The 288,358-nt window shown below is 43.3% G+C and overlaps 2 protein-coding genes across 3 annotated transcripts; both read left to right on the top strand.

Moving 5' to 3' along the window:
- Nucleotides 1–40,030: 40,030 nt before the first annotated feature.
- Nucleotides 40,031–114,104, top strand: amacr (alpha-methylacyl-CoA racemase). 2 transcript variants are annotated; one of them, XM_060935068.1, is made up of 6 exons: nt 40,031–40,100; nt 42,811–43,101; nt 49,548–49,691; nt 61,054–61,214; nt 98,786–98,972; nt 112,879–114,104. In XM_060935068.1, the coding sequence occupies exons 2-6, from the start codon at nt 42,855–42,857 to the stop codon at nt 113,286–113,288; spliced, it is 1,149 nt and encodes a 382-aa protein (XP_060791051.1). In that variant the 5' UTR covers nt 40,031–40,100; nt 42,811–42,854; the 3' UTR covers nt 113,289–114,104. The 2 variants fall into 2 exon arrangements, with proteins under 2 accessions (XP_060791051.1, XP_060791052.1); XM_060935069.1 differs by having other exon boundaries at nt 40,045–40,100; nt 42,833–43,101.
- A 26,983-nt stretch (nt 114,105–141,087) lies between these two features.
- Nucleotides 141,088–269,321, top strand: slc45a2 (solute carrier family 45 member 2). Its single transcript, XM_060935067.1, has 8 exons — nt 141,088–141,529; nt 168,433–168,609; nt 209,480–209,820; nt 227,619–227,762; nt 259,475–259,598; nt 264,946–265,148; nt 267,592–267,594; nt 269,094–269,321. The coding sequence occupies exons 1-8, from the start codon at nt 141,088–141,090 to the stop codon at nt 269,319–269,321; spliced, it is 1,662 nt and encodes a 553-aa protein (XP_060791050.1).
- Nucleotides 269,322–288,358: the final 19,037 nt, after the last annotated feature.

Genomic DNA, 288,358 nt, shown 5'->3' with positions numbered 1-288,358 from the left:
TCTGATGATCCGCTGATACGGTCTAATGTAAACCCCACCTCAGTAGTGTCAGATGAACGAAAACCAAACTGAAATAGTTCATACAGATTATTAGTGGCAAGATGGGACTATAGCTGGGTGACAACAACATTTCAAGAAATTTTGCAATGCATGATAGATTAGAGATTGGTCTATAGTTACAAAAATCAGATGGATCGAGACCAGTTTTTTTTTTTAGTACTGGAGTGACTGCTGCAGTTTTTAAATCAAGTGGGACAATACCAGAGATAAGGGATCTGTTAATCAGATGCGAGATGGGCTCAGCAATAATGTATGTCAGGTTTTTGTTAGGACTGGGACTGTTTTGGCCTCTAGAGGCCGCTGTTATTTCCTGTTTTTTTGTCTATGTTTGTTTTGGCCTCTAGAGGTCGCCACTGTTTCCTGTGTTTTGTGTTGGTGTTGATTGCCTGTTTTCATTAGTGTCACCTGTTTCCAATTTATTTTGTGTATTTATACCCCCTGAGTTCAGTCCTCTTGTCATGGAGTCTTTGTGCTGTTATGTTTAGCTCCAGTTACCTCTGTTCTGTGTTCCTTGCCGTTGTCTCTTTGGTTTTGCACTTTGCTTTTCTTTTTGGACTTTTTGGACTTTGTGTTTACTGTTTTTTGATCTTCTGAGCATTGGTATTTTGCCTTTTCTTTTCTAGTTTTTTGCTTTTGTATTTAACTTTGACCTTTTGGATTTTTTATTTTTCCCTTCATCTTCTGAGCGTTTTTTGGATTATATTTTTGTTTGGACTGTAAATATTGTAAATAAACTTTTTGATACTTTTCTACTTCTGCCTCACGCCTCTGCACTTGAGTCATCCCCCTGGTGGCCTAGTGGGGGTTTGCTGGATTATCACACCAATGAACCAGGTTTGAATCCCAGCAAAACCCTAACAGAAAGACTCCGTCATGACCGACTCAGCAGAGGCTGCTTCAACTGTCTACCCAGCCAACCTTCAGGGAATTATGGTAGCTTTGACACGCTTCGGAGCGACCATGGACGCTCATGGACGAACGCTCACCAGCCAACATGAGGCCCTTGCTCGCCACAAGGAACTGCTTCAGCAAATTGGGAAAACCTTGGCACAGCTGACACCTCTGCCTGCATCTCTTCATCCTGATCCAGCTCCAGTGCCTCCTGCCACACTGTCTCCTTCACCTCACGAACCCAGCCTTCTTGCACCACAGAGGTACGACGGCAAGCACGGTGAGTGCTGGGAGTTCCTTACCCAGTGCCAACTCACCTTTGAGCTCCAGCCTACCACCTACACTACGGATTGCCGCAAGATCGCCTTTGTGATAACCTTGTTAGCTGGTAAGGCACAAGCTTGGGCAACAGCTATCTGGCAGAGACGGGGACCCAAGTGCTCTGATTTTGAACTATTTACTGAAGAGATGCTTCGGGTCTTCGACCAGGCGGACATCAGTACCGACGCAGCCAGAAAGCTCATGTCCATTCGTCAAGGAGGAAGCGTCGCAGATTATGCCATCTCGTTCCAGATGCTCACAGCAGTAAGTGGATGGAACGAGACTGCCCTGGTGTCAGCCTTCCACCATGGTCTGTCTGACCCCATCAAGGATGGCCTGGCCTCTATTGGATGCCCAAGTGACCTCGAAACTCTCATCTCACATTCTACTTGTCTGGACAACAGGATGAGAGAACGCTGCCAAGTACTGAGCCCCCCCAGCCTCCCTACCTCTACCTGGAGCCCGTCTACCTCCTCCAGTGACTGTCCAGAACCCATGCAAGTGGGTCGTACTCGCCTCTCCACATCTGAGAGGGAGCGCAGAAGGAGGGACAAGTGCTGCATCTACTGTGGCAAGCCTGGTCACTTCTGAGCATCATGTCCCGAACTCTCGGGAAAAGGACCGCCCCGTCCAGCTGAGGGAGGGTTGTGACGGGGCCTACCCTCTCTCCTGGACTCCCTGGCCAAGGAATCTACATCCCGCTCTCCATCTCCTGGGGTGAGTCTGTCCACTCTTGTCAAGCTTTGTTAGACTCAGGGGCGGCTGGGAACTTTATGGATATTCACTTCGCCCAAAGTATCAATGTCCCGACTGCACCTCTTGAAGTCCCACTGTCTGTGTCTGCCCTCGATGGCCAAGCGTTAGGTGATGGAAGAGTCACCCAAATTACTTCTCCAGTCTTCCTCCAGTCTCAAGGTCACAAGGAAGAAATATCCCTGCACCTGATTCCTTCACCTGAGTTCCCAGTTATTCTAGGCCTTCCTTGGCTTACTCGCCACAACACTCACATAGACTGGGTAACAAGCCAGGTTGTGGAATGGAGCCCTGCATGCCATGCCTCTTGTCTGCTCTCTAGCTCTCCTGTGTCTCCTGCCAAGCCCCCTGATCTCACAGAGTTAGCTCAAGTTCCCACAGAGTACTGGGATCTCAAGGAGGTCTTCAGCAAGAGCAGGGCCGCTGTTCTTCCTCCTCACTGGGCCTACAACTGTGCCATCGACTTGCTCCCTGGGACTACCCCTCCTCGTGGCAGACTGTTTTCCCTCTCTCAGCCAGAACGCAAGGCCATGGAGGAATACCTCAAAGATGCCCTGGTCTCTGGGTTCATTCGACCCTCCACCTCACCTGCTGGTGCCGGCTTCTTCTTTGTCAGCAAGAAGGATGGGGGGCTCTGACCATGTATTGACTACAGGGGCCTGAACAAGATCACTATGCGCAACCGATATCCCCTTCTGCTGATGTCCACAGCTTTCGACCTGCTCCAAGGCACCACCATCCTCACCAAGTTGGACCTATGGAACGCATACCACCTCATCCGTATCCGACACGGAGACGAGTGGAAGACTGCCTTTAACACCCCCTCTGGGCACTACGAATACCAGGTGATGCCCTTCGGACCCACCAACGCACCAGCTGTTTTTCAGGCCCTAATCAACGACGTCTTGAGGGACATGATTAACCTGTACGTTTTTGTCTACCTTGACGATATCTTTATCTTTTCCAAGACCATGCAGTAGCACCGCCACCATGTCCGCCAGGTTCTCCAGAGGCTGCTACAGAACAATCTGTTCGCCAAGGCCCAGAAATGCGAATTTCATGTTCCCGAGGTCTCCTTTGTGGGTTTTATTGTACAGACAGGCCAACTCCAAATGCACCCAGCCAAGACCCTGGCCGTCCGGGACTGGCCCACTCCCAAGTCTGTCAAAGAGGTTCAGCGGTTCTTAGGATTTGCTAACTTCTACCGCAAGTTTATCAGGAACTTTAGTTCTGTAGCAGCACCCATGTCGGACCTCACCAAAGGGACAGGTGGATCTTATGTCTGGTCTCCTCAGGCAGAAAAGGCGTTCAAAGACCTCAAAGACCGCTTCTGCATGGCACCCATTCTGGTCCTCCTGGACACCTCCCAACCATTCATCGTGGAGGTGGAAGCCTCGGACAGTGGTGTCGGCGTGGTGCTCTCTCAACGTTCGGAAGGAAAGCTGCACCCCTGCACTTACTTCTCCCACCGCCTGAGTCCTGCGGAGTCCCAGTATGATGTGGGGGATCGAGAACTGCTAGCGGTCAAATTGGCCCTTGAGGAGTGGAGGCACTGGCTGGAGGGAGCACAACATCCATTCCTGGTTTGGACTGACCACAAGAACCTGGAGTACCTCCAGCAAGCCAAGAGACTGAACCCACGACAGGCTAGGTGGGCCCTGTTTTTCAGTCGGTTTGACTTCACCCTCTCGTATCGCCCCGGCTCCAAGAACACCAAACATGACGCACTGTCCAGGCTGTTCTCTGCCACTAACAGGGAGAGTGAAGTCGGGCCTATTATCCCTGTGTCCTGGATTGTGGCCCCTGTCCACTGGGGTATTGAGGAGGCCGTCTGACGAGCCCAACGCCAGGACCCCGGTCCTGGGACGGGGCCACCGGGCCTCTTGTACATCCCACATCAAGCCCAGGCCAAGGTTCTCCAGTGGGGTCACTCTTCCCCTCTCACCGCCCACCCGGGAGCTCGGAGGACCCTGGACTTCCTGAAAAGATGCTTCTGGTGGCCTAACATGGAGAAGGAAGTAAGGTCATTTGTCCTGTCCTGTGAGGTCTGCACCAGAACCAAGAACCCGCGACAGCATCCCCAGGGTCTCCTGCATCCTCTGACCATTCCCCGGCGTCCCTGGTCCCACGTGGCAGTCGACTTCATCACGGGTCTCCCTGAGTCTCAAGGTAACACTGTCATTGTGGTTATAGTCGACAGATTCTCGAAGGCCTGCCGCTTCATACCACTGTGCAAACTCCCTTCTGCTCTTGAAACAGCCAAACTTATTTTTAATCATGTCTTCCGAGTCTTTGGTCTCCCACAGGACATCGTCTCAGACCGAGGGCCCCAGTTCTCCTCCCGAGTGTGGCACAGGTTCTGCAAGGTCATCGGAGCCACTGCCAGCCTCTCCTCTGGGTTTCACCCACAGTCCAATGGTCAGACGGAGAGGCTCAACCAGGACCTGGAAACCACCCTGCGAGGCCTGGCTATGGATAACCCGACATCGTGGAGCACCTGGCTGCCATGGGCAGAGTACGCCCACAACACCCTGCAGTCATCGGCCACCAAGCTGTCACCATTCCAGTGCCAATTCGGGTTCCAGCCACCTCTGTTCCCGGACCAGGAGGAGGACGCGGGGGTGCCCTCGGTCAACCAATATGTGAGACGGTGTCGCAAGACCTGGAGCAAGGTCAGGAAGACCCTCATCCAGACCTCCAGAACCAACCAGACTCAGGCCAACCGCCATAGAAGACCTGCCCACGCTTTCCGCCCTGGGCAGCGGGTTTGGCTGTCCACTAAGGACCTTCTGCTGCAGGTGGAGAACCACAAGCTTGCTCCTCGCTACATTGGCCCCTTCAAGGTGGTGCGCAGGGTGAACCCTGTCTCCTACCGGCTCCAGTTGCCCCGGACTCTGAGGATCAACCCCACATTCCATGTTTCCCTGTTGCGGCCCGTACTGACGTCCACGTATGCCCCTGCCCCTAGGAACCCCCCACCCCCCCGCATCTTCCAGGGTCAGACTGTGTTCACCGTGCATCGCCTGCTTGACTCCCGCCGGGTCCGCGGCGGGCTGCAATATCTTGTGGACTGGGAGGGCTATGGTCCTGAGGAGCGCTGCTGGGTTCCCGCTCGGGACGTCTTAGATAAAGAACTGTGTCGGGACTTCCATTCGGCCCATCCGGATCGCCCTGGGAACATCAGGAGATGCTCCTAGAGGGGGGGGGGGGGTCCTGTTTGGACTGGGACTGTTTTGGCCTCTAGAGGCCGCTGTTATTTCCTGTTTTTTGTCTATGTTTGTTTTGGCCTCTAGAGGTCGCCACTGTGTCCTGTGTTTTGTGTTGGTGTTGATTGCCTGTTTTCATTATTGTCACCTGTTTCCAATTTATTTTGTGTATTTATACCCCCTGAGTTCAGTCCTCTTGTCACAGAGTCTTTGTGCTGTTATGTTTAGCTCCAGTTACCTCTGTTCTGTGTTCCTTGCAGTTGTCTCTTTGGTTTTGCACTTTGCTTTTCTTTTTGGACTTTTTGGACTTTGTGTTTACTGTTTTTTGATCTTCTGAGCGTTGGTATTTTGCCTTTTCATTTCTAGTTTTTTGCTTTTGTATTTAACTTTGACCTTTTGGATTTTTTATTTTTCCCTTCATCTTCTGAGCGTTTTTTGGATTATATTTTTGTTTGGACTGTAAATATTGTAAATAAACTTTTTGATACTTTTCTACTTCCACCTCATGCCTCTGCACTTGAGTCATCCCCCTGGTGGCCTAGTGGGGGTTTGCTGGATTATCACACCAACAAACCAGGTGCAAAACCCTAACAGTTTTTTTTGTTTGTTTTTGTTTTTTACAAATGTGATGGGAGCAGGGTCTAATTGACAGTAAGATGAGTTTGTGTTTTTAATTAGCTCAGCAACAGATAGAGGAGTAGTGAGAGTGAAAGAAAATAGCAAGCATAGAGAACACTCTCCAGAAATTTTGGGAGAGGAAGAGATGGTGTTAGAGAAACATCTGTCAATAGAGATGATTTTATCATGGAAAAACTGTATGAAAGTATCACATGGTTCTGCAGAACCACTCAAACCAGTAACAGGTGGCTGAATAATCTTGTTAACCTTCCTCTGGTGTTAGGTTTCTGTTACCATCTCTTATGTTAACGGGTCGGTTTTGACCCGTGTCTTAAATCAGCCATAAAATACCCTAAAAACAATTATTTATCATCCAATTTGTTTCTTACCTCTTGGTTACCTTGTTAGGCTCCCTTATCAATGAAAAGATTGGTTTTAATATTTTTGTTGTGGTCCCCTGGGCCTTTCTTTTAACAGCATACCCCTCATTTTCAATATAAAAAAGTGGTCAAATGAACCTCAAGAGAATAATGTAAACAAATAAAAGGTTGTTCTGTTACCTGACTATTACTGAGGGGTATTAGATCACATCTCTTAAAGGTCCCATGGCATGGTGGTTTGTTGATGCTTTAAACGGGCTCGTGGAGGCTTCCGGATGTTATATCCGCAGCCTTTCTCGAAATGAACCCTCGGCAATTAAATACAGCCTCCTGGGAGAAAGCCCCATTTCAGCGCTTTTCCCAGTGCGTCATTTTGCTAATGAGAAGCAGGAGGTGGGGAAGGGTAGAGGGTGGGGGCGGGCCATGGGGGGAGGGGGAGGGGCTTGACCAAGCTGCGCACACACATACTCGCTGCTATCAGTGCCTGTAGCCACGCTGCTAAGACAAAACCCCATTCTCCCTCGGACTCCTTTCGTAAACTCAACGTGACACAGAGAACAGAGAGTGAGAGTGTTCAGAGTGGTAGTTTACGAACGTATAATACCCTAGGCTTGAACACGCACTCCATAACCAAAGAGGATAGAAGCAGCAACTACAGCAACATAGCGCTTATCCAACAGAAGACATGCATTGCGGAGCAATAGTCAAACATAAGCTCATAAGTTACAGTCAATTTCCAGACTAAACTCAGTGTGGGAGCGGGGGCGTGGTCAAGCGCCGGTCTGTGACAGGAGGGCGGAGTCAGGGAAAGTAAGTGGCAGAATCACGTCACCTGAGAGCAATTAACCTGTGTTTGTGTGTCTTCCCAGTGACTGCGCCCTATATCAGGAGGGAGAGCGAGAGCAGAAGGAGCTGATCCCTGAACCAGACGCCGGTTGTGTGTGTGTCTGCACAAATAATCATTGTTAAACTGAAAAGTGTGGCAATAAAGCCGAATTATAAAACCTGATCTCTGTCCTGCCGTCCTCTGTGCTCCACCCACACGTAGAGAGCGTTACAGTGGTGCCGAAACCCGGGACAGTGGAGCACCAAACCAGCAGCCCCATGGAATCCTCCCCGTTCGCCGATCTGGTCCACGCCCTCGCCACGGCTCAGCAAAGCCAGCACCAGGCACTCGTCACGCTCCGAAAGGAGCAGGAGCGGCGCTTCGAAGCCCTGGTGCTGGCCCAGCAGGAAGATCGCGAGGCGTTCCGGCATCTCCTCGCGTCGGCGGGGTCCACCAGCGCTCCGGCCGCGGGCCCGTCTCCCCTCATTGTCACCAAGATGGGCCCGCAGGACGACCCCGAGGCGTTCATCACGCTGTTCGAACAGGTCGCAGAAGCCTCGGGGTGGCCGATGGAGCAGCGCGCGGCGCGCCTCCTCCCGCTGCTCACGGGAGAGGCGCAGCTGGCCGCGCTACAGCTCCCCGCCGACCGCCGGCTGGCCTACGCGGACTTCCGCCGGGCCATCCTCCAGCGCGTGGGGCGCACACCGGAGCAACAGCGCCAGCGCTTCCGCGCACTGCGACTGGAGGAAGTCGGCCGGCCGTTCGCGTTCGGCCAGCAGCTCCGGGACGCCTGCTGGCAGTGGCTGAGGGCCAACAATCGCGACGCCGAGGGAATCGTCGACCAGGTGGTACTGGAACAATTCGTCGCCCGCTTACCAGCCGGAACCGCGGAGTGGGTCCAGTGCCACCGCCCGGCGTCGTTGGATCAGGCAGTCGAGCTGGCGGAGGATCATCTGGCGGCTGTCCCGGCGGCAGGACAGCAGATGGCATCATCTCTTCTCTCCTCTTCTCTCTCTCTCTCTCCCTCTCCTCCTGTGTCCCGTCCTCACCCCATTCCCCCACCACGGAGGCGGGGGCCGGCACCACCCCAGCCGGCCTGCCGCACCCGCGGTGCCCTCCCGTTTCTCCCTTCTGTGTCTGTCTCTCCCCCACCTCAGGTGAGTGAGCCCCAGATCACTGGTGCAGAGGGAAAGCCCGGGCCGGTTTGCTGGCGCTGCGGGGAACCGGGCCACCTTCATCAGCAGTGCACAGCAATGGAAGTGGGCGCGGTGGTTCGGATCCCTGACGCGCCAGAGGCTGCCCTCGATCGGGCCGGAGCGTATCGCATACCGGTGAGTATCCAAGGGGCTACATATCAGGCGTTGGTGGATTCTGGTTGTAATCAGACCTCAATTCGCCAAAGCCTGGTTCAAAACGAGGCATTGGGGGGAGCACAGGGGGTGAAGTTATTGTGTGTGCACGGGGATGTTCACAGCTACCCTTTGGTGTCGGTCCACATTATTTTCAGAGGGGAAAAATTTGTAGTGAAGGCGGCGGTTAATCCTCGCCTTACCCACTCTCTAATTTTGGGGACTGATTGGCCGGGATTTCAGGGTTTAATGACACGCCTAGTCGAGAGTGGGTCCTGCCATTTGACAGGGGGAGGTCCCGGTGTCGCTTTGGCGGGAGCAGCTGTCACAGAGCCGTCTACGTCATCTCCGCGTCAGAGTGAGGAGCCGCCGGCTCCTCCTCTCTCTATTGGGGAATCCCTCGCGGATTTCCCATTAGAGCAGTCGCGAGACGAGACTCTGCGGCATGCGTTTGACCAAGTGAGAGTAATCGATGGTCAAACGCTCCAGCCGAACGCCACCCCGTCCTTCCCCTACTTCGCGATTATGAAGGATAGATTATACCGAGTGACGCAGGACACTCAAACTAAAGAGCGCGTCACGCAGCTTTTAATTCCGAAGAGCCGCCGGGAATTGGTATTCCAGGCGGCTCACTTTAATCCCATGGCTAGACACTTGGGGCAGGATAAAACACTAGCCCGAATAATGGCCCGTTTCTATTGGCCGGGGATTCGCGGCGATGTCCGTAGGTGGTGTACGGCATGCCGCGAATGCCAGTTAGTAAACCCAGCGGCCATTCCAAAAGCGCCTTTGCGCCCTCTACCGTTAATCGAGACCCCGTTTGAGAGAATTGGGATGGATCTCGTCGGGCCATTAGATCGGTCAGCACGAGGGTACCGCTTTATATTAGTTCTGGTGGACTATGCAACGCGATACCCGGAAGCAGTGCCTCTGCGCAATATCTCAGCACGCAGTATTGCCGAGGCACTCGTCCGCGTCATCTCCCGAGTTGGAATCCCGAAAGAGATTCTGACTGATCAAGGCACTACGTTTATGTCACGAACACTGCGCGAACTGTATGGGTTATTGGGGATTAAGCCGATCCGCACCAGCGTGTATCACCCACAAACGGACGGTTTAGTGGAAAGCTTCAACCGCACCCTCAAAAATATTATTAAAAAATTCGTAAGTGAGGACGCACGTAACTGGGATAAGTGGCTCGAACCCTTGCTGTTCTCAGTGCGAGAGGTCCCCCAGGCCTCCACGGGGTTCTCCCCGTTCGAATTATTATATGGGCATAAGCCGCGCGGCATCCTGGATGTGCTGCGGGAAAATTGGGAGGAGGGACCTTCACAAAGTAAGAACGAAATTCAGTACATTATGGACCTGCGCGCAAAACTCCACACGCTCACCCACCTAACTCAGGATAATTTGCGGCAGGCCCAGGAACGGCAAGCCTGCCTGTACAACAAGGGTACGCGCCTTAGAGAGTTCACTCCGGGAGATAAGGTTCTCGTACTGTTGCCCACGTCGAGCTCCAAATTGATCGCCAAGTGGCAAGGACCCTTTGAGGTCACACGGCGAGTCGGGGATGTCGACTATGAGGTGAGGCGAACGGACGGGGTGGGGCGCTACAGATTTACCACCTCAACCTGCTTAAACTCTGGAACGAGGAGGTCCCCGTGGCGTTGGTGTCGGTAGTTCCGGAGAAGGCGGAGCTGGGGCCGGAGGTTCAAAAAGGGACATTGGCATCCCGTACCTCTCCGGTCCCCTGTGGAGACCACCTCTCCCCGACCCAACTCACGGAGGTCGCCCAGTTGCAGACCGAGTTTTCGGATGTGTTCTCGCCCCTGCCCGGTCGCACTAACCTCATAGAGCACCACATAGAGACGCCCCCGGGGGTGGTAGTGCGTAGCCGCCCTTACAGGCTACCCGAACACAAAAAAAAGGTGGTTCGGGAAGAACTTCAGACCATGCTCGAAATGGGCATCGTCGAGGAGTCCTACAGTGACTGGAGCAGCCCGGTGGTCTTGGTACCCAAGGCCGACGGGTCGGTCCGGTTCTGTGTGGACTATAGAAAAGTCAACGCGGTGTCTAAATTCGACGCGTACCCAATGCCTCGTATTGATGAGTTGCTCGATCGACTCGGCACTGCTCGCTTTTATTCGACACTGGATTTGACGAAGGGATATTGGCAGATCCCCTTGACTCCACTATCCCGAGAAAAAACGGCCTTTTCCACACCGTTTGGTTTACACCAATTCGTCACCCTTCCGTTTGGGCTGTTTGGGGCGCCCGCGACGTTTCAGCGGCTGATGGACAGAGTCCTCCGCCCTCACGCCACGTATGCGGCAGCATATCTAGATGACATAATCATCTATAGCAATGACTGGCAGCGGCACCTCGAACATCTGAGGGCCGTCCTTAGGTCGCTGAGGCGAGCGGGGCTCACAGCCAACCCAAAGAAGTGTGCGATTGGGCGGGTGGAAGTACGGTATCTGGGCTTCCACTTGGGCAACGGGCAGGTGCGTCCCCAAATTAATAAGACGGCAGTAATTGCGGCCTGCCCGAGGCCCAAGACCAAAAAGGGGGTGAGACAGTTCCTGAGGCTGGCTGGCTATTATCGCAGGTTTATACCTAATTATTCGGACGTCACCAGCCCGCTGACTGATCTCACTAAAAAGGGGGCACCAGATCCGGTCCAGTGGACGGAGCAGTGCCAGCGGGCTTTCTCAGAGGTAAAGGCTGCACTGTGTGGAGGGCCACTTCTACACTCCCCTGACTTTTCTCTCCCTTTTATGTTGCAGACCGATGCATCGGACAGAGGGCTGGGGGCGGTTTTGTCCCAGGAGGTGGAGGGGGAGGACCGCCCGGTCCTGTATATCAGCAGGAAGCTGTCGGTGCGTGAGGGGCGCTACAGCACCATAGAGAAAGAGTGTCTGGCCATCAAGTGGGCGGTTCTCGCCCTCCGGTACTACCTGCTGGGGCGCCCTTTCACCCTCTGTTCGGACCACGCGCCCCTCCAGTGGCTCCACCGCATGAAAGATGCCAACGCGCGGATCACCCGTTGGTATCTGGCACTCCAACCCTTCAATTTCAAGGTGGTCCACAGGCCGGGGGCGCAGATGGTCGTGGCGGACTTCCTATCCTGTCAAGGGGGGGGGGGGGGAGTCGGCTGCAGGCCGGACGGCCGCCCGGCCTGAGTCGGGCGGTGGGGGTATGTGGCAGCGGGGGCGTGGTCAAGCACCGGTCTGTGACAGGAGGGCGGAGTCAGGGAAGGTAAGTGGCAGAATCACGTCACCTGAGAGCAATTAACCTGTGTTTGTGTGTCTTCCCAGTGACTGCGCCCTATATCAGGAGGGAGAGCGAGAGCAGAAGGAGCTGATCCCTGAACCAGACGCCGGTTGTGTGTGTGTCTGCACAAATAATCATTGTTAAACTGAAAAGTGTGGCAATAAAGCCGAATTATAAAACCTGATCTCTGTCCTGCCGTCCTCTGTGCTCCACCCACACGTAGAGAGCGTTACACTCAGTTTAACAGAGCATGCTGCATGCTCTTTAGTTTTGTAGCACAGATTACCTGGCTAACTGCAGGAAGCGGTTAGCTGCACAGCTAATGTAGCCATTGCTAGGCTAACGCACCGATTTTAAAACACGGCAAAACGACCAGTTATACACTTACTTGTTCGGTGTTTGTGGCTGATGCGGCAGGGATGCTTGGTACGGACCCAGGCTTCAGTGACAGTTGATGTGCAAAACCTGCCCTGTACTGTCCCAAGTTGTGGAAACATTCATCAGGAAAATGCTTCCGACAAACATACACCGTCTTAGGTAGACTCGACGGCGTATTATTGAAGTAAATAAAATTAAGCCACTGCATCTTCAGGGGCTCTCCTGTCGGCAGTAAAAACAGACTCTTTTCTGTGTTGTCACATCCATGTACAGCGTAATTTCCATGTTTCGCTTGCTTAGGTGATGCCATGTTGTTGTGTCCTCTATGGTCTCCTCACTACAACTGGGCGGGGCAATCCATACAGTGGGTGGGAATCCAGAGGGGGGGAGTGGGGATCATCTCCCTTGCTGACGTAGTAAAGGGAAGAGCTTATCAACGTGCCGTTTTGACGCGCCATTCTCAAATGTTGGGCATAGTTTGGTTTACACATTATGAAATTTCTAGCCACTGGGGTGACTTAAGAAGGTCAGAGGAACTCATTTTAACGTTAAAAAACCTCAGAAAGTGAAAATTTCATGCCATGGGACCTTTAAATGTTCAAAAATAAAAGATTTTAATTTTATTATCAACTATAGTAACATCTATGGTGTTTTGGGTCAATTTGACCCATATATATTTACTTCAAGAAAAGGGCAAAAAACAAGTCTTTTTTTTTTCTGTTGACTATCAGTGGCCTCATTGCTGGATCTGTACACTCCAGCAAGGAGAAGAACACCAATGTAGGCATCCAGGCATACCCAGATTTTTATGCCATATTTGCCTGGCTTACTGGGCATGTATTGCTGGAACGGGCATTTTCCACGGAAAGGGAGAAAACGTTCATCTATTGTCACCTCTGGCCCTGGGTTGAACATCAGTGGAAGGAGTTGCACCCATCTCTCCCAGACATCCCTGATGGGAGCAAGCTTGTCAGATTTTGCTCTGGTGTCTCTGTTGTCAAATCTGAGGACTCTTGATATCATTCGAAAGGTCTGAAGTGACATTGTTGCCCGGAAAATATTCCTGCCTGTCGATGCGTCCCAGAGACTATCAGTGGCCTCACTGCTGGATCTGTACACTCCAGCAAGGAGAAGAACACCAATGTAGGCATCCAGGCATTCCTCATCAATGTCATTCCACATGTTGCCATGGACTTTTTTCCTTCAAGGTTTGTCATAGCAATTATGACTTTTTTTAGTGACAATGGCATAAACAGATCAAAACATGACTTGATGTCACTTACTCTCGTCACAGCAAACCTTGTGATCCCAGGGGTCATTTTGATGACATTTGCAGCAGCTGTCCTGCCATGTACGTCAGGAGGTACTGAGCTCCAACAGATGTTGCCACTTTTGGATCTGAATGGTTCAGCAGGAGCAGCTTCAGCACCAGTAACCTCCTCATCAGACTGATCAGATGTGTCTGTGTCTTCTGGTTGAAACACCACATCATCTTCCTCCTCAGAGACCTGCTCATCTCCATCGCTATACTGCTCTGTGTCCTCTGCCTCATTATCAGCAAAGCTATGATCCAGAGCTTGGCTTACATTCAGTCCTCTTCTCATGGTTGCATGCTGTAAATTGGAGATGTGTACTCTGCAAGTCACCAACTCTAAACTCAATTGGCCTTACATGCCTGGACATGTCTGTCTTTGTTCTGTCAAACAGGCAAAGAGAAAAGCCCCTGACTGAAGCACAAGTGGTTGGAGGAAGAGCTGGCTGTAGGCTGATTGTGTGTTTATGATTTCAGTTTTGGCATTTATTATTGTTTTATAATCTTATATTTTAACTGGGTCGAAATTGACCCTAACAACACAAAGGTCACAATTTTCACCAGAGCATTTTATAATTTACTAAAATTATTTTTTGGATTTTATTTTGTTTAAATAGAAGTTCCTGACAAAGTCAAAAAGTCTTGATGCAATAAACAAATTTATGTAGTACTTTTATGCATGCTAAACCTAAAAACGGGTCGGTGCCGACCCTAACACTAGAGGAAGTTAATAGAAAAAAACAAAAAACAAAATGATCTAGGCCTACTGGTGGCATTACGAATAGCAGAGGACACGTAAGATGCATGAACAGTATTTAAGACAGTTTTGTATTTCTGAATGTGATCAGAGTAAGCTTGTGAGTGGACAAGAAGACCAGTTCTTTTATAAAGCCTCTCAAAAATGCTAACATGCTACTTTCATTATCTGGAGTTTCATAGTGAACCAGGGAAGGAACGAGAAGAAAGCACAACCCGAACCTTCTAAGGAGTGAGCATACTTAAAACTGAAGAAACAGAAGAGTTGTACACAGTGAGAATCTCAGAGGGGTAAGATAAGTCAAGCACTGAGGAGAGACAGGAGGCAGAGAGGGTGGACAAGAAAGTATTCAGATCAACAGATTTGAGAGTTTGAGAGGTGATTTTAGTTTTATTTTGTCTGTGTATGGTAACTGGTAAGGAAAAACATTTGAATGCAATAGTGATCAGAAATGACAGAGACGTCAAGCCTAGAGGTACATAAGAGATCAAGGGTATGACCACATACATGAGTGGGGAAGTCAACATGCTGCCTAATGCAGTTAAAGTGTTCCAAAGTAGCTTTAAATTCTCTTGTAGTAGCAGAGTCAAGATCAACATGGATATTGACATCACCTCATAACAGTACAGAAGAGTTAGAGCTACTAATTAACATGAGCAACTCCGTCAGATCCATGGGTGCAGATCCCAGGGGGGATGGGGGGGAACATGACCCCCCCCCCCCCCCCCAATTTCTGAAAAACATGAATTGTCCCCCCCCCCCAATAAAAATCCCCTAAATTATTAAAAATTGTACAAACAAATGCATTTTCAGACAAATGATTCCCTGTGCAGTACTTTTTGAATGATGTGGCGAGCCTCTATGAAGTTGTGATTTATGGTTGCATGGTATGAGTTGCATATGGGCAAAAAAAAAAAATCACTTTTGTGTCCCCCCCAATCCTGACATCGGATCTGCACCCCTGGTCAGATCAGAAATTAAACTGGAGAGTAGTCTGGGTGGACAGTAGACGAGAAGAATGATTAGCGGCTTGGGACAAGTAATTTTCAATGCAATATATTTAAATGACTGAACACTGTGGAGGTTAATGATCACAGTTTTCAGAGTATTCCTGTATACAATAGCCAGGCCACCCCCTCTACCCATAGCATGGGGTTGGGCAAAAAAACTATAGACAGAGGGAGTGAGCAGATTAAGCTGTGTGTAGTCATTCACAGTTTGCCAGGTTTCCAAGAGCAGCATGTCCAAATTTACATCTTTAATAATGTCTCTAAGCAGGGTGGCTTTGTCAGTAAGCAAACAATGGTTTAATAAAGCAAATGAGTGGGAACTGACCAAAGGATTGTAGACATGGTTAAAGTGAGAAATGTCCACAAATATTAAGGACTCATGATTTATATTATGAGGCTTGATGGAATCAGTGCAGTGTGAGCAGTTCGGTTGAAAGGACCACATGGATGGTACAGAAGATGTGCAGCACAGGTTTCAGTAGCATCTAGAAGAACAATGGATGTATTATGGGCACTGTGTAATTCCAAGCAACATGTAGCAGGAGTATATAGTTGGGTTAAGCCAAGCATGGCAGTTTAGCTCTAGCAGTTGAGTTGGAGAATAAACCAGGTCCATGGCAATGAAAAAATAAACCAGTTCCAAAGTGTACACACTGCCAAGTACACAGGTCCAAAAAGCACCACCAGAAAATGCCATCTTGGAAGTTACATTTCCAAAGCCAAGCCAACCACACAACTGGCATATCAAGCCATGTTAGCCAGAACCCAATGTTAACCCAATGCTTATTTAGTATATGAGAGTTGGGAAGGTGGACCTACCAGTCATAAACTGCCAAGAAATGATTAGTAAGAGTGGAAACTCGCCTGTCGATTGAGCCAAAGAGGAGAAAGGCAACCAGGGAGAGGACTTGTGGAAAGCAAGTCAGTAAGTGGTTAGAAATTAGGTCCAAGCATTAGCAAAATCATACAATTCAACAAAAACCACAGATCCACAAAATAACTAATTCGCTGAAAACCAGGTAAACATGCAAACACTGACCGATGAGGAGCGGCAGCCAAACACATACCCTTAACCTGGATAAAAATTTGTTGCAGTAAGAATGAACTCCAATACATAAAGAATTAAAATATGAAGTGTTTTTAATTAATAAAAATAAAGAGAAAAAAAAAAATTGAATTAGTAGGTGTGTCCATACTTTTGACTGGTACAGTAGGTCTGTGTCATAAGCATAGCAGTGGAAGTTAATACTGGGTTTACAAATAGTTGGACCCAGAGGTAGCACATATAGAGAAAAGAGCAGTAGGTTTAAAATGGAATATTTTAGAAAACCAAACTTGGGCAGTTTTGGACTGGAAGAACTTTTTCATAGTTCTTAGAACTGTTGGAGGAAGTTCCTCCTTTATTGTGTGCCCACACTGCAGTAACTGAGAATGATCATAGTTCTTAGAGCATCATTTTGAGGGACTTTTTTTTGTAGCTCCTACTACCAATTTAGTTTGATGTCATTTACATTCTAACTTTTGAGTGGTCCGTTTTAAGATGTGTCTATGATAAGGTGACCAGATTTCTGAGAAGAAAACTGGGGACATTTTCGGTTCGTCGGTGGAAATATAACAAAAAGATCTAATGTTTTCATCTTTGTAATAAAAAAAGGGGCTTTTTCTGGTTTTCATGTATTTTGATCATGCATTGCATAAAAATTGGGATTTTCCTGACTGAGTGCACTGTAGGCCGATTCTGCAACTGCTTTAGGTTAACATTAATTAAAGACAATGTGAAAATCTCTGGTATGGGTACACAGTTTAGATTTATAGACTCTTAAATTGTAGGCTAGCTGAAATAGATGGTATGGGTACACCAATTTGTGTGTAAGTTAGCTTATGTCGTTGAACTGTTACAATTTTACCTCAGCTGGATTTCTGTTACAGCAACACTACATCTAGCAACAACTTCAGTTGACTGATTAGCACTGTATTGAGCTTTCTCCTGCTAGCATTAGCCATAGCAGGCTATGGTTTGTTAGGTCAAGTACTACATCTCAATATGGTGTGACGAGCAATGTTATGTCATATACAACATTGCAAAATGTAGCTTACACATTCTCATCTCATTATCTCTAGCCACTTTATCCTTCTACAGGGTCGCAGGCAAGCTGGAGCCTATCCCAGCTAACTATGGGCGAAAGGCGGGGTACACCCTGGACAAGTCGCCAGGTCACCACAGTGCTGACACATAGACACAGACAACCATTCACACTCACATTCACACCTACGGTCAATTTAGAGTCACCAGTTAACCTAACCTGCATGTCTTTGGACAGTGGGGGTGTAAATGTTCCCTGCGTGTGGGTGGAGCACAGAGGACGGCAGGACAGAGATCAGGGTGAACAGGAGGCTTTATTGCCGCACTTTTCAGTCTGACAATTAAATAAGCAATCAGAGAGACAGAGACACACACACTGTAGTCTCCTCTGGGGAAGCTCCCTTCCGCTCTCACTGTCTCTCCTTAAATAGGGTGCGGTCACTGGGAAGACACACACAAACACAGGTTAATTGCCGTCAGGTGTAGTGATTCTGCCACTTACCTTCCCTGACTCCGCCCTCCTGTCACAGACCGGCGCTTGACCATGCCCCCGCTGCCACATACCCCCACCGCCCGACTCAGGCCGGGCGGCTGTCCAGCCTGCAGCCGACTCCCCCCCCTTGACGGGAGAGGAAGTCCGCCAAGACCATCTGCGCCCCCGGCCTGTGGACCACCTTGAAATTGAAGGGTTGGTGTGCCAGATACCAACGGGTGATCCGCGCGTTGGCATCCTTCATGCGGTGGAGCCACTGGAGGGGCGCGTGGTCCGACCAGAGGGTGAAAGGGCGCCCCAGCAGGTAGTAACGGAGGGCGAGGATCGCCCACTTGATTGCTAGACACTCTTTTTCAATTGTGCTGTAGCGCCCCTCACGCACTGACAGCTTCCTGCTAATGTACAGGACAGGGCGGTGCTCTCCCTCCACCTCCTGGGACAAAACCACCCCCAGCCCTCTGTCTGACGCGTCGGTCTGCAACACAAAAGGGAGAGAAAAGTCAGGGGAGTGTAATAGTGGCCCCCCACACAGTGCAGCCTTTACCTCAGCGAAAGCCCGCTGGCATTGCTCCGTCCACTGGACGGGATCTGGTGCCCCCTTTTTAGTGAGATCAGTCAGCGGGCTGGTGACGTCCGAATAATTAGGTATAAACCTACGATAGTAGCCAGCCAGCCCCAGGAACTGTCTCACCCCCTTTTTGGTCTTGGGCCTCGGGCAGGCTGCAATTGCTGCTGTCTTGTTAATTTGGGGATGCACCTGCCCGTTGCCCAAGTGTAAGCCCAGATACCGTACTTCCACCCGCCCAATCACACACTTCTTCGGGTTGGCTGTGAGACCCGCTTGCCTCAGCGACTTAAGGACGGCCCTCAGGTGTTGTAAGTGCCGCTGCCAGTCATTACTATAAACGATGATATCATCGAGGTATGCAGCCGCATAGGTGGCGTGGGGGCAGAGGACCCTGTCCATCAGCCGCTGAAACGTAGCGGACGACCCAAACAGCCCAAAAGGAAGTGTGACGAATTGGTGCAAGCCGAACGGTGTGGAAAAGGCCGTTTTTTCCCGGGATAATGGAGTCAAGGGGATCTGCCAATATCCCTTCGTCAAATCCAGTGTTGAATAAAAGCAATCCGTGCCTAGTCAATCGAGCAACTCATCAACCCGAGGCTTTGGGTACGCGTCGAATTTAGACACCGCGTTGACTTTTCTATAGTCCACACAGAACCGGACCGACCCGTCGGCCTTGGGGACCAAGACCACCGGGCTGCTCCAGTCACTGTGGGACTCTTCGACGATGCCCATTTCGAGCATGGTCTGAAGTTCTTCCCGAACCACCTTTTTTTTGTGTTTGGGTAGCCTGTAAGGGCGGCTACGCACTGCCACCCCTGGGGGCGTCTCTATGTGGTGCTCTATGAGGTTAGTGCGGCCAGGCAGGGGCGAGAACACATCCAAAAACTCGGCCTGCAATTGGGCGACCTCCGTGAGTTGGGTCGGGGAGAGGTGGTCTCCACAGGGGACCGGAGAGGTACGTGATGCCAATGTTCCTTTTTGAACCTCCGGCCCCAGCTCCGCCTTCTCCGGAACCACCGACACCAACGCCACGGGGACCTCCTCGTTCCAGAGTTTAAGCAGATTGAGGTGGTAAATCTGTAGCGCCCCACCCCTGTCCGTTCACCTCACCTCATAGTTTACATCCCCGACTCGCCGTGTGACCTCAAAGGGTCCTTGCCACTTGGCGATCAATTTGGAGCTCGATGTGGGCAACAGTATGAATACCTTATCTCCCGGAGTGAATTCTCTAAGGCGCGTACCCTTGTTGTACAGGCGGGCTTGCCGTTCCTGGGCCTGCCGCAAATTCTCCTGAGTTAGGTGGGTGAGTGTGTGGAGTTTTGCGTGCAGATCCATAACGTGTTGAATTTCGTTTTTGCTTTGTGAAGGTCCCTCCTCCCAATTTTCCCGCAGCACATCCAGGATGCCGCGTGGCTTACGCCCATATAATAATTCGAACGGGGAGAACCCCGTGGAGGCTTGGGGGACCTCTCGCACTGAGAACAGCAAGGGTTCGAGCCACTTATCCCAATTACGTGCGTCCTCACTTACAAATTTTTTGATAACATTTTTGAGGGTGCGGTTGAACCGTTCCACTAAACCGTCCGTTTGTGGGTGATACACACTGGTGCGGATCGGCTTAATCCCCAATAACCCATACAGTTTGTGTAGTGTTCGTGACATAAATGTAGTGCCTTGATCAGTCAGAATCTCTTTCGGGATTCCAACTCGGGAGATGACGCGGAAGAGCGCCTCTGCAATATTGCATGCTGAGATATTGCGCAGAGGCACTGCTTCCGGGTATCGCATTGCATAGTCCACCAGAACTAATATAAAGCGGTACCCTCGTGCTGACCGATCTAATGGCCCGACGAGATCCATCCCAATTCTCTCAAATGGGGTCTCGATTAACGGAAGAGGGCGCAAAGGCACTTTTAGAATGGCCGCTGGATTTACTAACTGGCATTCGCGGCATGCCGTACACCACCTACGAACATCGCCATGAATCCCCGGCCAATTGAATCGGGCTATTATTCGGGCTAGTGTTTTATCCTGCCCTAAGTGTCCAGCCATGGGATTAAAGTGAGCCGCCTGGAATACCAATTCCCGGCGGCTCTTCGGAATTAAAAGCTGTGTGACTCGCTCTTTCGTTTGAGTGTCCTGCGTCACTCAGTATAATCTATCCTTCATAACTGCGAAGTAGGGGAAGGATGGGGTGGCGTTCGGCTGGAGCGTTTGACCATCGATTACTCTCACTTGGTCAAACGCATGTCACAGAGTCTCGTCTCGCGATTGTTCTAATGGGAAATCCGCGAGGGATTCCCCAATAGAGAGAGGAGGAGCCGGCAGCTCCTCACTCTGATGCGGAGATGACGTAGATGGCTCTGTGACAGCTGCTCCCACCAAAGCGACACCGGGACCTCCCCCCTGTCAAATGGCAGGACCCACTCTTTACTAGGCGTGTCATTAAACCCCGAAATCCCAGCCAATCAGTCCCCAAAATCAAAGAGTGGGTAAGGCGAGGATTAACCGCCGCCTTCACTATAAATTTTTCCCCTCTGAAAATAATGTGGACCGACACCAAAGGGTAGCGGTGACATCCCCATGCACACACAACACCTTCACCCCCTGTGCTCCCCCCAATGCCTCATTTTGCACCAGGCTTTGGTGAATTGAGGTCTGGTTACAACCAGAATCCACCAACGCCTGACATGTATCCCCTTGGATACTCACCGGTATGCGATACGCTCCGGCCCGATCGAGGGCAGCCTCTGGCGCATCGGGGATCCGAACCACCACGCCCACTTCCATTGCCGTGCACTGTTGTTGAAGGTGGCCCGGCTCCCCGCAGCACCAGCAAACCAGCCCGGGCTTTCCCTCTGCACCAGTGTTCTGGGGCTCACTCACCTGGGGGGGGGGGGGGGGGGGGGGGAGACAGACACAGAAGGGAGAAACGGGAGGGCACCATGGGTGTGGCGGGCCGGCTGGGGTGGAGCCGGCCCCCGTCTCCGCGGAGGGGGAATGGGGCGAGGACGGGACACAGAAGGAAGGGGAGAGAGAGAGAGAGAGAGAGAGAAGAGGAGAGAAGGGTCAATGTCATCTGCTGTCCTGCCGCCGGAACAGCCGCCGAATGATCCTCCGCCAGCTCGACTGCCTGATCCAGCGACGCCGGGCGGTGGCACTGGACCCACTCCGTGGTTCCTGCTGGTAAGCGGGCGATGAACTGTTCCAGCACCACCTGGTCGATGACCCCCTCAGTGTCGCGATCGTTGGCCCTCAACCACCGCCAGCAGGCGTCCCGGAGCTGCTGGCCGAACGCGAACGGCCGTCCGACTTCCTCCAATCGCAGAGCGTGGAAGCGCTGGCGCTGTTGCTCTGGTGTGCGCCCCACGCGCTGGAGGACGGCCCGGCGAAGGTCCGCGTAGGCCAGCCGGCGGTTGGCGGGGAGCTGTAGCGCAGCCAGCTGTGCCTCTCCCGTTAGGAGGGGGAGAAGGCGCGCCACGCGCTGCTCCATCAGCCACCCCGAGGCTTCTGCGACCTGTTCGAACAGCGTGATGAACGCCTCGGGGTCGTCCTGCGGGCCCATCTTGGTGACAGTGAGGGGAGACGGGCCCGCGGCTGGAGCGCTGGTGGACCCCGCCGACGCGAGGAGGTGCCGGAATGCCTCACGGTCTTCCTGCTGGGCCAGCACCAGGGCTTCGAAGTGCCGCTCTTGTTCCTTCCGGAGTGCGACGAGCACCTGGTGCTGGCTTTGCTGAGCCGTGGCGAGGGTGTGGACCAGGTCGGCGAACGGGGAGGATTCCATGGGGCTGCTTGGTTGGTGCTCCACTTTCCCGGGTTTCGGCACCACTGTAAATGTTCCCTGCATGTGGGTGGAGCACAGAGGACGGCAGGACAGAGATCAGGGTGAACAGGAGGCTTTATTGCCGCACTTTTCAGTCTGACAATTAAATAAGCAATCAGAGAGACAGAGACACACACACTGTAGTCTCCTCTGGGGAAGCTCCCTTCCGCTCTCCCTCTCCCTCCTTAAATAGGGCGCGGTCACTGGGAAGACACACACAAACACAGGTTAATTGCTGTCAGGTGTAGTGATTCTGCCACTTACCTTCCCTGACTCCACCCTCCTGTCACAGACCGGTGCTTGACCACGCCCCCACTGCCACAGGGGGAAACCGGAGCACCCAGAGGAAACCCACGCGGACACGGGGAGAACATGCAAACTCCACACAGAAAGTCCCTCGCCGGCCACAGGGCTCGAACCCGGACCTTCTTGCTGTGAGGCGACAGCACTAACCACTACACCACCGTGCCGCCCCTAGCTTACACATTTAAAGGCTAAATAACATAGATGACAAACAATGTCACTTAGGCCTACAAGAAAAGACTATGGTTCATCTGTCCAGGAGTGGATGAAGCGCTCTGTCAAAGCTGAATGAATGACTTTAGTTGAGGCAAAGAGTCTAGTGCTCCACTAAAAAGTTGTTCCTCAGCACCACCAATCAAAATACTGGAAACGCTATCACTAGAGGTGTTCTAGAACAGGGATTCTCAACCTTTTCTACTTTAAGGCCCACCTATTCATATTGTACAGTAACAAGTTGGGGCCCATTAAAAAAGATCCCCAATTATTTTGGCTCATCTATTCTATTAGGATCTAATACTCGATTGTAAAGTGTATTAATGGAATGCAACATCACTCCCTGTTACAGATGGGAGCCCAGGAATTAAATAAATGCAATAAAAACAAACTTTTTTTTATTGTAGGTATTGTATTTAAAGCTGTATGGATATGCCAGAAGCCAAACCATGCTTGCAAGTCATTCTTAGTCAAATTGGGATTAATGATCCAAAAGTGGAGTCTGGTTGATTAACACAAGAACTTATTGCCATGTTTGTGTACTGCAAACAAGCAAGTTATTAAAACCAAGAAGTACACTCAAAAGAAGTGGATATAGGAACCACTCAAGGGGAGAGCCTTACACAGGCTTGTAGTACTTGAGTCCAAGACTCGGACTCGAGTCTGACTCATCCCCTAATTTTAAGAACTCATGACTTGACTTGGACTTGAGCACTGATGACTTGGACTTGTGCATTAACTGTATTCGGACTCATAAATTGGAGATGAAGACTCAGATTTTTTTCTTTATTTTTTGTAACATACCATAATAATTTGGCATAAGATATTTATATCTGAATTAATTTTTGTACTAATTTTGTGCAAGAGCGTCACACCTGTGTGCCTCGGCACGTACATCAAATAGACTCTCGGGCGTGCTCTGGACAATGCATGCACGCGCGCCGTAAAAGACTTGCACCTGCACAGGATTAAGGTGCAATCAGCGCGCCTATATAAAGACTGTGAAAACACGCTTACTTTGCAAAGTATTGAGTTGCACTGCTGACACATTACTGAGCCTTATTTCCTTGTTTGGTTTCCTGATTTCCTGTTTCTCGTCTTTGATTCTGCCTAGTCTACGATAGCCTATTTTTGCCTCACTAGACCTATTGCCTGTTTCACTGTTTTATGATTTTGCCTGCTATTCTGGATTGTTTACCTGTCTTCACTTGTATTAATAAACACACCTTCTGCACAAGGTGTGCATCTCCCAACCATCTCTGTTAGAATACTTCGCACTCCCTGACAAAGAGAATGCACATTCACCTGTTCATACGTCATGTTCAGGAACAAACTAATGTTAATGGCACTCAAACAGTCACTGTCAAATGGTGTGGTTGGACTTGGACTCAACTCAGATCAATAGTGGACTTGACTTGGAATTTTCTTTAATGACTTGAGACTGGACTTGGAGTCGAGGTTTAGTGAATCAACTACCACACTGCCTTACACGCTAAGAAAGAAGGATTTTTCCTATGAAAGAAAAATGTGCTTGCTAAATTTGGCATTAGTAGAATAAAGTTTGTTCCTATTGAAGCCATAACTAAATACAAAGACAATAGTTATGCATACTATTAATTAATTTCATGTAAAGATAATTAACAGATAATCAACAGATTTTAAGGTTTTATAAAGATTATGTATATTTTTAGTCTTTTGTATTTGTAATTATTTGTATCTGTACATGCATGACCCCACCAGCTCTGCTGATCAACTTCTCATGTTTAAATAAAGTTAAACCAGCCACATATAAAAAGTTGCACACCTTCATGCTCTTCCAGGTTTTTATCTGTTTATCCGTGTAGAACGATGTCTGCAGCACCAGGTACTTTGAGATGTTGGGGAACTCAACGGATGGATCATTTTCCAACTCAAGAGCATGAAGGTGTGCAACTTTTTATATGTGGCTGGGTTAAAGATCTGGGTATCAGGACAGTACAAGATAAATCCTGTATCGTTTTTGCTCAGGTAAGGAGGAATTTCTGGGCTTTTTGTAAGCGAATTTGCAATGGTTGCTAGAATGCTACAAGTTTTAGTATCAGGTGTAAACAAACCACAGTTGTTTGGTTCTTAATCTTCCCTGCTCTTCTCTTCCAGCAGGCACCACAGATCCATATAATTTACCCACAAACATTTATTTATTCTGCCCACTGCGCTCTGTGTGTGTGTGTGTGTGTGTGTGTGTGTGTGTGTGCACGCGTGTGCAGGGGTTAAATGTAGAGGAGGAATGTGACAAAAATAAATGCTTGTTCTTAATTTACCCACAAATATATTTATTCCACTTGAAGTGTACGGCAAACCAGCTACTGGATTTGGGACACTACAACATCCTGAACTATTTAGTATTTGACTTCAAACTTGAAAAAAATTTGCAGCCCACTGGTTGAGAAACACTGTTCGAGAACATCTCTATCAGCCTGAGCCTGTCTTCAAGTAATCCACAAAACAATACCCAAGGCATCTGTTGAAATCTGGTAGATATTTTGGTCTGGGTTTTTTTGGGGGGTGGGGGGTCGTCTGTCAGTCATGGTTAGAAACGGGGACACTTCCAGGGACAGGCCACCAAAAATGGGGACTGTCCTTGGAAAATGGGGACGTCTGGTCACCCTAGTGTATGATCATTATATTAGAGTGTCTGTTTTTTCTGTCTAATTTTTTTTTCATTTAAGTGGGGCTATACATTATCTAGAGTGTAGCAGAATATTGACTACTTGGGTATTCAATTGCCTGAGTCAGATGGTGAATCAATCAAGCTTAAAAAAAAAAAACCTCTGGGAGATTGTTGATACAACTATGTACAGTAGCTGGTGTGATCATATGCTTAACATGGTAACATGGCAAAGTGCATATATTATGACTTGGAAACATTTTTCCTGAAATGAGATAATGATCTGTGATAGCTTCAGACTGGGATAGTGTGACTGTTTTCTATATTTCATCCAAATGCCCATCTTAAATCAAGAGTATGTCTGCAGTAATGAGTGGGTCTCACCTGTGTCTAATCACTAGCAATCCATTAATGTGTGTTTGGTTTTTTGAGTGCTTGCAGGGAAGCCAATGAGGAGAGAGAACACCAGTAGAGCACTGTGTGTGTGAGCACTGTGCATGTGTGAGCGCAGTGTGAGTGAGTGCTGTGTGTGCACGATGTGTAAAGCATTAGAGATATGAAAAGTTCATATTATAATAATAAACTCACCCCAGGTTGTTGCAAGCCTGTCTCCTGGTTCCTCATTTTCTCACAAACCACAAGAGTGCTACATTGGTGCCAAAACCCAAGATCATGAGGAATAAGTGCCATCATGTTGTCCTCACCCATCTCCAAGATTATTCAGACCCTCACTGACATCAAATGATGCCAACATAAGGTCACTGTCGAGCTGTGCACAGAACACAAGCAGCGTTTCCAGCCTCTGCTCCAAACACAGGCAGAAAACTGACAGGTGCCCTGGATGCCTGGTCCAGCTAATGGTTACACCAGCAGCAGTCCCAGTGACTGAAGCAGGCCTACACCATCTCACATAAGTTCATCATAAGTGCACATGATCACCCTGATACCTTCATTGAGCTCTTTCAGCAAGCCACGGAGGCATGCGCTTGGCTGATCATGCAGTGGGCAGTCCACTAGTTGCCGTGCCTAATGGAGAAGCCCAGCTCACAGCCCAAAAGCTCCCAGTCACCAAATTGCTGGAGTACACGGACCTGAAGTGGGCCATCTTGCAATGGGTCAACAGCACCCCAAAACAGCACTGTCAGCATTTATGCTTACTGACATTCAGTGAGCTTGACCATCCATTTGCCTTTGCCCAACAGCTCTGCAACACCTGCTGAAGGTGGATGCTGGCTGAGGAGAGTGCTGCCAATGACATCATTGATCGTGTGCCAGAGAGGATGGCAGAATGGGTCCAGTGCCACTGCCCGATGTTGCTAGAGAAGGCAATTCAGCTGGCTGAGGACCATGTCACGGCATTTCCTGAGACAGATGGGCACCTGACCCCTTCTTGCTCTCTTTCTCTTGTCCTTCCCCTTCTTTTTCCTGCCTGGTCCCCATCCCAGCACCACTAGAGTGGGGGCCAATTTCCTCAAAACTGGCTTCCTGAAATTCAAATTCAAATTTTATTTGTCGCATACACAATCATACATAGTATGACATGCAGTGAAATGCTTAGTGCAGTGGTCCATAAGTGGTAAGGATAGTTAAAAAAAGGTAAAATACTAAAAAGAAAAGGAGTACAATAGAATGTAATAAATAGAATAAAAAGTATAAACAAAATGTGACTGAATACTCTGCAGAATTTATACAGAATATGTATAAATATATTGCACTAAAGAAAATGTATTTGCTCTTGAAATATATATTGCACTGTAATGAATGAAATTGCAGAAAGAGTACAATTGCAATGAAAATTAACTGTGTATACATTGCACTTTAGTGAGATGAAATTACATGTAGAGGTAGGTGTAAGAGATGGGAAGATGGGAATGAGGGTGAAGTGATGAAGAGACTTAGTTATTGACAGTTATTGTCAATTGTTGTCCTGGTTAAGAGCCCGAATGGCCTGAGGGAAGAAGCTCCCATTGATGTATGGGGCACTGGGAAATGCACAAGAAAACGCACAACAGAAAATGACCCAGTTGTTGGTCTTAAAGAACTGTAGAGCACTTTTGTTTTTGCAGCTCATCATAATCTCGTGGTGGGGCATGTAACACAGGATAAGTCACTGAACTGTCTGATGGCCCATTTTTATTGGCCAGGCACTTGCTGTGATGTTCACAGGTGGTGCGCAGCATGCCGTGAATGCCAGCTGGTGAATCTGCCGCCACCTCAAAAGTGCCATTGCACCTTTTCCCACTGATTGAGCTCCCCTTTGAAAGAATTGGCATGGATCTCATTGGGCCATTAGACTGGACTGCACAAGGGTATTGCTTTGTATTAGTCCTAGTAGATTATGCAGTGTGATACCTGGGAGCAGTCCCTCTACACAACATTTCTTCACAAAGTGTGGCAGAGGCACACTTCTGCATTATCTCCCAAGTCAGGATCCTAAAAGAAATCCTGACTGATTAAGGCAGAACATACATTCATATCTTGCACACTTCACAAACTGTACAAATTACTAGAGATTAAATCAATTTGTACCAGCATGTACCATGTGCAAATGGACGGGCTGATTGAATGATTTAATAACATGCTTAAAACATGATTTGTAAATTTGTGCATGACTGCACTATACATTGGGATAGATGGCCGGAACCCTTCTTATTTGCAATTCAAGAGGTCTCGCAAGCCTCCACAGTGTTTTCCCCGATTTAATTATTGCATGGTTGCAAGCCTTGTGGTCTCTTGGACATCACTGGAGAATATTTGGGAGGAGGGACCTTTTGCGAGTAAAAATGAAATTTAGTATGTTCTTGATCTGAGAGCAAAACTCCTGAGTCACCTAACCTTGGAGAGTTTGCTAGAGGCGCAAAAACAGCAATCTCAGCTGTATAATTGGGGTACTCAGCAATAGGAATTTGCACTGGGATATACAGTTTATTTTACTACTCACATCAAGCTCTAATTTTTTTTATGTCACATGGTGAGTCAGAAAAGTTGAATATGAGTGTGGCAGTGGGGGCGTGGTCAAGCGCCGGTCTGTGACAGGAGGGCGGAGCCAGGGAAGGTGAGTGGCAGAATCACTACACCTGATGGTAATTAACCTGTGTTTGTGTGTCTTCCCAGTAACCGAGCCCTATTTAAGGAGGCAGAGGGAGAGCAGAGGAGGGAGCTCATCCCGGGACTAGAACACAGCGTGTGTGTGTTTTTCTCTAAAGCATAAAAGTAGGCTGTTACACTGAAAAGTCTGACAATAAAAAGCCTATTAGTACCAGAAGCTTTGTCCTGCCATCCTCTGTGCTCCACCCACACTTCAGAGAGCTCTACAGTGGTGCCGAAACCCGGGAAAAGGTGGAGCACCAACCTCGCAGCCCCATGGAATCCTCCCCGTTCGTGGACCTGGTCCACGCCCTCGCCACAGCTCAGCAAAGCCAGCACCAGGCACTCGTCACGCTCCGAAAGGAGCAAGAGCGGCGCTTCGAAGCCCTGGTGCTGGCCCAGCAGGAAGATCGCGAGGCGTTCCGGCATCTCCTCGCGTTGGCGGGGTCCACCAGCGCCCCGGCCGCGGGCCCGTCTCCCCTCACCGTGACCAAGATGGGCCCGCAGGATGACCCCGAGGCGTTCCTCACTTTGTTCGAACAGGTCGCCGAAGCCTCGGGGTGGCCGATGGAGCAGCGCGCAGCGCACCTCCTCCCCCTCCTAACGGGAGAGGCACAGCTGGCCGCGCTACAGCTCCCCGCCGACCGCCAGCTGGCCTACGCGGACCTTCGCCGTGCCGTCCTCCAGCGCGTGGGGCGCACACCAGAAGAACAGCGCCAGCGCTTCCGCGCGCTGCGGTTGGAGGAAGTCGGCCGGCCATTCGCGTTCGGCCCGCAGCTCCGGGACGCCTGCTGGTGGTGGCTGAGGGCCAACGATCGTGACGCCGAGGGAATCATCGATCAGGTGGTGCTGGAGCAGTTCATCGCGCGCTTACCAGCCGGAACCGCGGCGTGGGTCCAGCGCCACCGCCCGGCGTCACTGGATCAGGCAGTAGGACTGGCGGAGGATCATTTGGCGGCTGTTCCGGCGGCAGGACAACCGACGGCGTCTTCTCTCCTCTTCTCTCTCTCTTTCTCCCCTCCCTTCTGTGTCCCGTCCTCGCCCCATTCCCCCACCACGGAGGCGGGGGCCGGCTCCACCCCAGCCGGCCCGCCGCACCCGTGGTGCCCTCCCATTTCTCCCTTCTGTGTCTGTCTCTCCCCCCCTCAGGTGAGTGAGCCCCAGAGCACAGGTGCAGAGGGAAAGCCCGGGCCGGTTTGCTGGCGCTGCGGGGAGCTGGGCCACCTGCAACAACAGTGCGCAGCAATGGAGGTGGGCGCTGTGGTACGGATCCCTGACGTGCCAGAAGCTGCCCTCAATCGGGCCGGAGCGTATCGCATACCGGTGAGTGTCCAAGGGGCTACATATCAGGCGTTGGTGGATTCTGGTTGCAATCAGACCTCGATCCGCCAAAGCCTGGTGCAAGACGAGGCATTGGGGGGAGCACAGGGGGTGAAGGTGTTGTGTGTGCACAGGGATGTTCACAGCTACCCTTTGGTGTCAGTCCACATATATTTCAGAGGGGAAAAATCTATAGTGAAGGCGGCGGTTAATCCTCGCCTTACCCACTCTTTAATTTTGGGGACTGATTGGCTGGGATTTCGGGGTTTAATGATGTGCCTAGTAAAGAGTGGGTCCTGCCAGTTGACAGGGGGAGGTCCCGGTGTTGCTTTGGCTGGAGCTGCTGTCGCAGAGCCGTCTACGTCATCTCCGCGACAGAGTGAGGAGCCGCCGGCTCCTCCTCTTTCTGTTGGGGAATCCCTCGCGGATTTCCCATTAGAACAATCGCGAGACGAGACTCTGCGACATGCGTTTGACCAAGTGAGAGTAATCGATGGTCAAACGCTCCAGCCGAACGCCACCCCGTCCTTCCCCTATTTTTCTATTATGAAGGATAGATTATACCGAGTGACGCAGGACACTCAGACGAAAGAGTGAGTCACACAGCTGTTAATTCCAAAGAGCCGCCGGGAATTGGTATTTCAGGCGGCTCACTTTAATCCCATGGCTGGACACTTAGGGCAGGATAAGACACTAGCCCGGATAATGGCCCGATTCTATTGGCCGGGGATTCGCGGCGATGTCCGTAAGTGGTGTACGGCGTGCCGCGAATGCCAGTTAGTAAATCCAGCGGCCATTCCAAAAGCGCCTTTGCGCCCCCTACCATTAATCGAGACCCCGTTCGAAAGAATTGGGATGGATCTCGTCGGGCCATTAGATCGGTCAACACGAGGGTACCGCTTTACATTGGTTCTGGTGGACTATGCAACGAGATACCCAGAAGCGGTGCCTCTTCGCAATATCTCAGCACGCAGTATTGCGGAGGCCCTCTTCCACGTCATCTCCCGGGTTGGAATCCCAAAAGAGATTCTGACTGACCAAGGCACCTCGTTTATGTCACGAACACTGAGTGAACTGTATGGGCTATTAGGTATTAAGCCGATCCGCACCAGCGTTTATCACCCACAAACGGATGGTTTAGTCGAACGGTTCAATCGCACCCTCAAGAATATAATTAAAAAATTCGTAAGTGAGGACGCACATAACTGGGATAAATGGCTCGAACCCTTGTTATTTGCAGTGCGAGAGGTCCCCCAAGCCTCCACAGGGTTCTCCCCATTTGAATTGTTATACGGGCGTAAGCCGAGCGGCATTTTAGATGTGCTGCGTGAAAATTGGGAGGAGGGACCTTCACAAAGTAAAAACGAAATTCAGTATGTTATGGACCTGCGCGCAAAACTCCACACGCTCACACACCTAACTCAGGAGAATTTGCGGCAGGCCCAAGAACGGCAAGCCCGCCTGTACAACAAGGGCAAGCGCCTTAGAGAGTTCACTCCGGGAGAGAAGGTACTCGTACTGTTGCCCACGTCGAGCTCCAAATTAATCGCCAAGTGGCAAGGACCCTTTGAGGTCACACGGCGAGTCGGGGATGTCGACTATGAGGTAAGGCGAATGGACAGGGAGGGGGCGCTACAGATCTACCACCTCAATCTGCTTAAACTCTGGAACGAGGAGGTCCCCGTGGCGTTGGTGTCGGTAGTTCCGGAGAAGGCGGAGCTGGGGCCGGAGGTTCAAAAAGGAACATTGGCATCACATACCTCTCCGGTCCCCTGTGGAGACCACCTCTCCCCGACCCAACTCATGGAGGTCGCCCAGTTGCAGGCCGAGTTTTCGGATGTGTTCTCGCCCCTGCCCGGTTGCACTAACCTCATAGAACACCACATAGAGACGCTCCCGGGGGTGGTAGTGCGTAGCCGCCCTTACAGGCTACCCGAACACACAAAAAAGATGGTTCGGGAAGAACTTCAGGCCATGCTCGAAATGGGCATCGTCGAGGAGTCCCACAGTGACTGGAGCAGCCCGGTGGTCTTGGTACCCAAGGCCGACGGGTCGGTCCGGTTCTGTGTGGACTATAAAAAAGTCAACGCGGTGTCTAAATTCGACGCGTACCCAATGCCTCGTATTGACGAGCTGCTCGATCGACTAGGCACGGCTCGCTTTTACTCGACATTGGATTTGACAAAGGGATATTGGCAAATCCCCTTGACTCCATTATCCCGGGAAAAAACAGCCTTTTCCACACCGTTCGGCTTACACCAATTTGTCACACTTCCTTTTGGGCTGTTTGGGGCGCCCGCTACGTTTCAGCGGCTGATGGACAGGGTCCTCCGGCCCCATGCCACCTATGCGGCCGCATATCTCGATGACATTATTATTTATAGTAACGACTGGCAGCGGCACCTGCAACACCTGAGGGCCATCCTTAGGTCGCTGAGGCGGGCTGGTCTCACTGCCAACTCGAAGAAGTGTGCGATTGGGCGGGTGGAAGTACTGTATCTGGGCTTCCACTTGGGCAACGGGCAGGTGCGTCCCCAAATTAATAAGACAGCAGCGATTGTGGCCTGCCCGAGGCCCAAGACCAAAATGGGGGTAAGACAGTTCCTGGGGCTGGCTGGCTACTATCGTAGGTTTATACCTAATTATTCGGACGTCACCAGCCCGCTGACTGACCTCACTAAAAAGGGGGCGCCAGATCCGGTCCAGTGGACAGAGCAGTGCCAGTGGGCTTTCTCTGAGGTAAAGGCTGCACTGTGTGGGGGGCCACTATTACACTCCCCTGACTTCTCTCTCCCTTTTGTGTTGCAGACCGACGCGTCAGACAGAGGGCTGGGGGCGGTGTTGTCCCAGGAGGTGGAGGGGGAGGACCGCCCCATCCTCTACATTAGTAGGAAGCTGCCGGTGCGTGAGGGGCGCTACAGCACTATTGAGAAGGAATGCCTGGCGATCAAGTGGGTGGTCCTCGCCCTCCGTTACTACCTGCTGGGGTGCCCTTTCACCCTCTGTTCGGACCACGCGCCCCTCCAGTGGCTCCACCGCATGAAAGATGCCAACGCACGGATCACCCGTTGGTATCTGGCACTCCAACCCTTCAATTTCAAGGTGGTCCACAGGCCGGGGGCGCAGATGGTCGTAGCGGACTTCCTCTCCCGTCAAGGGGGGGGAGTCGGCTGCGAGCCAGACGGGCGCCCGGCCTGAGTCGGGCGGTGGGGGTATGTGGCAGTGGGGGCGTGGTCAAGTGCCGGTCTGTGACAGGAGGGCGGAGCCAGGGAAGGTGAGTGGCAGAATCACTACACCTGACGGTAATTAACCTGTGTTTGTGTGTCTTCCCAGTGACCGCGCCCTATTTAAGGAGGCAGAGGGAGAGCAGAGGAGGGAGCTCATCCCGGGACTAGAACACAGTGTGTGTGTGTGTTTTTCTCTAAAGCATAAAAGTAGGCTGTTACACTGAAAAGTCTGACAATAAAAAGCCTATTAGTACCAGAAGCTTTGTCCTGCCGTCCTCTGTGCTCCACTCACACTTCAGAGAGCTCTACAATGAGGGCAGGCAAACAGATATACCACCTCAATTTCCTAAAACCATGGAGAGAGAAGGTCCTTGTGGTGCTGGCAGTGGTGGTTCCTGAGAGGGAGGAGCTGAAACAAGAGGCAAGTCCTAAAAGTGTGGCCCAATTCACCCCAGTCCCATATGGAGACCACCTCCCACCATCCTAGAGAGCACAGGTTGCAGGAGGGATTTTCTGATGTGTTCTTGCCTCTTCCTGGTCGCACTAACCTCACAGAGCACCACATTGAGACTCCTCCAGGTGTGGTTGTACACAGCCACCCATACTACTTATGTGAACAAAAGAAAAATGTGGTTTTGGATGAACTCAAGGCTATGCTTGACATGGGGGTAATCAAGGAGTCCCACAGTAACTGCAGCAGCCCGGTAATCTTTGTGCCCAAGTCTGACAGGTCAGTCAAATTTTGTGTGGACTTTAGAAAAATCAGTGGGGTGTCTTAATTTGATGCACATCTGATGCCTTTCATTAATCAACTGCTCGATGGGTTAGGCACAACTCGCTTTTATTCAACACTGGATTCAACTAAGGGATATTGGAAGATTCCCTTGACTCCACAGTGCAAAAAAAATGAAAACTGAATTTGAGGAGAAAATGACTTAATACTAGTGAAATTATCTTGCTGCATGGACAGATAATTTTACTTGACAAGACATCTTGGAATAAGTTTATTACAATCTAGAACTAGTTTTAATAATCTGAGTTGGTGTCTTGTATTCTTCTCATGAATGCTAGATTGTTTCAGCGATATTCAAGATATTCTAACTTGCTAAGATATCATTTTTTTGCAGTGCATCGTCCCAAGAAAAAATGGCCATTTGGTTTACTCCAGTTTGTCACCCTTCTATTTGGGTAGTTTGGAGCCCCAGTGAAGTTTCAAAGCCTCATGGACAGAATCCTCCACCCACACAGTGTATAAACTGCTGCCTACTTAGAATAGAATGCCTTTCTTGTCACTGCACAAATGTACAATGAAATTTAGTTCATCATAGGAGAGCAAAGCTGCTGTGTACGTGTGCAATACCACTCTTAGGCATTTCAGCCCAAGGCCATCCCATGTTAACCTAACTGCATGTCTTTAGACTGTGGGGGAAACCGGAGCACGCAGAGGAAACCCACACAGACACGGGGAGAACATGCAAATTCCACACAGAAAGGCCCCCGTTGGCCACTGGGCTCAAACCCAGAACCTTCTTGCTGTGAGGCGACAGTGCTAACCACTACACCACCGTGCTGCCCAATGTAGACAATGTAATCATTTACAGTAATGATTGGTAATGGCATTTACAACATCCAAGGGCTGTCCTGAGATCCTTAAGACTGGCGGGACTCACAGCAGACCCAAAGAAGTGTACAGTTGGATCGGAGGAAGTACGGTATCTGGGCTTCCACATGGGTCATGGGCAGGTGCATCCCCAAAATGATGAGACAGCAGCAATTGCGGCCTGTCCAAGACCCAAGAGCAAAAAGGGGTGAGGCAGTTCCTGGGATTGGCTCATGATTATAAAAGGTTTGTACCGAATTTTTTGGATGTCGCCAGCCCACTGACTGATCTCACTAAAAAGGGGGCACCATGACTGGTCCAGTGGATGGAGCTATGCAAATGATCTTTCTGCCAGGTAAAGCTGTTAGTTGCAGGCTGGATGGCTCCCCAGCCTGAGTCGGGCAGTGGGGGTATGTGGTAGTGGGGGCGTGATAGTGTTGTCTGTGGGTGGTAAGGAGTCGGGTAGAACTGGGAGGTAACATGTGATGAGTCTCACCTGTGTCTAATCACCAGCAATCCACTAATGTGTGTTTTTTGTGTGCTTGCAGTTCCATATGTGTGTGAATATGTGTGAAGCATTAGAAATAGCTGGAAGGCTCATATTATAATAATAAATTTACCCCAAGCTGTCACAAGCCTGTCTCCCAGTTCCTCATTTTCCCATGAACCATGAGAGTGCTACAGGGTCATGAGTAACTACGACTGAATCTAGAACTGATGTTTGCAAAATATTGTGTGGATTATTCAACAGATTCTAAGTTTCCATCCATCATCACAAACATTTGGAAGTTTCTGAACATTAGTGAGATATACAGGTGCATCTCAGAAAATTAGACTATCATGAAAAAGTTCAATATTTTCCATCAGTTATTTAAGAAAGAGTGAAAATTATTTCTAGACTCATTACACTTTAAACTAAAATGTTTCAAATATTTTTCTATTTTAATTTTGATAATTATGGCCGAGGGTGGCATGGTGGTGTAGTGGTTAGCACTGTTGCCTCGCAGTAAGAAGGTTCTGGGTTCAAGTCCAGTAGCTGACAGGGGCCTTTCTGTGTGCATGTTCTCCCTGTGTCTGTGTGGGTTTCCTCTGGTTTCCCCCACAGTCCAAAGAGATTAGATTAGATAGAACTTTATAGATCCCTTTGGGCAGGTTCCCTCAGGGAAATTAAAAAAGACATGTAGGTTAGGTTAATTGATGGCTCTAAATTGACTGTGATTGTGAATGGTTGTTTGTCTCTATGCGTCAACCTTGCGATGATCTGGCAACTTGTTCAGGGTGTACCCTGCCTCTTGCCCATAGTCAGCTGAAATAGGCTTTAGCTTGCCTGCAACCCTACAGAGGATAAGCGGTTACGGACAATGGATGGATGGATAATTATAGCCTACAGCACAAAAAAATCTCATAAATGTTAGAATATTTGATTTTGAGTAAATTACTATTCAAACAGTATAAATACTGTGTATCTTTCGGTCTTGTTCAAGGCACACAACGACAATCATGGGGAAAACTGCTGACTTGACAGTTGTCCAGAAGATGATCAACGACACCCTCCACAAGGAGGGTAAGCCACAGGAGGTTATTACTGAAAAGGCTGGCTGGAAAAAGTGTACAAGCAACAGGGATGACTACAGCCTTGAGAGGATCATCAAGAAAACTCGATTCAAGAATTTGGGAGAGCTTCACAAGGAGTGGACTGAGGTTGGGGTCAGTGCATCAAGAGCCACCATGCACACAGACGTCTTCAGGAAGGGGCTCCAACTGTTGCATTCATAATATCAAGCTACTCCTGAACCAGACAACATCAGAAGTGCCTTACCTGGGTTAAGGAGAGAAAGAACTGGACTGTTGCTCAGTGGTCCAAAGTCCTCTCTTCAGATGAAAGTAAATTTTGCATTTCATTTGGAAATCAAGGGCTGAGAATCTGGAGGAAGAGTGGAGAGGCACAGAATCCATGGTGTTTGAAGTCCAGTGTGAAGTTTCTGCAGTTTGTGGTAATTCGGGATGCCATGTCATCTGCTGGTGTTGGTCCACTGTGTTTCATCAAGACCAAAGTCAATGCAGCCATTTACTAGGAGATTTTAGAGCACTTCATGCTTCCATCAGCTGACAAGCTTTATGGAGATGCTGATTTCCTTTTCCAGCAGGACTTAGCACCTGCCCACAGTGCCAAAACTATGACCAAATGGTTTGCTGACCATGACATTACTGTGCTTGGTTGGCCAGCCAACTCACTTGACCTGAACCCCATGGAGAATCTATGGGATATTCTCAAGAGGAGGATGAGAAACAACCCAAAAATACAGATGAGCTGCAGGCTGCTATCAAAGCAATCTGGGCTTTAGTAATGCCTCAGCAGTGCCCACAGGCTGATTGCCTCCATGCTATGCTGCAGTGAGGCAGTAATTTGGGGTAAAGGAGCCACAACCAAGTATTGAGTGCATAAATGAACATACTTTTAAGAAGTTGGACATTTCTTTATTGTAAATCCTTTTTTGATTGATCTTAGAAAATATTCTACTAATTTGAGAGAATGGATTTCTGATTTTAATGAGCTATAAGCGATAATCATCAAAATTAAACCACAAAAAAGGCTTGAAATATTTCACTTTACATGTAATGAATATATAATATATGAAAGTTGACCATTTTGAATTAAATTATGGAAAACATGAACTTTTTCATGATATTCTAATTTTTTGAGATACACCTGTAGTACTGAATTACCTATGCATTTCTTAAAATTTGAATATCTCCACAGCAGATTGTGATAAAGGCATATGGAAACAAAAAGCCATGGGAAGTCATGGAAGCCATGGCCTACTCGTCTTCAACTCATTCAATATCATACTAGCTGAATATAATATCTGATATACCACTCAACGCCAGCCAATATTATTTAAATATATAACTCAGATCCACTATGTTTTTTGTATGAAAAATGCGAGTTTTTCAACAAGAGAAGATAAACTTCATATCTTCAAGCCAACGTGTGAGTTTCTTTTTATTACATAGACATATTCACAAACAAAAAGTACCCAAATTTATCAAACCAACTCCTTGATTTCCTCATGAGTGACATATGGAGATTTTTGTCATGGTTTTGGACCTCCATGTTCCAGACCTACAGTGGTGCTTGAAAGTTTGTGAACTCTTTAGAATTTTCTATATTTCTGCATAAATATGACCTAAAACATCATCAGATTTTCACACAAGTCCTAAAAGTAGATAAAGAGAACCCAGTTAAACAAACGAGACAAAAATATTATACTTGACCACTTATTTATTGAGGAAAATGATCCAATATTACATATCTGTGAGTGGCAAAATTATGTAAACCTTTGCTTTCAGTATCTGGTGTGACCCCCTTGTACAGCAATAACTGCAACTAAACATTTCCGGTAACTGTTGATCAGTCCTGCACACCGGCTTGGAGGAATTTTAGCCCATTCCTCCGTACAGAACAGCTTCAACTCTGGGATGTTGGTGGGTTTCCTCACATGAACTGCTCGTTTCAGGTCCTTCCACAACATTTCGATTGGATTAAGGTCAGGACTTTGACTTGGCCATTCCAAAACATTAACTTTATTCTTCTTTCACCATTCTTTGGTAGAACAACTTGTGTGCTTAGGGTCGTTGTCTTGCTGCATGACCCACCTTCTCTTGAGATTCAGTTCATGGACAGATGTCCTGACATTTTCCTTTGAATTCACTGGTATAAGTCAGAATTCATTGTTCCATCAATGATGGCAAGCCGTCCTGGCCCAGATGCAGCAAAACCAAACCATGATGCTACCACCAACATGTTTCACAGATGGGATAAGGTTCTTATGCTGGAATGCAGTGTTTTCCTTTCTCCAAACATAACGCTTCTCATTCAAACCAAAAAGTTCTATTTTGGTCTCATCCGTCCACAAAACATTTTTCCAATAGCCTTCTGGCTTGTCCATGTGATCTTTAGCAAACTGCAGATGAGCAGCAATGTTCTTTTTGGAGAGCAGTGGCTTTCTCCTTGCAACCCTGCCATGCACACCATTGTTGTTCGGTGTTCTCCTGATGGTAGACTCATGAACATTAACATTAGCCAATGTGAGAGAGGCTTTCAGTTGCTTAGGTGGTGTTTACATTAGACCGTATCCGTATCGTTTTCGTTGCGGATGCACTGTCCATGCACATTAAAACGCCGGGAAACGACTCCACAGGCGGAACAATTTGAATCCGCCAGGGCCCACGTATTCAACCCAGTACATATCTGATCCGGTGCTGTGTAAACATTGAGGAACGAGGATACGCAGTGCTGAGCTCTAGCTGACGTCGTCATTGGACAACGTCACTGTGACATCCACCTTCCTGATTCGCTGGCGTTGGTCATGCCACGTTGGTCATGCCACGTTGGTCATGTGACGCGACTGCTGAAAAACGGCGCGGACTTCACTTCCTGCTATTTGTGTGTGTACGCGAATCGTTTTAAAAACGTTAATCTGATGATCTGCTGACTCGAAATAATGTAAACAGGGCCTTAGAAGTTACCCTGGGGTCCTTTGTGACCTCGCCAACTATTACACGCCTTGCTCTTGGAGTGATCTTTGTTGGTCGACCACTCCTTGGGAGGGTAATAGTCTTGAATTTCCTCCATTTGTACACAATCTGTCTGACTGTGGATTGGTGGAGTCCAAACTCTTTCGAGATGGTTTTGTAACCTTTTTCAGCCTGATGAGCATCAACAACGCTTTTTCTGAGGTCCTCAGAAATCTCCTTTGTTCTTGCCATGATACACTTCCACAAACATGTGTTGTGAAGATCAGACTTTGATAGATCCCTGTTCTTTAAATAAAACAGGGTGCCCACTCACACCTGATTGTCATCCCATTGATTGAAAACACCTGACTCTAATTTCACCTTCAAAGTAACTGCTAATCCTAGAGGTTCACATACTTTTGCCATTCACAGATATGTAATATTGGATTATTTTCCTCAATAAATAAATAAATGACCCAGTATAATATTTTTGTCTCATTTGTTTAACTGGGGTCTCTTTATCTACTTTTAGGACTTGTGTGAAAATCTGATGATGTTTTAGGTCACATTTATGCAGAAATATAGAAAATTCTAAAGGGTTCACAAACTTTCAAGCACCACTGTAGCACGGATGAAAAATACGAGTGGTGTATTTCCCAGTAAAACACTTGTGTCCATATAATATATTAGGCTATATTATGCAATATCTTAATTTCTTCTTTGGCAGTAAATTGCAATTTTGTTTTAATGGATAATTCACTCCTAATTTCGTATTGTTTTATATATCTTCTTAGCAGATTAATATCACACACTTTCTACCATTATTAATGTCAGATTTGATAACAGATATGAACAGTTACTGTAGCAGAAACATCACTTCCCAGTGTCACTAATCTTAATAAAGTGGATTCATGAAAACACCCCAAGAGCTGAAAACATGAAGCGAAAACCCCATTCACGAAAGAACTACAGTGAAAAGACAATGAACAACAAAACCCACAATTCATCGCTCTACGTGACGTCATCTCAGAGCGACAAAGTTACCCTTGCACTTGACTTGAGTTTATTTTTGTTTTTTTGAAAGGTAGGTTTAAATCGTTTATTTTCTTTTCCAGGATTTAGTTGATGTATTTTTATTATTAGTAGTAATTGGTCTCTGCAGGAGTTGAAAATATCGTTGTTGGTTTTTGCTTAAATCTCCAAACATGGCTTAATGAACTATGACCTGATGAAGTTAGGTTAGTTTGCGTTTAGTCAGTACAATAAAATCTCACTGTTTTACTCACATTGTGTATTTTATTCCACTTATATTTTTCTCAGCAGAAGAAAAGAGACCGCATATCTATTAAGTGATTAGACATTATTTATGTGCACGTTGATTGCATATTATTTTCCCCCTCAGTATATTAAAACAAAACTGTTGCTCAGAAAGCTCCAGAACAACTGTTTTTAAAACACAAATTATAAAATGTATAATTTGTGCAAATGTAGTTTGCATACTGAAAATTTCTTTGATATGATGAGCTCTAAGGTTGATATGGTAATAATGATTATTAATGATATCTTGTGCAGCCGTGGTGTATAATTTAAGTCTTAGATATAAATAATATTAAACAGTAGATTAATAGATTAAAACTGCTAAATGTGATCAGATTGCACATTTGTTTGGCTTCATACAATTTAATATGTGTAAATATCCATCTCATCTCATCTCATTATCTCTAGCCGCTTTATCCTTCTACAGGGTCGCAGGCAAGCTGGAGCCTATCCCAGCTGACTACGGGCGAAAGGCGGGGTACACCCTGGACAAGTCGCCAGGTCATCACAGGGCTGACACATAGACACAGACAACCATTCACACTCACATTCACACCTACGGTCAATTTAGAGTCACCAGTTAACCTAACCTGCATGTCTTTGGACTGTGGGGGAAACCGGAGCACCCGGAGGAAACCCACGCGGACACGGGGAGAACATGCAAACTCCGCACAGAAAGGCCCTCGCCGGCCCCGGGGCTCGAACCCAGGACCTTCTTGCTGTGAGGCGACAGCGCTAACCACTACACCACCGTGCCGCCCCTGTAAATATCCATACTTAATAAAACAAAAATATTTGGCTGATGTTAGAATTAAATTGTTTATTTTGCATATATAATAAACAACAGGGCCCTGTGATGACCTGGCGACTTGTCCAGGGTGTACCCCGCCTTTCGCCTGTAGTCAGCTGGGATAGGCTCCAGCTTGCCTGCGACCCTGTAGAACAGGATAAAGCGGCTAGAGATAATGAGATGAGATAAACAACAGGGGGTGGCACGGTGGTGTAGTGGTTAGCGCTGTTGTCTCACAGCAAGAAGGTTCTGGGTTCGAGCCCTGTGGCCAGTGAGGGCCTTTCTGTGCGGAGTTTGCATGTTCTCCCCGTGTCCGCGTGGGTTTTCTCCGGGTGCTCCGGTTTCCCCCACAGTCCAAAGACATGCAGGTTAGGTTAACTGGTGACTCTAAATTGACCGTAGGTGTTAGTGTGAATGGTTGTCTGTGTCAGCCCTGTGATGACCTGGTGACTTGTCCAGGGTGTACCCCGCCTCTTACCCGTAGTCAGTTGGGATAGGCTCTAGCTTGCCTGTGACCCTGTAGAACAGGATAAAGCGGCTAGAGATGATGAGATGAGAATAAACAACAGCAACAACGTTTAATTTATATTGTGCCTTTCACAAGGAACACAACAAAGTCACAGTTAACAATGGTGTGGAGACAGCAGACTTGCTCAAAGCATAGAAAAAAGATAGAACAGTCAGTGACCAGGAGAGAAGAGATAAGATTCAAATTTAGTTTTGAATTTGGAGAGAGATGTCGTCGTCGGCTGTCCATGATGACCGCTTCATTAGGGTGCGCAGAAACGCAGATGGGACGTAAGGCCCACACTTGAGCGACAGAGCCGTCCGCAGTGGTGGTATGAATGGCCTGGTTGAGCTGCTATTGAATGTCTGGTTTCGTGAGCTCTTGTATACTCCCTTTAATGCTTGTCTTCAATTGCGCACACTGAGCTTTTAACTATGCTTCGCCATGTTGCTCTATCCGATGCATCCCTTTCCCACGCTTGATCGATAACTCCGGCATTCTTCATGTTCCTCTTCAAGACGTCTTTGTACCTCAGTTTCTGTCCTCCTTGTCTCCTCTTTCCTTGGCTCAGTTCTCTGTAGAAAACGACTTTGGGTAGGTTAGCTGTTTGGAGAGATGTACTGTCGTGAAGGCACTGAGGGAGAGAATTCCACAGCTTGGGGGCTGCTACCCTCAATGCCCTGGAACCAACATATATACATTTCACCAATGTATATAATGTGTTTTAATGTGATTCCATTCGAGTCGGTGTGGTTTATAAGGTTTATTATAGATAGATAGATAGATAGATAGATAGATAGATGCGTAAATTATACAAGATGACACAAAATTGAATTTTTTTAGGACTATATGGCATGTCTTCTTAAAAGTTGTGATTATGTTTTGTTGTGGACAATTTTTCTCATGAATAATAATATTTTTATGTTTAATATAATGCAATATATTTGTTACTTCAGTATAAGAGAGACATGATGAAATGTTGTAGATGTAATTTATCCCAAAACTGAAATTTAACTGAAAAAATAATTTGCCAAAATCGTCACCCATACTGCCTTGTGTTAATTTTGTTTTTTCATGTTTTTTTTTTTGGGGGGGGGGCTTTATCTGTGGGTTTACTTATCAGCTGTCCTGACTGTAATTTTTGTCACACTCTGTAAATGTATGTATTGTTTTGCTCAGTGTGGAGGTGTGTGTGTGTGAGTGAGAGAGAGTGAGATCTAGGGATGGCCCTAACTGGAGTGCGTGTGATTGAGTTAGCTGGACTTGCCCCGGCACCCTTCTGTGGAATGATCCTATCTGATTTTGGGGCCCGGGTGATCCGCATAGATAGGACAAAGGTCACCATGGCAATGGACTCACAAGCAAGAGGCAAACAGTCCGTGGCCTTGAACCTGAAGAGTCCACAGGGAGTGGCTGTGCTGAAAAAAATGTGTCTTCAGTCAGACGTAGTTCTTGAACCCTTCCGAAAAGGTCAGTTGAAGTGAAATTTCCTCAGTGTTCCAGATGTAAAAATAAACATGAAAGCTGTGTTTTTTTTCCTGGAAGTAAATGTCCCCCGTCCCACACCCCAATTGGTGTAAATAAATGTTTGCACAGTGCATAAGTGAAATATTGGAACAGTCTGGAAAACCTTCTATGGTTAAACTAGAGGTCAATAAATATGCAAAGTGTTGGTTAATTGTTGGTCAAATATTGTTAACTTTAGGGGAAAGAAAAACTGTTGAATTCTGGATTCTGATTGGTCAGAAGATGTTGATTCATTGCCGAGAACAGCAGCTCTGTCTGTATTACAGCTGCAAATCACATTTATATTAATGAGCTATTATATTATTTTCCTAAAGCAGCATATTTTATTCCTATTTATATAGTATAAATGTGCTTCAGATTCAAACTTTATATATGTTCAAACTTATATAAAGACCATTTTCTAACCCCTAATCTGAAATGTTTCAAAATTATAGTGAGACAGGAGCAAAGTGGAACACGGTCCCAGGAGTTCATTTGCAAAAGAAAGTGCTCTTTTATTGAATGAAATTAGGGGAACGAGATGACTGTGGCTGTGAGGTTTCATCATGTAGGTGCAAACTGGTGAGCTGGTTGGGTAGGTGTTGCAAGAAGGCTGCGGAAAGCCCCTGCGTAATCTGTGTGAGTCTTCAGACTTTGTTGGAAGCTGGTGGGAGTTCTCTGGGAGCTCTGTGGTGCTTTGCACGATGCTTGAGTGTGGCTAAATTTATTGTCTTCGTTATTGGAGATGTGGCTTGTGTTGAAGGAGAGAGCAGCATGAGCAGTAGTGCTGTGCCACAACTCAACTGACCTGCATTTGTGGTGGTAGCACTTTCTTATACTCTCCTGTGATCTGCTGGAGGGTAAGGAGAGGTGCTGCCTAACAGGTGTCAGTTTAGGCTGCTTTTGCAGCTCTGCTCCACAGCAATGTGCCACTCTGCCCTCCAAAATAGTGGTGGTGAAGGAGCTCTGTCTTTTCAGCATCTGTGGCATGGTGAGGTGAGGAACAATACAGAGGATACAAGGTGCTGCCCCCCTCCCCCCTTTTATGTTGATCCCACAGTCTGTCTTGTTGGAGAGTTCATACCTTCTTGACAGGCCATCACCGTTGCCATGCTGTGCCTCTGCCCAGTGTTGTATCCTGAAACAGAAGTCCTGTAGAGATAGAAACTATCAGGTGTTAAGAGCATTTGAGACTTTTGCTTTCATCATCCACTGTAATGGAGGATGATCAGTTACCAGGGTGAACTGATGACCAGCAATATAGTAAATAAGCTCTTCCACTGCCCACTTAATGGCTAGGGCTTCTCTTTCAATAGCAGTGTAGCGTTGTTCTGCAGGGGTTAGCTTTCTACTCATGTACAGCACAGGAAGCTCCTCACCTTCAAGGACCTGCAAGAGCATGGCATCCAGGCCCATCTCTGGATGATAAATGGCAAGCTGTAGTTGGGGTTGCAGAGGACTAGCACACTGGTGAGGGCCCTCTTCAGGGCCTGGAATCCCTGCTCTGCTTTGGGTGTCCACTTCAACTTCTCTGGGTGTCCCTTTTTGGTGAGGTCTGAGAGAGGAGAAGTTCAAAATGCTGGTAGTAGATGGCCAACCCCAGAAAGGCACATATCTGGCATTTTGACATTGGCCAGGGGTACCCACAACTCCCTCTTCCTTTTTCTCCTGGGCTTCAGTAGCCCCCGTCCAATGCAGTAGCTATGGTACTGTGCCTCAATCGGTGCAAGGTGGCATTTGTGGGAGTTTATGGTGAGCCCAGCCTTCCTTAGTGAATTCAGTACCTCCCTGAGATGAAATAGATGATCGACAAGTAGGCAGCTGCGAAGGTGTAGTGGGGCGCAGCACAATGTCCATCAGTCTCTGGAATGTCATGGGAGCCCTGTAAAGGCCAGAAGCTAGGACCCAGTACTGCCAGTGGCCAGAGGTCATGGTGAATACGGTTTTGGGCTTAGCTTCTGGTGTTGGGGCTACTTGCCAGTACCTTTTCGTAAGGTCATGTGTGGAGATAAACTGGGCCCTCCCAAGCCAGTCGATGAGGTCGTCTCCTCTGGGCAGGAGGTAGCAGTCAAACTCAGCAATCTGGTTTAAATGGCAGAAGTCACTGCAAATTCTGAGTGACCTGTATGACTTGGGCACCACAGCAATTGGGTTGCAGTAGGAACTGGTTGACTCTTCAATGATGCCATCTCTTAATATGTCTGTTACCGCCTCCTCGACAGGCTTCTGGGATGCAGGAGGGGCATTGTCAGATGGTGACTCATGTTGGATCAGGTGGATCTGTCCTGGTTCTGCTAAGATGATGTCCAGGAATTATTCCGCCAGCTCATTAAGAGCTTGTTGTTGAGAAAGTGTGAGGTCTTCTCCCTGTTGGACCAAGGTATCCCCTGGTGGACCTGTGGGAACAGCAGCAAATGCTGATGAGGGTGATAGGGCTTTGATTTCAGCAGGTTAATATGGTAAAGTTGTCTGTTTTTCTCATACCAGGCTGTTGCAGTAAGTAGTTGACTGGATCCATGCACTCCACAATGGTTTAGGGCCCCTGTCAGCAAGCGAGAAAAGTATAGTTGTCTGTCAGGAGCAACAGGACCACTCAGTCACCTGGCTGGAACTACTGGGGCTGGGCCAGGTGATTGTAGGCCTGGATCTGCTTTGCCTGGGCATTGAGAGTGTTCTGGTGGATGATGGGAGCCACCTTGTCAATGTGAGTTTGCATCTTCTGCACATACTTGATAACTGAGCGAAAAGGTGATGGTTATTCTTCCCAGGCTTCTTTTGCTATGCTGAGCAAGTCCCAGGGCCATCTCCCAAACAGGAGCTTGAAGGGGGTGAACCCCATAAAGACCTGCGGCGTCTCGCTGACACTGAAGAGGATGTAGGGGAGGCGGTCCCAGTTTTGTCCCTCTTTGATGATGATTTGCCGCAATAGTCTCTTCAGGGTCTGAATAAAATGTTCAACGAGTCCGTCTGTCTGGGGGTGATATGCTGAGGTCTGCACCTGCTTCACCCGCAACAGCCAGCACACATCCTTCATTAGTTGCGACATGAACAGCATACCTTGGTCTGTGAGCAGGTCCTTCAGCAGTCTGACCCTGGAGAACAGCAGAACTCAACTGACTTCAATTTGTGGTGGTGGTGCTTTCTTATACTCTCTTGTGATCTGCTAGAGGGTAAGGAGAGGTGCCACTTAACAGGTGTCCGTTGAAGCTGCTTTCGTGGCTTCGCCCCGCAGCCACATAGCTGCTGTATTGTTCAAAATAGTGGTGCTGAATGAGAGTTGTCTTTTCAGCACCTGCAATGTGGTGAGGTGAGGAGTGATGCAGAGGCTACATGAGGTGCCGCCATCACAATATCAAACATGCTAATTATGATGAAAAGTATTAAAATAAATATCACTAAAAATTAGTCTTAACTCGAAGGCCCAAAGTGCAGACTTTAGTCTGCAATAAAATCCCCCCAAATGTGTAAATAAGTCTAACATACCACTAACTGCCTCCCATTGTTGTGTAAAGAAGCCTAATTATTGAGCTGTGTCCCTGCCAGTACCCCACCCCCACACACAGGATATTCTGCAGGCCAGCAACTCTGATGTGCCCTTCTGTAAGAATCACTGGCCATAAAAGTCACATACCAAAGGCACATAACCAAAATATTTGCCATTTTTCCACTATAACATTTGTAACAAAAACCGTGCTGGCATTTGACAAGGGCATAAGACAAATTGTGTTACCTGAGAAATAGCCTCTGATGTGCCCTTTTGTAAGACTCAATGGGCATCATACAATTTAGATTCGATGAAGGAAGGGAGGAGAAGGGAGTGTCATAAAAGGTGTGAATGTTGTGGGCGAGAAACAACCATAAATAGGGAATGCCTGGCACGCAGACCCAGAATTCACAATGTCACAACCAAGGCAACCAAGAAGGATCAGTGCTCAGGAGGCTTTAGCAATTCTACAGAGCATGTCGGACTGCGACTCTGATGGTGGAGATGTGGACCTCGCATTTCAGAATGAAAACGTAGTCACCGATTCGTCAAGTGATGAGGATGCAACTGCTCTTGCACTAGTAAATCCTCCCCTCCAAAGATGCACCAGGAGACGGGTGGTCAAGTATGTGATTGAGCAGGACAGTTCAGACACAGAGGCCACGTCAGATGAGGAGGAAGACACAACGCACGTCAACCCCCCTTGTAATAAAAAACAAAAAGTTGCAGATGTGGGCATAACACCTGAATCCACAGAGAAGGCGAAAGATGGCACTGTGTGGTTCCACCACAAAGTTGGAGACTTTTCTGCTCATGAAACTCCACAGACAACATTCAATGGATCTGGAGGCCCAACAGAGTTTGCAACATGCAAAATCACGAGTCGCCTTCAAAGCTTCCTGTGTTTGTTGGATATCAGCATGTTGTTGACCATCAGAGACTGCACAGTCCAGGAGGGCCGTAGAACAAATCCCAGCTGGCAGATGAGTGTCTTTGAGCTGATGGCATTCCTCGCAATCCTTTTTCGAAGGGCTGCCAAGGGCTACATTGGTGCCATGCGACTCATGTGGGCCAATAGATTTGGCAACCCAGATATCAAAGCCATAATGCCCCGTAACCACTTTCTTGAAATAAAGCGGTACCTTCGCTTCGACAACAAGGACACCCGCAAGGAGCGCATACAAATGGACAAATTTGCAGCAATTTCAGACATATGGCAGTGGTTTGTTCAGAATTGTGTGTCGTTCTATAGTCCAGGGCAACATGTTACCGTGGATGAGCAGTTATTTCCTTCAAAGGTTCGTTGTCCCTTTCTGCAGTACATTGCATCCAAGCCTGACAAGTTTGGAATCAAGTTTTGGATTGCAGCAGATCTGGACACAAAATACATGTGTAATGCCCTTACTTGGGAAAAGATACCACTCATCCGACGGGAGAGAGGCTGTCAGAAAATGTTGTTTTGAAATTGATGGAACCATTTATGGACCAGGGGAGGACTGTAACAATGAACAATTTCTTCACCTCTCTGTTTTTGGCTAACAGGCTTCTTCAACGAAAAACAACTCTGCTTGGCACCATCAACAAAAATCGTCGGGAGCTACCAGCAACTGCAAAGGAAACCTCGGGGTGCCAGTTGTACTCCACACAGGTGTTCACATCTGGAAGTGCCTTGTTGACGGTGTTTGCAACAAAAAAAAAAAGAAATCGGTTTGTCTTCTGAGCATCATGCATCAGAAAGTGGAAATTGTGGACACCCAAAAACAAAAAACAAACACTGTTGTTGATTACAACCATTTCAAATGCGGCATTGATATCATGGACCAGAAATTACGCAACTACTCGGTGCGTGCAGGAACACGGAGATGGCCCATGGCTGTGTTTTACAACCTGCTTGACATGGCTGTCATAAATGCACGTCTTGTACACAGCATGTACAGGATCCAAAGAAAGTCGCCAATTGTTCATGCTGGAGCTTACAGAGGAACTTCAAAACAGGCTTTTGCAGGAAAAGGCACAAGGGGAAGAACACAAACAGCAGCGTCGTGAGATGAGAGTTTCTCAGAAGAAAAAGACACAGTGCCAGGTGCGCATACTCTGCAATAATAATAGAAGCACTGAACTTTGTGTACGCTGCCGCAAATACACCTGTGGCAAATGTAGGAAAGACTCACCATGGGAATGTGGAAACTGCTAGATGGGACAACTGTATGCTACATTTCTGTGCTTTGTATAGCCTCCATATGTAATGAGCCTGCTTTTCTTAGTATGAAATAAACATTTATTTTCTTCCTGAAATTATACTGTCTGTTTGTAGTTTTTCCAAGCTGAAATTGTGTTTTTTGGGGCACTAATTCCAGTCCTCTGTCCTCTGACATTGTGAGCTTGGCAGAGTAAATTGTCATTGAAATTGGGGTGTAACCTACAACCAAATTACCATTCATGAAGGATTTAGTATGTCCCTTCCTAAAATGACAGGCCATTATTAAAATAAGTGTTTTTATGACAAATAGAAAGCGTTTCTCGGATCAACTGACAAAATAAGGTGAATGTGTACATCTGTTTGTTGGCTAAATAAAATATAAAATGAAAAACGGTTACTCTTAGTACAACACACAACTCAACACACGGTATGTTGGACTGATCAGAGTTCATTCAAACAGCAGTTTAGCCTTTGTCATTACAGGCAGCAACCTCAGTGGGGTGTGGAGTGGCTGTTCACAATACAATGGAGACAGTTAGCACCTTGAGAGGAATACACAATTTTTGCAGAGGGGAGGGGGCATGCAGCAGAAGTGAAAATCTCTGGGCCTGCTAGTGTCTTATTATTATTATTATTATTATTATATTTTTGGTGATGGGATTTGAACTCACAAGCTTCTGGTCACTATCTTACCTGTGCTGTTTTTATCTCTGTGCTGTATTAAAGGGGTGATGGAGAAGTTGGGTTTGGGTCCTGAAACTCTCCTAAAGGAAAATCCTCGCCTTATTTATGCACGACTCACAGGATATGGCCAGAGTGGCTGCTACTCCAAAGCTGCAGGACACGACATTAACTACCTGGCCATGTCTGGTATGTACCTCACCATCACCTTCTACTACGCTGATATCACAGCTTGTATTTTCTCTTCTCTTTATACCACAGTGCTGTTAAATTCTGGACACTGTTTGGCCAGAAGGTGTTTAATTTTCTATAACAGCAGCTTTAACGGTAGTGCAGCTGCAAATCACATGTTAATAATTTATGCACTCGGTTCTAATAATAAATATTGTGAAAAACTACCAGAACATAATAGAACCTTCTTTCATTTGTAGACGATTACCCTTAGAAAAAGTAAGGCATGAGGTGGAACATGCTATAGTAGGAAGATGAACAACACAAGAACCATTATTTTCCTATAACTGCACATGTTTTATTCCTCTCACAGCACAACTGACTATTACAATTTTTTATTTATTAAAAGGAATTAAAAAAAGATATTTAATTTATTAAAAAAGTCATACTTGTTGTTCTTTTTATAGATGCATTTAATGTTGTTGAATCTCCATGAAACAAGTTGAGTTCCTGTAATCACTTACATTATACCAGCTATAGAGATCTTGCAGTCACGTGACCGGAAAGTACACAGCCGCCATCTTGTCGGTAAAAAACACCGCTGAATACTGCTGCACTCATGTACAGAATGGATCAATTTCAACCGACGGACTACACGGCTCATTTTTCTAATGAACAGATAACTAGATATATGTCTAAAATAAACTATCTACAGATTAGTGACCCTTATGGCTTACCAGACGGAGTTTTCACGAACGTGTCAGTGGATATTGAACTGCCAGCGGAATACCCAGACGTGTATAATTACCTCATCAACTTTCCCTCGCTGTTCAGCGGTGAAGCACTGCGTGCTTATAAATCTCTGGACAGTTATCTTTACAGAAATTCAGGATTTGTCAGCGACTCAGATGTGGCATCTTGTAAACAAGAAAATAATCCTCATTGGATGGGTAAGTCACTTAAGTATTGAGTATAGCACTGACCAGCCGATTATAGAATAGAATAAGGTAATTCCAGCTGTAATTCCAAATCGTCCGTCTTGTTTACCATGGATCTGGCGTTGGAGAGGTAGAGGCTTGGCAGTGGAGATTTGAGTGGCTGTTTTCTGAGCTTAGTCAACAGACCGGCTCTGCCTGCAGCCTCGCTTTTGCTTCCGCTCCCGGCTCCACCTCCTTCGCTTTGCTTCCGATAACAATCCACGGAGACCCCGCTGGTCTCGCTATCTTGTCCGGAATGTTGTGCATGCGATGGAAATCGCTACAAACCGTCATTTTCTGCTGGAAACCAATGTCCAGTAAGTCCGTACGGTTGTAGTGGATATTGAAGTCCGGTACAGACGAACAACACGCAAAAATACACACAAAAAACATAAAAAACGTGCACAGGTAGGGAGAGCTTGTAGCCACAGCCGTTGTAGTAGAATTGTATATAGTAGGGTTTTCCAGAAGAAAAGGTAGAAGCAGAAGTAGAAGTAGAAGGCGGAAATATGGCGTTTGACCGACAAGATGGCGTCTGTCACAATCTGGATCGGCTGTGACGTCACATGCAAGTGCTCCATAAATAGCTGCTCCCTCACCAGCCTCTCTTTTTCTCTCGATTGAAGTTAATAAGTAAATAATCCACAAAGCTGTCCTGAAGACTTTCCAGTGCTGGAAAAATTCCTGAGAGTAAACAAACACATTAAAATACACCCGTGATTTGCAGCTATACTATTGTCAGAGCTGCTGTTATAGAAAATTAATCCAACACATTCAGACCAATCAGATTTTAGAATGCAGTTTGTTTATTATACTGGAATGTAGTAGTAATAGTAGTAGTGATGATAATGATGATGATGATAATAATAATAATAATAATAATAACCCGTTAATAAAACTTGCTGTGGAGGGTCTGAGTGTGTAGTGTGAGGCTGAAGTTCATAATTTTCCTTTCATTAATTTTTCATTCGTCTTCTTGCTCCAAGAGTTTATAAGAAAGAAATCAGCATGCTTTTTGGTTTTACAGAAGCAAGGTCTCGCTCTCTCTCTGTATGTATGTATGTGAGAGAGAGAGAGAGAGAAAGAGAAGTGTGCTTGTTTTTACTTGCATGCCATTTAGCATAAAATAGTCTTGAAGCGTGAAATTGTGTTCTTTGTTTGCAGTTGCTTTAACAGTGAACAATCCAACTTCAGTCTTGGCCTCACTTTGCTTTTTGCCACACACTGTTTGTCTTGCATCTGTTGTTTGGTGGGAGCATGGAACAGGAACTCATTTATGGCATTTCTAATACTGCTGTAATAAAGACCAAGTTGAAATTCATCTACTTTTCATTTTCATGCTCCCAGTGTTCACAACATCATCAAAAATCTTGCAGATTGAAAGGTGCAATTATTCCTTATTTGTACAAATAACCTGGAAGATCTGTAGAACATGATTAAAAAACCCCACAATGGGTTAATCTGTGGCCTTCGCAAAAGTGTATTAAGTTGCCGAGAAACCCCATTTGAATGCACCTCCTGTCAGTAATTTTATAGACACTCAACTTTATGGTACACCATAGACCTTGAGGGTGGAGCTTTGTAAACATGGACGGTAATCATTCAAATGTTGAACCAACCTGGCCTGAGTTTCCCAAAAACATTGCAGCACAAAGATCATTGTTAAATGGTAGAGAGAGCAGCACAATGAATGCTCTCTCTCCTAGTTAAGACACTCTTAGCGTTAAGAGGCTTTTGGGAAACCCACCCCTGACCATTAGAGACCTAATCTTGAATAAAATGCACCTTTAAGTGCAGTTTAATTATTTATACCATGTTGGATTCTGATTGGTGAGAAGCTGTTGATTACTTTTTTATACTAACAGCTCTGAGGATAATCCAGCTACACATCACTGGTTTATATTAATGCACTTTTTAATATGGTATCATTTCTATAACAACAGCTCATTCACATAGACTTGAATAGAGGACACTGCACTAAAAGAAATATATATTTATTTTTAAATCAGTATAATCATTGATGTAGTGATGTTTTCTTTAAGGAGATGTTTATTTCACATTTCTGGAAGGAGTCTCCAGTGTCGGAATTGTAACAGTCAGTGGTAAAACTGTAATTCTAAGGCCACATCCACACGACAACGGCAACGTGATGTTATTTAAAAAAAATATCGCCTCCAAATGGGCAACGATCAGTAGAAATCAGGTCCATATGGCAACGCAACGCTTGCTGAAAACGATGCAATACACATGCCACACCTCTAGGGGCGCTGTAAGACGGTCCCTTCGGACACACCAGAACAACCCATACGAAAAAGAACAGTAAAGAACTTATAAGAGAGTTTACCACTGTCTTAGTAGTAAATCCTTATAAATATAAATAAATATATATGCCATGTATGATTTACTCCTGAAAGTGGCCCATTTTGCATTTTCCTCATACAAATTTTTTATGAAAATCTAGTATGTATGAAGTGAACATTGTGCATGGTTTTTACAGATAATGTGTATGATGAATTACACTGTCTTTGTATGCTTCATGTAATGTTTGTAGTTTTAAATTATATTTTACAGTTTAAAATGTACATGCCTAAGGCATATACATTTTAAACTGTAAAATATAATTTAAAACTACAAACATTACATGAAGCATACAAAGACAGTGTAATTCATCATACACATTATCTGTAAAAACCATGCACAATGTTCACTTCATACATACTAGATTTTCATAAAAAATTTGTATGAGGAAAATGCAAAATGGGCCACTTTCAGGAGTAAATCATACATGGCATATATATTTATTTATAAATCATTATAAGGATTTATCCTTATATTTATAAGGATTTACTACTAAGACAGTGGTAAACTCTTATAAGTTCTTTACTGTTCTTTTTCGTATGGGAATAGAAGTAAGGACGCATGCGCATAAACTATTATGCGCGAGACTTCATATTAGCCACAAAGTCAGGAAAATCTGTTCGTAAAATTACATTATAATGACCAAATACAATGAAAAGTATTTTTCCAGTCTCACCTGTGAAAGGTAATCCCATGTGATCTCATTTGGACGGTAAACCTGTTGGTACAGTTAAACGCAGCTAATCTTTATTCTCCGCTTTGACCTTTCCAATATGGCGGCGAGGATGACGTATGATTCTACGCGGAAGGCGGCGTCTTTAATGGTCCGGAATAAATTGAATACTACATGTTGATGGATTAATTTGCTGTTTCTCACCTGTGAAAGGTAATCCCATGTGATCTCCTTTGGACGGTAAACCTGTTGGTACAGTTAAACGCAGCTAATCTTTATTCTCCGCTTTGACCTTTCCAAAATGGCGACGAGGATGACGTACGCGGAAGGCGGCGTCTTTAATTGTCCGGAATAAATTGAATGATACACGTTGATGGATTAATTTGCTTTTCTACGCCCTTTTTTGAGGAATGTATTGTAGGACTTAAACCATCATCTGAAGAGGTGAGCTCGCTCCTTTTTTCCCCTTATTTTTGCTGGCGGGATTGACTCTGCCCTAAGGGCTATTCTCTCTCTCTCACTTTGCACCAGGCATTACACAATAAATATTCACAGTGAAAATATTTTGTAAGCGCGTTTCATGAACCAAGTTATAGGATTTCTTGACAACTCGCATCGCATCGCAATGAGATCATTGGCACTACTGGTGTTAAGAATCAGACCATTTTATAAATGAATATTTTGCTGTAGAGCTGCAGTGTTTGTACAATTGCATGTTTTTGCTTCACTATTACTGTCACTATTCTGCTTCTTGCCTTACTACTGTGAACTAACACTGAACATAATAATAATAATAATAATATCCAAGCTCGTGTTTCACTCTCACTAGTGCTCTGTAAGGCTTTTTCCTGGTGATATTCGTTACACTTCTACCTGGCGTGAAGCACTCACAGTCATGTGGTTGTGACGTCATCGTAAACAAATCCGTTTTACTCATCCAGACGACTTCACAACGGCAACGTTGCCAGATCTTTCCACTCTGGAACCCGTTCTCAAAAAGATTGCGTTTTGGGCACCCAAAACGCCGGTGCCGTGTGGACGGCAGGCCTAAACGATAAGCAATTGTATCGGAGTCACCCGAATCCGCTGCCGTGTGGACAGGGCCTAAGTTTTCCAACACAGGAAAACATAACAGGACAAAAGTGTTTATAAGTGCTTACAGTGGGGCAAAAAAGTATTTAGTCAGCCACCAATTGCGCAAGTTCTCCCACATAAAAAGATGAGGCCTGTAATTTTCATCATAGGTACACTTCAACTATGAGAGACAGAATGGGGGGAAAGAATCCAGGAAATCGCATTGTAGGATTTTTAATGAATTAATTGGTAAATTCCTCGGTAAAATAAGTATTTGGTCACCTACAAACAAGCAAGATTTCTGGCTCTCACAGACCTGCAACAACTTCTTTAAGAGGCTCCTCTGTCCTCCACTTGTTACCTGTATTAATGACACCTGTTTGAACTCATTATCAGTATAAAAGACACCTGTCCACAACCTCAAACAGTCACACTCCAAACTCCACTATGGCCAAGACCCAAGAGCTGTCAAAGGACACCAGAAACAAAATTGTAGACCTGCACCAGGCTGGGAAGACTGAATCTGCAATAGGTAAGCAGCTTGGTGTGAAGAAATCAACTGTGGGAGCAATTATTAGAAAATGGAAGACATACAAGACCACTGATAATCCCCCTCGATCTGGGGCTCCACGCAAGATCTCACCCCCGTGGGGTCAAAATGATCACAAGAACGGTGAGCAAAAATCCCAGAACCACACGGGGGGACCTAGTGAATGACCTGCAGAGAGCTGGGACCAAAGTAACAAAGGCTACCATCAGTAACACACTACGCCGCCAGGGACTCAAATCCTGCAGTGCCAGATGTGTCCCCCTGCTTAAGCCAGTACATGTCCAGGCCCGTCTGAAGTTTGCTAGAGAGCATTTGGATGATCCAGAAGAGGATTGGGAGAATGTCATATGGTCAGATGAAACCAAAATAGAACTTTTTGCAGTGTTTCCCACAGAAATTTTGGAGACTATGGGGGCAGCCCATGGGGGGGCCGGGGGTCGGCGGGTGTGGCATGCATGTCCAGTTGAATTGCAGGGGTGCGCGGGGGGTTGTTTAGTGCGTGGCGCGCGTGTCCGGTTGAATTGCAGGGGTGTGCGGGGGGTTGTTTAGTGCGTGGCGCACGTGTCCGGTTGAATTGCAGGGGTGTGCGGGGGGTTGTTTAGCCTACTAATACTACTAAACTAAGACTAACAAAGAACAAATTCGTTGGTATTGGTTATGCACCTTGTATTTTATTTTAGCATGTTGCTACAGAGGGCAGTCCTACAAGAAGAACATATTACAGATAGCAACCAAACCAAAAATACTACAGTACTTCACACCCTGAACTCCTACAAAAGTCCTACAAAACAAGGACTTCTAGCTCTGCTGTATGTCAAAAGTGACCCTGACAAATGCCTGCCCTATTTACAAAGACCACACCCTGCACTTGTGCGTTTGATTTTTCTTGGCTTTGAGAAAGAGTTCGAGTGCCCTTTTCATAATTTATATCTTCTGGTTGTGGCCCGTTAATGGAAATCCTCAAGCAGGCGGCCAGGTGCTCTCCTTGCAGTCTGTTACGAAGGTCTGTTTTGACCTAAAATGGCAAATAACTCATTACTACAATGAGTCATGTGATTGTAGAGCTCACTCTGAAATATTTAATTAAGTGAAAGTGAGATTGAACTTGGGTGGGATTTGAGCATAAAAACACTGGGTAAATTGAAATTCACATCACTGGTTTGCCTGCAGATGTCCTTACCCTGTTCATTGTGGAAAAATGTCTTTCACAATTCACGCTCGACACCGGCACAACAAGGGCAATCGCTGCTAATGCCACTTTTCCACTACCAACGCTGCTGAGTTAGGCTGAGCCGTGCCGTGCTGAGTTGGGCTGAGTCGAGCTGAGTGGGGCTGTTGGAGTTGCATTTCGACTACAACCGCGCTGAACCGTGCTGGCTGGAAGTGGGTGGACACATTGGGTGGAGTTAGCGAAAGTGGGTGGACGTCACGTGATGTCGTTAGGCGGCGCAAACAGTGACATCAGTGATCTTTTAAGTGGTAGTCTCACGACCCGGATAGTAAACAATAAACATGGAGGACATGGAGTCGTTAGTGTTGCTGGTCTTGGTGCTGTGGCTGGTTGTCACCGACAACGCCAACAGATACTGGCAAGAGCGTATAGATGAGGCGAGGCGCATAAGGCTTCAGAAATTCTCATAATTCTTCTTCTTCCGGGTTTACGGTGTTTACAGATCCCAGCGTGCTCGCGGGGCATGTGTGGGCATGTGAGGACACTCCTCCTCACCAATCAGTGCACAGGGGAGTGTCTCCTCATGCCCCTAGCCCCACTCGGCTCGGTTTGGCTTGCTTCAGCCCTACTCCATAACCGTGCGAGTTTTGGGTGCTAAGCAGGGCTGAAGCAAGCTGAGTCGTGCTGCTCTGAGGTAGTCGAAACGCGAGCCGTGTCGGGCTGAAGTGAGCTGAGAAAGGGTAGTGGAAAAGGGCCATAAGTGGCTGAGTAATGGGTATATCTGCCCCCATTCATCGCACTCACTTGCTAGGAGTGTTATACCAATTTGACATCCTGACAAAGACAGCAAGCAGTTGATGTTAGGCCTACCTCAGTCACTACCTCTTCATCCTGAGGTGAATTTCGATCCCTCTTTTTGAAATAATTCAAAATGCTCATGATCTGAATTAACAACAAAACAAATTTAGCATCAGTTTAATAAGGATCGGAGATTTTCTGTTACAGCTGTAGCGTCTACAATAAGGCTGACATCGTCACCTGACATTCAACACGTTGCATTAAGGCCTACGTTAGTGGAGAAACACTCTTCATCAGTAAATTTGAAAACGATCAAATTCGAGTCAAGAAGTTAATTTAATTAAGTAAGTAACTAACATTACATTCCCTTAATTATGTGGCCTAATAGCTTCACCTTTAGAAGGTAGCCTATTAGAAAAGGCTAAAAATAATTTAACGTCTTCCGTCTCACCAGTAACAAATTGCGTTAAGGCTACTAGCACTAATTCTCAAAAGTGGCATCGAAGTTCGCTCTCTGTAAGAATAGACTACTTTTCCCTTTTAACATGTACATGCAGACCTAGATTAGTTTATCACTGCTGTCACTTCACGTCTCCATCACTTGGATAGACTGCGCACGTACAACGTCAAGCGGGAAGCACTTCGCCGGTGAATTTGGAAACGACCTGATCCTGGTAGGATGATAAAGTTAATTTGATGAATTAGATAACCACGTAGGGCTAACTAATATTGCCTCAAAATAGCCTACTGTTGCCTTACGGAAAAGGTAGGTTTGCCAGTACGAAATGGACAAAGTAATTTTACTGAAACAATACACTTAACGTCATCCATCAATCAGTCCCCCCAGGATTTTGCGGGCCTTTTTTGTGATTGTTGCGGGCTAAAATGTTTGATGTCGTGGGGGGTTTTCCAAAAAATTGCGATGAAAGTTGCGGTGTTTTTTAGGTTTTTGTTGCGATTACATTGCGGGAGGAAGTGAAAGTTGCGAGAAATTGTTGCGATTTTCTCTTTGTGTGATTAAAATTGAGTGATATGTTAAATATTAAGTTATTACTGAAAAACTATTGATTAAAAAAACAAGGACACTGAGAAATGGTCCTATAAACAACTTTACCAATATAAAAGATTACCAGGACTACAAAAATGCAGAAAAATAGGCTTTACTTATCCAAATGCACTTGTTGGTTCAAAAGTTAAAGTGCATAGAACCTCACAGCACAACATGAAGTTACCTTAAAATATAATATAAATGTCTCAGCTTTCATGTAAGAAAAAAAAAAACTATTAATACTAGTACTATGTGCAGGCAGTCTCTCCTGAAGACTAAATTAAACAATAATTATAAACTAATAAAATAAATGGCTCAGGCTTCATAGAAGAAAAAAAAACAATTTGAACAGAATCTCACAGTATAATGCTGCAGCTGCCTAAACAATGGAAAATAAAATACCATTTTGGCAAAAACGTTGGCATCCATTAATTTCTTGTATTAAGTAAAAAAATAATGTAAAGTTCACACAGTCCTTCACTGTTAACATAACACACTTTCAGTAACAGAATTTAAGCCTACATAAACACTGACTCGCACATGCAGTGTTGCCAGATACTGCTGACGTTTTCCAGCCCAAAATATGTTCAAAACCCGCCAAAATGCACTTAAAACTGCCCAATTGGGCGGGAAACCGCCCAATCTGGCAACACTGCGCACATGCTGCTTCATTCAATTACGTTCATTATGTCTTATATTAAATATAGTTAGTTTTTTTCTTTTTTATCAGACATCTAGTTTTTAGGTTTGTTTACCTGACATGTTTCGACGTGCGACTGTCGTCTTCCTCAGAGTGTCACCGGATGTTATTGGTGACGCATCTTTTATCAGCTGATGTTTCCGAAGGCGTGGCCTTCCTGTCTGGTTTGACAGGTCGGTCATGCCTTCTACTGTCTGTTCGTCCCCTGCAAGATGGCACTCCAGGTATGGGAGAGCATGTATGCTCCCTCATCCCGGTTGATGGTCCTCGGGCTTCGCTTACGGATCTCCATGGCCTCCCTGATCCAGTGCTGATGTTTGTTATCTTCTGTGCGGATGACTCTGGCATTCCCCCAGTCCATAATATGATTTTCCCTTTTGCAATGATCTGTTATGGCTGACTTATAATTTTCCTGTTGTGCCTTTTCTTTTATTGTTCGGGTTTGTCTTGTAGCTGTCTCCTTGCAGGGGACGAACAGACAGTAGAAGGCGTGACCGACCTGTCAAACCAGACAGGAAGGCCACGCCTTCGGAAACATCAGCTGATAAAAGATGCATCACCAATAACATCCGGTGACACTCTGAGGAAGACGACAGTCGTACGTCGAAACATGTCAGGTAAACAAACCTAAAAACTAGATGTCTGATAAAAAAGAAAAAAAACTAACTACATGCTGCTTCTCTTGAACGTATACACTGAAGTAAGGCGGAAGGTAGTTTGTCGACGTCACCTCAAGACGATGCCAACGATTGGTCAAATTTGCGGGAAAGTTGCGGTGATTGGATATAATTGCAACACCGCCCTGAATTCGCGGGGATTGGTTGAATTTGCGTTGAAGTTGCAAATCGCAGCATCGCGAAATCCTGGAGGGTCTGATCAATGCGCTCTCCATACGCCTATAAAGCACAATAGCGTAGCCTAAATGTCACTTTCTCAATCGTGTCAAAGGCTACATAAAGTTGTATAAACTTACCTTAACATGTAGATGCAGGCAGGATGTAGCTTATCAGAGTTGTCTTCTCACGCTGTCTCAGATAGGCAACGCATGCAATGTCAGGCCGGGTGCGTCAGTGTCGCCGTGCATGCGGGCAGGCACGGACTGAGACTATGGCGGCCCAAATTAGACTATGTCGGGCCACCATAGTCTCGTCAATGTGTGGGAAACACTGTTTTTGGTAAAAACTCAACTTGTCATGTTTGGAGGAGAAAGAATGCTGAGTTGCAGCCAAAGAACACCATACCTACTGTGAAGCATGGGGGTGGAAACATGCTTTGGGGCTGTTTTTCTGCAAAGGGACCAGGACGACTGATCCGTGTAAAGGAAAGAATGAATGGGGCCATGTATCGTGATATTTTGAGTGAAAACCTCCTTCCATCAGCAAGGGCATTGAAGATGAAACGTGGTTGGGTCTTTCAGCATGACAGTGATCCCAAACACACCGCCCGGGCAACGAAGGAGTGGCTTCGTAAGACGCATTTCAAGGTCCTAGAGTGGCCTAGCCAGTCTCCAGATCTCAACCCCATAGAAAATCTTTGGAGGGAGTTGAAAGTCCGTGTTGCCCAGCGACAGCCCCAAAACATCACTGCTCTAGAGGAGATCTGCATGGAGGAATGGGCCAAAATACCAGCAACAGTGTGTGAAAACCTTGTGAAGACTTACAGAAAACGTTTGACCTCTGTCATTGCTAACAAAGGGTGTATAACAAAGTATTGAGATGAACTTTTGTTATTGACCAAATACTTATTTTCCACCATAATTTGCAAATAAATTATTTAAAAATCAGACAATGTGATTTTCTGGATTTTTTTTCTCATTTTGTCTCATACTGTAGTTAAGGTATACCTATGATGAAAATTACAGGCCTCTCTCATCTTTTTAAGTGGGAGAACTTGCACAATTGGTGACTGACTAAATACTTTTTTGCCCCACTGTATTTCTGCTCATCTGTTTGAGAATCAGTGTGTCTGCAGCTTTTATGTTTGTACTTCATGGTGTTTTTGAATTTCCCCTCTTGTATCCTTCTGGAACAGGATTGCTGTCCATGTTGGGCCGCAGCTCAGAGAAACCCTATGCCCCACTGAACTTGGTGGCTGACTTTGCAGGAGGAGGCCTGATGTGTGCCTTAGGAATCATTCTGGCTTTGCTAGAGAGGAGCAAATCAGGCCAGGGCCAAATCATCGATGCCAGCATGGTGCGTCCTCTGACACTATTGCACTATATACACACCAGTCAATATTCAGTCACAGTAATGAATAAGCAAATGCTACCTGATAGAGAGATGCCTGATTCTGCACTCACTGACCACTTATTTATCACAGTTAAAGTCATGGAGTTCAAAATGTCACATTCTGGCCTTTGATGTAAACATTAACTGAAGCTTTTGACCTGTACCTGAATGACTGTATGCGTTGTGCTGCTGTCACATGATTGGTTGACTGGATAATTGCATGAAAGGGCAGGCATGCAGGTCACTGTGCAAGTGTGCTAGGGGCTGGTGCAATTATCTAATCAACCAAACACGCGGCAGCAGCACAGTGCATAAAATCATGCAGATACAGGTCAAGAGCTTCAGTTAAGGTTCACGTCAAACATTAGAATGGGGCAAAACGCATGATCTCTGTGGCTTTTAACTGTGACATGGTTGTTGGCACCAGAAGGACTGGTTTGAGTATCTCAGAAACTGCTGATCTCCTGGGATTTTCACACACAACATTCTCTAGATTTTACACAGAATGGTGCAAAAAAAACAAAACACATCCTATGTGCAGAGGGTCTGCAGGCTAAAACACCTTGTTGAGAGAGCATAGAAGAGAATGACCAGACTGGTTTGAGCTGACAGGAAGTCTGTAGTAATTCAAATAAGCACTCATGGGCACAAACTCACCAAAACCTGGACAGCTGAAGACTGGAAAAAAGACCAGATGGGTGCCCCTTTAAACCACTTCACTATAGCGTTAGCAGTATGTTTCGGGTCATTGTCCTGCTGGAACGTGAACATTCATCCCAGTCTCAAACCTCTGGCTGACTCAAACAGGTTTTCCTCCAGAATTGCCCTGTATTTCATGCCATCCATCTTTCCTTCACTCCTGACCAGCTTTGCTGTCCCTGCAGATGAAAAACATCCCCATGACATGATGATGCCACCACCATGCTTCACTGTAAGAATGGTGTTCTCAGGTACCCCTTTTCCACCAAATCAGTTCCAGGGCTGGTTCGGGGCTGGTGCTGGTTCACAACTCGTTCAACTTGCGAGCCAGCTGACAACCAGTTTGCTTTTCCATAGCTCACGGTGCTAAGGGAAGCCACGTCATTACGTCATTGTATACATCAGTTACGTCGCTACGTTTGCATAAACCTTGGTGCGAATATCGAAGCAAAAACAACACGGAAGCAGCAGCAGCAACAACAACAACAATAATAATAATGGATGACTTCGCGTTTGTACAGCTGCTGCTTCTCGTCGCTTAAAAATGGCGATCATTCGCGGTCTTGTTATTGTTGTTGGTCTTAACAACTCTCCCCCCCGCTGACGTAAGCGGTTCTTTCCTCTGGCCCAGCAGAGAGTTGGCGCTAGCCTGGAACCGGTTTTTCTGGCCCCAGAGCCAGTTCTTTGTCAGTGGAAACAGAAAACCCGGTTCCAAACTAAGCACTGGCCCCGAACCAGCCCTGGAACTGCTTTGGTGGAAAAGAGGCAAGGGTGATGGGAAGTGTTGGGTTTGCTCCACACATGGCATTTCCCATGATGGACAAAAAGTTAAATTTTAGTCTCATCTGACCAGAGAATCATCTTCCATGTATTTGGGGAGTCTGCCCCATGCTATTGGGAAAACTCCAAACGTGTTTTCTTAATTTTTTGCTTTAAGCAATGGCTTTTTTCTGACCACTCTTTCATAAAGCCCCACTCTGTGGAGTGCATGGCTTAAAGTGATGCTGTGGATCTTTGCAGCTCCTTTAGTGTTATCTTTGGTGTCTTTGTTGCATCTCTGATTAATGCCCTCCTTGTCTGGTCAGTGAGTTTTGGTGGGTGGCTTTCTCTTGTTAGGTTTGTAGAGATGCTATGTTCTTTCCATTTTGCTATAATGGATTTCATAATTCTCCATGGGATATTCAAAGTTTGGGATATGTTTTTATCACCCAACCCTGATGTATACTTCTCCACAACTTTGTCTCTGACCTGTTTGGATGCTCCTTGCTTCCTTAGTCATGTTGCAGAGTCAGGGTCCTTCCAGAACAGGTTGATTTATACAGACATCATGTGACACTTTGATTGCACACAGGTGGCTGTTAATCAACTAATTCTGTGACTTATGAAGTGAATTGGTTGGAGCAGCTCTTATTTAGGGGTTTCATACGAAAGGGGGTGAATACCTATGCACACTCCAGATTTCTGTTTTTTCATCTTAATTATTTTTTGTGTCACAATAAAAAAAACAAACAATTTGCACCTTTAAAATAGTAGGCATGCTGTGTAAATCAAATGGTGGTAACCCCCCCCAAAAAAATCCATTTTAATTCCAGCTTGTAATGTGACAAAACAGGACAAACACCAACAGAGTGGCTGCGGGTCCTTAAAAAGTCTTAAATTTAATTTTCCTAAAATAAGGCCATTAAAAAGTCTTAAATTGTCTTAAATTTCAAACCCTGTGGTCTTAAATTTTCAATCTTAAATTTATGGAGATTTTACTCAGTCATATCGTTAAAATGTGGTACACTTTGGATGGGAAAAAGTTTAATTGTTCTTGATGCTTACAATTATACTGCGCAGGCTCCGAATCCACCGGTTGCTAGACACACGCGTGCTTGACAACCACTCAGTGCCTGATCTGTTGATGGAGGGTAGTCCGAGCCACAATGGGTAAATGTAAGTTTAATGATAACTGGCTGCAAGATGCAAAATACTCGTGGTGGCTGAAAGCTGTCCCCAAAGATGCCAACGAGGCATACTGTGTAGCATGCTGTAAGACTTTTAAGTTGGGCACAACGGGGATAAGAGCGGTGGACTCTCATATGAAGAGCGCCAAGCACGTTGCTTTTGCTAAAGGCCGCGAGCATCAGCCTCAAATATCTGACTTCAGCGCTGCCACCACTAACGGTCGTGGAGAAGAGGATAGATCTGCGTGATGTAAGAGAATATTGTGTGTGTGTGTGTGAGAGAGAGAGAATATATTCTATTGCGTGCATGTGAGAGAATAGTATTGTTTGTGTGTGGGTATCGTTCCAAGTGTTTTAAGAAGTGCAAGTGAGCATACCTTTAAAGTGAGTGAGCCGAAGTTTCAGGTGTATGTGCATTCACATTGTTTAACTGTTGTTTTCTGCATTGTTGTTTGACCAAAGATGGAATTGAACAATTCTGCTTACAGTGTGACTCCCCAAGCAGAGAAAATAATAATAAAAAAAAACTGTTGCATTGGATTCTGTGTGACTTCATTCACATTTTTACATTGTTACATTGGATTCTAACGCTGTGACTGCATTCTGATTGTCACATAGTTACAAGTTTATCCTATCCTTATATTGTGTTCTGAGTGTGTGAATGCCTGTCAAGGAAAAGAAATGAGGCCATTATTAAAAAATGTTCTGTTTCCAGTCCACCGGCCGGGCGAGTGCCGTTTGTGCGGTTGAAATTTTTTTTTTTAACGCCGGTTTTTCGACATTTTTTTCGGGTTCGTAAATCTAAAATCGAACTTGACATTTACGCGTTCCCAGGGCTTTCCACTAAGGCTCATACTAGCCAGCCATGACAAATAAGTAGCCAGCCGGGCGGGAGTAAACACAAAATAAACTCCTGTGCATGCAGTTCCCAGGATTAAATGTATTTTCCACAGACCATTTATTTATTCACTTTACTCAAATACAAAGTAAAATGGCAGTAAATCTTCTTTCTTTTCTTGTGTATTGCATCATGAGGCGTTCCTGGCTTGTAAATCTCTTATTTTCGGTGCATGACACATTCACGCAACTGAGCATGCTATGAATTAACAACGACAACGGTCTGCAGTGGGGCTACACAATTACACACTCAGTGAACATTTCTCCATTTGTGTATGAAAATACACTCCAATGATTCAGTTTGGTTTCATTTACAACCAACGGTGTCTTTTGATGCCAGCACGCAATTGAACGAGAGAAGACTGGTTTACCGGAGACAAAATAAGCGTTATCTCTGCTTCTGTTCCCTCCCCGACACACTACTGCCTCCGCCGAGTGCGCGCGCACTCTGAACTGAATCAGCTCTGTGCATGCGCTGTGCGGCACAAAAAAATGGCAGCCACCATGAAGGAAGGAGATCTGGAGTTTTCAAACATTTGCTTAAGTGTGAAATCGCAAAATGGTATTCTAGCGAACAACAAAATAGTAAAGATTCAGAAAAACAAATCATTCAGTGATCAGTTTAATAGTGTAATTTCATCCGAACTAGGCCTGACGGTCGATTTAGAACTACAAAAAGTCAGTGTGTCGGACATTTTAAGTACCTTTGTAAAAGTTTTGCAAATGTTGCAGTCAGCATTTAAAATGCTAACTTAAAGTTTTTGTACAAGTTTCAGTTGATTAAACTGTCATTTTATTAAATGTGTCTGCTTTTGTAATAAAAAAGTACTGAAAGAAAAAGCAAACACAGCATTGCGATTTCTTATCCATCCATATATTTAAAAAAAAAAAATCCCTCCCTCCCGACTGAAAATTTTTTTGCTCTATGTAGTGGAAGTTCATTATGTCTGACTATTTAAGTATTTTTAAGTTCGTTTCTTAGACAAGGATTTTAAGCTCGTTACCTTGTTGACAGTTTGGGCGTGAAACTTCCGCCTTCCTCAGAATTGTCACCAGATGTCAGGTGGTGACGTGCCTTATCAGCTGATGTTACGTTACGGAGGCGTGAACGTCCTGTCCGATTTGACAGGTAGTCCACGCCTCCTGCTGTCAGGTCGCTCCCCCAGGACGGCGCTCCAGGTGTGTGACAGCGTGTACGCTCCCTCATCCAGGTTTATCGTCCTTTCTGCCCGCTTGCGTATCTCCACTGCCTCTAAAATCCAACGCTGGTATCTATTTTCTTCAGCGCGAATGACTCTGGCCTCTTCCCAATTCATTATGTGATTTTGTCGTTTGCAGTGGTCTGAAATGGCTGATTTTAGGTTTTCTTGGTATGCTTTTTCTTTTTCAGATCTTGTGTGTCTTTTTGTTGTTTCTTTCTCACATTCTATTTGGTGTTCTTTCCTTCGTGTATGGAAGCATCTGCCCGTTTCACCAATATAGACTTTGTTACATGAACGGCAAGGGATTTCATAGATGACATTGCATTTGTTGTCCGGTTGTATTTTGTCTTTGGGGTGAACTAGCAACTGTCGGAGGTTCTTGTATGGTTTGACCGGGGTGTTGATGTGATATATTTCCTCATGGATCGTTGAATGCATTCTGTGACTCCTTTTATGTATGGTAGTGTGACAAAGCCCCGGTTTGTTTTTTCGTTGTTTTTTCTTGTTTGTTTGTTTTTTTCCTTTGTTTGTGTCCGTAGTTTCCCTTTTCGGATTGCCCACGGTGGATATTGGCAGTTTTTTAATGCCTGTTGAATGTGTTGGTCCTCCTCCTGTCTGTCTTTCTCCTCCGTGATGTTCTGTGTTCGGTCGTATAGTGTTCTGATTACTGACATTTTATGTGCGATGGGATGTTCAGATGTCCAGAGAAGATATTGGTCGGTGTATGTAGGTTTTCTGTATGTTGTAATTCTAATGTTCCCTTCTTCTGTATGGTGTATTTTTAGGTCCAAAAAAGCTATTGTCTTGTCCATTTCCTCTTCGTGTGTGAATTTTATGTTGCCTGTCTTGTCTATGGAGTTTAGGTGATCGGTGAGTTGTTGTGTGTGGCCTGTTTTGATTATTTCAAGGATGTCATCAACGTATCGTTTCCAGAAAATGGGTTTGCAGTCGTCCGGTGCTGTTTGTATGGCTCGGGTTTCCAGATCCTCCATGAAAAAGTTGCATAGACTGGCAGATAGCGGGTCCCCCATTGCAAATCCCTCTTTTTGTCTGTAAATTGTACCTCTGAATTGGAAATATGTGGAAGTCGAAATGAAATGCAACAGTTTTGTTATGTCCTGTGCTGTAAGTTTTGTGCGTTTTTTCAGAGTTCTGTCTGCTTTTAACCGGTTTTCTACTATGTTTAGTGTGTTTGTGACCGGTGTTTTTGTAAAGAGGGATATGACGTCATGTGATACGAAGATTTCATCCTTTTCTATCTTGATTTCCTTTAATTCTTTCGCCAGTTGTTTTGAGTTTTTGCAGTGGTATTCCGTAAGTCCGAGGAGTGGTTTGATTATGTCTGCAAGTGTCTTGGAAAGGTTGTAGGTAACTGATCCTATGCTGTCCACAATGGGTCTTAGTGGTGCTCCGGGTTTATGAATTTTCGGTGTGCCGTATATCCGGGGGGTGATGTTTGCTGTGGGGATGAGGTGGTTGTATGTTTGTTAATCAATTTTATTGTCATCCAGTAACGGTTTAAGTAATAACTTAAGTCTTTTTTTCTTTTCTTCCATCGGGTCTTTTTTGAGTACTTCATGTGTGTTTGGGTCCATGAGCATTTCATTCATTTGTTTTTCATATTGAGTAGTGTCCAGAATAACCGTAGTCCTCCCTTTGTCAGCCGGTAATATTGTTATTTTGTTGTTCTTTGCAAGTGTCCTGATGGCTTCCATTTCCTGTTTAGTTGTGTTTTTGGGTGGCAGTTTAGCTGAGGTGAGGATACCTGCCACTTCGTTTCTTAGGCCAAGTTTACATTAGACTGTATCTGTCTCATTTTCTTCGCGGATGCACTGTCTGTTTACATTAAACTGCCTGGAAACGCCAGGAAACGGGAATCCGCCAGGGTCCACGTATTCAATCCAGATCGTGTCAGCTCCGGTGCTGTGTAAACATTGAGAATACGTGGATACGCTGTGCTGAGCTCTAGCTGGCGTCGTCATTGGACAACGTCACTGTGACAGCCACCTTCCTGATTTGCTGGCGTTGGTCATGTGACGCGACTGCTGAAAAACGGCGCGGACTTCCGCCTTGTATCACCTTTCATTAAAGAGTATAAAAGTATGAAAATACTGCAAATACTGATGCAAATACTGCCCATTGTGTAGTTATGATTGTCTTTAGGCTTGCCATCCTTCCACTTGCAAGTGGTAAGTGATATGCACTGGGATCACACACACAGCGGCTCAGTCCCGAATCACAGCTTGTGCACTTCACTCGCGTGCTCTGTGAGCTGCGCAAGGCCGGAGTGCGCACCCTCCAGAGGGCACTCGCTGTTCAGGGCGGAGTGATTTGGAGCGCAGGATGCCTGCGGAGCTGAGCGTATCCGTGTATTGGTGTTGCTGTGTGCACGCAAATCGTGTATTGGTGTTGCTGTGTGCACACTAATCGTTTTAAAAACGTTAATCTGATGATCCGCTGATACGGTCTAATGTAAACATGGGCTTAATGCGGCCTTCTGTCCTTGGTCCTGTATCATGTTACATGCTAGTTCCGTAGCCAGTATGAATTCTTCGTGTGGGATTCTATTTGGTGTAATGGTATAGTTAAGGCCCCGTGAGAGTATAGTGCGTTCTGCTGTTGTTAGTGTGTGTTTAGACAGGTTGCAAATCCATTTTTTGTTTGTTTGCTTTTCCTTGCATTTATTTTGTTTCTTTTTCCTGATAAGCCTATTCAGTTTATTAATGTGACGTATTTTTGTTTTTGAGAACTCTTGTTCTTGTATTGTATTCAGATGCTCTTCCATATTTTTTTCCATGTCACTGCTGAGTTTGAACCGGCGTTTGAAATCTTGTGTTCGTTGTGCTATTTCTGTGTTTAAATTGTTGATTTTGTTTGTCGTGCATCTGATCCTTTCTCTTACCAGAGTCATTCGCGCTTTTTCGATGGTTCTTTCCACGTTTCTTGTTGGAATTGGATTTTTGATGTAGAGGCTTGCTGGGATGATGCCCTCGTCCCGGCAGCGGAGATTGAAGCGGAGATGGTTTCTTTGTCGAGCCAGTTTTTTCCGTAGTTTTTCCAGGTAGCGTACCTCTTTGGCACTATCTTCTCCATAACTTATTTTTAATATGTAGTGGAAGTTCATTATGTCTGACTATTTAAGTATTTTTAAGTTCGTTTCTTAGACAAGGATTTTAAGCCTGTTACCTTGTTGACAGTTTCGGCGTGAAACTTCCGCCTTCCTCAGAATTGTCACCAGATGTCAGGTGGTGACGTGCCTTATCAGCTGATGTTACGTTACGGAGGCGTGAACGTCCTGTCTGATTTGACAGGTAGTCCACGCCTCCTGCTGTCAGGTCGCTCCCCCAGGACGGCGCTCCAGGTGTGTGACAGAGTGTACGCTCCCTCATCCCGGTTTATCGTCCTTTCTGCCCGCTTGCGTATCTCCACTGCCTCTAAAATCCAACGCTGGTATCTATTTTCTTCAGCGCGAATGACTCTGGCCTCTTCCCAATTCATTATGTGATTTTGTCGTTTGCAGTGGTCTGAAATGGCTGATTTTAGGTTTTCTTGGTATGCTTTTTCTTTTTCAGATCTTGTGTGTCTTTTTGTTGTTTCTTTCTCACATTCTGTTTGGTGTTCTTTCCTTCGTGTATGGAAGCATCTGCCCGTTTCACCAATATAGACTTTGTTACATGAACGGCAAGGGATTTCATAGATGACATTGCATTTGTTGTCCGGTTGTATTTTGTCTTTGGGGTGAACTAGCAACTGTCGGAGGTTCTTGTATGGTTTGACCGGGGTGTTGATATGATATTTCCTCATGGATCGTTGAATGCATTCTGTGACTCCTTTTATGTATGGTAGTGTGACAAAGCCCCGGTTTGTTTTTTCGTTGTTTTTTTCTTGTTTGTTTGTTTTTTTCCTTTGTTTGTGTCTGTAGTTTCCCTTTTCGGAAAACAAATGAATGAAATGCTCACGGACCCAAACACATATGAAGTACTCAAAAAAGACCCGACGGAGGAAAAGAAAAAAAGACTTAAGTTATTACTTAAACCGTTACTGGATGACAATAAAATTGATTAACAAACATACAACCACCTCATCCCCACAGCAAACATCACCCCCCGGATATACGGCACACCGAAAATTCATAAACCCGGAGCACCACTAAGACCCATTGTGGACAGCATAGGATCAGTTACCTACAACCTTTCCAAGACACTTGCAGACATAATCAAACCACTCCTCGGACTTACGGAATACCACTGCAAAAACTCAAAACAACTGGCGAAAGAATTAAAGGAAATCAAGATAGAAAAGGATGAAATCTTCGTATCACATGACGTCATATCCCTCTTTACAAAAACACCGGTCACAAACACACTAAACATAGTAGAAAACCGGTTAAAAGCAGACAGAACTCTGAAAAAACGCACAAAACTTACAGCACAGGACATAACAAAACTGTTGCATTTCATTTCGACTTCCACATATTTCCAATTCAGAGGTACAATTTACAGACAAAAAGAGGGATTTGCAATGGGGGACCCGCTATCTGCCAGTCTATGCAACTTTTTCATGGAGGATCTGGAAACCCGAGCCATAGAAACAGCACCGGACGACTGCAAACCCATTTTCTGGAAACGATACGTTGATGACATCCTTGAAATAATCAAAACAGGCCACACACAACAACTCACCGATCACCTAAACTCCATAGACAAGACAGGCAACATAAAATTCACACACGAAGAGGAAATGGACAAGACAATAGCTTTTTTGGACCTAAAAATACACCATACAGAAGAAGGGAACATTAGAATTACAACATACAGAAAACCTACACACACCGACCAATATCTTCTCTGGACATCTGAACATCCCATCGCACATAAAATGTCAGTAATCAGAACACTATACGACTGAACACAGAACATCACGGAGGAGAAAAACAGACAGGAGGAGGACCAACACATTCAACAGGCATTAAAAAACTGCCAATATCCACCGTGGGCAATCCGAAAAGGGAAACTACAGACACAAACAAAGGAAAAAAACAAACAAACAAGAAAAAACAATGAAAAAACAAACCGGGGCTTTGTCACACTACCATACATAAAAGGAGTCACAGAATGCATTCAACGATCCATGAGGAAATATCATATCAACACCCCGGTCAAACCATACAAGAACCTCCGACAGCTGCTAGTTCACCCCAAAGACAAAATACAACCGGACAACAAATGCAATGTCATCTATGAAATCCCTTGCCGTTCATGTAACAAAGTCTATATTGGTGAAACGGGTAGATGCTTCCATACACGAAGGAAAGAACACCAAATAGAATGTGAGAAAGAAACAACAAAAAGACACACAAGATCTGAAAAAGCATACCAAGAAAACCTAAAATCAGCCATTTCAGACCACTGCAAACGACAAAATCACATAATGAATTGGGAAGAGGCCAGAGTCATTCGCGCTGAAGAAAATAGATACCAGCGTTGGATTTTAGAGGCAGTGGAGATACGCAAGCGGGCAGAAAGGACGATAAACCTGGATGAGGGAGCGTACACGCTGTCACACACCTGGAGCGCCGTCCTGGGGGAGCGACCTGACAGCAGGAGGCGTGGACTACCTGTCAAATCGGACAGGACGTTCATGCCTCCGTAACGTAACATCAGCTGATAAGGCACGTCACCACCTGACATCTGGTGACAATTCTGAGTAAGGCGGAAGTTTCACGCCGAAACTGTCAACAAGGTAACTAGCTTAAAATCCTTGTCTAAGAAATGAACTTAAAAATAATTTTTTTGCTCACCCGGTGGACAGGAAACGGATTTTTTTTTTAAGGATGGCCTGAAGTACTTCTACTAGAATAGTGTTTTCTAGTGAATGTTTACAAGAACAATAAGTTACATTAAATTATATAGTTTTTTTTTTTTTTTCAAAAGAGTACGTTTTTGCGTGACTTTAGATTTGGTCTTAATTTTTTTTGGAACATGATATGAAAAAGTCTTAAAAAGTCTTAAATTTAACTTGGAAAAACCTGTAGACACCCTGACCAAGAGGGATGAATACTTTTGCAAGACACTGTATGTTACTCTACCCAATGGAGAGTGAGCGTGCAATATTGTTACGATGTTGCACGTTGTCAAGACAACATGATGTTACACGTTGGAGTGTAAATATCCAATGAGAAATTTTTCTGCTGCGCATGCGCACAATCGTTTCTGTGCTTGTCGGAAAAGAGAAAGATGCATTGACCACCCGAAAGGCTACCAAAACCTCATTAGATATTCTTCATGCATATTTACAAAAGAAAAACATACCAGTGGACATAAAAAAACTGGAAAAAAGACACGTCGGAGACATAAAACTTCCGCGCTAGCAAGCGATTGTGACAATTTGTAAACAAACATGGCTGCCAGGTTTGCTTCATTACAAACAGAAGATTTTGAGAGAATTTTGGCTGCCAGGTAGCTCCGTTGTCTGTAGTTGTCAGTGTTGATTTTAAAAGTAACTAAGTAAATTACAGAGGGAAATTAATACTTAAGTATGAGTGAAAAATACTGTGGTGAGCGTGTGTGTAAGAAGAGTCTGGAAACAGAAATCTTAGTTTCTCAGTCATTAGCCTGTGCTACTTGCTCTCGATAGCACTGCTTTATTAGCAGTCGCTAACACTACTGATGAACGCTACAGTGGCTGGAAGGTGACTTCACTGCCGCGCTCATGAACGCCACAGTGCCTGGAAGGTGACTTCACTGTCGCGCTAATGAATGCTACACCGGCTGGAAGATGATGTCACTGCCGTGCTGACAGCACCAACTCCTGGGTAAGCTAGCATTGGCCTTTGCTAACACTATTGATGATCGCTACATTGGCTGTAGGTGACTTCACTGCCATGCTGACAGCGCTAACTTGCGGGTAAGCTAGCATTGGCCTTTGAGAATGCTGATATGAAGAGAGTGTGTCTGAATAATAATAATAATAATAATTATAATATTGGCTGGCTTTCTTTCGTGGTATATCAGATGTATTCCATTCCACTATCATGATCTTGAACTTGTCTTTGACTCATTCATTGTCATGCTAGCTGAATGGAATATTTCTAACGTACCACTCGATGCCAGCCAAGATTATTTAAATACGTCGCTCAGATCCACAATGTATTTCATATGAAAAATTTGAGTTTTTCAACACAAGAAGATAAACTTCATATCTTCAAGCCAACGTGTGATGTTCTTTTTATTATGTAGACACATTCACAAGCAAAAAGTACCCAAATTTATCTAAACAATTCATCGATTTCCTCATGAGTGACATGTTGAGATTTATGGCACGGTTTTGGATCTCCATGTCCCGGATGTAGCTCGTATGAAAATTACGAGTGGTGTATTTCCCAGTAAAACACACTGATTCCATACTGTATATGTAAATCCCGTGCTTCCAGGAGAGGAGGCGGTCTCACACTGCTCTATCGCGAGAACATCAAACTGACGCCACTTGCTGTACCTATTCAATCCTCTTTTGAACTGCTGGCTGTCAAACTCTGTGGATCTGCACCTACCATTTTTGCGGTAATGTACAGACTACCTAAACCATCAGTAGTGTTTATTTCTGAACTTTCAACTGTTGTTTCTACTTTGAGTGCAGTGTTTCCTAATGTCATCTTGATAGGTGATTTTAATATACATTCGGACAATTCTTCCAATGTATATACAAAAAAACTTTATGGACATGCTTGATTGCTTTGATATCACCCAATATGTTGACTTTTCCACCCACAACAAAGGGCATATTTTAGATCTGGTCTGTTGCTCTGGTATTACACCGGGGAATTTCAGTACTGCCGAACTACCCATCTCAGATCACAGAATTGTGCTATTTGACACCTACTTGCCCAACATAAAGTCAAAAGTTCAGTGTGTAATGTCCATATCAAAAAGGTGAAACCAGAGGACTTCACTTCTATAATTGCCTCCTATCCTTGCCCTGCTCCTCACGCTTCATTGGTGAATCTAGTTGTCTGTTACAACAACGGCATGCCTACAGTGCTTAACAGTCTTGCTCCCTTGAAGGCACAGACTGTTTCATTTGTACACACTGTAATTTGGTTTACACCTGAACTCTGTCAAATGAAGTCCATGGGTCAGCACCTGGAGCAGCTATCAGAAAAGACTGGTCTTGCTGTACATAAAGTGATGAATTCTGAGCACATTCTTCAGTACAGAAATTTTGTGAATTCAGTCTTCCAACTGAAAGTTGTATCTCTGGTCTCATCACAAAGTGCAATTCTTCTACCTGTCAGCTGGACCCTGTTCCAGCAAGCTTGGTTAAGATGTGCCTGCCGTCTGTTGCCCCAATGATAACCTCAGTAATCAACACTTCTCTTATCACTGGTATCGTTCCCCCTTCATTAAAAACTGCTATTGTCAGAACAACTGTGAAGAAACCTGAGCTGAATACTGAGGACTTCAACAACTATCGCCCTATCTCAAGTCTGCCATTTATATCTAAAGTTCTTGAGAGGATGGTGGCATCTCAACTCCAGGACCACTTGAAGGACAATGACCTATTTGAGCCATTTCAATCTGTTTTTTGTCCGAAATACAGCACAGAAACTGACTTGGTTAAGATAACCAATGACCTCCTCTGTGCGGCCAATACTGGATTTCTTTCCATTCTCATCCTTCTGGACCTCAGTGCAGCTTTTGACACCATCTCTTATCAGCTTCTTCTGGAGCATCTAGCCAGCATTGGAGTCCAAGGCAGTGTTCATCAGTGGTTCACTTCCTGCCTCTCTGGTAGGACACAGTTCATACAAATAATGAGCTGTAAGTCAGAGAGCTCTCCTGTTACAAAGGGGGTTCCTCAGGGCTCTGTTCTGGGGTCTCTGCTATTTATCATCTACTTCCTCCCACTTGGCAGTATCCTTAGACAACATGGTGTTCAGTTTCACTTCTATGCTGATGATACCCAGCTTTACATGTCCAGCAAACCCATAACCTCTTTTCCTCCTCCTGCAATCATCGCCTGTCTCCATGACCTCAATTTGTGGATGACAGTGAACTAATTAAAGCTAAATAGCAAAAAGATTGACCTATTAGTTCTTGGCTCAAACTCCACTCTTGCAAAAATGGACACATTCACCCTCTCCATAGATGGCTGCACCATACCTTGCTCCACTCAGGCCAAGAGTCTCGGTGTAATATTAGATGGTATGCTGTCCTTCAATGCGCACATTAACAATGTGTCTCGCAGTGCCTTTTTTCATTTATGGAACATCACAAGACTACGCCCAGCCCTCACTTTACAGAGTGCAGAAGTTCTGGTCAATGCTAATGTTACATCTCGTGTTGACTACTGCAACTCTATCTTGTCCGGCATCCCGAATAAGCTACTCCACTGGCTCCAGTTAATCCAAAACTCTGCAGCTAGGATCATAACATGCTCAAAATCCACAAGTCATGTAACACCTTTACTCCTGCAGCTTCACTGACTCCCAGTTCCATATCGAGTCCAATTTAAAGTCCTGCTCCTAGCTTATAAGGCTTTACATAACCATGCTCCCACTTATCTCAGTGACCTCCTTGAGAATTACACCCCTGCCTGTTCATTGTGATCCTCCTCTGCAGGTTTACTGAAAATACCAAACATGAACCTCAACACCGTGGGAGAAAGAGCATTCAGTCACATTGCCCGTAAGCTCTGGAATTCACTTTCCCTTTACATCAGACACTGTGAATCCTTTGCGGACTTCAAACGCCACCTAAAATCTCATCTCTTTAAGCTGCCGTATTTACTGTGACTTGGTTTTACTACCTTATAAAATTGAGATTATTGTTTATTTAATGCTGTATTAATTGCATTTGCATGTTTCAATTTGTGAAGTGACCTTGGGTATCAGGCACTTTTAATTAAAATGTATTTCTCACACACACACACTTGTCAGTTAAATGTCTCTACCATGCCCACATGCAGCAGTCAATATGGCACTTCAGATTTTGGCTAATACTTAACCCCAGATCATACAAAGAAAAGATTTTTCAGTAGTTTTCCTGACTAACTTTTTGTAATTGTATTTTGTAAATATAAATGAAGGTTGAAGTTGATGCCTGCAACACACTCAAAAAAAAAAAGCTGGAACAGAGGAAAAATAAGACTGAAATGTTTATAGGATATTCAAGGAACTCCATTTTGGAAGATTCCACAATAAGCAGGACACCGCCACTGAGTAAATAAAACCTGCACTGCCACTGAGTAAATAAAACACACACAGTCACTTGTTTGCTTTCTTTTCTTCTTCGTTTTTTCTGGTAGTCTAATGATTTTGGCATGCTCTTACGTTGTCACATTCAACAAATCTGAGCAGTATTTTCAAAGTCGCATGACCTTTTGTATTCAGCACAAGTTCAGCTACAATAATGTAGTATGTATGTCATAATTGTACTTTTTTTTTAAATAACAGATGCATGAAGATGTTGTAAAAAGCAGTTTTAGAACTGTGCTGGAATGTTAAAAAAAAATAAAAATTATCTTACCTGAAATGTATGTCCTATAGATCAGTGGTTTTCAAAGTGGGGTCCGCCAGGGGGCGCTAGGGGGGCCTCAGAAAGTTGGAGGGACGATAAAAAAATTGCGATTAAAAATTTCCTTTTTTAAAATAATTATTATTAAATATATTGTAATTAGTTTTTTAATCATTATTATAAAATATAATTATTAATAATAATACATCATATCGTAACGTTGTTTGCCATGCTCATCTCTCCGATTGCCTGTGACGCTGCGGTTTGCGCCATTTATCAAGCTGCTTTGCTCCTCAAGCTAGTGTATTGCTAGCGCAAAATGGACAGGTTTTTGAAGAAGAGACTGAAGGAACAAACCAACAGCCCTGCTGTGGAGGACACTGCTGCGAAAAAACTAAGAAGTCCTGGCCAACTAAAATCCGAAAATACGAGGCAGCATACATTAAGTATGGCTTTACAGCCATACAGAAAAATGGCCATGATTGCCCGAAATGCATCCTCTGTCTGGAGACCCTGTCAAACGAGTGCTTAAAACCTTCGAAACTTCAGCGTCACTTGGTACAAAAACATCCGACAGATGCCGAAAAAACAGTAGATTTCTTCAGACGCAAAGAAGAGCATTTGGTCAGGCAATCTGCTGCATTCACCCAGCAAGCTACTGTCCCTGAGTGGGCCCTGAAGGCATCATTTTTAGCCTCGTACCACATTGCTTGTGCTAAAAAACCTCACTCAATTGGAGAAGATTTGATTTTACCAGCCGCCAAAGACATTGTCCGAGAATTGCTTGGTGAGGATGCTGCCAAAAAAATCGATGCTGTCCCACTCTCTGATAACACCGTGAGCCGACGGATTGGTGACATGGCTCAAGACGTATCTGCTCAGCTGTTGGAGCAGGTGAGAGCCAGCGAATACTTCGCACTTTAGCTGGATGAGAGCACAGATTTATCCAATGAGGCCCAACTGCTTGTGTACATCAGATTTATTTCACAGGAAAGGTTTGTGGAGGAAATACTATTTTGTAAAGCACTTGAAAGAAGAACTACTGGGAAAGACATTTTTCAAGTTTTGGACGATTACATCGAGTCTAACGGATTGGACTGGACCCGTTGTGTGGGGGTGTGTTCGGACGGAGTCGCGGCAATGACGGGAAGATCAGTTGAGTGACCGCTCTCATTAAGCAGAAGGCCCCGCATGTAGTGGCCACACACTGTATGCTCCATCGCGAGGCACTGGTCGCAAAAAGGATGGATAACGAGTTGAATCAGGTACTACAGGAGGTTATACAGTTTATTGTTCAGTGCGAAAATATTTGTGTTGAAAACATGTTAATTAATAATATTCTTATGCTAAACAAATGTAACAATTATTGACTATTGAATAAAAGTAAGAGAAAACATTCTAAAAGTTGATGTTTCTTTACATATTTTGTAGCATTGTCTGTGGGTTTGCAAAGGGGGTCCCCGGCCAGAAGCTAATGCTGTTTGGGGGGCCTTGGCATGGAAAAGTTTGGGAACCCCTGCTATAGATGACTTGCAACCACGTGATCAAAATGTGCTAGGTCATGAGCGTCTGCCATGATGTTGGATATACAAAGCAACTAGGATGGCAGCCACTGAAAGTGTGTCTGTCTGTAAGCAATACTGAATTAAGCAATGCTGAATTTTCTCAGTATTACCAGGATTTGAATGGTTGAGCGAAGATTCGATACAAAGAGAAGATAGATATATGTGGTTTTGACCCATATTTTAAAAAAAAGTCAGACTTTTCTGAAGATAAGATGCTTCTACCAACCATCGAGTACGAATACAGATCGTTTCGTCCAATGCCTTTTTGTCTAATAGTTAAGACATTTCATCCAAACCTTTTTCATACACACTATCGATTATTTTATAGTTCTGGTATTTGTTCAAAAAAAGGAGGAATTCTCAATGGAATTTGACCGAAACAAAACGCATTTTTGTAAAGCAAATGAGTGCATGAGTACATTCGACACTAAAGAGCATACTAAGGGGGGTAACCACATAGGCCCGTGCCACTTGCTGACCCTGGGATGAGTTAACTCCTTTGTCATTGCAGACTGCTTGTTTGCATGTAAGTGTTTCTGCCTGGATCATATTAAATCTTTAGGTGCGGAGCAGCGCTCTCGCGGGGGCTTTGTTCACGAATCCCGGGCTGAGGCGCGGTCCTACTGACCCCAGACCATGTTCTTTCAAAGGGGATGGCTTAGAGAGAGGTGCCTGTAAAATTTGGCTTCGCTGCAAGCTCTGTTGGCCGAGTTATTCATTTTTAAAGGCAGCTGGATCATGTTAAATCTTTAGGCACCAAGCAGTGCTCTCACGGGGCTTTCATTTGGGAACACTGGAATACCTGAAATATAAAAAAATTGATAGTCTGTATGAAAGTTTTTGGACAAAATGTCTTAAATATTGGATGAAATGGTCATTGGACGAAGTGTCCTGATCCCCTCATCTCCTCTCTGTCCTAAGCCTCAGAGTTTCCAAGTCCTCTTTCCGAACCACGGACAGAATTCTAAAAAATCGGAACGTGCCACGGTCATGAATACTGTTGTGACCACAACCATAGACCAAAGATATAGCATCGCCGAAAGAATGCTTAAAGCAGTGGAAAAACAGAGTTGCGCACGTGTGACTGTTTTGTGTGGAATGTCGCATGACCCCCGCATTTGTATATCCACCGACATGGCCGATATCCGGGTTTCTATTTTGCTTTGACGTCACTTGCAAGTCAAGGATTCTTTTGGGATTAAAAGTTGGCAGTGGGAGGGGTATTCACTCTTCTTATTGAATGAAATGGAATTTTTTACTCCTCATTGAATACCCCTCCCACTGCCAAGTCTTTATCCCAAAACAATAGGACATACATTTTTGATAGCCATTTAGTTGTCCAAATCAATGGGGCAGATGTAAGTTTTTGTGCTTGATACATTCCTAAGACTGAACAGAATCACTTCAAGTGACCAAAATGGTTCATCACAATGGGTAAGGCAATGTTTTTTCACAAATTCTAACACAGTTCTAAAACTGCTTTTTACAACATCTTCATTTATGTGGTTTTTTTTTAACTGCAATCATGACATACATGTTACATAGATATTATTGTAGCTGAACTTGTGCTGAATACAAAAAAGTCATATGACTTTGAAAATACTGGTCAAATTTGTTGAAATTGACATCATTATCAGAGCATGCCAAAATCATTAGTGCCAGAAAATACCCTCAGACCCCAGAGGGTTAATTGGTAACATGATTGGGTATAAAATGAGCATACACCAAAGGTATATCGTATTTGTAAGCAAGGATGGATCATGGCTCACGCCTTTGTGCCAAAATTCATGAGAGAGTTGTTATTCAATTCAAAAAGAACATTTCTCAATGAAAGATTTTAGGCCTTTCAAAATCTAGAGTACATAATATTTGTGAAAAGATTCAGGGAATTTGGAGACATCTTGGTGCATAAAGGACAAGATTGGCAACCACTGCTGAACGTGCATGACCTTCGAGCCCTCAGGTGGCACTGCCTGAGAAACCGTCATGCTAATGTGACAAATATAGGAACATAAGCTCAGGAGTACTTCTGGAAACAGTTGTCACTTAACACATTCTGCCGCTGCGTCAAGAAATGCAGCCTGAAAGTGTATTATGCAAGGAGGAAGGTATTCATCAATTGTATGCAGAAATGCCGTCAATTTCTCTGGGCCTGAACTCCTCTCGGATTGACTGAAAGACAGTGAAAATGTGTGATGTGGTCAGATGAGTCTACATTTCAGCTGGTTTTCGGGAAAACCAGACGTCGAGTTCTCAGTGCCATTCAGTTTATCGGAGAAAGATGGAAAAAACACTGTGATGGTATGGGGGTGCATCAGTGCCCATGACATGGGTGAGTTGCGTGTATGAAGGTACCATTGATATATTGGGATTTTAGAGACAAATTCATCAAGGCAATGTCTTTTCCTGGGAGGTCCATGCTTATTTGAACAGGACAATGCCAGGCCTCAGTCTGCATGGACTACAACCGCATGGCTCCATAGACACAGAGTGCAAGTGCTTGACTGGCCTGCTGCCAGTCCAGATCTGTCTCCTATTGAGAATGTATGTGGTATCATGAAGAGGAGAATCGGACAATGGTGACCATGAACTGTTGAGCAGCTGAATTCTTGTATCAAGCAAGAATGGACAAAAATTAGGACAAACAATTAGGATCCTCAGTTCCCATATGATTAAAATGTATTATTAAAGGAACGGTGATACAGTGGGGCAAAAAAGTATTTAGTCAGTCACCAATTGTGCAAGTTCTCCCACTTAAAAAGATGAGAGAGGCCTGTAATTTTCATCATAGGTACACTTCAACTATGAGAGACAGAATGAGAAAAAAAATCCAGAAAATCACATTGTCTCAATTTATCTGCAAATTATGGTGGAAAATAAGTATTTGGTCAAGAACAAAAGTTCATCTCAATACTTTGTTATATACCCTTTGTTGGCAATGACAGAGGTCAAACGTTTTCTGTAAGTCTTCACAAGGTTTTCACACACTGTTGCTGGTATTTTGGCCCATTCCTCCATGCAGATCACCTCTAGAGCAGTGATGTTTTGGGGCTGTCGCTGGGCAACACGGACTTTCAACTCCCTCCAAAGATTTTCTATGGGGTTGAGATCTGGAGACTGGCTAGGCCACTCCAGGACTTTGAAATGCTTCTTACGAAGCCACTCCTTCGTTGCCCGGGCAGTGTGTTTGGGATCATTGTCATGCTGAAAGACCCAGCCACGTTTCATCTTCAATGCCCTTGCTGATGGAAGGAGGTTTTCACTCAAAATCTCATGATACATGGCCTCATTCATTCTTTCCTTTACACGGATCAGTCGTCCTGGTCCCTTTGCAGAAAAACAGCCCCAAAGCATGATGTTTCCACCCCCATGCTTCACAGTAGGTATGGTGTTCTTTGGATGCAACTCAGCATTCTTTCTCCTCCAAACACGACAAGTTGAGTTTTGACCAAAAAGTTCTATTTTGGTTTCATCTGACCATATGACATTCTCCCAATCCTCTTCTGGATCATCCAAATGCTCTCTAGCAAACTTCAGATGGGCCTGGACATGTACTGGCTTAAGCAGGGGGACACGTCTGGCACTGCAGGATTTGAGTCCCTGGCGGCGTAGTGTGTTACTGATGGTAGCCTTTGTTACTTTGGTCCCAGCTCTCTGCAGGTCATTCACTAGGCCCCCCCGTGTGGTTCTGGGATTTTTGCTCACCGTTCTTGTGATCATTTTGACCCCACGGGGTGAGATCTTGCGTGGAGCCCCAGATCGAGGGAGATTATCAGTGGTCTTGTATGTCTTCCATTTTCTAATAATTGCTCCCACAGTTGATTTCTTCACACCAAGCTGCTTACCTATTGCAGATTCAGTCTTCCCAGCCTGGTCCAGGTCTACAATTTTGTTTCTGGTGTCCTTTGACAGCTCTTTGGTCTTGGCCATAGTGGAGTTTGGAGTGTGACTGTTGGAGGTTGTGGACAGGTGTCTTTTATACTGTTAACGAGTTCAAACAGGTGCCATTAATACAGGTAACGAGTGGAGGACAGAGGAGCCTCTTAAAGAAGTTGTTACAGGTCTGTGAGAGCCAGAAATCTTGCTTGTTTGTAGGTGACCAAATACTTATTTTACCGAGGAATTTACCAATTAATTCATTAAAAATCCTACAATGTGATTTCCTGGATTCTTTCCCCCCATTCTGTCTCTCATGGTTGAAGTGTACCTATGATGAAAATTACAGGCCTCTCATCTTTTTAAGTGGGAGAACTTACACAATTGGTGACTGACTAAATACTTTTTTGCCCCACTGTATAACACAATGGTAATGATGCTTATGTCCCAACTTTTTTTTTGAGTGCAGGCATCAAATTCTGTTTATATTTACAAAATTCAATTAAGCTGGTCAGTAAAACTATTGAAAATTTTTTTTGTACTTTTGTCAGTTAAATAAGTAAACATGAATTAACAAATCACAGATTTTTGTTTTTATTGCATTTTGGAAAATATCCCAACATTTCTGGGAATGGGGTTAATAGAAATGAGGTGTGAAATGCTTCGCAAGAAATATGACTCCAATCAGCCTGATGTTGGCTTTATAATTAATAGTAAAAAAAAAAGTAAAAACTTTGACGCAGTAACTTCAACAAAACAGTCTCTTGAAACACCACCCTGATGGATTTTTTTTGGGAAAATTTGCATAATGTGAAAAACAGTAATATGACAGACAGAATTAAACATTATTTAATGATTTAAAATGAATTAAATGGCTTTAATTTTAGGCAATGTAGTGCTTCCTTCTGTTGAGCACTTGCGGCTGTATTTGTAAAATAAGTTTGGATATTTCAGAACTCTCAAACTATTTACTTCCGTATGTTCAGGGGGTGTGTGTTTGTGTGTATCTGTGTCAGTGGCTGGGTTTCTTTTCCATTTCCTCCATCTGTGATTTCTTCCTCTAAAGTACAACCCCGATTCCAAAAAAGTTGGGACAAAGTACAAATTGTAAATAAAAACGGAATGCAATGATGTGGAAGTTTCAAAATTCCATATTTTATTCAGAATAGAACATAGATGACATATCAAATGTTTAAACTGAGAAAATGTATCATTTAAAGAGAAAAATTAGGTGATTTTAAATTTCATGACAGCAACACATCTCAAAAAAGTTGGGACAAGGCCATGTTTACCACTGTGAGACATCCCCTTTTCTCTTTACAACAGTCTGTAAACATCTGGGGACTGAGGAGACAAGTTGCTCAAGTTTAGGGATAGGAATGTTAACCCATTCTTGTCTAATGTAGGATTCTAGTTGCTCAACCGTCTTAGGTCTTTTTTGTCGTATCTTCCGTTTTATGATGTGCCAAATGTTTTCTATGGGTGAAAGATCTGGACTGCAGTACCCGGACCCTTCTTCTACACAGCCATGATACTGTAATTGATGCAGTATGTGGTTTGGCATTGTCATGTTGGAAAATGCAAGGTCTTCCCTGAAAGAGACTTCGTCTGGATGGGAGCATATGTTGCTCTAGAACCTGGATATACCTTTCAGCATTGATGGTGTCTTTCCAGATGTGTAAGCTGCCCATGCCACACGCACTAATGCAATCCCATACCATCAGAGATGCAGGCTTCTGAACTGAGCGCCGATAATAACTTGGGTCGTCCTTCTCCTCTTTAGTCCGAATGACACGGCGTCCCTGATTTTCCATAAAGAACTTCAAATTTTGATTTGTCTGACCACAAAACAGTTTTCCACTTTACCACAGTCCATTTTAAATGAGCCTTGGCCCAGAGAAGACGTCTGCGCTTTTGGATCATGTTTAGATATGGCTTCTTCTTTGAACTATAGAGTTTTAGCTGGCAACGGCGAATGGCACGGTGAATTGTGTTCACAGATAATGTTCTCTGGAAATATTCCTGAGCCCATTTTGTAATTTCCAATACAGAAGCATGCCTGTATGTGATGCAGTGCCGTCTAAGGGCCCAAAGATCACGGGCACCCAGTATGGTTTTCCGGCCTTGACCCTTACGCACAGAGATTCTTCCAGATTCTCTGAATCTTTTGATGATATTATGCACTGTAGATGATGATATGTTCAAACTCTTTGCAATTTTACACTGTCGAACTCCTTTCTGATATTGCTCCACTATTTGTCAGCGCAGAATTAGGGGGATCGGTGATCCTCTTCCATCTTTACTTCTGAGAGCCGCTGCCACTCCAAGATGCTCTTTTTATACCCAGTCATGTTAATGACCTATTGCCAACTGACCTAATGAGTTGCAATTTGGTCCACCAGCTGTTCCTTTTTTGTACCTTTAACTTTTCCAGCCTCTTATTGCCCCTGTCCCAACTTTTTTGAGATGTGTTGCTGTCATGAAATTTCAAATGAGCCAATATTTGGCATGACATTTCAAAATGTCTCACTTTCGACATTTGATATGTTGTCTATGTTCTATTGTGAATACAATATCAGTTTTTGAGATTTGTAAATTATTGCATTCCATTTTTATTTACAATTTGTACTTTGTCCCAACTTTTTTGGAATCGGGGTTGTAGGTTTTCCACTTTTAAATTACAGCATTTTTAATAAATGTTGATTAGGTAATAAACTCTTGTTTGGAACTTACTTCCACAGTTCTGAATTTTGTCAGTTAGCAAACAAGGTAATTAAGATGTTCAGTATCGTTCACTGTGGACTTAATTCTACTCACTAATGCTCATTTAGCTATTAGCTAATGTAGGTGTTTAATATTTGGTTTATTATGCATGTGAGATGAAGTTACTTTTACCACTCAAAGCATGATAATTTTCATATAACAGCACATCTGGAAGTGTTTTTTCCTCCTCTTATACCACAGCTATTTGTCAATGATTATCATTTTTAATTTATTAATGAATGACACTTTGTATTTTTTGTCCATTTATAGTCACATTTAATTTTGTGGAATGTCTGTGAGAGAAATTAGTTATTCTTGTCACTTACAGTGGTTCCCTCACCAACGTCTTTTTCTCTATCTCTCTTTAGTCAGTAATAAGACAAATGTTCAGCTTGTCATGTTAATAAATAAATGACAAAATATAATCTCCTTTGTCTTGAAGATGCTCCCATATTGGAACTTTACATCTGACTGTTACAGTGTTCTGGCAATGGAGAGTCTTTCCATTAAAATATTAACCCTTTCACATCTGCGTAACGTTTTCTAAAAGGGGTTTCCCTACTACAGGAGACCAGAATAGCGGTCTGCAGTAGTGAAAGGGTTAAACAAATGTCTCTTTACAGAAAACTTCACCATATCAATAATTGTTTTTTCTTTGTTAAGGAACAACACATTTTTACAATCCATTTATCATTATCACAGAGCATTTGCTATAAAAATCTCTGTGAATAAACTATTGCTATAGAAATAACAATAGAAAGAGCTCACTAATATAAGCCTGTGATTTGCAACTGAACTACTGACTGCAGTTCTAGAAAATGAATCAACAACAGTCAGACCAACGACCAATCAGAATTCAACAGCACTGTGGTATAATGGGACAAAAAAAAACCCCACACATCATTTAATAGTGTGTTAGTTATTTTGTCATGGTTATTTTCTGGAATATTAATGCTACTGTTGATGGTTTGTGCCAACTTTGTTACATAATGTCAATGACAGGAATGTTAATGTAAAACGTTGTTTCAATAAGAAACGGTTAGTACAAATTAAAACGGATAAAAGTACATTATACATGTGCCTGTCAATTAAAACATCGGCATAGCATGTGCAATAAGGTTTCCATTAAGAGTGTAATCATCCACCAATGTGTGTAGGTAAATGCTGATTTATTACAGCCTGCACTTCAGTGAGTGAGGATGTCTCATTACAGTTGTCCTTGTTTCCTTTTTTCACATCTTCAGAAGAAAGAATAGAAAAAAAGAAGTGAGGAAAGGAAACTAGGAGGTGCAATTAAAGAGATGAGAAATCATCTGTTATTTTTGGATTAAGGTGATGAGGGACATGACTGATTTTTAACTTTAGACAGTTGCTGAGTATGAGACATTTAGGGGACTATATTTGTCATTGTTGTGTTATCGCACAGAATACGAATTAAATACCACATTTATGTCTATGGGCGGCACGGTGGTGTAGTGGTTAGCGCTGTCGCCTCACAGCAAGAAGGTCCTGGGTTCGAGCCCCGGGGCCGGCGAGGGCCTTTCTGTGCGGAGTTTGCATGTTCTCCCCGTGTCCGCGTGGGTTTCCTCCGGGTGCTCCGGTTTCCCCCACAGTCCAAAGACATGCAGGTTAGGTTAACTGGTGACTCTAAATTGACCGTAGGTGTGAATGTGAGTGTGAATGGTTGTCTGTGTCTATGTGTCAGCCCTGTGATGACCTGGCGACTTGTCCAGGGTGTACCCCGCCTCTCGCCCGTAGTCAGCTGGGATAGGCTCCAGCTTGCCTGCGACCCTGTAGAAGGATAAAGCGGCTAGAGATAATGAGATGAGATGAGATTTATGTCTATCATCTTCCAAGTTCAACATCTGTACTTAGACCCGCATTATATATTAACAGTTAAAGTTTGGACACAACTTTTAATCCAATGTTGTTTTTTTTAATTTTATTTTTATTAATTTAAAGACACTTCGTGTCTAAATGATGGACTGTCGTTTCTCTTTACTTACTTGAGTGGGTCTTGACATAATATGGATTACGACAGTTGTCTAACAGGGCTATTTACTGCATTTTTATTATTTACTATATACTGTTTGTTGGTCTAAAAAGCATTAAAGCTATACAGCTTTTCAATTTCATAAAATCGGTGAAATTTAGTTCCCTCTGAAATTTGGTCATTGTGATGTATGTTTATTTCTGCAATATCTTAAAAAAAAACACCAACAACAGGCCATTCTGTGGCTGGGAAGTTATTTAATTTGAGGGGATTCCTTAGCAAATAATGTGTATGAAATTGCTTGTTTCGCGCAGTCAAGCAGACAGCAAGTCCGGTGTGCACATGCGCAGGTTTACCTGCTTCTTCTTCATTTCCTTCTTCTTTTGAGTTTCACAGCAGCTGCCATCCAGTGTTGAATTACTGCCATCTACAGGTTTACCTTTGAGCGTGCACTGACAGTTACATCATTGTGTCGCTAAATGAACAACTGATCACACCGAGGTGCTCGCTGACTGCCGATATTTATTGGTTTGGTCCTGCATTTCCTTTCCTTCGCAACATAACGTCTTTTCTTCTCACTTTCTGTTAAGGTAGTTAGTCTTTCATGTTTCATTCGCGTCCTCCATTTTCCTCTCCTGTTTCAAATTTGTATCCCACAATGCCTTGAGTGAATGGGGAAAGCCCACCGTAATGATGCATGATGTAGTGTCTTGAATTGGGTCATAGTGAATCAAGAAAAAAATAGCGGAAAATTTAGGGCCACATGGCCCTAAATTCCTCAATTGTTCTATAAAAAAAATAATAATAAAATTTAAAGTTTGTGTGACGGAGTGTCCACAGATGGAGCCTGGCTCTTTGGTGTTGTGGTCAGGCTGCAGGTTTGGTACCCTATAGACCTGGGTTCAAGGCAGGACAAGGTGACTGTTCTCTTGCTTCGCTACAGATGGTGTTAGAAGTGAGATGGCTTGCTGGGAGGCCATTGGAAGTGTACCCTGCATGTGAGCTGTGTGAGGGACCCCAGAGATGGATGAAGCACGAGTGTGTGGGGTACCCTGGTATTGGAGAAGTACGGCTGAGGGATGTGTGAGGGACACCTGTGTGTGAAGTGCATGGGTGCGCCTCTCGAAGCGCCGTTCTCTCTGGTGTTGTGGTTAGGGTGTAGGTTTAGCACCCTGTAGGCCTGGGTTCAAGGCAGGACAAGGTGACTGTTCTCTCACTTCGCTACAGTCTGTGATTTGAATTCAGTAGCTTTCAGTTCACTAAACAAAAATAGTTGGGTGTCAGGGTTAGAATACTTTTCAATACTGGAATACTTCTCAATTAACAGGTGTGCCTTGTCAAAGGTTAATTAGTGGAATTTGTTGTGTTTTTCAAGTGTAGGTCATAAAAAATGCGTTTTTCCACAAGCATACAGAATGGAATATTCAGATTTTTCTATTTCATTCAGATTATTATTATTTTTTTTTTTTTTTACTTTTTTTGCAGTTTGTTGTAAATATCTACCACATATTACAATATCAGCAGGCATTTTAAATTTTGGTTCAAGTGTAGGTCATAAAAAAAATGCGTTTTTCAAGTGTTGGTCGTAAAAAATTCTTTTTATGACCTACACTTGAAAAATCTGAAAGGCAGGTCTACCTTTAAGAAGGCAAGAAATTCCACTAATTAACCTTTGACGAGATACACCTGTTAATTGAGAAGTATTCCAGTACTGAAAAGTATTCTAACTTCCTCATGAAGCTGGTTAAGATAATGCCAATAGTGTGCAAAGCAAGTCATCAAGTCATAAACATTAAACGGTGAAGAATCTAAAATATGTAACACATTTTTAAACACTTTTTTTGTTTTGTTTACTAGAGCGGTGGCTACAGTTATTGATTACCTTAATGATCTTTTGGCCATTGCAAAAGTAGAAAAGACTTTCAATACATAAATTATGCATGAATAGTTACTCATGCCATGTACACACGTAGCCGGGTATTTTTAAAACCGAACATTTTCCCCCCCTCCGTTTATAAAAATGTTTTATCCACACCACCTCGTCTTCGAAAAAAATCCCTTCCACACATAACCGAACATCTGCGTTTTCAATCACATTCATAAGTATTCCAAACCTGTAGATGGCATTATTTCCCCAAATCCTACCCCCTAATCACATCGCCTGCGCTCTTGGAGCAGTAGTTGGGCTTCTAAAATTAAACATGTAAATAGCACCTGCACAATAATTAACGCTTTCAAGGCACTACTCCGATCCATTACTCTTTAGCTAGCCGCACACTACGCCGATTTTCAGCGTACCGAGCCAACTGAAGTCGCGAGTCAGGCGTAAAGACTAGTTTTCGATGGTACCGACTCATCTCACAGCCGATTCGAAAAACTAATCGGGAGCCAGACTGATCGGCGAGAGTCGCTAGCAATAGCCAATCATATCTTTCGCATATAACACGTGACATCATTAAACACAATTTCTAGCGTGAGAAATACGTGTCGGTAGCACCTAATGCAGGTATATACTGTAATTCCATAGACTGAAGCTTTATCCATAGACACAGTGGGCTGGAAAGCCACTCTGCTCAAGTTGTGTGGCTGAATTCCAAATCGCTTTAACTCCCCTATATAAGTGCACTATTTAAGGTTGGGAATAATAGCTCATGCAGCCTAGATAGTGCGCTACATATTCCGTGTTGTGTCATTTGTAATTCAGCCTGTAGCATCTTCAAGTGTTGGATTTAACAGTAACTATATCCAATAGCCAATCACAAAGCTATTAAGTTGTCACATGTCGCTTCAATCGCGACTGCACTCGTCAACAGTCGGGAGTCGGCTCTGAAATGGGTCGGTTCGGTACCGCGTGGATCGCCGTGGTGTGCGGCTAGCTTAAATCCATGCTTAATCTGGCTTCTGCAGTAAACAAAGGTCGCACGTTTGACGTCAGGGCAGATTTGTTGTCATTTTTTTGGCGCAGATTGTGACGTTCTAAAACGCAAAACTCCGGTTATCTCTGTCTACACGAAAAGGCATACACGGAGTTTTCAAAAATCTTCACTTTGCCCGGAGTTTTTTTAAATATTCGTTTTTGATGTGTTTTCATGTGGATGACAGGCCAAAACGTAGAAAAATATCTTCGATTTAGCAGATACCCGGCTACGTGTGGACGGGGTCTCAGACTTCCACTGGAAAAAAATCGAGTTGATTCCCGATTACTTAGCATATCAGATCACGTGAGACCGTTCCATAGTTATCGACACCTTTGTCCACAGTTATCGACACTGTTCCACAATTATAGACATCCAGGTGATTATTTATTTAAAAAAAAAAATTGGTATGTGGTATTAAGTTAGCAAAACATATTTTTTATTTAAAATTTGTTTTACATAGACTTATATTTAGTACAAAATATATTTTATATAAATATATCAATGTCAGTGCTTATGTAAATGAGGAAGTAATTCTAATGTTTGTAAACAAATGAACTGATAATGTTTAACCTGTGTCAGAAAATCTTTTTGTTCCACTTTCCACCCAATTTCTAAGTATTTTTGTAGATCATATTTTGTTAATCATTCGTTGTTCTTTGTATTAATTTCTAGTTTTGTAGTTTACCAATAAATGTCAACAGGCAATTGAGATTGTAACCACATGAAAATCCAGATCAAAGGTCGCATGTCGTTCCTTGAACCAAAATATAAAATGTCTACTGATATTGTAATATGTGGTAGATATTTACAACAAACTGCAATAATAATAATAATGGGGCGGCACAGTGGTGTAGTGATTAGCGCTGTCGCCTCACAGCAAGAAGGTCAGGGTTCGAGCCCTGTGGCCGGCGAGGGCCTTTCTGTGCGGAGTTTGCATGTTCTCCCCGTGTCCACGTGGGTTTCCTCTGGGTGCTCCGTTTTCCCCCACAATCCAAAGACATGCAGGTTAGGTTAACTGGTGACTCTAAATTGACCGTAGGTGTGAATGTGAGTGTGAATGGTTGTCTGTGTCTATGTGTCAGCCCTGTGATGACCTGGCGACTTGTCCAGGGTGTACCCCGCCTTTCGCCCGTAGTCAGCCGCGATAGGCTCCAGCTTGCCTGCAACCCTCACAGCAAGAAGGTCCGGGTTCGAGCCCCGTGGCCGGCGAGGGCCTTTCTGTGCGGAGTTTGCATGTTCTCCCCGTGTCCACGTGGGTTTCCTCTGGGTGCTCCGGTTTCCCCCACAATCCAAAGACATGCAGGTTAGGCTAACTGGTGACTCTAAATTGACCGTAGGTGTGAATGGCTGTCTGTGTCTATGTGTCAGCCCTGTGATGACCTGGCGACTTGTCCAGGGTGTACCCCGCCTTTCGCCCGTAGTCAGCTGGGATAGGCTCCAGCTTGCCTGCGACCCTGTAGAACAGGATAAAGCGGCTAGAGATAATGAGATGAGAATAATAATAATAATAATCTGAATGGAATAGAAAAATCTGAATATTTCAAGCATGTAATTTTTATATGCTAGGAATTTAATTCAGGTCTAATTCTATTTACTGCAGTAGGTTTTCAAATACTCTATAAGCATTCCATTCTGTTATGAATCAGAAAAAAAAAATTATTATAAATCACAGCACTTTTATTTTTTTTAAAGTACTTCATCTGCTTCAACAATGTTACACAAAGATTGATACATACTGTAATAGTTGGAAATGTTACTTAATTCTACAGGGTGTCGATAATGGTGGACACCGGTGAAAGTGATCACTATTATCAATATCTCATGTGATTTCTCAAACACGCGTTTAGATACAAAATGGTGACTGTCAAATGAAAGAGTAAGAAACAAAGTAGGTTTCATCAAGGATATCATGAAATATCGGTGAATTTGATAAGTAAAAACATGTCCATGATCTTTCCACCATGCTTATCTGCGATGATCACGTCCAGGTTTTCCTCAAATTGCTGATCGTGTTAAAATCCATCTCGGGTAACGAGCTGTGTCATCAGATGACAAGATCAAAGGGCGATGGGGGGGTGTCCTTCCGGTTGATTAATTAATCAATAATAACTGTTGTAACTGAAACTCACTTTTGTAAAATTGTTTTTTATTGGTAAATCTGAAAAGGTGTTGATAATTATGGATTGTCGATAATTGTAGCCGCCACTCTGCATAACTACATGTATGTTCCAAATGTTATTTCATAGTTTTTATGTCTTCAGTATTGTTTTACAATGTAGAAAATGGTCTAACTACAGAAAAACCTATGAAGGAGTAGGTTTGTCCAAACTTTTGACTGGTACTGTACACATTATAAGTAAGTTTTGATTGTTAGTGTTGTCTCCCCCGCCCCCAGTGCAGGGAGATATGTGAATTCTTGTCCATACCCACAGATACAGAAACAGTAACATGAAAAAAAACAGAACCTCAATGCCCAAACCAGGGCTGAAACTGTGCATTCACACATTTTAGAATTACATGTATGTTTGTTTTTATTGGAGACATGCTGTTTGTCTATTCATGTCATTTTTGTGCCATTCTGCATATTTGACATTCATAGGTAGATAATGATATACAGGAAGTAATTGTATGTCAACAACATGTGATACTTGATTTGTAGATGATTACCATTTTCCACTGACCACATCTTAACAATGAATGTTATGTAGTGTGTGAGTGTGAGAAACATCACATAATCGTACACAGTGAAAATCTTTAGTGCAGCATGACTGTTGTCATGATAATTAACTCTTTCTCTGACAAGCGGTAATGATATCTGCCATATAATTCCCTTAACAGCTTCCCTGCACCTGTGAGATTAAACACTGGTTTGGCAGTGGCTAACATGTCTCCTCATCACTGTTATCCAAATTAAAGCAGTCAGACAGCCATATCACACTGTGGCTAATTAATATTTGATTGATTGAGTGTGGAAATTTTCATCAAAGTGCCACTGTAGCAGTTAGGACAAATCCCATCTTCATTCTATATGCTTATGGAAAAAAGTATGAATGTTGCAGCCATATTTATTTCAAACTTAAATAGCTGGATTGAGTTATTGGAGAAAATATGGGATAAGGGATATAATCTGAGAGATGATCTAATAAAAATAGTCTGAGATAACAGATAAGCTGATAGATTTGAGATAATATTGAATAACTGAGATAATCTAACATAACAGATGATTTGAAATAACTGAGATAATCTGAGTTAATTGAGAGAATCGAGGTAACATGGGATAACTCATAATATGGGGCATCTGAAAATGGGATAATATGGAATAACTGATATAATCTGAGAAGTTAGATAATCTGAGATATTGGATATTATTTAGTTAATATAATGACTAAGATATTGTGGGAATTGAAAGGATAGTTATACAACCCTAATCAGAAAAAAAATGAGGACAGTATGTTGAAATTAAAACTGAAGAAAATTATTTGTAAACAATGGCTTGTAAATCTTCGACCTGTATTGCACTCAAAGCAATATAACTGCACATTATTTGATGTTTTACCTCATTAGCTTTTATTTTCAAAATAAAAAAATACTTCAATTTTCATTCTTGCAACACATTTCAAAAAAGTGGGGACAGTAAAGTGTTTACACTTTGTACTGTTACCATTCCTTCTCACAACACTGAAGATATTTAGGGACTGAATTGAGGTATTTCACTCACGTGACCAAGTCATGTGATGCTGCCATTTTGGACGGCACGGCTCGAATCAGTTTGAATGCGAGGAAGGCGACAAATGAAAAACATAAAAGAAAAAGGAGCGAGATGCAGAAAACACCTTCACTATCCAGCAACGTAGGGCATTTACAGGGTGAGCAGAGGGAGAGGTATTTGCAAAAATTGAGGTTAGCAGGCTTAGAGAACGACGTTTACCTGCTTCCACCAGGATTGTTCACTGACAGCTAAGATTTGTTCACATTTTCATTTACTTTCGGTCCTCAGGATAAACAAAATGTTATTAAATGTCATTGAAATAACTTCTTAGTCTGTTGAGACATGGCCCATTATAAGTTTTTCCTTTACTGTATTTACTAGTTTACTGAGCGCGCTCCGGGGCTGGCCGGGGCGGGCTAGCGCTCCGGGGCTGGCCGGGGCTGGCTAGCGCTCCGGGGCTGGCCGGGGCTGGCTAGCGCTCCGGGGCTGGCTAGCGCTCCGGGGCTGGCCGGCGCTGGCTAGCGCTCCGGGGCTGGCCGGCGCTGGCTAGCGCTCCGGGGCTGGCCGGCGCTGGCTAGCGCTCCGGGGCTGGCCGGGGCTGGCTAGCGCTCCGGGGCTGGCCGGGGCTGGCTAGCGCTCCGGGGCTGGCCGGGGCTGGCTAGCGCTCCGGCGCTGGCTAGCGCTCCGGGGCTGGCCGGCGCTGGCTAGCGCTCCGGGGCTGGCCGGCGCTGGCTAGCGCTCCGGGGCTGGCCGGCGCTGGCTAGCGCTCCGGGGCTGGCCGGCGCTGGCTAGCGCTCCGGGGCTGGCCGGCGCTGGCTAGCGCTCCGGGGCTGGCCGGCGCTCCGGGGCTGGCCGGGGCTGGCTAGCGCTCTGGGGCTGGCTAGCGCTCCGGGGCTGGCTAGCGCTCCGGGGCTGGCCGGCGCTAGCTAGCGCTCCGGGGCTGGCTGGCTCAGTAAACTAGTAAATACAGTAAAGGAAAAACTTGAGACTGAAAGGTTTTAACAGTCATCCAAATGACTGAACGTAAACGTTGCTACAGCAACATACTAGGTACTATGATGTTGACATTAGCTAGCTTGCCGTCCAAAATGGCGGACACCGGGGCGTCACGTGACCCTGTGATGTCAGGTGAAATACCTCAATACAACCAAGTGATGAAGTATCAAATGTGTTATTTTGTCCCATTCTTCCTGGAGACAGCTCTTAAGGTGTGCAACAGTATGGGGTGGTTGTTGTTATTTTTCATTTCAAAATTTGCTACACATTCTCTACTGGGGACAGAATAGGCAGGCACCGTCTTCTTCCACAGCCATGTCTTTGTAATATGTGCAGAATGTGGTTTTGCATTGTCTTGTTGAAATACCCTTGGTAAAGATGTAATTTTGAAGGTAGCACATGTTGCTTTGAAATCTCAATGCACTTTTCTGCCTTAACCCTCTGGGGTCTGAGAGTATTTTCTGGCACTCTAATGATTTTGGCATGCTCTGATTTTGTTGTCAATTTCAACAAATCTAAGCAGTATTTTCAAATTCATATGACTTTTTTTTGTATTCAACACAAGTTCAGCTACAATAATATCTATGTAGTATGTATGTCATGATTGTACTTTAAAAAACATAAATGAAGATGTAAAAAGCAGTTTTAGAACTGTGTTGGAATGTGTAAAAAAGCATTACCTTATCCATTGTGACGAACTGTTTTGATTACTTGAGGTGATTCTGTTCAGTCTTAGGAATGTATCAAGCACAAAACTTAAATCTGCTCCATTGATTTGGACAATTAACTGGCCATCAAAAAAATTATGTCCTATTGTTTTGGGATAACAGGTTGGCAGTGGGAGGGGTATTCAATGAGAAGGGTAAAAATTTCCATTCCATTCAATGAGAAGAGTGAAAACCCCTCCCACTGCCAACTCTTAATCACATCAGGTCAAGTCACAATGGGTAAGGCAATGTTTGTTTGTTTTTTTCACACATTCCAACACAGTTCTAAAACTGCTTTTTACAACGGCTTCATTTATCTGGTATTTGACTTTGAATAGAGTCAAATACCAAAATAGTGTGTCTTGAAATTAACTCTTGTACTATTGTACTCAGTTCAGAGCCACAACCAACTCTGTTATACAATTTCTCTGTAATTTTGCTCCCACTCTAACTCCACGTTTTAGTCTCTAAACTCAAAATAGAGCAAAATTAACTATTTTTGAGGAAACTACTTTTAACTGGAAATATTGCTCAGTCATTTTCCTGTGCATGCACTACAGCGCACGCATATCAACCAATTTGCTCATAATAAATAGAAGAAATATTTACACTTGAGCTGATCTTTGGCTGGATAAGGTTGAAGTAAAAAAAAAAGGGCCCCGCTTATCATCAGTGTTGCAGTTCTCAAGATTGATTTTTTTTTTTTTTTTACTTCTCCATGCTTCCACGGAAGGCGGTCGCATTTTTTCTGCTCTCCCTCCTTTTTTCCCTGCTTGTGCTTCTGTGTCTTGTCTCGTCTGCTGTACTTTTTGAAGAGACTCTTCCTGCATTACTTTCTAAACTAAAAAAGCATGGAATTGATAAACTGGTCTGCTAACGAAATTGACACAGTTTTCTCGACGAGTAATTTGGGTTCGGGGGAACCCGTTTGTCCTGCTGGAACGTTTGCGGCTGGTTACACGATGGACGCATGGGAGCGGTGGTGGGTCGTGTGCCTGGCGATTCTTTCTGTGGAGGACATTGAAGATATCTACCTATTCGGAACCATGATTACAGGACTTTTGCCGATTGGATTAGGCATTGCCCTGGTATATCGAGGAAATCAGACAACGGTGACAGCTGTTCAAAGCCCCACAAAGCTGCCCGATATGATTGGAGTGGTGGGCAAAGCTGTTGGCACTCAAACTGTGGACATTTAGAACTTTAACCACAAAATGGTTGTTATCTCGGAGCAGCTTTCAGCTTTGCAAGGAATACGTTTTTCGGAGATCAATTTGAATAGAATGGACAGATATGGATGAGCGGTGTGGACGTGCAAAGACTGCGTCTGGAAAGACCAAACAATTCATATCGACATTCGGCGCCCTGAGACAGCACCGACCTTGGTTTAGGCCGTTGCTGAGGAAACATTTCCCCCTGAAGGTCGCTGCTGGGAGACGCTCTCATTCCTCTCAAACTCTCCGCGGTCGCCATTTTTACCCCCAGTGTGACAAGCGGGTGCGTGACCAGCGCCTTCATGGCTGCAGGAACGGACGGCTGCTTGCTTGCGCTGGATTCTTCCAAAAAAGATCTAGAATACTGATTCGTCTGACTCCAATACACATTTCCACTGTGCGATGGTCCACCACAGATGCCTCCGAGCTCTGAGTTGACGGCGCTTTTGAACACTGCTAACGTAAGGCTTCCTTTTTGCACAATAACATTTTAACTGGCATTTGTGAATGTAACTCCATATTGTAGTGCCTGACAAAGGTTTGCCAACATACTCCAAAGGCCACATGGTTATATTGGCTATAGCTGAATGACAGTTCTTGATGCAGTGCCATCTGAGGGATCAGAAATCATGGGTGTTCAGCTTAGGCTTGTGCCCTGGCCCTTTGCACACTGAAATTCTTCCAGATTCCTTGAATTGTTTAATGATGTTATGCACCATAGAGGGTTAAATATCCAAATCCTTTCCAATCTTTCTTTGAGGAACACTGTTTTAACATTTCAATCATTTTCTCACTCATTTGTTGACAAACTGGAGATCCTCATTCTATCTTTGCTCCTCAAAGACAGGGCTTTCTTGGATCCTGATTTTGTACCACATCATGATTACAATCACCTGTTGACATCACCTGTTTCAAATCATGTTGTTTTTTTGTTTTACCTTATTACTAGCTCTCAATTGCCCCATCCCAACTTCTTTTGGAATGTGTTGCAGGCCTGAAATGCAGGAATGGATGTATATTAACAAATGAAATGAAGTTGACCAGACAAAACATGAAATATCTTGTCCATACTGTCTGCAATGAAATACAAGTCAAAGTATATTTAAGGAATCACTTCTTTCTTTTTTTAAATTTTCATTTTCCATATCATCCCAACGTTTTCTGATTTGGGGATGTATATCAAGGCATCCATCCATGATCTGTAGTCGCTTATCCTGTTCTACCGGGTTGCAGGAGCCTACCCCAGCTGACTATGGGTGAGAGGCAGGGTACACCCTGGACAAATCACCAGGTTATCGCAGGGCTGACTGACAGAGACAAACAACCATTCACACTCACACCTACGGTCAATTTAGAGCCACCAATTAGCCTAACCTGCTAACCCTGGACTGTGGGGGAAACCAGAGCACCCGGAGGAAACCCACGCAGACACGGGGAAAGCATGCACACTCCACACAGAAAGGCCCTTGCCAGCCACTGGGCTCGAACCCAGGAGCTTCTTGCTGTGAGGCGACAGTGCTAACTGCTACACCACCATGCCACCCTATATCAAGGCAAAAACTGAGTAATTGACTAATGAGGATAGTACAGAGGCTTGGAGAGGACACAAAAGTCCTGCACACAGTTGTATTTAAACAAACAGAAATGATACAAACTGAAAGTCACAAAATTGTAATGCTTGTTCATGCTTTGGGTTGTTTATTTTATTTATGTCCATAGTTTCTTTAGACATGATTTAATGCATAAACTTTGTCAACAAAGTTCACTAGTAATCCACAGCTGCAAGTGAACCAAGATAAGAGTTTTGGGATAAAATGTAACAATTTCATGGCTTCTTTTTTGTGTGTATTTTTAAAGCATATTTTTAAGTGTTAATTAATTAACCAAATTAAGGAGACATTATTTGCAAACCATTTATTAGATTTTTGAGCTATCTAACCCTGTGTTCACACTAAATGCGGCGAGAGCGTCTACATTTGCTCTTGGCTGCCCTGCCAACGTTGTTGGTAAGTTCATGAACGCTCTGTGGCGTAGATGAAATGGGTGGTTGCAAGGTCACTCAGAATGCTTTGTCTTGCAAACTTTATTGTACACTTTGTTATCTATGATATATCTTAATAAAAATAATTAATGTACTAAAAAAAATTTGACTTTTCAGGGTGATCAATTTTTACACTATTTTTAATACCCTTTTGGAGGTTTTTCCAAGCGCAAAAATGAAGTTGTTTAACCGCTGAATTAATGAAAGTGGTGTTGACTTTATCTAAGGGTTATAGGAAATGTAAATCAGTACATTTGTGAATACTTAATGAATAATCCACAAATTACGGAAATACAAAGGCATACTTTTGGGGAAAAAAAAAATTATGATAAAACAAATAATTTTAAGAAACCTCATAAATTACAATAATACAAAGACATAGTTTCAAGAAACAATCCATTTAAATAAGGATTCAATCATGGTAATGCATAGTCACAACTTCAAGAAGACCCATTTCTCTGTAAGTATTTGTTTGTGTGTGTGTGTGTGTGTGTGCAGGTGGAGGGAGCAGCATATGTGGGTTCCTTCATGTGGAAGTCTCGCAGCCTTGGTTTGTGGAACCGGCCCCGTGGGGAGAACATGCTGGACAGCGGTGCTCCATTCTACGACACGTATCAGACCTCTGATGGGAAGCATATGGCTGTGGGGGCCATCGAACCTCAGTTCTATGATCAGTTGATCCAGGGTGAGTACAGACATCTTTTTCTCATTCTGGACTTTTTTAAACTTAAATGCAGCAATAAAAAAGCAAGGTCGTTTATACATGCAGTTTTGATGCACTATTAAACAACCTTGCACCTCCAATGTCACACACAACATTAAGAAGGAACTGACTGATTTTTAATGTGCTAAAACACAGTAATGCTTTAGGGTGATATAAAGACTATAAAAACCCTTATAAACTTCAGAATATATTCAAATGCTATTATGCTTATTACAGAGCTGACTGTTTATTGAAACGACAAAGAAAATGCCTTCGGGAAGTACAATTAACCTCTAACCTGAATAGGAGGAGGAGGGGGCAGTGCTAATGGAGACAGTTTACAATCGGATTGTCAACAAAAACCCAATAATATGAGTTGCACAGGGACCTCCATCCCCTACTGTTATGTATACTTGCTGTTATTTTCTAGAATAAATAATATACCAATCCTTTATTCTGTTATATTTTCTAGAAAACGTAAAGTAAGAATTTCCATAAGTAGTGTTTTTTTTTTTTTTTAATGCATACACCTTCCATGTCCCATGTATTTTAAGCTGGCTTGATTTGTTTTAGAGGCATTACAATTTTACAGGCATCACTGATCACCATTGTTCCCAATGACCAGTCACTGATCAGTGTTGTTTCAAAAACCAACCACCAATTACCATTATTCCCAATGACCTGTCAGTTATCACCATTGCTTTTTGATCATATTCATTTACACACAATAACTCTACACCTGACATGATTTTCAGGCAATAAATCACACTTCAGGTGATAATAGAACCCATCTGCATTGATTCCACCCACTATTTTACACTTGTACAAAGAAAGGTAAGGTAAATATGCAACACCAGTGAAGCTAGTATGCTGCCTAGACGTAAAATGTAAATCAACCAGTGTACACTGATTTAATTGGCATTATTTAATTGCCGTTTACCTAGTTAGATTTAGCTAAAGCAGTCAGGTCCATAAATATTTGAACACTGATAAATTTATTATTACTTTGAGGGTATTTACATCCAAATTGAGTGAACAGTGTGGGAATTACAGTACTTTGTGTGTGCCACCCCCCAAAATCAACTATTTGGTACATTCTTAAAAAGAAAGAATGCATTGGTGAGCCCAGAAACACCAAAAGCCCTGGAGGATCATGGAAAACAACTGTGGTAAATAAAAAGAATTCTTTGGTCAAGGAAAAAAAAAACCCATCACAACAGTTGCCCAGATCAAGAACATCGTCTAGGAGGTAGATGCATCTACGTCAAAATCAGTGATCAAAAGAAAACTTTGTCACAGTAAATACAGAGATGTACCACAAGCTGTAGGCCATTGGTAACCCCCAAAACAGGAAGACCAGATTAGAGTTTGCCAAAAAAAACCAAACAAAAAACATACAGTTCTGGAACAACATCCTGTGGACAAATTAGACAAAGATCAACATGTACTAGAATGATGAGAACAGAAGAGTTTGGAGAAGGGAAGAAACTGCTCTTGAGCCAAAGCATACCTCATCCTTACTGCATGGGCATTTATGGCTTCTAATGGAACTGGTTCCCAGTGATTTCTAAATTTACTTTGACTTGTATTTCATTGCAGACAGGATGAGTCCAAGATATTTCATGTTTTATGTTATTAAATTCATTTCATTTGTTAAAATAAATCCATTCCTGCATTTCAGGCCTGCAACACATTCCAAAGTTGGGATGGCGACAATTTAGAGCTAGTAATGAGTTAAAACAATTAAATAATGACATGATTTCAAACATGTGATGCCAACAGGTGATTGTAATTATGATTTAATACAAAATCAGGATCCAGGAAAAGCCTAGCTTTTGAGGAGCAAAGATGTGCCAAAGATCTCCAGTTTGTCAACAGATGCATGAGAAAATGATTGAAATGTTTAAAAACAATATTCCTCAAAGAAAGACAGGAATAGATTTAGATATTTCACCCTTGACTGTGCATAAGATCATTAAATGTTTCAAGGAATCTGGTGGAATTTTGGCATGTAAAAGACAAGGGCACAAGCCTAAGCTGAACACTCGTGACTTCTGATCCCTCAGACGGTGCTGCATCAAGAGCCGTCATTCAGCTATAGCCGATATTACCACGTGGCCTCTGGAGTATTTTGGCAAACCTTTATCAGGCACTACAGTACGGAGTTACATTCACAAATGCAAGTTAAAACTTTACTGTGCATAAAGGAAGCCTTATGTTAACCGTATCCAGAAGCGCTGTCAACTCGGAGCTCAGAGGCATCTGGGATGGACCATCACATAGTGGAAACACGTATTGTAGTCAGACGAATCAGTATTCTAGGTCTTTTGTGGAAGAAATGGATGCTGTGTGCTCCGGACCAAAGATGAAAAGGACCATCCAGACTGTTACCAGCAACAAGTCCAAAAGCCAGGGTCTGTTATGGTATGGGGTTGTGTCAGTACCCTTGGCAAAGGTAACTCACACTTCTGTGATGGCAGCATTAATGCAGAAAAGTACATTGAGATTTTGGAGCAACATATGCTGTCTTCAAGACGACATCTTTTCCAGGGATGTCCATGCATATTTCAACAAGACACTGCAAAACTACATTCTGCACACATTACAAAGGCATGGCTGAGAAAGAAGAGGGTGGCTGTCCCCAACAGAAAATGTGTGGCAAATTTTGCAATGAAAAATGCGACAGCAGTGACCCCGAACTGTTGTACACTAATAGTTACAGGAGATATGCAGAACCATGGCCTCACTTTTTGTTTATAAATGCCTTGAGGCCTCAAGAATGACATAGGAATAGTTTTAAGCGTTAACAATAAACCTAATATAGTAATTTTTATGATTAAAGTGATTCATATAGGTAGCGGTCTGAGTGAATAATCTTGACATCTGTGACGTCACAGTGGGAAGGCTATCGGTCTCATCGCCATTTCTGCTATACTAAAACACAGAGCTAACCGCAACTTCGATCCTCCATTTTGAGCTAATTTATTGCCATGCCACGTAGATGTGTTGCTGGCGGGTGCAGCAACATGACAGAAGGTGGATTTATGTTGCATTCATGGCCCAAGAATGTTCAAACTGCAAAGATTTGGACGCGTTTTGCGAGAGGTTCACGGATTGGGCGCCTACGAAGTGGTTTCTCCTCTGCTCTTCACATTTTACTGAGGACTCATACGAAACCTCTGACCTGTTGAGGAGCGTTGGCTATAATCCCGTATTGAAAGAGGGTGCAGTACCAACAATTAAAGGAAAAGAAAACTACAAGAAAAGGAAAGTACGTTCAGTTGCACCAGTTTTCCCGGAGTGTGAGCCAAGCAGTAATGGCGGAATAATCAGTATGGAGAAAATGGAGAATGAGTGGACCAGTCGTCAGATTTCTCCGCTGGAAATGCTTTTTTTTTCTTCGCTATATATGCTTGCCTCAGCAGCAAAATCTCCCCCTTACGTGGAAGAAGTGAACGAACAAAGAACTGAATGAAGAACTGAAAGTCAGATTGTTTCAAAACAATCGGCCACAAGCTCGGCCTTCAAGAAGCGAGAACACAGATGGGTAAGATACAACTCCCATTTGGTTACATCACAACAAAAACAACAACACTCGTTGTTTACCTGCATTTAGATTAATACATGTAACTTGTATTGTGTATTTAAGTTACCAGTATAAGATTATTTAATTTGCTTCAGAATGCAATTGTCTCAGTTCATCTGATTATTTAATTAGCCTTTTACGTTTTATCAGTGAAAATGCATGCATATACATGTATGTTGCATAAGTTATAACGCCTATCCTGTTTTAATGAGAATCAAATGAGACTGTCAGTTCAATTCCATCCAGTTCTCTAGATGGCTTTGTTCTCTAGCTTTATTTCATAAGGTGGGGGCCTTTGTGGCTGACGTGTTACTATCAGCAGGGCCGGCTCTAGGTCTTTGGCTGCCCTAGGCGAGATTGAGTTTTGGCACCCCCCCCCCCCCCCCCCCCCCCAAGAAAAAAACCCCTCTAATAACATCTAAATAACACTATAACACTTTAATCTAATCACTCTATTCTATTACTATTAAACAATGTACGGTGCATGGACAATAAACAAGAAGTCATTTTTATCTTTTTCATTATTGTTATTATTGTTATCATTATTAACATAAAGTGTCACAAAGTAAAATGACCACACAAATTCAATACATATCTCCATATAATGGGCAAAAACTCTTCCGCACCCTGTTCAAAGTGTAGTGCATGGACAATAAACAAGAAATTATTTTTAGTTTCTTTTTTGCTATTAAAAGTTAAGTCATCTCTGAAGAATTAACAAATTAAATGAATAAAAAATTCTACAATTCTAAATTGTGCAAACTTAAGCACCCTGTTAGGACATCAATGGGCTGTATTTTCAAACAAAAGTGCTATTATTATATAAACTTTGATAGTCACATGAAAGCAATCACTAAAACGGCATTTTATCACCTAAAAAACATTTCCAAACTAAGAGGACTTATGTCAAAAAATTATCTGGAAAAACTAATACATGCCTTCATCTCTAGCAGGGTTGATTACTGCAATGGCCTTTTCACAGGCTTGCCAAAAAAAGACCATCAAACGACTTCAGCTGGTTCAAAATGCAGCAGCTAGGGTTCTCACACGAACTAAAAGAACAGAGCACATTACTCCAATTCTAAGGTCCCTTCACTGGCTTCCAGTAAGCTACAGAATTGACTTTAAAGTATTGCTGCTGGTGTACAAATCTCTAAATGGTACAGGGCCCAATTACCTCTCTGATATGTTGCAGCGGCCTAACCCAATCAGATCTACCAGATCAAAACAGAAAAATTTACTATTAAAACCAGTTGTTAAAACAAAGTATGGTGAAGCAGCTTTTAGCTACTATGCAGTACAGCTATGGAACCAACTGCCAGAGGACATTAAAAATGCTCCTGCTGTTGGCAGTTTTAAATCTAGGTTAAAGACCAAGCTGTTTTCAGATGCTTTCTGTTAAATAATTAATATTGTCTTTTTTTTAAAAAATAATTTTTACTTTCTCTGCATGTTTTAAATTTACTTTAATTTTAACTCTATTCTATTTTATTCTTTATTCTATTCTGCTGGTTTCCTTTTTTTTCTCCTCCTCCTATTTCTACTTTATTTTATTATTTTATTTCTACTATTGTTTAATTCTTATTTTCTTTTAATTCTTTTAATTCTTTTAATTAATTGTTTTAGAATAAAAATAAAATTATTTTATGTAATTTTATTTCTCCATTGTATACTGTTTTTGTTTTTACTTCTGTAAAGCACATTGAACTGCCATTGTGTATGAAATGTGCTATATAAATAAACTTGCCTTGCCTTGCCTATTATGGGTACTTTGTTATTGCTGTTTGCAATAACAAAGTTATGGGTTAATAATAACTTAGTACCCATAATAACAAAGTTATTATGGGTACTAAGTCTATTGCTGTTTGCATCTAGTTAGCTAGGCAGACATTGATTCAGGCGTCTAAAATATTAATTTGCCACTGTAATGGTTGATATGAGAGATTAGATCAGACTTACCTCTATACTTGGCTCTATTTGTTTCTTCCTGTAGCCTTCGTTTGCACCCTTGCGCACCCGAAAGTTTGGATTTCTTCATTTAAGCACTTGTTGTCTGGGCTACTTTTTGCAGTGGATAGCCATTCTCATTCCCCGATGAACACCGCTCCCCCCGCCCCCCTTATAACCTATCATTGTGCATTGTTAGTAGGCATAAGGAAATCACCGACCACTACTGCGTAGGCTACACTTGTTTTTCAACCTTTTTGAGCCAGGGCGCACTTTTTTCAATGAAAAAATCTCAAGGCACATCACCAATAGAAAATGTTGACTGAAACTAAAACGCTGTTGCCAATATTTACAATATACAGTCATTCTGTAATTTTTCACGGTACGCTTGGTGATCTCTCACGGCACACTAGTGTTCCGCGGTACTAGAGTTCGGCAGCACAGTGGTTGAAAACACTGTACACCACTGATGCACTTGGTAACATCTCCATTCAATAACTCCATCCCTCCTTTTTGGTGGGGTTTTGGTTGCCCTTGGCGCCCCGGGCACACTTTGCGCTCTAGGCAATTGCTTAGGTCGCCTATCGCAATCACCGGCTATGATTACATGGCCAAAACAGAGAATAGCCGCGGATGCGCACTTGCGCACCCGAAGACACACTATAGACAGGGCGAACCACTGTTGAGCGCTTATTGTTTCATGATTAACAACCACCACCACACCCCACCCCACCCCGCTTTTTTTGACAAATCGCACCCTGACTACATGCTTTGCTGTACAATTAAATTAGGCTAAGACATTATAATGCTGACTCGTTTTCAGAATAGTGGAAGTCATAATTTTTCTCCCCCCGTTTCTGCGCCCCTGGATGGACGCAGCGCCCTTAGCATTTGCCTATATTGCCTATGCCACGGGCCGGCTCTGACTATCAGATTCACTTTCCGATGGTTCGAACTGATACGGTTCTACATGTATAGCAGTAGCATGTACACACACTCCAATTTCAGGACTATCACAGTCAGATGTACTACTTTCTGAGGAATCCGAAGAATCTCCAAGAAATCTGAACAAAGAGGTCATTGCAACCACTCTTGCCTGCCGAGTCTGGCTTTGGTCTATAGCACCGGTTTCCGCCGTGACGTCACGCACTCAGGGCTGGCTGGCTCAGCGGGGCCACTCGAATGCCAACTTTGCGATCGATTTTAACTCTCAAAAATAGATTTTTTTATTCCCATTTATGCAGCATACAAGAGTCAAGGATGGAGATACTATCCACTCAGAAATGTATTTAAAAATAAAGGTTCTGCATATCTCCTTTAAGACCTGTTTACAGGAAGAGTGGGACAAAATAACACCTAAAGTGCTTCATCACTTGGTGTCTTCAGTCCCTAAACATATTTTAAGTGCTGTGAGAAGGAATGGCAACATTAGAGAGTGGTAAATACTTTACCATCCCAGCTTCTTTTTTTAATGTGTTGCAAGAATCAAAATTGATGTGTTTATTTTGGAACAAAAAACCCCGAACAAAACAAGAAAATTAATGTGGTAAAACATCAAATAATGTTCTGTTGTATTTTTGAGTGCAGTGCAGGTCATATATTATTTACAAATTATTGTTTTCAGTTTTGATTTAAATTTTGAAATACCGTCCCAACTTTTTCTGATTTGGAGTTGTAATTCTGCATGCATTTCACTTGCTGAAGGCAAAACTGAAGGCCAGACACCACAAGTAGTACCTGAAGACAGCTCCAGTAAAGGCCTGGCAGAGCATCACCAGTAGTAACAAAACCCAGTGTCTGTGATGTCCATGGATTCCAGACTTCAGGCATTCACTGCAAAGGATTTGCAACCAAGTATTATAAATGACCACTTAATCCAGCGTTTCTCAACCTTTTTTCAGTCACGGCACCCTTCAGAAGTATGCAAATTCTCAAGGCACCCCATATAAAATATACGCAGTCACGCTGACCATACGCTGACCCCAGCAATGACGTTGTGACATGGGAAAGGGGGCCGTGAGACAAATTTTGATGATGCATGAGGCGGTGATGATCTGCATTAGTGTAACTATCATTTTTTGGAATTTTAATTAATTTTATTTATTTCAGTGTTAGAATATATCATTTTTTGATGGCACCCCTAACGAAGCCAGACGGCACCCCAGTTGAGAAAGGCTGGCTTAATCTATGATTGTTAGTTTGTCCAATTACTTTTGAGCCGTTCAAAAAAACAGTGCAGTAATTCCGATACCATTCACCCAATTGAGATGTAAATACCCTCAAATTAAAGTTGAACATCTGAGGTCATTTTCATTATTTCATTTCGACTCCAATGTTCTGTTTTTAGATAATTTAAATAACAATAACTTTGTCAATGTCCAAATATTTATGTGGCTGACTGGATCTATTGCTATAATTGTTTCTTGTCAGTAATTTAAAACAAACAAAAATCCATGCCCACAAGTCACGACATTAGTGGACATGTAATGGCCAGAGACGTACTACAAGTGACACGATTGACTAGTGCCAAAAAGTTCTTAAGGTCACTCTGTGTTTTCTGTCCCTGTTTACAATGACACAAATTGATATTAAACTAAATTAATATAAAAACTAACAAATTGATTTTTGATAAAGTACAGTAGAAAACACACAGGTTGCTTATCAGTGTGTGAATGCAGACTTCATCCATTCCTCTAAGTGACCTGAGTCTAGATCACTGTTCGTGCATGGCTTTCTTAATCCTCTTCTGTAAGCCACAATCTTCTTTCAGCCCCAAAACTTAAATTAATGCCAAGTCTTGGAATTAAACCCAATTTCCTTTAACTCCTTTTAAATTGCTGTCCTTAATTGAAAAAGAACCGAAAGTGAAAAGTGCACAATTTCCTCATTATCCTAAATGCAGACAATCTGAGGTGTGCCTTCTTTGATGCTGAATAGAGTTATAAGTTTAATATAGCTAACAAATAAAGGGAAGCTAATAGCCTCCAGCTTAGCACTGTTGGCTCACTTTATTTTGTGGAATTGTTCAATGCCTCAAAAGACTTTTAAATGTGACTGTTTTTGACTTGGGCGGCACGGTGGTGTAGTGGTTAGCGCTGTCGCCTCACAGCAAGAAGGTCTGGGTTCAAGCCCCGTGGCCAACGAGGGCCTTTCTGTGCGGAGTTTGCATGTTCTCCCCGTGTCCGCGTGGGTTTCCTCTGGGTGCTCTGGTTTCCCCCACAGTCCAAAGACATGCAGGTTAGGTTAACTGGTGACTCTAAATTGACCGTAGGTGTGAATGTGAGTGTGAATGGTTGTCTGTGTCTACAACCCCGATTCCAAAAAAGTTGGGACAAAGTACAAATTGTAAATAAAAACGGAATGCAATGATGTGGAAGTTTCAAAATTCCATATTTTATTCAGAATAGAACATAGATGACATATCAAATATTTAAAGTGAGAAAATGTATCATTTAAAGAGAAAAATTTGGTGATTTTAAATTTCATGACAACAACACATCTCAAAAAAGTTGGGACAAGGCCATGTTTACCAATGTGAGACATCCCCTTTTCTCTTCACAACAGTCTGTAAACGTCTGGAGACTGAGGAGACAAGTTGCTCAAGTTTAGGGATAGGAATGTTAACCCATTCTTGTCTAATGTAGGATTCTAGATGCTCAACTGTCTTGGGTCTTTTTTGTCATATCTTCCATTTTATGATGCGCCAAATGTTTTCTATGGGTGAAAGATCTGGACTGCAGTACCCGGACCCTTCTTCTACGCAGCCATGATGCTGTAATTGATGCAGTATGTGGTTTGGCATTGTCATGTTGGAAAATGCAAGGTCTTCCCTGAAAGAGACGTCGTCTGGATGGGAGTATATGTTGCTCTAGAACCTGTATATACCTTTTCAGCATTGATGGTGTCTTTCCAGATGTGTAAGCTGCCCATGTCACACACACTAATGCAACCCCATACCATCAGAGATGCAGGCTTCTGAACTGAGCGCTGATGACAACTCGGGTCGTCCTTTTCCTCTTTAGTCCGAATGACACGGCGTCCCTGATTTCCATAAAGAACTTCAAATTTTGATTCGTCTGACCACAGAACAGTTTTCCATTTTGCCACAGTCCATATTAAATGAGTCTTGGCCCAGAGAAGACATCTGCGCTTCTGGATCATGTTTAGATACGGCTTCTTCTTTGAACTATAGAGTTTTACCTGGCAACGGTGGATGGCACGGTGAATTGTGTTCACAGATAATGTTCTCAGGAAATATTCCTGAGCCCATTTTGTGATTTCCAATACAGAAGCATGCCTGTATGTGATGCAGTGCCGTCTAAGGGCCCGAAGATCACGGGCACCCAGTTTGGTTTTCCGGCCTTGACCCTTACGCACAGAGATTCTTCCAGATTCTCTGAATCTTTTGATGATATTATGCACTGTAGATGATATGTTCAAACTCTGCAATTTTACACTGTCGAACTCCTTTCTGATATTGCTCCACTATTTGTTGGCGCAGAATTAGGGGGATTGAGTCATTCCATGCCAAATCAACAAATATCTGACAAATTTATGCTCGACCATCTCAGATTTCAATGATATTTGGAGGGCTCAGAGATACTATTAAAAGAAGTTAATCCCCAAAATTTGAGCTTCCTATCACCAATAGTTTCAGAGATGCAGGCATTTGAATTTTTCAATTTTTTTGCATTTTGCTCAAAACATACATATTTCAAAGTGTAATATAATCTTTATTATGCAAGATAGAAACCTAAAATTTTGCACAGAGAGACTCAATGTCTTGTACTACAAGCTTCAACTTAGAAACCTAAAATTTTGCACAGAGAGACTCAATGTCTTGTACTACAAGCTTCAACTTAGAATTTCAATGGTCATTGTATATTAGATGGTGATTTTAACAAGGAAATTAAAAAGACAAATTTGCATTTTTTGCATTTTTAGCTCATTCTGGAAGCTTGCCTGTGGCAGTAATGCTTAAACTAAGAATGTTATTCAAATCTACACAGAAATATCTACCAATTTCAGTTTTACCAAGTCTCCACTATTCCTAGTTTGTCTGTAATAGGGTTTTGAAATTCGCCGATTTCTAAAACATGCCATTTTCAGTAGGAAGAAATCCAATGTGGGATAGCAGTTAGGAACTTGTAAATTTTTTTCAGTAATCCCCAAGACCCATATTTTATATTTCCAAATTTTTGTTCTGTGTCTCTCAAGTATTTTTAAACTACAGGGGTTTAAAAAATCCATTTTCACCAAATTCGAATTTTTGATATATTTTCATATGACTGATATTTGAGGGTTAATAAATGCTTCAATAAGGCTCAAGTAGGTTAGGAGACATGTTTCTTCCTCAATTTTAAATAAAATTTCAATTAATGCTCAGTATTAATTATTTGTAAATTGATTTTAATCTAAGACTGTGTAACATTAGCAATCAATGACCAGCTATTGTGTACCAGTCAACAGCCAGCCTTATCAATATCAACACAGCACAATAGGTGACCTTTGATACCAGAACAGGTGGCTCATATCTTATAGTTTTAGAGTCTGTAAACTGCATACTTGTTCAGATAACATTATATTGCTTGGATTATATTAAATACATTGTAATACAGAGCACTGAGAAAATTTACCAATGTTATTAACTGAATGTGTTTCTTTGCAAGGATTGGATATTTTGAATAGGGAATTTAATTGTAGTTGCTTTCAATTTGAGATCAGTATAAATGAGTTTGTTCTTAGACATCTAGAAATGGCTGAACTTCCTCCCTGTTCTATAGGAATTGGACTAAAGAAAGATTCTGACTGCCATAAACTAACATACAACAGAAATTGTAAGTTAAATACACTCTCTCAGTATAGTTTGGAGCAAATTTCATTAATTAATAAAATTTCATTTTAGAACGTAAAATTTCTTCTACTCGTTGCAGCTATGCTTTGCCATATGCAGCTTTCTGTTTGTGGCTATACTTGGCAATTTTCAGTGGAGAGCAACCAATTGACACAAGGCTTTTTTCAAGTGATTCAGCTACCTCACCAGTGTATGTTGGATCCACATCTACACACATGCTCTCTTGTTCTGATTCTGTAGAACCTGCTGAATCTGCTTGGCTTAAATGTTCTTTCACTCTCTGTGAACATTTAGAACACAATTTTTGTCCAGGTTTAATATTTTTATTTATCAGTTTTGAAAGTGAATCTGCTGTTTCAGGAAGAATTGAACGTAATTCTCTTTTAACATTTTTCTTGTGCCTTTCATATGGATCACAACAACTTTTCTGTAGCTCTTCATATTTCATCAGAAACAGTTTCTCATGATGCAGACATACTGTGTCTGTGCTTGAAATGTTCTCAAGTTCAGTTCTCTGTTTAATTAATGAAATTTGCTCCAAACTATACTGAGAGAGTGTATTTAACTTACAATTTCTGTTGTATGTTAGTTTATGGCAGTCAGAATCTTTCTTTAGTCCAATTCTTATAGAACAGGGAGGAAGTTCAGCCATTTCTAGATGTCTAAGAACAAACTCATTTATACTGATCTCAAATTGAAAGCAACTACAATTAAATTCCCTAGTCAACTATTCAAAATATCCAATCCTTGCAAAGAAACACATTCAGTTAATAACATTGGTAAATTTTCTCAGTGCTCTGTATTACAATGTATTTAATATAATCCAAGCAATATAATGTTATCTGAACAAGTATGCAGTTTACAGACTCTAAAACTATAAGATATGAGCCACCTGTTCTGGTATCAAAGGTCACCTATTGTGCTGTGTTGATATTGATAAGGCTGGCTGTTGACTGGTACACAATAGCTGGTCATTGATTGCTAATGTTACACAGTCTTAGATTAAAATCAATTTACAAATAATTAATACTGAGCATTAATTGAAATTTTATTTAAAATTGAGGAAGAAACATGTCTCCTAACCTACTTGAGCCTTATTGAAGCATTTATTAACCCTCAAATATCAGTCATATGAAAATATATCAAAAATTCGAATTTGGTGAAAATGGATTTTTTAAACCCCTGTAGTTTAAAAATACTTGAGAGACACAGAACAAAAATTTGGAAATATAAAATATGGGTCTTGGGGATTACTGAAAAAAATTTACAAGTTCCTAACTGCTATCCCACATTGGATTTCTTGCTACTGAAAATGGCATGTTCTAGAAATCGGCGAATTTCAAAACCCTATTACAGACAAACTAGGAATAGTGGAGACTTGGTAAAACTGAAATTGGTAGATATTTCTGTGTAGATTTGAATAGCATTCTTAGTTTAAGCATTACTGCCACAGGCAAGCTTCCAGAATGAGCTAAAAATGCAAAAAAATGCAAATTTGTCTTTTTAATTTCCTTGTTAAAATCACCATCTAATATACAATGACCATTGAAATTCTAAGTTGAAGCTTGTAGTACAAGACATTGTGTCTCTCTGTGCAAAATTTTAGGTTTCTATCTTGCATAATAAAGATTATATTGCACTTTGAAATATGTATGCTTTGAGCAAAAAACAAAAAAAATTGAAAAATTCAAATGCCTGTATCTCTGAAACTATTGGTGATAGGAAGCTGAAGTTTTGGGGATTAACTTCTTTTAATAGTATCTCTGAGCCCTCCAAATTTCATTGAAATCTGAGATGGTCGAGCATAACCTCTTGTTGATTTGGCATGGAATGACCCGATTGGTGATCCTCTTCCCATCTTTACTTCTGAGAGCCGCGGCCACTCCAAGATGCTCTTTTTATACCCAGTCATGTTAATGACCTATTGCCAATTGACCTAATGAGTTGCAATTTGGTCCTCCAGCTGTTCCTTTTTTGTACCTTTAACTTTTCCAGCCTCTTATTGCCCCGTCCCAACTTTTTTGAGATGTGTTGCTGTCATGAAATTTCAAATGAGCCAATATTTGGCATGAAATTTCAAAATGTCTCACTTTTGACATTTGATATGTTGTCTATGTTCTATTGACACAGATTTATGGCACAGAGTTTGGTGTCACTCGACACCAACTTTAGACTCAGGTAGGGGGTGTGGCCTAAAGTCTGTAAACAAGCTGTATGATAGAAATGATTAGATGCTGGTTGACGGGACGTGGGAATGATTTGGGTTTTTTCCTTCTAACTTCTCTAAAATCAGCATAAGAATGTTGTTGTGCCGTGTTGGCCTGCCATAATTATTACATAAACATTTCAGTTACTTATTCACAAAAGCTGATGGTTAATTGTTTTTTTTCTCATTATTTTATTTATGCTTATTTATTTTATTTTATTTATCCTTAAAATCCTACATTATATTTTATTTTAAAAATTTTATTCTTATTGTCGACATTTGGTTCTTGATCCAGGCCTTGGATTGGATGCTGCCTCCCTCCCACCGCAGATGAGCTTTTCTGATTGGCCAGACCTTAGGCAGACATTCGCCCAGGTGTTTGCACAGAAGACACAGGCAGAGTGGAGCAGGATCTTTGACGGGACAGATGCTTGTGTGACCCCGGTGCTACCTCTTGATGAAGCCGGGTCACATACCCATAACCGAGAGAGGGGCTCCTTTCTGATGAATGCTCAGGGCGAAGTCAGTCCTCGTCCGGCACCTGTCCTGTCTCGCACTCCGGCTCAGCCGTGTCTCTCTCGTGACCCTCTTGTGGGTGAACATACTCGCGCCGTGCTTGAGGAGTATGGCTTTGATCCAGCTTATATCAAGCAGCTGCTGTCAACTGGCGTGGTGGAGTGCAATGAAGCTAAAGCACATCTTTAAGACGATACAAGAGCAGCATCACCAGCGAATCACTAGTTTCTCACACACACAAAAAAGCAAAACACACCTATTGCCTTGTATACTAACCACCTTCAACAGGTAACTGATGTGTGAAGAGTGATTAAGCTCAAAATGACCATCTGTTGAAGCACAGGCTTTTATCTGAGTTTGTAGAGTGCTGATTTTTGTTCTGTGGTGAAATGCCTTGTCTTTTTAAATACAAAGCTCTTTACTGTGATTATCCCCATGACAGAACTGAATTTAAGAAGCTTGCCTGAAATCTGAAGTGTTTGTGATCATCGTTATTAAGCCTTCAGTTTATAGCTGAGACATTGCTTCAGGGTGTTAATTCTCCATATAATAATAACTCTCCAACCACAGCATAAGATAAATATCCCTCGAAGACTTTTAATTGGACCCTCCAGAATTAATGGCACCCTTATTTAAATTGATGTTCAATTGTTCTGATTACCTTTGAATGCTTCTTTGTGTTCCATAATATTTTTCGTCTTATTTGTGAAGATCAGCAACCCTTTGCGCCTTTTTTAGGGATGCATCAATACCGTTTCCCCCCAGACATTACAAATGTGTGTACCAAAGAAAATGTACTCCTTGATAATGATTCCAATACTGATTCATGACAACCCCAAAAAAAAAAAATCTTGGGGTTACACTGTGGTGTTAACATTATTTACAAAAAGCAGTTGTTGCTGTCTTTTAGAAGCTGCATTGAGTGAGGTTATTTGGAAACCAGTGTAAATGTTTCTGCATGATGTGTAGCAAGCTAATTTAATAAAAAGTTTACCTTCTCTGAAATGGATGCCACACAGTGGCTTTCCCTCTGCCAGTCATTCACTGACCTTTGACACATTTGACCGTACTGTGACCTTGACAATGTTTGGATCAGTTTCAAAATTTAATCAGTGATAATTCCATATACTAGTGCATCTGAAAACATTAGAATATCATGAAAAAGTTCAATATTTTCCATCAGTTAAGAAAGCGGAATTTTAATATATTCTAGAGTCATTACACATAATCTAAAATTTTCGAGCATTTCTCTATTTTAATTTGATAATTATGGCCTACAGTGCAAAAAAACCCCTCAAAACATTAGAATATTGCATTTTGAGTTGAGTAAAACAGTATAAATTCCATGTATCTCTCAGTCTAATTCAGTACACGCAACCACAGTCATGGGGAAGACTGTTGACTTGACAGTTGTCCAAAACACAGTCCAACACCCTCCACAAGGAGGGTCAGTCACAGAAGGTCATTGCTGAAAATGCTGGCTGGAAAAGGTGCACAAGTAACAGGGATGACCGCAGGTTTGAGAGGATTGTCAAGAAAAGTCGATGGTGTAGTGGTTAGCACGGTCACCTCACAGCAAGAAGGTTCTGGGTTCGAACCCAGTGGCCGGCGAGGGCCTTTCTGTGTGGAGTTTGCATGTTCTCCCCGTGTCTGCGTGGGTTTCCTCCGGGTGCTCCGGTTTCCCCCACAATCCAAAGACATGCAGTTAGGTTGACGTGGGGTGGTCTTGGGCTGAGGTGTCCTTGAGCAAGGTACCGAACCCCTGACTGCTCCCCGGGCGCTCTGGTGTGGCTGCCCACTGCTCTGAGTGTGTGCATGTGTTCACTGCTTCAGATGGGTTAAATGCAGAGGATGAATTTCACTGTGCTTGAAGTGTGCATGTGACGAATAAAGGTTTCTTCTTCTTCAAGAACTTGGGAGAGCTTCACAAGGAGTGGACTGAGGCTGGTGTCAGTGTTTCAAGAGCCACTGCATACAGACATCTTCTGGAAAAGGGCTATAATTGTCCCTAATATCAAGCAACTCTTGAACCAGAGACAACATCAGAGAAAGAACTGGACTGTTGCTCGGTGGTCCAAAGTCCTCTTTTCAAATGAAAGTAAATTTTGCATTTCATTTGGAAATCAAGGTCCTAGATTCTGGAGGAAGAGTGGAGAGGCACAAGGTGTTTGAAGTCCAGCGTGACGCTTCCGCAGTCTGTGATGATTTGGGGTGCCATGTCATCTGCTGATGTTGGTCCACTGTGTTTTATCAAGACCAAAGTCAATGCAGCCATCTACCAGGAGATTTCAGAGCACTTCATACTTCCAGCTGCTGACAAGCTTTATGGAGATGCCAATTTCCTTTTCCAGCAGGACTTGGCACCTGCCTGCAATGCCAAAACTACTACCAAATGGTTTGCAGACCATGACATTACTGTGCTTGATGGGCCAGCCAACTTGCCTTGTCTGAACCCATGGAGAATCTATGGGGTATTGTCGAAGAAGATGAGAAACACCCAACCCAAAAATGCAGACAAACTGAAGGCCGCTACCAAAGGAATCTGGGCTTCAGTAACACCTCAGCAGTGCCAAAGGCTGATTGCCTCCATGCCATGCTGCATTGATGCAGTAATTTGTGGTAAAGGAGCCCCAACCAAGTATTGAGTGTATCAATGAACATACTTTTCAGAAGTTGGACATTTCTGTATTGTAAATCCCTTTTTTGATTGATATTAGGAAATATTCTAATAATGCGCAATACTGGATTTCTGATTTTCATGAGCTATAAGCCATAATCATTAAAATTAATACAAAAAAGACTTAAAATTTTTCACTTTTTGTGTAATGAATATAGAATATATGAAAGTTTATCTTTTTGAATTAAGTTACCCCAAAAAATTACTTTTTCTTGCTATTCTAATTGTAAGATTTACTAGTGCATCTCAAACATTAAACCACTCATTCTTGAAATATCACACGAATGAGAATCTTGTACAGATGTATTGATGGATGGGTTTACAGACCAACAGATGTATGGATGTATGCACAGACAGATGAATGGAAAAATTTGTAAATAGCCAGAAAATGGGCTTTTTTTAGGTCCTGATCAGGAAGTGAAAATTCTGTATTATGAACAGGAATGAAGATATTGAAGAAAAACTATTTCAGACATTTGACTTTGCTGTGACTTTGACCCTGTTTGGATCAAATACAAAATCTAATCATTTCATCTGTAAGTTACAAAAATAATCCTGTATAAATTGAACAAATCAACCCCTCATTAGTTTGATATTGCATTAAGAAGAATCTCAGACAGACAGATAAATCACCCACTTAGAGGTGGATGCATAAAAATCTGATGAGGCAGTGGGTCATTCTAGCCATTTCTTTTGTTCATATACTTTCTTGAATGATTTTTTTTTTTGAATGTTAAAACAACTTAATCTGACAGACTATTATAATAATCTTCCTAGATTTAAAAGAAATCTTATGTAAAACAGTCTGTGATTTCTGTATGAATCTGTGTCACGTAGTTGTGTGTGTGTGTACTTGTATTTGCTCCGTACTGAGGACCAGAATACTTTTTTTTTTAAGCCAACAGAGTAAGTACATTTTTTAGAAGAGAGGACACTTTGGCTGGTCCTCACTTCTCCAAAGGGCTGCTTGAGGGTTAAGACTTGGTGTTTGATTTCAGGTTAGAATTAGGTTTAGGTTTGGGTTGGGGTTGGGCATTTAGTTAAGATTGTTAGGGTAAGGGGCTAGGTAATGCATTACATCAATGAGTGGAGGGAGAGGTAAATAACTGCAATTTGTGACAACAATACCATGTGTTGCAAACTAGGCCATGAGTAAACTTGCCAAACTGGCAAAAGGACAAACCTCTAAACTGATGGCCTTGAGGATGCTCGTATCTAAGAATTTTTTTTTTTAATTTAATTTTTTTTTTTGGTAGTGTGAGCAAATGAGCATGGTATAGTATTTTTATTTCTTTTATCTGTCTTGAAGGTCAATGTCTATCAGTGTCTTTTGCATACTTGCCAACCCTCCCGATTTTGACAGGAGGCTCCCGATTTTAGCCTCCGTCTCCCGCCTCCCGATCGTATTTGTTAAAAACTGGATAATCTCCCGGTTTTGGGAAATCCCTACCGCCAAGTTAAAAATATTCCCGATTATGTCCAATCAGAATCGTATGAGAAACACTGCTGACGTCAACTGATTGGTTAAAAATCAACAAACAGAACGACAGTCACTTCCGTAATGTAGGATTCACCCAGGCTGTCCGACATTTTTCACAAGCAGTCATTCATCTCCATGACCGTAGCCAGCTATGAGGCCACTGAGGGCCGGACCTCGGTCATTTTTAAGAGCTGAAAATACATTTGTACGCTAAATATTCAACTGGATTAAAAAATAAAGAATAAAATTAAAACATCTCCGTAAAAAGTGCATTGTTAATTGTTAAACGTTGATTCTGCCTTCTGTGTCTTTTTTGTGCGCGCGGCTTTGAGACCAAGAACACAAAAACGAATGAGTGTGTGACTTGGGGAAGGAACGCAGTGCAGGAGACACATTTTTTTTCATGGTCACCATCAGCGCACTTTCATGAAGCTGTTAAATTTACATTTTCGAAGCAGCGCAGTTTTGTCCTCATTGCTTGGGCCAGATCAAACCATTAAACAAGCTTAAATTATTCTTACTCTTGCTACATACGTGATTTTTTTTTTCAAAATTGATGATATTCAGTTCAAACACCATTAAAAGTAATTTCAGGAATAGATCTCTTGTGTGATGTGTAATTCACCCTTCTCATTTAAACATGTTGAAAATTTTTCGGTGCGCGCGCGGTGATTTTAAAATGCTGCCAACGGCCCTGTTCATCATAGCCACTAAAACCAATACCAAACGGCAAAAATATGAATGCAAATACCAGGTTGCATGGGAGGATGAATTTCCATGGATAAGCAAATGTTTGACCAGCCAGTTACACATTTTAAGGTAAATATACCTTAAATCAGAATATAATGGACATTTGAGTGTGAAATTAAACTAGTCTTCCATACCATTTCAGAAACAAACTGTACAACTTCTAAAGTGTTGAGTGAAATTTTGCATGACAGAGAATTTGTTTGGTGAGTGTATTTCAATAGTGTGGGAGTGTCTTAGTGCTATTTTGAATTTTTGTTTGAAAGTTTTAAGTGAATTATCTGGAAAGTGATTGATTTTGATAGAGTTTTGAGGTTTTAAGTGAGAGATTACTAGTGAGTGTATTTTGGTCATACTAAAATTTTGCATTCGAGTGAATTTCTTTGCGGAGTATATTCTGATAGTATGGTAGTATTTATAGTGCCATTTTTAAATTTTGTTTGAAAACCTTCAGTCAAAGTTTGCAAATGAGCAAATTCCTTTGATGCATTCCGATAGCATTTTGATAGGATTTCTAGTGCTTTTTAAAAATTCTGTTGGAAAGTGTTTAGTGAGAGAGATAGTGCAGTATTTGTTTGAGTTGCTACTATTTTGGTTAAATCTTATTAAAATTTTATTTAATTTATATATGATATTATAGTTCTCTGTATTTTTACATGAGCTTACAGAAGGAAAACACATTTGATGCAATCCAATAATACTTTCATTCACTGTGACTATTTTAAGAAATTATAAACATTCTTCTAAAGCATCACTTTCATTATTTTCTGTGGGTCTCTGTATGTATACAATATTCAGGCATGAGATTTTTCAGCTAAAAATCTGATTTAAGACTTCCCTTTCATTATTATATTAAAATTCAAAATGAGTATTATTTCAGATTTTTCACTCTGAACTCTCTCATGCCTGATACATGAATCCCATAACCTATAGTAACTGATAGAACAATATCAACAATTCAAAAACTTTTTAATTGTATAAATTTCAAATGGTTTGCAATTAATTGGGATCCACTGTTTTTATCGTTTCAACCGCACATCATACCCTTGTCCAATTGAAAATGTCGTTCACGCACTTTTCTCCCCCATGAGAATTTTGAAAAGTTGGCAAGTATGCTTTTGATGACGTCTTTTTGATTTTCTGGATGGTGATGGATGACAAACGGGATTTTTCATGTGTTTATCCTCATTTTAAACTTTGGAAAACAGAACAAGATCAAAGGTAAAGTAAAAGTTCTTGTAGATTTAATAGCAAATTTATAATGATATATTTTTTTTTCCATGGATGACAATTTGTTTGCATTTTTAGTACTGGTCAAAAGTTTGGACACACCAACTCTTTGAATGGTTTTTCTGCATTTTGACTGTTTTCCACATTCTAGAGCAATAATATAGACATAAAAAAAATCTTAAATAAAATATGCAACACATACAGAAACAAAAAGTTGTTCAAAAACAAAAATTGTTTCATACTTTAGATTATTCAAAGTAACCAGTGCTTACCTTGATGATGCTTTGCACACTACTGGCATTGTCTTAACCAGCTTCATGAGATAGTCACCTAGAATTACAGTAAGAAGAAGCCTTTATTTGTCACATGCACACTCAAGCACAGTGAAATGTGTCCTCTGCATTTAACCCATCTGAAGCAGTGAACACACATATGCACACATACAAGTGAGCAATGAGCACACATACCCAAAGCAGTGGACAGCTACGTTACAGTGCCTGGGGAGCAGTTGGGGGTTAGGTGCCTTACTCAAGGGCACTTCACCCCAAGGCCGCCCCTTGTTAATCTAAGTGCTTTTCAGTTAACAGGTGTGCCACATCAAAAGTTAATTTCTTGCTTTCTTAATGTGTTTGAGATCAAACAGTAAATAGTAAATAACTAGAAAAGCACTCGGAGAGCGCAGACCTCCGCCGAGAATCCTTTAAAAAATTCTGGGATCCAGAAGGTGATCCTGATCACAGCCAAAATTTAATGGATTGTTACTTGTGTCCAGTCACACCTCTGGAAAAAATTTCAAAGCAATCCGTTCATAACTTTTTCCGTAATGTTGCTAGCAGACAAACCAACAAACAAACAAACCAACCAACGCTACCGAAAACATAACTTCCTTGGCGGAGATAATAAAAATAGAGTAAATAGCCCTATTCAGCAACTGTAGTAATGCCAAGAACTGCACAACTAAGTAAAGAGAAACGACAGTCCATCATTACTTTAAGACATGAAGAGTCTTTTTTAATTAATAAAAATAAAGAAAAAACATTGAATTAGAAGGTGTGTCCAAACTTTTGACTGGTACTGTATTTTAACCTTTCTTTGGCCATGCCAATCCTTTTGCCACATAATTTTTAGAGGGAAAACTAAAATAATAAAATAATTTTTTTTTTTTTTTTTTTTTTTTTTTTAAAAGCATAGGTTAAAGAAAAATCATGTTGTTTGACTGGAGGACATCACGTTATTGAGTATAATTTTTGTTTATACAATGACTTTTCATAAAGGGTGACAATAATTGTGGAGAGCACTATTAAGGACCATGTAAAAACACAGTAAATTCTGTCCTGTTATTGATTCTTTGATACTCACTTATTCACCAAGTCACAATATTTTTATTATTTATAAGTTGCAAATTTATGCTTGCTAATTTTCTGTTTTAGGAAATTATGAGCCTGTAATGGAAATAATGATCATGACTGAACCACTGCATAAATAGTTTTCTTTCTAAAACTGAAATTGCAGTACTTAACTAGATTAGTCGTGAAATATGAAACATGCTGCATTTATTTATAATTTCTGATAAATGAATGATAAAATTTCCTCATAATAAAAAACAAGTTAATATACTTAAGTTGCCAATTTTAATATGATTTATGATTATTGTTGTGCTCACAATTTTATTTTCATTGGAGTTCACTTGTAGAATGAGTGACTAACATTTATATTGTCTATTATTCTATCCACACTCACTGGATATGAGCAATCACGTGCTCTGAATGGCTACTCGACTACTAGGCTATCAGCTCATATACCGTGAGTAGAGAAAAACATAATGGCGGAACATGTTGCTGAACCAACTGAGGATGAAATAAAAGCTCAACTTGAAAACAAAAGCTCAAAAATTATCAAATATTTAAAAGAAATAGAAATACCTATTACAATATAGTCCTCCCTCACCCAAGTCCTGTTCCACACTCCAGCCCAATCGGTGGCAATAATGCACCTTTAAGTTGGCTTGCCAACTGCCAAAAATCCCTAAAGAAGAAGAAAAAACTCCAAAAATACAAAAAAATGGAATAAAAGTATTTGATGGTATGACCTTATCTTTTTTTATTTTTCAAGAATTATTATAGCATTTTTCACAATTTGCTACTGTCATTTTGACAGTTTGTTTACATTCTAAGTGGAAATTATTTTGTCGGATGTTTTGTATAAAGTTTTTATTTATTGAATTTGCTAAAAATAAAAATACTTTGTTTCTCAAAATCCAGTGAATGTGGATAGAATAAAACAGTTATTTCACTCAATCTTGTCATACGTGGCTTATAGCCAACTCGGCTATCAACTCATGTAGGACTCGATTTCGTGGAATAACTGTTAAATATACTGTATCTGTAATGACTGAAATTACACACTGAATTATATACTGATTCTTAAAACATTACATTGCATTTAATACTATACCACTACATTGTGGTTCAGTGTGCTTATTCACGTTAATATGTAGTATTAAAAGTTTTTTTTTTTCCAGTGAAACATGGATATGAGACTAATCCTCAACAGTTAGCTAAAGATTTATTATTCACTATGCTAACCTTAAAGGTTCTGACTGCAAAGTTGAATTCTGGGCAAAAGTGTTCTATTTCTGTTTCGAAATGTTTTGCATTGATTGGAGCTGAAATTGAGGAGTTGCATTGCTGCACATACCATGTATCCTATGTATGAATGGTTTACCGAGATAAAATGCATCCTGCATTTTAAGATTCCGGAGATTGCCGAAGCAAGTGAGCAACAACACATGATCACCATGGGGTGTTTGACCTACTTTTAACCAAAACAAGTCAGCATGGGCAAACATGGCAGACTTCACTCTCCCGCCAGCTAAAAGCCAGCGGAAAAGAAGAGGAAAATATGAAAGCAAATCAGCTAGAAAGCGCACCAGAAAAGCCATGGAAACCAAAAGGTTGTCTGCAAGAATTTTCATGAAGGGACAGATTGACCACTTTGAAATCTGACAAAGAATTTGCAGTGCTTGTCTTGGATTGGTGAGTATGAGTATGGAGTGATACACTTAATGTTTTGATCTTACAGAGAAAGAAACGCTAGCACAAAAGCGGTAACAGAGAAAAGATGTATTCATCTTTTGTTTCACGGATCTATTTGCGAATGTCAACCACAAATTACATGCCTGTGACTCAAAACTCTATGAGGTTGATGCAGAGTCATGATGTTTTCCGCGGGTCACCATCTTGGTGTGACCCAGTTCCATAATTATGCTAATTAGTTCAAGCTCTTCACCTTCATCGGTTTCTGTGGGGCCAAACTGTTTGGCTCCAAGAGGTACGATATTCGGTTCCAAAATGGAGGAAAGCAACTCTCAGCATGTCAAAATGATTACATTGTACCTGCATTATATTGTTCTTGCGGGACATAGGAAAATGCCATGCGCAATAAAACCTTTTAAAAATTTCAGATAATTTTTAAACATGATCAGTAAACTGACTGTATCCAAAGTGCTGGTGTTTGAGAAACTTTTACTAATATAAGCCTGATAGGTTGCTTAACACAATTATACCACCATGATGCAAAATTCTTGAATCTGATTGGTTAGAAGCTGTTTATATTGATGTATTTATTAGAACACTTTATTGTATCTATAGTACCAATACACACAGGGACTTGTAAAGGTGGATGCTTCGCATAAATGAATTAAGAGAATGCGTGTAATCATTGGTAAGATTTCTATTTATTTTTCATTTACAGTATGAAAGGACTCTCAACATTGTATCAGAGTGCTCGAAGTAAAGCTGTAAGTTTTCCACCACAGAAGACTCTTCAGGATGGAGGAGATTAAATGATGTGGAGTCACAATAACATGACAACGGAGGTTTTTCTTTTTTTTTGTCGTATTAATTTCAAGAAAGTGATAAAAAGAGGGGCTGATGAGGGAACACCTGTTTATAGCTGCTATAACATAAATGATACCCAGAACTAACTTGTCATTATTGAAATGATAATTTTCTGATAAGAGCATTTTATTTATTATATAACCTCCCGTTAATTGTTACAGCTAATTCTATATTTTCATACAAAAACAGTTAACATACACACAGCAAGCAGTGTTCTGATGAAACATGAGGAAAAAATGGGAAAAGAAACAAAAAAGAGTACATTGTATACTGTCTGTGTGTTAATAAATAAAGTAAGAGCTGACAGTAAATAACATTAACAAGGGTCAGGCATAGTCTAACAAAGGAACAACAGAAGTCAGGTCAATGGGAAATTGACTCAACCAGAAAGCCAGAGATGGTTATAAAACAGAAAACTAATAAGTGGCTTGACGATCTACAAAACTGCAATATTGTACAGTATGTGTTTAAGTTGCCTGACTATGCTTACACCAATTTCATAAACCACTCATTTAATAATAATAAATTACATTTATATAGCGCCTTTCTCAAACTCAAGGTCACTTTACATAGGTACATTTAGGTAGCTTCAGACATAATGGGGAATGCAGACACACATTGTCTTCCCACTGAGGTTTAATATTTTCAGGATTATTATAAATAACAGCTACCTGGTCACTTTATTAAGTCCTCCCTTTAATCTCAGCCTCAATATATACTGAGACTCAAAGAGGGCAGTATGATGTTCCAGAAGGTTCTAGTTTAGGTCCCCACTTGGTCTCCTTTATATCTAGATTAGAGATATGAAGGCCATATGTATCATAACATGTTATAATGCATTCATTTGGCATTATACACATTGCAATTATTATTTATGCAAAACAGCATTACAGTTTTTCATGACGAAATAAAATCAAAACCAGTCTTGTTATGCATTATACAAAAGTGCTTGGCTTCTTTGGTATTGGTGTCATAATGCATTATGAATAATACTAAAATAATGTTATTAATTCATAATAAACATCTCTATATCATGTAATACAGTTGCATAAAGAAATTTACCCATATGTATAATGCCTTATGAATGCATTATAAACACTGTAAGGGGTTTAGGGTTCACCTTGTTCTGCTAATAGATGACATGGGGTGGGACGTAATCGCAGCAGACATTTCTCTTAGAGCTTTGTTGTTGTTTTTTTTGGAGGATGCATTTCTGCTTTGCTTATTAAAGTATGGGTCCATGAATGATTTTGCACAAAATGTAAAATGGTTAATACACAGTTGACAGAAGATACAGGATATCCAGTAAATTTTGTGAGTTGGAATGTTAAATCTTTAAATCACCCTGTTAAACACAAAAAAGTACTGTCATATCTCAAGCAATTTAATGTAGGAATAGCTTTTCTTTAAGAAGCACATTTGCATACATCTGACCATTCTAAATTGAGAGGAGGGTATCCACGTGGATAGGCCAATTATATCACTCCAATTTTCATAGTAAATCAAGGTGTACACCCAGCCATCTTTATTCATAAGAATATTTCATTTACAATGTAAAAGGTAGAAGTAGATTGAGGTGGCAAATATATTATAGTTACAGACAGATGGTATGAAACTCCAGTTATTCTAGTTAACATATATGCACCCACTTGGGATGATCATACTTTCTTCTCAAAATTTTTCTCCCATCTACCAGATGTGGACACACATTGCCTCATCTTAGCAGGAGATCTGAATTGTACTTTTTCCAATCCCGACCGCAGTTCAGAGTCACACCTCCAACTAGGGCAGCCCAGACTATTGAGTTATTTTTGATTGATTGATTGATTACTTTATTCTGAACAATAAAGAAGATATAAAAATAAAAATTTAAATAAAAAATACAATAATCAAAACATCATAAACAAACAGAATAGCGTAGCCACAAGGCAATAACAATGTTCAGAAAGGATTAGGAAGAAGTAATAACTTATCCAATCCTAACCCTCTATACCACCGCTAATCAAATGTCACTTTCCACCATAATAAACTATATATACAAAAGAAAACATACCAACATACCAAAACATACCGACATGGTATAATATCGACCAAATCAAATCATATATACAGATACTTATGTTATGCATATAGACACACATACAATACATATATACAGTACATACATATACACATACCTATAACTATACACTAAATACAAGAAGACCAGTCACAGACTTACTCTCAATTTCATCATCACCTATATAGTCTGCCTGTCCTCACTATTTCTTCACACATATGGTGTTTCAGATGTTTACCATTTCCAAAACCCCACTGTAACGTTTCACTATGCGTGGGTGGAGCACAGAGGACGGCAGGACAGAGATCAGGTTCGCAATAGGGCTTTATTGCCACACTTTTCAGTGAACAATCTTTCAATCGAACAGACACACACAACCAGCGTCTAGTTTGGGGATGAGCTTCTCTGCTCTTGCTCTCCCTCCTTAAGTAGGGCACGGTCACTGGGAAGACACACACAAACACAGGTTAATTGATGACAGGTGTAGTGATTCTGCCACTTACCTTCCCTGACTCCGCCCTCCTGTCACAGACCAGCGCTTGACCATGCCCCCGCTGCCACATAGCCCCACCGCCCGACTCAGGCCGGGCAGCTGTCCGGCCTGCAGCCGACTCCCCCCCCCCCCCCCCCCGACGGGAGAGGAAGTCCGCCACGACCATCTGTGCCCCCGGCCTGTGGACCACCTTGAAATTGAAGGGTTGGAGTGCCAGATACCAACGGGTGATCCGCGCGTTGGCATCTTTCATGCGGTGGAGCCACTGGAGGGGCACATGGTCCGAACAGAGGGTGAAAGGGCGCCCCAGCAGGTAGTAACGGAGGGCGAGGACCGCCCACTTGATCGCCAGGCACTCTTTTTCTATGGTGCTGTAGCGCCCCTCACGCACTGACAGCTTCCTACTGATGTACAGGACAGGGCGGTCCTCCACCTCCTGGGACAAAACCGCCCCCAGCCCTCTGTCCAACGCATCAGTCTGTAACACAAAGGGGAGAGAAAAGTCAGGGGAGTGTAAAAGTGGCCCCCCACACAGTGCAGCCTTTACCTCAGAAAAAGCCCGCTGGCATTGCTCCGTCCACTGGACCGGATCTGGTGCCCACATTTTAGTGAGATCAGTCAGCGGGCTGGTGACATCCGAATAATTAGGTATAAAACTACGATAATAGCCAGCCAGCCCCAGGAACTGCCTCACCCCCTTTTTGGTCTTGGGCCTCGGGCAGGCCGCAATTGCTGCAGTCTTGTTAATTTGGGGACGCACCTGCCCATTGCCCAAGTGGAAGCCCAGATACCGTGCTTCCACCCGCCCAATCGCACACTTCTTTGGGTTGGCTGTGAAACCTGCTCGCCTCAGCGACCTAAGGACGGCCCTTAGATGTTCGAGGTGCCTCGGCCAGTCATTACTATAGACGATGATGTCGTCGAGATAGGCGGCCGCGTAGGTGGCGTGTGGGCGGAGGACCCTGTCCATCAGCCGCTGAAATGTAGCGGGCGCCCCAAACAGCCCAAACGGAAGTGTGACGAATTGGTGTAAACCAAACGCTGTGGAAAAGGCCGTTTTTTCTCGGGATAGTGGAGTCAAGGGGATCTGCCAATATCCCTTCATCAAATCCAGTGTCGAATAAAAGCGAGCAGTGCCGAGTCGATCGAGCAACTCATCAATACAAGGCATTGGGTACGCGTCGAATTTAGACACCGCGTTGACTTTTCTATAGTCCACACAGAACCGGACCGACCCATCGGCCTTGGGTACCAAGACCACCGGGCTGCTCCAGTCACTGTGGGACTCCTCGACGATGCCCATTTCGAGCATGGCCTCGAGTTCTTCCCGAACCACCTTTTTTTTGTGTTCGGGTAGCCTGTAAGGGCGGCTACGCACTACCACCCCTGGGGGCATCTCAATGTGGTGCTCTATGAGGTCGGTGTGACAGGGCAGGGGCAAGAACACGTCCGAAAACTCGGTCTGCAACTGGGCGACCTCCGTGAGTTGGGTCAGGGAGAGGTGGTCTCCACAGGGGACCGGAGAGGTATGTGATGCCAATGCCCCTTTTTGAACCTCCGGCCCCAGCTCCGCCTTCTCCAGAACCACTGACACCAACGCCACGGGGACCTCCTCATTCCAGAGTTTAAGCAGATTGAGGTGGTAAATCTGTAGCACCCTACCCCTGTCCGTTCGCCTCACCTCGTAGTCGACGTCCCCGACTCGCTGTGTGACCTCAAAGGGTCCTTGCCACTTGGCGATCAATTTGGAGCTCGATGTGGGCAACAGTACGAGTACCTTATCTCCCGGTGCAAACTCCCTATGGTGCATACCCTTGTTGTACAGGCGGGCTTGCCATTCTTGGGCCTGCCGCAAATTCTCCTGGGTTAGGTGGGTGAGCGTGTGGAGTTTTGCGTGCAGGTCCATAACGTATTGAATTTCGTTTTTACTTTGTGAAGGTCCCTCCTCCCAATTTTCCCGCAGCACGTCTAGAATGCCGCGCGGCTTACGCCCATATAATAATTCGAACGGGGAGAACCCCATGGAGGCTTGGGGGACCTCTCTCACTGAAAACAACAAGGGCTCGAGCCACTTATCCCAATTACGTGCGTCCTCACTTACGAATTTTTTAATTATATTCTTGAGGGTGCGATTGAACTGTTCCACTAAACCGTCCGTTTGTGTGCGATACACGCTGGTGTGGATCGGCTTAATCCCCAAGAACTCATACAGTTCGCGCAGTGTCTGTGACATAAACGTGGTGCCTTGATCAGTCAGAATCTCTTTCGGGATTCCAACTCGGGAGATAACGCGGAAGAGCACCTCCGCAATACTGCGTGCTGAGATATTGCGCAGGGGCACTGCTTCCGGGTATCGCGTTGCATAGTCCACCAGGACTAATATAAAGCAGTACCCTCGTGCTGACCGATCTAATGGCCCGACGAGATCCATCCCAATTCTTTCGAATGGGGTCTCGATTAATGGTAGGGGGCGCAAAGGCGCTTTTGGAATGGCCGCTGGATTTACTAACTGGCATTTGCGGCACGCCGTGCACCACCTACGAACATCGCCGCGAATCCCCAGCCAATAGAATCGGGCCATTATTCGGGCTAGTGTCTTATCCTGCCCTAAGTGTCCAGCCATGGGATTAAAGTGAGCCGCCTGGAATACCAATTCCCGGCGGCTCTTGGGAATTAAAAGCTGCGTGACTTGCTCTTTTGTCTGAGTGTCCTGCGTCACTCGGTATAATCTATCTTTTATAATAGAAAAATAGGGGAAGGACAGGGTGGCGTTCGGCGGGAGCGTTTGACCATCGATTACTCTCACTTGGTTAAACGCATGCTGCAGAGTCTCGTTTCGCGACTGTTCTAACGGGAAATCCGCGAGGGATTCCCCGAGAGAGAGAGGAGGAGCCGGTGGCTCCTCACTCTGACGTGGAGATGACGTAGACGGCTCTGTGACAGCTGCTCCAGCCAAGGTGACACCGGGACCTCCCCCTACTGAAGTATAGCAGGACCCACTTTCCACTAAACGGCTCAACAACTCCCCGAATCCCGGCCAATCAGTCCCCAAAATTATTGAGTGGGTGAGGCAAGGATTAACCGCCGCCTTTACTATGCATTTTTCCCCTCGGAAAAAAATGTGGACCGACACCAACGGGTAGCTGTGAACATCCCCGTGCACACACAACACCTTCACCCCCTGTGCTCCCCCCAACGCCTCGTTTTGCACCAGGCTTTGGTGAATTGAGGTTTGATTACAACTGGAATCCACCAATGCCTGATATGTATACCCTTGAATACTCACCGGTATGCGATACGCTCCGGCCTGATCGAGGGCGGCCTCTGGCGCGTCGGGGATCTGAACTACCGCGCCCACCTCCATCGCCGTGCACTACTGTTGAAGGTGGCCCGGCTCCCCGCAGCGCCAGCAAACCGGCCCGGGCTTCCTCTCTGCACCGATGTTCTGGGGCTCACTCACCTGGGGGGGGGAGAGAGACAGACACAGAAGGGAGACACGGAAGGGCACCGTGGGTGCAGCGGGCCGGCTGGGGTGGTGCCGGCCCCCGTCTCCGCGGTGGGGGAATGTGGCATGGACGGGACACAGGAGGGGGGAGAGAGAGAGAGAGAGAGAGAGAGAGAGAGAGAAAAGGAAAGAGAAGAGGCTGTCTGCTGTCCTGCTGCCGCAACAGCCGCCAAATGGTCCTCCGCCAGCTCGACTGCCTGATCCAGCGACGCCAGGCGGTGGCGCTGGACCCACTCCATGGTTCCTGCTGGCAAGCGAGCAATGAATTGCTCCAGCACCACCTGGTCGATGATCCCCTCTGCATCGCGGTTGTTGGCCCTCAACCACCACCAGCAGGCGTCCCGGAGTTGCTGGCCAAACGCGAACGGCCGGCCGACTTCCTCCAAGCGCAAAGCGCGGAAGCGCTGGCACTGCTGCTCCGGTGTGCGCCCCACACGCTGGAGAACAGCCCGGCGGAGGTCTGCGTAGGCCAGCTGGCGGTCGGCGGGGAGCTGTAGCACGGCCAGCTGCGCCTCTCCTGTTAGCAGGGGGAGGAGGCGCACCGCGCGCTGCTCCATCAGCCACCCTGAGGCCTCCGCGACTTGCTTGAAGAGCGCGATAAATGCCTCGGGGTCGTCCTGCAGACCCATCTTGGTTAGGGTGAGGGGGGACGGGCCCGCGGTGGGAGCGCTGGTGGACCCCGCCGACGCGAGGAGGTGCTGGAATGCCTCCCGATCTTCTTGTTGGGCCAGCACCAGGGCCTCGAAGCGCTGTTCTTGTTCCTTTCGGAGGGTGACTAGCGCCTGGTGCTGGCTTTGCTGGGCCGTGGCGAGGGCGTGGACCAGGTCGGCGAACGGGGAGGGCTCCATGGGGCTGATCGGCTGCTGCGCTCCAATATTATCCCGGGTTTCAGCACCACTGTAACGGTTCACTATGCGTGGGTGGAGCACAGAGGACGGCAGGACAGAGATCAGGTTCGCAATAGGGCTTTATTGCCACACTTTTCAGTGAACAATCTTTCAATCGAACACACACACACACACACACACACACAACCAGCGTCTAGTTCAGGGATGAGCTCCTCTGCTCTCGCTCTCCCTCCTTAAGTAGGGCACGGTCACTGGGAAGACACACACAAACACAGGTTAATTGATGACAGGTGTAGTGATTCTGCCACTTACCTTCCCTGACTCCGCCCTCCTGTCACAGACCGGAGCTTGACCACGCCCCCGCTGCCACACCCACTTCCATGTGTTATTCTTTCTTTTCTCATGTTCACAAGACATATTCGCAAATAGACTACTTTTTCACTGATAACCGTTTTCTTCCTATTGTCAGCAAATGTGAATATCACATAATAGTGATCTCTGACCATGTTCCATTGTTGATGAGACCACATATGCCTGTTTCACAAGCTACTTTTCGCCCATGGTGCTTAAATAGTTTATGGCTTGCTGATGAATGCTTTGTTTAATTTATTTAATCTGAAATATCAACATTTCTGCAAAATAATAAAACACCATACATGTCATCCTCAACTATATAAGAATCCATAAAAGCATATCGAAGGGGACAGATTATCTCATATTGTGCCCAACAGAAAAAGAGTGAAGTAGCACACCTCAAGAAATTAACGGATGATAGATTACATGTAGGCACAATGCTTGTTCAAACCCCATCACCCAACCTATATTAACGAAAACTGACATTTCAGACGGAATTTAACCTCCTCTCAACTAAACATACAACAAACCTTCTCAATAAAACATGCCACAGAACTTATGAATATGGAGAGAAGATAGGCAAAATCTTCGCGCACCAGCTCCGCCAAAAATTTGCAGCTCAGTTTATATCTGAAATAACAGATGAGTTTGGCACCAAGCATATAAACCAGGTTTTTCATAAGTTTTATTCTAAGTTAAATACTTCAGAATCGCAAGATAATGAAACACCATACATGTCTCCTCGTCTTCCTTCCTCCTTCCCGATGACCATCCTACCACCTTCCTTGCTGCCTCTCTTATTAGTATAGCAGGAATATCCCAATCTTCTGGCAGACTTCCATTACCACTCAATGCTTGTCTCATTTCTTCCCTAAACTCCTTCTGATGTTCAACATCTTTTAGTTTCCACCACCCAATGAGAATGGGGATGAGAGTGTAGTGAAGATGCAAGGAGTAGACATAAAGAAAGTTGGTGAATTCAAGTACCTGGGGTCAACTGTGCAGGCAAATGGGGGCTGCGATAGTGAGGTGAGAAAGAGAGTGCAGGCAGGGTGGAGCAGTTGGAGAAGGATTTCGAGAGTCATTTGTGATAGGAAAGTCCCAGCAAAAGTGAAAGGTAAGATGTATAAGACAGTAGTGAGACCAGCTATGATGTATGGATTGGAGACCGTACCCTTAATGAGGAGACAGGAGGCAAAGTTGGAGGTGGCAGAGTTGAAGATGTTGAGGTTTGCGATGGGAGTGACAAGGCTGGACAGGATAAGGAACGAGCACATCAGAGGGACAGCACATGTGGAGAGCTTGGGAATTAAGCTAAGAGAGATGAGACTGAGATGGTATGGGCGCATCCTGAGAAGAGATGCAGAGCATGTTGGAAGGAGAATGTTGAGGATGGAGCTGCCAGGCACACGAAAACGAGGAAGGCCAAAGAGGAGATACATGGATGTGGTGAGAGAGGACATGAAAGTGGCAGGCATGGTAGAGAAGGATGCAGAAGACAGGGAGCAATGGAGATGAAAGATCCACTGTGGCGACCCCTAATCGGGAGCAGCCAAAAGAAGAAGAAGAAGATACTTCAGAACCGCATGAAGATGACAACCTGTTCAAATCTGTTTTTTTTTGTAAATTAAAAATTCCCTCAGTAGGTAAACAAATGACGTCTAAGCTAGAAAAAACATTTACAGAGGAAGAATTTTATTCTATAGTTAAAATCTATGCAAAATTGTAAATGCCCATGGCCAGATGGGTTCCCTAGAGAATTAAAATAATAATAATAATAATAATAATAATAATAATAATAAAGAACTAGCTCCTCTGTTGCTTTGTGTATTTCAAGAGTCATCCATGGCTGGTTCACTACCTTCAACTATGTATCAGGTGGTTATATCCCTTATCCTCAAAAAAGACAAAAACCTTTTGGGGTGTGGCTCATCTCATCTCATCATCTCTAGCCGCTTTATCCTTCTACAGGGTTGCAGGCAAGCTGGAGCCTATCCCAGCTGACTACGGGCGAAAGGCGGGGTACACCCTGGACAAGTCGCCAGGTCATCACAGGGCTGACACATAGACACAGACAACCATTCACACTCACATTCACACCTACGGTCAATTTAGAGTCACCAGTTAACCTAACCTGCATGTCTTTGGACTGTGGGGGAAACCGGAGCACCCGGAGGAAACCCACGTGGACACGGGGAGAACATGCAAACTCCACACAGAAAGGCCCTCGCCGGCCCCGGGGCTCGAACCCAGGACCTTCTTGCTGTGAGGCAACAGCGCTAACCACTACACCACCATGCTGGGTGTGGCTCATATCACCCCATTTCTCTACTAAACGTTGACAATAAAATACTTGCCAAAATGCTGGCTCTACGACTGGAAAAAACTACTACGGTCATTGATATCAGATGACCAGACAGGGTTTATTAAAAATAGACAATTATCTTCTAATATGCATAGACTACTTAATGTCCTTTATGATCCCACTCCACCCCAAGGCACAGGGGTATTAATATCACTTGATTCAGAAAAAGCCTTTGATTGGGTGGAGTGGGATTATCTTTTTTTTATACTTTGATGTTTTGGTTTTGACCCGAAATGTATACACTGGATTGAGATACTTGATTCTCTACCTATGGCAGCTGTTCAGACAAACAACAACCTATCCACTTTTTTTTACTCTACAGCATGGCACCAGGCCGGGATGTCCCCATCACCCCTTCTATTTGCCCTAACAATAGAGCCGCTAGCAATAGCATTGCGCAACAGTGTTAATATTAAAGGCATAATCAGAGGAGGAGCTGAACACAAAGTTTCGTTATATGCTGACATATATGACTGATCCAGGACAAGTCTGCCAAAGATGCTTGCTCTGTTAAACTTTTTGGGCAAGATATCAGGATATAAAATTAGCATGCAGAAAAGTGAGCTTATGCCTATTGATCTCGCTTGTCAGTTGATTACAATCCAGCCCCTACCAGTTAAAATATGCACGCATAAAAATTTAGGTATTTGGATAACCCATAGATTTAAAGATCTTTATGAAGCCAATTTCCCTCCACTTTTAAATTGCTTAAAGAAAGATTTAGATCATTGAAATCTCCTTCCCCTGTCGCTAGGGGGGAGAATAACATGTCAAAATGACTGTTACACCTTGGTTCTTGGTTCTTTTTCAATGTATCCCCAGCTTCTTAACAAAGTCTTTTTTCATAAATGTAGATAAACTTTTGTCTAGTTTTATTTGGAAAGAAAAATCCAAAATCCACGTATACATAAATAATTCTGCAGCGACACCAACTACATGGTTGGCTTTCCCTACCCAATTTTCAATTTTTTTACTGGTCCGCTAACATTAAAAACACAATGTACTGGATTAATTCTCCTAGGGATGAAGACAGTCCCAAGTGGCTACAGCTTGAGAGAACATCCTGTAAACAAGTATCCTTGCATGCACTAGCCTATTCTAAAATACCTCTTTCAGAATCTATATCAACATACTGCATTATTCCAGTTGTGAGGCAATCCTTCAAGATATGGACACAGTTTAGACAAGCCTTTTCTCTAATTGAGATGTCCAGAAATGCTCCTTTACTGAGAAATAATATGTTTGTACCCTCCATGACTGATGATGCGTTTAGAATCTGGACTGAAAAGGGACTAAAGACAGTCAAAGATTTATATGTGGGTGGCACCTTTGTGTCTTTTGAACACTTAAAAAATACTTTGAGATTCCTCACTTGCCTTTTTTAAATAAAAAAAAGATATTTACAGCTTCGCAGTTTTGTTTCTACCCACTCTCTCTTTTTTCCATCATTACTGCCAGACTCCCTCCAAGATAAATTCCTAAAAATCCCCCCTCATCTCAGGGAGGCTGTTGGTACGGTGTACTCTCTACTCAGTATGGATAATCTGAAACCATTAACAGTATTAAAACACAAGTGGGAGGAAGATTTGGATGCTGAAATATCAGATGTACTATGGCAGGCCGCTCTCAATAACATACATTCACCTTAAATTTGTCTGTGACATGCCATCACCAGGTTTAAAGTTGTTCACCAGTAACATTGGTCAAAAACAAAGTTGGCTATAATTACATTGACCCAGTATGTGACTGATGTAATACAGATCCAGGTACTCTGTCACATATGTTTTGGACCTGCCCTAAGTTGTCTGAGTTTTGGGGTTTAGTTTTTGCTTTTCCCTCTAAAGCTTTAGATATCCATGTTGAGCAATCACCAGTTATTGCCATTTTTGGAGTAATACCACCAGAACTTTGTATAGGCAACAGGGATAAAATGGTGATAGCATTTACATTTCTCCTAGACAGACATATTATTCTAATGAAATGGAAAGACAAGTCTCCACCTACATTTAAACATTGGCTTAATGATGTTACACACTAACACTTGAAGAAATTCAGTATTATATACAGGGAAATAAACTTAAATTCTGCTATATCTGGCAACCTGTTCTTACATTAGTTGAAAAAATGGACTCTAATGACATTGTAATGATGGAAGTCTTATTGTTGTCCTAATTTTTCTTCAGTTACTTGTCTAGCTATTTTCCATTATCTGTACAATGTAAATGTGCCAATTTATGTGCTGTGAATCTTAATTATTTCATTTTATGTAATTTGATTTTATAACAGTGGTGCGATGTGGGTGGGTGGGATATGAGTTATGTTTTTCTTTGTTCCATGTGGAAATACAATAAAAAGACTTAAGACAAAAAAAAAAAATCAGCCAAGTGCATTGAGGATGTCACGCTCTCCAAAACTGTTTTCTCCCATGCAAACCATAAACCCTGTATCATGATCCGCCCCGGACTTCCACTCCGGAGATTTATTATCTCCCAGCTCAGCGCAATCCGGATCCGGGACGGGACTTCCATCTTGCTGGCATTCACTTCCTGGTCTGCTTTGCTGTGTATAAATTAGGGGTGTGCAAAAATATCGATACGGCGATATATCGCGATACTTTGTCTTCTGATTCAATATCGATACTCAAAATTTGAATATCGATATTTTTTCAAATAATAAATCATGTTTCAGACGGGTTGTAAATCGGGTTGTACGACTTCCGCACCTCCGCTCCGCGAGGTGTCGCTGTGCCGCTCCCTCACTGCAAGGCACTCTTCGTCTTCTCTTTTTTCCCCGGTGGTTGCAGTGAGGAAAAAAAACAAGCAAGCAAGCATGGCTGTTAACGTAATCCTAGAGACGCCGCCGCACTTTAAGGCAGATGTTTGGAGGCACTTTGGATTCCAAAGGAAAGGAGAAAAAAAAAAAGTGAGCCGGTGTTCTGTAAAGTTATCCTACCTCTTGGATTTGTCCTACCAAGCCTACTGTGCATGCACGAAATCCAGGAGGGTAGGAAAATTCAACAGTAGTTTTGTCCTACCGATCAGCTGGGCTGATAAAAATCGGCAAATGCGTGAAATACTCACCGATTTTCTATGTTTCTATGTTGGCCGAGTCAAATAATTTGTAATGCCTTGTTTTGAATAATAAACCGGTCTGTATGAGAACTTGCTAATCCATGTGTTCTGCGCATGCACAGTAGGAGACAAAGATGCACACTGCACTTTTCAATGTGTTTCAGACAGTGTGTTGTTCCTGCAAAATAAGCACAAGTTAAATGTTCTCAGGTATATGTTCTCAAGTTTACAAAGAACAAATTGATATTAGTGTTAGCACTGAAATGTATGTGCAGTCTGCAGTGCAAGTTTTAAGTTTTCATAAAACAATTTGATTCTGCTTGTTAAGCAGCACTGATGTGTCCATGCTTACAGAAATGTTGATAATACTAGCACAGAAATGAGAATTTTCTGTATGTTGTAGTGAAGCAACTCTTGGTTTTGCCAGCAGTGGAATAGAGACAAATATATGTCTGGCAAGAGTGTGTAGTTATGTATGTGAAATTTAATTTTACAGTGGTCAATAAATTCTGATTTTCTTCAGTGACACAGATATCGTGATGTGGTTGAAATTTCTTGCAATATATCGATTATCGCAGAATCGCTGTACCGTGATATCATTATCGTGGGCAAAATATCGCCATAGTATCGTATCGTGAGGTATCTGGTGATACCCAGCCCTAGTATAAATAGGCCATTCTCAGAGGGCGACTTTGCCAGAATGTCTTGTCTGTTTTTCACGTCGTCTCTGTGCCATTTTGCTTCCTGGATTTTTGCTCTCTGTTTTTGCCTATTCCTTGCCACAGTTTTTGCACTCTCATCTTGCCATTTGGGCGGCACGGTGGTGTAGTGGTTAGCGCTGTCGCCCCACAGCAAGAAGGTCCGGGTTTGAGCCCCGTGGCCGGCAAGGGCCTTTCTGTGCAGAGTTTGCATGTTCTCCCCGTGTCCGCGTGGGTTTCCTCCGGGTGCTCCGGTTTCCCCCACAGTCCAAAGACATGCAGGTTAGGTTAACTGGTGACTCTAAATTGACCATAGGTGTGAATGTGAATGATTGTCTGTGTCTATGTGTCAGCCCTGTGATGACCTGGCGACTTGTCCAGGGTGTACCCCGCCTTTCGCCCGTAGTCAGCTGGGATAGGCTCCAGCTTGCCTGCGACCCTATAGAAGGATAAAGCGGCTAGAGATAATGAGATGAGATCTTGCCATTTTTTTCATGTTTTTGTGCTACGTTTTTTGTTTACAGTTTTTTTTTGTCTGGACTATTTTTGCTATTTTTGTTCGTTTATTCTCTTGGAGTTTAATTAAATCTTTATTCATTGGATTTTCTGGTTTGTGTTTCTGCTTTTGGATCCTACTCACCACATCTCGTCACCCATAACAGTACATTCTGGCCAACATGGATCCAGCGGAACTGAACCATCTGAGAACGGCTATGCAGCAGCAAGGTGCCCTCCTCGGGACCCACCAACAGGAACTCAGGCAGATCACCCAGAACTTGGCCACCCTGTCTGACTCACTCAACCTCCTAGCCACACAACTCCAGCACTCCCAAGCCATACCTACCCCTGCCCAGCCGTCTCTTTCTTCACCTCCCACCACCACCACTCTCCATGAACCAAGACTCCCTTCACCTCAGCCCTACAGTGGAGAACCAGGTACCTGCAGATCTTTTTTTGTCACAGTGCTTGCTGATCTTGGGGCTTCAACCTCTGGCTTTCCCCACAGAATGCTCCCGGGTAGCCTATACCATCATGCTCCTCACCAGCAAGGCCAGGGAATGGGGGACGGCGGTCTGGGACGCAGACGTGCCCTGTTGTTCCAGCTTCAAGGAATTCTCTGAGGAAATGAGGCAAACATTTGACTGGTCTCTGTTGAGCCAGGAGACGGCAAGAAAGCTCATGAAGCTGTGGCAGGGGTCCCGATCTACCTCGGATTATGCCATCGAGTTCCGGATGTTGGCAGTGTCATGCAGTTGGAATGAGCGTGCCCTGGTCGATGCGTTCCTACATGGCTTATCCGATGCCATCAAGGATGAACTTGTCTCGCAGGAACTGCCGTCAGACCTCTCCAGCCTGATGGACCTTGCCGATTGTATTGATGCATGGGTTCAACAACAGAGGAAAGAGAGAAGCCGCCTCAACTTCAACCCCTCTCCACTGCCTGCCTCGTCCGTCGAACCCATGCAGGTAGATCGGGTATGGGTGTCAGCGGAGGAACAACCATGCCGACAGAGCACAGGGGCTTGCTTCTACTGCAGTCAGCAGGGACACATCTGCCGAGCCTGCCCGCTAAAAGGACAAGCCCACCAGTGAATCGAGGGGCCCTGGTGGGCAATGCTTAGAACCAGTCCCCTGCCAACCGACTGTTGCTCCCTGTTATCATCACTCTCAACAACCATCTTCAGGCACTCGTCGACTTAGGGGCAGACAGGAACCTGATCTACTCCACCACCGCCAAGGATCTCAGAATCCTGTTACTCGCTCTCGAGGTCCCTCTCACCATCCTGACACTCAATGGCACTGGCTTGACTGCCATCACTCACCTCACCACCCCGCTCACCCTAAGGATTTCAGGTAATCACTCTGAAACTATACAACTTCACGTCATGAACAATGCTGACATTCCCGTTATTCTTGGATTACCCTGGTTGATGCAGCATAACCCCCACTTAAACTGGACTGACCACACCATCTTAGGCTGGAGTCCTTCCTGCCTGGCCTCCTGCCTGAACTCCGCTCTGCCTCCCGCCAAACCACCTCCGCCCTCAGCCAGCGAGTTTCCCGACCTTTCTCTTGTGCCTGCGGAGTATCTGGACCTCAAGCCTGTCTTCAGTAAGACCCGAGCAGTGTCCCTTCCCCCTCATGGGCCTTATGACTGTGGTATCGACCTCCTGCCAGGGACGGCGCCACCCAACGGACGTCTCTACTCTCTTTCCCCCACCGAGAGACAAGCCATGGAGAAATACATCACTGAGTCTCTGGCAGCTGGGATTATCCGCCCTTCCTCCTCCCCAGCAGGGGCGGGATTCTTCTTCATGGAGTGTTCTTTGTGGACTGTTGATCAGTCCTGCACACCAGCTTGGAGGAATTTTAGCCCATTCCTCTGTACAGAACAGCTTCAACTCTGGGATGTTGGTGGTCTTCCTCACATGAACTGCTCGCTTCAGGTCCTTCCACAACATTTCGATTGGATTAAGGTCAGGACTTTGACTTGGCCATTCCAAAACATTAACTTTATTCTTCTTTAACCATTCTTTGGTAGAACAACTTGTGTGCTTAGGGTCGTTGTCTTGCTGCATGACCCACCTTCTCTTGAGATTCAGTTCATGGACAGATGTACTGACATTTTCCTTTAGAAATCGTGGGTATAATTCAGAATTCATTGTTCCATCAATGAAGGCAAGCCATCCTGGCCCAGATGCAGAAAAACAGGCCTAACCCATGATACTACCACCACCATGTTTCACAAATGGGATAAGGTTCTTATGCTGGAATGCAGTGGGTTTTTTTTCCTTTCTTCAAACATAACGCTTCTCATTTAAACCAAAAAGTTCTATTTTGTTCTCATCTGTCCACAAAACATTTTTCCAATAGCCTTCTGGCTTGTCCATGTGATCTTTAGCAAACTGCAGACGAGCAGCAATGTTCTTTTGGGAGAGCAGTGGCTTTCTCCTTGCAAACCTGCCATGCACACCATTGTTGTTCAGTGTTCTCCTGATGATGGACTCATGAACATTAACATTAGCCAATGTGAGAGAGGCCTTCAGTTGCTTAGAAGTTACCCTGGGGTCCTTTGTGACCTCGCCAACTATTACACGCCTTGCTCTTGGAGTGATCTTTGTTGGTCGACCACTCCTGGGGAGGGTAACAATGGTCTTGAATTTCTTCCATTTGTACACAATCTGTTTAACTGTGGATTGGTGGAGTCCAAACTCTTTAGAGATGGTTTTGTAACCTTTTCCAGCCTAATGAGCATCAACAATGCTTTTTCTGAGGTCCTCAGAAGTCTCCTTTGTTTGTGCCATGATGCACTTCCACAAGCATGTGTTGTGAAGATCAGACTTTGATAGATCCCTGTTCTTTAAATAAAACGGGATGTCCACTCACACCTGATTGTCATCCCATTGATTGAAAACAACTGACTCTAATTTCACCTTCAAATTAACTGCTAACCTGGTGACTTGTCCAGGGTGTACCCCGCCTTTCACCCGTAGTCAGCTGGGATAGGCTCCAGCTTGCCTGCGACCCTGTAGAATAGGATAAAGTGACTAGAGATAATGAGATGAGATTAACTGCTACTGCTAATCCTAGAGGTTCACATACTTTTGCCACTCACAGATATGTAATATTGGATCATTTTCCTCAATAAATAATCAAGTATAATATTTTTGTCTCATTTGTTTATCTGGGTTCTATTTATCTACTTTTAAGACTTGTGTGAAAATCTGATGATGTTTTTGGTCATTTATGCAGAAATATAGAAAATTCTAAAGGGTTGTTCACAAACTTTCAAGCACAACTGTATTGACTCAGTATGTAGTGCAATGCAAGGAACATGGCATTTTAATTAAAATTACTCTATCTGTCCTATTCTCCATGCCCCAACCTCTGCAAATTGAATCTGACTTTCAGAGGCAGTGAACCACAAGAAAGCAGAGTGCTGCATCTCACATGATCCCTCCACAGACAGAGGGTCTCATGATGCTTAGTAGAGCATGTCTATATCCACAACTAAACTAAATTTTGGAGCAGAAGTCATGGTGTCTTGAAAACATCTTCTTAAACATTCCCTAAAACAGTCGTTTGATCCCTCTGGACATGACGTCTCATTTGATAAACTTAATGTGCAAAAAAAAAAAAAAGAACCATGGTGAGGAGTCTGAGGGAAAAACCTAGGCTTGAAGCAAACTGATTTAACTCGGTATATTTACAAAGTGATGTCTAATTGAGTATGTCAACACTTGCTCATTAAATTTGAAATTTTAAGAGGCTAAAGCTTTAAGGTTCCAAGGAGAGGGGGAGAAAGAGAGAGAGAGACTTTTAAGCTCATAATCTGTCATGTGCTTACATACAACTGGCTGGAGCCTTTTGACAACACAAGACAAAGCAGACTTTCATTCATCCAAACCAGGGAGCTTTTTATTTCCTGCTCAGACTTGATCACATCTCAAGTATTACTCTTGCACACCACTCACTCAGTTATGCAGTAGATACCAGCAGGTCTATATTTTGGGATTTCGGGAAGTTGTTTAGCAGTGTGAGCCTCTGTGAAAGCCTAAATCATGACTCTACTGTCAGAGGAGAAGCCCTACAAGGAGTTGGGAACCTACACCACCACTGTGAAGCACCATCTAGACTGTAGTCCTAACAGGGACTATGTGGATGCCATGGAGGGGGCCGTGTTTAGGGCTGTAGAGCCTCCGAGGAGGTCGCGTGGATGCCTCATCATGCATGCCATGGTGATGTTTGGGAGGGAATTCTGCTATGCTGTGGAGGCTGCATTTGTCACACCTGTCTTGCTAAGTGTGGGATTACCACGAAGCCTGTACAGCCTGGTGTGGCTCATCAGCCCTGTTTTGGGCTTTATCCTCCAGCCAGTGATTGGCTCAACCAGTGACTACTGCCACTCACCGTGGGGACGCAGAAGACCCTACATACTTACACTTGGGGTTATGATGCTCATTGGCATCACCCTGTTTCTCAATGGAGATGCCCTGGTATCAGGTGAGACTTTCAATTATTGAAGGTTAACTTTTAAAGTTGAGTTCAGCCACTGGTTGATAAATGTAATTCATTTAGAGGCTCTAACTCATTTATACTCTTACATTTTTTTAATTGGTGATTGGTTTTGTAGTCAGCCTGATAATTAAAAAGTGAAAGAAATTGGCTCATATCTCTTTTTGCTGTAATGTTTCTTACACTTTTGCCAAACTTCCTGCAGTAAGGTGAAATCCCTGTGTCTGTGTGTAATTAGCAGTTGCATAATTCTACATACGAGTTTGAAAGTAATTAGAAAATCTCTTAATTGGTTTGAGGTGTTTTTTTTTTACTCAGTTAAAATTTGTCCCTAATGATTATAAAGAGTGTTTTGGGGAAAAGGTCATTATATACAATCCTTATGCAACACTATATGGCCCCAAGTATATTTTAGCCCAAAAGTAACCTCCACTCTTCTAGGAAGACTTTCCACTAGATTTTGGATTGTGGCTGTAGGAATTTCCCATTCAGCTACAAGAGCATTAAATGAGGTCAGACACTGATGTTGGGTGAGAAGACCTTGCAAACATTCAGCATTCCAGTTCTCAAAGATGTCCAGTGGGGTTGAGGTCAGGGCTCTGTGCAGGCCAGTTGAGTTCTTCCACACATACCTGGAACAGGTTTGGACCCCTTATTTCCAGTGAAGGAAAAATTTCTAAAGTTACTGCAAACAAAGACATCCTGTACAATTGTATACTCTCAACTTTGTGGTAACAGCTTGGCGAAAGCCTGCATATGGGTGTGATGGTTGCATGTCCACAAAGTTTTGGCCTTATGTATATTTAATGGAAATGCATATAGTTACTCAAGTTTTCAATAAAATATTTTCATAGCTACTTGTTTTTGTTTATTGAAAGAAATGTTCCATATTTAGTCTAAAATATGTGCAACATTTTATCAAAATTAACATCATCGTGCAAAATTCATTCTTCATACCAATTTTCAGCATATTTACTGAAGTGGTTATGCTAATTAGTACACTAGCTTTCACAATTGTTTCTGTCAAAAGTAATCATGTGAACTACAAATATTTTCTTCATACCTTCACTTCATACTTAACCTCTTAAAAATAAACCTTAAAAATGTGTTCAAATTTCTGCTATATAAAACATGTATTCAAATCAATTTGAATATTAATTAGGTATAAAATTAGCATGAAACTTTATATTGTTATCAGATGAACAAATATTCACGTTTCTATTGTATAAAACATGAAAACTGGCCATTTATACAATGAAATCTAAATTTTTCAAAAATTATGTCATCATATTTAACTTTCCAGCTTACTGTAAATTTAATGGTGGCTGTGCTAACAATCTGAAACAATCGTGGCCTGCCATGTTCTGCCAATTGCCTTTTGACTGGGACTGACCTCGTTTTCCTATGTCAAATTTTGAGAAAACCTTGTATCTACATACATTTATGTTAAGCAGCTAGAAGTAAACTTGAAGTAAAGCATGAAATATTAAACATTTGAATATTTTTTCAACTTCAAACACAAATATTCAAATACTATTAAATAGTGAAATTTGTTTTGTCCACTCAGCCACCAGTCCAAATCAAGGCACTGTTGCCTATAAGTGACAGCAATAGCTGCCTAATAATCTATCCATCCATCATCTGTAGCTGCTTATCCTGTACAGGGTCGCAGGCAAGCTGGAGCCTATCCCAGCTGACTATGGGTGAGAGGCAGGGTACACTCTGGACAAGTTGCCAGGTCATTGCAGGGCTGACACAGAGACAAACAATCATTCACACCTACAGTCAATTTAGAGCCACCAATTAGCCTAACTGCATATCTTTGGACTGTGGGGGAAACCCACGCAGACATGGGGAGAACATGCAAACTCCACACAGAAAGACCCCCGTCAGCCACTGGGCTTGAACCCAGGACCTTCTTGCTGTGAGGCAACAGTGCTAACCACTACACCACCGTGCTGCCCCCACCTAAATGTTTTATTAAATTTATGTTAGTCTTTGCAGTTATTTAAACTCTATAAAAGATGAGAAATGTTTTTAATTAGATGATTTTTGGAGACCCCAGTAGATATACTGTATGCTGTCCCATGCACAGAGCTTGTTCTTTGTAGGCTATATGGAGCAGTGTGCCTATAAATAAAAGCCTCTGTCAGAATTTTAACTTAAAATATCAGTTTCAAAATAATGATCTATTGATGTGTAATAAGGAGAATGGCTTGCCTTCCATCTTGTCTCTGCACTCATAGTGTAGCAGCTAACATGAAATTTTCACCAGAATATTTCACTTGGTGAGCAAAGCATGAAAATTGGCACACATGTAGATCAAACCATACTGTTTCCAAAACAATCGTTGGCCATCGCGATTTCCGCCATTTTAAAGATGGCCACCGCCATTTTCAAAATGGCGTCATTTTCAACAACCAAATTTCCGAAATATGGACATGTATCTTTATCGTGGTCGTTTTTTTGGCCAGATTTTCACAATTTTAATGTAGAAGGCTTTGGTTATTGTGAGTGAAATTATAATGACTATTCTTTCAAAATAATTCAACCTGGATCAAAACTGTCCAGGAGCATGATAAAAGTTTGATTCAAAAGGGCAACTAAGAAACTGTTGTTTTATATTCTCAAAAGAGTAAACTGCAAACACTACCAGGGCACAATGGTGCAATTTACTGCCATTAAACTCAGCATGGGGTTCAGTGTAAGCTTTGTTCATTACTGATACAAAGTCTCCCAAATACATTACGATCCGCCCCATATATACAGGTCGTGATGTCGTATCCGAATTGACGGAGTGTGCCAACGCGGGAGAGCCGAGCCAAGAGGGACGGGGCTAATGATATCATCCTACCTCACATTGAGTATCTTGCACAGAACAATTCAAGGGTAGATGTCTTCGATGTTTACTACGACGACAGTTTAAAGGCAGAAACAAGGAAAATGCGTGGCAAAGGATCTAGACGGAAAGTTGCTGGGAACACTAGACCACCAAAGTCATGGAACACTTTTCTTAGATGTGACGAAAACAGAAGAAGTGTTCTGCTTCCTTGCAGACAAAATATCATCCGTCGACATGAACACAGTTATTGTTGTAACTAAGGAAGAACATGTCAGCAACAAAGATGTCGATATTGACTTCATAACACCCTGTACTCACGAAGAGGCTGATACTAGGATGTTTCTGCATGCAGCGATTAGTGGTTGTAAATCCGTCAATATCGTTTCCTCCAACACAGATGTTGTTGTAATTGGTGTGTCTGTGTTTGATGATTTGGGTTTAGAACAGTTATGGATAACATTCGGAAAAGATATGAGATGGTTACCAATTCATACCATTGTAGCCAACCTGGGTCCAAGATCAAAGGCATTGCCTTTTTTCCATGCATTCACGGGTTGTGATACCGTTTCCGCGTTTGTTGGAAAAGGGAAAAAGACAGCATGGCAGGCCTGGAATGCGTGTGACAACGCCACAGAAACGTTCCGTAGTCTAAGCAAACCATGTGACTCTTTGACAGAGCAAGACATTGATGTCATTGAGGAATTTGTCGTCATCATGTACAATCGGTCAAGCATTTCAACGAAAGTTAATGAGACTCGTCTTGATCTTTTTGCCTGCAAACAACGGCCTTATAACATCCCACCATCCAGAGCTGCCCTAGTCAAACACATCAAAAGATCAATTCTACAGGCTGGACACACATGGGGTCAGTCACTTTGTAAAACACAGGACTTACCATCACCATCAAGTTGGGGTTGGACAAAAAACGATGGGGTTTGGGTGCTGTATTGGACGTCAGTAGCACCTATAGCAGCATCATGTCAGGAACTGGTCAAGTGTGGATGTAGAATAAACTGTTCTGGCAACTGTAAATGCTTTAAATCAGGACTGTCTTGCACTGCTCTCTGTAGTTGTAACTGCTCGGAAGATTAGATCCGCTGAGTCTTAGTGTAAACGGCTATTTATAAAAAAAAAAAAAAAAAGTCTGTATTTCTGGAATGTCTTGCCCATTCATGTTAGTTTTGTACAAAATAACTATGGCTATGGGGAGTCATATTGAGGTAGATATTAGCAAAAGAAAAGAATTTAAATTAAAAATGGTACATCTAATAAAACTAGTAGGTGAAAACTAAAAATGACACCATTTTGAAAATCATGGCAGCCATCTTGAAGATGGTGGAAACTTGAGTGGCCAACGATGATTTTTGGTCAGGTACATGCAGACAAAGTTTCATGCAAAATTTGGTGCTTTGCTCACCAAGTGAAATATTTTACCAGCTAGCCGCTCCACTATCAGTTCAGCAGTTCTAGCACTATATAACCCTGGTGCCATGCCCAGAAGACCCCTCGCCAGAACTGTAATTAATGCTTTACATCACTGTGAAAACTGTGTTATGCTTTACAGCACACTCAGACATCTGTACTGGTAATAACTGCTCTTGTATTGTTTGCTGTCTAGCTTTGTTGACTAGTTTGCCACCCAAGTTTGCATCACTTTATCAAGTCAAGTTTATTTGTATAGTGCTTTTAACAGACATTGTCACAAATCAGCTTTACAGAAAACTAAAGACTTTAACCATGAGCTAATTTTATCCCTAATTTATCACTGATGAGCAAGCCTGTGGCAACAATGGCAAGGAAAAACTCCAGATGACATAAGGAAAAAACTGAGAGGAACCAGACTCAAAAGGAAACCCATCCTCATTTGGGTGATAACAGATAGCATGACTATAAATAACTCTTCTGTGTCCTATATAGTCACAAAGTACAACTGTGTAACCAGGAAATTCATTATAGTTTTAGCATGAAGTGTATTTTGTTGAAGTTACAGTACCAGCTGTTCATTGATGGAGACTTGAGTGCAAAACTGTTCATGACAACTGCAGTCCTAAAGCTATCATGGCAATTGTAGTCCTCAGCTATCATAGCAAAACTGTAAGTGTCAAGAGCCATCTTCCAAGTGCAACTTTTGATTGCTCCTGTGGAGGATGGCTCCATATCAACAATGTGATGAGACCCCAGCCAGACGTAGGATACTGGGATGGACCGAGCAGGTCCAAGTAGCAGAAGAGGTCAGCATCACTGGTGTCTCAGGATTGACATGTAACTCGACAGAGATAGGGTGGGAGACAGGCTGTTGGGTATGCCCAGTGTCACCTAATGCTTAAGAACAATATACATCGAGTGCGAGCAGGGACTCCGGCAAGACAAACTATGACAGCATAACTAAAAGGGAGAGCCAGAAGGTAATACAGACATGAAAAAGCCCTGGGATATAAAGCAGCCATCCACTCCACAATCAACAAACCTGAGAGAATGCGGGAGAGTGGGGGGTTGACAGCATCCATAAATTCCTGTTTACCAAAATGCTCTATGCTTGAGGACCCTCCAGATCTACTCCTTTATCTAATAAAAAACTATTAACAAAAGGCTTAACTAAAAATATATGTCTTCAGCCTAGACTTTGTGTCGGGGTATCCAAGATATTTATGGTTAAGTTAGTTGACTAGCTGTTCTTTGTCCATTAGCATCCCCCGTATTAGATATGTTAGTGTTAGCAGCAATATTGTCTATGGTTTTTATATTAGCTTAGCATTGCTATTATTCCGAGTTGCATGCAATACTTGTGCAAACATTGTCATACAGAAGAAAAAAAGTTTGAGCATGCATGTTTACTTAAAGTCATAAGTAATGATCTGGCTCACCACGAACAGAAAAGCAATGACAATTTGACAGCAGAGTGTACATCCCTCCCAGTGTTATTTATGAAAGACAGTGACATAGGCTGTAACCTTATCCTTGTTGTCCCTGTATCATGGAGATTTATAGTTTTTTTTTTCCAGATGGCCAAAGTCATCTAGCCTCAGTCCCATCCAAGCGGCAACTTCTGGTCCTGAAAAGTGAAGCCAGTGTGGAAATGCTAAAATCTGCAGTTACTTGAATGGACACTTGAAGCTGGTTCTAAAAGCAAGTCAATTCCCATAGACCTCCAAGTTAAAATGTCCAACTTTACAGTGAAAACAAACCTGTTTACAGTCTGATACAAAAGAACGGTTCCGGTCTCTATCACTAGTTTCCCCCTTCATGATAGCTGTATGGGGGGGGGGGTTAATTTTTATATAATTCAACAGTTTAAATTATATTGAGCCATACATTTATGCATAATTGGGGCGGGACCAGTTTGAGTGACAGCTCGGTGTGTCATCTTGTTAGCTGCTAGCTGGCATTACTTCAGAACTCAAGCTAAGTTCACCATAGGTGGTGGATTTATATAAATAATTTATGGAGCCTTGCCCATTTTCATCTAAGAGCTTTTCCATGCAAACATAACTTTTACACACTACTACAACTGTAATTAACTAATTTGCTTTATTAGCTTACACTTAGGGGCGGCACAGTGGTGTAGTGGTTAGCGCTGTCGCCTCACAGCAAGAGGGTCCTGGGTTCGAGCCCCGGGGCCGGTGAGGGCCTTTCTGTGTGGAGTTTGCATATTCTCCCCGTGTGGGTTTCCTCCGGGTGCTCCGGTTTCCCCCACAGTCCAAAGACATGCAGGTTAGGTTAACTGGTGACTCTAAATTGACCATAGGTGTGAATGTGAGTGTGAATGGTTGTCTGTGTCTCTGTGTCAGCCCTGTGATGACCTGGCGACTTGTCCAGGGTGTACCCCGCCTTTCGCCCGTAGTCAGCTGGGATAGGCTCCAGCTTGCCTGCGACCCTGTAGAAGGATAAAGCGGCTAGAGATAATGAGATGAGCTGAGCTTACACTTACCTTTCAAGATTTTTGATGTTGCTGCTGATGAAATTTATTGGGCTCTCCACTTCAGTAAATTAGGCTCAGACTGACAATTTGACAGCATGAGCGACTAAAAAAAATATATATATATATATATATTTTTTGGAGTTTGCCATAGAAATAATATCCATTCAACATGAAGGTTTGTGTAACAATAGTCAATCGTTCACCAAGAGACATCTCATAACTAAATTGCAGGTTTGGTCAGTTGTTTCATATCAAATACACTGTACTATGTGACCATCATAGACTGACCATCTAACAGTAGCTGCTATTGCTATCTTTTTTTGTAAACCGGCCAGTGAGGTTATGGTCTGTATCTTATGGAGTGGCTTCTTTTAGTTTAGCCAGTAGCTTGTTGACTAGCTTGCATAGATGGCTTGTTAGCATCGAGGTTAGTAGGCGTGTTCCAGCTGTATGATTCCAGTGACCAGGCTTCACTATCCCCACCTCTTTCTCCATTTCTGGACTAGCTGGGAGTTAGGCGGAGTCAGGTGCTGCCAAGACGGCGACACCCATAGCCTCCTTGTTTGAGCTTCAAGCCTGCTCTTCAGAAATCCTATGAGTGACGTAACAGAAGCCTTGTCCATTATTTTTTACAGTCTATGGTCCCGTCTCAGGCTAGTAAGCAAATAAAGAACTTCATCTCTGACCAAATGTTTTGGCATATCTTTGTCAATCTTACGCCAAATAAGCCTTGAAAGGTTTGCAAAGTTGCAAGCTATTTCAACTACTTTGTAATAAATTACACTGCCCAATGTATATTATGTGCTTATATCATGGCATCAACTACATTTTATTCCATTATACACATATCCACAACAATGTATATGGCCTGAACATGCAAGAATGGTATTTCAGCAAAATTAAAACTGTCACTCTTTTTTATGTTAGTGTTCACCTCTGATTTAACAATAAAACTATGCAGCCATATTTGTATAAAATCCTGTAATATTACTCTACCTTGTCAGTCGACATGGTTCCTTTGTTTCTGCTGGTTCCATATCCTTTAGCTAGTCAACAAATGCATGTGCACAGCTGTCCATGAGGGGGGCTCAAAGCATCATATGAGACAGTGGAGTAAAAAAGTGAATTACATGCCACAACTGTAGGGGGAGCCCAGGAGCAAAAAGTACCAATTATCACATAATGCTGCTTTAATGAGTTTCAGGCCATTTTGGCAGAAATGTGTTAGGAATAATGAACTGCTAACTACTAGATCAAATGCTCTGCTCCTCTTTTCTCTTCTGTGTAATGATGAGCATGACTAATGACTGCAGTTAGCTAAATGCTGAGTTTGACCCATGCCTACTTTTCCCTGGGAATCCAGGATGATTCACCTTTGACTTAATTTAAAACTTTGTGTGTGTGTGTGTGTGTGTGTGTAATTTGAAATCTTACCCCAAGCAAGTTCAAAAAAAAGTATATTAAATAAACCACAGAAGAAAGAAAATCATTTTATATAATATAGTTCATACATAACTCAAATATATGAAACATTCAAATACATTTGTCATTTCTGAAAATATAAACATAAGAACCTTCACATGGTCATGTTAATGTCAGGCTGCAGGCACTTACAGACGTAACTTGCAGGAAGAAGCAGCGAGCAAACAGTACAGAGCCAAATCATAAAGCAGAAATCATAGTCAGAAGGCAGGCAAGGGTCAGTCAATCAGCAAACAGAGTGACATAGACAGAAACAGGAAGAGTCAACCCAAAAAAAAAACCCCGGGAAACCAGGCAGAGATAACAGCTCAGCATGGACTGGGAATACAGAATGATAGTTTACAATGTAGCAGTGTCTGAGAGGGGTTTAAGTAGTGGTAGTGATTAACCAAATAAGCAACAGCTGAGTTCAATACTCTGGTGACAGGGGGCGCTGTGAATCTTGGTTGTTGTAGTCTTGGGCGGCCATGTTTGTAGTCTGGTTAGTGCTGTTGGTTTCAGTGCTCCAAGTGACAGAACCCCCCCCCCGAAGGGCTATATTCTTTTTGGGGATCCCTCTACCCCTAGGTGTGGGTTTATCAGGATTTTTTGTGTGGAATTCCTGTTTCATCAGGGGACCTAGGACATCCTTGGCACATACCCAGCTTTGTTCTCCAGGCCCATAGCCTTCCCAATCTACCAGATATTAAATTTGACCTCTTCTGCATCTGGAGTCGAGTAGTCGATATATCTGGTAGATGGGTTCACCCTCCAGACTCAGTGGTTGGGGTGCTTGAACGAGAGGGTTCTCGGGTAATGGGCCTGGAATGGCAGGCTTGAGACAGGAAACATGAAATTTTAGGGATATCTGACTATGAGGGGGGAGCTCTAGCCTGTAGGAAACCTTGTTAATTCTTCTCAGAACCTTGAATGGGCCAATGTACTAGGCTTGAAGTTTTAGGCAGGTGTTAGATGTTCTGAGATTTTTAGTGGCAACCCATACCCTGTCACCAGGAGCGAAGTATGGGTTGTAACCCCTGTGTTTGTCAGCATATTTTTTTGTATTTAGCATTGACTGTTTCAATGCATTGATATACTTCTTCCCAGATGGCTTGGCTGCATGAAAACCAGTCCTCAATGGCTTGGACTTGTGTTGGAGTATTATCCCAAGGGAACAAAGGGGGCTAGTAGCCAAGTATGCACTGGAAAGGGGTCAGTTGCATAGCAGAGTGTTTCAAAGAGTTTTGTACATACTCGGCACATGGAATGAAACGTGCCCAGTCCCCTGGGTTCCTCATGCAAAAGATTCTTAGGAAGCGTCCGATTTCTTGGCTGGCCCTCTCCACTTGTCCATTTGATTGAGGATGATAACCTGATGTGAGACTGACTGTGAAGTTATCCCACATTTGTTTAATTTCATAGCGACCTTTTGTGGTAGCAATCCCCCCTGTAGGTTATTTGGGGCGGATGTAGTAACCTGCCAGATCTTCTTTTGAAAGTATGCCATTGTTTTGACTGGTGAAGCTGAGCTGGTGAGTTAAGAAATGTATACAATGTGATAACTATAGTATTCAACATAAATTGTAATGTTAATGTATGCGGATTGTACAGTAGATAATATGTCCGTGTCATTAATATTGTGGCTTTGTTTCATTTTGTGTCATTTCAGTTGATTACCTGACAAAAGGCACGGTTACTCTTCAGGTGTATTCTTATGGAAAAATAAACATGTAGAAGACAGTAATCGGATGTCCGAGCTTGAGTGTGACACTGTTTCATCAGTTAAGAACACCCTTTATGGTGGGAGTTATTAAATTAATGTAGTTAGTTTAATAAAACCATACAGTAATCAACACTAAGCCAGCCCCGTGACGGAGAAGCGGAGGTCGGACAATGTCAACAACAAACAACAGGAGGCTAGCGTGCAGACGAGACCTGGCGGAGCATCCCGGCCGATTGACAACGCCTCGGACTCAAGTCAAGCCTCAGCAAAGAGTATCACTTGGTCTGTGACTGTGCTTGAGTGGCTTTTATTGTGGCTGTTTAGCGTGACGGCATAGGATAAGCCGATTGCCGCAAATTTGCTGTTAGCACGGTAGCTAGCCGCTAAGCTAGCCGCTAAGCTACCAGAAGTGGGTCGCCGCCATCTTGGTAGCGGTACGGGGACCGGAAGTGCATCATCAAAACAAAGAGTAAAAAGAGAGGATAATAAAAGCATGGCGGACTGTGGAGAATTAAAGAAAAAGCGTTCTTATGCACAAGGGGCTTTTAACAGGAGGGCAAATGCCATTGATTTTAACATGGACCTTTTAAATGAACATGACCTCAAACTTGAACTGAGGGCACTCAAGGGCAGTTATGAAGAGATCTGTAATAGCAGTTTTGATTACATTGCTGTTATGGAAGAGGGAGATGCAAGTGGATATGAAATGGATGTAGCTGATGTGAGGAGAAGGCTACATGATTGCCGCACAAAGTATCAAGACACAGAGAGGAAGGTAAAAAGGACATTGTGGTCCCGCTGTGCATCGGGTCAATTTGGCAGTCTGAGGGTGGACCTCAAAGAAGCGTTTGGTCAAGCTGAAGCACTCATGTCGGGCCACATGACCCATGAGCAGTATGATATGGTGCACACAGAATTAGAGAGCAGAGTAGAAGCACTGGAGGAGTTTGTGTGAGGCTGGGACCGCTACGTCCCAGACAAGGAGGTAGATGACATGCGGGTTTGCCTCAAGGACTACAAGGAGAAGAGAAGAATGACTATAGTTGCACTGACTAACTACATGTGCTGAAGCAACAGGTCAGCGCATGGCGACCTTGGTGTCCTGGCAAGCAGTGAAGAGGACGAGGGGGGCATTGACGTCGGAGATGATGGTCAAGGCGGTAGAGGGACGACCTCCGCTGATAAAACAAGTGGGCCTTCGGCCGGTGGTGGAGACAGTGGCACGGCACAGGATGATGGGGTGCAAGGTGCAGGTGCAGGCCCAACCACCAACCCAACCGCTGCTATGATTGGCAGTGCACTGGATGGTAATGTGGACCGTCTTGATGGGGCACAAGGCACGGGCCCCCCGTCAGAGTCTACCCAAGCGCCGCCACAGAGACATCCACCACAGTGGTCCATGAACCCAACATTTGACCCCAGCTTCTCTAGCACACCTCGGCAGCAGCGAGGAGCGCATGCTGTGCTACCGGATAGTGTTAGGCCAGGACAGAGCATGTCTGCCACCTCTCAGGGGTTAATCGGGCCCAGGATTGCGCTCGCACCCCTAAGCCTACCAAAGTTCTCTGGGGACAGGAGAAGCTATTGGCAATGGAAGAGTAACTGGGGGACCCTTCAGGCGTTAGCTGAACCCACAGGCTCCCCAGACTGTAGGCTCTTTCACCTGCTGGACAGTATCGCTGATGCAGTAAAACGCGAACCCAGGCTGTCTCATTGCCATACTGCAGAGGAGGTCTTCCGGGTTTTGGAGGACTGTTATGGGGACATGTCGCAAATAGCGGACGACATTGTACTGGAGCTACAGGATTTACCTGCGGTCCGCAACAACCAACCAAGAGAGGCTTTGCAGTTGATCCAAGCAGTGGAAAGGGTGCTGTTGGACCTTATAGACTTGGGTTGTGAGGATGCAATAAACAACCAGTTGGTGATCTGGTCACTTGAAAGTAAGCTGCCGGACAGCATGAAGGAAAGGTGGCTTTTGTACCGGTGCGACGCAGCCAGCAACGTAAACCCACATAACTGGTTCGACAAACTATGGCAGTTCCTGAGAGATCAGAAGACGGTTCTGGTGCAACTGGAGCAGTTACAGATCACCAGACGTCCAAACTCTGCCAGAGCAGGTGAACCGAGTCCTCGTGAAAAGCCGAAGGAAAGACCGGGGGACCGAAGACTGGAGAGGCATTCATTTACCAAGGCCATGGCAAGCGAGGCGAGAGGAGAATCATCGTGAGATCTCTGCAGTATGTGTGGCAAAGAGGGGCATACTGGACGTTTATACCACTGTAAGGTATTTAAGAAGGCTAACCCGGCAGAGCGGAGGGCTCAAGTGAAAAAGACCAAAGCCTGCCCCAAATGCCTGGATCTACATGGGAGGGACAGTCCGTGCAATAAAAACTTTGTGTTGCAATGACGAATGTAGAAGAGGTGACACCCCTCCAGATCACCACTTTTTCCTGTGCCTCAAATCTCCTGCCAAAAAGGTCAGTGCTAGGGGGGAGACCAAGGGGGAAAAGAGGAGAGAACCCCGTGGTCCGACCGAAGAACAAGAGGCTGTGTTTGCAAGTTTAGGTCTAACCCTGGAGCAGCTGGAGGCTGTTCGTAAGGCCTGCACAAATAAGGCGTCTTCAACAGTATGTGCTGGCAAAGAGTTGGTAGACAAGAGTGGACCGAAAGAGCACCTGGTCCTCATGATGTTGGTGGAGGTAACAACCAAGAGAGGAGACTGGGTCAGAGCCCTAATCGATCTAGCCTCCGATACTAACTATATCACTCACCAAGCAGCAGAGAGGCTTGGATTGGCAGGTGAGCCAATCACACTGGTTGTATATGGTGTAGGTGGTATGGAGGCGAGGGTTGAGACAAAGAAGTACCATGTGAGCATAAAGGCAGCCACGAAAAAGGGGACACGGCGGCTCCATGAGATTCTCTGCTATGGACTAGAGGAGATCGCCAGAGTGGACCATGCAGTGGACTCGGAGCGCCTGGAGAAATTCTTCCCAGGTGTTGTCAAACCGGGGGAGCTGACCTGCCCAGAGAAAGTCGAGTTACTTATCAGTACCCGAGAAGGTCGTCTTGCCCCCCAGTGGATGATGAGGTGTGGCGATCTGGTGTTGTGGGATGGTCCACTCGGAAAGACCATCAGTGGCATGCACCCGGACCTTTTTGAGGACATTGAGGTGACTGTGCACCACTCATCGACCCACTTTGCATGCTCCATGAGGGCGGAGTCCAGGAGAGTCGAGGTTCTCCATAACTACTGCCCCGAGCTAAAGAGCAGCGTTGAAGTCGGAACCACAGCTGCGTGCAGTGCTGAGATCGTCAAGTGGTTGCAGTGGGACAGCATTGGGGCCGCCTGTGACCCTAAGTGTGGTGGGTGTCATTGTGGAAAGTGCGCCCCTGGGGGGAAGGAGAGGTCACTCGCTGACGAGCGAGAGTTAGAGATCATCAGGGGAGGTTTGAGCTTCAAGTTAAGTGACAACCACAGTGACAAACCCCACTGGGATGCCCGGTACCCCTGGAAAGAGAACCCTGCTACCCTGCCAAACAACCGCGAAGCTGTCAAGGTGGCGTTTCTGAAATCGGAAAAGTGCCTTGAGAGGGATCCAAGGTGGAATGAGGCTTATGTGAGGCAGGTGCATGACATGGTAGCCAGGGGGGCTGCAATCAAACTTTCCAGGGCTGCAATGGACCGTTGGAACGGAGCTGTGTGGTGGGTGAATCACCTAACAGCACCCAACCCACACTCTGTCTCCACTCCAGTAAGACTAGTTTGGGACAGCAGTTGGGAATTCAGGGGTGTTAGCCTGAATGGCATCCTTCTGAAGGGCCCAGACATCTTGAACCCCATCCGGGCGGTCCTGCTCTGTTTCCGGGAGGGGGAGCATGTGGCAGTTGGAGATGTGTCCAAGATGTACAACTCGGTGTGGTTAGAGGATGAGGAGGTGCATGTCCATCACTTCCTGTGGAGAGACTCTCCGGCAGATGACATTGAGGACTACGCCGTGGTATGGGTGAACATGGATGATAAGCTGGCTGGTTGTATCGCCCAGGTGGCCATGAGGGAGACCGCCCATCTGCCACAGTTCACCGACAAAGTGGAAGAAAGACATGTCATCGTAGACAACGCCTACGTGGACGACATTCTGGTGTCCCACAATGACCCCAGAGACTGAGTGAGATCCTTCAGGGGGTTGAGGCCATTCTTGAAACCGGGGGGTTTTACCTTAAGCCGTGGGTGCGGTCTGGCCAAAGTGGGAGGCAAGGCGGTGTTCCCACCAAAACTGAGACTATCATGTTGCCCAACCAGTTATGCGATGAGGACAAGAAGGCCCTGGGAGTGGGTTACCACGTGGGGGAGGACAAACTTTTCCTCATGGTGGCCGTTAATTTCTCCGCAAGAAAGAAAAAGATGTGCACCGAGCTTGACCTCACCATGGAGGACATAGAGAAGACACCAGATCCCCTTACCCGTCGTGTGTTGCTGAGTCAGGTGGCCGTGCTTTATGACCCCCTTGGCCTGGCGATGCCCCTGAAGCAGAAGGGCAGCATTCTTGTCAGGAGAGCCTTTCAAGAGGCCGGGTCTTTGACTAAGGATACGTGGGACAAGTCACTGTCTGGTGAGCTGCATGGGAGGGCGATTGAGTTCTTCAAAGAGTATGCCCAGCTGAGCACCATCACTTTCCCCAGGAGTATTACACCTTCCGGCTGGCTGGGTAAACCCTGGGGGATCACATTTTCCGATGGGAGCTCTTATGGGGCGGTTCTCTACCTGCGCTGGGAGACTTCAGGGGGTGTTGTGTCCCGGCTTGTGGAGTCAAAAGCTAAATTGACCCCCCTTGACCAGAAGGGTGACGCTGTTAAAGCGGAGATCTGTGGAGCTGTCTTTGCCACCTGGCTGAAGGGCTACATACTGAAGCATGGATGTTTGGAAGTGGGTAGGTGGTACCACTTCATCGACAGCCAGACTGTGTTGGGAGCCATCCAGCGGGAAAGTTATGGGTTCCAAACTTTCTTCACTAACCGTGTTGGTGAGATCCAGAAGGCTGGACCTGTGACAGATTGGTGGTGGGTCCCTGGTCAGTACAACGTGGTCGATCGTGTCACAAGAGGGTGTTCCCCTGAGCAGCTTGATGGTGACTCCTTGTGGCAGAGAGGTCCTGAGTTCCTGACCAGAGCGGTGGAGGAGTGGCCCATGAAGTCCGCTGCAGAGGTGGCCTCCGGTACCAGGGAAGCAGTGAGTAAGCTTCAAAGGAAAGCTTTCTCTGCCATCATTACAAGGGCACAGGCAAAGAAGTTGTTTGCTTCAGGTGGTCCTACTGGTGTGGATGCCATGGTCGAGGATGGGGCAATCATGTGGCCTCCTATGGTTGATAATAGGGAATCCTCGCCAGATACTGCCACAGGGTCTTCATCAACAGCATCTAGTGCCTGCAGTATGAAGAGATTTTGGGGTTTGGCTCTTGTAGGACAGGTAAATCTTTCGAGGTTTGCTACACTAACCAAGCTATGTGGGGCTGTGGGATACATCCGCAGAGCCATGTACTCCTGGTTACTCGGCAGAAATCGAACCAGCGAGCGGGAACAGTGGGAGGCAGTACTCACAGTCCAGGAGTGAGAGGAGGCGTTCAAGAACTTATGTCTCACTGCCCAGACAGGTGTGACCTTCCCCACGATGACACTCAACCATCTGGTTGTGAACAAGAACAGGGCAACAGGTCTCTTGTTGTGCCATGGCCGGATCCAGTCCGTTGATAAGGAAGGACCTGGGGTTCCACTGATCCCCTACAAGGAGCGGATCAGCACCCTCCTTGCCGAAGAAGCCCACCGTGTCAACCATGAAGGCATCGCCGGCACCCTCCTTCGGATGAGGAAAAGAGCCTGGGTGATGCAAGGCCCTAGAGTCACTTGCAAAGTCGTGGACTCGTGTATGCATTGTTGGAAGTGCAGAGCCAAGTTATGCTCTCAAGTAATGAGCGATCTCCCTTCTGTTCGCACCAGGCCAGCAGCTCCTTTCGAGTACACAACACTGGACCTATTCAGTCCATACACAGTCAGGGATGTTGTGAGGTGGCGCACAAAGAAGAAGGTCTGGGGCGTGGTCTTTAGTTGTATGGCCTCGATAGCGATCCATGCAGATTTGGTTGAGGACCTGTCGACTGAGGGCTTTCTCAAAACTTACCAGTGATTTACCGCCCTCAGGGGTCATCCCAAAAAGCTCTGGTCTGACCAGAGCACCAACTTCGTAGGGGCCAGACCTGCGCTGGAGGATCGCTACAGCTTCCTGGTGGATATCGAGAAAAGGGAAGTCCAGAGGAGAGCAGTTGTGGCTGGGACTGACTGGGTGTGGGAGTTTTGTCCAGCAGACTCACCGCATTGGAATGGGGCAGCGAAGGCAGCTGTACGTGTGTTGAAGAGGTCGTTGAGCAGTGTTTGTGAGGAAGGTGACTTGACCATCCTGGAGTTCCAAACCCTCCTCTACCTGGCTGCTAACCTTTCCAATGAGAGACCGATCGAAAGGTAGTGTAACACTCAGGGACGTTCTTGATGGAGTCTGGCTGGGGACTCTCCACCAATGTGGAAATGATCCCTAGTTGTGGGCATGCAAGACAGTGTTGGAAGCAAGTGGGTGACCACAGCAAAATTTCCTTGTTATGCCAGGAGATCAAAGGGTCATGAAGTTGTAGCCAAGGATACCCCAGAATGATATCGTGATGTTCAGTAGAGGTTACACTACCTTTCAAAAGTTTGGGGTCACTTTGAAAGTTCCTTATTTTTGAAAGAAAAGCATTGTTCTTTTCAATGAAGATCACTTTAAACTAATCAGAAATACACTCTATACATTGCTAATGTGGTAAATGACTATTCTAGCTGCAAATGTCTGGTTTTTGATGCAATATCTACATAGGTGTATAGAGACCCATTTCCAGCAACTATCACTCCAGTGTTCTAATGGTACAATGTGTTTGCTCATTGCCTCAGAAGGCTAATGGATGATTAGAAAACCCTTGTATAATCATGTTAGCACAGGTGAAAACAGTTTAGCTCTTTAGAGAAGCTATAAAACTGACCTTCCTTTGAGCAGATTGAGTTTCTGGAGCATCACATTTGTGGGGTTGATTAAATGCTCAAAATGGCCAGAAAAATGTCTTGACTATATTTTCTATTCATTTTACAACTCATTCATCTCATTATCTCTAGCTGCTTTATCCTGTTCTACAGGGTCGCAGGCAAGCTGGAGCCTATCCCAGCTGACTATGGGCGAAAGGCGGGGTACACCCTGGACAAGTCGCCAGGTCATCACAGGGCTGACACATAGACACAGACAACCATTCACACCTACGGTCAATTTAGAGTCACCAGTTAACCTAACCTGCATGTCTTTGGACTGTGGGGGAAACCGGAGCACCCGGAGGAAACCCACGTGGACACGGGTAGAACATGCAAACTCCGCACAGAAAGGCCCTCGCCGGCCACGGGGCTTGAACCCGGACCTTCTTGCTGTGAGGCGACAGCGCTAACCACTACACCACCGTGCCACCCCATTTTACAACTTATGGTGGTAAATAAAAGTGTGACTTTTCATGGAAAACAAAATTGTCTGGGTGACCCCAAACTTTTGAATGGTAGTGTATGTAGAGAGAAATTTGCACAGAATGGAGTGTTCCCACATGAATGAGAATGGGAGTGGTTCTGGTGGTTACCCGGCTGTCACCTATGGGTCATCCATCAATAGTTTGGATGCTGAGTGGACTTTGCAGAGGGATTGTGGGTAGGTCGTACTTCTGGACAGTCATGTCATTGATGAAATTCCCCTCTGCTCCCGAGTCTATGAAGGCTGACAAGACGTGTGTGGAGGAAACCAACTTTAACAAGACAGGCACTTTAAATGACTGTGCATTAAATTTTCAATCTGGACTCACCACCTGGATAGTGGGTTCCATGGGCTTGGAGCATGCAGGATGGATGGGACATTGATTTATCTTATGCGCTGAACTCCTGCAGTAGAAACAGAGACCCTCTTTCCTCCTTTCTCGCTCTGATCTTTTCAGGTGAGTGTGAGACACTTCCATAGGTGCACTTTCTTCAGTACATTGAGCAGACTCATAGGTTTCCTTGATGGAGGGTCAGCTGGTAAGTAAATGATCCAGCCAGATGGCTAGGTCAATAAGGGAGTCCAGTGTCAGGTTAACATCCCTACATGCCATTTCACTGAGTATCTCAGGGCAGAGGCCCTGATGGAAAACTGCCTTCAATGCTGGTTCATTCCATCCACTGGCTGCAGCAAGAGTCTGAAAGTCCAGGGTGTATTCTGCAACCTTTCTAGAGCCTTGCTTCATATTGAGGAGACTCTCTCCAACTTCAATGCCCTCAGGTTCATGATTAAATACTCATTTGAAACACTTGAGAAAATGCTCATATGAAGTCGTGCATTCACCTCCTTTGCTCCATACAGCACTAGCCTATTGTAGTGCCTTGCCAGTGAAGGAGGACAAAAATTTGGCGATCTTGTGTTCATCCGAAAGACGGGGCATAGTGGAGAAATACAGTGAGCACTGGAGCAGAAACTCCTTACAGGCGGTTGTATCTCCAGCATAATTCTCAGGAACAGGAAGCTGTAGCACGGCACTTGAAGCTGTCTCAGGGTGTGGAAGGAGGGCCTGAGACATCACAGTTGCTAGTTGTGTCATCCGCGTGTTGAGATCAGCAAGCACCTGTTGATGTTCTCTTAACAACCTTCTCCGAGTGTTCAGTACGGTTTGTTTTGCTTCCTCCACTACATCCATACTTAGGCAAAGTATCCTGTCAGGCTGCAGGCACTTACAGATGTAATTGCAGGAAGAAGCAGCAAGCAGACAGTACAGAGCCAAATTGTGAAGCAGAAATCATAGTCAGAAGGCAATCAAGGGTTGGTCGATCGGCAAACAGAGTGACATAGACAGAAACAGGAAGAGTAAACATAGAAAGGACAGCATTAGTCCAAAAAAAACCCCATTGTGGCAGTGGGGGCGTGATCAAGCGTCGGTCTGTGACCGGAGGGCGGAGTCAGGGAAGGTAAGTGGCAGAATCACTACACCTGAGGTGAATTAACCTGTTTGTGTGTCTTCCCAGGAGCCGCACCCTATTTAAGGAAGAGAGTGAGAGCAGAGCGGGCTCTCTCCCAACCAGAACACGTGTGTGTGTGTGTGTGTGTGGCGTATATGTATATGTATGAGTAAACGTGTAGAAGCTGAAAAGCTGACAATAAAAGAGTTGTTGAGAACTCAGTACTGGCCTGCTGTGCTTCTGTGCTCCACCCACATAGAACGCTTGCTACAGTGGTGCCGAAACCCGGGAGCAGAGCGCAGGAGAGAACAGCCCCATGGAGTCCTCCCCCTTCAAGGACCTGGTCCATGCCCTCGCCACAGCCCAACAGAGCCAGCACCAGGCGCTGGTCGCCCTCCGGGAAGAACAGGAGCGAAGGTTCGAGGCCCTGGTGCTGGCGCAGCAGGGAGATCGCCGGGCGTTCCGGCACCTACTCACGTCAGTGGGGTCCACCATCTCCACCGCCGCGGGCCCTTCCCACCTCACCCTGACGAAGATGGGCCTGCACGACGACCCCGAGGCCTTCCTCACACTCTTTGAGCAGGCAGCAGAGGCGTGGGGTTGGCCAGTGGAACAGCGCGTGGCGCGCCTCCTCCCCCTGCTCACGGGCGAGGCGCAGCTGGCCGCGCTACAGCTCCCCGCCGACAGCCGGCTGGTCTACGCGGACCTCCACAGGGCCGTCCTCCAGCGGGTGGGTCGCACTCCGGAGCAGCAGCGGCAGCGCTTCCACGCGCTGCACCTGGAGTAGGTCGGCTGGCCGTTCGCGTTTGGCCAGCAACTCCGGGACACCTGCCGCCGGTGGCTGAGGGCCGACAACCGTGACGCCAAGGAGATCATCACTCGGGTGGCGCTGGAGCAGTTCATCGCTTGACTTCCAGAGGGAACCGCACAGTGGGTCCAGTGCCATCGCCCGGTGTCACTGGATCAGGCCATTGAGCTGGCGAAGGACCAGATGGCAGCCGTTCCAACGGCAGGACAGCATGTCTCCCCTTCTCCCCTCCCCTCTCTCTCCCCTTCTGTTCCTCTCCCTCGCCCCATTCCCCCACCGCGGAGGCGGGGGCTGGCTCCACCCCAGCCGGCCCGCCACACCCGCGGTGTCCTACCGTTTCCTACTTCCATGTCTGTGTCTTCCCCCCCTCAGGTGAGTGATATCTGGAACACCGGTGCAGGGAGAGAGCTGGGGCTGGTGTGCTGGCGCTACGGGGAGCCGGGGCACCTCCAGCATCAGTGCTCGGCGATGGAGGTAGGCGCGGTGGTCCGGATCCCCGACGCGCCAGGAACCGCCCTTGATTGGGCTGGAGCGTATCGCATACCGATGAGTATCCAAGGGAATATGTATCAGGCTTTGGTGGATTCCGGCTGTAATCAGACCTCAATCCACCAAAGCCTGGTGCAAAACGAGGCACTGGGGGGAGCACAAGTGGTGAAGGTGTTGTGTGTGCACGGGGATGTTCACAACTATCCTTTAGTGTGGGTCCACATTCTGTTTTGAGGGGAGAAATTTAGAGTTCAGGTGGCGATTAATCCTCGCCTTACCCACTCTATAATTTTGGGGACTGATTGGCCGGGATTTCGGGATTTAATGACGCACTTAGTGAAGAGTGGGTCCTGTCATAGTTTAGCGCGGGGAGGTCCCGGAATGGCATTGGTGGGAGCAGCTTTCACAGAGCCGTCTACGTCAGCTCCGCGTCAGAGTGAGGAGCAGCAGGCTCCTCCTCCCTCTCTCGGGGAATCCCTCGCGGATTTCCCGTTAAAGCAGTCGCGAGACGAGTCTCTGCGGCATGAGTTTGACCAAGTGAGAGTAATCAATGGTCAAACGCTCCAGCCAAACGCCACCCCACCCTTCCCCTATTTCTCCATTATTAAGGATAGATTATACCGAGTGACGCAGGACACTCAAACTAAGGAACAAATAACCCAACTTTTGATCCCAAAGAGCCGCTGGGAATTGGTATTCCAGGCAGCTCACTTTAATCCCATGGCTGGACACTTAGGGCAGGATAAAACACTAGCCCGAATAATGGCCCGGTTCTATTGGCCAGGGATTCGCAGCGATGTCCGTAGGTGGTGTACGGTGTGCCGCGAATGCCAGTTAGTAAATCCAGCGGCCATTCCAAAAGCGCCTTTGCGCCCTCTACCATTAATCGAGACCCCGTTCGAAAGAATTGGGATGGATCTCGTCAGGCCATTAGATCGGTCAGCACGAGGGTACCGCTTTATATTAGTTCTGGTGGACTATGCAACGCGATACCCGGAAGCAGTGCCTCTTTGCAATATCTCAGCACGCAGTATTGTGGAAGCGCTCTTCTGCGTTATCTCCCGAGTTGGAATCCCGAAAGAGATTCTGACTGACCAAGGCACCACGTTTATGTCACGTACACTAAAGGAACTGTATAGGTTGTTGGGTATTAAGCCGATCCGCACCAGCGTGTATCACCCACAAATGGACGCTTTAGTTGAACGGTTCAATCGCACCCTCAAAAATATAATAAAAAAATTCGTAAGTGAGGACGCACGTAATTGGGATAAGTGGCTCGAATGCTTGTTGTTTTCAGTGCGAGAGGTCCCACAAGCCTCCACGGGGTTCTCCCCGTTTGAATTGTTATATGGGCATAAGCCGCGCGGCATTCTAGATGTGCTGCGGGAAAATTGGGAGGAGGGACCTTCACAAAGTAAAAATGAAATCCAATACGTTATTGACCTGCGCACAAAACTCCACACACTCGCCCACCTAACCCAGGAGAATTTGCGGCAGGCCCAAGAACGACAAACCCGCCTGTACAACAAGGGTACGTGCCTCAGGGAGTTCGCACTGGGAGATAAAGTACTCGTACTGTTGCCCACATCGAGCTCTAAATTAATCACCAGGTGGCAAGGACCCTTTGAGGTCACACGGCGAGTCGGGGACGTCAACTATGAGGTGAGGCGAATGGACAGGGGTGGGGCATAACAGGTATACCACCTCAATCTGTTAAAACGGAGCGAGGAGGTCCCCGTGGCGCTGGTGTCGTTGGTTCCTAAGAAGGCGGAGCTGGGGCCAGAGGTTCAAAAGGGAAAATTGGCATCACCCACTGCTCTGGTCCCCTGTGGAGCCCACCTCTCACCGACCCAGCTCGCAGAGGTCGCCCGGTTGCAAACAGAATTTTCTGACGTGTTCTTGCCCCTGCCTGGCCGCACCCACCTCATAGAACACTGCATTGAGACGCCCCCGGGGGTGGTAGTGCGCAGCCGCCCTTACAGATTGCCCAAACACAAGAAAAAGGTGGTTCGGGAAGAACTCGAGACCATGCTCGAAATGGGCATTGTCGAGGAGTCCCACAGTGACTGGAGCAGTCCGGTGGTCTTGGTACCCAAGGCCAACGGGTTGGTCCAGTTCTGTGTAGACTATAGAAAAGTCAACGCGGTGTCTAAATTCGACGCGGACCCAATGCCTCGTACTGATGAGTTGCTCGATCGACTAGGCATGGCTCGCTTTTACTCGACACTGGATTTGACAAAGGGTTATTGGCAGATCCCCTTGACTCCATTATCCCGAGAAAAAATGGCCTTTTCCACACCGTTCGGCTTACACTAGTTTGTCACACTTCCTTTTGGGCTGTTTGGGGCGCCCGCTACGTTTCAGTGGCTGATGGATAGGGTCCTCCGCCCCCACGCCACCTATGCTGCCGCGTACCTTGACGACATCATTATTTATAGTAATGACTGGCCGCGGCACCTACAACACCGGAGGGCCGTCCTTAGGTCGCTGAGGCGGGCGGGTCTCACAGCCAACCCGAAGAAGTGTGCGATTGGGCGGGTGGAAGTACGGTATCTGGGCTTCCACTTGGGCAATGGGCAGGTGCGTCCCCAAATTAACAAGACTGCAGCGATTGCAGCCTGCCCGAGGCCCAAGACCAAAAAGGGGGTGAGACAGTTCCTGGAGCTGGCTGGCTATTATCGTAGGTTTATACCTAATTATTCGGAAGTCACCAGCCCGCTGACTGATTTCACTAAAAAGCGGGCACCAGGTCCGGTCCAGTGGACAGAGCAATGCCAGTGGGCTTTTTCTGAGGTAAAGGCTGCACTGTGTGGGGGGCCACTGTTACACTCCCAACTTTTCTCTCCCTTTTATATTGCAGACAGATGCATCGGACAGAGGGCTGGGGGCTGTTTTGTCCCAGGAGGTGGAGGGGGAGGATCGCCCAGTGCTGTACATAAGTCGTAAGCTGTCAGTGCATGAGGGGCGCTACAGCACCATAGAGAAGGAGTGCCTGGCCATCAAGTGGGCGGTCCTCGCCCTCCGTTACTACCTGCTGGGATTCCCTTTCACCCTCTGTTCAGACCACACGCCCCTCCAGTGGCTCCACCGCATGAAGGATGCCAACGCGCGGATCACCCGTTGATATCTGGCACTCCAACCCTTTAACTTCAAGGTGGTCCACAGGCCGGGGGCGCAGATGGTCGTGGCGGACTTCCTCTTCCGTCGGGGGGGGGGGGGGAGTTGGCTGCAGGCCGGACAGCTGCCCGGCCTGAGTCGGGCGGTGGGGGTATGTGGCAGTGGGGGCGTGGTCAAGCATCAGTCTGTGACTGGAGGGCGGAGTCAGGGAAGGTAAGTGGCAGAATCACTACACCTGAGGTGAATTAACCTGTTTGTGTGTCTTCCCAGGAGCCGCGCCCTATTTGAGGAAGAGAGCGAGAGCAGAGCGGGCTCTCTCCTGACCAGAAAACGTGTGTGTGTGGCATATGTGTATATGTATGAGTAAATGTGTAGAAGCTGAAAAGCTGACAATAAAAGAGTTGTTGAGAACTCAGTACTGGCCTGCCGTGCTTCTGTGCTCCACCCACATAGAACGCTTGCTACACCCATGAAACCAGGCAGAGATAACAAAGGCTTGGTATAGACTGGGAATACAGAACAATACTTTGCAATGAAGCAGTGTCTGAGAGGGGTTTAAGTAGCATGGTAGTGATTAACCAAATGAGCAACAGCTGAGTTCAATACTCTGGTGACAGGGGGCACTGTGAATCTTGGTTGTTGTAGTGTTGCGCGGCCATGTTTGTAGTCTGGTTAGCGCTGTTGGTTTCAGTACTGCTACTGACAGTTAATAAATATAACCTTTGTTTGTCATGCAAGCTTCATACTTGCACACTTGATACTCAAACTCTCATTGCAGGAAAGTACTGTAAATGACTATAAATCAACAGTCCGTATAAATTTTTTGATACTGCAATAACAATATGGTTAAAAAAAGTTTTGTCATGCTTATATTGTACATACAGTATTTGCCTATTCTATCTAGCATCTTGTTACATATTTAGCCCACAAATAAACAACCTCTATGGCTGGCTACTTAGCAAGCATACTAGATTGCAAAAGAAAAAAAAGAAAAAATCCATGGAAATTATAATATAAAGTAGATCCAATTGCATTTTTAGAGTGTAGTTAGATTAGATTAGATTAGATTAAACTTTATTGATCCCTTTGGGCAGGTTCCCTCAGGGAAATTAAGATTCCAGCAACATCATTACAGATAAACAGAGAAAAGAAATAGAGAAAACTTCTAGATAAATTAAAAGAAATTAAGTATTTACATATACAAATATAAAAAGAATAAGATATGGGGAAGAGAGGAAGGGGAAGGGGGGAGGTGGGGGGAAGGGGGCGGCGGCAGGAGAGATATTGCACTTTATATTGCACATTGTCCGGTATTGCTTATTGTTAGGCTAGGCTACTGCTCCTTCCCATCCTCTGTCCTCCTGTTACCCCTCCTCCCCCCCAGAGAGGAGTTGTACAGTCTGATGGCGTGAGGGCAAAGGAGTTTTTAAGTCTGTTTGTCCTGCACTTGGGAAGGAGCATTCTGTCAGATGTGAAGTGAGTGCCACCGGTCGGAAGTCGTTCAGCTCGGTGGGCCGATTCTTTTTGGGAACTGGAACGATACATGATGTCTTCCAGAGGGTGGGCACTCTCCCCAGCTGCAGGCTAAGGTTGAAGATGCGTTGGAGTGGTTCACCCAGTTCAGCAGCACAGGTCTTCAGTAGTCGGGGACACACCTTGTCCGGGCCTGCTGCTTTCCTGGGGTGAAGCTTCCTCTTCAGTTGACCTCTGACCTGGTCTGCAGTAATGCATGGAGGAGTCTGTGTTGAGGTGGGGGAGGAGGGGGCTGCTGTGATGACTGGGGGGAGGTGTGTTGAGGGAAGAAGGAGAGATGGTTGCAGTGAGGGAGAGGGTAGGGGGGACATGGGCTGGTTGAACCGATTGAAAAAGTCATTCAACTCATTCGCCCTCTCCACTGTCCCCTCAATGACTCTGGTCTTTGTATTGTGGCCTGTGATGGTTTTCACACCTTCCCAGACCTCCCTCATGCTGTTCTCCTTCAGCTTCTGCTCCACCTTTCTCCTGTAGCTGTGCTTAGCTTCCCTCACACAGCGTTTTACCTCCTGCTATGCTGCCTTCATTGCCTCCCTATCCCTGCTCCTGAAGGCAGCCTTCTTCCTGTTGAGGACAGCTTTGACTTCCTGTGTTACCCATAGCTTGTTATTAGGGTAACACCGTACAGTCTTAGCGGGGGAGACCACGTCTGCACAGAAGTTGAGGTAATCCGTCAGACAGTGTGTCAGCCCCTCTATGTCCTCACAGTGTGGGCTAAGCAGCACATCCCAGTCTGTGATGTCATAACAGTCCCTGAGGGCATCTTCCATTTCAGGGGACCACCTCCTGATGGAGCTAGTTGTTGCAGGCTGCCTTTGAACCAGGAGGGTGTACTTCAGCTGTAGAAGAACCAGGTTGTGGTCAGACTTCCCTAGTGGGGGGAGGGGTGTGACTCTGTATGCATCCCTCACATTAGCATACAGCAAGTCAATTGTCCTGTTGTTTCTTGTTGGACAATCCACAGCCTGGTAAAAAGCAGCCAAAGTAGAGTCCAACGTAGCATGATTAAAGTCCCCAGAAATGATGATAAATGCCTCAGGGTGCTGTGTCTGCAGCCTTGCTGTGACAGAGTGAATCCTCTCACATACAGCGGCTGAATCTGCCCTTGGAGGGATGTAAACACAGATGGTGATCACGTGACTGAACTCCCTCTGCAGATAATATGGCCACAGGCTAACGGCTAGCAGCTCCAAGTCTGGGCAACATAAAACTGTCTTTATAGAGATATGTCCCAGGTTACACCAGCGGTTGTTAACATAAATGATGAGTCCCCCACCTTTGCTTTTTCCTCATGTGTTAGTGTCTCTGTCAGCTCTCACAGCAGTGAATCCCCGCAGGTCCACGTTAGCATCCGGTACAAGGTGTGTTAGCCATGTCTCCGTAAAGATAAATAAGCTGCTCTCCTGGTAAATCCGCTGGTCGTTCAGAGTGGAAAGCTCGTCGACTTTATTCGGCAGCGAGTTCACATTCCCCATGATAACAGAGGGAATGGATGGTTTGTAGTGCCACCGGTTGTCTGCTAGCCTAGCCTTTAGCTTAACTCTAGCTTTGCAGTCCCTGGGTTTCCTCCTCAGCTCGGCCAGGATGGGGTGTCGTATCCCAGCTTGTCCCATTGTTTTCAGGGCCAGCAGCTCCTCTCTTGAATAAGAGAGAAAACTGGCTCCTGGTTGTGTGTTAAAGTTAAATATATCCATGTTATATAGTAAAACACACTATGTCTTCATAAGAAGAGCAGAAAAGTAAAAAAAGGTGGAAAAAAAGAGGTTTAAAGAGCTAAAAACTACAGAGCTACTGGAGAGGTAGCCGTCTCACACAGTGCCCATACTTAGAATACTAAAGCTTGGAAAGTGTAGTTTGGATGGACATTGAGTCCTAGATCAAGATTTACACATGCATGCATTATCATTATTATTATTATTATTAAGTGAAGCCATGTTTTCTCTGTTCCATGTTTCAGTGCTGGTGAAGCACATGGGTTGGAAGAGAACCTGGTCCATCGTGGTGGTCATGTTTGGAGTGGTTATGTTTGACTTTGCAGCAGATTTCATAGATGGGCCAGTGAAGGCCTACCTGTTTGATGTGTGCTCCTACCAGGACAAGGAAAGAGGCCTGCACTACCACGCCCTGCTTACTGGTAAGTGGAGATGTTTGAAGACACCCATTTTAATCTTGCGTGTTTCAGCATATTGCTGTAAGTACACTCAAAAACAAGTAATGAATGCTGTTTGAGGCCAATATTAAATACAAAAACATATAACACAATTACTTATTAGTATCATCCCTTTACAGTCAACAAAAATATTTTTTCTTTTGCTGAGAGGAGACAGTATGTTCATACCACATAAAATAATTCATTAATTTAACACATAAAGTGAGCTGTAAGCATAGAAGATGAAATTTCTTTTCAAATACTTGCCATTTTCTCATGTTATATCCTGTTGTCTTACAGATTCATGCTTAGGAACTCAAGGCCCTGACTGTTTAAGATTTTTTGCTATCAGTCTGTCTATACACTTGTCTTTTTGTCCCTCTGTCTGAGATACTTGTTAGCATGATGTGTCAAGAACAAGTAGTTGAATGTTTGTAGGATTTTTACAGTAGTATTATTGTAACCAGACAATGAATCGGTTAGGTTTTAGAATTGATCCAAACAGGGACCAGGTCACAACAAAGTCTCATCTCATCTCATTATCTCTAGCCGCTTTATCCTTCTACAGGGTCGCAGGCAAGCTGGAGCCTATCCCAGCTGACTATGGGCGAAAGGCGGGGTACACCCTGGACAAGTCGCCAGGTCATCACAGGGCTGACACATAGACACAGACAACCATTCACACTCACATTCACACCTACGGTCAATTTAGAGTCACCAGTTAACCTAACCTGCATGTCTTTGGACTGTGGGGGAAACCGGAGCACCTGGAGGAAACCCACGCGGACAACATGCAAACTCCGCACAGAAAGGCCCTCGCCGGCCCCGGGGCTCGAACCCAGGACCTTCTTGCTGTGAGGCGACAGCGCTAACCACTACACCACCGTGCCGCCCCACAACAAAGTCAAATGTCTGAAATAATTTTTCTTCAATAGCTTCCTCCCTGTTTGAAGTATATATTAAAGGTATTTGAAACATCCAAATTCATAACAAGAAGGACTTTGCCTTGTGGTAAAGGCATTCCCATTGATGCCATTGACATTAAGTTCAACTTGGTAAATTTAAAATGAAAAAAAAAAGAAAGAAACCAATGATCTGTTTCTTCAGTCCAGTTATTCAGTTCAGCTTGCATTTAAAGATGGTGTCCCAGTATCATGCTTCTTCTCATGAAAACTCCAGCAATCTTGAAGGTGTGAACTACACACAGGTGATTTTAACCTTTATGTCTGAATGTGCCATCCAGAAAATAAATTAACCAACTGTGCAACCCAACTCTAAATGCAAATAACTTTCCCTACATAAATACTAACATGACATTTGAACTTAAGTAGCTGATTCATGATTATAACAAATTGCAATTATCATACTGTTAATAAGTAACTTGTTTAATTACATTATTTCCATTTTATTATTTTTAACCTGACACACAGAATTTCCAAACATTTCAGACAGAAAACATGATGCAACATATACAACCCTGATTCCAAAAAAGTTGGGACAAAGTACAAATTGTAAATAAAAACAGAATGCAATAATTTACAAATCTCAAAAACTGACATTGTATTCACAATAGAACATAGATAACATATCAAATGTCGAAAGTGAGACATTTTGAAATTTCATGCCAAATATTGGCTCATTTGAAATTTCATGACAGCAACACATCTCAAAAAAGCTGGGACGGGGCAATAAGAGGCTGGAAAAGTTAAAGATACAAAAAAGGAACAGCTGGAGGACCAAATTGCAACTCATTAGGTCAATTGGCAATAGGTCATTAACATGACCGGGTATAAAAAGAGCATCTTAGAGTGGCAGCGGCTCTCAGAAGTAAAGATGGGAAGAGGATCACCAATCCCCCTAATTCTGCACCGACAAATAGTGGAGCAATATCAGAAAGGAGTTCGACAGTGTAAAATTGCAAAGAGTTTGAACATATCATCATCTATAGTGCATAATATCATCAAAAGATTCAGAGAATCTGGAAGAATCTCTGTGCGTAAGGGTCAAGGCCGGAAAGCCATACTGGGTGCCCATGATCTTTGGGCCCTTAGACGGCACTGCATCACATACAGGCATGCTTCTGTATTGGAAATCACAAAATGGGCTCAGGAATATTTCCAGAGAACATTACCTGTGAACACAATTCACTGTGCCATCCACCGTTGCCAGCTAAAACTCTATAGTTCAAAGAAGAAGCTGTATCTAAACATGATCCAGAAGCGCAGACGTCTTCTTTGGGCCAAGGCTCATTTAAAATGGACTGTGGCAAAGTGGACAACTGTTCTGTGGTCAGACGAATCAAAATTTGAAGTTCTTTATGGAAATCAGGGACGCCGTGTCATTCAGACTAAAGAGGAGAAGGACGACCCAAGTTGTTATCAGCGCTCAGTTCAGAAGCCTGCATCTCTGATGGTATGGGGTTGCATTAGTGCGTGTGGCATGGGCAGCTTACACATCTGGAAAGACACCATCAATGCTGAAAGGTATATCCAGGTTCTAGAGCAACATATGCTCCCATCCAGACGACGTCTCTTTCAGGGAAGACCTTGCATTTTCCAACATGACAATGCCAAACCACATACTGCATCAATTACAGCATCATGGCTGCGTAGAAGAAGGGTCCGGGTACTGAACTGGACAGCCTGCAGTCCAGATCTTTCACCCATAGAAAACATTTGGCGCATCATAAAACGGAAGATACGACAAAAAAGACCTAAGACAGTTGAGCAACTAGAATCCTACATTAGACAAGAATGGGTTAACGTTCCTATCCCTAAACTTGAGCAACTTGTCTCCTCAGTCCCCAGACGTTTACAGACTGTTGTAAAGAGAAAAGGGGATGTCTCACAGTGGTAAACATGGCCTTGTCCCAACTTTGAGATGTGTTGTCATGAAATTTAAAACACTGTAAAAAACTGGAAAGTCACTTTGGATAAAAGTGTCATATCATATAAGTGCAAACAAAGCAATGTAATGCAAGTTTTTTTTATTGTAACCTTTAGTCATAGAAATCATTTACATTATTTACAGTGACTTTTCTGATTTTGCAGTCACAGCGCAGCCACGTTTATAATGGCAGTCTGTGGGGCTGAGCGCCTGTCCTCTCCTCACTTTCAGCCTTCTCATGCAAAAACTCGTTTTTAACTCGCTCTAGTGACCTCAATTTTTACACTACAGACAAAAAAAATTACATCACCGTGTTCAGGAGAGCCTTGTGGCACTCATTGTGAAAGAATTTTGTGAATATATTCTTCCGTTTTCGTGTAAATCCCTGTTGTTTGGAGGGAGCACTCTGAGCAATTACTGCCCTTTCTGTGTCTCTCAGCGCAGCGCGTGGGTGGGGGAGGGGCTGCTTGCTCTCTCACACACATACATACACACACACAGGAGGGAGGGGCTGCTCCCTCTCAGGTGGGGTTTACATTAGACCGTATCAGCGGATCATCAGATTAACGTTTTTAAAACGATTAGTGTGCACACAGCAACACCAATACACGATTCGCCTGCACACAGCAACACCAATACACGGATACGCTCGGCTCCGCAGGCATCCTGCGCTCCGAATCACTCCGCCCTGAACAGCGAGTGCCCTCTGGAGGGTGCGCACTCCGGCCCTGCGCAGCTCACAGAGCGCGCGAGTGAAGTGCATAAGCTGTGATTCGGGACTGAGCCGCTGTGTGTGTGATCCCAGCGCATATCACTTACCACTTGCAAGTGGAAGGATGGCAAGCCTAAAGACAATCATAACTACACAATGGGCAGTATTTGCATCAGTATTTGCAGTATTTTCATACTTTTATACTCTTTAATGAAAGGTGATACAAGGCGGAAGTCCGCGCCGTTTTTCAGCAGTCGTGTCACATGACCAACGCCAGCGAATCAGGAAGGTGGATGTCACAGTGACGTTGTCCAATGACGACGCCAGCTAGAGCTCAGCACAGCGTATCCGCGTATCTCAATGTTTACACAGCACCGGATCAGACACGATCTGGATTGAATACGTGGACGCTGGCGGATTCCCGTTTCCCGGCGTTTTAATGTAAACGGACAGTGCATCCGCGAAGAAATCGAGACAGATACGGTCTAATGTAAACTTGGCCTCAGAGAGACGCAGGCTTGTCGCCTCAAGGCAAATCATTCATTCACAGAGTGCAGCCTGAGCTTTCCATTGTCCCGGGATTGTCCCAGATATGATAATTTTGTGTCCCGATGACATTTTTTATGGTCCCCGGGACGTCGGGACACCGTTAGTTTCGAGCGCTGTTAAAATCACCTAATTTTTCTCTTTAAATGATACATTTTCTCACTTTAAATATTTGATATGTCATCTATGTTCTATTCTGAATAAAATATGGAATTTTGAAACTTCCACGTCATTGCATTCCGTTTTTATTTACAATTTGTACTTTGTCCCAACTTTTTTGGAATCGGGGTTGTACAGTAACATGAACAAGTTTATTGCTTATCTGTAAATATGAGCCAGACATTGTGTTTGCAGATTTTTTAGCAGATTTGTGACACTTACGGTGTGGGATTTATCTTCATGCACCTTCTGGTGGGACTGTGGTAGCTACGCCATTGGAATTACATCCTGACCCTCTTTTGGTGGACTTTTTTTTCCTCCCCTAATTGTAAAGTGACCTTGGGTGTGAGAAAGGCACAGTAAAAATTGAACTGATTATTATTATTATTATTATTATTATTATTCAGTACTGATTTGTGTGAAATTGCTGAACTCTGCTGCAGCAGCCTCATCCATGTTTTCCCACTCAGTACACAAAGTGCCAGTGGTCATCTTACTGACTCATATTTTCTGCTGAAGTGCTCTCTGAAGAGCAGTGTAAAGCCAACAGTCTGATATTGAGGCATAAGAATGTCATCAGCTAAGAGATTAAAGAAAATCCATATGATTTTTCTGAAACTCTGAACCTGCAGCTTCGTTTATGAGTTGGAGTTCGTGCTTGGGTCTTCAGCTCAGGTTTCTCAGGGACACACACCTGCACCAACTTAGAACATAAATTTACACAAGAGTCTCAAAAATGTGCTCATAAATAGTGAAAATGAAAGAAAATAATGACTTATTTACATATCCTTATGCATGAGAATGCATGTGTGCATGTGTGAAAACTCACTCATATCATGCAATTTTAGAAAGATGTTAGACATTTGGCAAAGACGAGTCAGTAAACAGGAAACTCATGCTGATCTACAGACTCTTGATGTTCATTTGCCTGACTGAAGTCTGTAGATCGGCTTTTCTCTACAGAAGCATAATTTCAGAAAGTTTTCACCAGCTTGCTCTTGAGATGCCATCTTATGTACAAAGAAGTTGTTGAAAAGTGAAGGGTAAGAGAGAAGCAGCCTGGATCAGATAGCGCATCACTGCTGACAGTGGTGTGTCTTGAAATCATACTGAGACACAGGGAATGTGAAATATGAAAATCAACATATTTCTGGGCCTTGCATTCATCATTATTAGAAAACCTTCTGATTAAATCTGATTTTTATAGACATAATTAAAAAAAACCCAAAAAACAAACAAAAAATTTGCACTGTGTATTTTCATTTGCTTGTGTGCAGTTTCTCTTTTGGAGAAACTGAAGGTTTCTGCCAGGCTGCACATCGGTATCTACATTTTCTTTTCCTTTACAATCTCATCCTGTGCATGAGGTTAAAGATAATTGATCAGTAGCACATTTACACACTGGTAAACACGTGTATTTATCTCTCTCTCTCTCTCACACACACACACACACACACACACACACACACACACATGAGCTGCAGTAAAGCGGTTTAGTCATGTGCTACTGCTATTGTTCTCAGCTTCAACCCATGATCCCAGCACATGACTAGGCAGGACTGGACCTGAGCACTCTTACAGCACCATTTCATTGTGAATGATTCCGTACAAACCATATCACATACAATCTGTTTCTCTCTGTTTCATTTCTCCAAAGCTTTATTTTTATGAATGGCTGTATGTGACAGGTTATGTGACAGGTTCAGGCCAATAGTTTGGTTTTGTCGCTTTACGGCATAATACTTCATTTTCATAGAATTGTGAAAATCTCAATTCAAGTTTTGACTATCACACTGTCACTTCTTCACTGAAATTGTGGCTGTTTCTTCCATGGACATGAAAATGAGTGGTGGGGTTCTTGATTGTGTCATGATCCGCCCTGGACGTCCACTCTGGAGATTTATCATCTCCCAGCTCAGAGCAATCCAGATCCGGGACGGGACTTCCATCTTGCCGGCATTCACTTCCTGGTCTGCTCTGCTGTGTATAAATAGGCCGTTCTCAGAAGGGGACTTTGCCAGAACGCATGGATTAAAGCAAAAAAAAAATTATTTGACTGAAAATTTACGGGGGGTGGATTTCGATGAAATTCTACGGGGGGTTATGGGTGGATTTCGATGAAATTCTGAGAATGGTTAACTTAGAACTGATAACTTTATTATCAATTAATTAATGGATTAATATATTCAATTTATTGCACTTTCTTTCCATTGCTTCCGTATATTATTTTTTTGTGGCAAACCACACAAATGCAAGCGCCTGGAATGTTTAGTTTTTTGCACCATGAACTAAATGGCTTTCCGTTTTCACCTATTTCATACAGCCAAGCCCACCTCCACTTGTATTTTACACCTTTATCAATGGCAGACACATCAGTGCCTTCTTTCATGGAAAGCGCATCCATGCTGCCGAAACCGAAAGCAGAATGACATGCTCCTCTATGCTCGACGTCAATATAGAAAAAAGTTTGGATCTTCGCTTAAATTAAAATTAAAATTATAATTTGACCTTACTTTGTGTTGAATACGACTTCAAAAACAATTCAAGATTTTATTAAGAGAAATATTGTGGCCAACACGAGTGTTAAGTTACCTAAAAGATCGCGTGAAGTTGGCTGCTATCTACTTTGCGTTCGTTCTCATTTTCCTCCATCATTTCATAGGCCAGAAACAGATGTTTTGACGTAATTTAACTTAGTAGGCTATGATTATTATTTAACCGTAGTCTTCTAGACATTTTGATCGTTTGGGGCATTGAACGCTGGTGTATGATTTTCAGGGAATAAAGTTTAGCGCATGTCGGAACATCATTGCGCTCGCAGCCTCCAACTCCTCAAACGTCCTTTAAATTGTGATATAACGTAGGCTATAAGGCACGGTTCTAACATACCTTACACATTGGCCTAACGAAAATAATAATTGTTGGGGCGTCTGCTGATTTGTTAGCTATAAATTTAGGTCTAATTACTTCTGACAGTCTGCAAGCATTGCACCGTCGGGTCTTCAAGTCTGGCTGAAGCAGAGGAGCGGGCTTTCCGGGGTTTATTTTTTCATTTTTTTTTACATGCTCTATTTCTATATGTCCAGGTTTGAACTAAGTCATTTTGGCAAGATTTAATTTAATACAAAGCAGAAATGGTCAAACACAAGCACGCCAAGCACATGGGAATGTATTTTGCCAATTCTGACAGCGCATGTTTTTTTAATGCCGCACCGTAGACAGCGAACGTTTAAACATGATCCAACATAGGAAATGAATGACACAAAGCATGGCTCAAAAACAAAAAAAAGTTAAATAAACCCTGCTGATAGTTGATGGTAGGGCTGCACGATTATGGAAAAAATGATAATCACGATTATCTTGATCAAAATTGTAATCACGATTATTAATCACGATTATTCTTGATGTTAGGGAAATCACTTAAATTTTATTTCACTATATTCAAACAAACAATATGAAAGCTTTCAGTGCAGAATGAAATTTAAAAGAGAAATTCTGATTTCCAAATGACAAATAAATGAAATTTATCCAAGAAATTACCAAAAGGATGAAGGAACTGAAAACTCAATTGCAACAATTACATAGCATTATACTGAGGCCTACAAGTTTTTAGCTAGAAAGACCAGCCTATCAACATGCTCTGGCTTTAAACATGAGCGAAGGCAGGTCACAACATTGCCTCCAGTGCTAAATAGTCTGTTGTTCCGACATAGTTAGCTTTTCTCTCTCACCTCAATCTGTTACCTACTCTCACGCTATCACCCCTTGAAGAAGATACCGCTGCACTGAAGCTCTGCACACTTGGCTTGCTTGCTTATTTAGGCGGAGTAATGAAACCTTACATGTGTCGGTTCGCCCCCTAATGGTTTGGCGGAGTACTGGTCAAAAAGTGCTTGATCAGATATGCAGCAGAGCTCGGATTTTAAATGGAAATAAATCGCGATTTTCATTTAATTTAATCGTGGCAGCCAAAATCGTGATTTTCGATTAAATTCGATTAATTGTGCAGCCCTAGTTGATGGTGTTGCAACACATCAGTATTATAACCCAATCTCTACCCAACCAGCCGTCATTTTAATTCTCCTCGGATCAGCACCGACCTCACATTTGGCCTTGGGAGAGTTCAGTTGACGGAAATCCGTCACACGACGGAAAACTTTAATCCATGCAGAACGTCTTGTCTGTTTTTCACGTCGGCTCTGTACCATTATTGCTTCCTGGATTTTTGCTCTCTGTTTTGCCTAGTCTTTGCCACAGTTTTTTTGCACTCACGTTTTGTCTTTTCTTCATGTTTTTTGTCTCCAGTTTTTGTCAGGACTATTTTTCATGTTTTTTCATACCAGTGTTTTGTCTTTGCCTACCTTGTTTTTGTCTGGACTATTTTTCTAATTTTGTTCATTTACTTTTTTTGAACTTCAATTAAATCTTTTTTTATTCATTGGATTTTCTGGTTTGTGTTTCTGCTTTTGGATCCTAAGATTGGCTCAGCAGAAAAAGCATTCACCCCATTATTTGAAGGTTGCAAATTTGAATCTCAATGATGGCATAGCTATCCTTGGTGGGGAAGTCCAAGACAGCAGAATTAGCTGTACACTGAGTGGGAAGGGTGGCATACTGTGTCTCCTACTGATCCCTATCTCTCTTGCTGATCCCATAGAAGAGCTACTGTAGCACAAACAGCTAAAAAAGAAAGTTAATGCTGGCTAAAATAGAAAACTGTCAGCATTACCATTTTCAGAAGTTTATGCTATAGTAGCTCTTCTGTGGGAACGGACCATATAAGCTTGCCTTTGTGCCTCATGTGAATTAACAAGCCTTGGCTGCCCATGAAACTGTTGCAGGTTCACTGGTTGTTCTTCCTTGGACCACTTCTGGTAGGTTCTAACCAATGCATACTGGGAACACCCCACAAAATGTGCCATTTTGGAGATGCTCAGACCCAGTCATCTACCCATCACACTTTATTAACCCTTGTCAAACACTTGCCCATTTTTTCTGCTTTCAACACATCAACTTTGAGAACTGATTGTTCTCTTGCTGCCTAATGTATCCCACCTCTTGACAGGTACCATTGTAACAACATAATGAATGTAATTCACTTTACCTGTCAGTGGTTTTAATGTTACGGCTGATCTGTGTGTGTTTGTGAGTATAGATAGACAGTTGTTGGCATCCTTCCGTCTTTGAGAGACAATGGTGTAGCATCCTCATTTTCTTTTGGCAAAACCTATCGGCACCTGCACAAGTGACTGTATAGACCAACTTGTGAGTGACAGTCTCTGTTGCAATTACTGCTTACGAACATGGACACCTGTTGAGGCAGCTGTTGTTTCCTCTTTCTCCTGGCTCTCTTTTCAGCAAGGTATTTAGACCTTGCCTTTCTGCTTTCTGCACATCCTGTCTGACAGCAAGGCTCCAGACAGAGCAGTCTTCTGCACAGCTTTCCCATGCATTGATGTTGAAACTGCATAGCTTCATGTCCTTCTTGCAGACATCTTTGTAGCGCAGTCATGGGCATCCAATTGGTCGTGAGCCCTCTGCCAACATGCCGTAAAGAAGGTCCTTGGGAATTCGGCCTGGATCCATTCTCTTGATGTGGCCAAGCCAGCGAAGGTGCCTCTCACTGAAAAGGGCGAACATGCTTGCCATGTTGGCATGTTCCAGAACCTCTGTGTTTGATACTTTATCCTGCCACTGGTTGCGCAGAATGCGCCACAGACACCTCAGGTGGAAGCTGTTGATTTTTTTCTCATGGGTCACATAGGTGGTCCATGCCTCACTGCTGTATAGTAGTGTGCTGAGCATGCAGACCTGATAGATGTGCAGGTTGGACTTTTCAGTGAGGCTGAGGTTGTTCCAGACTCTCTTGTTCAGTCTGGCCATAACTGCGGCAGCCTTGGCAATCCTACTTTTTATTTCTGCATCAATGGAGAGTTAGCTGGAGATGGTGGACCCAAGGTAGGTGAAACTCTCTGCAACCTTCAGGTTGCATTCATTTATGGCAATGTTTGCAGAGTGGTCTGTGCCCTGTGCTATGATGTTGGTCTTCTTCAGACTGATGGACAGCCCAAACTCCTTGCAGGCATGGGAGAGACGACTGACAAGCTGCTGCAATCTGCCTTCAGTGTGTGATGTCAAGGCTGTGTCATCTGCAAAGAGTAATTTGCGGATGAGTACCACAGTGACTTTGGTCTTGGTGTGAAGGTGGGTGATGTTGAACAAGCTGCCTGACCTTGAACAGCTGATACACATTCACCATTAATTTTTCGATGAAGTGGGTACCTTGATCTGTGAGAATGTCTTTGGGGAGCCCCATGTGGGAAAACAACAGAACTAGTTCCTGGGTGATGTTCTTGGAGGTGGCCTTCCACAACAGGACTGCCTTAGGGTATCAGGGGATATATTCCATGATGACAAGGATTTGGTTGTGGCCCCAGGCACACATGGAAAGGGGACCTACCAAATCCATGCCCACTCTTTTGAAGGGAATGCCAATGGTTGGGAGATGCAGGAGCAGGTTTTTGGTGGATGGTGCACTGACATTGGGTGCACTGCTGGCAGAAATTTCTGACTTGTGCATTCATCCCCAGCTAGAGGAACTGGGCCTTGATTTTCTCAAGGGGGCTCTGGCTCACCAGATGGCCACCCAAGGGGTGGGAGTGGGCCATGTGCATCACCACATCCACTTTGGAGTGGGGCAATCACCATCAGGTCCACACCTTGGCCTCACCTTTCTGTCTGCTGGTAGAGTAGGCCCTGGCAGACCAGGAAGTAGGAGCTTGGAATTGGCTGACCCAGATGTTGGTCTTCACCCTTGATAAAGTGCACCTGCTCCCAGCAGTTTGTCAGACACTCATCCTGCTTCTCTTCCTGCCTGAAGTTCCCTTCACATGTCACCTGCTTAAACACACATGAAAATAGTTTAGAGGTGATGTGTGACTCACCTTCAGCAGCGCAGACCTCAGCTTATTCGTGTTCCCTAGTCAGGCACACATCATGGGGTGGTGAAGTGCAGTCCAGAGATCTCCATGGGGCCCAACATCTCTTCATCCTCCTGGCAGCAGGCAGCTCCCTACGTAATCCAGACCAGCCCCAACCTAGGAGGAGAGGGACAGAGAAATCAGGTACCACACCAACAGAGACTTTCCACTCACCTCTCTCATCCCCAATGTGGACATAGGAGATGGCCACTTCTCAGCATCCCCATGCATGCTGGTGACCTTGATGGTACCACAAGGTCATCAATTTCCTCACAAGTGACATATATTGATTTCCTCACGAGTGACATACAGAGATTTGTGTCACAGTTTTGGTTCTCCATGTCCCAGATGTACAGTTAGGTTCATAAATATTTGGACAGAGACAACGTTTTTCTAATTTTGGTTCTGTACATTACCACAATGAATTTTGAACAAAACAATTCAGATGCAGTTGAAGTTCAGACTTTCAGCTTTAATTCAGTGGGTTGAACAAAATGATTGCATAAAAATGTGAGGAACTAAAGCATTTTTTAAAACACAATCCCTTCATTTCAGGGGCTCAAAAGTAATTGGACAAATTAAGTAATTGTAAATAAAATGTTCATTTCTAATACTTGGTTGAAAACCCTTTGTTGGCAATGACTGCCTGAAGTCTTGAAATCATGGACATCACCAGATGCTGTGTTTCCTCCATTTTAATGCTCTGCCAGGCCTTTACTGCAGCGGTTTTCAGTTGCTGTTTGTTTGTGGGCCTTTCTGTCTGAAGTTTAGTCTTTAACAAGTGAAATGCATGCTCAATTGGGTTGAGATCAGGTGACTGACTTGGCCATTCAAGAATATCCCACTTCTTTGCTTTAATAAACTCCTGGGTTGCTTTGGCTTTATGTTTTGGGTCATTGTCCATCTGTATTATGAAACGCCAACCAATCAGTTTGGCTGCATTTGCCTGGATTTGAGCACACAGTATGCCTCTGAATACCTCAGAATTCATCCAGCTGCTTCTGTCCTGTGTCACATCATCAATAAACACTAGTGACCCAGTGCCACTGGCAGCCATGCATGCCCAAGCCATCACACTGTCTCCGCCGTGTTTTACAGATGATGTGGTATGCTTTGGATCATGAGCTGTACCACACCTTTGCCATACTGTATGAAAGTAAATACAGTGAACCCTCTGTATTTACTTTCATACAGTCTTCTCTTTATGGTAGATTTGGATATTGATACGCCTACCTCCTGGAGAGTGTTGTTCACTTGGTTGGCTGTTGTGAAGGGGTTTCTCTTCACCATGGAAATTATTCTGCGATCATCCACCACTGTTGTCTTCTGTGAGCGTCCAGGTCTTTTTGCATTGATGAGTTCACCAGTGCTTTTTTTCTTTCTCAGGATGTGCCAAACTGTAGATTTTGCCACTCTAAATATTGTTGCAATTTCTCGGATGTTTTTTTTTTTCTGTTTTCGCAGCTTAAGGATGGCTTGTTTCACCTGCATGGAGAGCTCCTTTGACTGCACGTTTTCTTCACAGCAAAATCTTCCAAATGCAAGCACCACACCTCAAATCAACTCCAGGCCTTTTATCTGCTTAATTGAGAATGACATAATGAAGGAATTTCCCACACCTGCCCATGAAATAGCCTTTGGGTCAATTGTCCAATTACTTTTGGTCCCTTTAAAAACAGGGTGGCACATGTTAAGGAGCTGAAACTCCTAAACCCTTCATCCAATTTTAATCTGGATACCCTCAAATGAAAGCTGAAAGTCTGGACTTTATGTCCATGTCCATTATATAACTATAACTTGAATATGTTTCAGTAAACAGGTAAAAAAAAAATTGTGTCAGTGTCCAAATATATATGGACCTAACTGTAGCTTGTATGAAAAATATGAGTGGTGCATTTCCCATCCATCCATTATCTGTAGCCACTTATCCTGTACAGGGTCACAGGCAAGCTGGAGCCTATCCCGGCTGACTATGGGTGAGAGGCGAGGTACACCCTGGACAAGTCACCAAGTCATCGCAGGGATAACACACAGAGACAAACAACCATTCACACATATGGTCAATTTTGAGCCACCAATTAGCCTAAGTTGCATGTTTTTGGGGAAACTGGTGCACCCGGAGGAAACCCACACAGACGGGCCCCTGTCGGCCACTGGGCTCAAACCCAGAACCTTCTTGCTCTGAGGTGACCATGCTAACTACACTACACGACCATGCCACCCAAATATTTCCCAGTAAAACACAAACATGCATGTCCATATATATAGACATGAATGTTGCTTAAGGGATTTGTTTCTCTCTGAATATTCAGGGTTGAATTTCTCTCATTTTTTCAGTCTGAGATGAAGCTGCTTGACCAGAAGGTGGCTTTTTTCTAACCCTCCATACAAATCTTTACAAGGGGTGCCATATATACACTCACTGGCCACTTTAAAACTTGGTTCTATGATTCCTGTTCTTGGCTGGCAGGAGTGGAACCCAATGTGGTCTTCTGCTGTTGCAGAAGATGCTTTTCTTCTCACCAAGATTGTAAAGAGTGATTATATGAGTTAATATATCCTTCCTGTCAGCTCAAACCAATCTGGCCATTTTCCTCTGACCTCTCTCATCCACAAGGCGTTTCCACCTGCAGAACTGTTGATTAGTCAATGGTTTTTTTTTTTCACAACATTCTGTGTAAACTCTAGAGATTGTGTTTTTCAATTTATATATAAAACATTCACCAGCCACTTTATTAGGAACACCCATACACCTGCTGTTTTATGCAGTTGTCTAATCATCCAATCCCTTGACAGCACTACATTGCATAAAATCATGTAGATACATATTAAGAGCTTCAGTTAATGTTCACTTCAAACATCTGACTGGGAAAAAGTTGTGAAAAACATAGACAGGTGCCTCTATAGGCTTCAGCCAAAACAAAACACCAAACAAAAACCATTGTGTTCTAGCTAACAGAACTCAAATGTAAGGTCAAAAGTACAATGCCTGCTGTGCCCATTGGCTGAATCAGATCACTTGTTTTAGCTTTGTTTTTTTTTAGACACTTGTTTTACTAATGTATTTATTTATTTTTCAAATTATAAATTATAGTATTCATACATTAAAAAATACAAATTCTAAACTAACCACATAATTTTTTTTGTGGTTGCTAAGGGGGTGCTTTGGCTATCCTTGGGGGAGCTACAGCACCCCAAGCCCCTTCTTGGCACTGCCCATGAGATGCTACACTGGGTACAAGCTCACTGGTACTGGACACTTGAAAACTGGAAAAAGACCAGGAAAGGTACAACCCCAAATCAGAAAAAAAAAAAAGTTGGGATGGTATGGAAAATGCAAATGCAGTGATTTCTAAATTTACTTTGACTTGTATTTCATTGTAGACAGCATGAACCCAAGATATTTCATGTTTTGTCTCATCAACTTAAGTTCAGTTGTTAAAATACATCCATTTCTGCTTTTCAGGCCTGCAACACATTCCAAAAAAAAGGTAGGGACGGGGCAATTTAGGGCTAGTAATGAGAAAAAACAATTAAGTAATGATGTGATTTGAATCATGTGATATCACCAGGTGACTATAATAATAATTTGGTACAAAATCAGTATCCAGGAAAGGCCTAGTTTTTGAGGAGCAAATAAGGATCTCTACTTTGTCAACAATTGTTGATTTGTAATTGACAAACAATTATAGCTTGTCAAAAATTATTGAAATATTTACAAACAATGTTCTTCAAAAAATATATGAAGGGATTTGGATATTTCACCTAATATCATTAAACATTTCAAGGAATCTGGAGAAATTTCATTGTATAAAAGGCACGGGCACAAGCCTCAGTTGAACACCCATTATCTCTGATCCCTCAGATGGCATTAAATCAAGAACAGTCATTCATCTATAGTTGAGATAACCACATGGGCCCAGGATTACTTTGGCAAACCTTTGTCAAGCACTACAATACCGAGTTACAACCATAAATGCCAGGAAATCTTTACTGTGCAAAAAGGAATCCTTATGTTAACTGTGTCCAGAAGTGCTGTTGACTTCTCTGGTCTCAGACGCATCTGGGATGGACCATCATGCAGTGGAAATGTCTATTGTGGTCAGACAAATCAGTATTTCAGTTCTTTTTTGTAAGAAATGTGTCACGAGCCAGCCGGGAACATCTAGGTCCTGGTCCGACCTTTGACTCCATTCCCTGGTTTTTCCCTGAGCCTTGCCCATGCTGCAGCCAGCTCAACCACGGATTTATATTATACCGCTCAGATAGTCATTCGGCATGGGATTGTCTTCACCTCAGGATATGTTTTTTTCGCCTTTTCTTCCCTGTTTTGTATTGTATTACTTTGTTACTTTGCTGTACACTGTGGAATTACTTAGTTATGTTTCATGGTTGTTTGCTCAAGCTCATTTTTCTATTTCATGGCTTTTGCACTAAGGGTTTATTTCTAGTTCATGGTTTTTGCACTAAGGGTTTATTCTAGTTCATGGTTTTTTGCACTAGGGATTTTTTCTTGTTTTTGTTTTTTTTGTCCTAGCATTTTTGTCCTTGCCTATTTTGTTTTTGTCTAGCTTTCTGTTTCTTGTTATCTGGATTATTTTTGCCATTTGTTTTTGTCCCATTTGATTACCCTTGTGCCACACCCTTTTTCCTGATTAAAAATCTCTATTTATTTGATTACTGTCTGTGTTCTGCTTGTGGATCCTTATCCCACCACACCTCCATGACCCCTAACAGTACGTTCTGGCCAACATGGATCCAGCGGAACTCACCCATCTCAGAACGGCCATCCAACAGCAAGGGACTCTCCTCGGGACCCATCGGCAAGACCTCCAACAGATTACACAGAACCTCGCCACCCTGTCCAACTCACTCAACCTCCTCACCACACAAATGCAGCACTATCAAGCCGTGCCTACCTCTGCCCAGCAGTCTCCAACTTCAGCTCCTACCACTGCCTTTTCCTGCAAGCCAAGACTCCCAGCACCTCAGCCCTACGATGGAGAGCCAGGTACTTGTAGATCGTTCTTGTCTCAGTGCTCATTGATCATGGAGCTGCAACCTCTGACCTTCCCCACAGAACGCTCCCAGGTGGCATATATTATCACGCTCTTCACTGGCAAGGCCAGGGAGTGAGGAACAGTGGTCTGGGACGCCGACACTCCCTTCTGCTCCTGTTTCAAAGATTTCTCCAAAGAGATGAGGTCAACTTTTGACCGCTCTCTGTCCAGCCAGGAGGCCGCTAGGGAACTTATGGAGCTGCAGCAGGGGTCCCGGTCTGCCTCGGACTATGCCATCAAGTTCCGGACATTGGCGGCATCGTGCAATTGGAATGAGAATGCCCAGGTCGATGCATTCCTGCATGGTTTGTCTGATGTCATTAAGGATGAGCTGGTATCACGGGAACTGCCATTGGACCTCTCCAGTCTCATGGACCTCGCCAACCGCATTGACGCCCAGATCCAGCAACAGAGGAGAGAGAAGACCTGCCCCAGCTTCACCTCCTCTCCACCTCCCGCCTTGTCTGTCAAACCTATGCAGGTAGACCGGGTACGGGTGTCACTGGAGAAATGACAACGCCGGCAGAGCACAGGGTCCTGTTTCTACTGCGGTCAGCGAGGACACACCTGCTGAGCCTACTGTACCTGTTAAAAGGACAAGCCCCACCAGTGAATCAAGGGGCCCTGGTGGGCAACACTTGGAACCAGCCCCCTGCTGATCGACCGTTACTCCCTGTCATCATTATCCATGACAACCAGCATCACCATCTCCAGGCCCTCATCGACTCAGGGGCAGACAGGAACCTAATCTGCTCCGCCACTGCCAAGCATCTGGGAATTCCGCTACTTGCCCTCAACGTCCCTCTCACAGTCCTGACACTCAATGGCACCGGCTTGACCACCATCACCTACCTTACCATCCCGCTTACCCTGAGGATTTCTGGTAACCACTCAGAAACCATCCAGCTCCATATCATGAACAACCCCCATGTACCCATCATCCTAGGATTACCCTGGTTAACACTGCACAACCCTCACCTAAACTGGGCCAATAACACCATCCTAGGCTGGAGCCATTCCTGCCTAGCTTCCTGCCTGAACTCCACTCTGCCTCCTGCCAGACCACCACAGCCTTCAGTCAGTGAGTTTCCTGACCTCTCTCATGTGCCTCTGGAATACCTGGACTTAAGACTTGTTTTCAGCAAGACCCAAGCAGTGTCCCTCCCTCCTCACAGACCTTATGACTGCGGAATTGACCTCCTGCCCGGGACGGTGCCACCCAAAGGGCGACTCTACTCTCTGTCTCCTGACGAAAGGCAAGCTATGGAGAAGTACATCTCCGAGTCTCTGGCAGCTGGAATCATCCGCTCTTCTTCCTCCCCAGCAGGGGCAGGATTTTTCTTCATGGATAAGAAGGACAAGTCACTCTGCCAATGCATCGATTATCGAGGTCTCGACACCATCACAGTCAAGAACCGCTACCCACTACCGCTCATGATTACAGCCTTTGAACTATTCCAGGGAGCCAAGATATTCACCAAGTTGGACTTAGGCAATGCCTACCATCTCATCAGGATCAGGGAGGGGGACGAGTGGAAGACGGCCTTCAACACCACCACTGACCACTATGAGTACCTCGTGGTCCCTTTCGGCCTGACCAACGTGCAGTCTTCCAGGCACTTGTCAACGACGTCCTGAGGGACTTTCTCAACATCTTCATTTTTGTGTATCTGGACGACATCCTGAGCTTCTCTCACTCCCTGGAGGAACATCGGGGCCATGTCCGGCAGGTCCTCCAGTGCCTGCTAGAAAATGAGCTATATGTCAAGGTGGAGAAAAGTGAATTTCACCAAAGCTCTGTCTCTTTTCTGGGGTTCATCATCTCCCCGGCTAGGATCCAGATGGACCCCCTCAAGCTTGAGGCAGTTGTTGACTGGCCCACCCCATCCTCGCGATGAGAGCTCCAGCGTTTCTTGGGATTCGCCAATTTCTACAGGCGCTTTATCTGCAACTTCAGCACAGTGGCTGGACCTCTCACAGCTTTAACCTCGACTAAGACCTTATTCAAGTCGGGGGAGGAAGTGGAGGGAGCCTTCTCCATGCTCAAGCACAAGTTCACCACAGCACCCATTCTCACCATACCCAATCCCACAAAACAGTTTATCGTGGAGGTCGACGCTTCCGAGTCTGCGGTCGGAGCCATCCTCTCCCAGAGGGCCAACGATAACAAGGTCCACCCCTGCTCCTTCTCTCGCTGGCTGTCCCCTGCTGAACAAAATTACGATGTCGGCGACAGAGAGCTGTTAGCCATCAAGCTAGCCTTAGAGGAGTGGAGGCACTGGCTCGAGGGGTTGGATCTCCCCTTCCTTGTCTGGACCGACCACAAGAATCTGGAATACCTCAAGTCTGCCAAATGCCTTAACTCACGGCAAGCCCGATGGTCTCTCTCCTCTTCTCCTGTTTCCAATTCACGCTCTCCTACCGCCCAGGCTCCAAGAATGGCAAACCCGACACCCTGTCCAGTATATTTTCTGCCCGCCAGAAGGAGTCTAGTATGCCTGAAACAATCGTCCCTCCATGCTGTCTGGTGGGGGCCGCCCTACTTGAGGTAGAGACATTGGTACAGAAGGCCCTGGAGCAGGACCCTGGAGAAGGGAACTCAAGCAACATACCACCTAACCATCTGCTTGTTCCCTGTTCTGTGCGAACCCAGGTGCTGCAGTGGGGTCATGGCTCCAAGTTGGCTTGTCATCTGGGAGCTGCTCGAATCCTGGCACTCATCCAACAGTGCTTCTGGTGGCCATCCATCAAGGAAGACATCCAGGAGTTTGTGGCAGCCTACGACACATGCGCCCAGAACAAGACAGCCAATTGACCCCCTGACAGCCTGCTAAGACTGCTAATTCCTCATTGACCCTGGTCTCATATCACCCTGGACTTCATCACAGGACTCCCCAACTCAGGTGGCAACACATGCATCCTCACAGTTATTGACCGGTTCTCCAAGACAGTCCATTTCATCCCTCTGCCCAAGCTTCCCACAGCTAAAGAAACCGCCGAATTACTCATCCTTCACATTTTCCGCCTACATGAACTCCCCACTGACATCGTTTCCGACCGGGGTCCTCAGTTCACTGCACAATTCTGGAGGGCCTTCTGCAAACTCATCGGGGCCTCCTGTAGCCTCTCCTCAGGGTTCCATCCTCAAACCAACGGCCAGGCAGAACGGGCCAATCAAGCTTTGGAGGTGGCACTCAGGTGCATGACATCCAGGGATGCCGCTTCTTGGAGTAAGTACTTACCTTGGGTCGAGTATGCTCACAACACTCTCCCTTCATCTGCCACAGGCCTCTCACCCTTCCAGTGCTCCCTAGGTTACCAACCACCACTTTCCCCAACCAAGAGGAGGTTGTTGCCATACCCTCAGCCCAGACCTTCGTATGCCGCTGCAGGAGGACGTGGGCATCAGCTCGTAGAAGACTCATTTGCTCCACCCTAGCATCCAAGAGGCAGGCCAACAAACACCACTCTAAGGCACCCACTTACTGGGTGGGGCAGCGAGTCATGCTCTCCACGCACCATCTGCCACTCAGAACTGTCTCCCGCAAGCTGGCACCCAGATACCTAGGACCCTTCCTCATCAGCAAGGTAATCAATCCATGTTCCGTCAGACTGGCATTACCACTCACCATGCAATGTATTCACCCCACTTTCCATGTATCACAGCTTAAACCTCTGGTCTCCAGTTTCTCCGAGCTGGAGAATGTGTGTGAAAAAGAGTGGTATAAAATTACCAAATAAAATATGCCAAGTTGGTAGAATGTTACCTAAAAGACTGAGTGCTGTATTACCCATGGTGCTTTAACAAAGTATTAGTTAAGGGATGTGCACATTTATGCAATCAGGTTATTGTAAGCACCCCCTTTTCCTGAAATGTTTCACTTGAATTTTTTGGTTGCAGTATCACATTAAAGGTGAAAAAAAGATCCAGCATTATTTATCTTGGTTTCATGTTTTCAATCACAAAAACCTATAATTTCACAAAAAGACTTCAATTTTAATAGGGCTGTGTATATATGCATTTTATATCCATTGTACCTACAGATACATTAAATCTCTGGCAAAAAATTAAGAAAATAGAAAGTCTATGGCATTGCCCCGCATCAGATTCCTATTCTTGGTTGATAGGAGTTGAAGTGGTCTTCTGTTGTAGCCCATCTGCCTCATTGGTTCAATGTATTGCGCATTCTTTAATTTTTTTTTTTTTGCTTTTGTTCACTACTTTTGTAAAGAGTGATTATATAAGTTACCATGTCCTGAACCAGTCTGGCCATTCTCCTCTTTCACCAACAAGACACTTCTACCTGCAGAACTATTCCACACCATTCATTCTACAGACTGTTGTGCATGAAAATCCAATGAGAACAGCAGGTTCTGAAAAACTCAAACCAGTCTGTCGAGCACCAGCAGTCTCATTTTGATGGTTTATGTGAACATTTTGATGTTTGATGTGCATATTAAGTGAAGCTCTTGACCTGATTCCATGTTTGGCTGATTGGATAATTGCATTGCATAAATGAGCAGGGGTAGTAGTGTTCCTGTTAAAGTGAATGGTGAGAGTGCATATGCTTTTCTCTTGAACACTTCATTTCTGCTCCATTACCTTAACTCTTTACCCCTTAATGACAACATATGGTGACCCCGTGTATATCCCATAATAACGACATATGATGCTGGTGTGTATGCACCATAATGACGACATTTGACGACTCTGAATTTGCCTCTACATACGTAGAGTGAAACAAGCTTTCTGATTGGTTGTTCTAGTTTTTCATAACCAATAGCATGTCTTTGTACAATATAAACATATAAACCAGATCTTAGCCTTGTTGTACATTAGATAATCTCAAAGGTGTTCCCATGTATTTTCATTTTTGTTCACAATCGCTCAAAATGGCTGCGCGCTTAGTAAACAGTGATGATGAGTTTTTTAACGAGTATTTTGGCAAAACATTGGAGAGTGAGTTCTCAGGATTTGAAAATGAGGAGAGTGAAGTGGGTAGTAGCGACGGGGACGATATACCGATCACTCAACTGGTGCGTGATCGTAACTGAACAGGTGAACCTGCGGCGGTGAGTCAAACACTTGGTGGTGATGAAGGGTGGAGTAATACACTGTCAGATCACGAAATCTGTGACTTTAGCCTAGAAGCAGGACCAAAACTCCTGCAGAATTTGAATATCAGAGAAGCTGGACCACTTGAATGTTTTCAGCTAATGTTTGAAAATGACATGTACAGGAAGATCATGGCCAAAACTAACTCTTACGCAAAGATGAAACAAGAGAAAGATGGTGTTGATAGCAAGTGGGAGGACACAGATGGGGCAGAGATCAGGGCGTTTATTGGGCTTTCGATCATTATGGGAGTTAATCTCCGTCATGAATATGCCGATTATTGGAGCACTGACCCATTCATTGGCAATGATGGGTTCCAGCAAATGCTCACACTCAACAGGTATGAGAAGCTAAGCCAGTATTTTCACTGCAATGCTGCTGCCGCTCAGACGCGTAGAACTGACCCCGACTATCACCCTATCAACAAAGTTTCGCTTGTTGTTGATATGGCCCGAAGCAATTTCAGGCAATGCTATCAGCATGGCTGTGCTATTTCCATTGATGAAGCGATGAAAGGGTACAAGGGCCGTCCAGAGCTGCACATGTACATGCCAAACAAGCCAGAGAAGTTTGGAATAAAATTCTGGGCCAGATGCAATGGATCTACAGCCTACATGTCTGACTTTCAGCTCTACTTGGGTAGGCGAGATCACAATAACCTGCAGCTACAGCATGGCTTAGGCTATCGTGTGGTTCATGACATGAGTAGGGATCTCATTGGTCTGAATCACTGCTTGTATTTTGACAGTTTTTTCACCAGTGTTTCTCTCATTGATCACCTATTGTCTGATAAAATCTACTCATGTGGAACTTTGATGGTGAATTGCAGAGGTACCCCTCCACTCTGAAAACTGTAAAGAAGAGAGCAAGACATGTACTGCCCAATAAGGGTGACAGTATATCATATCAGAAGAATGGCATTATCTGCACAGCCTGGAATGACAACAACATCGTCATAGTTGCTCACAGTCAACTAAGTAGTCCAGGTGCACAAGTTACCTGTGAACGCCAGGTGGGAAATGAAAGGAAGACCGTGTCACAACCCCTGGCAATAAAAAAGTATAATGCGCACATGAATGGAGTGGATCTACATGATCAAATGCGCAAGAAATATGCAGTGTCTAGGGCCAGTAAGAAATACTGGAAGCACGTTTTCTGGTTTGTAGTTGACTGTTGTTGAGTAAATTTGTTCATTATTTATCAACATTCCTCCACCTGACAGGTGAAGAAGCGCTACACCCAGAATGATTTCACCCTGGAGTTGGGAAAGTACCTGATAGGTGATTTCTGTGGCAGAAAGTGAGTCACAGTGAGAGAAACCAGCACAACGCTGAATGTGCAGAAGTGCACACTGCCACGCACCTGGGAACACTTACCTGGAAAGAGACGTAGGTGCAAATCATGTTTCCAAAATGGCCGCCATCACGAAACAGTGTATGGATGTGGGGTGTGCAACATTCACACATGTAATGACTGTTTCCGCCAGCTTCATCCACATCAGGATTAAATTCTACATGAACTTACCTGTGATCACCTGGAAACACCTGCCTGACAAACAGTGAACTGATGTGTATGTATCTTTGGGATGTGTTGCTATATGACACCATCTTATAACTTTAATTCAGTGACTCTTTCATGGTAATTTTGGACATTTATTTGAAGCTAGTGTTTAATGTATAAAATTGCATAGAGTATTTTACCTTTTACAGGTATCCCAGGTGAATATTTATGATAAAATGTATGAATTTTGAAAAGATAATTGAACAATGTTATATAAAGCATCTTTGTAAAGTTGCAGTAATCATTTATTGTACACCATTTGACATGAATTCTTCATGTAAAATGTGAAGATTGGTTTTCACACAGGTATTACTCACCTTTCAGACACTACCTGTGAGTTGGTGAATGTTGAAACATAACTTTGAGTGATTTTTGTATTCCGTCATGCCCTCTTTTCAAAAATGTATGCTATGTCATGATTGTTTCAACATAATGAAGGAGAAAACTGATATGAACAAAACCTTGTCTTTAGACTTTTTTTCTTGTAAATATGTTCTAAGGGTGAACAGTATATACTAGTGCATCTCAAAAAATTAGAATACCATGAAAAAGTTTCTTTTTTCATAATTTAATTCAAAAAGGTAAACTTTCATATATTCTATATTCATTACATGTAAAGTGAAATATTTAAAGCCTTTTTTGTTTTAATTTTGATGATTATGGCTTATAGCTCATGAAAATCAGAAATCCAGTATCTCAAATTATTAGAATATTCCCTAAGATCAATCAAAAAAAAAGGATTTACAATACAGAAATGTCCAACTTCTGAAAAGTATATTCATTTATACACTCAATACTTGGTTGGGGCTCCTTTACCATGAATTACTGTATCAATGCGATGTGGCATGGAGGTGATCAGTCTGTGGCACTGCTGAGGTGTTATTGAAGCCCAGGTTGCTTTGATAGTGGCCTTCAGCATATCTGTATTTTTGGGTCGGGTGTTTCTCATCTTCCTCTTGACAATACCCCATAGATTCTCTATGGGGTTCAGGTCAGGCAAGTTGGCTGGCCAATCAAACACAGTAATATCATGGTCAGCAAACCATTTGGTAGTAGTTTTGGCACTGTGGGTAGGTGCTAAGTCCTGCTGGAAAAGGAAATCAGCATCTCCAAAAAGCTCATCAGCAGATGGAAGCATGAAGTGCTCTAAAATCTCCTGGTAGATGGCTGTGTTGACTTTGGACTTGATAAAATACAGTGGACCAACATCAGCAGATGACATGGCACCCCAAATCATCACAGACTGTGGAAACTTCACACTGGGCTTCAAACACCTTGGATTCTGTGCCTCTCCACTCTTCCTCCAGACTCTAGAACCGTGATTTCCAAATTAAATGCAAAATGTACTTTCATCTGAAAAGAAGACTTTGGACCACTGAGCAATAGTCCATTTCTTTCTCTCCTTAGCCCAGATAAGACACTTCTGACATTGTCTCTGGCTCAGGAGTAGTTTGATATTAGGAATGTGAAAGTTGTATCCCCTTTCTTGAAGATGTCTGTTAGTGATGGATCTTGATACACTGACACCAGCCTCAGTCCACTCCTTGTGAAGTTCTCCCAAGTTCTTGAATCAACTTTTCTTGACAATCCTCTCAAGACTGCGGCCATCCCTGTTGCTTGTGCACCTTTTCCAGCCACCCTTTTCAGCAATGACCTTTTGTGGCTTACCCTCCTTGTGGAGGGCATCAGTGATCATCTTCTGGACAACAGTCAAGTCAGCAGTCTTCCCCATGATTGTGGTTGTGTGTACTGAACTAGACCGAGATACACACTGTGTTCATACTGTTTTACTCAAACTCGAAATGAAATATTCTAATATTTTGAGATGTTTATGTTTTTGTACTGTATGCCATACTGATTAAAATAGAAAAATGCTTGAAACATTTTAGTTTATGTGTAATGAGTCTATAATATATAACATTTTCACTTTCTTAAATAACTGATGGAAAATATTGAACTTTTTCACAATATTCTAATTTTTGAGATGCACTAGTACATATACAAGGGTGGCTGTAGCAATTGCTTTAAGGGGTAGAGAGTTAACAGCCAGAAAATAAGAAAAAGGATGTTCTGCCTGCATGCAGTCAGTTTCAATGGCAATTAATTAATTATATGGACTTGAGTGTTTTACTGGGAAATATGCCACTGTAGGTGCAATAGGCTTATCAAAACAGTCTCATGTAAAAAGGGATCAGTCTCATAAATTCATTAATTCAAGTGTCGAATAGTTTATAGCTAAACTATTAAAATAAATGGAATAACTTAGTGGTGATGCTGCTATAGTTTTAGTGAGTATTGTAGCTCTAATGTAATATGTTTACTCTAGATCTATAACATTCATATAACAACCAAATGGGTGAAGACAATTAGAATACTTGTTGGCAGAGGTTGGCACTCAGTGAATGTTGTAGCAATAGACAGGACACAGTTTACTCCAAAGGTACCATTTATTGAAATAGCTGACACAAATTAGCAAACTAATATTGATCAGATATAGCAACAATAGCAGTCAAGGAATAATTTAATATAAATGGTGATACAATGTACACAAGTAATAATCAGTAGTGTATAACGCAGTAGTCAGTAGCAAGTAGAATAATAACCAGCAGTAACAGGATGATAAATCAGCAGTGAATATGATGATAACCAAGGCACTAATGGTGATCAGAAGTAATGGGCGTAATTCAAGTGTTACAGTGTAGGGGCGAGTGAATGTTAAAATGTGAGGGGGAAATCACGTGTTTGTGTGTCTGTGTGAGAGTGTGAGTGTAGGTGTGTGTGTGCGCGCGCGCATGTGTGCAGCTGCGCACTAACGAGATGAGGAGGAGCTAGGGAAAGAGAGCATGCGCAGGCGCACGACAAAGAGGAGGGAAGTGAGGGAACGAGGCTGTATGTGGCGTGCGGGCGAGAGATAGGTGTGGTATGTGAATGTAGTGCACGAGCCTTTGTGCTAGGCACCGCCTAAAGGGGGGATGGGCAACAAGGAGTGCACATGAGGGAGAGTAACAAAGGATCTGTAACTTAAGCGCTAGTCTCAACTAGGCCTTAAACCCAAACTTCTACCCAACCCTTAGCTACTCCTGAAATCCCAATGTTGAGGGGTGTAGTGCGACGGAGGGAGTTAAAAAAAAAGAGAGAGAGAGAACGCATGCACGATCTAACTAATACGAATAGTAAACAAAGCAAATCAAACAACACAGTCTAAGACCGACTTTCATGTGAATCAAAATGCATACATTTAAACCATGAATGAATTAAAATAAACAACACTTCGCATTAACTAGCCACAGCTAAGACTAACAATTGCCCAGATGCCAGCCTTACTTGAGATCGCTCTTGCTTGGCAACCGAAGGTGCCTTGTCTGTTATCCGAAGACAGCGTGGAACGCAGGTCCAGGGAGAAAACAGTTCTGCTCCTTTTGCTTTTACAGCTCATCAGCTGAAGATCTTCGGTGTACCGTCGGTCGTCCGATGATCTGGAAGGAATCTTGCTTGTAGTTTGTCGATGTTGCGAAAGGGAAAAGGGATCCGGTTTTCTCTTTTAAAATACTGCGTGGGCTGCAGTAACTAACCGGTTCAGTTATTATTACAACTATGCGAAGTTCAAATACATTGAACTTTAGCTAAAGGTCCAGTATCAATAGCTTGTTCTTTGTTCTTCTTCAGCACAGATGCAATGACGTCTCTTTCACGCATGGGGATCCACCACCAGAGAGAAAGAATTTCGATTCCACCCCGGGTTTTAAAGCACAGTTGTGTCGTCACTGTATCTGGTATCCAGTATCATCTCTGTATCCAATACCATTACAGTGAGTGTGAGAAGAATGGGTGGAGATAGAACATGGCATCGAGTACAGGGATTGTTGTGTTCAATGCTGTAACAGTGAAAGGGGAGAAGATGGGCCATAAAGTGAAGCAGGGAATTGTGGGTACTATGGCTACGGCATGGCAGCCCCCTACACCACTCATATTTTTCATACACACCGCATCTGGAACATTGAGTAACATATTTTCCAATCCATGCCATATCTTCACTCATGAGGATATCAATGAATTGTTTTGATTAACTTGCATCGTTTTTGTTTGTGTCTATATAACAAAAAGAAAATTACATGTTGGCTTGAATATATGAAGTTAATCTTCTCATGTTGAAAAACCTGTATTTTTCATCTGAAATATATCCCAGGCCTGAGTGACATATTTTCCAATATCTTGACTCCAATGACATCACAATCAATGTTTTCCTGGTGACTTGACGCATGTTGTCAAAATGGTGAACCGGTTCAAAATTAAAATTCTTTTGATTAACTTGCATTTTTTTTGTGGATGTCTCGATATAATAAAAAGAATATTACATGGTGGCTCAAAGATATGAAGTTTATCTTCTCATGTTGAAAAATATTTAATTCATTCATTACGGTCACTCATGAAATATGTTCACCACTAGAAGATAAACTTCATATCTTCATGCCAGCATATAATTTCCTCTCTCCCTATCTATCTAATAATTATATATATATATATATATATATATATATATATATATATATATATATATATATATATATTTCATTTTCTTTCATAATTTAATAAAAAACCGTCAACTTTCATATTTTATATTCATTACATAGCTCATGAAAATCAGAAATCCCGTGTCTCAAATTATCAGAATGTTTCCTAAGATCAGTCAAAAAAAGGATTTACAATACAGAAATGTCCAACTTCTGAAAAGTTTGTTCATTTACACATTCAGTACTTGGTTGGAGTTGCTTTACTGCAAATTACTGCACCAATGTGGTGTGGCATGGAGACTGTAAGTTTTACTGAGCATCTTACAGAATGAGCTGCAGTTCTTTTGGACACTTTGACTGTCACACTTCTTATTTTTGCAGCGAAACCCAGCAGCCTTCATTATGTTTTTTTTTTTCTGAAAAGTTGTCTGAAAAGCATGTAATAGGCTGCTTTCTTTACTGACATACAAAGATTTTTTTCTGTAACATTTAATTTTGTGCTGGAAAACTAATGCTTGGAAATCTAAAGTGTTTTTGTACTGGTTCCATGATGTAGAAGCCATAAAATAAAAGTCTATAACAAAGTTTGTACTACAAAAAATAAGGTGCCCAAGACTTGCACAGTACTATATATATATATATTGTATGTACTGTGTAAACAACATTAGTCAAATGTTTAGACACACCTACTCATTCATAGGGTTTTTTTGTCATTAACATTTTTATTTATTTTCATTTATGTTCATAATGCAATTACAAGAAACAAACAAACAGTAACAAAAACACACAGGCAGCCATACAGAACCATCACAGCCCTCCCCCATTACATACTGATTGATATACTGACACAATATACACAATGCCCTGCACCCCCTCTAGGAGTTTAAACCAATACTGTAATCAAAATACATCCATGCTTGGCTATTTTTACTTGGGACATTCTGCACCCTTCCAATCATAAGTTCAAAGGCAGCCGTCTCTGACATAAGCTGAAGCCATTCCTTAACTTCTGGTCTATGTGGGCTCTTCCATTTACGCAGAATAATTCTGGCAGCTACAATAAGACCTGTTATCATTAGCCCAACTTCAGCTTTCGTAAGGCCCTTAGGCATAAAAGACTTATCCCCTAACAGGCACATTTGTGGGGACTCCGGTAAAGGTTGACTGAGCCAGCCCTCAAACTTTTGCAAAACTGCCTTCCAAAAGGGCATTATCAAGGGGCTACCCCATAATGCATGGAGAAGTGTCCCCACTTCCTTATTACACTTCCAGCATTTATTATCCTGGGTTAACCCCATTCTAAACAACTTATTAGGTGTATAATAATACCTATGTACAATTTTGTAGTGAATGAATTTATTTCTAGCATTCCTTGTAGCCCTTCTCACATTTTAAATAATGTCTTGCCATATGTCCTCATCAAGATCCTTATCAAACTCTTTTTGCCATCTCATCTCATTATCTCTAGCCGCTTTATCCTGTTCTACAGGGTCACAGGCAAGCTGGAGCCTATCCCAGCTGACTACGGGTGAAAGGCAGGGTACACCCTGGACAAGTCGCCAGGTCATCACGGGGCTGACACATAGACACAGACAACCATTCACACTCACGGTCAATTTAGAGTCACCAGTTAACCTAACCTGCATGCCTTTGGACTGTGGGGGAAACCGGAGCACCCAGAGGAAGCCCACACGGACACGGGGAGAACATACAAACTGCACAGAAAGGCCCTCGCCGGCCATGGGGTTCGAACCTGGAGCTTCTTGCTGTGAGGCGACAGCGGTAACCACTACACCACCGTGCCGCCCTTCTTTTTGCCATATTACCCTTAAGTTTTCAACAGTTTGGTTTGGATGCTTGACATTTTCTTATAAAATACAGAGGCAGAGTGTAATACATGTGGAGAATTAAGGAACTCCTGTACCATGTTTTCTTTTCCATTTTCTCTCCTCAAACCAAAAACAGACCCCACAGTACTTCTCAACTGTAGATACCTCCAAAAATCCCCTTTGTCAATTAAACTGAACCATTCTTTAAGATCCTCAAAAGACATAAACGACTGATCTCTATACAGATCTTGAACAGTGCGTATGCCTTTCGCCAGCCATGTTTGCCATAGGAATACCTTTTTCCCGATACAAATTGAGGGATTATTCCATATCAAGGAGTAGCTTTGCTTATATTGTGAAATCCTCAACATCTTATGTACCCTTGCCCATGCCCATTGTGAATGTTTTAAAATTAAGTTCCCCCCTCCTGCCTGATTCTTCTGTGATAGAAGTTCCACAACGCCAGGTGGGTATGCAAGTGCTTCTTCCATCTTAACCCATCTCGAATTGGAATCATAAGTAACCCAATGTCTTGCTAACTTGTTCATCTCAAATGCTATATTATATAATTCCACATTTGGGAGTGCTAAACCACCAATATCTCGTGAGGCAAAAAGTTTCTTTAGCTTAATTCTGTTTTTTTTTTCCATTCCATAAAAACTCTGTGATTAACTTGTTATATTGCTTAAACATTACATCAGGAATAACCACTGGTATCATCACAGAGATGTAGTTAAATTGTGTGGAAACAACCATTTTAATTATATTAATTTTTCCCCACAAGGTGAGGTTTACCAACCTCCATTTGTCCAAATTCATCTTAATCTTCTTAATTAAAGGGGACATATTAGTATCAATTATATTTCTTAAATATGGGCACAATCTAATACCTAAATATTTAATTCCAGTTTGGACCCATTTAAACCGAAATGTGGTTATTGTAGCCTGATTGCAGCCCTTAGATATCAGCATACACTAAGATTTCTCCCAATTTATCTTATAGCCTGACAATGTAGAAAAAGACTATTATAGATAAGAGGTTGGGAATTGACAATAAAGGATCCTAAATAAGTAATAAAATATTGTCTACATAGAGGAACATTTTGTGTTCTTCTTGCCCATGCAAAATCCCTTTAATACTACTCTCGGTTCTTATTGCCATAGCCAGGGGTTCCAGAAATAATGTAAAGAGCAGGGGACTAAGAGGATCTCCCTGCTTAGTTCCACGTGATAAGTTAAAGAAAGATGATATAATTCCATTCGTTATCACTGCTGCTCTTGGATTTGAATAAATGATATTCATCCATTTGATAAAGCCATCTCCACACCCAAATTTTTGAAGAGTGTAGCACAGAAAGCTCCATTCCACTCTATCAAATGCTTTTTGGGCATCCAAAGATATAGTGACTATTGCTTTGCTTTTATTATGGTTAAGCTGCATGAGGTGCAATAGGCGCATAACATTATCAGTGGATGATCTCCCTTTAATGAAACCTACTTGATCGGGGTGTGTTAGGTGTGGCAAAACTTTCTCTAGTCTAGTAGCCAGTACTGTTGTTAGAATTTTACAATCCACATTGATCAGACTGACCGGTCTATAACTAGCTGGATCAGTAGGGTCTTTATCCTTTTTAACAATTAAAGAGATTAGAGCTTCATTAAATGTATTTGGCAATTTACCCACTGAGAAAGACTCTTCATATACTTGTGTCAAGATGGGAGCCAGCTTATCAATAAACTTCTTATAATATTCTGAAGGAAAACCATCCAAACCAGGTGATTTCCCAGCCCTCATTGATGCAATTGCAGTTTTGACTTCATCCACTGTTATAGGACGGTCCAACAACAACTTCTGATCCTCTAACATTTCTCCCAGTTTAATCTTAGAGAAAAAGGTATCACATTTATTTCTCCCTGGGTTGACCTCAGATTTGTATAACTGGTTATAGAAATTTGCAAACACTTTATTAATATCACTTCTGTTAGTCATCAATTCCCCTTTCTTATTTTTAACAGCTGATATAGCATAACTGGCTTCTTTTTGGCATAACTGTCTGGCCACCAATTTGCTAGATTTTTCCCCACTTTCATAGTAAGCAGTTTTAAGCCTGAACAAAGCATATTCTGCCTTTCCGTTATAAATGTCGTTTATTTGGAATTTCAAGTCACACACTTGTTTTAGTAGTAAATCATTATGTTTCTCAGCCAATGCCTTCTCCAAATCTTTGAGTTTCTAAGTCTTTAAGTCTCCATATTTGCTCTCTTTTTTCCCCCCACTAGATTGTGCTATAATCTTCCCCCTAATATAAGCTTTGGAAGCTTCCCAAACTGTCCCAATCCTATCTATTGAGCCTATGTTCTCCAAGAAAAAACTGCCAAGATCTTTCAATTTGGCTACAGAATACTGGGTCCTGGAACAAAGATACATTTAATCTCCACCTACTTCCTCTATTACCCTCTGACCCTATCAATAAGCCTAGGTGCACCATTGCATGATCAGTCATTGCTATAGGTCCTACTGAGCAGTCGGTGACATTGTGTACAAGTTCTTTACGAATTAAAAAATAATCTATCCTGGAGTGTGATTTATGTTTATGAGAATAAAATGTATATTCTCTATCTTTGGGGTTAACAAGCCTCCATATATCTGTCAGACCTCTCTCCTCTATCAGAAGCCCAATGGCCATTCTATCTTTTGGTACAATATTAGAAAAAGTGGTTTTGTCCAAAACTCCATCCAAAACTTGGTTGAAATCCCCAGCTATGATAACATGCCCTCCACCATCATTCCCGACTAGTTTGTTTATTTTATGAAAGAAACTTGGGTCTTCCGCATTAGGGGCGTAAATATTGCATAATGTAACTTGCACTCCATTAATTTTAGCTTGTAAATATATAACCCTTCCTTCTTTGTCCTTTTGCTCTTTTACAAGAAGAAAATTCAGATTTTTGTGTACCAAAATAGCTACTCCATGCTTTTTACTAGAATATGAGCTATGAAATATCTGGCCCACACAATCTCGCTTTAATTTAGCAGCCTCTGAATCAGTCACATGTGTCTCCTAAATAAAAGCTATATGGACTTGTTGAGATTTAAGGTATGATAAACATTTCTTCCTCTTTATGGGATTTTGCAATCCATTCACATTCCAGGATACTATTCATTAGTCTTAATTAAGAAATTGACTTTTTAATCTAGCATTGAGGTAAATATATGTGTGTCAACAGCCCGTAAAAAATAAGAAAAACAAAATATAGCAATAGAGGGGGCGCTGCCCAGCTGCCAATCCAAATCAACAAGTATTCGTTCAGAAACCCTTGAGAACAGGGAACATAAAATATAACACCCCAACCACCCCTTCCTTCCCCTCTCTCTATCTTCAGAGACCCCCCACAAAACAGGCCCATGAGGCACGCTGAAGTGGTCATCATAACCCCCCACCTCCTTCCCAAAGCATCAAAACATCGTTCTTGACACTCCCAATGTGTCTTATTTTGATACTGACTAGGTTATAGGCAGGCTCGGAAAACATATAGTATGGTGTAGTAGATGTCAGGTTATGAGAACAAACAGATATAGAAAACATGTCCTTACGGTGTTACCCGCACTTCAAAGTTACTCATCCGCTGGCTCACGCTCAGGTGACCCATCCAATGATCTTTGTTGCTCCGTCTCTTTATTAAGAAAGTCCATCACCTCTCTGTCGTCTGTGAACTTCATTCTTTTCCCTCGCCATGTAAAGCGCAGCTCCGCTGAATAGGCTAAGGTGAATCGCACGTCAAGTGTGTGTAGCCGACTCCGAACATCCTTGAACTTTCTCCTCTTCTCTGCCGTCTCTCTCGTCATGTCCGGGAAGAATGACAGCTTACAGCCTCTCCAAATTACGTCTTCCTTATTTTTATATTTCTGCTTTGCAGCCCCCAACGCACTCTCCCGCTCCAAGAAACTCAGAAACCGAATGATTATTGCTCTGGGTGGGTGGCCTTCTTCTGGCATTGGTATCAGGGCTCGGTGCACTCGTTGTAACTGTGACCCATCCAATTTGACCCCCAGAGCCTCAGAGATAATGGTCTTCACACATTCAGATGGTTTACCATCTTCCAGCTTTTCTTTCAAACCAATAATGCCGCTTTTCCACTACAAACGCGGCTGAGCCGTGCCGTGCCGAGTCGAGCCGAGTCGAGCTGAGTCGAGCTGAGCGGGGCTGTTGGAGTTGCATTTCGACTACAACTGCGCTGAACCGTGCTGGCTGGAAGTGGGTGGACACATTGGGTGGAGTTAGCGAAAGTGGGTGGACGTCACGTGATGTCGTTAAGCAGCGCAAACAGTGACATCAGTGACAGTGGCGGAACAAGTCAGAGCCGAGCCGGGGGCGGGGCAAATGACCGGGCCCTTTATTAAAGCTTATCATAACATCATTTTAGGCTACAAAATGTCCGCAACTGCGGTGTTTACCAATTTCAACACTACCGGGTGCAACTATGTTATTTAGTACATCAAGTCCTTCAAACGAACATGTAACTCAGAAACAAAAAACATTAGGATACTGTACATGGCTCATAATAAAACATCAATAGCCTATACTGCGCACATTATTTGAAGGGCATACGAATGAGCGCTCAGAGGTTGCAACGGTGACAGGAAGAGTCAGAAATAAAAGGAGGGCGGTGCAAACCTCACTGAATGCACTGTGTTTACCAATTTCAACACTACGGGGTGCAACTATGTTATTTTGTACATTAAGTCCTTCAAACGAACATGTAACTCAGAAACAAAAAAACATTAGGCGACATACTGTACATGGCTCATAATAAAACATCAATAGCCTACTGCGCACATTATTTGAAGGGCATACGACGAGCCTTGCGCTCCGCGAACTCGTCCACGATGCTCTGTATGTCACTGATTCAGTGATCTTTTAAGCGGTAGTCTCACCACCCGAATAGTAAACAATAAACATGGAGGACATGGAGTCGTTAGTGTTGCTGGTCTTGGTGCTGTGGCTTGTTGTCACCGACAACGCGGACAGATACTGGCAAGAGCGTATAGATGAGGCGAGGCGCATAAGGCTTCAGAAATTCTCGTAATTCGTAATTATTCTCCTTCCGGGTTTGCGGTGTTTACAGATCCCAGCGCGCTCGCGGGGCGTGTGTGGGCATGTGAGGACACTCCTCCTCACCAATCAGTGCACAGGGGAGTGTCTGCTCACGCCCCCAGCCTCAGTCGGCACGGCTTGGCTCGCTTCAGCCCCACTCCAAAACGGTGCGAGTTTTAGGGGCTAAGCAGGGCTGAAACGAGCTGAGTCGTGCCGGTTTTTGGTAGTCGAAACGCGAGCCGTGTCGGGCTGAAGTGAGCTGAAGCGAGCTGAAGTGAGCTGAAAAAGGGTAGTGGAAAAGGGCCATTAGTCACAGATTCTGATGTCTGTCTCTATTAGCCACATCTTCCACAGCATAATGCAAGTCCTCACATTTCTACCCTAGCCGTCTTATCTGCTTCTTGACGGAGCTGGTAATTCTCATCCTCAAGTTGAGAGATTCGGCTTTCGGCTTCATTCAATCGGAGCAAAACACTATCCATATCTGTGCGTAACCCCATATTGGCATCTTTTATTTCCGAAATGTCTGCTTGCAGCATTGTCAGAAGCTTTCCAACTCTTCCCATCTCCTTCATAGCTTTCTCCAGGGACTGCTGCATGGAAGCCAGAACATTTTCGTTTTCTCCTTTGCTAGCTCCTGCCGTTGCTGTTAGCCTACTAGCGGCTGGTGTACTTGTGTTTTGCTTTGCCGTTCCTGTCGTCATTATGCACAAGACACCGAACTTAAACACTATATATCAGTATCACAGTTATCAGTCAAGTATACAACGATTAAGCGTAATTATCTAGTGAATTTCGGGCAACTTTGGTGAGGTTGTGGGAGAGCTCCAACTATGCGACCATCTTGCTTGGTGATCCCACATGACTCAATCTCATTCATAGGCATGGGCGCCGCCAGGGGGGGAAAGGTTAGAACAATTCTAGGGCCCCAGCACTGCCATGGGGCCCTTTAAGGGGCTGATAATATGCTTTTAATGATTTTAATAATACTTTTGAAATAACAACAATGCAATATTCCATCTGGTAAAATGAGCTAATTGAACAAGGTTGTCTATTTCTTGAGCTCTTCAACATAGTCATTTAACCCTCCCCCTTTTGCGAAATGGTACGGTCCAGTTCTGGTAGAAGCGCGATGCGTTAAATCTGTGTGCTGATCAGTGCAACGCTACTTGCTGCTGTGTTGCGGTGCAGCAGCCAGCCAGCCAGCAGTGGAGTGCGTACAGTCTATGATCGCTAAATATGAAGAGTGGCTGTCAAAAACGTAAAGAAAGGCAGCTGAAAGCTGAGAGGGACCGGAGAGGCAGGCAACTGATCACTCAGTTTTTCCCAAAGAAAGGTAGCTATCGCTCACGTGTGTTCAAAATATTAGCGAATGGTAAATGAACAGTATGAATGTGGTTGGATTAGCCTATCAAGAGAACACTTTTACAGTTTGTACAGTGACATTTTTTCCATTTTAATAACTGAACTAACTTGTGTGATAAACAAGATGAAATATTACGCTATGCTGGTGCTAATAACTAGTGCTAATAACCAGTTTCATAACTAATGGGGTGCCCTAAATATGCACAGATTCAGCCTCAGGGGGACCTCCGCCCTACCAAACCACTGAACCCCCCTTTGGAGAAGGAGGTAAGCAGCAATACAACCCATAAAAGCTTTAGGATTGAAGTTTTTAATGAGCGAGCGCCATATACAGTTTGCTAGATTAAAGTGTTGCTAATAACGGACACCAGTCAAGTGTTTGACATGGTTACGTGTGTGGAATGTTCACACGTTCTAAACCATTGGTTTCAAATTGAGGAGCTGGAGAAAGCGCAGCACACATAAAAGAAGGATAGGAGGTTACAACATATGAAGAAATACATACCTAATTGATCAAACATATTCCCTTTTTGCAGAACAGTACACACAGCTTTCTACCTAACACATAACAATCCATGGGATTTCCATAGGTATTTTGATGCTGGGTAGAAAACTTTTTCTATGATTTATTAGCAGTCACATCACACATTTCACTACCAATTGTCCTAGCACAAGAAGGCATGTGGCAAAATCTTGAATTTTCATTTGTGATTGTAAATGCACCAGAATTAGTCACTGACCAGTTTTCATCTAGTCCCTGGTAGGTTAATACATAAAATGTAATAACAAACTCACAAACTCAAGGTCCATGGGCTATCAAAAGTCAAATAATGACAATAGTGCAATTGTGATGAGGGTGGGCAAAGTTGGGGGGCCCAAAATTCTAATCTTTCATGGGGCCCAAAATTTCTGGCAGCGCTCCTGTTCATAGGTTTTTATGTATTTTGACTTTTAGAACAATACACATCAAAACTATGAAATAACATATGGAATTATGTGGTAAACAAAAAGTGTTTAAAAATATGTTTCATCTTTTAGATTCTTCAAAATAGCCACTGTTTACCTTAATGACACTTTGTGCAATATTGGCATTATCTTAACCAGCTTCATGAGGTAGTCACCTGGAATGCTTTTCAGTTAACAGGTGTGCCTTATCAAAAGTTAAAAAGTTGAATTTCTTGCTGTCTTAATTCATTTGAAATCATCAAACAGTAAATTGTAAATAATAAAAACACAATAAATTAAACCACTGTAGTAATCCATATTATGTTAAAAACAGCTAAACTAAGCAAAGAGAAATTACAGTCCATCATTACTTTAAGACAGGGGTCGGCAACCCAAGGCACGCGTGCCACAACTGGCACACCGAGGAATTTCCAGTGGCACACTGACGATGATACACAAACCTAATTATTCAACACATTAAAAATGTTCAAACGTCATCTTGAACTGTCATTGGCTTTTGCATGGCGAGCCTGCTCTTTTAGAATGACTACACAACAATATAGCGCCCCCCTCCCAGTGTTGCCAGATACTGCTGACGTTTTCCAGCCCAAAATATGTTCAAAACCAGCCAAAATGCACTTAAAACCACCCAATCTGGCAACACTTCCCCCTCCCCATATTTCTCACGAGATGGGTCCACTTGATGCAGCAGTTGCGCTAAGACGGCAAAGAAGCCGACAGTTCGGGCTTTCCTCTCCTCGTGGACCAAAGAATATGGGTTCATTTCTCAGAGGGACCGTGCTGTGTGCATGTTGTGTTTCGAGCATCCAGTGTTAAACGTCATTTCGAGGCAAAGCACGAAAAGACTTTCAAAGATCAGGCAGATAGGGACGAATCAATCTCACGCGCAGTATGCGGATATGGGAAGCAAGCCCACACTTTAACAGTCTTTACCTCAGCTAAAAACAATGCCACTGAAGCTAGCTATATAATTTCTCACTGCATAGCTAAACATGGAAAGCCATTCACAGACGGTGAATACATTAAGGAGGCCTTTCTCTCCGGCTCGGATAGTCTTTTTGAGGGGCTGCCAAATAGAGAGACAATAAAATCAAGAATAAAAGACATGCCCATATCAGCCAGAACTGTTGAGCGACGAATTGGTGAAATGGCAGAAAACGTAAGCGTGCAGCAAACAACTGGCATAAAAGATGCAGCGGTATTTAGCATTGCGCTTGACGAAAGCGTAGATGTGAATGATGTGGCACATTTGGCAGTGATGGCAAGATATTGTGATGTGACTGTGAGAGAGGAGCTCTGCTGTTTAAAGCCAATGAATCCTGCTGGGCATCTTTACCCGAAAAGTTCAACTGTCTTCGCAATATCGCACTGGCTTTATTGTTAGTGTTCGGATCAACATACCTGTGTGAACAGATATTTTCGCATATGAAGAATGTACTTTGCCCTTCCCGAAGTCGTCTGACAACGGGCCATTCGGAAGCATGCGACCAACTCAAAGTCACCAATCACCATCCCCACATCTCGGAGCTAAGTAAGGGGAAGCAGGGCCAGGGGTCACACTGACTGATAGGGAAAACATTTATTTTGTAACAAGGCTACTTCAAATTTGGAGTTTATTGTTAAGCCACTTTATGTAGGCTACTTGTCAATGTTCTCTGACACTCATTATTTAATTTTTTTCTGTAGTTTTATTATTCATCAGTTCCATTTCCATTAGGCTGCTACGTCTTTATTGTGAATAACTTGGGCCTGTTACCTACTGAAAGATTTTGGATGTTATTTTGTGAATTTGTATAAGCTGCTTGCAATGTTATTATCCAATGTGTGTGTGTGTGTGGGGGGGGGGGTGTTCTTAAACCTTGTGTGTGAGGTTAATGGCATAAAACAAGTGCAATGGTGTTTTACATTTGCGCAATGCATTAAATATCCATATCCGTCTAAAATGTGTGGTGTCTAATTACACATAGTTAACAACACCTATTTGAATGGCACACTAACTAACAAGAAAATTTCTAATTGGCACTACATGGCAAAAAGGTTGCCGACCCCTGCTTTAAGATAAGAAGTGTCTTTTAATTAATAAAAATGAAGAAAAAACATTGAATTAAGGTGTATACAAACTTTTGACTGGTGATGTACCTTCTGACCAATTAAAACCAGAATTCCATAGAGTTGTGCTATAATTAATAAATTCAGGTTCAAATACACAGATTGAATTAGTTATAAGCTTTGAGAAACTAGTGGATCCATAAAAGCATAAATGGGAAGCTTCTTTCCCTTTAAAGGTCATAGGCAATGGTCGGAGGTAAAACGTAGAATATCAACTTTATTGTCTAGAAGAATGACCCAAAAAGTGAATTCAATCTTCTTAGTGTCTAATTTGCACCCTAAAATTGAATAAAATGGTTAAAATATACTGTTTTGCCCAATTTCCAAAGGTTTGTTTACATCTCACTTATGCACACTTTCACTGCCAGGGGACAGTTGTCGTGACGTCATTCAAGGCAAACAGACTGGGAGCAGTTCTGTGTTTACTTGCGAACTGAGCACATGTGTATGGGACTTTGGTCATGAGAGGTTGTGTAAAATGTCTGAAAGCGATAGCGATTTTGAAGTAGGAACTATCCAAATTGAATATCGAGAAGTGAAACCATATATATATATGAACCTATGGCCGTTGTGAAGCAATCGGTGAATGTGGCTCACTGGTTTGACCATGCAGCCTCGGAATCGAACAGCGACTTGGCCGACTCTGATCGCGGTGACCCCGGACCTCAACAAGACGACACCCAAATGACTTATCAATGCCCAAACGATTTATCCTGATAGTTATGATAAAATCTTACTTTTGTTGTAATACTAAATAAGAGCCCTTTTAAAGAATAATTAAACCGCCCTCCCTAGTGGATATAGGTAACGACTACTTGACAGAGCGCCGGTAGGCCACATTAGCCTGTCATCCGCAGCATTATACTATTTATAGCCTACTCTAAGCGAGGAAATATCCCTTTGTCTCATTTCCACAATGATTGTACAGGATCCCTCAGGATTCTTGACTTGTCAATGCAAGCAAAAGTAAAAATGTTTACCTCCAGTCTTCTTTTTGCTTGAGCGTTGCTGCTCTGTTTCTTCTTTGACTGCTTGATTTTGTTTCACGCACACAATCCACTCTCTCCACCTCTTCTCCTCTTCAGGAAAAAGCCAACCCTCTGGCTTCACGTGCACAATCCACTCTCTCCGCCTCTTCTCCTCTTCCAGAAAAAGCTAACCCTCTGGCTTCATGTGCATAATCCACTCTCCGCCTCGTCTCCTCTTCCGGAAAATGCCAACCCTCTGGCTTCACGCGCACAATCCACTCTCTCTGCCTCGTCTCCTCTTTCGGAAAAAGCCAACCCTCTTGCTCCGCCTCTTCTCCTTTTTCGGAAAAAGCCAACTCTCTTGCTTTGCCTCTTCTCCTTTTTCGGAAAAAGCCAACCCACTCGCTCCGCCTCTTCTCCTTTTTCAGAAAAAGCCAACCCACTTGCTCCACCTCTTCTCCTTTTTCAGAAAAAGCCAATCCTCTCGCTCTGTCTCTTCTTTTTCAGAAAAAGCCAATCCTCTCGCTCCACCTCTTCTCTTCCGGAAAAAGCCAATCCACTCTCTCTGCCTCTTCTCCTCTCTCAGTAAAAGGTAAAAACTTCTTCCTGAACCGGTCCCGTTGTTACAGTTCACTGCACAGCCATAAGGCATGGTTTTTCTTTGGAAATTCCTGAACGCACGTCTGCACTCAAGCCAAACGGCAAAGTAAGTAAACGGAAGTGGACTCAACTCAAGCGGTTTGTTTGTCTTGAATGACGTCACGCACCGAGTGGTCACGAAAATCGCTGAACAGAAATTCGCCATGATCCACGCTAACTTATTTTAATTATTACTTATTAACAATACTTCTTGGGACCAGAAGAAAATTACAGAGGTTTTTTTTAACATATAAAGTTTTAAATGTGCATAAATTGAAAACCATTGCCTATGACCTTTAAGACAATTTTTTTTTCTTATTGAGCATGACATCCCATGCTGTGTTCTTCTGCAGGTCTGGGTGGAGCATGTGGGTACCTGACTGGTGCGATGGACTGGGGTCATTCTACAATGGGAGCCCTGCTGGGCTCAGAGTACCAGGTCATTTATTTCTTCTCAGCGCTCACCTGGGGCTTCTTCCTCACTATGCACCTCTTCAGCATTCCCGAGAACCCTCTGGGGAAGCACCATCTCACTGAGTCCTTGGACCCCGGTGCCTCCTTGCTACAGCCATCAGTAATGAATGGATCCACATATGGCTTGGTGTCTAAACAGTCTGAGCTGCGACCTCGCTCATTCTCTGCTTTAAGCGAGGCCAACTCCGTCACATCCAGCTCCAAGCAGCTGAACAGTGAGGTGAGTCATCTGTGGAATCACTCTGTCAAATTCTCACACTCCTTCTTTTTGTTGGAATTTACTGAGCTTTGTGTAAAAATAAAAAACTTACAAAGTGAGCAACAAATAATTTTTGTGCTGTTATAGGAAAATAATAAACAAATGAGGTAATGTAATGAAGCAGAATTCCTGTTACAACACCAAACTATTTTCCTATAAGTCCTGTGGAATGTGTGCTTTATTCCTTTTATATTCATAGCAATTTGCTGACGATTACAGTTCAGTCAGGACCACTTTTGTCAAAAACTTTATTTACATTTGCAATATTTGCAAGAAGTTGTAATATTTGTACAAGTTGGTGGGTGGCTCTGTTCTGGGACCTCCCTGCCCTTGTCATAAGTAAGGGGTGGGTGCTTCGGTGCTTCAGAAGAGCACATCTTCTTGCCCTAAAGGCCATGGAAAGGCTAAAGCAGGCAGAGCAGCCTTGTGAGATGTGAACAACATTGATTAGATCATTACAATGACACCTTTCAAGAGGTGGGATATATTAGGCAGTAAGTGAGAAGTCAGTTCTCAAAGTTGATGTGTTGGAAGCAGAAAAATAGGCAAGCATAAGGATCTTATCATCTTTGAAAAGGGCCAAATTGCAATGGCTAGATGACTGGGTTAGCATATCTCCAAAATTGTAGGCCATGGGGGTGTTCCCGGTATGCAGTGATTATTATCTATCAGAAAGTGGGCCAAGAAAGGACAATCAGCGAACCACAGAAGAGCTGCTGTAGTACAAATTGCTGAAAATTTTAATGATATCTCACTGATGTTAATGATAAATGTTCTATGATAAAAAGGTATCAGAATGCATCGTGCATCACAGTTTGCTTTGTATGGGCCGAGTAGCTACAGACTGGTCAGGGCGCCCATGCTGACTCCTGTCTGCTAAAGAAAGTGCCTACAATAGGCACGTGAGCATCAGAACTGAACCATGGAGCAATGGAAGAACGTGGTCTGGACTGGTGAATCAATTTTATATGTGGCTGGCTGGGCACATGTGTGTCGCTTATCTGGCGAAGAGATGGCACCAGGATGCACTATGGGAAGAAGGCATGCAGCAGAGGCAGTGTGATGCACTGGGCAATGTTCTGCTGGGAAATCGTAGTTTCTGGCATTCATGTTTCTGTTTCCAGTTGAGAGTACGCTGTGCGCATTCTGGCTGCTGCTTCTCACCGGAGCTTTTTATTTTATTTTCCCTTTTGTTTTTCTTTTTTGTGTTTGTGTAGTTTGATATTTGTTTTTTGTTTTTGTTTGAGTGTTTTGTCCGCCGGTTGTGGTGTAGCTCTAGACCCAGTTTTGGGCATCGGGTCCCTCCAGGCCTTGGTTCACAGTGGGTGATGCCTGTGCTCCTCAATATAGACTGCAGTGAGCTTGTTGCTCTTTTAACATCGTGGTTGTCCAGCGCTCTGTGTGGCAGTGCTTTTGTGCTTGGCGCGGTGTTCTGAGCGATGTTACTCGGTAGCATTGCGGTGGCTGTTCAGGTGGTTTGGGACATACCAGCACTTTGCGCGGTGGTGCTTCTGTGCTCACTTTGTGGATCCATGGCGCAGTGTTCCTAGCGATGTTGCTTGGTGGTGTCACAGTGGCTATGCAGGCAGTATGGGACTTATTTTCATGCACCTTTTGGTGGGACTGTGGCTGCTACACCACTGGAATGACATCCTGACCTCCTTTTGGTGGACTTTTTCCACCCTATAATTGTAAAGCAACCTTGGCTATGAGAAAGGCACTATATAAATTTAACTGATATTATGTGGATGTTACTTTGACATATACCACCTACCTAAACATAGTTGCAGACTAAGTATACCCTTTCAAGGCAACACTATTCCCTAATGGCACTGGCCTCTTTTGGCAGGATAATGTACCCTGACACACTACAAAAAGTGTACAGTATATGACTTCAAAATGTCACATTAAATAATGCATAGTTATATATGCAATGGTCTTACGAATAGATACTATGATGGAAATATTGACAGGCAGAATAGCTATGGAGAAGGTGACACAAAAGGAAGTGAAGTAAGATCATGCAGAGTCATACATTTTTTGTGAACGTAGCTAACCCAGATTGCATATAGTGAGCAGCAGAGAGCATGCAAGTTTGCAGGGTTGTGAACAGGCATCAACGATGCAGAAATGACATTGATTAAAGTCAGACAGCATAAAAGGGGAGGAGCTAGGGTGGAGGTGGGTTGCAAAATGGCTTGCAGAGAAAGCACCAAAGGAGTTAAAGCAGTTTTAATAAGGTGCCCTATGAAACATATGCCAATAGAATGCATAGAAGGAAATCAGTTGAGCTGACAGCTGATGTGGGCTGGCATGAGATCAGCTGCAGTCATCTGATGTAGCTGGGATTGAGGGCTGAGCTTGACTTCGTGGCCTGCCAGAACTACACTATGCTCCATTTGTTTAATTATTAATGAACATCATACTTTTCATACTAGTCAGTTCCTGTTATCAAATATGTTATAGCAGCTCTAAACAATTGTTCCTCACATCCTTACTTTTCTCTCTCTCTTGAAGCTAATGAGACAAAAAAGAAATGCAGTTTGTCATATTATTGTGAAACAGCAAATGTAAAATCCAGTGTCCTGAAGAGTGTCCCTTGACAGAAAACTTTATTTCCAACCCTGTGAAGGTTAAATAAACATATCCTTACAGAAAGCTTAATTTTCTGTAAGTATACAGGTACATTCACCATCTACTTAATAAAGTACCCCTACAGTGGATATAAAAAGTGTTAACTCTGTTAAAATTATAGGTTTTTCTGATGTGAAAAAATGAGACCACAATAAATAATTTCAAAACTTTTCCCACCTTTAATGTGACCTATAACCTGTACAATTCAATTGAAAAAACAAACAAAACTGTTAGGGGGAAAACATTAAAAAAAAAATACAATATGCTGGTTGCATAAGTGTGCACACAAACTAATTGTTGAAGCACCTTTTGATTTAATTACAGCATTCAGTCTTTTTGGGTAGGAGTCTATCAGCCTGCCACATCTAGACTTGGCAATATTTGCACACTCTTCCTTGCAAAAGGAATACCAGGTGCGTTGCAAACTGGTGAACTAATCCAATTCCATGAAGCAAGACTCAGAGTCAGGTTCATGCCAAAGGTCAGTCGATGTGCAAACAGGATATCAAAGGTAAACCGCAATCTCAGAGTCAGATAAGTAACATAGCGAGGGTCAATATACAACCCCGATTCCAAAAAAAGTTGGGACAAAGTACAAATTGTAAATAAAAACGGAATGCAATGATGTGGAAGTTTCAAAATTCCATATTTTATTCAGAATAGAACATAGATGACATCAAATGTTTAAACTGAGAAAATGTATCATTTAAAGAGAAAAGTTAGGTGATTTCAAATTTCATGACAACACCACATCTCAAAAAAGTTGGGACAAGGCCATGTTTACCACTGTGAGACATCCCCTTTTCTCTTTACAACAGTCTGTAAATGTCTGGGGACTGAGGAGACAAGTTGCTCAAGTTTAGGGATAGGAATGTTAACCCATTCTTGTCTAATGCAGGATTCTAGTTGCTCAACTGTCTTAGGTCTTTTTTGTCTTATCTTCCATTTTATGATGCGCCAAATGTTTTCTATGGGTGAAAGATCTGGACTGCAGGCTGGCCAGTTCAGTACCCGGACCCTTCTTCTACGCAGCCATGATGCTGTAATTGATGCAGTATGTGGTTTGGCATTGTCATGTTGGAAAATGCAAGGTCTTCCCTGAAAGAGACGTCGTCTGGATGGGAGCATGTTGCTCTAGAACCTGGATATACCTTTCAGCATTGATGGTGTCTTTCCAGATGTGTAAGCTGCCCATGCCACACGCACTAATGCAACCCCATACCATGGGGTTGCGTCCCTGATTTCCATAAAGAACTTCAAATTTTGATTCATCTGACCACAGAACAGTTTTCCACTTTGCCACAGTCCATTTTAAATGAGCCTTGGCCCAGAGAAGACGTCTGCGCTTCTGGATCATGTTTAGATACGGCTTCTTCTTTGAACTATAGAGTTTTAGCTGGCAACAGCGGATGGCACGGTGAATTGTGTTCACAGATAATGTTCTCTGGAAATATTCCTGAGCCCATTTTGTGATTTCCAATACAGAAGCATGTCTGTATGTGATGCAGTGCCGTCTAAGGGCCCGAAGATCACGGGCACCCAGTATGGTTTTCCGGCCTTGACCCTTACGCACAGAGATTCTTCCAGATTCTCTGAATCTTTTGATGATATTATGCACTGTAGATGATGATATGTTCAAACTCTTTGCAATTTTACACTGTCAAACTCCTTTCTGATATTGCTCCACTATTTGTCGGCGCAGAATTAGGGGGATTGGTGATCCTCTTCCCATCTTTACTTCTGAGAGCCGCTGCCACTCCAAGATGCTCTTTTTATACCCAGTCATGTTAATGACCTATTGCCAATTGACCTAATGAGTTGCAATTTGGTCCTCCAGCTGTTCCTTTTTTGTACCTTTAACTTTTCCAGCCTCTTATTGCCCCTGTCCCAACTTTTTTGAGGTGTGTTGCTGTCATGAAATTTCAAATGAGCCAATATTTGGCATGAAATTTCAAAATGTCTCACTTTCGACATTTGATATGTTGTCTATGTTCTATTGTGAATACAATATCAGTTTTTGAGATTTGTAAATTATTGCATTCCGTTTTTATTTACAATTTGTACTTTGTCCCAACTTTTTTGGAATCAGGGTTGTAACTAAAGTCAGGCCAAAGCAACAAACGGCTTGGTATGATCAGGTATGGGGACACAGAACGATACATCACAAAGAGCACAAGTGTTTGCAGTATTTAGAGCTGATAAGGAACATGTGTGCTCTCAATCGATACTCAGGAGAGGGCAGGTGCCATGGTGCCTGGGAGTTGTAGTCTGTGGTGGCCATGTTTGAAGGCTGCCACAAACTTGTGCAGTCACTGACAGAACCCCAACTGAGGCACTCACTCTGGGAGTGCTATCCCTTCTGGGACATCCTCACTTTCTAGGTGCAGGCTTTTCCTGGTGCTGATGATGAAACTCCTGGGTTAACATAGGATCTAGAATGTCCCAGGCAGGTACCCAGCTGTGCTCCTCCGGACCATACCCCTCCCAATCAACTAGATACTCCAGGTTCCTTTGTCTGCAGCAAGAGTTGAGTATCTTGTGCACTTGGTACACTGGTCCTCCTTCCAGTTCTACAGGTGTTGGCTGTTCATTGGCTGGTTTGTTATCGGCTAATGGGCCAGGAATGGCAGGTTTGAGACATAATACATGGAATGTGAGTGCTAAACAGCAGTGTTGTGGTAGTTCCAGTCTGTACGAAACTTCATTGACCCAGTGAAGGATCTTGAAGGGATGAAGCACTGAGCTTCTTGCAGGCATTGGGATCATGTAGGTCCCTAGTGGATACCCAAACTCTGTCCCATGGTGCATATATGGGGGTTTCACCTCTGTGCCTGTCCATGTACTGCTTGTATTTGCTGGCGACATGCTCAAGACATTGATGAACACTCTCCCATGCCTGTTTGCTTCTCTTAAACCAGGCATCGACTGCAAGGATGTGTGGGTGAGTCAACCCATGGGAACAATGGGGGTTAGTATCCTAGGATGCACTGAAAAGGTGCGAGTTGCGTGGCTGAATGCTTGAGGAAGTTTTGTGCATATTCAGCCCATGGCTGGAACCAGCCCTTGGTATTCTCTATGCAGAATACCCTCAGGAAACATCTGATCTCCTGGTTGGCACATTCTACTCAGCCATTTGACTGAGGATGATGTCCAGAAGTTAGACTTACAGATACGCCTAGCTTGTTCATGAAACTGGCCCACAACCTAGGCAAGAATTGGGGTCTCTGATCACTCACTATATCCTTGGGTATCCTGTAGTACCTGAAAACATAGCTAAATATGAGCACCGCTGTTTCAATGGCTGTGGGTAGACTTGGCAAGGAGAGGAGTCTTAATGCTTTGGAGAATCTGTCTACTACTACCATGATGACTCTGTTGCCTTGAGACTTGGGTAGGTCAGTGATGAAGTCGATCGCTATGTGAGACCATGGTCTCTGGGGTGTTGGTAATGGCATGAGTTTACCAGCTGGCAGAGCTCAAGGTACCTTGACTTGTGCACAGGAGGAACAAGAGGATATGAACTGGTTAATGTCGGTTCTCATGTTCTCCCACCAATACTTGGTCCTGATAAGTTGGTATGTGCATTGGCTATTAGGGTGTCCCATGGCCAGAGATGAATGTGCCCAGGTGATCAGGTGACCTCATGCATGTGGTGGGACAAACATGAGACCTGGAGGACAGGTTTCAGGCTGGTTGTGAGGTTGGTTCTGGGCCAGTTCTTTGTCAATGTCCCAGGAAAGAGCATTCACAAAGCACTTGGGCAGCAGGATGGGTGTGGACTCAGGGTGGGTTGTAGTGGAGGCATGCATTTGGGACAGAGCATCAGCTCTGGTATTCTGGGGACCTGGACAGTATGCAATGGTGAATTGAAATTTTGTGAAAAACAGTGCCCATCGTGGGTTCAGATACTTATCAGACTTGAGATATTCAAGGTTTTTATGGTCAGTTAGGATGACAAAAGGATGTGTGGCCCCCTCAAGCCAATGTCTCCATTTCTCCAAAGCAAATTGGCAACAGTTCTCTGTTCCTAATGTCATAATTCTGTTTGGTAGGTGTAAGTCTTCATGAAAAAAAATGCTACTGGGTACAGTTTGGGTTTCTCACCAAAGCCCTGAGACAGGACTCCTCCAACTCCAATTTTGGATGCATCGACTTTGATGGTGAAAGGTTTCATGGGGTCTGGGTGCTTCAGGGTAGGCACAGTGGTGAAGGCTACTTTAAGGTGGGTGAAAGCTTCTTCTGCCCCCTGGTTCCATTGTAGACATTTTGGGATCTTTTTGAGTAGTGTGGTGAGTGGGGAGGCAATGGTGCTGAATCCCTTGAAGAACCATTGGTAAAAGTTGGCAAACTCAAGTACAAGTTAGAGCTCCTTAACAGAGGTGGGCATGGGCCAGGAGGTGATGGCAGAAACCTTGCTTGAGTCCATACTGACCCTTTGGGGCTAATGATGTACCCCAGGAACAAGATCTTGGAGACATGGAATTTGTACTTTTTGGTTTTAACATACAATTGATTTTTAAGGAGTTTACTGAGTACAGACTTGACCTGTTCATGGTGACTGGCTTTGCCCACGGAGTAAATCAGAATGTCATCAATGTATACAATTACATAGCGTCCCTGAGCACATCATTAATCAGGCATTGGAATACACTGGGCACACAAGATAGTCCATATGGCATGGCCAAATACTCAGTGTCCTGAGATGGATGCGGTTTTCCACTCATTCCCTTCCAGAATATGCACTAGGTTGTATGCACTCCTGGGGTTGAGTTTTGTGAAGATACAAGCAGATCGTAGCTGCTCTAGGGCAGATGGTACTAGGGGTAATAGGTATGGGTACTTAACAGTTATTTGGTTGAGACCTCAAGAATCAATGCAGGGTCGAAAGCCTCCTCCCTTCTTTTCCATGAAGAAGAACCCTGCACATGCTGGAGAGGTGGATGGATGGATGTAACCCTGCTGGCTGTAAGGCCTCTTGCATGTATTCTTCCATCGCGGATTGCTCCATCATTGAAAGAGGGTAAATGCGGCAGTGTGGAGGGGTAGTGCCTGGAAGGAGGTCAATATCACAGTCACAAGGTCTACAAGGGAGTAGTCCATGAGCCTTTCCTTTACTGAAGACTTCACTGAGATCATGGTGGCAAGCTGGGACCTGCTTGATGCCCCCAGGAGAAGGGCTCTCTATGGATGTGGAAGCCAAAGTGAGTTGGGGCAATTGCAGGCAGTTCTGGTGACAGGACGGGGACCATTTTAGAATTTCTTTCTGATGCCAGAAAATGAGGGGATCATGAAGTTGCAGCCATGGAAATCCTAAAACGATTGTGTAATTGGAGGTATGAGTGATGTATAAGGCTCTACATTTTTTATGTAGAGCCCCAACCTGAATTGTCAGTGGTCTGGTTATTTTGGTGACCAATCCTTCTCTAATGGGGCCACCATCTATAGCCTGAAGATTTCCTAGTCACTGGAATTCTTTAGTTGGCAGTTTGAGCCTTTGCACAACTTCGATGTCAATGAAGTTGCCCCCCACACCAGAGTCTAGCAAAGCAGAGAGAACATGGGAGGTTTCTGATGTGGATAGCAAGATGTTGAGCTTCAGGAATGATGAGTAAGAAAATGTTTGAGAGTCACCGGGGTGTTGGGGCAGCCTTCCTGCCCCAGATGGTCATGCTTCCTGGTGATCACTAGCTGGATGGGACAATGGGCCAGCAGGTGACTGGGCTCACCACAGTAAAAGCACAGTCCCTCTTGGCATCTCCTTTCTCTTTCAGAACAAAGCGTGCAGGTGTTGGAGATTTCCATGGGTGTAGGTGACTGTGCTGAGTGAGTCGGAACATAGACTGACTGTAAGGAGAGATGAGCTCGGAGGAGATGGTCCAGGTTAATAGCCAGATCAATTAGAGAATCCAAGGTGTGTTGCTCATGGTGTAGTGGTAGTACAGTGGTGTAGTGGTTAGTGCGGTCACCTCACAGCAAGAAGGTTCTGTGTTCAAGCCCAGCAGCCGACAGGGGCCTTTCTGTGTGGAGTTTGCATAGTCTCCCTGGGGTTTCCTCTGGGTGCTCCGGTTTCCCCCACAGTTCAAAGACATGCGGTTAGGGTGGCCTTGGGCTGAAGTGCCTTTGAGCAAGGCACCTAACACCCAACGGGTGCTGTAGCATAGCTGTTCACTGCTCTGGGTATGTAAGGTAGTGAAGTATAGAGAACACTGGAGAAGGAAAACCTTACATTCAGATACGTCCCTGGAGAACTTATCGGGTCAAGGAAGAGTGGTAGCAGGATTTCCAGCTGATGCAGGACACACCAGGAGGGCCTGCGATGCAGCAGCGGTGAGCTGAGAAAGGCAGAGGTCAGTGTCACTCAGCATCTGCTGATGTTCTCCCAACAAGTGTCCTCGAGCCAAAAGCGCAGTTTGCTTAGCCTGTTACGTCCATGGTGGCGAAGTATCCTGTTAGAATGTGCAGGCACTTACGGACGCAATTACAGGGGAGAGCAGATGCATTGCAAACTGGTGAACTAATCCAAATCGTGAAGTGAGAATCAGAGTCAGGTTCAAGCCAAAGGTCAGTCGATGTGTGAACAGGATATCAAAGGTCTCAGAGTCAGATAAGTTGCATATACAGTTAGGTCCATAAATATTTGGACAGAGGCAACATTTTTCTAATTTTGGTTCTGTACATTACCACAATGAATTGTGAACAAAAACAATTCAGATGCAGTTGAAGTTCAGACTTTCAGCTTTAATTCAGTGGGTTGAACAAAATGATTGCATAAAAATGTGAGGAACTAAAGCATTTTTTAAAACACAATCCCTTCATTTCAGGGGCTCAAAAGTAATTGGACAAATTAAATAATTGTAAATAAAAATCTTCTAATACTTGGTTGAAAACCCTTTGTTGGCAATGACTGCCTGAAGTCTTGAAATCATGGACATCACCAGACGCTGTGTTTCCTCCTTTTTAATGCTCTGCCAGGCCTTTACTGCAGCGGTTTTCAGTTGCTGTTTGTTTGTGGGCTTTTCTGTGTGAAGTTTAGTCTTTAACAAGTGAAATGCATGCTCAATTGGGTTGAGATCAGGTGACTGACTTGGCCATTCAAGAATATTCCACTTCTTTGCTTTAATAAACTCCTGGGTTGCTTTGGCTTTATGTTTTGGGGCATTGTCCATCTGTATTATGAAGCGCCGACCAATCAGTTTGGCTGGATTTGAGCACACAGTATGTCTCTGAATACCTCAGAATTCATCCAGCTGTTTCTGTCCTATGTCACATCATCAATAAACACTAGTGACCCAGTGCCACTGGCAGCCATGCATGCCCAAGCCATCACACTGCCTACGCCGTATTTTACAGATGTGGTATGCTTTGGATCATGAGTTGTACCACACCTTCGCCATACTTTTTTCTTTCCATCATTCTGGTAGAGGTTGATCTTGGTTTCATCTGTCCAAAGAATGTTCTTCCAGAACTGTGCTGGCTTTTTGAGATGTTTTTTAGCAAAGTCCAATCTAGCCTTTTTATTCTTGAGACTTATGAGTGGCTTGCACCATAAAGTGAACCCTCTGTATTTACTTTCATGCAGTCTTCTCTTTATGGTAGATTTGGATATTGATACGCCTACCTCCTGGAGAGTGTTGTTTACTTGGTTGGCTGTTGTGAAGGGGTTTCTCTTCACCATGGAAATTTTTCTGCGATCATCCACCACTGTTGTCTTCTGTGAGTGTCCAGGTCTTTTTGCATTGATGAGTTCACCAGTGCTTTCTTTCTTTCTTTCTTTCTTTCTCAGGATGTACCAAACTGTAGATTTTTCCACTCCTAATATTGTAGCAATTTCTCGGATGGGTTTTTTCTGTTTTCGCAGCTTAAGGATGGCTTGTTTCACCTGCATGGAGAGCTCCTTTGACCGCATGTTTTCTTCACAGCAAAATCTTCCAAATGCAAGCACCACACCTCAAATCAACTCCAGGCCTTTTCTGCTTAATTGAGAATGACATAACGAAGGAATTTCCCACACCTGCCCTTTGAGTCAATTGTCCAATTACTTTTGGTCCCTTTAAAAACAGGGTGGCACATGTTAAGGAGCTGAAACTCCTAAACCCTTCATCCAGTTTTAACGTGGATACCCTCAAATGAAAGCTGAAAGTCTGGACTTTGTCCATGTCCATTATATAACTATAACTTGAATATGTTTCAGTAAACAGGTAAAAAAACAAAATTTGTGTCAGTGTCCAAATACAGTATATATGGACCTAACTGTAACTAGAGTCAGGCCAAAACAACAAACGGCTCAGTATGATCAGGTACAGGGACACGCGGGGCGGTTCTAGGTGCGGGGCCACAGGGGCCGTGGCCCCGCCTCTAATTTGATCGGCCCCTGAAGTGCCCCTGTTCTGTCAATCAACTGGCGAGAAGAACAACCGGAGAATTCAATAATCACTTGTGCAGTTCCACCCCCAAACTGTTGGTGGCAGTGCGCTTGTTAGCAATGTTAAGTTGTAATTTGTTTGGTAAGATAGCAATAGCTTTGACCTGTTTATTCAAAGCTCAAGATTTTGTGTTAATCTTAACTATCATGTTTGGCAGATATAGAGACAGAGAGAGCATGAAAAGAGAGCCGCAGGGAATTCAGCAGTTTCTTATCAAAAGGAAAACTGAAAGTGAGGGTTTAAACGAGGGCAGCACAAGTACGCAGGCACCAGCGCCACAGGACGGTCAACAACTGCAGTAGCAGTCTGCTAGCCCAAGCCCCTCTTCACCAGGTCAGAGAAAACATGATGTAGTAGGCAAAACCAGATGACTACAAATAATACAATGTATTGTACCGGTATTTCTGGAAATGGTATTGAGATTGCATAGAGGAGAAATGCACAGTTTAAGGGTCTACTTTAGTTCTAGACTTGTATGTAGTTCAACTTTAGCTGTAATAGTAACCCTCTAGGTAATGATGCCATGTTGTATGGGTGTAATGTACTTAATTGCATTTTATTTATTAAAATAACTAAATTGGTAGTTGTCAGATGGCATTTTGAATAGAAATACGGGTTATTTATTTTGTGACATATTTCTGTATTAGCTCTATCGGATGGTGCAGGTTCAAATGATGAAAGGATTTGGATGAATTTGTCAGGCGTTTTAGCTCAAAGCATGGCAATCGGAGAATTCTTTTCTGAAGTGTGTGTGTGTGTGTGTGTGTGTGTGTGTGTGTGTGAGAGAGAGAGAGAGAGATGTTGCACCTACAGTTAAAAGCTGTTGCTCCTCTGTTATCCTATGTGCTCCTATCCTATATGTTGTTGATTATGTTTTATGTGCCCTTTATGCACACAGAATGAATAAAAAAAAGAATTATTACAAACGTTACTGATTCAATGTTTTGTTTAAGTTTGAAAAAGGGTACTGAATTATTCATTTGTGTGCTTGGATAGTAGCGTAGAAGTAGATGTTCTTTATTGTCAGTATACAAGTACAGTGAGATGCCGTTTGGAAGAGCCCACAGATGCCAAGAAGCAGTATACTGTAGAAGAGTAAGTTTTAAAAATAAGCAATATAGGTATGATGTATAACAGTATGCAATCCACTAAACAAAATGTACAAATCAGGTTGGTAGCCTTTATCACTGGATAAAGATGGTGGCGACACTGTTGGCCCCTGAAGGTTACATATGGCCCCATAGTGGCCCCTGTTGGTTACATATGGCCCCATAGTGGCCCCTGTTTCAGAAAAATCCTAGAACCGCCACTGACACAGAGCGATACTTCCCAAAGAGCATGAGTGTTTGCAGTCTTTAAATAGGGAGAGCTGATGAGTTACAGGTGTGCTCTCAATCAATACTCAGGAGAGTATTGGCACTGTGGCGCCTGGGAGTTGTAGTCCATGGTGGCGATGTTTGTAGATTGCCACGAACTTGTGCAGTCACTGATATTATTATTATTATTATTATTATTATTATCTCAGCATTTGATGTTAACTGCTTTTTGCGTTTGCTTTTGTTGGATACCAAGTTATTTCCCATGACCTTAGGTATCCAGCACCTTTCTTATGATCCTTGCTGATCCCAAAAGGCAAGCTAAAATAGTGCTAAAATATGTGCTCAACTAAATTTTCTTTAACCACCTTGAGAAGTTCATACTCACTGTGCCTAGTACCCCTATAATGATGGGAATAATGAGAACATTCTTGCAATGCCAAATTCTCTTCATTTCATGCTTCAGTTCATTATCTTTTGAGGTTTTCTTTTTCTTTGTCTTTTACCCATGTATCTAAAGGGCATGCACTGTCCATGATTGCACAGACACTGCTTTCTTTTTCCACCACTACAATATCTGGTCTAAAATGTTCTAAAACCTTGTCTGTCTGAATTTTGATATCGCAAAGTAACTTCACTTTTTCATTTTCCAGGACTCCTTCAGCTTGATGTTCATACCACTTTTCATTGAATGGGAGATCATATTTCTTACATAATTCCCAATGCAACACTTGCGCAACCTTATCATGTCTCTATTTTTTGTACTTGGTTTGGGCCATCATTTTGCATTCTGCTAATATATGGGCTACAGTCTCTTCTTTTTCTGCACACATTCTGCATGATCCATCAATAGGTTCCTTGTCAATAACTTTTTTTTATATGTCTTGTTCTAACTGCTTGCGCTTGCACTGCCATCAATATACCGTCTGTCTTTCTTTGCACCACTCTTACTAAGCCATTCCCAAGTTCTTATCCCTGTCTTCATCTGTTGCTATAAAGAATTTTCCATGTAACGCCTTTGCCTTGTATCTATCACGTCTTTCTTTCTGTACTGCATCTTTATCTTTTCCGTCCCCCAATATTTACTCACTCATTCTTTACTGCAGCTAATATCTCTCCATTCCATCTCCATTCTGAAGCTGAAAGGAGCTGGAGTTGACTGTCACCTGGCTGCATGGACCATCGACTACTTCACTAACAGACCACAATATGTCAGACTTCGTCACTATGTGTCTGATGTGGTAGTCTGCAGCACAGGAGCCCCCCAGGGTACAGTACTCTCCCTCTTTACTTCCCTGTACACCTCGGACTTCAGATACAACACACACACCTGCCATCTCCAGAAGTTCTCCGATGATACAGCCATTGGTGGATGTGTGTCAGAGGAGAACGAACAGGAATACAGGGGAGTCATCAATGACTGTCAACTGGTGTGGAAATAACAACCTCCACATCAATGCCAGGAAGACAAGGAAGTTGATGATCGATTTCCACAGGAGAGCACCACAGTGTACACCAGTGAACATCCTGGGTACGGACATTGACATCGTGAGGGAATATAAATACCTGGGTGTTCACCTAAACAATAAACTGGACTGGAATACCAACACAGATGCTTTTTACAAGAAGGACCAAAGTCATCACCTGCTGAGGAGACTGATGTCCTTTGGAGTGTGCAAGACACTATTGAGGACATTCTACGACACTGTGGTAGCATCTGCTATCTTCTTTGCCATGGTCTTTTGGGGATGTGGAAGCTTTGAGAGGGACAGGAAAAGGTTTAACAAGCTGGTGAAAAGGCCAGCTCTGTCCTGGACTGCCTGAAATACATTGAGGAGGTGTGTGAGAGGGGGACGTTAGCTAAGCTTATGTCAATCATGGACAAGACCTCTCACCCCCTACACGAGACTGTTGGCACTCTGAGCAGCTCCTTCAGCAGCAGACTGCTGCAACCACAGTGCAAGAAGGAATGCTACCTCAGGTCTTTCATCCCAACTGCTGCCAGACTTTTTAGTAACAGCCTGGCGTAGCACTGTTTCTCAATGTCACTATCACCTTTTTGTCACTTTGTTCACATCTCATTGCCACCATCTACTTGTGCTGTGCAACAATTTTACTATTTGGTACAATATCCTTTTCATCTGCAAGTATTTTCTTATTCATGTCTCACTCTCATGATTGTTGCGTACAATTATGTTCATAGCCTGTGTTTTTTTGGTCATTTATTGGTTACTTTACACACATGTTCCATCCTTGTTATTTACGTTATGCTGTGCAATAACATTCAATACCTGATGCAATATTTCTATTTCAGTAGCCAGTATTTTATTAGTGCAATATTTCTACTTCAGGTGAAGTACTACTCTTATTTAAGTTCCATTCTTATTTTGTTGTGTACATTACATACATGGCCCATATTTTTACATTTTTTTTTACACTTTATTTATACATAGATATATAAATTTTTTCCTATTTTTTTTTTAAAAACTTTTATTGCACTCTATTTTTTGTTACTGCCTATTCCTGACTCTTTTCTGTCTGTGAGCTTCTGGAACATGTAAATTTCCCCACCGAGGGATGAATAAAGGTTTCTTATCTTATCTATCCCTCTACGCACTGCATTCTTGTCTCTTTTAATGATGAGTACAGCACACTTAGATGTCCCAAACTCCATACCAATGTCTTGGCTGCACAATTGTACTGTCGTCTCGACAAGTCTTTCAATCCCCTCCTCTGTTTTTGCAAACAGCTTCAAATCATCCATGAAGAGGAGATGGTTCAAGCCTTGTCCAGCCTTCCTCAGTTCATACCCAACTTTCACCTTCTTAAGCACCACTGTTAAAGGAATTAGAGCGATTACAAACAAAAGAGGTGAAAAAGAGTCCCCTTGGAATATTCCTCTTTTGGAACTCATGTCCGCTAGGTGCTCACTTCCAGAATACAGTCGTGTTCTCCACTGTGGCATACTGCTTTTCATTAGGGTCACCACATTTTCAGCTACTCCAAGCATATCCAGGGTTTTCAGTATCCATGAGTGTGGCACCATATAATAGGCCTTTTTAAAGTCTATCCAGGCCATATACAGGTTTTTCTGATACCTTTTGTAATTTATTACTATCTTGTCAATGACAAGATTATCCTTTGTACCTTTAGATCCTTTCCTGCAACCTTTCTGTTCCACCAGTAACAGGTCCTTCTTGGCAAGGAAAGTATAAGTTTTCTCAGTGAGAATGCCTGTTAGGACTTTCCAAAGGAGGTTCAGGCAAGCAATAAGTCTGTAGTTCCCTGACACACTACCCTTATCCCGATCCTTCATAATTAGTGTTGTTTTTCCCCTCAACCATCCAATCTGGAACTTTATCACATTGCAGACATCCATTCAACTGCCCACCTATTTTCTCATGCACGACTTAAACCACTTCAGCCAATACCCCTGAATACCATCAGGTCCAGGTGCTTTCCAGTTCAGCAGTTTCTGTGCCAGGTCACTCACATCACCAGTTATGATGGTTACTTCATCTCATTGTGGGGTGTTAGTCACCTTTAGCTCTTCTCATACATCTGCAATCCACTGTGCACCGTTATTATGGGAAATGTCCCCAAATTCCTTCCAAGAACTGATGAACCTCCTCCACATCTGGTGGGATGTTCTCCATCTTATCCCCTTCCAGGTTGTTGAAAAACTGCTTCTGGTAATTGGTGAATGCCCTATTTTGCTCATAATGCTCAATCCTTTCTGTGTAGCATGTCATCTTGACTGCCTTTACATACACTCTCTGCTTTATTATCTCAATCACTGTTCAAAAGCCTTACTTCTTGATTTTGTACTTTCTTTCAAGATGGTTCTTCATGGAATCTTTCCAGTTTTTCCAGTTTCCTTTGTACCACTGTTCAACTCAGATCTTTCCGCAAAATTTCAACATCCCTTTCAATCCTGCACTTCCACCATGGTTCTTTTGTTGACCCTCTCCTTCTCCTTTAGGCCAACCATGTCTCCTACCAAGATGGATGCAGATCTCATCAAATCCCTGGTTTCCATTATATCTCTTGTTGGGATGTACTTTAACACGTCAACTTTACGAGTTGCTAACTTCACTTTCCCTCAATCAAAACATCGCAAATTGACTGGTTCTACCCTATCTGCGATAACAATAATTTCCTTCAGTCTATTTAAAAGACTGACCTGCTCATCACTTGTTGGGAATTCTTCTTTCTATGATGATCTCTGGAATGTATTCCAGATTACCAAATTTGATCAGCCTTCCTACATCATCTCCAACTCCCACTTCCTCCTGATCTTCAACATCTCTATCAGCATAAACATCCTTCAGTCCTGACTGATGGTTCCCATCCACATCTCTTTGCACTCTGCCTCTGATCTCCAGTATCTGGGGTTTGGTTAGCCAGCCTTTATGCAGTATCACCTGGATCTGGTTCATAAGCCCATTCTTGCTCATTTTGAACTCTTGCTTCCCACTGACAAAGTGTCCTCTTTCCAACATCTCTACCCCCTTCAAGTTTTGCTCTTTCATGACACTCAATCACAGTCTTATATTCATCATTTGTCCACTTGTGTCTTTTTGCACTGTCACATTGCTTATTTGTGTTTGTTTGGCCAGTCACAGGATGACAACCCGAGGATGCCTGGTCCTCCACATCCAACCTGCTGGGCATGACCCCATCCAGTTTAGGATCGTTCTGTTCATGTCATTATCGGTTTCATAATTTTGCATCATTTCATGAATGAGTTTGGTTTGTGTATGGCCTTCCTCGCAGTGTGTTTATCGGAACACACCAAAACTAGTGGACTGCTAACCAAAGCTCAGAGAGACTCCACATAACCTCATCAAGGGAGAGTTATCCCATGCCATATCCCAACCTGGTATTTCACAGACTCCTTGCTGGCACCATCAACTAGATGGAATGCCGACCAAGGCTGAAGGGTTCCATCCACCCTGGTTTTTATTTTGGGTTGTCCTTTCCCTAGATTAATTGCTTATCACAGCTATTGAGCCTAATCCAACAAAAGCAACTGGTTTTGAGGCACTAGAAACCCACCTTTCACCCATTCTCCTGTTAGCTCCAAACAGTTCTGCCATGAGAAGACCAGGAGCTGGACTTAGTTGTCAGAGGCTCTTTGAGACACATGCCACTGGAATATTTTATAGATCAGAGAGAGCTCATCTTTTCTTATCACCCCAGCATTGACGACATTATTGTTATTAATTGTGTAAAATGCTTATATAGCTGATATTTAATTTTTTTTTTAAATGTGCAAAAATATCCTGAAAAACATCACTTTCTTCATATTATTACATTCTGCATATAAATGTTCAGAATCTGAGTAAGAAATGTTAAGATCCTTTTGCTTGTGTGTGCTTTGCAGGTACAGAAGAGAATGACTCTGAAATCATTACTGTCTGCTATGATTAACATGCCCAATCACTACCGCTGCCTGTGTGTCAGCCACCTGCTGGGCTGGACTGCTTTCCTCTGCAACATGCTCTTCTTCACTGACTTTATGGGGCAGGTGAGGAGGTGCTCACATATTGGCTGACCATGAAACATATACTGTAATTTAAACTCCAACTAGGCATATACAGAATCATTCTGTATATGCCTAGTTGTACAGAATAATTTATGAAAAAAATTACCTTATATTGTTAGGAAGCTAGATACCCACCTAAGCCCCCTAACCTAAATGTGTGCGATAACGTGATAGTCAGCGTGTATGATACTAAATGGAATATCCAAAAGGGGCACAGACTTACCGGTACCTGCGCCAGGCCGCCAGCCCAAACGTTGCCTCACGTGGACGGAGAGTTCACGCTCAGAATCACTCCTCTCCAACTCCCCTCCACGTTCATTTGGGGAAAACCCCGAAAAATAAAATAAACAAAAGAAAACGTGCAGTCCAAAAATAATACAAAATTCCAGAGGCAGGGCGTTAATCCACAATTCATGCAAAGACGACAGGTAGCTGCTTCAGTAGCCTCTCACCGAGAGGCCTACCCAGTCCAAACAAAATCCTTCTCTTAACACCTGTTCCCAGGCTTATCTAGGCCTAGCCAGCCGAAACCCGCAGTCATGACAAGCCAGTGCCCCCTAGTGGATAGGATGTGTTCATGAAAGTGTAGTGTCTAAAGTGCAACTACTACTAACATCCTAACAATATGAAGAGTGGGACCATTGTTGTTGAGGGGTATTGAGAAACATTAGATATTACATGGGTGTGCTGATAGGAAAAAGCTTTTTCTTACCTTGATTGATCTTAAATTGAGGCAGATATATCCATGAGACAAACGTGAGTTCCTCTGTCCAGCACTGATTTGAGTTGCAGGAACAATGGGAGTGAGCATAACTGATAACACAATAGGCAGCTCATATATCTGTAACTGTATATGAATACCATCCATCCATCTTCTACCACTTATCTGGATCCAGGTTGCGGGGGTAGCAGCCTAAGCAGAGCAGCCCAGACTTCCCTCTCCCTGGCCACCTCTACCAGCTCTTCCAGGAGAATACCGAGGCGTTCCCAGGCCAGCCAAGAGATGTAATCTCTCCAGCATGTCCTGGGTCTGCCCCGGGGTCTCCTCCCGGTGGGGCATGCCCAGAAAACTTCCCTTGGGAGGCGTCCAGGGGGCATCCCAACAAGGTGCCCAAACCACCTCAACTGACTCCTTTTGATGTGGAGGAGCAGCAGTTCTACTCCAAGTCTCTCCTGAATTACCAAGTTTCTCACCCTGTCTCTAAGGGAGAGCCCAGCCACCCTGCAGAGAAAACTCATTTCTACCGCTTGTATCCATGATCTCATTCACCATAGGTGAGAGTGGGAACATAGATGGACCAGTAAATTGAAAGCTTTGCCTTTTGGCTCAGCTCTCTCTTTACCACAACAGACCGGTTTAGCGTCCACATCACTGCTGACACTGCCCCGATCCTTCTGTCCAACTCCCGCTCCCCCTTACCCTCACTCGTGAACAAAACCCCGAGATACTTAAACTCCTCCACTTGAGGTAGCAACTCCCCCCTGACCTGGAGTAGGCACTCCACCTGTTTCTGGCTGAGTGCCATGGCCACAGACTTGGAGGTGCTGATCCTCATCCCAGCTGCTTCGTACTCAGCTGCAAACTGTCCCAGCACATGGTGTAAGTCACAGATTGATGAAGCCAACAGGACCACATCATCCGCAAAAAGCAGAGACGTGATCCTGATGCCACCAAACTGGACACCCTCCGCCTCTTAGCTATGCCTAGAAATTGTGTCCATAAAAGTTATGAACAGAACCAGTGACAAAGGGCAGCCCTGGTGGACTGGGAACAAGTCCGACTTACTGCTGGAAATGAGAACCAAACTCCTGCTCCGGTCATACAGAGTCTGAATGGCCCACAGTAGTGGGCTCTGAAACCCATACTCACTAAGCACCCCCCACAGGGCACCACGAGGGACACAGTTGTAAGCCTTCTCCAGGTCTACAAAACACATGTAGACCAGTTGGGAAAACTCCCATGTGCCCTCCAGCACCCTTGCAAGGGTAAAGAGCTGGTCCAGTGTTCCATGACCAGGATGAAAACCGCATTGTTCCTCCTGAATCTGAGGTTTGACTATTGATTGGACTCTCCTCTCCAGCACCCCAGCATAGGCTTTCCCAGGGAGGCTGAGAAGTGTGATCCCCCTATAGTTGGAACACATTCTCCAGTCCCCCTTTTTAAAAAGGGGGACCACCACCCCAGTCTGCCAATCCAGAGGCACTGTCCTCAACCTCCACGCAATGTTGAAGAGGCGTGTCGGCCAAGACAGCCCAACAACATCCAGTGCCTTCAGGAAATCAAAACAAATCTCATCTACCCCCGGAGCCCGGCCACCGAGGAGCTTTTTAACCACCTCTACAACCTCAGCCCCTGTGACAGGTGAGCCCTCCCAAGCACCCTCAGACTCTGTGTCCTCCTCAGACAACATGAAGGTGGGATTGAGGAGATCCTCAAAAGTATTCCTTCCACCGCCAGACGATGTCCCCAGTTGAGGTCAACAGCATTCCATCCTCACTGTAAACAGTAGGGACAGAGCACTGCTTCCCCTTCCTGAGCCGCTGGACAGTTTGCCAGAATCTCTTCAAGGCCAACCGAAAATCACTTTCCATGGCCTCACCGAACTCCTCCCACACCCGAGTTTTTGCTTCAGTGACTGCCAGAGCCGCGTTCCGCTTGACCCGTCAGTATCTGTCAGCTGCCTCTGGAGACCCACAGGCTAACCAAGCCCGATGGGACTTCTTCAGCTCGACAGCTTCCCTCACCACAGGTGTCCACCACCAGGTTCGGGGATTACTGCCATGACAGGCACTAACAACCTTGCAGCCGCAGCTCTGCACGGCCGCCTCAGCAATGGAGGTGCGGAACATGATCCACTCTGACTCAATGCATTTGAAGCTCTGCCAGAGGTGGCAGTTGAAGATCCGATTGACAGGAGCCTCCGCCAGACGTTCCCAGCATACCCTACTCGTTTGGGCCTGCCCGGTCTGTTCGGCCTCCTCCCCCACCATCTGATCCAGCTCGCTACCAGGTAGTGATCAGTTGACAGCTCTGCTCCTCTCTTCACCCGAGTGTCCAAGACATACGGTCATAGATCAGATGAAACGACTACAAAGCCAATCATTGATCTGCGGCCTAGGGTGTCCTCGTGCCACGTGCACTTATGGACACCCTTATGCTCGAACATGGTGTTCATTATGGCCAAACCGTGCATGGCACAAAAGTCCAACAACTGAACACCACTCGGGTTCAGATCAGGCAGGCCGTTCCTCCCAATCACACCCCTCCAGGTCTCACTGTCATTGCCCACGTGAGCATTGAAGTCCCCCAGTAAAACAATAGAATCCCCTTGTGGTGCACTGTGTAGCACCCCACTCAAGGATTCCAAGAAGGCCGGGTACTCTGAATCATTTGGCACATAAGCGCAAATGATAGTCAGCAACCGTTCCCCAACCCGAAGGTGTAGGGAAACGACCCTCTCATTCACTGGGGAGAACTCCGATGTTAGCGTGCCAAACTGGGGGGCTACCAATAGCCCCACCCCTGCCCAGCACCACTCACCCTTGGCAACTCCAGCATAGAAGAGAGCCCTGGTCTGGGCGAGGGTACTCGGATACCTGTTTTTTCTTTCATAAGAGTCCTTTTTGAACCGCTCTTCATCTGACCTCTCATCTAGGACCTGTTTGCCTTGGGAGACCCTACCAGGGGCAATTGCCCTGACAACATCGCTCCTAGAATCCTTGAGGCACTTAAACCCCTCCACCACATTAAGGTGGCAATTCAAAGAGGGGTGTATATAAATACATTATCTATATTGAACAGATAAAGCACACTATATATATTTTTTATCCCCCTTTTTTGTTTTGCATCAGGAGCCCAACTTAAAGAATGCCTTACTGAGGCAACTCATCTTTCTACACTATTTCTATACAAACTGGCCCAAAATTCATAAATAATAATTGTTTTTACTTATAGAGTGGCCACTCCATATAGCCCACACAGACCATGCATTGTGCACAGAGCAGCATATCTTTGCTGGGGTCTCCAAAAAATAAACATTTAATTAACTGAAAAATAGTAACTTATGTTCATTGTGCATGTTTGGAATATCATGAGCAGTATTTTGAAAGATGCAGAAGTTGGCTTTTGCATGTCTTGGTAGTTGGTAGTTATTGGGGATTGAGAAATCCAGGAAAATGGCAAAGAAAAAAAAAGGACCCCAGCAGCACAAGTTTATCTCCACTTCATAGTAAATTCTGATAGTGTGTCCAGTGAATGATTCTGGTATTTCTGAGAAAGAAGAAGAAAAAAACCCTAAAGTAAATCTGATGCTTATTTTTAGGTGGTTAATGTTGTCAACTATAACTAATAGTTCTCTGATTTATGAAAGACATTGTTTTGAATGATAGTTAGCTCGCTTACTCAGTCACATTAGCTAGAAAACTTGCCAGAAAATTCCACAGGACATGAAACTTTGAGCTTATCAAATCAAATCAAATCAAGTTTATTTGTACAGCGCTTTTAACAATAAACATTGTCGCAAAGCAGCTTTACAGAATTTGAACGACTTAAAACATGAGCTAATTTTATCCCTAATCTATCCCCAATGAGCAAGCCTGTGGCGACGGTGGCAAGGAAAAACTCCCTCAGACGACATGAGGAAGAAACCTCGAGAGGAACCAGACTCAAAAGGGAACCCATCCTCATTTGGGCAACAACAGACAGCCTGACTATAATATTAACAGTTTTAACAGGTATAACCCTCAACTGTCCTCATGGGGCCGTCCTTCACAGGAGTGGGGCGATAAAACTCCGACCAGACACAGGGCACCAGGATGGATCAAGCAGGTCCGAGGGGCAGAAGAGGCCAGCATCTCAATCCCAGGATCAACATGTAACTCAGAGGGACGGGGGGGGGGGGGGGGGGGGGGGGGGGGGGGGGGGGGGGGGAGAGAAAGAAAACATGTTGTTAGGTATGCCCTAAAAATGACAAGTATTAAATCTGTGTGGTAGGCTCGCAGAGACGAGAGTCTTTACATCAGGCATGACACACAATGGCATGTTAATATGGTAAAAAAAAATATATCATGACCTGCTCTGGCTGGATGCTTGATTGGGTGATGGGAGCACACTCCTCACCAATGATGAGATGCAGATGGGACCCTTAGGGCTGGCCAAGACAATTCAGTTACATTTCACCGGGTCTGGGACATGCGACAGAATGTCTGACGGCCGATTCCCTGCAGGCTACGATAGCCAGTCGAGGTCCACACCGTCTCCACCAAAAGATTTCCTGTTGACTCCATGTAACTCAGAGGGACAGATTTGGAGTGGGGGGGGAGAGAAAGAAAACACAGGTGGTTAGGTATGCCCGATGTCACCTGAATAAGTAGGAACAGTATACATATTGCACCGAGTACAAGCAGGGACTCCGGCAACTAACTATGACAGCATAACTAAAAGGAGAGAGCCAGAAGGTAACACAGGCATGAGGGAGCCCCGGGACATAAAGCAGCCAGCCACTGCACCGTCAACAAACTCGAGTGAGCAAGCGAGTGGGGACTGACAGCATCCATACATCCCAGTTTACCAAAACACACTATGTCTGAGGACCCTCCAGATCTACTCCTTTACCTCATAAACATCATTAATAAAAGGCTTGACTAAACAGATATGTTTTCAGCCTAGACTTAAATGCTGAGACTGTGTCTGATTCCCGAACATTACTTGGAAGGCTGTTCCATAACAGTGGGGCTTTGTAAGAAAAGGCTCTGCCCCCTGATGTAGCCTTCACTATACGAGGTACCAGCAGATAGCCTGCACCTTTTGATCTAAGTAGGCGTGGCGGGTCATAGAGGAGCAGAAGTTCACTCAGGTACTGTGGTGCGAGACCATTTAGTGCTTTAAAGGTCAATAGTAGTATTTTATAATCAATACGAAATTTGATTGGGAGCCAATGCAGTGTGGATAAGACAGGCGTGATGTGGTCATATTTTCTTGTTCTAGTAAGGACTCTTGCTGCGGCATTTTGAACTAACTGGAGCTTGTTTATGCACTTATTGGAACATCCAGACAGTAAGGCATTACAATAATCCAACCTGGAGGTAACGAAAGCATGGACTAGTTTTTCTGCATCATGCAATGACATTAAATTTCTTATCTTTGCAATATTTCTGAGATGAAAGAAAGCTATCCGGGTGATGTTATCAATGTGAGTTTCGAATGAAAGACTGGGGTCAATAATCACTCCGAGGTCTTTTACTGCTGCACGTGAAGAAACAGAAAGGCCATCCAGAGTTACTGTGTAATCAGAAAACTTACTTCTAGCTGTATGTGGTCCTAGCACAAGTACTTCAGTCTTGTCAGAGTTAAGCAGAAGGAAATTTATAAGCATCCAGTGTCTAATGTCCTTCACACATTCCTCAATTCTATTAAGCTGGTGTCTCTCATCAGGTTTTGCAGAGACATACAACTGTGTGTCATCAGCATAACAGTGGAAACTAATACAATGTTTACGAATAATATCGCCCAGAGGTAACATATATAGAGAAAAAAGCAGTGGACCCAAGACAGAACCTTGTGGAACACCAAACTTTACCTCGGTACGTCTAGAAATATCACCATTTATATCAACATACTGATAACGATCAGTTAGATAAGACCTGAGCCAAGAGAGGGCCATTCCCTTAACTCCCACAACATTTTCTAGTCTATCCAGAAGAATGGAATGATCAATGGTATCAAATGCTGCACTAAGGTCAAGCAACACAAGTAGCGAGACACAGCCCTGATCAGACGCCAACAGTAGGTCGTTTACTACTTTAACCAGTGCTGTCTCTGTGCTATGATGAGGTCTAAATCCTGACTGATACATTTCATGGATGTTATTCCTATGTAAATATGAGCATAACTGCTGTGCCACAGCTTTTTCAAGGATCTTGGAGATAAAGGGGAGGTTTGATATTGGCCGATAATTGGACAGCTGACAGGGATCAAGGTCAGGTTTTTTAATCAGGGGTTTGATAACTGCTAGTTTAAAGGATTTGGGTACATAGCCAATCATAAGAGAAGAATTTATTATTTTTAGAAGCGGTTCAATTACTCCAGGCATTATCTGTTTGAATAGATGTGTCGGTAAGGGATCTAGTACGCAAGTTGAGGCTTTTGATGTAGAGATTAATGAAAGTAATTCAGTTTCTTTTAGGGGAGTAAAACATTCTAACTGATGATCTGATACAGTTATATTGTTAACTACGAGGTCACTTTCATTGTCTAACCTTAAATTAGTAGTTTGAATTTTTTGTCGGATATTCTCAATTTTGTCATTAAAAAAATTCATGAAGTCGTTGCTACTCCATACTGCAGGTGTGCATGTGTCTATAGTGGACTTATTCCTGGTTAATTTTGCTACAGTATTAAATAGGAATCTAGGATTATTTTTGTTATCTTCTATTAGGGAGGAGAGATATGTTGATCTCGCAGCACTAAGAGCTTTTCTATACTTCAGGAAGCTCTCCTTCCACGCCAATTTGAACACTACCAATTTTGTTTGACGCCATTTACGTTCCAATTTTCGAGTGGTCTGTTTTAAAGTGCGAGTGTCATCATTATACCAGGGTGCTAATTTTTTGTCTCTGACCATTTTCCTTTTTAGAGGAGCTACATTATCTAAAGTATGGCGGAATGTTGACTCTAAGCATTCAGTTGCCTGATCGAGTTCTGCAGGGGCTGACAGTGACCCAATCAAAGTTGACAGCTCTGGGAGATCATTTATAAAGCTCTGTGCAGTAGTTGACGTGAAAGTACGTTTAATACAGTAGCGTGGTGAGGTGCATATATTATTACTCAGACATATTTTGAATGAGATGAGACAATGATCTGAGATAACTTCAGACTGTGGAAGTATGACTATATTGTCTACGTTTAATCTGAATGTTAGTATTAGATCAAGGGTGTGACCACCATTATGGGTCGGTCCTATGACATTCTGCTTAATCCCGACTGAATCTAAGATGGACACAAACGCTGTTTTTAAAGGGTCTTCTGGGTTATCAAAGTGAATATTAAAATCTCCGACAACTAAAGCTTTGTCTAAGGAAATAACCAAATCTGAGATAAAATCTGCAAATTCAGAAAGAAACTCAGAATATGGCCCCGGGGGCCTGTAAATAATAAGTAATGGAATTAACTGGGTAGACTTATTTTTCGAGGCTACATACATTATATGAGTATGAAGAACTTCAAATGTATTAAATTTATAACCAGGTTTGTGTGTTACACCTAGATAATCGTTATAAATAACCGCGACGCCTCCTCCTCTGCCAGTTAGACGAGGCTGGTGTATATAACTGTATCCAGGAGGACTCGCTTCATTTAATGCTATATATTCATTTGGCTTAATCCATGTTTCAGTTAAACACAGTACATTAAACTCCTGATCAGTAATGAGTTCATTAACCATTAGCGCTTTAGATGTAAGAGATCTAATATTTAATAGCCCCACCTTTAGATCAAAGGTGCTGGCAGCAGCTGTACAGTCAGTCTGATCTAATTTTATATTGATTAGGTTACTGGAACAAACTCTCTGAAAATTTCTACCTTTTTGTTGAGCTCGGGGAACAGACACAGTCTCGATGTAGTGAGCCCTGAGTGACGACTCTGTGCAGCTAGCAGACAGTCGGTTTAGCCTGTTCGTCTGCTCCCTGGCCTTGGCTCTGGATTGTCAGAAATTAACTAGGCCTGTTCTGAGACTATGACCTATGCTGCAGGAAATGAGAGCAGCACCTTCCCGAGTGGGATGGATACCGTCCCGCCCTAACAGGCCAGCAGTGCCCTCAAAATTAGCCCAATTATCTATAAAGCCCACACTGTTTTCAGAGCACCACCTGGACAGCCAGCAGTTCAGCGACCATAACCTGCTGTAAGCTACATCGCCACGCCGCATTGGGATGGGGCCAGAGCATACTACAGCATCGGACATCGCCTTCGCTAATTTAAACACCTCTACAAAGTTACTCTTAGTAACCTCAGACTGACGAAGGCGTATATCATTAGCTCCTGCATGGATAACTATCTTTGAGAACCTGTGCTTGCCTAGGACCCTAAGATTACCTGCTATGTCCGGCGCCCTGGCTCCCGGTATACACCTGACTAAAGCTGCTGGTGCCCCTAAAGGCTGAGCTAATTTCACGTGCCGTATGATAGAGTCCCCTATAACCAGAGCTCTTTCAGGTTTCTCAGTGGGTGCATCACTAAGGAGAGCAAACCTGTTCGACACGTGACGCGGAGAGGAGTGGTGCTCCCGTGGGCGAGCCTCAGCGGTAGCTTTGGCTCTGCGCTTATGCCGCCGAGCCGTCACCCATTCGCCCCGCTGTAAGGGCTCTAATGCCGGAGTTGGGGGATTGCTAACTCCACCTAGGGCGTCCAGACTTTCCCTAACAGAAACTACACTGTTCTCACGCTCACTAACCTGCTCTAAAGCCTGGACACGCGCTTCTAGCACTGAAATCTTCTCCGTCAGAGAGCTAACTAATCTGCACTTATCACAAGTAAAGCTAATAGAGCTATCGCTAGTGACGGAGGAAGAATGACTAAACATCCTGCACTCAGCACACTGAACAGGCTGAAGGTGTGCCATGATGAAAAGATTCACGTACCTTAAATGAAGATCTGTTGATATTAAAGCAGATCAGATGTGGATGGCCTCCGCTTGTGGACTTTACACAGGAGGAGAGAAAAAGAAAGCTTCCGGTCTCGGCGTTCTTCCGCTTATGACCTCAAGTGAAGTAGCTGAGGTTGAGAAACTATAGAAGTTACATTCTGTCAAACACAACATTTTGTTGTCATTTGAGAATGAAAATGACAGCAGTTACAGATCATGGCACAGCCTAAAACCGTTTAAATCTAACCAAATGAGGATAATGTAGAACAGACAGGGCTTGAATGAAAACAGCAAAACTCTATAATAATGTAGATCCTGATGGATGCACATTATTCTCATTGATTCTATTGGATGTACAGTTTATCTTGATTTATGAAAAAAAAAACTTATAAGAATGGGAGCACTGTTGTTGAGGCCATTATTAAAAAATGTTCTGTTTCCGGTCCACCGGCCGGGTGAGTGCCGTTTGTGCGGGTGAAATTTTTTTTTTAACGCCGGGGGGGGAGTAAACACAAAACTAGAGATGACAGTCTCTATGAGGCTCCGATGCTGTGAGCCTGTGTGTGAGTGAGAGAGAGAGCAGCCCCTCCCCTCTCTGCTCCCTGAGTGGAGCTCGTCGCCTTGGTAACGGTGCTCAGGTTCAGGGAAGAGATACAATATGACAAGCAAAGAGCGCTTTTTCTCAGAGTTCCCTCTCCTCGAACAACGGTGATTTACACAGAAACAAAAGGAGCTATTCACAAAATTCTTGCACATTGAGCGCTACAAGGCTCCCATGAACACACTGATGTAAGTTTTTTGTCCCTAGTGTAAAAAATGTGGACAATAGAGCGAGTTGAAAACAAGTGACTTTTCTGATTTTGCAGTCAGAGCGCAGCCAGGTTTATAATGGGAGTGAATGGGGCAGCGTGCCTGTCCTCTCCTTACTTTCAGGCTTCTCATTCAAAAACTGTAAATCCTATCACTCAGGTAGACACATTGTGTGAATCAAGACAAGTGTGACTACAACTTTTGAGAAAATTGTGTGTAGAGTGAAATTTGGGGCTGAAAACACAGTTTAAATGAGAAAGTTTGAGCTACTTTTTCAAGCTCTCTACACTCTAACTTAACGAGCTCCACTGAAGTGTAACGCCATAGACACCCATTATAAAGCCGGAATTTCTCCAGATTTGATCATGGTGTTTGATCTGTGACTGATCAAACAGTATAGAACCTAGCAAAAAAGTTGAATGCCAGATCCACACAGTAGAAGTTTGTCTACGTTTTAAAGTTTGAATCATGTCTCTAGGTGAAAGCATGCCAGAGCAGCGGATGTTTGAAAAACATTGAAAATGTGCGATTTTTTTCAATTAATTCCATAGAAAATGAATGGGAAATTGTGTGATTTTTTTCGCGACTACGTCGTGAAAAAATCATAGAATGCTGAACAAAGTAATAGCATAGCGAGTCTGATCGAGCCACACGTTTTGATGTATTGTTTGTCTGTGTGCAATGTACGGTTATTGGGTTATTCGAAATCGAAATTTGTACAGAAGATGAAAAACGGAAGAACAAGAGTTTGCTGTGCTTTGCTCCCTATATGGGAGTCAATAGTTTGCAATGCATAGCACTGCATCACTAATAATAAACTCCTGTGCACGCAGTTCCCAGGATTAAATGTATTTTCCACAGACCATTTATTTATTCACTTTACTCAAATACAAAGTAAAATGGCAGTAAATCTTTTCTTTTCTTGCGTATTGCATCATGAGGCGTTCCTGGCTTGTAAATCTCTTATTTTCGGTGCATGACACATTCACGCAGCTGAGCATGCTATGAATTAACAACGACAACGGTCTGCAGTGGCGGCTACACAAGCACTCAGCGAACATTTCTCCATTTGTGTATGAAAATACACTCCAAAGATTCAGTTTGGTTTCATTTACAACCAACGGTGTCTTCTGATGCCAGCACGTAATTGAACGAGAGAAGACAGGTTTACCGGAGACAAAATAAGCGTCATCTCTGCTTCTGTTCCCTCCGATGTCGCCTCCGACGGCCCCGACACACTACTGCCTCCGCAGAGTGCGCGCGCACACCGCATGTCGGGGCCGCAGATGAGTTACTCTCCCTTGATCAACGAAGTCGGCGGGGAATTTGTGGTTATTATCGGTACAAACAGCGCGAATCACAACTTAAATGAGTGCGGTTCAGTTTGACATTGTCAGTCCGTTAGATAAGCATTTAATTTTATTAAAATCAAAAATTAATACTTAGAGCCTGTGGGCTACAAAAATAGTCATTAAAGTAGCCGGCTGGACTTAATTGTGTAGTCGGCTGTATGGCCGGCAGCCGGCGCTTGTGGAAAGCCCTGTCGAATCAGCTCTGCACACATGCCGTGCGGCACAAAAAAATGGCAGCCACCATGAAGGAAGGAGATCCGGAGTTTTCAAACATTTGCTTAAGTGTGAAATCGCAAAATGGTATTCTAGCGAACAACAAAATAGTAAAGATTCAGAAAAACAAATCATTCAGTGATCATTTTAATAGTGTAATTTCATCCGAACTAGGCCTAACGGTCGATTTAGAACTACAAAAAGTCCGTGTGTCGGACATTTTAAGTACCTTTGCAAAAGTTTTGCAAATGTTGCAGTCAGCATTTAAAATGCTAACTTAAAGTTTTTGTACAAGTTTCAGTTGATTAAACGGTCATTTTATTAAATGTGTCTGCTTTTGTAATAAAAAAGTACTGAAAGAAAAAGCAAACACAGCATTGTGATTTCTTATCCATCCATTTAAAAAAAAAAATCCCTCTCTCCCTACTGAAATTTTTTTTGCTCACCCGGTGGACAGGAAACGGATTTTTTTTTAAGGATGGCCTGAGGGGTATTGAGAAACTTATTACATGGGTGTGCTGATAGGAAAAAGCTTTTTCTTACCTTGATTGATCTTAAATTGAGGCAGATATATCCATGAGACAAACGTGAGTTCCTCTGTCCAGCACTGATTTGAGTTGCAGGAACAATGGGAGTGAGCATAACTGATATAACAATAGGCAGCTCATATGATGTACAGTGTGTTGCATAAAGATGCCCTGCCTTACCCCCCATTTCAGCCTTCTGTGTGACATGGTTATGAATTGGCCTGCATGTTTTTGACCATTTATTTATTTATTTATTTATTTATTTATTTATTTAAAAAACCCTTCACTGAAACTTTCAGCAGGTTGGATAAGGTGCTGTATTTAATGATTTGTTAAACAGTTCATTTCCATACTGCAGGTATGCTGAAGTCAATACGGAGAACATTTTAATAAATATAATTTAAGATCATTATCAGTTCAACTGTGATCAGCTTCATTTCATTATTTGACTGTCCATGCAAGATGGATAAGAATATATCCTTTAAGTTATGTGAGATAGAGAAAACAGAGCAGATATATATTAAGACTTGAAACCCAATTTTGTTATACTCACAATTTGGTATTTCAAGTTCTCCAATTAATAAAATTGTACTCTCCTTTATTATATTTACTGTTTACAAAATTTAGCACAAATTAAATTTAAAACCCACAGCAAAGAAAAAACATACATACATACACATCCTGAACAACCTTACGTTTGTCCTAGGTCAGAATCAATTGAACCCATGAGTACAAAGACTCACTCTTCCCCCACTATGGCTATTCAACTGAATGAATAAAACAAGAGGCTGTGTACAAAAATAAAACACTAATGATTGATATCTTTTTTTTTTTTAGTTAAGCAATGAGCCACAAGATGTTATCAAAAACACTGCAACAGGTCAAAGCCCCACTATTAATAGGAATTGCCTTATAAAAAAAAACAACAAACAAACAAATCATTCAAATACACAAATCCAAAACAAAAAAGAATCACCCCTAACAAGGGCACACACAATACGCTATAAGGGGCGAGGGGGAAAAAGACAAAAGAAGCCAGCCGGAGAAGAAAGCCCACAGGGGCGCAGCAAGATCATACACTACACTGCTAAACTACTATATTCAGCTCAGCACTACACCACACTCAAGCAGCAAGCACCACACCACACAAGCTTGTATGACCAAAACACTCACCAAGCCTGAATGGCATAAGCTAGTGTAACAGTGCCGAGAAGGGGCACACTACTTTAAGCAATTATATGAACGACAGAGACGTGAGTTCCGTGTCAAAACATATACAATCTTTTATTTTTCTTCAATCAACACAATAATCTTAAAATTCCGACAATAAAATCTCACACACACACACACCAGACAATGGCTTATGGGTGATGCTGTCCCCTGATGGAGGTATTCGACAGCAAACCCAATTGTGCTGAGGTAAAACAAAATTAACAAAAACACTACAAACCAAAATAAAACACAGCAAACAAAATAATTCACAACAAACCAAAGAGAATCAAAGCAAACAAAAACACAGCAAACCAAAAGAAAACACACAAAACAAATCACGGGACCAGTGATGCAGCATAGCGAGCAAGCTCAGCATCATACACCTTACACCTCAACATGCAAAGCAGCCAAGCGGGCAGCGGAATAAGCAGCTAATTGCAGGGCGGCAGTCACCGTGAGCAAACAGGAAGAACAAGAGGGGGAGAGGACAAAACGGCAACTCTGACCTCTCAGTTAGATATCACACGGGCCCTAGTGGGAATAAAAATACATTTACTTGACTGCAGCAACTGGCTATCACAACTAGAATAAATAAAAAAGCAAGAGCCTACCGAGTAGCTGGCACACACCACCAAAAAGGAAGCACACACCGCCGAGGGAGAGACTTCGTTTACCGAACCGTCTCATGATGTATGCTGCAAGCCAAGAATAATGTCAACACACTGCCCCACGAAATGTTCAGTGCACACACACAAGTTTGTAAACTCACCTGCACAAAGATCAGCGAGCGCATCAGAGGGGAAAAGACGGAGCACTACTGCTAAGCAGTTAGCAAACAAACATCCAGAGCGAGCAGCCAGTGGCAAAATGAATTCCCTCCGAGGCACAAGCAACAAGAATTGTAGAAGCCAGAGCCGCTAGCCTTGTATGTTCCTCTCGGGCAAAAAAAAAAAAAAGCATCTGTACAGCCATCCGGCTTTATACTGGTGTGGCTAGCGGTCGCCCAATCGCGAGCCCAGGTGAGGCACCGCTGAGGGACCGTCACCAAATTACCGTTTCATTCCAACCACGCACAAAGAAGGCGCAGATACAGCGACGGTCACCAAATTAACAGCACTACTGCTACAATCTGCCCCCCGCCCCTTTGCGTCGTCGTTCCGACGACCCAAAAAAAAAAAAAAAAACATGCCAAACCATCAACTAAAGGTCTTCATTGTTACCTTCCCTTACTGAACTGTTGACAGTTTGCGGCAGCCGGTGGGGATTGAAATGTTTTCCTGCTGTAGTGCGGGTTGTTCGCCGCTAACCCCCATTGACTGCTACCGACGAAGCAGTGGGACTGAAAAGCTGTAAAACTACAGGGCCGTCTGCCACACCTGCAGGCAGATTAACCACAAACACACTGTAGCATGCCTAAGGCTATACGGGGATACAAAAGAATGTCGGTGGTACCAACATTAACGACTGGAATACAAGTCGTACCATTGTTGACCCGTACCAAGGCTGGGGATGCCAGCAACCCTGAAGGCAGGCCGGATTCCAAGGGCTCAAACAATACAACGCCACTAGCATATTGGACAGAACAAGTGGCTGGAACCAATTTCATAAACCCACCCGGTACACGGCAAGCTCTTCGGCCTCTGACCTTCACCCAACCTACTGCACTAGCAGAGGGCTGGATGTCGGCCTGGTGGCAATACTGGAAAGCTTGGAAAAGAGGTGCCGAAGCCTTGGATATCAATGGATCCTTCAGAAAAGCTAACCCATGCTGCCCAAACAGCTCTTGGCAACACCTACTCAGGACATTCATTCCTAATACCCCAGGCACCTGATTAAGGGCATCTGGGGGGTCCTTGACTACCAAGATCCCACAGTTTGACATTGCCTTACCGCAAAGCTGGACATCCAACTCCATGTAACCAATATAGGGGATGGCCAACCCATTGGCGGCACGAAGCTGGAGCCAGTTGCATGATTTCAAACTACTCGGCCCCATGGGTGCAAAATGCCTTTGAAAGAAGGTTTCAGTCACAGTGGATACCATAGATCCAGTGTCAATAAGGCAGGGCACCTGTACCCCTCCTATAGATACGTCCAAATGAGGACAAGATGACAACAAACTTACTGTACTAGGCCGATCAGTCAACTCCTGCGAGCCAATAAGGTCCCCAACCAAGCTGTGACTCAACAGCTTGGTGGGTAGGAGTTTCCCGCCGGGGTAGACAATTGAGATGGATTGCCACTAGAGGGCCGATCCGTGGAAGGCATGGCAGCCTGGGCCTGCGGTCGCACCCGCTCGCCATCACATTCACGGGCATAATGTCCAGGGCACTGACACCTACGGTAGATCAATAGCTGCCGTGAAGGACAGGAAAACTGACAAGGCTCCTGCAATGAAGCAATACTTTGTGTCAGCTGGTTCAATTGGTCCTGTTGCCGTTTAAAGGTCCCATGGCATGAAATTTTCACTTTCTGAAGTTTTTTAACATTAAAATGAGTTCCTCTGACCTTCTTAAGTCACCCCAGTGGCTAGAAATTTCATAGTGTGTAAACCAAACTATGCCCAACATTTGAGAATGGCGCGTCAAAACGGCGCGTTGATAAACTCTTCCCTTTACTACATCAGCAAGGGAGATGATCCCCACACCCCCCCCGGATTCCCACCCACTGTATGAACTGCCCGCCCAGTTGTAGTGAGGAGACCATAGAGGGAGGACACAACATGGCATCACCTAAGCGAGCGAAACATGGAAATTGCGCTGTACATGGATGTGACAACACAGAAAAGAGTCTGTTTTTACTGCCGACGGGAGAGCCCCTGAAGACACAGTGGCTTAATTTTATTTACTTCAATAATACGCCGTCGAGTCTACCTAAGACGGTGTATGTTTGTCGAAAGCATTTTCCTGAGGAATGTTTCCACAACTTGGGACAGTACAGGGCAGGTTTTGCACATCAACTGTCACTGAAGCCTGGGTCCGTACCAAGCATCCCTGCCGCATCAGCCACAACAGCGAACAAGTAAGTGTATAACTGTTAAGTCGTTTTGCCGTGTTTTAAAATTGGTGCCACGTTAGCCTTGCAATGGCTACATTAGCTGTGCAGCTAACCGCTTCCTGCAGTTAGCCAGGTACTCTGCGCTACAAAACCAAAAAGCATGCAGCATGCTCTGTTAAACTGAGTTTAGTCTGGAAATTGTCTGTAACTTATGAGCTTATGTTTTGCCGTGTTTTAAAATCGGTGCCACATTAGCCTTGCAATGGCTACATTAGCTGTGCAGCTAACCGCTTCCTGCAGTTAGCCAGGTACTCTGCGCTACAAAACCAAAAAGCATGCAGCATGCTCTGTTATAATAGCCAATCAAAACAGTTTTTACAAAGACACCCACATTCTTTTTTTAAGTCACTCATTCATTTTATTTGTTTGTTTGTTCAGTAAAAACCCAAACATTTGTTGAATTTATTTTATTTCCTCGCGTCGCACCTTAATGATGTCAGCACGCGGTATTTTTCCCTTCGCGGTTTGTTCCTTCTCTCTCGCCATAGTAAGACACCCACATCCGCTTGTTCTGACCCACTGGAGGTAGCGTCAAAGTGCTGTTAGCCAATCAGAGGTAACACGTTTACATGTCATGAATATTAATGATAAGACCCGCCCCCACCCTCTACCCTTCCCCGCCTCCTGCTTCTCATTAGCAAAACGACGCACTGGGAAAAGCGCTGAAATGGGGCTTTCTTCCAAGAGGCTATATCTACGTGCCGAGGGTTCATTTCGAGAAAGGCTGCGGATATAACATCCGGAAACCTCCACGAGCCCGTTTAAAGCATCAACAAACCACCATGCCATGGGTCCTTTAAGAATCTCCTTCAGTTCACTAAGCTCAACGCTGTGTGACTGACCGCTACTCGGCAACTGGGACCCCCCCCGGACGCCATACTGTATGCCCTGGGTGGCCGGCAAGGAGTAACTACGGGCCCTAAAAGCACCCGGCATGCCCTCCCGTTCCCACCTAATTACCTCTGCACGTACCTCGAGCAAAGTAGCTTGTGGCTCCCTTCGTACCAACTGTTTCAATTCTCGGCGAAGGGCGCCATCTAAAACATGCTCGGTAAATTGATCCCACAGAAGAACTTCAGAATTGGGCACTGAGTCAGGAGCAGACTGCTTCACTTTGCCCATTAGGCTCAACAAGGCCAAAGAAAACTCTTGCAGGGTCTTGACATCCTGCTGTTTTCTGGAGAAGAAACCCTCTTAGAGAGCGACGCAAGATTTAGAACACCCATAAAACTCCTTCAAGATGGAAATAATTTTATCAGGGTCCTTGCATTCCTCACTAGGCTGAAATTTAATCTCCTCTCTCGCTTCCCCCACCAGATGATCATAAAGAAAGAAAGCTTACTCGGAGCGCGCCAAGTATCGTGCACGCATACATGCCTAAGCCTCTTCGACCCACTCTTCAATGTTCATACCAGACCTACCACTAAACTGTGGACATTTTCGGTCGCGTGGCACAAAAACAAGCCTTTCTATTCGTGGGGCAACATTATTAGCAGATTGTGGCACTGCATCATCATCACTTACGATTGACAGCGCATTTGAAGACACTGAAGATGCCTCAGCCAAAGTAGCACTCAGTGGCCTAGCGGTAACCCGTTCCTGTCGCAATTTATCATTCTCAGCCCTTAACTGCACCACCAATTCCCTAAGTTCCTGCAAATTGTCCGTATTATCCATAATAGAGGTAAGGTTACTGACTCAGAAGGAGACCAAGGGACCATGGGAAATCGAAAACCGCAAACCAGCTAGATGGTAACGGATCGCAAGACAGACGTTGCTGCTTTGTCCTCCAAAAAAAAAAAAAAATCAGGAAGGGAAAAACAAAACACATAACACTTATACAACACAATCATCCATCCACTATTAAAACCAAAAAACAAACACAAAAAGGAAAAAAAAAAAAACACACACGATACAGAACCACACATCTCTGATTCGTTCATCCTGTGGGCTACGCCAGATTGTAACAGTGCCAAGAAGGGGCACACTACTTTAAGCAATTATATGAACGACAGAGACGCGAGTTCCGTGTCAAAACATATACAATCTTATTTTTCTTCAATCAACACAATAATCTTAAAATTCCGACAATAAAATCTCTCACACACACACACACACACACACCAGACAATGGCTTATGGGTGATGCTGTCCCCTGATGGAGGTATTCGACAGCAAACCCAATTGTGCTGAGGTAAAACAAAATTAACAAAAACACTACAAACCAAAATAAAACACAGCAAACAAAATAATTCACAACAAACCAAAGAGAATCAAAGCAAACAAATAAAAAACACAGCAAACCAAAAGAAAACACACAAATCACGGGACCAGTGATGCAGCATAGCGAGCAAGCTCAGCATCATACACCCTGCATCTCAACATGCAAAGCAGCCAAGCGGGCAGCAGAATAAGCAGCTAATTGCAGGGCAGCAGTCACCGTGAGCAAACAGGAAGAACAAGAGGGGGAGAGGACAAAACGGCAACTCTGACCTCTCAGTTAGATATCACACGGGCCCTAGTGGGAATAAAAATACATTTACTTGACTGCAGCAACTGGCTATCACAACTAGAATAAATAAAAAAGCAAGAGCCTACCGAGTAGCTGGCACACACCACCAAAAGGGAAGCACACACCGCCGAGGGAGAGACTTCGTTTACCGAACCGTCTCATGATGTATGCTGCAAGCCAAGAATAATGTCAACACGCTGCCCCACGAAATGTTCAGTGCACACGCAAATAAGTTTGTAAACTCACCTGCGCAAAGATCAGTGAGCGCATCGGAGGGGAAAAGATGGAGCACTACTGCTAAGCAGTTAGCAAACAAACAACCAGAGCAAGCAGCCAGTGGCAAAATGAATTCCCTCCGAGGCACAAGCAACAAGAATTGTAGAAGCCAGAGCCGCTAGCCTTGTATGTTCCTCTCAGCAAAAAAAAAAAAAAAACGCATCTGTACAGCCATCCGGCTTTATACCGGTGTGGCTAGTGGTCGCCCAATCGCGAGCCCAGGTGAGGCACCACTGAGGGACCGTCAAAAGAGCCTCTTCTTCTGTCGATTTATTGGCAGTTAACAATCGATGTGTATTACCGCCATCTACCGGGCTGAGGTGTGATCTCAAGGGATATTAATCGTTGCAAATGCTTACATGAGAATAAATCAAAACTGAGCCTGTAGTCAGACCTTGAGCAGGTCACGTCCTGATAGAATGTTCAAAAAGATATCAATATTATGTCTCGAGCAACGTGTTATCATAACAGTACAATACACAGTGAGACACAAGGTCACAGAAGAATTCTAGCCTTCTCGCTGAAATAGTAAAATAGAATGGAGTAGAATATTAACAATATTAAGAGATGCATGCTCGAGTTAATCTTTGCTCTTCTTGACGTGTATTGGTGCTCAGAGGGCGGGCATGCCCTATTAGCCCTCGTCCCACCTCACCGGAGCTTAGAGAAACTCCAGCCAAATTGTCTCATGAACCAAACAAAATCTTCCCGTAAACCAATTACGAGGATAACCAAACCAAAATCTTCCTGTAAACCAATTACGAGAATAACCAAACCAAAATCTTCCCATAAACCAATTACGAGAATAACCAAACCAAAATCTTCCCGTAAACCAATTACGAGAATAACCAAACCAAAACCTTCCCGTAAACCAATTACGAGGATAACCAAGCAAAAACCTTCCCGTAAACCAATTACGAGGATAACCAAGCAAAAACCTTCCCGTAAACCAATTACGAGGATAACCAAACAAAAACCTTCCCGTAAACCAATTACGAGGATAACCAAACAAAAACCTTCCCGTAAACCAATTACGAGGATAACCAAACAAAAACCTTCCCGTAAACCAATTACGAGGATAACCAAACACAAACCTTCCCGTAAACCAATTACGAGGATAACCAAAGTCTTCCCGTAAACCAATTACGAGGATAACCAAACAAAAAAATCTTCCCGTAAACCAATTACGAGGATAACCAAACAAAAACCTTCCCATAAACCAATTACGAGGATAACCAAACAAAATCTTCCCGTAAACCAATTACGAGGATAACCAAACAAAATCTTCCCGTAAACCAATTACGAGGATAACCAAACAAAATCTTCCCGTAAACCAATTACGAGGATAACCAAACAAAATCTTCCCGTAAACCAATTACGAGGATAACCAAACAAAATCTTCCCGTAAACCAATTACGAGGATAACCAAACAAAATCTTCCCGTAAACCAATTACGAGGATAACCAAACAAAATCTTCCCGTAAACCAATTACGAGGATAACCAAACAAAATCTTCCCGTAAACCAATTACGAGGATAACCAAACAAAATCTTCCCGTAAACCAATTACGAGGATAACCAAACAAAATCTTCCCGTAAACCAATTACGAGGATAACCAAACAAAATCTTCCCGTAAACCAATTACGAGGATAACCAAACAAAATCTTCCCGTAAACCAATTACGAGGATAACCAAACAAAATCTTCCCGTAAACCAATTACGAGGATAACCAAACAAAATCTTCCCGTAAACCAATTACGAGGATAACCAAACAAAATCTTTCCGTAAACCAATTATGAGGATAACCAAACAAAATCTTCCTGTAAACCAATTACGAGGATACTGATTATATAAAAAAAAACTAAATTATATTTGCTAGTTGAGTGTCCTTTAAATACTGTGTTAGAGCTGTTACTGCTGATTGTGTGAATGGCTGACTTAAGTTGTCTATAGTTACAGATTTTCTTAATGTTCTCCCCATCTTCTCTCTTTCACTGGAATACTGTGTACAGTGTATAAGAACATGCTCAACCTTTTCTACTTCTCCACAGTGTGCACAGGCCTCAGAATGATGTTTCCCTATTGTATACAACCCACTATTTAGACTTGTGTGCCCTATCCTCAGCCTCGTCAACCAAACCTCCTCCTGTCGTTTCAGTTCACCACCCCTTCTAAACACCACCTCCTTTTGTAAATTATATAGATGCCTTCCTTTCTCCTCTGTATTCCATCTCTCCTGCTACATTTTGTTGATGTTGTCTTTGATTATTACTTTAATTTCTGCCTTGCTTAATGGGACTTCTAACTCAACCTCATTTGCCTTGATGGCCTCTTTGGCCATTTTATCCACTCTCTCATTACCCTCAACCCCCTTATGAGCTGGAACCCATGTGAACTGAATAAAAGTTTTATGTTGATTAATCTTAAATACAAGATGGTTAATTTCATCTAAGAGATTTTGTCGGCATGTAGATTTTCCACTCTGGATACTATTTAAGGAAGACATAGAATCTGAGCAAATAACTGCTTTACTAGGCTTCACCTCCTCCACCCACTGCAGGGCCAGTATAATAGCCATCATTTCTGCTGAAAAAATTGACAAGTGATCTGACGTCCTTTTCCCAATACTTATATTGTAGCTGGGGATGAATACTGCTGCTCCTGTCTTACCAGTTTCGTCTTTAGAAGCATCTGTATATCTCTGTGCCGTGTCATCATACATTACTTCTAAATACTGTTGTACATTCTGGTTTGCCATCTCCTTAGTTTTCAAATTTACAATTGGGAAATAAAATAACCAAGGGGGAATGATTGACCTTGTAATTGTTTTGCAAAGAGGAATGTCACTGATCCCCAATTGAGCTGCCTGCTGATTACCATCCCACCCAAAACTGCGTATGGGTCGACCATACTCCCAGCATTCCCTTAGTACCTGTTTGGTTGGGTGATTGTCTTCATGACCCTGTAGGTTTAGCCAATATGATACTGATAATTTCAGTCGCCTGAGGTCCAGTGGCATCTCCCCTACTTCCACCTGAAGTGCTGGGACTGGAGAGGTCCTGAAGGCACCACAACATATATGGAGGGCTTTGGCTTGTATCTTATTTAACTCTAACAAGGAAGTCTTGGCTGCTGAATTATATGCTATACAGTACATCCATAATCCAATACTGGTCGGATTAGGGCACTATAAATTCTTTTCAAGGATGTGCTTGATGCCCCCCAGTCATTCCCTGCTAAGCATTTCAGAATATTAATTCCCTTTTTACATTTGTCTATAACTTTTTGAATATGATTTTTAAAAGAAAGTTTGTTATTGAACCATACACCAAGGTATCTTAAATTATCCGTTTGCTTGAGTGGCTGCCCATACAACCTGAGGTCCACTGTAGGGTTAACCCTTTTTTTTGAGAAACATATAACTTGTGTCTTTTCAACAGATAAATGAAACCCCCACTCATGTGACTATCTTTCAACCTCATTTATAGCTATTTGCATTCTGTTCCTTAGACTATCAGAATTTCGGCCTCTCACCCACAGTGCTCCATCATCTGCATAAAGTGCTCTACTGATTCTGGACTCAATATTGTTAAAAACATCATTAATCATTATATTGAATAGAATTGGGCTGCAGACGCTACCCTGTGGGGTACCATTTTCTATAGCGTAGATTTTTGAATGGCTCGCTCCAACTCTTACCTCTATGGTTCTATTCCTTAAAAAATCTCTAAGCCAATTGAACATTTTGCCTTCTATTCCCATTTTATTCAATTTAAGTAAAAGACCCTCTTTCCAGAGCATATCATATGCTTTTTCAATATCAAAGAATGTTGCCACGACTGACTCCTTATTTGCTTGAGCTTTCCTAATTTCATTTTCTAGGCAGATTATTGGATCCATAGTAGTACGGCCATTTCTAAACCCACTTTGATGTGGAGAGAAAAGACTTCTTTTTTCAGTCTCGTACACTAACCTCTTAGTTATCATCCTTTTCATTAACTTACAAAGATTAGATGTTAGTGCTATAGGCCTATAGCTTTTGACCTCTGCTTTATCCTTACCTGGTTTAGCTATAGGTACCACTACTGAATGTTTCCAGCTAGAGGGCAGCTTACCTTGCTCCCAAATTTTATTATATAACTTTAAAATCACACTTTTAGCCACATCAGGTAATTGTTCAATCATTTTGTAACAAATTCTATCTTTACCTGGAGACATATTTTTAACACCCACTAATGCTCTTTTCAGTTCAAATAATGTAAAATTATCAAGTGCGCCCTCACTTATATCTTTCTTTCCTAATACATTTCCATTATCTTCAATCATTTTTGTTCTCCATAATAACTCTTCATTTGTTAAGTTTTTAGAGCTATGCACTTTAACAAAGGCCCTAGCAAGCATCTCTGCTTTTTCATCATTATTTACTGCTTCACCATCACTATCTTTAATTACTGGTAAAGAGATTCCTCCCATCTTTCTGATCATTCCCCATATCTCGGAGACCTTGACTTCTGATCCAATATTATTACAGAAACTCCTCCAGTAATTCCTCTTAGTTTCCCTTATTACTCTTTTAGCTTGAGACTGTGCCTTTTTATATAGAATTAAATTATTGAAGGAATGATTAGATTTCACCATTCTAAATGCTTTATTTCTGGCTTTGACTGCTTTTTTACATTCATCTGACCACCATGGCACCATTTTCTTTTCCCTTATCCCAGAAGACTCACCCAGAACCTCCTCTGCTGACTCATATAATATATTTGTGATTATGGAATTTACTAATTCAACATCACTTAAGTTTGACATATTCTCCATAAGTTTGCCACTTGCCTTCATGCTATATAGCCCCCAGTCAGCCTCTCTCATTTTCCATCTTGGGTACCAGTTTTCTTCCAAATTAACATTCTGCTCTTGTATCTTGGTTCAAATTGGGTAATGATCACTTCCTAATGGGTTATTATTAAGAACTTCCCACTGACTGACTCCTGCTAATCGTTCTGAAAGTAAGGTAAGGTGAAGTGCTGATTCTGTTCCATGTACTAGATCAAACCTAGTGCCTGTTCCATTATTTAAACAGACTAAATTGCGGTCATCCATAAACTCCTCAACAGTACTCCCATTATCATCTGTTCTTTTGCTTCCCCATAATGTGTTATAAGCATTGAAGTCTCCACATAAAATATTTCTACAATTTCCCTCCACTCAAAAACTATCTAAAAAAATCTCTTCTAATCTTTTGACAAGGGTTATAGAAGTTAATTATTTTAAACTTAGTTCTACCCACCCATACTTCCACTGATATTACTTCAATTTCTTCATTTATATTTTGTGCTTTGTAATTAAGTCCCTGTTGAATAAATGTGGCTACTCCCCCACCTGTTCCTAGGCTTCTATCTTTGCATACTGCTACATATCTATAGATTATACAGTCAAGTGATGGCTTTAACCATGTTTCTTGAATACAAATGATATTAGGTTTAACCTGCTGTTCTTCAATAAACTGTTTAAATTCTTGCCCATTCGCAATTAGACTCCTGGCATTCCACTGTAATATGGACAGTATCATTATAAAACACCACCACATGACTGCTGACTTTCAGACACTCTGGTTGCTAATACTGCATTTACAGACTCAACGGATAATTCCCCTATATCCAGGTACTTTTCTGCTGCTCTTGTGATTATCTTTATTCTCTCTGTTCAGCTATCTGTCTGAGCTGAGCAATTGATAACTTCCACTATGAAGGCAACAAACTTTTTCTTCTCCACAATCAAGGTGTCTTCAGAAACTTTATAATTCAAACATTGTGCAGCTCTTTGAGTAGGAGGTTGAGACACAGGTTGAGACACAGACACTGCTTTAGCATCAGATCGTACTTTGCTATCTATCTTTTTGATTGGATCAGCATAGGTAAGCTTCTCCTTCACCCTTATGTTTTGAATCTGTACTGCTCTTTTATGGGCCTCACATCCTTCATAAGCAGCACTGTGCTCCCCTCCACAGTTACAACACTTTATTTTAGTTCCTACAGCACACTTGCCATATTCATGTTCCCCCCCACACTTGGCACACCTGGCTTTAGCCCTACAGGCTGCAGCAATATGCCCAAACCTTTGGCATTTAAAGCACCTTGTTGGTGGAGGAATGTATGCTCGTACTGCATAACTGACATACCCAATCTTAACTCTTTCTGGTAATCGCTCTTCGTCCAGAGCTATCATAACTGACAAACTAGGACTTGTAACTCCATCTCTTGTAATAGGCAAACGTTTCACCTTGGTTACTTTAACCCCTTTCTTGTTGACTCGGATCTGTTCCTCTGTCAACTCAGTAGATACTCCAGATATCACACCCATACACTTCCCCTTTTCCTCCCACACTTGCAGCTTTATCGCTTTCCCCAATAGTGTTTTACACTTCATTAACCCCTGCTGCTGGTCTCCATCTCTACACACAATCATCAAATTGCCATCTCTTAAAGTTTTGACTGTTTGTACTTCACCTACTAACTTGTATACTGCCTCACTAACTTTTAAAGGATTTAAAGTACACGGGGATTGGAATCTAAGGATAACTTTCATTTCTTTTACCTTCCTCTCTCCATCGGGTTCTATTTCTTTCCTTTTCTTACTTCCTCAATTGACCCTCTGCCATTCTCCTGAGTATATATTTCTCTCATTGTAGTCGCTTAACGCTAGATCACCACCTTCATCTGCCTCCTCAATCCCCTCCACCTCACTCACTTCCTGCAAATCCCGGATCACACCTCCAGCCCCCAAAAAATCCACTCAGCCGAAATCTCGAAGATTTAAATTGGAAGAAGTTCCGTTCAATCACTGTTGAAGCAAGAACCTCTCCCCGTTCTTTCACCGCGAAACCCGCGCGTCCGCTCCCGACGGGCTCTACCAGCGGACTCTCCAAAGACCCTTTTCACTCACGTGACCTTCGTAAACGCAACCGCCATTTTGGACATGAAGAAATAATGGTTTATGGCACAGACCCTTTCGGTTCTCGCTCATCTAGCTGCTACAATGACTGCTTAGACTGCAACAGTAATACCTAACACACATTTAAGTATCCGTTGTAAAGACGTGAAACTCGTCGAGTGACGAGTGCGTTCATTGATAAGCTAACACAATCTAAAAGTAGACATACCATCACACTGCCCTGGCGCTGTGTACAGTTTACATTCTATGGTTTGTGCACTCACTATTTGCCATTACTTTCTCCAACCCAGTGTTCGAACTATGCCGATATTTTCGGGGGGTCCCTTTTTTTTCCCGGGGGGTGTGTGCTTGCGCTTGCACTTGTCGCAGAGCGCGGATAACATATGAGAAGCCTATCTTACGCACATATCACGCGGACTCCACACACGCATCGCATCTGAAGTCATAACTCATCAGGGGAAATCGTGTCCGCATTGGCATGTTCAAAAAACAACCTCGCGTCAACAATGATACCACACGCAAGAAAAAAAAAAACAGTCAGGCTACTCAACACATCTGATCCACAGCAGCACCAAAGCATCACTGGAAATCATGTCAACAACCAATCTTCCATTTCAACACGCGTCAACAAACAAATGGCACCACAAACATGAACGACTCGGTCAGGCTACCGATTCCAAACCCACAGCAGACGAATAATTAAATGCATCTTACCTTAAAGCAGAATCGACCACAAAGGAAGTCTGTTGGCACACTTCCTTTCTACTAGTTTGTGTCCCCAACCTGGCAGCAGCAGTCGTTGTCATATCGGTTTATTTTATCTTTGATGTAAACACAACACTTCGGATATGCAAATGCTTCCCGTTACACACGATTGCTATGTCAATAAACATCATTTTGCCAATATTTTAGAGACTATCCATCTTCTCCGTCGGTCAGCATCTGTCGGGATCCGATAAAATGATAAATCTTGCCTTGTGTGTTGATGATTACTACATCCAGGTGCACAACAATATAATGGCATGATGGAAGTCTTGCTGAAAGTAAAAACTTTCTTTGATGGCTATATTCCTTTCGATGCTTCGCCATCGTTCCTCGTTGTTGGCTGTGGTAGACTACTGGTAGTTCATGTCCAAAATGGCGGCCGCGTTTGTCGTGACGTCACGTGGGAAGGGTCTATACCGGTGTGGCTAGCGGTTGCCCAATCGCGAGCCCAGGTGAGGCACCGCTGAGGGACCGTCACCAAATTACCATTTCATTCCAACCACGCACAAAGGCGGCGCAGATACAGCGACGGTCACCAAATTAACAGCACTACTGCTACACTAGGAATAAGCCCTCACAACCCCTTGTGCTTCCCCACCCCGGCTGACAACAGTGGGAAAAGGAAATAAACCTCGCAGAATAAATATACGAATAAAAAAAATAAACAAAAAAGTGGAGGTGGTTTTACACACGCTTACAACACACTATAACAAGGCATTTCACAGTGGGCCTTATGCTGATGGCGATTAGACTACCCTAAAGGGCATTAAACAGGCCCACTTTAGCTTTTAAAATAAACTTTACAATGGGAAAAACAGTGACTACAATAGGCTCCTGTTATTGTTACGCTGGCATCATACCATACAGGCAGGAACAGTCTTTGGCATGATTAACTTCTTACAATCCCCACTACGCATACCAGTAGACAGTGGCGGTTCTAGGATTTTTCTGAAACGGGCCACTATGGGGCCATATGTAACCTTCAGGGGCCAACAGTGTCACCATCATCTTTATCCAGTGATAAAGGCTACCAACCTGATTTGTACATTTTGTTTAGTGGATTGCATACTGGCGGCACGGTGGTGTAGTGGTTAGCGCTGTCGCCTCACAGCAAGAAGGTCCTGGGTTCGAGCCCCGGGGCCGGCGAGGGCCTTTCTGTGTGGAGTTTGCATGTTCTCCCCGTGTCCGCGTGGGTTTCCTCCGGGTGCTCCGGTTTCCCCCACAGTCCAAAGACATGCAGGTTAGGTTAACTGGTGACTCTAAATTGACCGTAGGTGTGAATGGTTGTCTGTGTCTATGTGTCAGCCCTGTGATGACCTGGCGACTTGTCCAGGGTGTACCCCGCCTTTCGCCCATAGTCAGCTGGGATAGGCTCCAGCTTGCCTGCGACCCTGTAGAAGGATAAAGCGGCTAGAGATGATGAGATGAGATGAGATTGCATACTGTTATACATCATACCTATATTGCTTATTTTTAAAACTTACTCTTCTACAGTATACTGCTTCTTGGCATCTGTGGGCTCTTCCAAACGGCATCTCACTGTACTTGTATACTGACAATAAAGAACATCTACTTCTACGCTACTATCCAAGCACACAAATGAATAATTCAGTACCCTTTTTCAAATTTAAATAACACATTATGAATCAGTAATGTTTGTAATAATTCTTTTTTTTTATTCATTCTGTGTGCATAAAGGGCACATAAAACATAATCAACAACATATAGGATAGGAGCACATAGGATAACAGAGGAGCAACAGCTTTTAACTGTAGGTGCAACAACATCTCATTCTCTCTCTCTCTCTCTCTCTCTCTCTCACACACACACACACACACACACACTCATTCTCTCTCTCTCTCACACACACACACACACACACTTCAGAAAAGAATTATTCTCCGATTGCCATGCTTTGAGCTAAAACGCCTGACAAATTCATCCAAATCCTTTCATCATTTGAACCTGCACCATCCGATAGAGCTAATACAGAAATGTCACAAAATAAATAACCCGTATTTCTATTCAAAATGCCATCTGACAACTACCAATTTAGTTATTTTAATAAATAAAATGCAATTAAGTACATTACACCCATACAACATGGCATCATTACCTAGAGGGTTACTATTACAGCTAAAGTTGAACTACATACAAGTCTAGAACTAAAGTAGACCCTTAAACTGTGCATTTCTCCTCTATGCAATCTCAATTAATACCATTTCCAGAAATACCGGTACAATACATTGTATTATTTGTAGTCATCTGGTTTTGCCTACTACATCATGTTTTCTCTGACCTGGTGAAGAGGGGCTTGGGCTAGCAGACTGCTACTGCAGTTGTTGACCGTCCTGTGGCACTGGTGCTTGCGTACTTGTGCTGCCCTCGTTTAAACCCTCACTTTCAGTTTTCCTTTTGATAAGAAACTGCTGAATTCCCTTTGTCTCTCTTTTCATGCTCTCTCTGTCTCTATATCTGCCAAACACGATAGTTAAGATTAACACAAAATCTTGAGCTTTGAATAAACAGGTCAAAGCTATTGCTATCTTACCAAACAAATTACAACTTAACATCGCTAACAAGCGCACTGCCACCAACAGTTTGGGGGTGGAACTGCACCAGTGATTATTGAATTCTTGTTCTTCTCGCCAGTTGATTGACAGAACAGGGGCACTTCAGGGGCCAATCAAATTAGAGGCGGGGCCACGGCCCCTGTGGCCCCGCACCTAGAACCGCCCCTGCCAGTAGACTATCCTTTTTCACTTAGACGTCGCGTGGGTCAGGGAACTTTGGTGCTGTGTTGTTACTAGGGACTGCTATCACAAGCCAGGAAAACAGCCGGACTGACTTAAATACCGCTCTACGTTATATCACCGCTGGCAAACGCTGCACGCCAACAGTGCTCTCACCACTGCTGCGCTGTTAGATTTCAAACAAATAGTGGGCCCATATTACAGGCCAGTGGCGCCACCAGGGGGTGGCCAGGGGGGGCTATGGCCACCCCTACAAATTTACTGGCCACCCCACTGGCCAGTATAGATTGTAGTAGCCTCAGTTATGCAGTTCATCCCAAATGCACAGCCAGCCAGGCAAGACACTCTTGATCTTCGGTGAGTGGGGGAAGATCATCTTCCCTCACTCACAGCAGCCCCTCCCCTCCCCCCCGCCGCTTTTGCGCGCTCCTACAGCAACGGCTCAGCGTGTGCTCGTGACCGCCGCTTGTACCTACCTACACAGGTAAATAATGACCTCAAAAGGAGTTAAGAGAGAAGATGGAGAAGACTACCAGTAAGTAAATAAGTCAAAATATTCTTTAGTAAAAGAAGAGGGGGGTAACGTGTGCTTTACCAAAGTATATCAGTAGGCATTTCCTTAAGTCTTTCTGATAGTTTTCTACTGGCCAGTTTACTACAACAGTATAATGATATCCTGAAATTATGGCTTTTAGTTTTGGTGTGCCACCCCAAGATTTTAAGTGTCCCCATCTGGCCACCCCTATGAAATATTTCTGGAGGCACCACTGTTACAGGCTAAACTAATCTACCTGCATTTCCTCCTCACGTGAGACAATTGAACGTCAGGTGACTCGCTAAACTCCGTTTCTACCCGTGTTCCTGATTAGATGTAACTAATTACATGGCTTGAAGGCTTCTCCCACTCCCACCCATATATATAGTGTGTGTGTGAGAGAGAGCATGCGCAAAATAGAGTTCTCTTACAATAATTTCATGATGGACTATGGCAATATCTCAATGTGTCTCCATAACACATCCTCATGTTGATGTGGACTATCTGTAACAAAAATGTATTAGCTTCAACAATAATGTATAACCTTTTGTGTTCAGTTATTACATTAAATTAAGAGGTCAAATGAACCACAATTAACAAGGCCATAATTTTAGATCACAAAAAAAAGCAAATGGTTCACATGCATTTCAATATAATTACCTCAGATTAGTATCTCGTGTTCACATTGATTTGACTGATTTGAAACTAAAAAAAATTAAAAATCACTTACAAAGTCCATGATCTACTTTTTACACTGAACAAGCCTTCTTTTCAGCAGATTATGAACTTTAGAACCTGTTCTTCTGATAGCACAAACAAGTCTTTTTACCAACACAACAAAATGTAGGACTGTGTCAAATAATAAACAGTTAACCCATCAGTTTATGTACAGAGAACAGAGTATAGATGTCCCTATTCTGTTCTGAGCCATAAAAAATCTGGGTGGGATTTATGAATTATGTTAATGTTTCCTTCCCAGCATTAGATATTTTGATCACTTGGTAAGACAGAATATATTGTACAGCTCTTAAATTTCTGGTCATATTTGCTGCTACTACTGCTTCTTCTTCTTCTTCTTCTTCTTCTTGCAGATTGTGTATAAGGGCAACCCGTATGCGCCACATAACTCCACTGCTTATGCCACCTATGAGAGAGGGGTGGAGGTCGGCTGCTGGGGGCTGTGCATCAATGCTGTGTCCTCAGCTCTCTATTCCTGTGAGTATTTACCTTGCTGTGAATTGTACTGCAGCATTTCATCAATGTTCTCCTAATGCATGCACAGAACACATTAAAAGGGATGTGCAACAGTATTTAGAGATACATGAATCAGAGTTGCCATTCATCAAAAGGAGACTTTAAGCAGTGATTATATCAAGCAGATTTGCAAAGCGAAAGTTCTGCCAAAAAAGACCTTCACATAATTTCCCCATTACCACAAACACAGTTGATCAGCTAGGACATGTTTGTAATTTGATGTTAGCTCCTTTAAGCCTCACTCACAACCTGCTGTACGTGCTGCTACAAGCGGTCTACAGTAAAAAAAAAAAAATTGGCAAAACCATGTTTGAGACTTGCGCGTGTGTTCAGCGCCGTAAAAGGTCACAGACTGCCCATGGAGACTTTTGGTCCTGCACATGCAAATTCTACGGGGCTTGCGACAAATCAAGAACGCATACACTACGTACGGGACCCGTATTCCTTTTGTACACCTGAACCAAGTCAGCAGCATGGCTAGTAGGGGCTTTTTGCGATGACAGTAAGACGCATAAGTGACGCACGGTCATTGTATGAGTGACGTGCCTCAGAAATACTACACAAGTATTCCACACTTGCTAGTTGTGCGGTGCGCAAGACAGAAGTGCATCTCACTTTCTACCCCTATGTGTGGTGTGCATGCAGCACATGCAACCTGCACACAACACGAGGGGCAAGACTCTGGGTATATATATTGGGGAAGAACCAAGGAACCGATTGTGTAGCATGTAGCATTGTAGAAAGGAAGAAGACCATCTCATTTGCTGTTTTTATTTGCGTATATGTTTAATTTACCATGCAAACATCAAATAATAAAACATGAGTATAAGGGAATAATGCATTTTATTATACTGTAAAAAAAATCCCAACTAAATAGCCCAACAGTTTGAGCACTGAAACACACTTTTACAGCTGCTGTCCTACTCCTGCTGAGTGGTGGAACGGGGTGTCGGGATGTCCTTGCCCTTATCACTGAGCATGGCACAAACATACATGAAAATCAGCATATATAATATTAATTACATAAGCATATAGATACTGAAATGAATGTTTAAAGCATGTGTGTTTCAGGCTGGGTTACTTCACTTTTGCTCGCTTCTTCTTGGGTCCTATTTTCTAAACTTTAAACTGAAAGCAGCCCGAACTTGTAGCGCAGGAAACTGGTAAAATGCAAGTCTCCCAGAGATGGGACCAAGTCACACATGTGCAAGTCTCAAGTCTTAACCTTCAAGTCCCAAGTAAGTCCCAAGTCTTTTTTGTCTTGGGCAAGTCAAGTCAAGTCACAGGCTATGTCAAGTCAAGTCAAGTCCTATAATAAGTCAAGTCAAGTCCAAGTCAAGTCACCTTAGGCGTATTGGCGTAATTTTAGCAGCAGAATATGAATTTAATACATTGAAACGGCAATACATAGTCAGTAAACATCCCTGGCACATGTGCCCAACCTGTTAAATATTTGCATTTTAAATACTCATGTTCTGTAAAATACATCATGGAATAAAACAAAACAGTAATAATGTCACAAAGTTATTTATTGATGGCAAAATTGATTGCAAGATTGAAAGCCAACTAAGTTTCTCACATTGTCATCAGCCAACAAGAAAAATAAACAGAGAATTGGCATTCTGTTATGTGCATAGTTAAAAGAGGGTAGGACGACACCTTGGGTTAACAGGGGCATGAGCTCCTCCAATCTCTAATCACGTCAGATGAGATGATTATTATTAATAAGATACACGTGGAGAAACCTGAAGTGACTTCGATGTATGTTTGCGCCAGTAAAAAAAAAAAACCCAAAGGATAGAGAAATGTGTCAGACATAATTTAGGTCTCAAAAAGAAGACCTGTTCACCCGTGCAAAAGTGGCATCATCTTACCCCATATGACAAGCTACAGAGGCGTGTGCAAAAGCGCTCTCTCGCTCTCTCCCTCTCCGAGGCTGCCTCAGCCTGTGCGGAGCGTGGACATACGACTTTGGCGCGGGAGTCTTGGTTCCCGCTATAATAGATTGTTACGAAAATAAATGTTAAATGAAATATGCATCCCGCGCATTCCTTTCCACAGGAACTTTGCTCACAACGTTTCGGTCGTGGCTAACGCACTGTCCTCCTTACCACAAGTGCAACGTTTCAGGAACAATACGGAAAGGACAGTGCGTGGGATTCATCTTTCCTTGAACAATTACCCAGAGACTTTTTAAATTACCTCACTGGGAAATATCCAATGCACCTGTTCAGTTACAGAGTTGTGCTCTCTAAATTGTAGTCATTCAAACCATTGTTTTGGCGGCCTGGTAGCCTGATATACTAAATGTAAATTCATGGTTTGGATGACTGCACAATTTATTTTCGTAACACTGTGTTACAGCGGGAACCAAGACTCCCGCGCACAGTCAGCCTATTTTGCAGAGTTTACTATTGCTGCTAGCCTGTATTCAAACAGCGAGTGGCATGCCGGTGAATCCAAATCGTGGTGCTTTTTTCAATAGTGCATGATAGGCAGTGGGACGGAGTTTTCTTTTCTTTTTTGATCGGGTAGTGTAACGAAAAAAATGTGCAGGTTGCTGCACTGCTATTTCAAACGGCTATGATAAACTCCCCTGCCTCTATGCCCTATGGACAGTCTGGCTAATGTACACGAACACACTTACACGAATTTGTACTGCTCATGAACGTGTACATGTTCACAAGCTGACCATTAGCTTAACCCTGAAACAGAACAACAGGGTAGGAAGCTGCTTATGTTATTCAGCATCACGACTGCAAAGTGCACAGTCAACTTACTACTACTGATATACAATATCATTAAACTTGGCGTAACTACATTGCTTACCAGCATTCACATAAGAATTTCACAATAATAAACTGAATCCCTAGCTACATCTGCAATGGCTAAAATCCTCCTACCGCTCACTCTCGTGGCTAACATTGGCTAACGAGGAGTTTAGCTGCTATCACCAAATAACAACACATTAATAAACTTACTGGGCAGAATGGATCTTCAAATGCCAGACGAAATTGGAGGTCGTGGTCTGGCTGTCAGAAATCATCACGTTGCAAATCTTGCACTGCGCCATTCGTCGTTTACCTTCTAGGCAGTAGCCCTTGAAGCCAAAAGTGATGACTCTTGGGATGGCTGACATGATGATATGATGTGAAATCTATGAACACATCGTGGCATGGGGCGTGGTATATAGCCCACGCAGAGAGCGTGCCTGATGGACAGGGCGGTGACAACGCAACGGCAGTGCAATCAAAATTACTGAAGTATGTGCATATTACATTTTATTTTCACAATAAAAACACGATGGAAATAACACTCAAGTCACTCAAGTCATCGTAAGTCAAGTCAAGTCCCGAGTCTTAAACTTCCAAGTCCGAGTCAAGTCTCAAGTATTTTCATGTTTTGTCAAGTCAAGTCACAAGTCATGAAAACAGTGACTCGAGTCGACTCGAGTCCAAGTTCCCAAGTCTCAAGTCCCCACCTCTGAGTCTCAGACACTCCATACTCACTGAACACACACTGATCACGTGCATCAGATATACACTTTCCATGGGCTAACGGTGCAATTTTTCCCATGCCTCGAGGAAATCAGGTGTACAACCTGTACTTGACAAGTACTTTGCCTGTACTCCTCCCCTAAACTTTCCCCCGGGTTCACCGCGACCCTGTGGCACGGCTGCGAGCTACCAAACCCTGTGACCCGTGTGTGTCCAAAACACTTACGGTGGGTTGTGAGTGAGGCTTAAGCTCCACATTAACCTCATAGCTACAGTACTCTTTAAGCTCTTTACTCTTGAAGCTATTCTTTAATTTTGTGCTATGTATCAATGAAAAATTCGGCTTCTGGTCCAATGCACATAATATCTGTTTTTGTGGTGTTGATGCATAGACCCATCTTTTTGGCCAGATCTTTGTAGGCAGTGAGGAGAATTTGTAAACCAGCAGGGGTGTCACTGAAGATTGCTATATCATCTGCATATTGTGCCTCTCTGATGTATGTGGTGAGGATTTTAGTCTTACTCTTCAGTTTTCTGAGGTCAAATAAATCACCATCACATCGAAACCTGATTTTGATGCTGTGAGTGTTCTTGATCTTCTTGTATGCAAGTCAGAGAAGAACAGCTGCATATATGCCATAAAGTGTGGGAGCTAGTTTACATCTTTATTTAACACTGGTATTGTATTCAAAAGATTTTGTTAGTTCACCGTTGATGATGAGTCTTCCATGTACATTTGTATATAATTTCTTGATAATTATGATGAATTTTGCTGGACAACCAGGTCTGCCTAAAGCCTCACTCATAACCCACTCTACGTGCTGCTACAGGCGGTCTACAGTAAAAAATTTGGCAAAACCGTGCTTGAGACTCACGTGACACTTGTATGTGTTCAGCGTCGTAGAAGGTCGCAGACTGCCCATGGAGACTTTTGGTCCTGCACATGCAAATTCTACGGGGCTTGCGACAAATCAAGAATGCATACACTACGTACAGGACCCGTACTCCTTTTGTACTCCTGAACCAAGTCCGCAGCATGGCGGACTTTTTGCAGTTATGGCATTCTGCAGTCTGTTATTTCTGTATAACAGACCAGTGCTATGTCAATCAGACCGTTCCTGTGGAATACATCATTAGCGGAAGCAATAAAATCATTTTTAAATCAATATTTTCTCTAATTATTGATTTCTTAAATAAGTAGCCATGTAATAAGCATGATGATATACAGTGAGCCTGTACACTTATCTATTACATAATAGCACCATGCTGAGTGTTTCAGTCCCTACTTACATTGGTATTAAGCAAAATAATTTTGAAAAAAAAAGTTTTGGGTTTTTTTTTTTATTTGGTAGCTGTCCTTGCTCACCAAGTGGATTACCTTCTGCTGCTGTCTGTGCTTGAGTGAAGTTTTCACACTTGGGATTTGACTTGGGGTGGTTTTGACAGTTAGGAGGCGGGCTCATGCCATTTTGGTTGGGAAAAAATATTTGAGAAGGAAAAAAAAGACAGTTTGAGTGTGATATAACACACACACACACAAAAAAAAAAAAAAATATATATATATATATATATATATATATATATATATATATATATATATATTTCTGTGCTCGCAAGTTTAACTTTTGCACTTGCAACTGGAATATTTACATCAGTGGAATGTTAAAACTTGCAGGTTTATATTTTCTACTTTGTTTTGGCATCCTCTGGTTTTGAAATTAATGTGCTGCCATACTATTGCTCCTTTAATTACAGTTGTGTTTGTTTGTTTGTTTGTTTGTTTGTTTGTTTGTTTGTTTTAACATATGCAGATGTACAGAGGCTGCTACTGCCCTATATTGGCTTGAAGGGTCTCTACTTCATGGGCTACTTTGTGTTCGGACTGGGCACAAGTCTGATTAGTCTGTTTCCCAATATCATCTCGACACTGACACTGTGCTGTGTTTTTGGTGTGATGTCCAGCACACTTTACACCATCCCATTCAACCTGATATCAGAATACCACAAGGAGGAGGTGTGTGTGTGTGTGTGTGTGTGTGTGTGTGTGGTGGAAACACGGGCAATTAATTTATGTCAGAATAAAAGCAGAACTGGAGGTACTTGGGTATGATGGTGTGTTTGCTGGTGATTGTGTGACAATCAGGGACAATAGAACTGCATGGAGTGTGGAAGTACAGATTGCTTTGTCACAGTGTGATTGCGAGATGCATCATTGTCTGAAACATTTCAAGCTTACATATGCGCTGTGGTTTCACATTTAATCATTTTGTTCTCAGAGAAAGTACAGAAGTAATGCATATTTGAAATGATTAACAGTTGAACCAAGGATGATACACACCATCCTCAAACCCCATTCCTCACCCCCAAACCTCAATGTAATCATGTCTGAGCAAAAATCCTAACATTTTAACTTTTTTATTTGGTCTGGTTGAAATCTATTTGTTTTGTCCCCCCAATGCATAAGTACCTTGTGATGTAAGGAATAAAACATTCTGTTGTGCTAATATAGGGAAATAATCTACATCTAGGTGGTGTGATGAAACTTTCTTTGTTAATAGTTACATGTACATTTGTGGGAAGGTCTACAGAACATTCTTGTCACCTTATATGTTATGTTGTGTATATATTATAAACAGTCAGCCTTTCTCTTGTCAGTGAAAGGGGGGGCTGTAGATGGATAATTGCAGGAAGGTGTTTATTTACAGGTGTGCACATATGATACAAATTGTGTGAGGCAAAGACAGTCATGGTAAACAAAACAGAAAGCAGAGTCAGTAACAAGAGTAACAAACATGAAACAAGGCTCTGTAACGTGGAATGCTAACCAGTATACTTTGTAAAGTCCTAATATTTACAGAGTCCTTTTATGCGTGTGCTGATTGCTCTCAAAAGAACAACAGATTATTCTAATAACTAGTCCTTGCCATGATTGAGGAGTGCTCAAAGTAAAAATATGGATGAGCATGAGCAACGGCTTGAGGCGCGCCAAGCTCGAGCACATGCAGACATGACAGAACTTCCCCACCCAAAGAGCTCCCTCCAGGAGCTAAAAACCTCCTTGGATGGCCCCGGGCCTGTGTACCTGGCAGCGGACAATGTCCCCTTGGAGCTCTGCTCTGGTTCTGGACACCCAGAACCAGTACATTCAGCCCTAGTTAGAGGAAGCGTACCGATCCTGGCTTTGGCACCGTGATGCTGGCATGGTGTTGTGCAGCATACCTGCTCCTTCCTGCTATGTCCATTGTATAGGCAAAGTATTCTCTCAGTAAAAGGGGGACTACAGACAGATGTAATTGCAGGAAGGTGTTTAGTTACAGGAGTGCACATATGATACAAAAAGCATGAGGCAAAGACAGAGTCATGGTAAACAAAACAAAATGCAGATTCGGTAACCAGTGTAACATGACCATAGAACAAGGCTCACTAATGTGGGACGCTCACCAGTACGCTTTACAAAGTCATAGCATTTACAGAGTCCTTTTATATGTGCACTGATTGTGCTCAAAACAGCAACAGGTGATTTCTAATAATTAGTCCTTGCCGTGAACCCGGTGTGCTCAAAGTAATAAGCAATTGCTCAAGACACACTCGGGCTCACACAGACGTGACATCTCTCTTTAGTCTCTTTTTTCTTCAAGTTAATAAGACAAAAAAGTGAGAAATAAAATTTCCATTTGTCTTATATTAGAAAGATGTGATAATTTTAACTCTGCTTCATCACACCATCCTGTCATATATTATTTTCCTATAACAGTAGATCCTGTTATGTATTATTCCTTAAGTTTTTTTTTTTAATTCCTTTTGTGATTTAAATTACTGGAGATGTCCCTCACATTTTCTTAAATGCTTTACTAAGGATGTTTAATTGGGAAGGCTGTAAAATAGAGGACCAGTTTGCAAATCCATCAGCCTCTGGAACTCCAACTGATTAACACCTGAAGTGCTGATTAGAAACTGATACCACTGGGGGAAAGTCAAGCTTTTTAATTATGACTTGTTTAACAATACAGTAACAACATCAAACCATTCATGGATTCTTTTAATGTTACTCCTGAAACAGCAGCCTGGAAACTCTTAACTAGAACAATCTTTATTAATAGTAAAATGGAATTTTACTGTATTCTAAAAATTTATTTTTAAAAGAAAATATTTCATTTTTTTTTTTTTTACTATTCTTTGAATAGATTTTGTAGGTACCTGTTCATCTGCTGGTTAATAGGGTCGTTAGCAGTTAGCATATGAGATCAGCACACTATGCAAATCAACGCTCTTATGCTGCATTCAAGTCATGTCGGAGAGTTTGCTATGGCAGGAAAATGCCTGTTATTATGTTGTAAAAGCATTCACACATGATCTCTTTGTTTACTAAATAAAAATTGCAATTTTTTTTCTAGTTAGCTTTAGTATATAGGTGTGTTCATGTTAATCTTTGGCATGATATCTTCCTAAAATGGAAGGAGGTGGTGAAATGTATGAAATTCATAACAAATTGAAATATAAATAGAAATTCCTATTTTAGGACTTAATCACCTTGGAATAAATTTAGAGATATGGTGGCTGTCAGAAAGCTCCCAAGAGGGTGAGAGTTGTGCTTTTTTGCGGTCAGAAATTGGGGAAATATGTTGTCCCAGCAGTAAGGTGAGAATTTCATTTTTTATCAGTCAAAAAAGTATGAATAACAATTTTTCCAAGGAAAAAGGTGGAAATTCCAATTTCTTCCCCAGTGAAACTGTGGCAAATAGAGTGCCTTGCAAAAGTATTGGTGTTTGTCTGTTTTGTTGTATTACAAGCTGGAATTTGATTTGCACAACATGCCTACCGCTTTAAAGGTGCATTTTTTTTTGGTGACACAAACATTAAGATGAAAAAAACGACAACCCAGAAATCTGAAGTATGCATAGGTACCCCCCCCCCCCCCCCCCCACAAGTCAATACTTTGTACTGTAGAGCCACGTTTTGCTGCAATTACAGCTGCAAAATTAAGAAGCAAGTGTGACAAAGTGTGCAAAAGAATTGTGGCTGGTTCTGCAATATGCTCAGTAAAACCTACAGCTCAGTTCCTTATAAAACTGCACTAATTGTACCTGAGACTACTACTTTTTTTTTTACTTTTTTTTTAAGCAAAGGGTCATCTCACACCAAATATTGACTTTGTTTTATTTATTATGGCTTACTGCTGTTTATAGTATTTTTTTAAATGTTGAAATATTTCATGTCATTATTTTTTAACCATTTTGGCCTACGGTATTTCTTTTCATGTGCCTAAGACTTTTGCACAGTACTGTACTTTTTTTTTATCATAGACCTCAGTGCTGTACATTCAAGTCGTAAAAAAAAAAAATTAAAGGCAATAATAGAATGCACAGGATAAAAAAAACATACAGGATAAACTAAAAGATAAAGTGAAATATAAATACAAAACCAAGCTTAAGGAGATACAAAGTATACAAAATATAGAACAAAAAGTGTCATATAAAATAAAATGAAAAGATATTTCAAAGAATTTCAAAATAATTAAATCGAAATATCTTTAATTAAATGCTAAAATAAATAAATATGAGGGTAAGTCAAAAGGTTTTAACACAAATTGAAAAAAATCTTTATTTATGAAAATAACAGCTATTTCTCTACATATCCTTTAAGTCTAAACATTTCTGCAAGCGATCTTTCCATTGGAGAATTCCTTCTTTGTATTCCTTTTTTTGAATTCTTTTGAATTCCATTATAACATCTGTCTTAGAACTTTTTGACTTACCCTCGTGTGTGTGTGTGTGTGTGTGTGTGTGTGTGTGTGTGTATAATATTTTTTTTTCTTTTTGAGTAAAAGGGTGCCAGTAGAACATTTATGCTTTTATGTATTTTCTCATCCTGATGTTTTTGTTTGCTTTAGCTCTAAGACATTTAATACCTTTCAACTGAATAGTGAATGTTGACTGATGATTTACATTGTGTCCTGCAGGAGAAGAGCAAGCAGAGTGGGAAGGACACATTTCTGCAGAGCAGAGGGACAGGAATGGATTGTGCAGCTCTCACCTGTATGGTGCAGTTAGCACAGATCATAGTGGGAGCTGGACTCGGAGCTCTAGTCAATATGGCCGGTAGCGTGATTGTGGTGGTTTTGTCAGCTTCAACCATGTCCCTCATTGGCTGCCTGTTTATTATTGTCTTTATTAAATATGTACACTGAACTCAACACATTGAAATAAACAAAATGACTCTCTTACTACTCTCTTTCATATCAGTTTCATAGTTTTGACTCATTTATTTAATTTCAGCCTTATATTTTAGTCCACATGGTTCCATTTTTACCTATTTTATGTGTACTGTGTACCACATTGATCACCTCACAGTTCTGTCTTCACAAACACCTTTTTATTTCAAACTGACCCTCACAACCACCATGTGTAATTATATTGACTTAAAAAAAATAGCTCTCCTCAGAACATTCAACAGTAATAGCAGAGCGGACAAACCCAACTTTTACGTAAAATCGTGCAAATGGTGATACAAGCACCAAGTTTGGTACAGTGATGCTCCATGGGCTATTGATGATTTTTAGCTGATAGGCCATTCAAAAATCCAAGATGGCTGCCATTTTTTCAAGATGGCCGTCAAACTGGTCACCTGATATCGTTTTGTTTTTTGCTGAGAGAGGCAATGTTTTCATTTTTTTCTTCGGCGCTTTTTGCCAAATCATTGATGCCAGCATTGACTGTGACTATTTTACAATCTGGAAACTGAATTGTTTCCCTTTTGAAATGGAGTTAGCAGTTTTTGTTCAGAAATTCCTATTTTTGGCGCTGATAACACTCATCTGAATAAGGATGGAAATGAAAGGTTGTGGTTGACTGTCTTTTTCTAGACTTAAGAAGTTTGCTCTCTCTCTCTCTCTCTCTCTCTCTCTCTCTCTCTCTCTAGTTTTTATTTCTAATGAAGTGACTGTCAAGCACTACCAGGGCACACTGGTGACATCACTGCTGTGAAACCCAGCATGCGGTTCAGTGTCAGCTGAGGTTTTGTAGATTACTAACTTCAGTTAGTAATCTGTATCAAGTGTTACCAGGACTTGCCAAGCCCATCAGGTTACCACATGTTCTCTTTACAAATTGATGCGAGAAGCATACAACGACTACTACTCAGGAGATGCAGTGAACTCAGATTTGAGTTTTGATGCCTGGTGTGAGCAAAGGAGGAAAGAAAGTCCACAATTCCAGTTCTGGCATCTTGTGCTGACCATGGAACTCACGATCTTCATGTTGGTCCATTCCTTCAGGGAAAGGAATTTTGATCTGTACACACAGGCTCTCTTGGAACTCATCCCATACTTCTTTGCCAACAGTAATGTGAACTACGCCCACTGGCTCCCAATTCACCTCCTTGACATGTTGACTCTCAACCAAAAGCATCCAGATGTGGCCAGAGAGTTCCGAAATGGGAACTTTGCTGTTCACAAGTTTGCAAGAGAATTCTTCGCCCTAGCCATTGATCAAGCACATGAGCAGAACAATGCAGTAATCAAGGGTGATGGCGGTGCAATAGAGATCTTGCAGTCACGTGACCGGAAAGTACACAACCGCCATCTTGTCGGTCAAAAACACCGCTGAATACTGCTGCACTCGTGTACAGAATGGATCAATTTCAACCAACGGACTACACGGCTCATTTTTCTAATGAACAGATAACTAGATATATGTCTAAAATAAACGATCTACAGATTTGTGACCCTTATGGCTTACCGGATGGAGTTTTCACGACCGGATTTTGAACTGCCAGCGGAATACCCAGGCGTGTATAATTACCTCATTAACTTTCCCTCGCTGTTCAGTAGTGAAGCACTGCGTGCTTATAAATCTCTGGACAGTTATCTCTACAGAAATTCAGGATTTGTCAGCGACTCAGATGTGGCATCTTGTAAACAAGAATCATCATTGGATGGGTAAGTCACTTAAATATTGAGTATAGCACTGACCAGCCGATTATAGAATAGAATAAGGTAATTCCAGCTGTAATTCCAAATCGTCCGTCTTGTTTACATGGATCTGGCGTTGGAGAGGTAGAGGCTTGGCAGTGGAGATTTGAGTAGCTGTTTTCTGAGCTTAGTCAACAGGCCGGCTCTGCAGCCTCGCTTTTGCTCCCGCTCCCGGTGCTGCCTCCTTCGCTTTGCTTCCGATAACAATCCACGGAGACCCCGCTGGTCTCGCTATCTTGTCCGGAATTTTTTTTTTTCTCGTCCGGAATGTTGTGCATGCGATGGAAATCGCTACAAACCGTCATTTTCTGCTGGAAACCAATGTCCAGTAAGTCAATACAGTTGTAGTGGATATTGAAGTCCGGTACAGACGAACAACACGCAAAAATACACACAAAAAACATAAAAAACGTGCACAGGTAGGGAGAGCTTGTAGCCGCAGCCGTTGTAGTAGAATTGTATATAGTAGGGTTTTCCAGAAGAAAAGGTAGAAGTAAAAGCAGAAGTAGAAGGCGGAATATGGCGTATGACCGACAAGATGGCGTCTGTCACAATCTGGATTGGCTGTGACATCACATGCAAGTGCTCCATAGGTCTGACTGAGGACCCAGCTGCACTGCGTCGGTGGATGATTGCTGGACTTGAAGTAAGCCGTCTGGTTGCTGCACACGAAGCTGCGTCAGAATTAAATATCTCATCTCATCTCATTATCTCTAGCCGCTTTATCCTTCTACAGGGTCGCAGGCAAGCTGGAGCCTATCCCAGCTGACTACGGGCGAAAGGCGGGGTACACCCTGGACAAGTCGCCAGGTCATCACAGGGCTGACACATAGACACAGACAACCATTCACACTCACATCTACGGTCAATTTAGAGTCACCAGTTAACCTAACCTGCATGTCTTTGGACTGTGGGGGAAACCGGAGCACCCGGAGGAAACCCACGCGGACACGGGGAGAACATGCAAACTCCGCACAGAAAGGCCCTCGCCGGCCCCGGGGCTCGAACCCAGGACCTTCTTGCTGTGAGGCGACAGCGCTAACCACTACACCACCGTGCCACCAGAATTAAATATGCCACCACAAATAACAAACACCACGAGCAGGCCACGAGTGTACAGAAAGCCTTCTTTGAGCAAGTGGTAAGGTACACAAATGTAGTAAGAGAAATGGGGAATCCTTTCTAGGAGGACTCTGCTGATTTGCTAGTTTTAGACATGAAAGACATCGCAGATCCAGCCCTTGCTGGATTAGTTGGTACACATCACAAAAGAAGAAAGGAGCAATTCCAGTCATTTTTGGAGAGACTTCAGAAAAGCAGAAATCAGTTCTATGATTCCATAAAGAGAAATAAGGCTTCTTTTTTCACACACGAGCAGGCTGGCCGAGTCGGCAAAGATAGAATTCTGAAAGATGACGGTCATCTCTTCTTGCATCTTTTCATCTCGTGCCAAAACACAGTGTGACTTACTTGATTGATTGATTGATTGATTGATTGATTGATTGATTGATTTTTTCAAGTACAAAAACTAGCCAGCCCTGGCTTCACTCAGCGACAGTGGCAAGTTACATCCATGTCAGAAGTTGCAGCTTAAAGAAGTTCTGGAAGCACAGGTGGACATGCCAGACACAGAGCCAGTTGGTGATACGCTCATCGTGGATGGATCAGCACTGGTCAACAAGCTGTGAAGACTTTCGATGCCTATGCTGATGAAGATATAATTCCCAAAGTAGATTCCTACTGTGCCAAATACAGAAGGGTCGAAGTAGTCTTTGATGAGTACAGAACTTTAAGTCTGAAATCTGAAGCCAGGCTGAAACGGGGAAAAGGAGTCAGGAGGAGTGTCAGAGGAACTAGCAAGACCCCGGCAAACTGGAAGAGTTTTCTGAGAGACGACAGAAGCAAGGAGCTTTTCTGTTTTCTTGCTGAGAAAATTTGTGATGCACAGCTGACAGGCACAGTTGTTGTGACGAAAGGAGAGACAGCAATAAGCAACACAGTCAGACCCAATGAAGGTGTGTCCCCGTGTTCTCATGAAGAATCAGACACGAGAATATTCGTACATGTGAAAGATGCAACAAAGGAAGGCAGTAAATCCCTTATCAAAGCAAATGACACTAACGTGTTGGTCATTGCAATATCTGTACTGTCTTCACTACAGAAGCTTGGATTTGAGCATATGTGGATCTTCTTTGTTCAGGGAACAAAGGTGCGATGGATTCCAGTTCATGATGTAGTTTCAGCAATCGGGCCTAGAAAAACCAGTGGAATCCTATATTTCCATGCTTTGCTGTGACATCGTTTCTGGCTTCCATGGAAAGGAAAAAAAAAACTGCATGGCAAACATGGAATGTATGTGACGATGAGGTATCAGATGTCTTCACCAGACTCAGCCATCGACCTGCAACAGTCACAGATGATGACCTGCAACAGCTTGAGAAGTTTGTTGTTCTCATGTATGACAGGTCTAGTGCAGCCACACATGTGAATGAAGCTCAATTGCATCTGTTTGCTCGAAAACAGAGAGCATACGACTCTATCCCGCCAATGCAAGCAGCTCTCAGGGAGCATGCAAAGCGTGCTGCGTGTCAGGCAGGAATAATTTGAGGAGAGGCAACAGTCTGCCTTCCAGACTTCGATAGTCCTTCCAGTTGGGGATGGACTCAGAACGGAGATGCATGGGAGATATCCTGGACAGTTCTACCACCAGTCGCAACAAGCTGCCAAGAGCTTACCAAATGTTCCTGTAAGAAGAACTGCACATGCAATAGTGAGACATATGTTCACAACTCCATGTTGTTTGCTACTGAGGCATCTAGGAGTGAGTCACATCTGTTCACAACTCACATTGCTTACTGCTGTTCACACACATAGCTGCACAGCGCAGTACATGGAAGACCTGAGCTGTAATATTTGCACCTCTGACTGTACAGTCTGACATGAACTGAACCCAAGTTCAACATCTAGATTTATCGCATAGTGAAGAAGGTTAAATCAAAAGGTTAAGGTGTCTAATCCAAAAAAGAAGAGCCACCATCTTGGCCACCATCTTGAACCTTACAATGACTATGGCTATTTCCAGATAGACATTTAGTTCAGTTTGACTAACAGCCTCTAATATGTTGATTCTTAACACCTGGTCAGTCAGATAATTGCAGCGCTTTGTTGAAAAAAAATGATGATTCTGAAGGCCTGAATGGCAGCCATCTTGAAAAACGCTGCCATTTTGAATCACTGATAGTTCGGATGGCTAGATCTGACCAAATGTCATTAATATTCTGCTATTGGAATATTCTGTAATGATGTCAGTGATCACTGTATAATAGCATGTGTAAGAAGTTGTAAACTCCCCAAAACTAAGCCACGATTTATTTTTAAAAGGAATTACAAACATTTTAATGAGCAGGCTTCCTGCGTGATGTATTTCATAGTGACTTAAACCTATGAAATGGTGGATGTAGAATGTGATGGAACTTTTTTAAAAACACTTTTCTGTTCCTTATTAATAAGCATGCACCTTTGAGAAAGTTTAGAGTTAGTGGTAAAGATAACCCATGGTTTAATGATGCTATTGCAGCTGTTATCAGGGAAAGAAACACTGCTTGGGTCAAAGCTAAAGTTAGTAATGAGGCTAAACACTGGGCAGATTACAGAGCACTAAGAACCAAGTGCACTAGACTGATAAAAAAAATACAAAAAGTGAGTACTATCTTCACTTAATAGATAAAAAATTTTAAATGATCCTAAAAAGGGTGGCACGGTGGTGTAGTGGTTAGCGCTGTCGCCTCACAGCAAGAAGGTCCTGGGTTTGAGCCCCGGGGCCGGCGAGGGCCTTTCTGTGTGGAGTTTGCATGTTCTCCCCGTGTCCGCGTGGGTTTCCTCCGGGTGCTCCGGTTTCCCCCACAGTCCAAAGACATGCAGGTTAGGTTAACTGGTGACTCTAAATTGACCGTAGGTGTGAATGTGAGTGTGAATGATTGTCTGTGTCTATGTGTCAGCCCTGTGATGACCTGGCGACTTGTCCAGGGTGTACCCCGCCTTTCGCCCGTAGTCAGCTGGGATAGGCTCCAGCTTGCCTGCGACCCTGTAGAAGGATAAAGCAGCTAGAGATAATAAGATGAGATGATCCTAAAAAATGTTGGAAGTTGATTAAATCGATGGCTGGAAACATGGTGCCTCCCACTCTTCCTGAGATTTTAACAATAAATCAAAATAATATAAAGGGTAAACAAAACATAGTAGATGCTTTTAATAAACACTTCATTGATGCAGGCATACATACTCAGTCTAATCTCACTGGAACTTATGGGGATAATGCGCTCACCAACTCCAATAGTCCTGTGACCTTTAATTTCTCATTCGTCTCCCCTGCTCAAGTCTGCAAGGCTTTGTTAAATCTGGATTGTAAAAAGTCTGCTGGGCCAGACCAGATTGAGCCTTACTTCTTAAAGACAGCCGCAGACTTGATTGCTGGGCCCATTGCCTCTATTTTTAATCTTAGTTTATGCAGTGGGGTAATCCCTAGCTCCTGGAAGTCAGCATTTGTCCTCCCCCTATTAATAGGAGGCAATCCTTCTTGTTTGGACAATTACTGACCTATTTCCAGGTTGTCTGTTACAGCCAAATTATTTGAATCCATTATAAATGAACAACTAAAAAGCTTTTTGTCTGAAAATAATATTTTATGCCCTAATCAGTCTGGTTTTAGACAGGGCCATAGCACTATAACTGCAGTAACTTCTGTCACAAATGATATAATTACTGCTTTGGACAACAAAAAATCATGTGCTGCATTATTTATAGATTTAACAAAAGCATTTGACACCATTGACCATGGTCGTCTTCTACAAAGATTACAGGCTATAGGCTTCAGTAGCACTGTTTTGGACTGGTTCCAGTTATTTAATTGAGAGAACTCAGTGTGTAGCCATAGAAGATTTTAGCTCTACCTTACTTACAGTAAAAACTGGTGTGCCTCAAGGTTCAATCTAAGGACCTGTTTTATTTTCTATTTACATAAATAATATGTGCATGGGTTTAGACCCAGCAAAAATTCACCTTTACGCTGATGACACAATCCTTTATATCACTGCATCATCACTGCAAGTAGCAATGGATTCCTTACAGTGTGCATTTAACTCATTGCAGTTGACCTTTGTCAAATTAAAACTGGTGTTAATTGCCAAAAAAACAAAATTTATGATTTTTACTCTCTCACACTCTTCTACTGAGTATACTGTTTTAACACTAGATGGCACTCAACTAGAGACGGTACCCTCTTACAAATATCTTGGAATCTGGCTTGATGACAAGTTATCATTTGGAGTCCATATAGAAAGTATATTGAAAAAGCTTTGTCCTAAATTAGGCTTTTCTTTCACTGCCAGAAAACGATTAGTACTGAGCACTTTCCTTTCAGTATTAGATTATGGTGATATAATATACAACCCCGATTCCAAAAAAGTTGGGACAAAGTACAAATTGTAAATAAAAACGGAATGCAATAATTTACAAATCTCAAAAACTGATATTGTATTCACAATAGAACATAGACAACATATCAAATGTCGAAAGTGAGACATTTTGAAATTTCATGCCAAATATTGGCTCATTTGAAATTTCATGACAGCAACACATCTCAAAAAAGTTGGGACAGGGGCAATAAGAGGCTGGAAAAGTTAAAGGTACAAAAAAGGAACAGCTGGAGGACCAAATTGCAACTCATTAGGTCAATTGGCAATAGGTCATTAACATGACCGGGTATAAAAAGAGCATCTTGGAGTGGCAGCGGCTCTCAGAAGTAAAGATGGGAAGAGGATCACCAATCCCCCTAATTCTGCACCGACAAATAGTGGAGCAATATCAGAAAGGAGTTCGACAGTGTAAAATTGCAAAGAGTTTGAACATATCATCAACAGTGCATATCATCATCAAAAGATTCAGAGAATCTGGAAGAATCTCTGTGCGTAAGGGTCAAGGCCGGAAAACCATACTGGGTGCCCGTGATCTTCGGGCCCTTAGACGGCACTGCATCACATACAGGCATACTTCTGTATTGGAAATCACAAAATGGGCTCAGGAATATTTCCAAAGAACATTATCTGTGAACACAATTCACTGTGCCATTCGCCATTGCCAGCTAAAACTCTATAGTTCAAAGAAGAAGCCGTATCTAAACATGATCCAGAAGCGCAGACGTCTTCTCTGGGCCAAGGCTCATTTAAAATGAACTGTGGCAAAGTGGAAAACTGTTCTGTGGTCAGATGAACCAAAATTTGAAGTTCGTTATGGAAATCAGGGACGCCGTGTCATTCGGACTAAAGAGGAGAAGGACGACCCAAGTTGTTATCAGCGCTCAGTTCAGAAGCCTGCATCTCTGATGGTATGGGGTTGCATTAGTGTGTGTGGCATGGGCAGCTTACACATCTGGAAAGACACCATCAATGCTGAAAGGTATATCCAGGTTCTAGAGCAACATATGCTCCCATCCAGACGACGTCTCTTTCAGGGAAGACCTTGCATTTTCCAACATGACAATGCCAAACCACATACTGCATCAATTACAGCATCATGGCTGCGTAGAAGAAGGGTTTGGGTACTGAACTAGCCAGCCTGCAGTCCAGATCTTTCACCCATAGAAAACATTTGGCGCATCATAAAATGGAAGATACGACAAAAAAGACCTAAGACAGTTGAGCAACTAGAATCCTACATTAGACAAGAATGGGTTAACATTCCTATCCCTAAATTTGAGCAACTTGTCTCCTCAGTCCCCAGACATTTACAGACTGTTGTAAAGAGAAAAGGGGATGTCTCACAGTGGTAAACATGACCTTGTCCCAACTTTTTTGAGATGTGTTGTTGTCATGAAATTTAAAATCACCTAATTTTTCTCTTTAAATGATACATTTTCTCAGTTTAAACATTTGATATGTCATATATGCTCTATTCTGAATAAAATATGGAATTTTCAAACTTCCACATCATTGCATTCCGTTTTTATTTACAATTTGTACTTCGTCCCAACTTTTTTGGAATCAGGGTTGTACATGCATGCATCTTCATCCTATCTGAAAAAGCTGGACGTTGTTTATCATTCTGGACAGAACTGGGCAAATCTGCCTTTAGTTCATATGCAGCACATGAGTGGAATACATTACAAAATACTTTAAATTTGGACTCCCTACCCTCCCTGAATGTCTTTAAAAATCTTTTAAACTCAGTTCTCACACAACAGTGCCATTGTTTTTCATAATTTTTAACCCTTATATCTTTAATTCATTTTTTATTTTTTCTTGTCCATAACATCTGGAATGTTGACATCTGGAATGTATATGTGCTTAGTCTGTTAGTCTGTGTTTATTTTATTTTCATTTTTTTGGAATGCCTGTGCTCTTATATGTGTTAATATTGCATGTTCTATGTGTATGTTCTCTATGTATATTGAAACTTTTTATTTGCTGCCACCTTGTCCAGGACTCCCTGGAAGAAGAGATAATGTATCTCATTGGGACATTCCTGGTAAAATAAAATAAAGGATAAATAAATGTGTATTCAAGTAATGACCGAACCATCAATAATTGTGAACATATACAGCCACTAGCATGAAGAACCAGTGCCTATTGAGACCTTTGGCGGCCATCTTGAAAAAATGGCCGCCATCTTGGATTTTCAAGTGGCCAATTGGGCAGATTTGATGCATATCCCCTAGAAAAGCCACATGCCAAGTTTCATGCTTGTATCACCATTTGCACAATTTTCTCATTACCCGCTCTACTATAAATATTTATTTTAATTCCCTCAATACAGTCATTAATGTTTGAGGTCATGGGGTCACACACTTTAACAAGACAAATAAAAATCATTACAATTCATTCAATCCTGTTCAGTAAGAGCTTTATTCAGGTCAGGGTCTCTGTGCATCTCAGAAGAACTTTAGAGCCTTATATTAATATAGATATTTATGCACTGCCTAAAAGTAGAGCTCCTGATGAGTGAAATATGAGCAAAATATTTGCAAGGGCACAAAATCAACCTGAATAGAATAATAATATTATAGCATATGAACCATCAACTTGTGTAGTGAAGTGCATTTAGCATCAATAAATTGTTGCATTGTCTTGTGACAGTGATACCAATAATGAGATATGCACCATAATTACAAATGCATATTTATTCCTTTCTTTGACACTGTATGCCCTGTTCCAGAAACAACACCACAACATTTATTAAAGTGTGACTCTGCTGGGTGCCTGGTGGACAGCAGTGAACCAGTACTTTTACTTTACAGAATTACTATATAGTTACAATTGAATGTCAAACTTGATATGTCAAAAAGTTTTCTGGTTCTATCTTTCACGTCCATGTGCAATGTGTGTGGCCACAAACTGTAAAGCATGCGCACGCCGTTAGGACTAACTAGCATGCACCTGTTCCTGAGTAGAGCTCAATCACAGCAAAACTACCAACTGTCCAACAAGCTAGTGGACAAATAAAACTGTTTTAACTAGTTTTATATGAAACTGTCGTGAATATTTCTGTAAAACGTGTTAGTAAATAATCCCATATTATTTAAAAAAAATTAAAAATAACTATTGAATAAAAACCCATCTATCCAGAGATGGCAACATACACAATTTAGCATCTATGATTTTATTATATTTTTAAATAAAATTGATCAGGTCCCCTGTTATATATATATATATATATATATATATATATATATATATATATATATATATATATATATATATACAACCCCGATTCCAAAAAAGTTGGGACAAAGTACAAATTGTAAATAAAAACGGAATGCAATAATTTACAAATATCAAAAACTGATATTGTATTCACAATAGAACGTAGACAACATATCAAATGTCGAAAGTGAGACATTTTGAAATTTCATGCCAAATATTGGCTCATTTGAAATTTCATGACAGCAACACATCTCAAAAAAGTTGGGACAGTGGCAATAAGAGGCTGGAAAAGTTAAAGGTACAAAAAAGGAACAGCTGGAGGACCAAACTGCAACTCATTAGGTCAATTGGCAATAGGTCATTAACATGACTGGGTATAAAAAGAGCATCTTGGAGTGGCAGCGCCTCTCAGAAGTAAAGATGGGAAGAGGATCACCAATCCCCCTAATTCTGTGCCAACAAATAGTGAAGCAATATCAGAAAGGAGTTTGACAGTGTAAAATTGCAAAGAGTTTGAACATATCATCATCTACAGTGCATAATATCATCAAAAGATTCAGAGAATCTGGAAGAATCTCTGTGCGTAAGGGTCAAGGCCAGAAAACCATACTGGGTGCCCGTGATCTTCGGGCCCTTAGACGGCACTGCATCACATACAGGCATGCTTCTGTATTGGAAATCACAAAATGGGCTCAGGAATATTTCCAGAGAACATTTCGCCCGTAGTCAGCTGGGATAGGCTCCAGCTTGCCTGCGACCCTGTAGAAGGATAAAGCGGCTAGAGATAATGAGATGAGATGAGAGATTATCTGTGAACACAATTCACCGTGCCATCCGCCGTTGCCAGCTAAAACTCTATAGTTCAAAGAAGAAGCCGTATCTAAACATGATCCAGAAGCGCAGACGTCTTCTCTGGGCCAAGGCTCATTTAAAATGGACTGTGGCAAAGTGGAAAACTGTTCTGTGGTCAGACGAACCAAAATTTGAAGTTCGTTATGGAAATCAGGGACGCCGTGTCATTTGGACTAAAGAGAAGAAGGATGACCCAAGTTGTTATCAGCGCTCAGTTCAGAAGTCTGCATCTCTGATGGTATGGGGTTGCATTAGTGCGTGTGGCATGGGCAGCTTACACATCTGGAAAGACACCATCAATGCTGAAAGGTATATCCAGGTTCTAGAGCAACATATGCTCCCATCCAGACGACGTCTCTTTCAGGGAAGACCTTGCATTTTCCAACATGACAATGCCAAACCACATACTGCATCAATTACAGCATCATGGCTGCGTAGAAGAAAGGTCCGGGTACTGAACTGGCCAGCCTGCAGTCCAGATCTTTCACCCATAGAAAACATTTGGCGCATCATAAAATGGAAGATACGACAAAAAAGACCTAAGACAGTTGAGCAACTAGAATCCTACATTAGACAAGAATGGGTTAACATTCCTATCCCTAAACCTGAGCAACGTCTCCTCAGTCCCCAGACGTTTACAGACTGTTGTAAAGAGAAAAGGGGATGTCTCACAGTGGTAAACATGACCTTGTCCCAACTTTTTTGAGATGTGTTGTTGTCATGAAATAATTAGGTTTTATTAAACGTTTATAAAACGTTTATGAAACGTTGGTGAAAATTTAATAAAGTCATATTTGCTGACCCGTGGCACATTTTTTATCATCTCTTGGTATTTTTAGATATTAAGATGTCATAATGATTGTATTACAATTATCAAAATAATCAGTAAATGAGTAACGTTTTATTGACGTTTTATAAACCTTCTCTTTAAAACGTTTCATTCACAACATTTATGAAACGTTTATAAAACGTTATACATATTCGGAGACTTCTGGCTAAAACAGATAATATTAAAATTTCTACAATTAATTGTGTGATTATAAACACTACATGATGACATGTTTTTAAAAAGTATCAAAAAACATGGGAATAATTTTATGGAAAATAAGTGGTTGTATAAACGTTTAATAAACGTTGAAAAAAAACCCTTCAATCTAGCTAAATATTTTTTAGATGTAGATCTAGATAGATAGATAAATCATTAAATGTGTGGCTCTAGTCTCGTAATTATCAAGTATGGTTTGAATAATTTGGATAGACGACCATTCGTCGTTTTATATTTGCTAAAATACACGCCCTTTTGGCCCTGGCATTTTGTTCGCTGGTTCCCTGCGCCTGCGCGACCTACGTCTTTGCGCAGGCGCAGGGACCGGAAGTAGCGCCATTTTGAGCGTGTTGCTGTTGGGACAAGATCGAGAAGGCCGGGTCCACTTAGAAGTTATCTTAGAAAATCTCCTTCATCGAAGGCTTCGCTCGAAGGCCAAACAACTTATTTGATTTAATTTGCTTTTTTATTTCAACTTTTAACTGATTTTGCGCATTTGCTATGATTACGTTAACTTTAATGTTTTGGTTCGTAGTAGCAAGGCTTCTTTAATAAATTTAGATAAATTTTTAATACTAGTATCTTTATCATTTTTGCTGTTCATGAGGGCTTTATATGTAAATGTGAATATTGTCTATGTAAAAAAACTCTGCTCTCAAATCGGTTTTGTTGAACTTGCAAAGAGGAATGAAATAAACTTAAGTGCAATAACAAAAATGTGTTGTTATATTATAAGTTTAACAGGTATTAACATGTTTCTAATACCGACTAGTGGCCTAGTGGTAGCGTGTCCGCCTCTCGATCGGGAGATCGGGAGTTCTATTCACGGTCGGGTCATACCAAAGACCATCATAAAAATGGTACCTACTATCATCTGGCAAGGCACGCTGCAATACAGATGTGCATGGGGAGTCAAACTCTCGTGGTTACCAGAGGACTAGCCCCCCACTGTAACCCTAGTTATGTAATAGACGAGAGGCCGAGGGCTATGGAAACGGAGATCGGCGCCGCCTGATGCGCCACCATACAGGTTGGGCCTGGTTAGTACTTGAGTGGGAGACTGCCTAGGAATACCAGGTACTGTAAGCGGCGTGGGAAGGACTTTGATTTTGATTGATTGAACATGTTTCTAATAACGTTTCTAAAACATTAAAGAAACGTTTTACTATTGTTTTTAAATGGTTTTAAGAAATGTTTATACAATGTTTTAAAAAACGTTTCTGAAACGTTTCCAGAATGTTGTATGATGGTTTCTAGAATGTTTTTCAAACGTTTATATAACGTTTTTTCAAACGTTTATAAAACGAAAAAATTGTCCACAAATTTTCGTTTTATAAACGTTATTTTGTAACGTTTCTGAAACGTTAGCCAAACGTTTATACAACATTATATAAATGTTTTTGTGTTTGCTGGGCTTGTCCCAACTTTTTTGAGATGTGTTGTTGTCATGAAATTTAAAATCACCTAATTTTTCTCTTTAAATTATACATTTTCTCAGTTTAAACATTTGATATGTCATCTATGTTCTATTCTGAATAAAATATGGAATTTTGAAACTTCCATATCATTGTATTTTGTTTTTATTTACAATTTGTACTTTGTCCCAACTTTTTTGGAATCGGGGTTTTATATATATATATATATATATATATATATATATATATATATATATATATATAAAGTTCAATTTATAAAGTGCCTTTCACAAACCCAAGGACGCTTTAGACAGGAGTTATACACACACACAAAAAAAAAAAACCCACACTAGGAAGAGTAGTGTGAGGTAAAGAGGAAAGTTTTCAGGTTAGCTTTGAAGGAGGAGAGAGTGGAACAGTCACGAAGTGATTGTGGTAGTCAATTCCAAAGTTTAGGAGCAGCAACACTGAATGAGCTGCCACCCACAGATGCCAGTTTAAAACGTGGGACAGTCAAAAGTCCAGAGACAGAAGATCTGAGGGAGCAGGAGGGACAGTACAAATTAATTAACTTACAGAGATAGGAAGGGGCGAAACCATGAAGAGCTTTATAAGTTAGTAGCAGGATTTTGTATTTAATCCAACAGATAACTGGCAACCAATGCAGTTGCTGTAAAACAGGAGTGACGTGAGCAATGCACTTGGTGAGTGTGAGGACTCTAGCTCCTGAGTTTTGGATGTACTGCAGGTGATTGGGCAATGTGTCAGGGAGACCATAGAAGAGAGAACTGCAATAGTCAAGATGAGAAAAGATACAGTAAATGCATTGACCAACATTTTGGCATCAGTTTCAAAGATAAGAGGGTGGAGAAGTGCAATATTGTGGAGGTGAAAGAATGCATTCTTAGTAATGAGCTTAAAATGGGGTTCAAACGTAAGGGTGGAGTCAAAGAGAACTCCAAGGTTTTTTATAACTTGGGAAGGACTTATAAACACACCATCAACGTCAATAGTGAAATTGGTGAAGTTCAAAACCTGTCTTTTGGTACCTACTAATAGAACCTCCATTATGCTAGCATTAAGTTTAAGGCAGTTCTTATGCAGCCATTGCTTGAGGTCAGTGATGCAAGTCCTTAGCAGCTGAACAGAGGTTATGGAAGGGGTGATAGTGATGTACAGTGGTGTTTGAAAGTTTGTGAACCCTTTAGAATTTTCTATATTTCTGCATAAATATGACCCAAAACATCGTCAGATTTTCACACAAGTCCTAAAAATAGATAAAGAGAACCCAATTAAACAAATGGCACAAAAATATTATACTTGGTCATTTATTTATTGAGGAAAATGATCCAATATTACATATCTGTGAGTGGCAAAAGTATGTGAACCTCTGGGATTAGCAGTACTTTGAAGGAGAAATTAGAGTCAGGTGTTTTCAATCAGTGGGATGACAATCAGGTGTGAGTGGGCACCCTATTTTATTAAAAGAAGAGGGATCTATCAATGTCTGATCTTCACAACACATGTTTGTGGAAGTGTATCATGGCACAAACAAAGGAGATTTCTGAGAACCTCAGAAAAAGCGTTGTTGATGTTCATCAGGCTGGAAAAGGTTACAAAACCATCTCTAAAGTGTTCGGACTCCACCAATCCACAGTCAGACAGATTGTGTACAAATGGAGGAAATTCAAGACCATTGTTATCCTCCCCAGGAGTGGTCGACCAACAAAGATCACTCCAAGAGCAAGGCGTGTAATAGTCGGCGAGGTCACAAAGGACGCCAGGGTAACTTCTAAGCAACTGAAGGCCTCTCTCACATTGGCTAATGTTAATGTTCATGAGTCCACCATGAGGAGAACACTGAACAACAATGGTGTGCATGGCAGGGTTGCAAGGAGAAAGCCACTGCTCTCCAAAAAGAACATTGCTGCTCATCTGCAGTTTGCTAAAGATCACATGGACAAGCCAGAGGGCTATTGGAAAAATGTTTTGTGGATGGGTGAGACCAAAATAGAACTTTTTGGTTTAAATGAGAAGCATTATGTTTGGAGAAAGGAAAACACTGCATTCCAGCATAAGAACCTTATCCCATCTGTGAAACATGGTGGTGGTAGTATCATGGTTTGGGCCTGTTTTGCTGCATCTAGGCCAGGACGGCTTGCCATCATTGATGGAACAATGAATTCTAAATTATACCAGCGAATTCTAAAGGAAAATGTCAGGACATCTGTCCATGAACTGAATCTCAAGAGAAGGTGTGTCATGCAGCAAGACAACGACCCTAAGCACACAAGTTGTTCTACCAAAGAAGAATAAAGTTAATGTTTTGGAATGGCCAAGTCAAAGTCCTGACATTAATCCAATCGAAATGTTGTGGAAGGACCTGAAGTGAACAGTTCATGTGAGGAAACCCACCAACATCCCAGAGTTGAAGCTGTTCTGTATGGAGGAATGGGCTAAAATTCCTCCAAGTCAGTGTGCAGGACTGATCAACAGTTACCAGAAACATTTAGTTGCAGTTATTGCTGCACACGGGCGTCACACCAGATACTGAAAGCAAAGGTTCACATACTTTTGCCACTCACAGATATGTAATATTGGATAATTTTCCTCAATAAATAAATGACTAAATATAATATTTTTGTCTCTTTTGTTTAACTGGGCTCTCTTTATCTACTTTAGGACTTGTGTGAAAATCTGATGATGTTCTAGGTCATATTTATGCAGAAATATAGAAAATTCAAAAGGGTTCACAAACTTTCAAGCACCACTGTAAATTTGAATGTCATCAGCATAGCAATGAAAGTAAGTCTGCTGGGACATTTTCACTGAAACTCACCCAGAAGACTCTAAAGATATATACCAACAAGAGTTGTTCACCAGATGGCACCACCTACCATGGATGAGGCTACAGGGGGTCACATGCAAATTTCATGAAAATCACTATTCCTCTCACAGACAGGGCCAGCTCCAGACCAGAGCACCAGGAGGAAACCCATGCAGACACAGGGAGAACATGCAAACTCCACACAGAAAGGCCCTCATTGGCCGCTGGGCTCGAACCCAGGACCTTCTTGCTGTGAGGCGACAGTGCTAACCACTACACCACCATGCTGCCTTTGCTGGATTAGCAATATAAAAACAAGAATAATTAGAATATCAAAAGATGTTAATAAAATATCCTACTTATGTACATGTCCTTGCATTCTGCATTTGTATATCATCCAATATGGCAGTGGGTGCATACAGTATATCACACTGTTTTTGTCACATAGTTGCACACGAAGAATAGAGTGACCTGAGAATTTATGTGTACATACAGTATGCTCCTGGTGGATACTGTAGAATAATGAAGTAGTTGTGCTGAGTCTTTTATAGATTTTTTTTTTATTTCTGTGGTAAAAACACTCGTGTTAGTCACCAGTTCTAATCCAGATTGTCAGTAGTTTTTTTTTTTAATTATTGTTTAATTTTTTTGTTACAGAAAACTTTTACAATTCATATGAAGTTGTTACAGGGCAGCACAGTGGTGTCGTGGTTAGCACTGTTGCCTCACAGCAAGAAGGTTCTGGGTTAGAGCCCAGCGGCCAACAGGGGCCTTTTGCGTGGAGTTTGCATGTTCTCCCCTTGTCTACATGGGTTTCCCCCACAGTCCAAAGACTTGCAGGTTAGGTTAACTGGTGGCTCTAAATTGACCATAGGTCTAAATATGAATGTAATTTGTCTCTATGCGTCAGCCCTGTGATGATCTGGTGACTTGTCCAGGGTGTACCCCACCTCTTGCCCATAGTCAGCTGGGATAGGCTCCAGCTTGCCTGCGACCCTGCACAGGATAAGCGGTTACAGATAATGGATGGGTGTATGAATGAACTTGTTACATTGTTAATAAATGTGATTTGTGTGTGCAATACAAAATCAGTGCTCAAACAGTATGATATTAATAAATGAAGCATCATCATACATAGTGTGTTGACTTGATAATGTATATTATCATATCTTAAAAACAAAAATCCATAGCGATCTGGTAAAATTAGTGAAAATATTTCTGCAAATGTGCATCTGTCAGATTCTTGGGCTGGATCCGTCCCTGCACAGGACTGATCGGATTTCAAACTCACACACAGCAGTGGCCGATATGAGCTACAGCATCATTGAGGCTATTTTTATTTAAAATAAATGCATTCAAAGATATTTTCTTTGTGTTACATTTTTTATGATTAATATATTATGTAGCCCTAGAGCTTTCCTCTTGAAAATTTATCCCAGGAAGGGGGAGCAAGGAAGTGCCTGGAAATTAGCTAGATTTTCAACGTGTGTATAATCTGAGACCTTTCCTGGTGATACTTATCTCAAAAGGGAAACAATGTGGCTTATTAAATGTGGTTTATTTTTAATCAAAGTGCATGAAAATGAGAGTGATTGCATATTGGAGCTCTCATTTCGCTTCTGGGGCCCTGGGCGGCCCCCAGACCTACGGCCAATATTTCACCTCATGTGTTGCACTCAACATTGCTTTGCTACTCTTTTTTTCTTCACTGGCATATCTGTCTATCTTATTCTTATGTAAATAAAGATACAAATTTTGTTGCCCGCTGATCAAGAGTTTGTGTCATGTCCAATCTGCGCACTTTGAACAGTTAACTCACATCCACATGCATTTTGTGCTCTGAGCGCATTGCATGCCTCAAGGACTAATAATTACATACACCTGTCCTTGATCAGAGTGCAATCACGGTTCGCATTTCAGCTAACTCTAGGACTTTGCGAAGTATACGTGTTGTTCCCTTTGTTTCACATTAAGCCTTGTATTGCTGTCCTCACTCTGTTTTTTGACTCTGCCGTTCGTCTTGCATCTATTGTTCTGTTTGCACCTCGGATGATCCTTGCCTATTTATGACTCTGCTTTTTGTCTAACATTTGGATTTGTATGCCTGCTGTGTTGTAAATAAATCTTTCTGCACTTACATCCGTCTGCAGCCATCACGTTAACTGACAGTTTGTTAGTAAATAACCCCATGTTATTTTTTAAAAAGCAAATTAAAAATAATTGCTGGATAAAAACCTATCTATATTATGTAAATAAAGATAGCCAACACTTTTTCGTTGTCCGATGGTCAAGTATTTATGAGAGACATTGTCTTGCACTTACAGTCCGGTTCCCTTTGGTGGTACACGTTCGTCGTTCATACATACGGACGTCAGGTTAAGCCATCAAAAATCAGGTCAATGGATTACTATATTCTCTTA

The sequence above is a fragment of the Neoarius graeffei genome, chromosome 12 (genome assembly GCF_027579695.1).
Source record: "Neoarius graeffei isolate fNeoGra1 chromosome 12, fNeoGra1.pri, whole genome shotgun sequence".
NCBI classification, from domain to species: Eukaryota; Metazoa; Chordata; class Actinopteri; order Siluriformes; family Ariidae; genus Neoarius; species Neoarius graeffei.
This window is presented reverse-complemented; position numbering and strand designations above follow the sequence as displayed.

Excerpts from the sequence above, each read along its gene's own strand:
- slc45a2 (XM_060935067.1), top strand. The coding sequence starts at position 141,088 with ATGACTCTACTGTCAGAGGAGAAGCCCTACAAGGAGTTGGGAACCTAC. Across the intron at positions 168,610-209,479 it reads CTACCACGCCCTGCTTACTG|GTCTGGGTGGAGCATGTGGG; the intron begins GTAAGTGGAGAT and ends GTTCTTCTGCAG. Across the intron at positions 227,763-259,474 it reads TCACTGACTTTATGGGGCAG|ATTGTGTATAAGGGCAACCC; the intron begins GTGAGGAGGTGC and ends TTCTTCTTGCAG.
- amacr (XM_060935068.1), top strand. The coding sequence starts at position 42,855 with ATGGCCCTAACTGGAGTGCGTGTGATTGAGTTAGCTGGACTTGCCCCG. Across the intron at positions 43,102-49,547 it reads TCTTGAACCCTTCCGAAAAG|GGGTGATGGAGAAGTTGGGT; the intron begins GTCAGTTGAAGT and ends GCTGTATTAAAG. Across the intron at positions 49,692-61,053 it reads TAACTACCTGGCCATGTCTG|GATTGCTGTCCATGTTGGGC; the intron begins GTATGTACCTCA and ends CTTCTGGAACAG.